Raw genomic sequence first — 226,629 nt, forward strand, 5'->3', positions numbered from 1 at the left:
CACACTATTTCTAGAAACGTCAAATATTGAAAATAAACCTAAACGGTTCTTTGCAGAAAAAAGCTCTTCAGGTATGAACTGTAGTTTTATTGTTTAAAAAAAAAAAAAAAAATTATATTTTGTCCAAGATCATTTTTGTTTCAGTTGCCTATATATATATTTTTTTTTATTATTAAATTTAATTCCCAAATAGCAATGCCGTTGGAACATGTTTTAACTTTTTAAGGCTTTTTTGTTAACTATGTTTGTAAGTGGCTACAAAAGGGAGTAACGAAATATTTTAATAAGAAATTGTCGAAATTTCTTAAATTTTGTTTATATTTTCTAATAAATAAAACTTCTTAATTATCCTTTCCGTAGAAATTTTGTATGGGAAGCTGTTTTAGACCATATTTATTTCTACAAAACTACGGTCTTTTTTGTTTTTTATTAGTGGTACTGATTTGAAAATTATTCGTGTTTATCAAATTTGGTAAAAACCCCTACAGAAAAAAATGTGTATTATTTGTTTGAAACGACAAAATTTTCGAAAAAAATACTCTTTTAGAAACAAAGAATTATATTTGTTAAAAAAAACATGAATATTTAAAAAATGAGGTTTTAACATTTTTCCATATTTCCATTATTTGGCCTTTAGTTTAAGTATTTAATTTTGGTGCTTTATGATTTTTTTTTAAGATTTTAAGTGGTCCATAATTCCAAAAAAAAACTTGGATTCAGAATAACTGGATAGAAGGCAGCATACATTACACACAAACTGTACGATTTTACACAAAAAAGATATGCAAAAATTGTTAACTTTAAGCTCATAGTTAAACATACAAATATTTATTTTTATATTTAAATATATTTACACTTATGAGTACAAAAATATCATTATACATAAATGTTTTCAAATAAATATAAATGTATCCAAATAGATTTCTAGAGCTCCTACGGTATTAGTTTTTTTTCTGAGTTTTCATTTTCGCCTTGTAACAAAACTCAGTTACGCCAAAACATTTGTATTTCAATTTGTTAGTAAGTATTTGGGAATCAATGACGGACAATATTTATTTAGCTGTCGTGCAAACGCTATCGTTTTGACAATATCACTTGGAGGATTATCGTCTTACGTAAAGTGAAACTATCGTCAAAACTCTATCGTTTGACTACAATCGTTTTACGGAATGAACCCCCAGTATTTTCGCATACAGGATTTTAAACTCAGTATTATTAACCACACAGTACCCGTAGCGCGATGGTTAGTGCGTTCAACTTAAAGACCCACACGACTTGGAGGTTAGGACACTGAAGTCGTCAATAAAAAATGTCAATCTGTTGATTAAGGAGAACTACAGGCTATCAATTAACAAGTACTGGGCCCGCAAGATCCGGTCAGTTAATTTGAGTGACCTTAGTATGTTCCCCAAAATCAACAAGATATTCAGGAAAAATAACGACAATGACCTTCCGAGTCTGAAACTCCAAAGAACCGAAGAGAACAGAGACGTAATCAGGACAGCGCAAATAGATCCAGAAGAAGCCATCTTTGATGATGACTGTTGTCAAACTTTCAGACAACTTAATAAAATATAAAACTTAGAGCTTCTTACAACTTTACAAAAAATACTTTATTCATTTAATTTTATAAAAAAGATATTTTGCCAGTTGGCTTAAATTTTAGTTTGTTCTCGCTCAATCCGTGTTGTCTTCGACGCCGCCGTTATTCAAATGCAGAATTCTAAATCTTAGTCCGTTATCCGAAAATTACATATGTATGTATGTAAATAGACACATATTTAAGGATGTATGAGTGAGGAATCGAAAAAGGCAGAGGCGAACGGAAGTGAAATAAAAATTGGCAACTAATACTAATGTCAAATACTGGCCGTAGCCAGGCAGAATATTTTAAGTGGTTATATTCAGTCGAGGTTTTTCTGACATTCTCCCCCTCGGTACATTTCTCTAGGCTTCTCACAAATGTACCTCTTCCTTCGCTGATATATTCAACTTAGCAAGCTTTACTGAAGGTCTTTGGTAGATTCCGGATTCAGTTTGTACGGTTGCACTGCGTACCTGACCGTCTTTAGTGGCGTTGACTTTTATGATTCTTCCCTTTTGCCATTGGTTGCGAGGGCTCCTTTCATCAATTATTAGTACGATGTCTCCAACTGCTAATGGTTCAGTCTGCATGTCCCACTTTTCTCGCCTAGTTAGTGTAGGTAGATACTCGGCGATCCAACGTTTCCAAAAATGTCTCGCGTGAAGCTGTCACATAAGCAGATTTGATTTAAGTAGCTTTGTATCATCATTGAAGTTGCCAAGTGGTATCATCCCTCCAGGTGACTGACGAAGAAAATGGTTAGGTGTTATGGCTTCGGACTGTTCGCTGTCGAGTGGTAGATAGGTTAGTGGCCGAGAGTTGATCATGTCCTCAACCTCCATCAAAAAACTACGAAAAAGCTCATCGTTAGGTTTATATGATGTGACGTTGCTCACCGCGTATAAGGCGATCTTAACAGATTTTATAAGCCTTTCACAACATCCATTCATGTGAGGTGATGCTGGAGGATGAAAATGCCATTCCAGTTCTGAATTCACAAACTTTTCCGCAATAAGTTGATGATCGACTGATTTTAAGCTAGTTTTTAGTAATTTTTCAGCTCCGATAAAGTTGGTGCCTCGGTCGCTAAACATTTTTCTCACTGACCCTCTTCGACATAAAAAGTTCCTGTAGCAAAGTATAAATGAGTCAGCGCTGCAACTGTAGGCAATTTCGATATGGATAGCTCTAGTTACCAGACATGTAAATAGACAGATCCACCTCTTTTCTACTTTTCGGCTATTTACTATTTCAAATGGGCCTCCATAGTCCACTGCAGTGTTAGAAAAGGGAGGTGTAAATGCTTCAACTCGTACTTCTGGTAAAACCGCCATTTCAGGTGGAGTAGAATTGGCCATTCTTATCTTGCAACGGTTACAAAGTTTTCTAGCTCGTTTTAAAACCTGTCGTATTCTCGGAATATAGTACTTTTTTCTTAATTGATTCACCACCGTTTCATGATTAATATGACGGAATATTTCGTGATAGTTTCGTACCAGCAGCAGCGTCCCATGATGATCATGTGGAAGAATTATTGGCCGCCTCGAGTTAAAGCTTAAACAACTTGCGTTGTCTATACGGCTTAGTGATCTTATCACTCTATTCTCATCCAAATATGGTTTCATTGAGAATATGTTACTGGCACTATGGGGACGTTTCTTTTTTGATATGAGGTTTTCTGGCTTTGAAAGATAATTAACTTCGGAAGACAATCCCTCAAGTTGAATTATTCTGAAAATCACACGTTCTGCTCGCTGATACTCTTGTGATGAAAAGGAATCGTTTCCTCTTGTCGTACCACCTAGGGCATCTATGTATCTGCAGACAAATGCGGTAACTCTTAACATCTTGTTCCAATTCTCAAATCTTTTTATTGAAATCACTGGCTCTGTTGTTTGATGTAATGTTTCGACAGCTGTATGATGGCGTTCCTGATGTAAAGATATATCTTCAGGCCATTCTAATTCGGATTCATAAAGAAACTGCGGTGCTTGCATCCAACGATCAGTCATGTTCAATGATGGTCCCTTTTTCCACTTAGTCGCGTCATCTGCTGGATTCATTTCTGACGGTACGTATCTCCAGTTGGCGATGTTAGATATCTCTTGCACTTCTGCTATTCTGAAGGCTACGAATTGCCCTTTCACTGATTTTGCATCGGTTCTTAACCAGCTCAGAACTGTTACTGAATCCGACCAGAACACCACGCGATGAATACGGATTGCTAGAGATTGACGAATGCTATTGGCGAATCTTGCTCCAATCAATGCAGCAACTAATTCCAGTCGTGGAATCGAAATAAGTTTAATGGGCGCTACTTTTGTTTTTGAACCTAACAATGAACAAGTAATATTATCTTTTGACTGTATGCGAAGGTATGCCACTGTAGCACTGCAGGTGTTACTAGCATCGACAAAGACGTGAAGTTCTGTTTCTGCGAGATCCCATGTTGATTCAGCTAAGTAACATCTTGGGATGAGGACTGATTCAACTTGCTTCAATTCATTTAACCATCGAAGCCAGCTTTCATGATGATCGTCTTCAATTTCATCATCCCAATGAACTCCAGACCGCCAAACCTCTTGCATGAGAACCTTCAAGTAGCTGGTGAAGTGACCTATCAAGCCGAGAGGATCGAAAATGGACATCATCACCCGTAATACTTCTCGTTTTGTTGGTTTACGATCACCGCTAAGAACATCTTTGTTGCCTTTGTTAAACTTTAAGGAATATGTAAGTGAATCAGTTTTGGTATCCCACCACATTCCTAATACTTTTTCGGTATAATAAACAGTTTCCTTATCTAGGTCAAAATTGTCACTAACCTCCGAAGATTCTTCTCCTAAGGCAGCCATCACTTCTCTTGAGTTAGATTTCCACTTCCTGATGTGGAATCCTCCGGCTTTATGAATCATTTTGACATCTTTGGCTAGTGCAATTGCCTCTTCTGGTGTTCTTAGACTATCGAGCAAGTCGTCCACATAATGGTTCTTGATGATCGCTTCAACTGCTCTTGGATAATCTTTTTCATATTTTTTGGCATTTAGGTTTTTGACAAACTGAGCGCTACTTGGTGAACACGTCGCTCCAAATGTCATAACTTGTGTGATGTATACTGCTTCTCCATTTCCGTCATCCCATAAAAATCTGCAGGCATGTTGGTCTTTATGTAAAATTTTGATCTGATGAAACATTTCAGAAATGTCTCCACTAATAGCGACTGCATTTTCCCTGAATCTCATAAGAATGCCTAGTAGTGATGGAAGCGCATCAGGACCTTTAAATAAAAGTGAGTTTAATGATACTCCATTTACTTTCGCCGCTGCATCCCAAACCACTCTCAATCTTTCAGGCTTGTTCGGATTAACCACTGGAAACAATGGAAGATACCAAATTCGCTTGTGGTTTTGTCGTAACTCTTCAGCGGACAGCTTACGGACGTATCCTTTCTTGATGTAATCATCGATTTGATTTTGCATATCGCTTTTCAGTTTTGGATTCTTCTGCAGTCTACGATTCAGTGACAAAAGTCTGAAGTTGGCCATGGGTCTACTGTCTGGAAGTACAGGATCATCGTAGCGCCAAAGTAAGCCGGTTTCGAAACGATTTTTATCGAATTTTGTTGTCTCATCCATTATCATCTTAGCACGACTTTCCTCTTTAGATATCAGGTCATATTTTGGTATTTTTACTCCCAAACTATCCACGGAGAAGAAATGCCTCATCATATCGTCCAAGTTTTCATCGTCTGGATGTGAATACTCTTCAATGTGGTAATTTATATTCTGGCTTTTGGATGAGCTACTTGAACCAAACACTGACCATCCCAGCTTACACTTTGTTGCCACAGGATCATTCCACTCAGCTAGTCGAGTCCTACTAGGAACAGCAAGATGCCAGTCGCTTAGGCCTATCATTATCCTTGGTTGTTCTTGAATATAAGAATTAACTGGAAGCCCACGTAGATGAGGATGTACTCTGGCAAGGTCATCATATTTTAGGGTTTGCCTTGGTAAACCTAGCTCCTTTATTGTATGAGCAACAGGTATTTCGAATTCCTTGGCACCTTCGTATACCCCTGAAATTACCATTGAGACCTTAGTAGAATCCTCCTGTCGACGTACGCCTGCTGTCCATTTAAGGTGCAATACAACTTTAGGTCCATTTAATCCCAGTTCATTTGCAACACTTTCTTCTATTCTTGTTCCACTAGAACCACCATCGAGGAACGCCAATGTAGTAACCCTTTTGTCACCCTTACGAAGTGTGACTGGTATATACTGGAACTGAAAACAGTCACCCTCATTGGTATGACTGTTCTGTGATGTTACTACTATTGGTGTGGTACTGATGACATCTTGATGCATTAACGGATGATGTTTTCTCGTACAACCGAACGCAATAACACCTTTAACTTCCCTGTCCATTGAGAACGTAGCCCACTTCATCTTCATATCGTTTGTAAGTTTCTTGAGTAACTCTTTAAGAAGAAGTGGGTTATCATACTGGCTCGCGAGTCCTGAAGCCTTCATCACCGCATTGAGATTTGTTACAGCAGTGGAAAACTCTAGGATGGATTCTAATTTATCGGGTTTGACTACAGAAAGTTTAGCGAATTTTTCTAATTGACTTTCTAAAATTACGTTTGGTTGGCCGAACGCTATTTCTAAAGATTTTATAATTTGTGGTACACACGATGGCTCTGCTAATTGGCCGGAAACCAGGTTCCGTGCCCTTCCTTTTAGCGCTTGTTGGAGACGCATAAGATTTTCGTCAATGCTGTACCCACAAGCTTGAGTGGACTGGTCGAACATTCTCTTGAAGAGTGGCCACTCCTCAGGATTGCCAGTAAAGGTTGGAAGTTCCCTATAAACCTTCCTGGCAGCCAATTCCCTCTGGCTCAGTGGTGTTGGAAGTTCAAATACGGTTGGTTGATGCAGCATTGGTGTAGGTATTCGCTTAAATGCAGTCGTAGATGATGGTTTGAAAGCAGGTGCCGATGGGTTCATAACTTGGTTCCTACTACTACGGATGGGCACCTCGTCATTGATCCATCCCACATCGTCCTCGCTTTCTGACATTTCGTCAATGAGTTCTTCTTGGCGTTTCAAAAGTTCTTGCTCTTTTTGTAGATTGTCTCGCTGTTCCCTTAGTATGTCACGTCGTTGTTGAATAAGATTCAAACGCAAATTTCTTTGTGTTGACGAACTGCTTATGGAGGACACTGAACGTCTATCCGATTCATTGTGCAAGCCTGTCGAACCAACAGAAACTAACCTGGGCTCAGGAAGCGGAGCACCCTGGCTATCTACAAATGATCCTTTCAAATTTATATAATCCTCTTTAAACCCTAACCATTTCTTATAAGAATTATTTATAACTGTTTTACGTTTTTTCTCAAGAACATTTTTTTCTACTACCTTCATCTGATTTATTAGTTTTATATCATCATCAATTTTCCTCAGATTTAATATTGAGCACTCCTCGCAAAACCACTTAGAAATAATTTCTGCCTGACTACGACTTATATCTACACAAATATAGTGATACCAATGTTTACATACCCCGTCGCAGAACACCATTTCCTGGTTATACCCTTCTCCACAAATCCTGCACTTTGCTGGATTCCTTCTGGCCTTTGGTGTCTTATTTCGTGGCGCCTGATGGTGTTGCTGCTCCTGCTGCGGCTGATGTTGTTGCAGCTCCTGGTTCTGCTGATGTTGTTGCAGCTCCTTGTGCTGCTGGTGTTGTTGCAGCTCGTTTTGGTCATCATCTTGAATTGGGTGGCCTGCCTCATTATCATTTCCTTGAGACACAGGCGGTGGCGTTCTATTGATGGGCATATTTTTGAGCACGAATTTATTAATTAAAATTTAAGAATGTTGTCAAACTTTCAGACAACTTAATAAAATATAAAACTTAGAGCTTCTTACAACTTTACAAAAAATACTTTATTCATTTAATTTTATAAAAAAGATATTTTGCCAGTTGGCTTAAATTTTAGTTTGTTCTCGCTCAATCCGTGTTGTCTTCGACGCCGCCGTTATTCAAATGCAGAATTCTAAATCTTAGTCCGTTATCCGAAAATTACATATGTATGTATGTAAATAGACACATATTTAAGGATGTATGAGTGAGGAATCGAAAAAGGCAGAGGCGAACGGAAGTGAAATAAAAATTGGCAACTAATACTAATGTCAAATACTGGCCGTAGCCAGGCAGAATATTTTAAGTGGTTATATTCAGTCGAGGTTTTTCTGACAATGACTTTTATATAATTGAAGATCCGAAGTAGAAAGTGAAGGCGGTGAAAGCTACTTTCCAGCAACCTGGAAAACAGAGCCCTAACTTAATCACTTTTACCTTCGAAATGATATGACACAATGGCGATCTGAGAACCGCGGTTTCATGCGGTTTAATGACGATTCCTTGGTAAATGTCATAATCGCCGAGCAAACGGGACCAAGTCCCTTGTTAGTGACGAAGGTTGAGCTTCAGCTCATCTTCAACTCAATAAAAAACAAAAAATCAGCAGGTGTCGATGGTATATCCAACTTTGTACTAAGACATTTACCGATGGAGGCAATTGCCATTTACACCACACTCTTCAACAATGTACCAAATAATGCATATGCATTGGAAGACCGCTGTGGTTCATCCTCTCCCAAAAAAGGGAAAGGGAAACTCCAACCCGTCAAATCTTCGGTCGATAAGTGGGCTGCGAACAACAAAATAATTCCGGATAAACAGTTTGGGTTCAAGGCGGGTCATGACACAATTCATGCTGCGTCTAAACTCGTTTCTGATATTCAATGGAATAAATCAAAACTGCAATGCACAGGTGCTGTTCTGGTTGATTTGGAAAAGGCCTTTGACACCGTATGGTTAGAAGGTCTTTACCTAAAACTGTGCAGGCTTGGCATAAGCAAGCTATTGTTGTATATACTTTATGATATGCTTAACGGTAGAGAGTTTGTTGTCAAAACTGGCAATGTAACTTCTACCACAACATTCTTAATTAAAAATGGTCTTCAACAGGGAGCGGTGAATTCTCCGATTCTCTTCAACATTTCCACCAGCGATCTGATAGGTAGTCTTACAAAGGCAATTGTGTACTCCGACGATCTAATTGCGTACAGAACGGCCCGAAAGGTTGAGGTTATTAGAATTCTCTTGCCGCGTGATTTCGACAAGATTCAGCGATATTGCGACGACTGGAAAGAGAAAATAAATGTCCAGAAGTCGGAGTTGGCTGGGGCCACGAGGGATACATGCAAGAATTGGCACAGGATGGTCATCGTTGATCTTCACGGACAGCCAGTAGCGAGCAAAAGTGTAGTGAAGTACCTCGGTATCTGGTTGGATCAGTATTTATATTTCGACAGACACATAAATGCTGCTCTGACCAGGGCCAAAGGAGCCTTCGCTCTGACAAAACGTATGTTTTACAGCAGTCGGCTTGACCCTAAGAGTGAAGGTAATTTGCTACATGGCCCTTATACGGCCGATGATCGTTTATGGTTGTCCTGTGTGGTTTAACGTTACCCCTTCCCAGATGGAGAAGTTTCGGGTGTTCGAGCGGCAGTGTTTACGTCACTGTACCGGCTTATATCGAACAGCCGAATCTTCTTATGTGCATTACTATTCCAACGAGGTCCTATAAAACGGGGCTCGAATCAACAGAATTGACAATTTCGTGATAAAACTCATTCGAGGTCCCATTGCAAGAGCTAGGTCTTTGACCAACGATTTAATTTTCTGGGCGTTCTATCTGAACGACGGGTATTTTGAAAGTGCACTCTTGAGCGGCTTAATTCAACCAGAACCATTCCTCTTTTTAGATAGATGCGGTCTGATACAGGATAGATTGGCAGTTCCATTAATCTACCACGTCAGACGACGAACCGTGGATAGGAGACTCCTGTACAATCAGGACGTCATGGCACAAGGCGGAGCAGAGCTCCTTCCGTTCAGTAGGGCTGTGTCCGAATTGAATTGAAGTTAGAATAGATCTTAGGACCGAAAGGCATTAGTAGTTAGTGTTATAGTTTAACTTAGAGTGTCCGTATGGGACCATTAAGTTAGTTGTAAGTTATGGATAACTAGGATAGTTTTATGAATTTTTGTCTAGCTTTAAGATAGGTTTAAGAATGAACTAATAAAAATGAATTTAAAAAAAAGTGCGTTGGACAGTCATGCAAAGGGTCTTGGGTTCAATCCCTGCCTGTGCCGCCTAACTTTTTTAACTATAATAGGCATAAGCTAGCATATGCACTCATAAGTAAATACAAAGAATCTCAATACGAGTGAACATAATGGAGTCTAGCTCCGTTTCGTTCAATTTTTCTCAGTTTTGTTAACTTGCACACTTGACATTTCAGTCATTAAATGTCAGTGAATTTAGTGAATTAAATCTAACAACAGCCACAGTTTCGTGGCTTCAGCATTTACTTACTTACTTAAGGTAGCGCTACAGTCCTGTGTGAACTAGGGCCTCACCCAACAAACTTCTCCATCTAGCTTGGTCCCAAGTCGCGCTCCAAATTGGGTAAAGGTCACTTTCCACTGTTGTTTTCTGCGTTTACAGCGGAGCATAGGTAGACGAAGTCTTTGACTACCTCAAAGTTACGCGCGTCGATGGTTCCGTTTTGACCAAGACGTCGATGTTGTAGGTCCTTTGTTTTGCCCTCATTAACAGTCAAACACATTTTTGCCGCCTCTGCTTCAATACTCACAAAAGCCCCATTGACATCACGCTGAGTTCTTCCGATTATGTCAATGTCATCAGCATATGCCAGTAATTGGACAGACTTTTGAAAGATAGTGCCTCTATTGTTGACGTGTGAGCTCTGCACTATTCTTTCAAGCACGATGTTAAAAAAATCACATGACAGCGCATCACCTTGTCTAAAACCTTTTTTGACATCGAAAGGTTCTGCTAAGTTGTTTCCAACCTTTATGGAGCAGCGTGAACGGACGAGTTTGGCAGGGATCCCAAAACTAGACATGGCTCTATGTAAGCTCGTCCCTGTATATGCTGTCATACGCGGCCTTGAAATCGATGATGATTCAAGAGAAGACAAAAATGAACTCGTTCTACTTATGTTTAGTTTTATTCATTAAAAAAAAAATTGAAATCAAAAAATTAAAATCTCCTAAATTGTTTCTTAAATTTATCATAATGATAATCATCAGTGGCTTTTTTAGTTCCTGTTGTTTTGTCCACAGGTTCCACTGGCTTTTTCCTTTTCTTTGGTTCAGCATCTTCAATATTAACTGAAATCATTTTTTTTTTTTTGAAATGTCGTCTTTAAACAATCAATCAATCTTCTCTACTTACATCGATTGTGTTGCATAAAATTCACAGCCATATTTGTTGGTACAAACACTGAGGGTCCATCTTTTTTGTTTTTTTGTTCCTGCACTAATTTCTGTTTGGCTTCCTCGGTAGCTTCAATATTCTTGATCTTTGCATCGATACCCAAATCTACTTCTGGAATCCCGTTCAACATTTGATTGGATAACATTTCCTCAGATCGATTTGATGAACTCTGACGCAGATGATCAGGTAAAGCCGATAAAGCTGCTTCCTCAGGAGTCATGTACTTTGTTTTGTCAGCTTCCTGTTCATCAACGTCTTTGACGACACCCTTTCGTTTGCGTAGTTCCTCGTCAATGTACTTCATCATCTCTTCGTCTTCATCACGCTTATTTGTCTCGGCTGAAAATTGTGTACCAATGCCAACATCATAGGCATCGTCTGCCTCCTTGATTTTGCCAGCCTTCAGAGCTTGCATATTAAGCATTCCACCAGATTTTGTGTTGAATGGATCATTCTATAAAGCAATTCATGTAAATATTGGAGATTCATCATGGAATTGTACTTACAATCGTGATCTCTTCTTCCAAGGCTAACTTTTTTCCCAAAGCTAGACCAGCTATGCTCACGCCATTTGGTCGTTCTCGTAGCCTTTGGCGTTCCTTGATCTCCTCCAAGCCTGAACTATTGAAAGTTTTATTAACATTCGAGATTAAATATACTTAATGTAGAGAGCTTTTACTTACATTACTTCTGAGGGGTTTTCTGATTCATCTTCATCGACAGATCTACTCCGTAATTTGATATTTTTACGGGGTTTCTTTTTAAAAACAATTTTATTTAATTCGGTTGGATTTTCTGTTGACTTCTCTTCGTCAGACATGATTGAAATGTCAATTCAAATGTCAACATCAACTTTTGTTTTGTCAACTAATTTAAAAGAGTGAGTTCGGAAACCTATTCAAATGAGCCCGTTCAGCTTTTTATAGGGAGTATAAACTTCCCATAAGAAGTTACTTGTAGGTAAATCTGTTAAAAAGTTTGACAGTCGTGATACCATTTTTTTGGGAAAAGTCGGATGTTTTGTACAATAGAAATTTATATTAAAAACAAACAACATCCGCAGTAGAATCTATACTACCGATAAATGGTAAAGCAGTGGTCGAATGCAATTTTCGAGGTTTTCATTCTCATACTTCGGTACGTTTGATAATCGTTGGTTGTAATCGTAGAGTAGTGTCCAACACAGAAAACATTATATGAACCCTGATGTTTTGACAGATTTTCCTTTAATTAATAAGCCAATAATGAACTTTTATAGAACCTGTTTTTGTTTATGCATAATTTCTGATTTTTAGTAGTTCCGTTCGAAACGTATCGTCTCTAAGAATGTCTATTTTATTTAAATTTAGTTCCAGTTCGAATTTCGCTAAATGCTTTACAACTTTGTATTTTAATGTATTTTAAATGTATTTTAAAAAGTAGGAATTAAACAGTGTTGACATTTGTCACTTGATGAATCCAAATATGACATTTGTGGTTTATAGTTGATTTACGTGTATCTGCATTTGATTTCTGGAAGAAAAATGTATGCTACTTATAAATTTAATGTTTGTGAAATTTGAAAAATGGAGATGTCAAGATTAAAATGAAAACAAACAAGTTCATCTTTTATTTAGCATTTTTTTAAGAAATATTTTCTGGTTTACCGTGCCTGTGCCGCCTAAAGTTTTATTCACTGGTACTGCCTCTTGCGAGGAATTGACAAATTCTCCAAGAGTAATTCTTGTCATGAAAAAGTGCTTTCAAATTAGCCGTTCGGATTCAGAATATAAACTGTAGGTCCCTTCGATTTCTGACAACACTATTCGCACACAGGAATGGTTGAGAGTGCTAAGTCACTAGGCCCTGGTTCTCTACGGACAGTTGCCCCAATTAATTTATTTTATTTTCTGGTTTTCCGAAAATATTTTCAGGTTTTCTTAATATATGGCAGCTTTTGTTAGGCTTTGCTTTGCAAACTTTAAAAATTTTTTAGTATTTTATGAGAAGTAAAGATACTTACTGCTGGGTCTATTCTTTCCCACTTTTTGATTTCGACATACATCCAAATACAAGGTCATGCAAATTCACTTTTATAATCCAGATATATATGTATGTATTGAAGTTTCCGCAGGAGTTTCTAATTGTTATTGATATTTTCTATCAAATTAATTGTAAAATCCACCATACGATGTCTTGGTCACTGTACTTTTGACAAATATTTCCCATAAACGTCTACTACAATTTCGGATTACATAATGACTAGAGATTGGCATCACTTTATTCATTTCATATCAGCTGTCAGTTGTCTGTCGTAACATAACCCTCACGAAAGGTGAATTTTTTCGAATTAGATCTTCTTAAAAAATTTAACATAAAACCATCGTGATTTCTTTGCATTTTCCACAAACTACTGCTTCAAAATGAGTATCACACGAATTACCATTCAACATCTTCGTCAATCAATCAACAGACCATCAGCGTTGAGCCGCATGTTCGAAGCTCGTTTCCAATCGACCGCATCAACTTCGGCTGCTGGTGGTGAAAAACTTGTGCCTCCGGTACCCGAGGGTGTCGACAAACCACCAAATCCTAAATTAGATAACATCGTTAACAGTATTGCTTCACTTAACCTCTTGGAAGTTTCCGAACTTAGTTCGTTGTTAAAGAAAAAACTCAATCTACCCGAGACTGCATTTGCTCCAGTTGGATTTGCAGCTGCTGGTCCAGCTAAACCAGCCGAAGATGAAGAAGAAGCAGCTCCCAAAAAAGTACAAACATCTTTCAAAGTGAAACTTGTGAAATTCGATGACAAACAGAAAGTTGCTTTGATCAAAGAAATCAAAAATCTTCTCGAAGGAATGAATCTGGTGCAAGCTAAGAAATTCGTTGAAAGTGCTCCTACATTGGTAAAGGAAGATATTCCCAAAGATGAAGCTGACAAACTGAAGGAAGCCCTAACAAAGGTTGGAGCTGTTATTGAAATAGAATAAACTTAAAATAGAGATTGATTTTTATAAGTAGAGAAAATGTTTGACAAAGTTAAAAAAGAATAAAAATTAGTTACCACAACAAAAAGAGTAATTTTGTGTTATTTACAATAGGAACCATGAAAGTTTAAATGTACTCTAGGTTTTATCATTCTGATGGACAGGTGAATAATGTATAGGTACTAAAAACAAGTTTGATAGGAACTTATCTCTTTTTTTATAATTAGCGGACACTTAAAGGGTTTTGTGTACCTTTAATATGCCAAAGATACAGCGGGAGCATTAGAAAAAGAGGTAAGTGTTGGAAAGGAGGTGTCGGTATTCATTGATTTTGAATTCCTGAACATTGCAATGATAGGGAAAGCTAGAGCATGGTAAGGCACTCCACATTCCCGTAGTACGGCTAAAAAATTAATCTCTGTACTTCATAGTACGGCCGAAGTTGGACTAAAGGGTAACATGATGGGCATTCCTAGAAGCGCGGGTATTACCGTTAAACTGTTTAAGGGGAGGAATGCAACTGGCTATTTCACTAGAGCATAGTCCGTTAAAACAACTGCTAAAAAGCGTAAGACAAGAAGCTTTAAGACGTTGTTCGAGTGACGTAATCGAGTTGATGATGTTCATGTCACCAATCAATTTGAAAGCTCTTCTTTGAAAACTGTCTAAGAGGCTTAAATAAGTTACTGGAATACCAGCCCAGAGATGAGTGATATATTTAAGTTTCGAACGTATATAGGTTTTGTAGATTTCAGCCAGATCAGACGGAGAGAAAAATCGCTCCACAAAAGGTTATTGCTGATTCCCATTCAAAGGATGTCTAGATTTTCAGTTTCGTTGACGCAAGTGCCTCTCAGCATTGGTTTTAGGATTTTAAATGGATTCTCATAATTTTTTAATTCTCATTAAAGTTATCAAAATAATCTTTTTATTCATTAAATACGACACAAAAAATAAAACATTAGAATCGGTTAAATCAATTCTTCATACAAAAAAACTTGTAATTTTTTATATGCGAACAGCTTGGGTTGACGTTTCTATTACCACTGCTCTTAGTTTCAGCAAACTAAATCGTTTCTGCTTCCAGTTCATTTTAATCTGAGTACTCAAGCAGCGCATTTGTGCATTATATTGCTTGGGAGCTTGTTATTTTAGGAGCTGGAGTGACTTCGTGGGTTTCACTCCCCGAAATATCCTCAGTTGGTTGAGGTGCAGCTTCTTTTACGACTACCCAGCCTCTAACTTCTTGTATCGAAATGTTTTGTTCACTATCTATAATTGCAAGATCATTAATTTCTTGCAACACTCTTTGAATCAGAGTTTCGGACAGTGTCCTTCGTAATTGTGAAAATAGAATTAAATCTTCTTCCTCCCAGTTTTCTTCACTTGAGAGTATACATTTAAAGCACTTAGCGATAGAGAAAGCGGGAAGTTGGTCCCAAGACAATTTCAGGGGTGGAATCGGCTAAGGGGATTTTTGATTGTCACCTTTGTGATCATAAAAAGTGATCAAACTAATTTTTGCGTCTGTGTAAGGTGATCACCAAATTTTGTTTAGAATTTGGTATCACTTTAAGAGAAATGCACTGACGTTTGTTACAATTTCAGTGGTTTTATTCAAAAACCGATCTGAAGCTATCCGGATAAGTTTGTGTTGTTGTAATAATATGTAAAAATACAGCCTGGGACAACACAAGCACCTGGACCAACACAGGTGCCTAAAACAAGGCAGGCACATAATAAACGCAGCAAACAACTTAGAAACAAAGTCGATGAAAAAAGCCTTTTATTGGCACAGCAACAAGTCAAAATGCAAGAGAAGTTTGTTGATTTGCAAACAAAAAAACTTGAAGATATCGATAGGACCTTGCAGGCAGTTAACAATTCAATTATTGAATTAAAAGACTGAGTAAAACTCCTGTGCCAGGAAAAAGACAAAGAGCACCAGAGTTCAAATGCTCTAAAAAAAGAAGAGCTGCAATTAAAAAGGATGGAGTTGGAACTGTCCAAAATAGTTAATGAGCTCCGAATAATAGAGCTTAATAGGAAGTGACTATAGACATTTTATAACCATGTATGCTGTGAATTTTTTAAGTTAATTTATTTTTAAATGAAGTTGTTTTTTTTTGGTGATTTTATTTAGTTTAAGTTCATTTTATGTATTAAAAAAAATAATTTTAATTGAATTTTGTTTTTTATTCAATACTTGGTTTGACCATAGGTCATCTCTTATTCTGTTTCTGATTCTAACGCCTTCATTGCTTGTATTTTCTATATACTGAATATTTCGGTTTTCAGATGGTGGAACTCTGACCATTTCTTCTGGTAGTGGAACTCTATGGTCACAGCATATGTTGTGCAGAGCTGCAGAAACATTTACAATTGTTCCAGATTTTTTTGGGAAGTATCTCAATTTTCTTTCCTCTAAGATACTTCTCCATCAAGCTGCAAGTAAAAACAAAAAAGTCAATAGACTAATTAAAGAAGAGACACCAATAAAATACTTTTCATCACGCCAATGCATCTTTCAACTATACTTATAGCCTGGGAGTGGGCATAATTGAACCGTGCTTCTGAAGAATTTTCTTCAGTGCTTCTGTATGGTGTTAATAGAAATGGCTCTAAAGGGTAACCGCTGTCCCCTTATATATATACATATATACAGACAGGCCTATTATGTAATTATAAGTTTTGATGTACCTAGTAGCCACGATGATGTTCTGCCTGCACAATAGTCAGCATTTAACCTTTCTCATTGAGCACTCTTTCTCCATACAAAGCTGTCGTGAGCACTCCCGACATATTTTGCATTTATTGCCAGAATTTTTCTGTTCTCGTTGCAGATCTAGATTGAAAATAAACATTCTATAAGGCAACAAAAATTAATGAATCAAAAAATTGACTTACGATCATAGCGTTTACACTATGTCTTCCTTTTCTATTGAAATACATATGCCCATTTTCCGAAGGGCGGAGAATCATAATATGACTTCCATCAATGCAGCCGAAAAAACGTAATAAAATTAGTACTTTGGCCCATTGGAGCTGACCAGTCAGCACCAACTTGCCTTTGGTAGCCACCACCTCCAAGAAAATTTAAAGTCACGGCTAATCGGAGAATAGGGGGAATGTGTGTTGACCGCATTCCAGCTGACAAATCCAGAAGAATAAAAAATAACAAGTTATAGTAAATAGGTATTTATATGTGAACAAATATATAGCACATATGCGTACTTGCTTTGGACTTGGAAGATCAAGAATGTTTATTTTATTGCAGAGGTTAATCCTCAAGAGCCGGACATTTCTATTATGATTAATATTTTCATTTTCAGAAGGTACAATCAAAGGCACAAACACATTCATATTGTCTTGAAATTTCAACAACTAAAAATAAAAATCAATTTCCAATGAAAGTGACAACTAAAGAGCTGTCACCAGAAAAAGTCACCAAATCGTGATTGTCACCGGTGACTATCACCTTACACAGACCGAATTTGTTGATTGTGACTGTCACCTATCACAAATCACCTTACCCGATTCCACCCCAGGTTTATTACAGAATGTCTCAAGGATAATTTTTTGTATCCCAGCAGCAATTTCTTCACTTTGTGTTGCAGTAGTTTCATCAAGCAGTCGATTTTTGTAGTATGCCTTAACTAAATTTATAACATTTTGGTCCATAGGTTGAATCAAAGCGGTAACGTTTTAGGGAAAAAAACAGAACTGTTATGTCTCCATCAGAACTATACAGCTTTTCTTAATTGGAGTGACAAGTTGCATTGTCAAGGAGCAACAGCGCCCTCTATTATATAAGCATTTTTGCTGGATCTATAAATCAGCGCAGCCTTGAAATCGGAAAACGCTCTGGGCCATTTAGACTCCACGATATCTATTGGAGAAAGCTTATGTGTTCCAGTTGCGTTCGTACAGGCCAAAACCATTATCCTTTCTTTGCTAGTTTTTCTTTCAGGTGCTGTAGTTCAGTAGACAAAACGAGGAAGAAGCTTCCAGTATAAGCCGGTTTCATCCGCATTATGCATTTGTTGTGCAGTAAGGGACATTTCCCATATTGGTTCATGCAGTTTTTGCAAAAATGTATAAAAATGCAGTTTTATTACATGACAACTTTTCGCGTCATATTTTTAATGTTCGAACATCATGCCTTTGCTTAAATTTGTGTACCCAACCTTGACTAGCTTTGAAATTCCGAGCTTTTTTAATCGCAAATTAAACTGATTTGTTTTTCGGCAGAGAAGATCTGTTGAAACTGGAACGTGGGTTTCCCTTTGCTTTTAAGCCACTCGAACAATGCATTCTTCATTTAAGGTATTTCGGATTTCTAAGTGTCTTTCTCTTTCCTGACCCTGATTTAGATTTTTTGCAATGGTCTTGTAGATTTTTGGAATTCAATTTTATTCCAGTAATTTTTGACCTAGACACACCATATTTTTCAGCTGATGCACATCCAGGATGTCCAGCATTTAAATCATGTACAATTTGACACTTATCATTTATAGATAAAAGAGGTGCGATTTTTGTTTTAAGTGCCATTGGTCGCATTCACAAAACTAGTGGCTACGTTCATAGTACAAAAACTACCAAAATCACTATTGTCTACAGAACACTCCTCAGGCGAGCTACAAGTCCATTACGATTTGTATTTTGTATTATAAAGAAATTTTACTTATTTCTTTTCTTAAATTTACAAGGAAGCTTTTTACAGTTGAATGAAAAAACATGATCAATTGTCATTTTGACATAAGTTGACTTGACTTGATAGTTAGGGAGATTTTTCTTGACTTACTTTCCAGACAACGGGCAGGTTCAGACAACATTAGGGACTTCATTTACCAACAAAATTACTGTTTTCAAAACACTCCTCAGGCAAGCTACATGTCCACAACGATTTGTATAAAGAAAGTCAATTTTCCATTAAGGTTGTCTTAATTGGAAGGCAATTTTTTGTCAGCTGGCCAATCAGATGCTAGAAACTTTTCTAACTTTCAAGTCCTTTATGCCGCCTGAACCTGCTCAATGTAAATTTTTGGGGGTTCATATTATCAAGGGACTACTGTATCAACTTCAGGCTGCTCAAATCCAAATGAACCTGCTATAGTCTGTCAACGTTTTTTAAATTTATAAACCTAAACATAACTTCTTCGTGATCATTACCCTGCATGTACTGATAAAGGAATCATAGACTTGGGTAAATATTAAGAGGAACTCTGATGTCTTAGTTCCGTTCAAAAAAAAAGTCTAAAGGAGAATAATTCGCCCCGTAAATGAAAACTTCGTTCCAAGATAAGATTTTATAGAAACCATAAACGCTATTTTTTCTCTAATTTGTCAATGAAAATACTTTTGAGTTCTTGATTTTATGGATTCGTCAGATATATCTTTATTTGAATGCAACATGAGTGCAATTAGCATTTAGGTATAAAACGATAGTTTTCTTTACCTTCATCTTAGCCATCATGTTAAATTGGTTCATCCATATCATCGGTCGTCATCGACCACCTCTTAAGATTTTTAAGTGACCTTAAACCATTACTTATCGACCTACATTCGATCCTTTTCTGATAAGATATGATCTACCAATTAGCACTTTCTATTGACTTTTTGTGTTAGGCAGATTTAACGCCGCTTCTTCAAATGAAAGCATTTTAAAGAATTCATTCAGTCCTACGCGAACTATTGTCGATCAAAGACCTTTTTCTGCATTTTAAGAATATACTAACTTATCGAAAAGTTTAAAAAATATTAAAAATGAAATTATACCCGATTGTTATTGGTTTAGTGTGGATCGTTTTATTGAAGTTTGCTTATGGATTAGATAATGGCCTATTAAGAACCGAAGCTAGGCGGGGAAGATGTGAGTGACCTAAAACTATTAAAGGAAAACCATATTAAAAATAAAAGTTTTAAAGTATTTGATTTACAAATTTCTAAACGATAAGAAACTTTTTAAGAGTGCATTTAAAAGAAAACCGCTAAAAACAAAACAAATATTTACTTTAAAAATTAAGTGCTTTACTTCTTTCGCATGAAGCTTTTTTAGTGCATCTTCAGTTACTTTATTGTGAGTCCACTTATATCGGAACTATATGGATTCAGATTAAAATTGTTTATTTTGTATTCTTCATCCGTTATGAGTCAGCATATTTCTTGGTTCGTCTATTTTCGGAAGCAATCAAGAACAGCAAAGATTTTGAATTGACAATTATTCTTGACTATTCATAACCATCCACTCTAAGCTATTTAATTAACCCTCGAGCCTTGAGAATATTGTACCAGTAAAACCTAAATATTAGACCTAACTTAATTCGAAACAAGGCCTAGTGACTTATAACGCTCAATTATTTCTCTATTTGGACCTCCAATGTATATGCAAAATCCGAAAGGCTTATTTGGGCAAACACTTTTCATGACAGAATTACTGTTGAAGAATTTGTCAATTGTACCTTTAGAGGCAGTACTCGTAAAAATAACTTCTGGTGTCACAGGTAGGGATTTAACTCAAGACCTCTAGCTTGACAGTCATTTTACGATACTGCAGTTAATTCAATAGGCAGGTTCAGATGACATAATGGACTTGAAAGTTAGACAAGTTTCTAGTATCTGATTGGCCAGCTGCCAAAAAATTACCTTCCAATTAAGGCAACTTTAATGGAAAGTTGAAAAATCTCCCTAACTATCAAGTCAAGTCTACTTCTATCAAAATGACAGTTGATAATGTTTTTTCATTCAACTGAAAGTTGAACTTTATTACTCTATAATTTATTTATTTTCTCTACAACTTTATTTAATGGTTTCTGTAAGAAGGTTTTTTGTCAATTTGGAAAAGAAATAACTAATATTTTTTTACAATACAAAAAACAAATCGTGGTGGACTTGTAGCTCGCCTGAGGAGTGTTTTGAAACAGTAATTTTGTTGGTACTTTTTGTACTATGAACTTAAAGTAGAGATTTGCGAAGTAAAGTTCTGAATTTTAAATATATGACGCTTGATAAAGTAACTAGTTAACTTGGCCAAAATTTACGGTCAAGGAATGCAGTTGACTGCAAATGAAGTCCCTTATGTTGGCTGAACTTGCCCAATGTCACTTAATCAATAGATTCATACAAGAGATTAAAAAAGTGAAGAAAATGAAATTCGGGCCTCATGTGTGAATTTGTGGTGCATTTTTTGCATCAAATTTGAGGTCATCAAGTTCAAAGTTGAAAAAAGGTTAAAAATGTAATTTTGTATCGAAAATTAAAATATGTTGTTGGCACCTCAATAGAATACAAAAAAGTAGAAAATATGTTTTTCATTCTATTTAAGTTAAGTGATGTTTTTGGATTTTTTCAGTTTTTCCATTTTACACCATTGGAAGGTTTACAAATGATGTCTGCACTGGTACCAATAGCATGAAAGGTACTTGTCAGGTACGTGGAGAATGTATGGACGGAGGTGGAATCACAGCTGGCTCTTGTTCTTCTATAACCACTCAGGCCGTCTGTTGTGTTTGTAAGTAACCAATCTTTTTAATGAAACTACTCAAAAGTCCTAACAACAATTATTTTTCTTTTTTTTAGATACGGCAACTTGTGGTGGCTCGACAAGCAACAACAACACTTATTTCTACAATACAAACTATCCTGGCACATTCAACGGAGCCAGCCGTTGCACTTTAACGGTAATTCCGTGTGATTCGTCAATATGTCAGTTGCGCATTGATTTTTTGTCTTTTTCACTTGCACCACCGAACGGCGATGGAGCCTGTGTGACTGATACATTAACCGTAACTGGAGGATCATCGAGGGTACCTCGAATTTGTGGTGAAAATACCGGTCAACATGTTTACGTCGATTTCAATGGTGTAAATCCCATTACGATTACAGTCGAGACTTCAGGAACGGTTACATTTAACCGTCAATGGCAATTGCAAGTGTCACAAATAGCCTGCGCTTCTCCAACAAGAGTGCCATCTGGATGTTTACAATATTATACTGGCGATACTGGCACTGTGTCGAGTTTTAATTATTCCCCAGCTGCATCGGCTCAGCTTAATACCGTAGGAGTGGGTGGCACAAGGCAACTATCGAATACAAATTATGGAATCTGTGTTCGAATGGAAGCCGGACGTTGTTCAATCACTTGGAGTCAATTGGCTGATGACCCGTATTCCTTTACTGTTACCAATGATGTTGGTGCTGTTGACCCTTCACTGCTTGGTACAGCTGCAGTTCAAAGTCAAACTTGTGCCACAGATTACATTGTTATTCCGGCTCCTGTGCAAGATGGTGTGACCTTGGGCAGTGATCGGTTTTGTGGACTTGGATTAGTCGCTACGACAAGTTCGGCAAAACCTTTTGTTTTATATACTGTAACGGATGCAAATGAAAATGGCGACATATTAAATCGTGGATTTTCATTGTCCTATTCGCAAAATAATTGCCCCATTAGCATGAGATAAATAAAATACGTAATTTCGCTAAGATGTTTTGCATTTTATTAATTACGATCGTGAGCACGTTTTACAGTTAACCAAGAGGGGGGTGCACAAATTTGCTCAATTTGCTTGGTTTTATTATTAAAGATCTTTATTTTACCCAGGAAATATACAACCCAAAATAACCACGGGTAACTGGAGTTTCAGGTTCTGATCGGCTATCTGGGTACAGGGAAACCGAGCAGCCTTATTTACCCAGGTTCCGGAAGGCTCAAAATCCAATATCCCGAAGTTCCCAAACCTAAAAAAACTAATCATTTTTCGAGAAATTTTCGGGATTCTGTCCCTAACCCTTACGGAGAACCTAAGGAACTATACCAAACATTTTCGGCAGACGAAATAATGAGGTCCATAAAGGTGGAAACACCACAATTGAATTTCGAAATTCTAATAATGCACAAATTTAGGGCTCTTTTTGTGCTATTTAAGTGCTCTAATCCCGACATGGTTCAAAAATGCCTTCCCCCTCAAACTTATGGTATTCCCAGTTTAACGACAAGCTAAGAACACAACACCTTCAGGTTCATAATTAAAAAAAACTGATGTTGAGGGAATTTAGGGCTATTTTTGGGCACTTAATTATTCCTCGCAAAAGGCAGTACCAGTAAAAAAATAACTTTAGGTGTGATAGGCATTTTTCTTCCATTAAAGCTGATTTCTGTTGAGATATTTGAGACCTGATAGGCTTTTCGCATCAAGTCCAAAACCCAGTTTTCGCCAAATTATCGGTTTTCGCCGATAGCCTACATCGAAAACTCAAGTTTTTCCATACATTATTGGTAAACCCCAAGTTTTATATAAAACCTCTCGAAAATTAGTAGCAATTTAAAGTTGAACTAAACAAACAAACCTTTCGAAACATTCAGCGCTCAGAATTATGTAAAAAAAACAGCTGATGGCTGCTGTCAAAACAAATATTTCATTTTGAAATAAATTTGGTCGTGCTAAGTGATATTATTTATACAATTTCCTTACAAAATGAGAATTATTTCTTTTTGTTTTTTATTAACAGAATATGTAAGAGAGAAAAAAAACAAAAAAAGGAAACTTTGTGGGAGCTGCGTGGCAACAGAAAAAATTGCGGGAAAATTTTTCCAACGTCGAGAATAAAGGCCCCAGTGACTTTTTGCGGCACTCGCGGTTCTTTTATGGTTTCAAACGGTAAGCGAGGAACCGGAATTCACTATGGCTACTGGAGTGTCGACCCCAAGGACGAGGAAGACTTGCTCATAATTCGTAATGACGTTTCCAAGGGATGCGTCTTCGAACTTGTCGCCACAAATATGTTCGACGCTTTCGCTTAATACCTGGAGAAAGACTTTCCGGTAACTTCGTTCAATCAAAGTAGTAGCGGGCTAAAATATTCCACAATGTGGGAATCGTTGTTCCAGTGAATAAAACCACAACAATGGGCTGTCGCAATTTGATGAACAGCCTGCCAACATCAAGAAGATCCTCAGTGCATTGGACAAACCATAGAGAATTTTCAGCCCATCATAACAGCTTCAGTGATTGCTTTGGATGAGTGTGATTTTGGTACGAATCTGGAACAAGGAATTAACCTTTTCTGCTCCGGGCATAACGACCTACCCGAAATCGTTTAGAATCTTCTCAACCCCGCCTATAAGTTGCTCGGACGGCCACAATATATGGCAATTCTGAAGGCACATTTGGCCAACAGAAGCAATAGTCATAAGCTCAGTGTTTCGGATTGAATTTGTTGTGAAAGAAGAAGAAAATGTTTTAAATAAAATTGATTTTTATTGTAAAAGTTTTGTTTGTTGTTGATTCTATGATATATTTTCTACACAATTAGCTGCGGTTGAAGTGAACTAAGAGGATAGCTGCAGCCAAGCGAGCTTGTAGTTCTTGTTGGTTCATGTCCATTCCACCCGTCCCCAGAACTTCAGTTGAAACTCTTTTTCTATACGACCTTGTTTGACGTTAAAATCAATTTGAATTGTTTAGAATTAATTTTATTTTCACAAATAATTTGAGAAGAACAAAACTTTTTACTCACACATTTTTTCATCAATACAAAATTTGACAGCCGGTATTAAACAAATTTAAATGTCAAATGAAAACGTGTAAATATTCGGTGTGAACGATTTTCGGGGATTTCGAAAACATTTTGCCGAAAACCCGGTTTTGGCTTTGGTGTGAAAAGGCTATTAAACTAATTTTTGTATGTATCACGCCTAATTTCAGTGTTGTACACAAAATTTTGATAGGCCTCTGAATGCGCTTTCTTATGGCGTTTTTCATCTGTAAATTCAGATTTCCGTCGAAAATTGATTTTTTCGTTGGAGTATAGAACACTATTGGATCTGTTTCATTTTCTTGTCTAGTGTGCAATTTCGTGTGCATGTTAACGAGTTCAGTAGAGTTTTCAAATTTCCAGCTAAACTCTTTTCATAATTGCATTAATGATGATCTTAAATTAAAAATAAATAAATCTATTTTATTCTATGGAAACAAAATAAAACAGATGAAATTTTAGTTTTGACAGGTCTAGATCAAAAACTAATTGATTTATTTTATACATGGAATGCCCCATTAGAACCAAATACAAAAACATCACTTGAACATTACCATTTCCCTAATGCGAAAACAGCGCTACCTGCTTTTCAATCACCATACTATGGAAAATGTCATCTGTCAATCTCAACAGCTGACAAACAGTCGGATCAATTTTGTTTTGCTCTTTGTATATTTTTGCCAACTTATCCAATCAAACTATGCAAACTTTTCTTAAATTCAAATATTATCAATTAAAACTACCATGTCTTTCCTCAAAAATAAGAACAACTCAAACGACCTGCCTTAGAAACTATTCCTCTTTGGGTGTGACAATTGTTAAGTTTATCAAGAAAATCTAAATTCAAATTGACTTCCTTTCAGACAAAATAGCACAAGGCTATCAGCCAAAGGATGTTGAAAAGGACAAATATACCAAATGGTCATGTGAATCATCATCAAAAGCAACAACTTTGAACGGCCCTAAGTTCTCTATGATACTACCACCTCCAAATGTTACAGGTAACCTTCATCTAGGCCATGCTCTGATGGCAACTTTGCAAGATGTAATTTGCCGGCATATGATACAAAAAGGCTACGAAGTCCAATGGATTCCGGGGACAGATCATGCCGGGATTGCTACTCAAGTTGTAGTTGAGAAGAAGATCCTTAAGGAAAGGGGACTTTCCCGACATGACTTAGGACGCACGGAATTCCTAAAAGAAGTTTGGAAATGGAAACACGAAAAAGGTGGCTCCATAGTCGATGATCTCAAGCGTCTCGGATGCTCTTTAGATTGGAAAAATGAATATTTCACCATGGATGAGGTAAGATTGTAAACTTCATCACATATTTCAATGGCTAACTCGGCCCAATTGTAGAACCAAGTCAAAGCTGTGAATCGTGCATTTGTGCGCCTCTTCGAGGAAGGTCTGATCAGACGCAAAAAAGCTTTAGTCAATTGGTCTTGCAGTCTGGAATCTGCCATCTCTGACATTGAAGTCGATTCTATAGAGATAAATGGGCCAACTGAGATTACAGTTCCAGGATACGACACCAACATCACCTTCGGTCAGTTGTACAACTTCGCTTACCGACTTCACGGTGATGAAAGCCAAGAAATAGTTGTTTCCACCACTCGTCCTGAGACCCTGCTCGGTGATATAGCAGTAGCTGTTCACCCTGAAGACGAACGGTACACTCGATTTCAAAATAAAGCGACGTTCCTTTGGCATCCCTTTCGAAGCCAACCGATTCCTCTGATATTCGATGCTTCCGTTGATCGGGAATTTGGAACGGGGGCAGTCAAGATAACACCAGCCCACGATAAAAACGATTTCGAAATGGCAAAACGCCATAGCTTGGAATCTGTTCAAGTCTTTTCAGAAAAAGGAAGGATTCTCCAGAATTTCGGGAATTTTTCGGACCTACCCCGGTTCGAGGCTCGAGGAAAAATACTTGACGCCCTTGCTAGTCAGAAGCTGCTTCGAGAAATTCGACCGCACATCATGAACCTTCCACTTTGCTCGAGGTCTAAGGATGTGATAGAATATATGCTGCGTCCTCAGTGGTTTGTCCATTGCCAAGACATGGCCAATGAGGCAGTTCAAGCAGTTCGTGATGGACGAATTCAGTTGCATCCGAAATCTTTCGAGAGCGAGTGGTCGCGATGGCTTAACGACTGCCATGATTGGTGTGTATCTCGTCAGTTGTGGTGGGGTCATCAGGTTCCAGCCTATTTGGCCAAGAATGAAGATCAAGAGGTATGGATTGCAGCTGAGACCGAAGAGGAAGCTTTTGCAAAGGCACAAGCTGAGTTAAGAGTGAAAAATCCTAGACTTGAAAGAGACCCCGATGTCCTGGATACATGGTTCTCTTCCTCACTTCTGCCTTTTTCTGTCTTCAACTGGCCGTCTGAAGAATTTCGAAATTCATATCCCCTAGATGTCATGGAAACGGGACATGATATCTTGTTTTTTTGGGTCGCACGCATGACTATGTTGGGAATGAAACTCACTGGAGATGTTCCCTTCCGGAATGTTTTACTTAATGGAATCGTTTGTGATGCACATGGCAGGAAGATGTCGAAGAGTTTAGGAAATGTCGTCACCCCTCAGCAGGTTATCTATGGAGCCTCATTGAAGGACTTGCAGGAGGATATCCATCAATCTCATAAATCTGGCATCCTTGGACCAGAGGAACTGAAAAAATCCATCAAAGGACTCCAGAAGATGTTCCCCTCGGGAATTCCAGAATGTGGAACTGATGCTCTGCGATTCACTGTGTGCAGTCACAATATCAAGAGTCATTTTATCAATTTCGATGTCGCAGAATGTTACACCAATAAACTGTTCCTCAACAAGATTTGGCAAGCAACGAGGTACACTTTGGGAGCACATGATAAAATCAATTTGGCTGTTGGTGGGATAGCCCAAGAGGAGCAAGAACTTCAACTGATGGATAGATGGATTCTCAGTCGTTTGGCAGATACTCTGGAGGTTTGTGAGACCAGTTTGGAGAATTATAACTTTCATACCGCTGTGGCTGCCTTGAAAAACTTTTTCTACTCAAATTTGTGTGATGTTTATTTGGTAAATAGATTTTTTGTCATTCGTTCTTTTTTCGTCAATTATTTGGTGAATAACGTTCCAGGAAACAACAAAGCCTGGCATCTTTGAAGGTGCGTCAAAAGCTCGAACACACTGTGCTACCTTGGCAACTTGTCTAAGTCTTGGTCTTCAAGCGATGTCTCCATTCACTCCATTCATAACTGAAGAGCTTCAGCAGTATTTGCCTAAATCTTCGGGCCTCGATGTTTCATTGTATAAAAACTCCCAACTTGAGACTGAGGTAAATGAAATTCTTGATATTTGTCAAGCCATTCGCCAGCTCAAGAGCAGAAACAAGGTTTCTAAAAAGCACGAACCAAAAGTACATCTCTTTGCCCAAAATAAAGAAGCATTTAACACACTTAGCAAATACCTGATCGAAGTAAAGGCCTTGACATTGTCGAATGAAGTGTTTTTGGAAGAGATCTCAAAGCCAATTTCTAAAAACGAATATAAACTATTTTCCACTGCAGGTCATTTGTGTTCGTTTGGTAAGAATTCAACATGGAAAACCTTTTCGCCTTAAATTTTAAATCTTATAAATATTTTAGGAATTTCAACCAATTCCAATTTCCAACTACCAAGCTCTCAGATATCTGGCAAGGATTTAAATAATTTAAAATTGGATAAGCTACAAAAAGAACTACAAAGATATTTGGATAGAACTTCAAATGAAGGGTTCCGAAAGTCAGCTAGTGAAGCAGTTCAGAAGAAGAATTTCGAAAAGGTTTGAATTGCTTTTCAATGAAGGTTTTTGTAATTGATTTGAATTTTATTTTTCCAGATTCAGCAACTTGAAGTTGAAATAAAAAATATCAAATCTTTACAAAGTTAGATTTAAGACTTAAATAAGAAAAAAACCGTCTTTTGTTTTTCATTTAAATATATAACAGTTTATAAATACAAAGAAAACCTTACATGAAATTTAATTTATTTTATTTTGTTAACAAAAATGTATTGAAAGATTTTTGTATGAATATTTAGAACACACTCGACGGGTTCTGTTTATCTTTGATATGCAAGAGAGGTGTCGGTGTGCAGTCGTTTTGTATACTTGAACTTTAAATTACAGGCAAAGACAGAGGCTAAAGAACGAATCTGTGTATTTCACATTACGGTCGAAGTTGGTTTCAAGGTTAAACTGGTGGGCAATCCTAAAAGAGGGAGTATTATGGTTAAAATAACAGTAAAAAGAGTGAGGAAAAAAAGAATTGCGACGATGTTCGAGTGATGTAAATAATGAGTGAATGACGTAATTGGTACTTACTTACTTAACCCTGGCTGGCTGGCTCCAGTTTCGCACGCCAAGTTGGTTGAGGCCCTCTCCCACGTGGTTGCGCAACCAGAGTCGCGGTCTTCCTCTACTGCGCCGTCCCTCGGGATTGTATTCGAAGATTTTCAGGGCTGGATCGTTGATGTCCATTCGCTCTATATGACCTAACCATCTAAGTCGTTAGACGAAGCATCCTAAGACGCTCTGTCATAAATGAGAACCGGGATGATGAGTGTCTTATAGATGGCGATTTTAGATGCTCGAAAGAGGACGTTACTTCTCAATTGCCTTCTGAGTCCAAAGAAGCAACGATTTGCAAGAGTTATTCTTCGTTTGATTTGAGCGCTGGTGTCGTTGTCTGTGTTTATAGCGGTGCCTAGGTAGACAAAGTCCTCAACTACCTCAAAGTTATAGCTGTCCATGGTGACGTTCTGTCCAAGACGTCGTTGTTCAATGTACTTTTTTGGCGAAAGCATATACTTGGTTTTGCTCTCATTGACCACTAAAACCATATTCTTCGCTTCCGTCGCAATGCTCAAAAACCCTCTACTGACATCACGCTTTGATCTTTCAATTATGTCAATATGATCTGCGCATCCTAGTAATTGGATGGACCTTTGGAAGATTGTGCCTCTAGTGTTGGCGGTTGAGTGTTGCACAATTCTTTCCAGAACAATATTGAAGAAGTCGCATGACAGCGCATCGCATCGCCTTGTCTAAAACCTTTTTTGACATCAAATGCATCGGTGAGATCTTTTCCGACCTTGATAAAGCAGCGTGCATTCTCCATCGTCATTCTGCAGCTCTTCCCTTTAGATGCTGTCATACGTGGCTTTAAAAGCGGTAAAGAGATAGTGGGTATCGATTTGAAGCTCCTGGGTTTTTTGCTAGCTCGGCCCTAGTGTGAATATTTAGTCCATTGTGGACTTTCCTGGCCTGGAGCCACACTGATAAGGATCTATCAGGTTGTTGACGAACGGCTTCAGACGTTCAAATAATACGGCAGAAAGGATCTTATATGCAATGTTAACGAGACTGATGCCTGTGTAGTTGACGCAATTTAGAGGGTCTCCTTTTTATGTATCGGGCAAACTATGCTGAGTTCCATACTTTCTTACCACCATATTTTGCAGATGAGTTGGTGCATGCTCAATACCAAGTCATCGCCTGCTGCTTTAAATAGTTCAGCACCGATGCCGTCAGCTCGAGCAGCTTTGTTTGACTTCAGTTAAGATATAGCTATCTTCACTTCGTCGAGGTCGGGCAGACGGTATTGTCGATCTGCGTCGTCGCCTATGTTGATATGAATGTTCATGAAGAACGAATTACATCGTTCATATTGCACGCTATGGGTATGAACTTGTTTTGATGGCGGGCCAATATAAATAACACACCTGAATATGACGTACCTGTTGTAAGAGCGTTCTGTGAAGCACGTACAACCTGATTTTGAACAAGTACTGGTGTGAAACAAAGCTGTCCCCTCAGTGCTTTGCGGTTTTCGTTGTTTATTAATGATCTACCTGGAGAAATAAGAATCGCTTATTTGAGTGTATATATGCTTTCTTATATGCTGATGATATTGTTATTCTCGCTGAATAGCCAGAAAAATTACAATTAATGATCAATCGGTTATCAAGTTAATGTAAGAGATGCGTACTAACCATTAACACTGAAAATCAAAAATTATGCTGTTTTTAAGATCTTCACATGCTCAAATCCCAAGGAGATATAGTTATGACGGAAATCTTTTGGAAACATCCAAAGAGATTAAATATTTGGGTGTAAGGCTAAAATCCAACTCTAGATTTCAGTAAACACCTTACTGAGGAAGCCAATAGTACGCAAAGCTTACTAAATCTATCATGGAAAAATGTTTTCTCAAACAAAAGAATAATTCTTTCAACAAAATATAAATTAACCAAGTTTGGGAAGAGGAATATAAGCCCGGTGAAAATGGCTTAATGTGCCCAATCTACAAAAAAAGGCAATCCTATGTAATGTAAACATTAAGGAGGCATGTCCCTGCTTAATATTGCCTACATGATCCTATCCAACGTATTATGTGAGCGTCTTAGACATTTCTGCAACAATATGAACGGCATGTACCAGTGTGGCTTATAGCAGCATATGATAGCATAGGTAAGTCGCCAAGAGCTTCTATTGGCAATGTCTTATCTCGGGATCTCGAAAAAACAACGTGCAAATGGATAACAACTCATTCGAGCTATTCCACTAGCTTTGTGAATGCGACCAGTATATTATCAACAAAACAAAGCCTCATCTGTCCATCGCCTTGGATAAAACGTCACTGTTGGCAGCAGACATTTCGTGCTAGTTAAGGATTTCACATACCTCTTAACAAGTATCAATTCCACGAACGACACCTTAGTGGAAATCTGACGAAGAATTACCCTCAGCGAACCGCTGCTACTTCAAATTGGCCATACAAATGGGTTTAAAACTCAATTCTCGAAAGACAAAGTGCACGTTATACAAAACTCTAATTTTACCAGTTTTACTCTACATCGAAAAAAGGGCAATTGATTCGAGATAAATACGAGTATCCTTCGGCAGATATTTGGTCCTATATGCAAAGAGGTCGAATGAAGAAGAATATTCAATCGTGAACTGTATTAGGAAACGTAGTCAAAAAAAGACAAAACACGCTACATTGGCTAGGCCACATCAAGCAAATGAAATCCCAGTTCCCAGGAAGGAGCTTGAAATGGACCGCAAAAGATAAAAGAACGCAATATCTCAGGCGTACAACCTCAATGGATCGGAAAATGGATAAGTAAATAAGTAATATTTTACATTCGCTGGTAAGCTATTGAAATCTTGGTGCTATATACGGTCTTAAATCGGCTAAACTTTCCAAGGATTTATATCTCATTTGTGGGCAATAGGTTGACCAAAATGTCCATTCTCCTTTAGCTAGACCTATTGCTATCTGTCGTAATTGCAGTACAAAGATTCCGAAATTAATTCCATATTAAACATCTTGTCAACGCCTTGACGAATGAATATTGATTTGAGGTTTCAGTTGTTGTGTTTCCGTTGAACAGTTAATCTGTAAATTGCTATAAACTTAAGTTCACTGTATGGCACATTATGTTTTGCTGTTTTTTAACACCCCCCTCTGTCCTAGTGAATAGTGGTATAGAAATTTGTATGCACGAAGTATGAACACCCCATCCATTCTTGTCTAGGAAATGTATGTATCAATAGTTGTGGGATTTATTCCAACAGCCGTCGCGTCACCGATATCAAAAGAAAAGTTAGCCTTGCCAGCCTTAAGAGTGAAAGAAAGATGAGAACGTCTTAGGATGCTTCGAGAGAAAAATTCTTCGGCAGATGTTTGGTTCCGTACGCATAGATGGAGAAGATATAACGACAAACTGTACGGGCTGTACAGCGACACTGACCCAGGTCATGTAGAGCGAATGGACATCAACGCTCCAGCCCGGAAGGTCGTCGAATCCAATCCCGAGGGACGGCGCAGTAGAGGAAGACCGACTCAGGTGGGTGAAGACCTTAACCAACTTGAAGTGCGAAACTGGAGACAGCTAGCTCGGTCCCTAGAGTTGGCTGACGACGCATGTAGCGCCGTTTATCATTTTTAGAAGTCACGTTTCTGGGCATAGAGGAAATATTTATATTACTAAATTATTATTATTTCAATTTTTTAATTCAACGGGTCAGTTTTTTGAACGGCTAATAGTTTTTTTCCCCGCAATTGAGTAAGTTGGGCACAAATTCCAAAACAACTCCATCCATAATGGTTTGATTCGATAACAAATTCACGGGAAAACTAAAACATGCTTAGCCTTATGGACAAAATACACTCAATTAAGCTTGTAGGCCGAAAGCGAACAAATCCATTAAGTCGGGATTCCACATGATATATTTCCTCTATGTTTCTGGGTACGAGTCGTACAAGGTCGATCATTTTCTTTTCTGGATTATTTTTAGTTAGAATCACATGATACGTCCGATTATCATATAGTAACACTTAAAAACATACATAAATAGGTATGCACGCAGAGCAGAAGTCATGTTTAATTTCAAAAAATAGAAGAACTCCTTTTTTATCCTTTTTTGCTCGCCAAAATGTTAAGATTTCTTGAATATAGCTTTTCCAAAAATTCCTGCGTGACTGACCTCGTCAGTTAATTACTTGAAACACCTACATTCGTCCTTATTTCACAGCTTTATAGTTATCTTACTGAGAAGACCTGAATGAAGAAAAACAACACAAATATTCAAAAACCATATTTAAGTTCATTCACGCCGAATATGGGCGCCCACCTAATGCATACCTACCAACAAACAAAATAACAAAAACACAACTATTATTATCTTTAAGGAGGATTAAATTTATTATTATTTATACATAAATTTCGAAACATACAATACTTTGATACAACGCCATTTTTTTAACAAAAACAAGCATTTTTATAAATTAAAAGCTGAGAAAAAAAGAAAAAGATTACACACATTTTAAAATTAATTAAGTAAAACAAAAATTTAAGAGCCGCAACTCATACAGGCATCTTTGTTCTCCAGAGAGCAAACCATCTCCGCTATTCTCCTCTCCCGCTCGGCTGCTTCTGGTGTTGATGGAACTGAATGTCCATTTTGTTCTTTGACGGGTGTCAATTTTGGTGAGCCGCCTCCGACGCTGCCGTTTTGTGTCACCGCTCCGGCCAATCTTGTCTTGTCCACAGTAAACTGGATAGCATGAGCAGCTGGTTTTGTACGCAGGTAATACATGCCGGTCTTGAGACCAGCCTTCCAACCGAAGAAATGAATCGAAGTCAATTTTCCGTAGTTTGGCTCAGCCACATGAATATTGAACGACTGACTCTGATCGATGAAGGCTCCACGATCGGCAGCCATTTTAATCGATGAACGAACTGAAATCTCCCAAACTGTCTTGTACAGCTCACGAAGCTCAGCTGGAATCCGCTCGATGTGCTGAATCGATCCACGACTAGCAATGATTTCGTTCTTCATGTCGTCATCCCATAAGTCCAGCTCGGTTAGGTCCTTCAATAAATGCTGATTGACAATCTGGAACTCGCCAGACAAAACTCTGCGGTTGTAAATATTCGAGGTGTATGGTTCGAAGGATTCATTATTGCCAAGAATCTGGGCAGTAGACGCAGTTGGCATTGGAGCTACCAGAAGGGAATTACGAACTCCATGCTTGGCAATTTTCTCCTTGAGAGCAGCCCAGTCCCAGAGGTCGGTTGGAGTCTTATCCCACATGTCGTATTGCAAAATTCCCTTACTAACTGGACTTCCCTCATATGTCTCATATGGACCTTCTTTTGCGGCGAGCTCACAACTTGCTTCCAGAGCTCCGTAGTAGATTGTTTCAAAGATCTGCTGATTGAGCAACTGTGCACCTTCACTCTCGAACGGAAGTCGCATGATGATCAAGGCATCAGCCAAACCCTGAACCCCGATTCCAATTGGACGATGACGCATATTCGACTTCTTTGCCTCCGGCACTGGATAGTAGTTGACATCAATGATTTTGTTTAGATTCTTTGTAACCGTCTTTGTGACTTCTTTTAGTTTCTTGAAGTCGTACTTCTTTTGTGGAGTCACAAAGGCGTTCAGAGCAATTGAAGCCAAATTACAGACTGCAATCTCATCCGGAGCCGAATACTCAACAATTTCTGTGCAAAGATTACTGCATTTGATGGTTCCGATGTTCTGTTGGTTGGATTTGCGGTTGCAGGCGTCCTTGTAGAGCATGTATGGGGTGCCTGTCTCGACTTGAGATTCGATAATAGCAAACCATAAGGTTTGAGCCTTGATGGTTCGGTTTGCACGCCCCTCCTTTTCGTAGCGGGTGTAGAGTTCCTCGAATTTCTCACCCCAAACGTCGTGCAACCCCGGGCATTTGTGTGGACACATGAGTGACCACTCCTCGTCGGCTTCGACACGTTTCATGAAGAGATCTGGGATCCACAGAGCGTAGAATAGGTCACGAGCACGAGTCTCTTCCTTACCGGTGTTCTTCTTCAAGTCCAAAAACTCAAAAATGTCCGAATGCCAGGGTTCGAGGTAGATAGCGAATGCTCCTGGGCGCTTGCCACCACCTTGATCAACATACCGAGCAACGTTGTTGAACACCCTCAACATGGGCACAAGACCATTTGATGTTCCATTTGTGCCAGCGATTCCAGTGCCCTTGGCTCGGATGCAATGGACATTGATGCCAATGCCTCCTGCGGATTTGGAAATCATGGCACACTGTTCGACTGATTTGAAGATACCTTCGATCGAGTCGGACACCATGCTCAACAGGAAGCACGAAGACAATTGAGGCCGCCTCGTGGCAGCTGCGAACAAAGTTGGCGAGGCGTGAGTGAAGTATCGCTCGGAGAGCAGATTGTACGTCTCGATGGCAGAATCAATGTCCTCTCCGTGAATTCCAACTGCGACTCGCATCAACATGTGCTGCGGACGCTCGGCAATCTTGTTATTGATCTTCAACAAATACGACCGCTCCAGCGTTTTGAACCCAAAATAGTTGTAGCCGAAATCACGGTCGTAAATTATTGCCGAATTCAGCCTGGCCGCATTGTCCATCACAACTTTGTAATGGAAATCTGAAATAATTGGCGACTTCTTACCGGTTCCAGTATCGACCATATTGTACAAGTCACTTATAACCTCTGAGAATGCCTTCTTTGTTTCTTTGTGCAAATTCGAGACCACAATGCGTGCGGCTAGAATTGCGTAGTCAGCATGACCAGTGGTGAGACTAGCTGCCGTCTCTGCAGCAAGGTTGTCCAATTCTTGAGTAGTCACTCCAGAATAGAGCCCATTTATTACTTTGAAAGTGATTGCTACGGGATCAACGAAATCCATGTTCAAGCCATAGCAAAGCTTTTGTATGCGAGATGTAATCTTATCAAAGTGGATTTCTTCTTTGCGTCCATCTCGTTTAAATACGTACATCTTTTCGGGCTTCATTTTCAATCGCTTCGATAATCGGAATTTTTAATTTCTTTCTAATAAAAACGCTAACAACTCTTTTATAAAATATATATAAAAAAAAAACAGATAACTGGAAAGAAACGAAAGAAAAACCTCAACTTTGGCGGGATTTCAAATAAGTTGTTCGTTTTTAAAATGACATTGAGTGAGTGATGCCAAAATGATCTTTTTATTTGAAAATTGATCACGAAGTGTTCAGAAATTATGGGAACTTAACGGAGCTCTGGAGGTCACAAGGTGAAGTATTGAGAAACAGATGTTGCAAAACCCCATAAAACAGCAGAAGGCTTCAAAAACACAAACTGAAAAGATCGGAATGTTTATATCGTTTCCTTGTTGCTTAACGAGACGAATGAAGAAAGGGGATTTTTTAAATTATTCCATTTTGAAGTTGGTTTATTGTTTATTTTTTCTTGAACATCTCCAGAATATTATATTTTCAATATTGTCTTTACTTTATTATTTTTATATTTCGTCTAGTAAATCAATGTTGGTTTTATTTACTTTTCTATTATTTTATAAACATAATTAATTGCTTAATTTACTTTATACAATATGAAATAGGATTATAAAAAAAGGTTTTTTAAAAAGCGGGATTTATAAAAAACGGGGTTTAAGGAATGTGATTATACATATTTATATATCAGGATATCGAATACCACTCATATTTAAGACAGAAGATCAAAATTAAGATTTGTACATACGATTAAATGCCAAAATGGTTTCTAAATGCTTTGCTACCCAAAAATGAACGAAACATTTTTATTTCTATAAAAGCATTAAATTATACGAAAATTAAAACAACTTAAAACAATCCACACAATAAATAATTGTAAAAAAATTTATTGAATTCAGAAATTCGTCTCGTGTTTGTAATGCATTTTTCAAATTAATATTTCTTCCAATAACCGTTATCATTTAAAATAACTTTATGGGGTCGACGAGGCATTGACATGATAAAATTTTCGATTATAGAGGCAGAAATATTCTCCCACTCATTCTTTAAAGCTGCAAAAGAAGAGCTTGTTAAAGTGTTCAATCTCTTTCCAAACTGTAACTGACTAATTTCTCATCAGTTCTCGTTGCCGGAAAGGTTCCTAAATCAATTACAAACAAATTTAATTTCCGGCCTGAGCTTCAATGGTTTTGTTTGACGCGCGAGAATGTTGCCTCGACCCACCCTGCCATGGTTGTCACCCTCGCTAGGAAAACCCCTTTACTTGGCTTCTTCAAAACGTCATCGTTGTTTCATCCTCCTTGTTTCACATCCTCTTCTTATTAAAAAAATTAGTTCTCCATTATAATTTTAATCTTTATTTCAAAAATAATCAAATTCGAACATAACTTTGCATAATTTCAGGAGTCGCGGTTCACGGTTCGTCGTCTGACGTGGTAGATTAGCGGAGCTGCCAATCTATCCTGTATCAGACCGCATCTATCTAATAAGTGAATGCTTCTGGTGGAATGAAGCCGCTCAAGTGTGCACTCTTTAAATACTCGTCATTCGGATAGAACGCTCCGAAAATTAAATTGTTGGTCGAAGACATAGCTCTTGGAATGTGACCTTGAACGAGTTTTATCACGAAATTGTCAATTCTGTTGATTCGAGCCAAGTTGTATAGGACCTTGTTGGAATAGTAATGCACATAAGAAGATTCGGCTGTTCGATATAAGCCGGTACAGCGTCGTAAACACTGCCGCTCGAACACCCGAAACTTCTCCATCTGGGAAGGGGCAACGTTGAACCACACAGGACAACCATACACGATCATTGGCGGTATGAGGGCCATGTAGCCCTGGTCAGAGCAGCAATTATATGTCTGTCGAAATATAAATACTGATCCAACCAGATACCGAGGTATTTCACTACACTTTTTCTCGCTAATAGCTGCCCGTGAAGATCAACAATGACCTAGCCAACGGAGTGCGAAACAGAATTGTCTCCGACTTCTGGACATTTATTTTCAGTTTTCAGTCGTCGCAATATCGCTCAATCTCGTCGAAATCACGCTGCAATAGAATTCTAATAACTTCAACATTTCGGGCCGTTCTGTACGCAATTAGATCGTTGGCGTACGTAATTGTCTTTGTAAGACTACCTATCAGATCACTGGTGTAAATGCTGAAGAAAATCGGCGATTTTACTGCTCCCTGTTAGGAATGGACCTTGTTATAATAGTAATCATAAAGTATATACAAGGACCCTCTAACCATACAGTATCAAAGGCTTTTTCCAAATTAACCAGAACAGCACCTGTGCATTGTTGTTTTGATTTCTTCCATTGGATATCAGAAACAGGTTTAGACGCAGCATGAATTGTGTCATGACTCGCATTGAACCCGATCTCTTTATCCGGAATTATTTTGTTGTCCGCAGCCCACTTAGACAGAGCCCTATTGATGATCTTTTCTAAAACTTTGCTGATGCTTGGCAGAAGACTTTTCGACTGAAGATTTGACGGGTTGGAGTTGTCCTTTCCCTTTTTCGGGAGAGGATGAACCACAACGGTCTTCTAATACACTAGATAATATACACTATTCAGTGCATTATTGAAGAGGGTGGTGTATATGTCAATTGCCTCCATAGGTAAATGTCCTAGTACAACGTTGGATATACCATCGACACCTGCTCACTTTTTGTTTTTTATTGAATTGAAGATGAGCTGAAGCTCAACCTTCGTCACTAACAAGGGACTTGGTCCCGTTTGCTCGGCGATTATGGCATTTGCCAAGGAATCGTCATTGAACCGCATGAAACCGCGGTTCTCAGATCGCCATTGTGTCATATCAGGGCTCTGTTTTCCAGGTCGTGTTTGGGGCGAATGCTAACATTCACCTTGTACACTTGCTGGAAAGTAGCTCCCACCGCCTCCACTTTTTCCTTCGGATCTTCAATTATATAAAAGTCATCGTCAAAGGTGGCTTCTTCTGGATCTATTTGCGCTGTCCTGAGACTCGGAAGGTCATTGTCGTTCTTTTTCTTGAATATCTTGTTGATTTTAGGGAACATACTAGGGTCACTCGAATTAACTGACCGGATCTTGCGGTCCCAGTACTTATTAATTGATAACCTGTAGTTCTCCTTAATCAACAGATTGCCATTTTTTATTGACGACTTCAGTGTCCTAACCTCCAAGTCATGTGGGTCTGTAAGTCGTCTGTACAAGTTTTTGAGTCTTGTCAGTAAGCCACTCTTGTGCCTCTGCAGTGCGTCAATTATCGCGTTTCTTTAAGCGTCGATTTGGTCCCGTTCTTCGTACTTTGGTATTGTCCGTTCCATCGTTCGTTTTATTGTTTCGTCCATCTGTTGTAAATGTTGGTCATTTTTTGTATTTGTCAGGTTTGTGTTGTTTTGTGGGGCTTTGTCACTCGAACGAAGTTATCTCGCAAAGGCGTTGGTGAAACGAGGCCAGCGCATCTTACTGTAATTTTAAGAGTGCCTGGACAACCACGGCTACCTGTTTACTCAGATTCCGCTGCTCTGCAACCGTTTAGGATTCATGCTGTTAGTTTTTTTTTAACTATATATTTCTGGATCTTTGTCTAGCAAAACAAAGAACTTAGGAAAATCCTCCTGTGTTTCAAATCTCTGGACAATTCCATAGATATTTTACAACAATAATACATTTGGATCAACTTTTCATTATCGCAGCACGAATTTCGACACGCAGTTTTTTTATTTAAAAAAAAATAGGGTTAAGTCCGAAAAAGAAAATATTTTTTTATGACTTAAAGGTCTTTCCTCGCCTTAATATTTAAAACATGTTCTATTGAGACCCCTACTCAATTAAACAAAAAAAATTACAAGGAAATTCGTTCTGCGGTATTTGCAAAGCCGCCCATAAATTTAATTTATATATAGGTTAATATATACATATATGTGTGAGATTTCAAAAATTTTATATTTTCTGAATTTTGAGTTCCGTACTTTTATTTGGTGAGTTCTATTTATAAATTTTAAATCTTCCTTATGTAAAGTTTAAAATGACCGTATCAAACTCGATTTAAATTAATACCGGTCGTTATACTCGACGGAAGCGAAGAAAATAAGTTTAGTGGTCAATCAGGGCAAGACCAAGTATATGCTGTCATCAAAAAAGGACATTGAACAACGACGTGTTGGACAAAAAGTCACCATGGACAGCTATTGCTTTGAGGTAGTTAATGACTTTGTCTACCTAGGCACCGCTATTAACAAAGACAACGACACCAGCGCTGAAATCAAACGAAGAATAACTCTTGCAAATCGCTGCTTCGTTGGGCTTAGAAGGCAATTAAGAAGTAAAGTCCTATCTCGAGCATCTAAAATCGCCATCTATAAGACACTCATCATCCTGGTTCTCATTTAAGGCGCTGAGGCCTGGACCCTGTCCAAAAAAGATGAGAGTGTCTTAGGATGCTCGAGAGAAAAATTCTTCGGGTGATTTTTGGTCCCGTACGCATAGATGGAGAGTGGAGCAGAAAATATAACGACGAACTGTACGGTCTGTACAGCGACACTGACCTAGTTAACAGAATTAAAGTCCAACGGCATAGATGGCTAGGTCATGTAGAGCGAATGGGCATCAACGCTCCAGCCCGGAAGATCTTCGAATCCAATTGCGAGGGTCGGCGCAGTAGAGGAAGACCGCGTTTCAGGTGGCGCACGCAGGTGGATGAACCCCTCAACCAACTTGGCGTGCGAAACTAGAGGCAGCTAGCTAGGGACCGAGCTGGGTGGAGAAGCATGTTTATTGAGGCCCAGGTCTGCCCGGACTGTAGCGCCACTTTAAGTAAGTAACTATAATTCTCAACCATTTCTGTGCGCGAGTCATGTTCGAGGTGGAGGGGATTTTCGACTTCGAGTTCTGAACGCAACATGACGATAATCGACAAAACCCCGAAAATCGAGTTTTTTTTTTATTTATTGACAATTTTAATACTAAAAAGTATAAGTGTACCACTAAAGCAAATATAAATTAAAGCCCTAGAAGAACAAGTTTTATTAAGCGTACACTTTCAGAAGAGTCCAGAAGACTCCCGAATTAAAAACGACACAGTTGGATGTTTTTTAAACTTTCCAACAATTCTATAATATCAAGTTTTTGAAATATATTAAAATATTATAAAAATAATGTTGGAAATGGGTAGGTACTTTTAAAAGTTGAGTAAATAGTTAAAATGAAAGTTTGGATTCTTAAACAGCACTACAAATTAAGTCAAAAACGTATTTTTCAAAACTATATGAAAGTATCAAATTCACCAACTACGTATAGAGTCAAATGAAGAATAAACAAAATAATTAGAATTTCCAGAAACTATGTAAGATACTTAAATGATTTAAATTTTATCTAGAAGAGAAAGATTTGTACTTTCCAAAATTATCATACAATTTATTGTTAAGAGATATTTTGAGTTCAACTTAGTCTTAGAAACACGATTTTTGGTGGTTTCTAGCATTTTTAAAGGGTCATATTTTAAAAACCTGATGTGATAGAAAAATTTTAAAGTGAGATTCAAATTGAAGACTTCTTAATCATTTAAAAAAGTATTGTTTTGTTTGTAGAATAGTAAAAAAAACGTAACTTTGTCGACCAGTGTTATTATATTTCACATTTTGGTGTGGCAAAAATAGCCTTGTCCTCAACCCTTTAAAATTCCAGACGATAACTTTTACTAAAAAACGAATCGTTAGTGTATTTGATTATTGTACATCACAGAAAAAACTCTTTCGCGTCTCCACGTTTAAAGATGTAGGTGTTTATTTCTGTCCCAACTTACGAGTTTACACATCACATTAATTTTATTGTCAATAATGCAAGTTCTATGCTTGGAGTTCAATGATCCCTATGTTACTCTTTCTTTGTACAATTGCCATGTTCGTCCTCATCTTGAATATGCATCGCAAGTATGCAGTCCTAATTACGAAATGTATAGAAAACGTATTGAATCAATTCAACATAATTTCATTCGCTTTGCCCTAAAGAGTCTTCCTTGGGATGATCCTTATGATCTGCCTCTCTATGAACATCGTGTTTATAATGATTTAATATTTCTTTATGAACTCATTAATGGTGAAATTTATGCACCTTAGCTATCTTGTGTACATTTGAATTACCGAGGCGAAACTCATACATATTGACTTCCATAGAACTAACTATGGGAAGAATGAAGCTTTAAGGCGAATGAGCACTTTATATAACTTAAACTGTTCATCGATAGATTTAAATTTAAATAAGGTGGGATTAAAAGCATTCTTTAGAACCAGTGCTCCACTATCGTTAACGTCTTTATTTTATATTTTGTTGTTCTGTATTAATTCATGTTAAATGTTAATTATGTTTTGTATTTTGTGCATGTGTTAGGCTTTAATTGTTTTATTATCTTACTAACAACTAACACATGCACGTATGATGAGCCTCTTTGAAGTTTGCTATAAGGTAACTACTTTCTGAAGTGTATAATTAATGCGATTACCTTTCGTAAAATCCTTAACTCCTCCCCTAGAATGCCTTAAGAATAAAAACAAACACACATCCATTATTTTTATATAACAAAATTATGTTTTACGATATTTATTTTAGAATATTTCTTGCGGTATATTAATTTAAAATTATAGTTTATAATAATAATAATAATACGTAATTGTTATATTAATATCTTATCGAGTAGTATTTATAGTTTGTTTCTTTTTTTTTTAAATTTTTATTATTATTACTTATTTTGTTTTTGTAGTTATCAATCGAAAATATTTTAATTATTATTATACTCAAAATAGATATTTTTTTTTATTTTAATATATGTATTTATATTCGTAAATATCATAATAAAAAGTCAAAAAGAAAAAAACAAAAATCGAGCAAGCTCTACAGTACACTTATATAATGTTTTTTTTTTTTAATTTTTTGTTTAAATTTAAATTGATTTTTAAATATAATACTTAATAATTAGCTTAAAATAATAAAATTAAAACGAAAAATCAATTTCATTTTGCATAAATATCTTTGGGTAATGAATAATTTATTTGCTTATTTAGTATTTTTTTGTTGTTGTTTCTTTAAAAATAAAAATGCGAAATATTTTGATTATTATTTCTAACTTTCATATCAATTATAAGTTAGAAGAAGAAAAACAAAACATTTGATTTAAGTTTTTTCTTTTCATTAAATTTAAACAGAAAATTAAAACAGTTGGAAATATTTGAGAAAATACCGATATATATTTTTTTTAAAGTTTTATACATATGCATAATTTTTGATCAACTACATTTTATATATATTTATATGTTTTGTTGTTTATTTTACGAGTACGACTAGCATTTTGTTTATTTATATTTTAATTTTACTTCGATTTGTTGTTGTTTAAAGTGTTGTTTTATAATATTTTGATTTTAAAAACTAATCATAAAATTTATTCGTAATAGAAGAGTTTTTCAAGCAATGATTATAATATAATTATGTACTTTCATGCAAAATGCACATAAAACATATTCAATGTTACTAAAACATAATTTTTGTTTGTTTGTGTAAATTAAAACAAATAGCTTTCTTTTTTTTTCAATAAAATCAATTTTTAAATTGTAGTATAATATTGCAAGATCAAACTATACATATAAGTGTTTAGTTTAACTCATTTTTACGGTCTTGTTACATTTAGATAAACATACGTACAAAGTTTCCTTGTGTTTCTGTGAATAAGTTTGCTTTGTATTGGTATATTGTAGGATAAATTTATGTAAATTTTTGATTTTAATGATATGCTCAAAATAAAATAATATTAACATAATTATATTTTTTTGTAGTTATTACCATTTTGATTTACTGGAACTTTGCATTTCATAGTTCTAAATTATTACAAACAAATTAAATTACAAAAAAGGAAATGCAACAAAGTGTATATTAAATAAGGAGATAATATAAAAGTTCTTGTTTGGAAGTCATTCAGTTGATGGTGTGTTTGATTAGCTTGGAGAAAATATATTCCAATATTCATTTAACAACAAAAGAATACATAAGAAGTGGTTATTGGTTGATAATTCTTAACCGCTGAGATCCATTTTTTAATATCAATAATATAAAAAGAAATTTCCAAATAGTTCATGAAAAAACGTAGAGTAATATAAGTTGTGTATGAAGAGCTTTACATGCAGAAAAAGAGTTGGACGAAATTCTTAAACAATCGCGATCTGCAATTAAAACTGTTTAACATCTTAAGAGTATTCAATTTATTTAATCAACGTTGAATAATAAGAAGAATTGTAAGAGCTTTGAACAATCGACATTTACGAAACTATGAAAAGCCTGTGTAAACAATGGGCAGGTTCAGGCGACATAAGGGACCTGAAACTAAGGCAAGTTTCTAGTACCTGATTGGCCAGCTGCCAAAAAAGCCTTCCAATTAAGGCTACTTTATGGGAAAGTTTTCTGGAAAGTTATTCAAAAAAAATCTCCCTAACTACGAAGTCAAGTCAACTTATGTCAAAATGACAACTATTTTTTCATTTAAGTGAAAGCTAAGCTTTACTACTCTATATTTTATTTATTTTCTGAACAATTCCATTTAATGTTTTATGTAAAAGGGTTACTTGTCAATTTAAAAAAGAAATAAGTAATATTTCTTTACAATACAAAAGACAAATCGTAATTGACTTGTAGCTTGTCTGAGCAGAGTTTTGTAGACAATAATGTGTTTGGTAGTTTTTGTACTATGAACTTAAAGTAGAGGTTTTTGAAGTAAAGTTTTGAATTTGAACTTCATGACACTTGGAAAAGTAACTAGTTGCCTTGGTCAAATTTACGTTCAAAGAATGAAGTTGACTGCAAATGAAGTACCTTATGTTGCCCAATGTCAATAAAGCAATCTAAATTAAAATGTGGTTTTGGTGTTAAGCCGCTCAGACAACGAGTATTTTTGGTTCCAAGTTTATGAGCTTTCTTCTCATTTATAGAGGTCTGTTATTTGGTTAGATTCATCGATATAAAATATCTTACCATATGAGCTAAGAGCAATATCAAAAAAGCGTTTACGAAATTCGGCTTTACCCGAGACTTTAACATTTTTTTTTAAGATCTTAATTACGTTCAATAAATTGTGGGAACCATTAGGATAAGAATGGAGACACTCTTGCTTAAGGAAAAATAATTTGAAGACAGCAATTATGCAGCTCTATTACCAATAACATCGTAGTCGGAAACTTTTTACAAATCCACTATCACTTAATCAATTCCCAATGCAAAATTGTATAATATTTTCTAATATGAACATATTTGTTTGTTGATGGTTTTGTTCGAGATTCTTAAAAGTATTTGCCTATTTTCGTGATAAGATTGATTGTAAAAGCGTCTTGGAACATTTGTCCAAACAGATATTTAAGATGGACTAGATTTGTATTCGAGACACGCACTTTAGCTATAGCCTTTAAAAAATTCTTCTGATTTGAAAATGAATATAAAAGAATTATGTTCACCAAATGACACTCGTCCTTAAATTTCACAGTTTTAAGTCACATTAAAAACTGCTAACCCTTCCTTAGAAGTTTAGAAAAATTCTTCGTAAAACTGTATTCAGATTATCTTGCGCGACGATCATCCAAAAACAACACCAATTTGTTAATTCTGTTATAAGCTCTTTCCAATATTCAAATCCGACTTCTCAACTGAATGGTAATCTAGTTAACTTGCCAATCAAAGACTTCGACTCCTCCAGCACAATGAACATTTCACATATTCTTTTAAAGGTTAATTGTTGAATACAATTTAGGTAAATTTACGAATAAATTATCATTTTTCGAAATAATGGCAGTGTCTATTATATCATTTTGTTTCAATTAAAATACACAGAAGAAAAAGAAATCCTAGATAAAAGAACATAATTATCTAAATGAGCAAATTAAACTTAAATAATAGTGCATATTTAAATATTCATACAATCAAAATTTGTAATTTAAAATAAAAAAACTAAAAAAAATGTTCCAACATATCACAGACAAAACTATGGAACAAAATTAGTAATGTTGATGTTTTCAGTATTTAATTAATTATTATTATTATTTTTATTTTTTTTTTTTGAAGGAGCAAAACACCTTCGCTGATTTGTTTTTATTTCTTTTCTCTTTTAATTTTAATTTTCCGTTATTAATTTCGTATGCCACAATGTTTAAATGTTACATAAAAAAAAAAACAAAATTTATTACTTTATTGTGGGACATGGGAAAACAAATAAATACAAGCAAATGCTTTTTTCGCTTACTGACTAGACTCATGGGTCTGGAAATAAAAAACCCAACTCTTCAAATAATCATTCTCTTTTCTTTGTTGAGATTTATGTATATTATTTTCCACTTTACCTGTGCAATGCATTTGATATCTGCTTGAGAGATTGTCCCACATCGACCACTAATTTTTCATTATCCTGGACATTCTTACTGCCCGCCGAACGTAGACTCCTCGATTGGGCCTCCACTCTGGTCACCAGTTCTCTAAAATGAAATTTTGAATGCGGTGGCATTGTTTCATTGTCAGCAAACACTACACAATAATTTTGAAGGATGTTCAGCTTGTCACTAAGTTGAAGCCATTGTGAAGCTGAAATCGAGTTAACTGGTAGTTTAAGACTTCCCTCGAGCAGACTTACCAGCTCTAGTATACTTTCACGATTGATTTGTGTCGAAGATGTGTTATTGCTGAGAGGAGTTGTAGAATTTGAGTTGGTGTTGCCGTCGGTGTTGATCTTCTGGCCAATGGGTGTGGCGTAGATTGTTAGTTTGGTAGGTTTTAGTGGAACTGCGGGCTTACTTTTGTTCAGCAACTGGTGCTGGTCGGTTGTAGAGTCTGGTGGAGTAGGTGTTGTCCCGGTTGTTATAATTTCACTGTTCTCGTTATTGGAATGATTCTTCATTGCCAACTTTGGCGAGAGCTGTGTCTGACCCTCAGTTGGAGTGCATTCTTTGGGCTCCCACAGCTTTTTCAGACTACTAATACTGCCAGTGCTGCGGCGCTTACCATCTTCCGAAGAGTCTCCCGAGTCTGTAGCAGCAGTAGTTGAAGACTTCAACGAGTGATTGCTGTCCTTTTTATTGTTGTCTTGGTCTCCGCAACTATGAAGCACGGAAACTTCGATTTTTATTTCAGTCTTTTTCAGTTCGATCTGTGATTTAGATTTTGGCTTGGTGTGTAGCTCATTCGGATTGTTATCGGAACAATGTCGATCCGAATTGTCTTTTCTAAAGGAATTATTATAGTTTTTGGTCGTACTATCGTCCGAGTTAGTACTGTCGTCTTTTAGGGAATTCTGTTGATGTGATTGATTTTCTTTGGCATCGTTGCCATTGCTGTTGTTGTTGTCGACCTTACGGAGGCGTGATTTGAAGTCAATGATTGTATTTGAATCGTTCTGTGGTGGGGTTTGCAGTTTTTTCGGCTCTACGCGCTTAAGTTGAGCTTTGAATGTGTTTGTGTTGGACGATTCACTTTGATTTGTCACTGGGGGATGCGACGCCGACTTTGGTGCTGCTGGCTGCTTCTTATCCACTTTGGGAAGATTCATGCTTTCAGCCAGTTCAGTGACTAATTGTGACACTGGATCTACTTGTTGTCCACCATTTTCTCGACCATCGTGGTGGTGGTTGTGGTTGTTTTGCATTTTTGCTGGATTAGTTCGTTCTTTGATTTCGGCCATCAGTTTCATTTCGAGTTTTTCCTTCATGCTGCTATCCTGTTGGTGATGGTTCTCTGGGGGGCTGCCAAGAGAGCTGCACGAGTCCGTAGATGGTTCACGTTTGCGCAAGCTAACTCCAAATCTCGAGCTAGCTTCTTCGACACTCGGAGCGGTATTCGAAACGTCGTTGTTATTGATTGGCGCTGGTGGAGGAATGGGAATTATGGGTGGCGGTGGTGGTGGCGATTCGAATTCTTCGGGTGGTGGGGGCAGATCTATTGGCGGAGGTGGTGGGAAGTCTAAATTGGCTAGGCCTGATTGCTGAGCTCGTTTTGGACTATTGCTAGAACCACGGAATGAGGAGAATGTCATCATGGAGCCGTCAGTTGCAGTGCGATGACGTTGTAGCTTATTGAGACTTGCCGATGCATTGTTGGCCATTGTAACACCACTTGAAGAATTACTTCGAATCATCTGGGGTTGACCTCCTTTGAAGGTGGCCACACTGCTGGTTAGATTATTGCTGCGAGCCATTACACCATTTGTTCCTATGGCGGGGGGTGGTGGGGGCGGAACATCTGAAACCACAGTGTTATGATTTAACTGCTGAACAACAACACCGCCAGAATCTTCCAAACTATCAAGAAAAGCACCGATCCGGGCGACTTTAGGCAATGTTCCATATCTATTCACTACTCGCTTTACATTCATAACCTCCAAAGCACCCACAGTTATTTGATGACTTGATGGTGGCGTTATCACGCCAGCCAAACTATGATGCTGAGTATGATCCATTGAATGTTTGGCATGAATCGGATGTTGTTGGGATCGCTTGCTGTTGCGTGTCTCTAAACCACGATTACCCATAACTGGTGTTGGTCGTTTAAACGAGCTATGCTGAACGGGTTTCTGATGATGCCCTAGGGAATGTTGAATTTTGTTATTATAATCCATGCTGTCGCCATCGGTGTCAGCATCCGGATTATCGTTTTCCGAATCACAACGATTAGCCAAGCTGGTTATGTCCCGGGTTAAACCTAAATGTTACAAAAAATAAATAAATATATAAGTTAAAATTATTTAATTTACTAATTGGTTTCTGATTATAAAATAGGAAGCATTGCTGTAAGTATTTGTCACACAGATTGTTAGAGGGGATATCGAAATATTAAATATTTATGGATTAATGCAAAAATGCTTAAACCACTCAAAAGCATTTTGTATATATGTTTACAATAATTTCGTGCAGAGTATTAATTTATAGATAAATTATTTATGGTTTTATTTATTTGAATAAAGACTAATTAAACTGTAAAGAGTCAAGGTTTTTTCAGTGTTAAATGAATAATGTGACCTAATCAAGGCTTTCGCCTAGAAACGTGATAATCTATAAATGTTTGCGTTTTATATCCCGACTTTGTTAGATGATTCGTCATGCTTTGTCTTAAAACCCTTAAGTTTATTATAGATTAATGTTTGCCTAACTCACCGCTGAAAAACTAAGATTTAAATGCATAAGTTCTATTTTATTAGAAATCTTTTTTAACTAGGTTTTTTGTTAGTTAGTTAGTAATGCAATCTTTCAAATATTTTACTGGTTATTGAGTGCATGTTTTTTTTTAATAAATGCACAAAAACAAACATTCACACATAATTTTATGTTAACAAAAATGTAATAAATGTGGTGAAATGTTGTTTTAATCCCTTACTCAGGTGACAAATACCTCGGAATAGAATATCGATAATAAAACTACTGCAAGAAGATGATTTCTTAATACAACTACCATTCGTATTCAGTTCTTCAACGAAATTTTTCCCATCGTCATCACGGTATGTTGAATCCCGGCTGGTAGACAGCAGGCTTAAAAAATGAAAAAAAAAAATACATAAGATTAGACCAAGTGAACACTTTTAAGTGATAACTAATGACCGCATACCTCGTTCTCTTTGGTGGAGCGGGAGCTTGTTTTCCCTGCTTATTGGTGGTTCGTCGCATTTGTACATTACCCTTGCCTTGGCTGGAGAATGTACTCAGTTTGGTGGAGGTGGAGCCCGTTTCTAAAAGAAGAATAATAAATGTTATTTTTCATTTAACTTTTTTTTAAAATATTATTTACCTGATAGCGGTGTGCTAGCTTGTTGATCATGGTGACCTCCACTACCTCCGCCACCACCACCGCCCCCCATCTGCGGCTTTTTTCCCATTTGTGGGGTGAGGGTTTGTGAAGCATTTAATTGTTTCTCAACTGCTTCCGTAATCGATGATTCCTATGAAGCAGACACAACCTAAGAATATAAAAAACAACCGTCCGCTTCACATCTTCACACTCACCTGAAACATATGTTCCAGAGCATGATGGATACTCTTGAAAGTGGGTCGATCTTGTGCATTCCATTGCCAGCATTGTCTCATTAGGTCGTACACCTCGGGCGGACATCCCGGTGGTCGTTCCATGCGATAGCCTTTTTCTAGCTTATGAAATACATCGGTTAAATCGATTCCAGGATAAGGAGACATTCCATATGTGGCTATTTCCCAAAGAAGCACACCAAAAGCCCACACATCAGACTTCGTACTAAATTTATTATAGGCCAAGCCTTCCGGTGCTGTCCATTTAATGGGAAATTTAGCTCCCGCATGTGCTGTATAAGTGTCATCACGCATCAATCGGGCCAAACCAAAATCGGCCACTTTAACTAGCTTATTATCTCCAACAAGACAATTACGTGCCGCCAAATCCCGATGGATGTAGTTTCGTGATTCTAAATAGCTCATTCCCGAGGCAATTTGTGTTGCCATATAGAGAAGAGCTACTGCGTCTAGTGTTTCACGGCCGGCGGATCGTAGAAAGTCCAACAAGTTGCCATGGCTCATGAATTCTGTTATGATATAAAATGGAGGTTCTCTTGTACATACACCTGTTAAGTAAAAAAGGAAAAATGGTTTTAAAAAAATTGAAATCCTAAAGTAAAAGAAAAAATATTCATTACCTATAAGTTGCACTAGATTTGGATGTTTCATCTCTTTCATTATGGCAGCTTCTTCCAGGAAGTCTTTCAGTGCCATTGTGTCCTCTTTGAGTGTTTTAACAGCCACTGTATTGCCATATCGCTTCCAAATAGCTTCGTACACTTCTCCATATTGCCCTCCACCCAATTTATGTTTCATCACAATATCCGTACGACAAATCTCCCATTCATCCGGTTCGGGGCTCAATGGAAACACTGTAGGTTTATTTTGCTTTGGTGCAGGATACAATAATGGTGTTATCAGTCCATGGCCTTCGTGTGGCACGCTATGATGGTGCACCAATTCGGCCAAAGTATTAAACTTAGCCTCAGCCGTTACGTATACTTTGCCATCAGAGTCTTCCGAAATGCGATAGTGATACACTCGACCTTCATATCTTAAACTTATACTCCTCTGACCTGGTGAGCTTTCACTCTCACGCACCAAAAAACTTCCATTTATTCCCGAACTTAATAAATATTCGGCCGCATTTCTGGATATTGGTCCGTGATACCATGAATGCTTTTCAAGCGAATTCAATGGTGTCACATAGTTCGATGGCACCCAACCGACATTCCCCGAATCTGAGTGGGCTTCACACCATTCACCTGACTTATTGTATGACAATATTCGGACTTGTTCGCCCTTCTTCAGACTAAGTTGATTCTCTCCACCAGCTTGGAAATCATAGAGTGCAACAAATAGCTGCGGATCATCCTCCTCTGGGCCGGGTGCTAGTAGATTTTCTTTCGATGTCCATCGGTGGGCCGATTCAAAGCCTGAGGTCGTCGAACTTGGGCCCTGACTGTGACTTTGTGCATTATGCAACGAGCCATCCTGACTCTGGGCAATTAATTCAGCTTCCAGTAGACTTGATCCGGGCGGTATGTGTGGCAATGGACGTGACTGCAGGAGGGCTTCTGTAAATATAAACAACAAACATTTAATCCTTTATTCTATAGTTTATCTTGATAGAGAGGGAATGAAAGTAATAAATCGATAAGGGATGTTGTAGATATATTTCAAAGTCAAAAGTACATTCAAGCTTTTGCAACTTTGTTTTTTTTTTAATTTCACTACGATTTGTAGTTTTCAATGGGAATCAGAGTAGTTGGGGAAATAGGTATAACGTAACAATGCGAAGCATGGAGGTGAAACTCGTTTGAGAGTTTCAGTTGAGGCGTGTAATTATATATCTTTTATAATAATCAAGAAAAATGTAAACGTTATATCTTTTTTGTGTGGATACTTGTGTATGTAGCATTTAATTGTTCCTGCGTAGTGATTAATACGACATCTGATTTCTTATCGCGCAATAAAATAAGTGCGGTAATGCGTTGGAAATGTGTAATTGCAGCTTCAGCAGGAGTTTCATTGTGGAAGAAAAAAAAAGAAAACAACTCTTTGTCGGTAGCATTAAACTATTTGGAGAAAGATTATTATGTTGTGTAGTCAAGATGTATTTATAGTTCAGTTAGGTTAATTATAATGGTTTTAACATAATGCGGTGGATAAAGACACAGAGAGTGTTTTTGAGTTAAAAAATTGAAAGTGTAGTTTTACGCTTGTCCTTCGAATGACCATGTCTAATGACTGAATGGGTTCTGATAAAAATCAGCACAGACTTGATTATGGCTTAGGGTAGGTCACTGCATAAACTTTGTTTTGTTAGAAAGATACAGCAATGGAAGTCGGCGGTTGTATAGTTTTTTTTTATAAAGATATTTAAAGAAGAAAGAAGGTTAATTATGACGAAGTTAATAAAAATAATGTTTTAGTTGAGGGATGAACGTATTTTAAAACTTTTTCCAAGCGTTTCGAGACAATTTTAATTCCTGTTTTTGTGGTATAATACATATCAAATATTGTTCAGGTTCAGACGACAAACGGACTTAAGGTTGGATCAGTTGCTAGCATCTTAAGTATATTTAAGCGAAATAAAACTACTATTAATTGAAGTGTACATATATTCACAATATCAGTTGATCATGTTATTTCATTCAACTGAATGCTAAACACGATCAGTTTAAATCAGTTAAATCATAAAGTCACTGCGTTGATGTTGCAAGTGCAGATGTTTTTGAGTTGAATGTGTCTTACAACTCATTATGGCGTATTTTGCAATTCGTAACTGCATCTTCGTTCTTATAAAGTTTAAATTTTGCAAGACCGTGTTTACGCGTAAGATCTTCGAGCTCAAGACACAAGTTATTGTCGGCAACTTGGCCCGAAAATTACGTAAATTATGAGTTGTTAAAATTACCTCAAAAGAATCACATGCTGCAAATTTTCCCGAGCCGATAATTTGAATGTTATTGTTTTACGCACTGAATGGTAAAGTTCAAACTCTATAATTAAATACAACTTTAATCGAAAATGTTTGTTTTATTTAACTTTACTTTCGAATCAATGAATTAATGAAACTGTGTAATTGAGTGTATAGTCAATCAAATTCTGGTCGCATGAGTTTATTTTTTGGCCCATTGAGTCTGAGGTTAAAAATTATGCCAAATGAAAAATAACTTCGTATTGAAAACAATAATGAGATAAGTGATTCGAAAATCCAATCTGGGGTTTTCTTTGGAAATTTTGATTTTAAATTTTGTGTAGAATTGTTCTTTATTTTAACCTGGAAAGTAATTTATTATTATTATTTAATTTATTAAGCAAAATACCAGCAACTTACAAGGGACTTGTATGTTATTGGTAAGTAGGTGGTAGAAATGGCAGTCAAAAGCAACTTTCTCCATTAACCGTGTTCATACCATAACTTGTTTTGAACTACGAATGAGTAGGAATAGGAAGCGATATTAAAGATTGGAAAAAAGCACTCTAAGCGGGTCATGCATCGCTAGAGGAAAACTCATTTGGAATCCCTTAACAAACATTTATTTATGTTCGTCTTTCAAGTAACATGACTATATGGAGATTACAATTAAATCAAATAATAATAAGATTTATAACAAATTTAATAAATTTCTCTTAATATTTAACCTACTATTATTACTATTATTAAAATCAATTAAAAACTCAAATTCATTAAAAGCAATACAGGAATCAGTAATTGGACTGTGTTAGGCATAATTTGTACTATGAAAAGGAACATGTAAACAATTTCCATCTCTAGGTCGCAAACTACGAGAAGGTACGTAAATTTTAAACATTGATAGCAAAGTAAAACAATCTATGTTAGACTTCAAAACATCGAAAGCAAAGAGTTTTGAATATAGCTTTCTTCTCTGCACTAAATAAATTAATTTACACTTGGTCTCATAAGGTGCAATATCTGAGTTTCTAAAAACCTTACGTAAGGCGAATTTGGTAACTCTTTTCTGAACTTTTTCAATCCTAAGGCTACTTGATTGAGTAAAGGGATTTCATATAACGTAACAATACTTCAGCAAAGGTCTGACAAGGGATAAATAAATTGTTTTTAGAGTAAACGGGTCTTCAAAAGAGTTAGAACTTCTAGATATAAAACCCAACATTGCGCTAACTCTAGAAATAACGTGGGCAATTTGAAGCGAAAAACTCATTTTATAGTCAAAGATAACTTCAAGATCTTCTTGTCTTGTTAACCTTTCTTATGGTTATTGTCGATTTTGTAATTGAAACTTAATGGATCTAGTATTTGAAGGATGATTGCTAAAAGTTGTTAGCAAACGCGTTACAAATTTCTAGAGTTTTCGCTAAGTTATCTTTATTACAAGTAAAGTTTAATGGATAGCTATCAGATTTTCGTTTTATATTTACAAATTTCAAAAAGCTTTTGGTTTCATGCTTTTTATAAAGTATTTCCCAGCCTTGTTTCTCTTGTTTCGAAGCATTTTATTATCTTTCGTTTACCATGACAAAAGCTGAAATATTTTGTTATTTTAAAAAGAACGATATCCTTTATGAAGGATTCCAATACAATATAAAAATATGAAACTGCAACTTCAACGTCATTTATAATTGGTATATTTTCAATACCACTAGCAGATAGATGTTCAGAAAGTTGCTGAAAATTGGTTTTTTAAAAGTCAATACAAAAAACGTCTATATTCAATATAACAGAGCCTGTACTTTTATCGTCAGATAAAAAAACTAAATAGACTTAAGAAATGTTCAATACAGCTTACTTGCTGTTAGTCCGTGGCGATAATATGGTTTAATAATATAAACTCCTATTGAGACGAACTCAATGAGGCTTCTAAGTAAGACTCGTCTTCTGATGTGACCCAGTTAATGGAAGGTTAAAGAAGAATATTGCTATCCCAACCAGCGATGTTCATGATATGATCAAGAGCAAGAGATTATTTAACAAAAGCTAAAGGCAGGCCTTTTTGGAAGAATGTAGACGTTTGAAAGAAATCAATCTTTTTGACTGCAGCGATATTTGAGCGCAGATAATTTCAATCGTTAGGTTAAAAGGGAATTTTATGGAAGTTGTTCACAAATAATTTCTATAAGCTAATAAGACTTTGCCACCTACCGAATTTACTTTATCTATGGGAAGGTCTTTCCTGAAAATTGAGAACTCTTGCTCAAAAAGTTTCATGTCTCATATTGCAGCCTTCTTATATTTTAGTAGTAAGAACCGATAAATTGAATTGAATTTGTTTTGTTATTAATTCTTTTTACCGTATTTGGGGTCCAGTTGCTTTTCGCAAATGGACTCGAATAAATTATGAGCTGCGGTTATCTTAAAAGAAGAAACGAAACTGTTTGGTTTACTTATTTTGGTACATTTTATAGACGAAAAATTGGATATGGATTTTAAGGCAAAGAGATGTTGCAACAAGTCATCAGCAACAATTTCTGGTAGTAAACTAGAAATAAATATGGATTTGGGTTTGGATACTGATTCTAAAGTCTACGAACAAACTAATTATTCCCGTTGACTGGAATCCCGGATTGGAAACTAGAAATTATGGCTTAAATGAACTTTTAGTTTCTTCGGTTGTTAGTTCTTCCAAATTAGTCTGAGGGATTATAACTAGGTTTTGGTCTTGGCTTGCATTAGGGATACATACACATTTTATCTTGCTTTCTGTTAGTATTTAATCTTTTAGGAGCAGGACATATGTTTTTAAAAGATGTCGAAACATTACGTAACCTTTTTTAACTTTCTTAGAAGCAATTTAAGGTGTGTCGTCATTAGTGAAAGAATAAGAAGAAAAACTGAGGTTCGATTCTGTAAACAAAAATTGAGAAAACTCTGGATTCCGTCACGAGGAGTGATTAAGCTTTTCACAAATAAGTCATGAAATCCCGATCGTTTTTGAGAAAATTCGTCAACTGGTTAGTTTCCCTCACTAATTTGATTGGTCTAACAATGTGTTTGAATTCATATGAAGTTCTTTTCAATAACTTCTAATATATGTTGGAATTCAATAAGCTAATAATAAAAATTTCATTTGCGATTTGCTGACCGTGCTGAAGGTCTTAGCATAATGTTTCTTCCCTTTCTCTCAAACCATAATTTAGCAATATTTTCTGGAAACTTTTTTAAAAGTTAATTCTTTAACTTTTGTTCGGTCAAAATAACAAGAATTGTTACTTTATTATCGAATAAGTCGATAGTTTACATCATTGACTGTCTAGAGTTCTTGTCTGTGTGTTAAATTCTTTTGGATAGTTTTAAATCATTTATCAATGTCATGAACAATCTTCTATACTGTCAATAGAATTCCTTTTGCTTTAACTACTTTAAGGTATAAATCAATATAGGATTTTTGCTGTTTTTGTTCTTCAATGTTTGGTTGGTTTAATTCCAATCCTATGTTATACCATCATGTCAACCATACTATACAATGTTGTAGGTATTGGGAAAAACATCTTTTTTATACTTTCATTCAAAAGATCTGCTCAAATAACTCTATGAAAAATAACACAACAATCTTCTCGAAACTTTATTTACTGCTTGTTGATGGTTAAATAAATCAGAACAACACATTGTTTTTTTTTTGTTCTTGTTCTCTTTGGATTTGTTCTGACAATGATTAATTACAATTGTATGTAAAAAGAAAAAAAATATAAACAAAAAGAAAATAAAACTTCTTTCATAAATTACTTAACCGGAAATATCTAATTAGCAAAATACGAACAAATTCTCTTTCAATATTTTCATTCAAAGTAGAACATAGTAGGTATAGGCACGGACTTTATTATGGTAGTGCCAGATCATATAAAACAATACGAAGTGGGATAGATTAATGTGTATTTAAGTAAAATTAAAATGAATATACATATTGCAAATGAAAGAGCGCAAGTCTCATTCTCCCTAAATTGGTCAAGTGAAAAAAGAAGTTAATGCAAATAAGTCCATAGGTTAGTAATTTGTTTCTTCCAAAATGTTTGGTTCCTCTGTTCCACTGTGTTCTGGAGCAGCGGCAGTAACTAAGACGACAAAGACGAACGTTGCGAATGAATACTGAGAGCGCCTGAATGCCAGACAAAGTGAACCACTTCTTCCAACCAATTGAATTGCCTAAGAACGTATTAAAGGCATCAAGATAATTTCCGGTGTGCTCCAATTTATCTTGATAATATACAACATACAACAACAAAAAAAAGCAAAACAAAATTCAACAAGGAAAGAATAATTCTTCTTTTTATTCGCTGATGCTTTCATATAAAACAATATTGATCAATAAATAATTCATAAATACATATTTCTGTTATGTTACAATCAGAAGCGAGAAGAAAAAGAAGGTATAAAGATGTATCAAGGGAAGAAGTTGAAATATAGAACAATGATCAAGGGAATGAAGAATATCTATACCGAAACATTGGTATGTTAGAAATTTCCAATAAAATGAAAAATAAAGATTTTCAATTTATTTATGCAGATGGGATGAACAGAAAAAAATATAAAATCAAACATCTGGGGATTTTGTAAGATAAAAATCAATTTTGGGACAGAGAATATTTTTTTCTTTAGGATTATAACATCATGAAACTATCATCAGTGAATTATTTTTGTTGTTTGACTTTTAACTTTTAACTTTTGGTCGAATTGAGTATCTAAAAAAAAACAAGATTTGTATAGCTTGTTTTTACAACTTTAATTCCAAAATTTGGGGTTTTGTGTACAATATGTTTAAATTACAGGTTTCGAGGTAGTTTGGATGAAACTTGTCGTACTAATGTATCAGAAGTTTAATTTTGCTTTTCATAGCAGCCTTTTTAGCTGAGTACAGACTATTTTCATACCTTATAATATTCTCAGACCTTTCAGTCACAAAATTAACGAAATATCTTACAATCTTGTGGACTAACAAATTTTGCAATGACAATCAATGGTTGTGTTTAATCTCAGTATCCGGGTACATTTTTGGTTTTATAGTTTTACATGTCAAACAACAGCTTATTTAAAACAGCTGAGTTGTCTAAAAATAATCCAAGGGTATAAAAACATTTTTTGGAGCATCGGTTTTTTAGGGTTCAATTTGAAAGATGCTAAAAATGTATTTTAAATTTGTATTTTGGTAAACATTCAGTGAATTATTAAAATTATCCATTGAAATCAGCACTAGATTAAACGCAACTAATATTGCCCAAAAATATTGTTATCCTCAGTCATTATTAGCCGCCTCTTGGAATTGTCAAATGTCGTCATTTAAGACATCTGACAACAATATTTTATTGAAAGGTTTTTGAATATTGACAGCTCACTAAAAGCTATTATCGGAGCACCGACTGATCTGACATTTTTGTCAATGTTGATTAAGTAAGCGAAATTTTTGTTTGCCCCTGTATACATTTTTTGGAAGCAACATTGGGCAGGTTTAAATGGCATAAGGAAGTTGAAGGTAAGGCAAGTTTCTTAGATATGCTTGACCAGCTTCCAAAAAATTTCCTTCGAATTAAAATTTCCTTCGAAATATAAAAAGTTATTTTCAAATTGAATGGAAAGCTAGTCTAGAAAAATTTCCTTTTTTTTATTCAAGTGAAAGCTAAACTTTGTAACTTACAATTATATTTAAAGTGTGGAAATGTGTTGCTTGTCATATTGGAAATGGAATAAGGACTTTTTCTTTAAAACACACAACAGAAGTTATGAAAAACTTGTTACGTGTGTAATGCTTACAACAAATCGTAAAAATTTTTTGTCGTCTTTGGACCATCATTTAGTGGCCTTGGCACAGGTTTCGAAGATTTTCCATATTTTTTTTGATCTCTTGTATTATCTTGTTACGAAGCACCTGTTTTAGTTCACAAGATGTGGTGGTTATACTCGAGTCTATACATCAGGATTGGTCCAGTACTGTACCTATCCTCTATACAAGGCAGGCAGTTTAAAGCAGTTTCTAATATGCTGTGATTAAAAACAATAAGTTCTTGGACACAGTAATTAACAAGCTTCGATTTGATTGTTGTGGCAGAAATTTGAGTGCTGCTTGGCTATCAATGAATATGGTGATATCAACTCATGTAGCGTATATCACTGCCAGTATCTAGGCTTCAAATACACGGCTTTGATAGAGAAGTTTGAAAAATTTGAAAAGATTGAGGGTTTAAGGAAAGGAACCTACACCTGTTCGGTCCTAGGGAAGATAGCATTTAAAGGTTCATTGAGGTTCAGAGAGGGTGTTCTATATGTATTTCCGTTGAATATGTGCATGTCCTTGTGTGGCTAGTTTTTCAGCAACTAGTCTGAATCAGCCATAAGACAATTTCTTGTACAGGGTTTTTCAACAGGGACGCAACAAAAGCAGAGCGACAGGGAGAGCAAACGACGCAATATTTCTTGCCGCTCTTTTGACATTTCTCTTCAATAAGGTTTGCCATTTCATGATGGAAAGATATACGAGCCAACAACGAGTCGAAATTATTAAAATTTACAATCGAAATTCGGTGTCAGTGGCCTCAACGTTAAGATCGCTACGTACAAGTTATGGTCGTCATAATCATCCTAGTAGAAGACAAAGAAGTGCCCGTAGTGTCGAGAATAGTGCTGCCGCTGAGGCTTCAGTTGCAGAAATCCCAAATGCGTTTCTCACACGTCGTTCTCAAGCGTTAGGCATCTCTGTGACGTCGTTGTGGCGAATTTTGCGAAAATATCTTGCCCTGCATTCTTACAAGATTAAATTGACGCAAGAACTGAAGCCGCTTGACCACCAGAAGTCTCGTATGTTCGTGAATTGGGCTGAGCAACAATTTGAAAATAAATCGGATTTTCATCGAAAAATCATCTTCAGCGTTCAGACTCATTTTTGTCCGAATGGCTTCATCAATAAACAAAATATTCGGTATTGGTCAGAAAGCAATCCACACGTGCTCCATGATTCATCATTGCATCCCGAAAAACTTACGTTCTGGTGTGGTTTACTGTGAATGGGAATATTTTTGGCCCCAATTGAATGATATGGACTTGGAGGACATATTGTTCCAACAGGGCGGTGCCACAAGCGAATGTCAAAAATAATTCATTGGAATCCAAGTTTGGAAAACGTGTTATCTCACGAAATGATCCAGTCGCTTGGCACCTCGGTCGTGCGATTTGAAGCCGTTATACTATTTCCTGTGGGGCTTCGTCAAGTCTATGGTCTATGCCAACAAGCCAGCGACGATTCATGAACTTCGTACGAATATCGAAATAAATTTGCAGCAGTATCGGCCGATTTATGCTTGAAAACCGTCGAAAATTGGGTTCAAGCGTGCCTGTGGTGGCCATGCAAAAGAAATCGAGTTCCATACATAATGACATTGAACGTTCTTTCGCAGGAAAAAAGAATTTCAATGATATCCAAAATCGTTTTTGTATTATTTAAAAAGAAACTTTTATAGCGCTCTAATTGAAAAACCCAATATATAGGTCCAGGGGTAAATCATAAGTATTGCTTCCATTCTTGCACTGTTACTGGTCCTCATCGCCCCTTTTATGCATATACATGTCATTGTACATTCCATCATACCATACTTCCATAAGTGAGTACTGATCTGACAGTATGCATCCATGCTTAGGAGAAAACTTTAAAAATATTTGATTGTCAGAAAACTGAGTTTATGAATTATTCAATGGAACAGAAAAAACTATCGCACCCTTTTTCCCAAAAAATCAAATTTTTGCTGCCGCATTGGATGATTAACCTTAAAGGCATTCTTATTTCCCCAATTAGGTGAGAGTGGAAGTTAAAGTAAGACAGGTTTGTTTAAAAAATCAATATTGGCAACAGTGGGTGTCTTAAATCATTTCATCCTTTCCACTTCATCCATTATGTGCTACAAAAAGCTCGTAAATAATCTCCGATAAACTGGATCATCCTTTTTTTTGTTTATACATTTTTAAGCTCATTGGTACCCACAACCCATGAGTTAAATTTACTATATTTACAAGTACCTAGACCTACCCCAGGTAAATGCTCTTTAGTATTACAGTTCTCAGGAAAATCATGTAATCATAAGGAATACATGAATAAGCTTTATTTTAAGAAAAAACGAAAAAAAAATACAAAAATCTCGTATTTTCAGTAATACGAATATAAATGTACTTGAACCGGATAACAAATAAATTCAAGTCCTGATGCCTTCAATTCTTTCGGTTGTATTTTTTTTCGTTTTTACATTTTCAAGTTTCAGAGAAAAACTAAAAAGAAATAAAATACAAAAATAGTGTATACACATTTGGTTAAAATTGTCATGACATTTTGCTTATCTTGGAGTACAACATTCATTTTATTATCGGTACAAACCAAGATAAGCGCAGGATAAAGGCAAAAGGCAATCATTATCCTTGTTTAAATTCACTGCAGTATAAAATATTTAACAATGTATGTAGCACATATTATATGTGTGTATATGAAAATCTTTATAGTATTACATCGTACAAATTGTCCTTGAGTTTAAATTTAACGACATTGTCGGAATAACCAAGCCCTTAAGGCTCTACAATTTCGGAATGAAAAAAGTACTTCAATTCTCGAGCTTTTTTAAAGGTTTTCAGGGAAATAGAATAAGAATAAAATTAAATCGCAGAGTATTTAAAGTTCAATTAAAATAAGACTTTAAAATGAAAATATAGAAGATTTAAATTTCTAGAAGATTTAATTGTGAGCTTAAAGTGCCAATATGAACAATTGATTTTCCCTTAAAAGAATAATTAAAAATTAATTTATAAACCTAAACCATATACTAATTGGAAATTAATATCCGAAACCCCTCAGTCCGGGACTGCCATTCGAGGCAACAGTTTCCTCTTCCACCAACAATTAGAAATAAAATTAAAAAAACTGTCTCCATTCATTCCGCTTATAGAATATTGAAGGCAACAAAAAAAAAAATGATAACAGAGCTATAAGCTTATCCTGACACCAATAAAAAGATTTCGGGTTGCAGTAGTTTAACTTTGAATGCAAAATTTTTCCTCTGGTAAATGACAAAATGAGAGAATCTACGCCAACTTTTTCTGCCACTTAACTTTTAAAAGTTTTCGTCGATGAATTCTTTTTATCCTTTAAAATATCACTAATAGACAAGAAAAAAAAAGTTAATTTTAAACCAAAAATTAAAACGAAAAAAAATACGAACTTATTCAAATAATTGAAGGAGAACTTTTGTACTCAAGTTGGACTTTGTCAGTTAAAAATGAAATACAAATATTTTTAGTTGGGGTGAAATCCAGCTCAAAGGATTTGAATTTTAATTAAAAATAAATAATGTTTTTAAAACGGAACTGTGCAGCACATCCGCATAATAGTTAGTAATTTTTATACTTGTACCTTTATTCCGGAGGAAATGTCTGTCAAGTTGCCATTGACAAACCAAAAACAACAAAAAGACACAAGTCGTATGATGATGAGGGCACTAATTTACATTTCCTTTTTCACTTTCTAAAAGAAAATGCAAAAACAGTTTCCAAAATTTAACTTGTACAATGGACGGAAGTGGCTTCTTCTTCCGGGCCAGACACACATCATAAGATATGCGGAGTTACTAAAGAAGAGGGTCCAATATTTCTGACTTCAACACCCAACACCAAAGGAGCGGCGGCGGCGGCCGGCGCACCCTCCAAAAATATACCTACTATATTATTACCACCACCGAAAATGAAACTCCCAAAATGCGTATAGTTCGTGTCATGAATCATTTAATTTAATTTATTCAATTTACTCAATTTATTCATATTGTTGCTGCGGGTAAAACGGTAAAAGTATAAATCAAAAAAAATAAAAAGTTTTCTCTTATGTAGGTAGAAAGATAGGATGTACTTCAAAAAAGGGCAATGATGCGCAAGGGATTTGTAGGTTCAACGATAAGATGGGTAGAAGAATGAATTTGGTTGTATTAATTGATTTTAACTTATTGGTTACCAATGACTTAACAGAATAAACCACGAGAGAAATAGATTTGGAAAATTAATCAACTGAATTTAAATAACGTACATAAACGAAGGAGGAAAAGGGCTTCCATTTAATTGGATTTGAAAATTTTAAGGCAAAAGATTCTAATTTATGGTTTTTGGTAAAATAGAATAATTGATTGGCTATAAAAAAATAAATGTAGGTAAGGTGGCAAGTAGCGTCAAACATTTTATGAATAAACATTTATTTTACAGTTGATTGGTTTTATTTATGTATGTTTCAAATAAGACACAAATAATTTGATCCACTTAAGCATGTACTTTAAGCTTGTTGCTATTTAAGAATTTGACAAATATTATGTACTACAAAACATCATATACCTACGATGAAGTACATAATATATTAAGAAAATGTCGGTTTAATAAAAGACCTGATAATTTCAAAACAGTGATTGAAAAAATATGGAATTAGTCATTAACTTGGTAGATATTAAAGCGTCATGTTCAGGAGTAACGCTTTGTGTCAATTTAAAGTCAATTCTGGTGTACCTCAAGAGAGTCACCTTAGTCCCCTTCTGTTTTAAATAATTCTCTATGCAGATGATGTTAACATTGTTCGAATTATTAACTCCATCAAGGATTGTAAGGAGCTACAAAAAGATCTAAATCATTTGGGAATGGTGCAATACAAATCGTTGGATTTTAAATACATTGACAAAATAATATTGACCCTTTATAATAAATTATAACTATAAAATGTTGAATTCGTAACGTTTGAATAGAGAATCTAGTTTTTCTAACCTTTATGTTGTACTAGACTCAAAATTAACGTTGACTGATCACTATAATTATATTACAAAAAAAACTAACAAAATTCTTGGTTTCGTTATTAAAATTGTGTATGTTCCTTTTGTCAGGCCAATTCTGAAATACGCTTGCGTTGTATGGGCGCCGTATAAAGTTCTCTAATTGATGAAATTTTAATTAAAGTCAACCAAATTTTGCCATAGGAATGTCCTTTCGAAACTTTCTAACTTCAATACTAGTAATTTTGTAGAACTATTTGATAAACTTGTCGAAATTTAGACCTCACAACAGTTGACTCTTTCTTTATATTTCTAAAAAGTTTTGAAGTATTGTTGTATTCCAGCTGTGTTGGTAACCTACAAAACAAATTTATGAAAAAGTAGTTGTCCCCTTAAAATAAATGCAAAAAATGTTATTGGGAAAACCTTGGACTGTGAAATAGACGTAAATGAAATAAAAATCGTACTTCAAAGAGGCAAAGATTGAAAAGCACCAGGCGAAGACGGAATTCCATATGAATACTTAAAAAATGCAACACCAGCTTTCATTGATAAGCTAAAGCAGAAAGCAGTTTTTCAACAACATTCTTTCAACCGGCTTTATTCCCTCTTCGTTCAAAAATCTGTTATTTTGCCTATTCATACGAAAGGTGATCCAAACAACGTCCAAAAATATCGCGCAATATAATTTATGAACGTTACTGCCAAAATATTTTGCGGTGTTTTACTGAACAGAATAGATAAGTTGATAATAACATCATTTTAACTGACTTCCAAGCGGGTTTCAGGAAAAACTATTGTACAGTGGATCAGATATTTGTTTTAAAGTCAATTGTCAAAGCATTCCAATAGGGAAATAAGAAGATTTACTCTTTTTTTTGATTTGAAGGCATCTTTCGACCTTGTGCAGAAATTCACTTTTTTTTTTAAACTCTATTAACTCGGAATCCCCTCAAAACTTTTAAGTGTATTAAGGACTATGTATACTGATGCAGAATCAGCGATTTGGGATCGATCTAAGTTTTCACAATGGTTTGATACTAATGCTGGTGTTAAACAAGGATGCCGTCTGAGTGAATTGCTATATGCGTTGTTCATTGACGAAATTGGCAAATATCTTCCTGGTGGGATTCGGATAGCTGGCACTACAATCAATGTTCTACTGTACCCAGATGATCTAGTGATCCTTCCAGAGTCACCAGAAAATTTGGAGCTCATAATAAATCGGTTGTCAACATACTGCAACACATGGGGACTTGCAATAAATATTGAAAAATCCAAAATCATGGTATTCACAGTTTTGTTATAGAGAAGGTTGGTTCTTCAATGGCCATCGTCTTGAGATCCACTAAAGATTAAAATTATTTAGTCGTGAAGTTGAACAAAACGATGGATTTCAAAAGTCATCTAATTTAAAAGGCGAAGTCTTCTTCAAAACTTGCTGAATATGACATGGAGGAATATTTTCAAAATGTATTGCTGTCAGCTAAATACAAAATATTCGAATGTGTTGTTTAAACATCTCTTTGTTTTCTTTGAAGCAGTAGAAAATTTAATAGGCAGTAGAAAATTTATTAGGAAATTTAATAAAAAACTTTTTAATCTACCAAATGGAACACCTAAGTACGCAATTTATTTAGAAATGGGAGTCGCAAAACTGTTTACCAACATCCTTAGATGCAGGCCGACTACATCTATAAAGTTGCTTCACATACTTCTTCAGATACTCGTTTCACAAAGAAAATGCTCCTTAATGAAATGCGGAATAAAGACTGGTGGTTTACAAAATGGCAAAATATTGGCGATTGATTTGATTTGAATTTGATTTACAAGATAATTTAAAAACACGAAGACTTTGTTCGAGAAAAATTAGTAATAGAGGCTGAGCAGTCCGAGAGCAGAATAATTTACTCACAACTAAATCATAACCTTTTAAACAATAATTATTTTGAAAACACATTCAGCTATAAAGAAATATCGTTAGAAATATCCAGATGTGAGGCCATACATGTCAGTCCATGCAACGAAAATTTCCAGCAATTCTGTACCCTTTGCAACATGAAAGCAAAAAAAAAAAAGAAGTTAACACACCAAAGACTTAGATTTTTCCAGAAAAACAGTTTAACAATGCAAGAAACAATAGAATTATTAAATGGTGTAAATTGGAAATTATTGTACTATTTTTCAAAGTCAATTTATAAGCATAGAAATCTTTTAATGACTGAATTTATTTAAATCAATTCTATTAAGTTTTATTATATAAACTAAAATCGCCTTATATACTTTGCCAACTGAGCTGAAAGCTATGCCAGTTTAATAAAACTGTTTTAAAATATTTATAAATAAATGATTTACTTTCTTAATAGTCTTTCGAAATACAAATGGCCACATTAAATTCCTTTAAAATTTTACAACTAAAGTAGTTTAAAAAATGTTTTTGAGTTTTATTCAAACAATTTAGAAAGAATTCAAAAGTTTAACTTGTTTTTCTTTTATAATAGTTGTGCTTTTTTCCACAAGTTCAAAACGCCTAGAAAATATTATCAACAATGTTAATGCTATACTTTTTTGACTGAGTGTAGAGAAATTATGAATCATCATCATTGGTTTTCATCATTGAAATCAATCATTGGAATATTTTTGGCAGGTCATTTATAGCGATCATTAAACATTTCTATCATTGAACAAAATGTCCTGATTAAAATCCACCGATAAAATTTTACTGACAGAAGCCTATGATTGGAACTGAATAAATTAGAACACAAATCAGTGAAACAATTCATTTCACTTTTGAACATAAAAATATCAGATTTTAAAGAAAAGAATTTTCCGGAAAATAGAAAAATAATTTGTTTGTATATAATTTGTATTTCTAATCAAAAAGAAACACAATCAAATATTCTTTAAAAAAATATTCGGATTGATTAATTAATTTTTATCTCTTCAGATTTTACAAATTACAAAAACTTCGTATCAAACTTAACTACAACTTTTAACATTACTTGCCACTATTGCTTATAATTTTCAACTTATTCCATTCCAATTATTATGCTCGTAATGTAAGTACTAATGGTATCCCAGAAAGGTTCTTTTCAATAATTTTCTGCTTAATTATAGATTATAGGATATCGATAAACAATAAACAATTTGTAATAGGAGTTTCCTCTACTCTACCTTTGGGCTCTGAAAAACACGAGGAGGTACTTTAAAGTTTCAATAAAAATTGGCACTTAAAATTCATTAAATGGCTTGAACTCTCGTAAACGTGATTAAAGGCCAATAGTCATAAACTTAAGCACAATTGGCTTGCATGGTGTGGTGTCTATATACGAGTAGGTAAACATTAAATGTTAGTAGGGTAGTTGGGTGAGTGTTTTTTATTAATTTAAAGAACAGGTGCGCAGATATGTAATATTGTTATTATAAAAATTATACGTATCTGTGGGGATGACCACTTCGTTTTTATCAAATTCAAAACCGACAATAAAGACACACAAAACGGGTAGTTAAAATATAAACAATATGAAAGTTCATTATTTGTATACTTTCAAGGGCGATTTTAACACAAAAGAACACGTGCCTTTTTTCTGAAAAGGTTTTTTTAAGGTAAAGTCATTGAAAAATTATATCTGTGAATATTGATTTAGATTTAAGATGAATTGATTTTCATATAAAATATTTTATCAAAGTGCATCGCATTGCTTTATAGGGAAATTCATTCATTCTTTTTTAAGTACATAAATTGGAAACAAAAAATGAAATAAAATAAGAACTGCAGTTTGGAATGACTTTGGCCCTGAATTATACGTTTTTCGATTGCCAATCAAATCGACATTGTTATTTTTGTTTGTATATTGCATCGATTGATTGTTATGCGCTTAGCATTATGAAACATATAGTCAAATAAATCACTGCTCTATTTCAAATAAACGACCAGAATACGTATTGTGAATATTTCAAATCTGACAGTTTGATAGTTGACTGGTCAGTGATTGAGGATTTCAAACTAGATTTTGTTTTGTTTTTGTGCATTTTGAATACAAATTAGATATTTCTATTAAAGTATAGCATTTTTATAAAAAAAAAAATAACTTAAAAAGGGAGAGAAAATAAATACTGGGAAGTAGAATATATGGTTAAATTGTATAGAATTTAAGTTTAAGTTTAAATATAACTTTATGGGGGTTTCACATAACTTTTTAATGATGAGTTTTTGAATAAATTTTCAGGTATCTAATATTTTTTAAGTCAAAACAGTTCTACGATTGATATGAGAAAACTGAATATCAAATGAAGACATGTTTGTGTATTAACAACTTTTGCAATGACTTAGCAAGGGTTTTACAATCGATCTAATCAAGTGGTTAACATGTTTCTAATAATTTTCAATGAAACACAGAAAACCGGATAATAAAGTGTATACACATAATGTACTAAATTTATCGGAGGCATATTTTGAATTACCGTTAATTTTTAACTTCCCATAGAAAGTTGTTGTAATCAGTCCAATTCAACCAATTGGAAATTTTGACATTTCTCGACGTTTCAAAGTCAATAGAGTCGAAATAAAAGATTTTTAGAGAGATGCCTGAGCGTGTGTACGTATATTCCGGAAGTTATTTTCGTCGTCCATAGCTCAAGAACCAGTAGAGACATCGACTTCAAATAATTTTTGTATACAGATAATAATAATAATGATAATAATAAAAAAAACCTAAAAAAAAAATACTAAAAGTTGGATTTTAGACTCAAATATTTGTTCAAAAATTTGAAATATAGCTTGAAATTAATTTTATCTTATAAAAAATATTGTTTTCAACATTCACTTAAATTCGGAGAAAAATTAAATTGACACTTTTTTTTACAAAAAATAAAAACCTAAACAAAACATTACTAAAAGTTGGAAAATTGAGGCTTAAGTGTTTTTGACTGAAATATTTAAAAAGAAAATTGAGATATCCAACAGTCAGTTTTTTTTTTTATAAAAAATTAAAATCTACAAAAATAGTAGGCAAAATTGATAAAAATTGGTTTTCGATATCTCGACAATAATAGAAGACATTGACTTCAAATTAATTTCCTTCATCTAATTTGTATTTGTTTATATAACAAATAAAAACTTTTAAGAAATGATACTAAAATTGGAAAAATTTGGGTTTAGACTAAAAATCTCAATTTGAAATTAATCTATTTCATCATATGCAGAATATTGTTGGTAATTTAAACATTTTGTTGAAAGAATTCAACTGACACCTTTTTAAACAATAGACGAAAACCTACAAACTTGTTAAGCAAGACAAAATGGTAAGTTATCAGTGGGTCGCATCCCAGCCTCTTTTTAATTTTAAATTTGTTGTTCCTAACATCAATCACCCTATATGCTATTACAAAATGAAATGTGAACATTTCTTGAGAAATTACCAAAAATTAAGTCTGTTTATTGCTGAATTAATTTCTCAAGGCGGTGTCAATTTATATTGAAATTCGTTAGGTGATTTATTCGATTGAATTTAAGACTAAATTGTATTTAAAATTAAAAGGGTTTCCACGTTACACCTAATAGTTAAATATTTGTTATGCAAAAAGTGGACGAATTTGCATTGAAGCCATCAATATTTTGGCAACAAAATGACTTATGAGCCTATGTTTAACGTATAAATTTAATTATTTGAAAACAACATAATTCAGAAACGGAAAGCCAAATATTACCTGTGGTGTGATCGTTAGTTCGTGGGACTATTATGTTAGAGTTCTAGATTTTTTTTTTTCACCGGTACTGCCTCTTGCGAAGAATTGAAAAATCAAAGTATTGGTTAAGAGTTGTCTACTGAATGTTGCGTTACACAGTTTTTTTTTAATAGGCCAAACATTTATTCTTGAGTGATCTTTTTTAAATATTATTTTTTATTTAACTTTACACTTAAAAAAAAGGAAAAGAAAACAAAAATTTAGCCATAAATTCTCTTGTCAATTCCTAATTAAATTCATGAAACAAAATCTTAAATTTTTTCTAAATTTTTGAAGAAATTTAAAACAAAAAAAAACCTTATTATTTATAGTTAAGTAATAAGTAATTTAAAAAATAGCTAAATAGAAAAGGAGTGTGATGATAGGGTTGGCAGTCATAAATTTTTAACTCTAGCCCTTGTGGTAGCAAAATAAAGTTTTTTTTTAAGCTTTGAGGATCTTTAACAAAAAAAAATATTAGGTTTTACTCGTATGTTGGATGCCTTTAATAAAGGTTATGTTAATCATACAAATACAGTGTCTTGGTGTTTCTTTCTAGTAAACTCCACTGGTCAGCAGAGATTTTTTCCTAGCAATAAAATTGCACTTTTCTAATGGGTTTTGATGATCTTAATCCAAATTTGACTTCAAAATCAATGTATTCCCAGTTTTTGAGATATTAGTAAAATTCGAAGAAAACCTCTATAAGGCTTTTTAAGACTCAACATGAAGTAGCGTTTTTTTCCAAAAAAAAAAAACGTGAATGTTCTCAAATCTATAATTCCTTTCTTCACTACTCAGTTAAAATATTTATATTATTTTGTATAATATTTGAAAAATTTAACAAGTTGTTAGATTTCAATTTCAGATTTTTCAAGAAAATCTGATAGAAACGCTAAATAATTTATACAAAAACGATTTTTAAGTTTTGTTCTTGTAACGAATCTGTTGTCTACACTATTCAAATCAATTAAGTTTTTGAAATATATATAATAAGAAATATAAAATTAATGTTGAAAACGAGTATTTTTAAAAGTTGAGCAAATAGTTGAAATTTTGGTTTGGATTCAAAATCAGTAATAAACAAAAATTATGCCCCAAACGTATGTATATTTCACCATTACCTGATCCTTTCTCAACCCCAAAAACCGATGAAGGGTTGAAAATGGAAACTTTACTTGTGCTAGGAAAAGATTTACCTAATCAAGATCTATCATTCTAAATATAGATAAATAATTTTGGAGGATACAGGAGGATATCAGGTTTTTTTAAATATAGAGTGAAATAAAACTCATAACGCATGAGATTAGCAGAAACTAAGTAAGATACCGAAAGGAGTTGTACTTTACAAAATCAATATGCTATGAAAAAGTTCTGAAAATTGGCATTTATATGTATGTAATTTGGTCTAACTTAAGAGATGTGGTGGTTTTATTTTGATTAATTGTCATAATATTTATTAATAAACAATTCTATAAGTCTCAAACAAATAACTCCTTCAATCTGTTTTTCTACAGAAAACTATAGGAACGTCCTATATGGATATTTCATAGATGGCGCCACATTCTTCATAAATCATTCAACTACAACAAAACTTGGTCGGGGCTGCTAGTTGATATGCTCAGAAAAAAGTCCTCGCAGAAAATTATGTACTTTAAAAAAGTCTAAAGTTTGAAGAAAATTGTTTAGTGGGCTGTAAACCAAAGTAAAGGCAAAAAGAGACAGGTTAGTAAGACGGGCATTCTTCACCATTTTCCTTCGTCGTTATATTACGTTTGATAAAAATTCCAAATTCTACCCCCCATTTTCCGCTTTACATGCTTAACAGGTAAAATCATTTAGCTTCAAGTTTTCTTATGAATCCATAGTTTTTCATATAAATTGGCAGGTTAATCTTATAAGTTAAAGATACACACCAAATAAGTAACACATAACACAACACTTCACTAAAATTACGGATCTATGCAAATAAAACTTTAAACTACGAAGTGACATATATTTACATACATAAATACCCCTATAAAATTATAGCAACACACAATAGCTCAATTTAAATTCTAGCTCAAGGAAAGGCATTTTAATCAGCTTATTGTTATGTACGTTTATATATATAGTATATTATACTTTGCAAAACACATTGCAATACCAAAAAAAGCTGTAGGTATACATTTATACACGCAAATTAAAAAAAGGAAGAAATTTAGGCAGTGCAAGCACAAGACTCTATAAATTTTTATAGGTTTGTAGTACATACTCAAATGTTCAACCATCTATTTTAATATGATTATTTAGTTAGTTAGTTTTTATTTTATTTTTATTTTTACCTAAATGCATTTGATATTTTCCCGTATCACGTTGTGTACTCCTGATCATCGGACCTAAAGCAGAGAAAAAAAAAGAAAATAATTGTTGATGAAAAACTTGTGGACAAAAAATGTCGAAGCAAATAATTGAGGTTAGTTTTTAATTTCTATGATTTTTTAAAAGAGATATTGATTCTATGTACATTTATGTATAATTATCTACAAAATAGAGGGTGTTTTTTTTTATATTTGCGGTGGTATATAATTTCGTATACATTTTATATGCCTTTCATTTTAAATGGTGCATGAACCATCGTTAAGTTTTGACAACTAAGCGAAACTTCCATCTGTTGAAAGTTCATAGTTTTAAATTTTGATTTGATTTAAGGTCAAATCTGCTTTTCTTCATATACTTGAAGTTAATATTCCACACAATTAATTTCTTTATATCCGAGAGAGAAAAATAATTCTAGTGACACTTCTGTCACTTATCATAACTTGAATTATCAATTCATTTGAAAAAAAACACCCTTTTGTCTGCAACAATGTTTGTTGTTTGATGTTTGTTATTATACTTTCCGAAATGAATTGGCAGATGATTACAAAAATCTAATAAGCGGTTAATGTTTTATATTATTATTGTTATAATTATGTTTCATCAATCACAGTTCAATGCGCATAAAAAAGGGTGGTAGATGGTATTGCGGTTGGTTGATTTTTTGTTGAATGTATATTTAATATTTTTGTATGACACATTTTTATGAATTTTTAAATTACACGACATTGTTCATGGTAATGTGGTGATTGTGAAAAATCTATTGTTCAGACAGGATGACGATTACCATTTATGATGATGATGATAAAACTACACAACTAGTTGCTATAATATTCATTCATCCATTGATTATAATAATTTCTCTTGTGTATGCTTCATTTGCGGTTGTGAAAATTTATTTTGTATCTTCATACATATATACATACATACATACATATATAAAGCATGTGTAAAATGAGACAATCGGAGAAAGAGATTTTTTTAAATTCTGCTTTTAAGCTTTACTTTGTCGAAAGATGATTTCAAAGAAATTGATAGTGTTTTGATTAAGTAGAACAAATAAACTTATTGTATGCATTGTTTTCAAAAAGAGACCTACCAAGTTACTTAACGGATGTTTTTCTAGAGTCATAAACTCCAAGTTGGCAACACTATTGTAACTGAAGGGCATTTTGACAGCTGTCAAGCGATTTATTTTCAGTTTGGTTTGACATTTTAACATAAATAGACTGACGCCTGAACAACGCTTTCAAATTGTGCAAAACAAGATTGCCGTTGATCCCAATTTTCTTAAGCGAATTTTGTTCAGGGGAGTGAGGGATACGTCAATAATCATCAAAACCGCCTTTTTTGGAGCGATGATAATCAAATGCATGTTGGTGAATTGCTACATTTCTAAAAAGTGACTGTTTGGTGTTCTTTATGGGTTGGTGGAAAAATTGGTCCGTACTTCTTTAAGAACGATGCTGGTTAAGAACGATTATAGTCAATGGTGCATGTTATAAATCCATGATTACTGACTTATTTGTTCATCAATTGAACAATTATGATGTTCAGGGACTGTGGTTTAAACAAGACGGCGCAACATATAAGACAGTTCGTGGTACAATTGATTTATTAATAGAAACATTTGGTAACCACACAGTTTCGCGTTACGGACCTGTGAATTTTTCCCCAAGATCACGCGATTACTAGTGGTATGATGGTTAGTGCGTCTTATGCCAGAGGTCTTGGGTTCAATCCCTGACTGTTTAATCTGAAGGGTTTTTTTGATAATAAATCCTCAAAGAGTAATTCTTGCCATAAGCATTGCTTTCTCAAATTGGCCGTTCGGATTCGGGATAAAAACTGTAGGTCCTCTCCATTCCTAAAATCACTAAAACGTTGAAAGTTGTAAGTCTATGGACTGTTGCTCCATGCAATTTATTTATTTATTCATCGCGCGATTTAACGTGTCGCTTGACTTGTAGGGGTATGTGAAGTTGCTTGTCTAAAATGATAAAGCCGAAACGAATTAACACTTAAAAAACAACATTCGTCGAGCTGATATTCGACCAAAACTGTTGGAAGAAGTCATAGAAAGTTTTACCTCCAGATTAGACTACGTCCGATCTACCCATGGCGGTTACATGCCAAAAATGATATTAAAAATATAATTCCATAAGATTATTATTTCTAATAAAGAATTTTTTTGTATGCTCAACTTGTGACATCAAGTAGTTTGTTTTTAAATCATAGGCTTTTTAGACAGTGTTATCTTACTCACGTTCGAAATATTGCCAGAAAGTCAATATCATACCTTCAAAACGAAACAAGTCCTTTTGCGGTGGAACAACGCAACGTAGGGAAATATTAAAAACCGAATTCTGAAGTAAGAGAGTCACCGTATAATTTGCACAGACGAAAATGTGACTGTTGTAGCCGGGAGTGTTAGATTCAATTCACGATTATCAACTCACCATCAATCTCGACAGCTCAAAAATTTCACGCACTAGCCTGAGAAAATTTTGCACAAAGATATCGAATTATAACAAGGTCTAAGTGACTTAACAATTATTGGAGTATTTTTTTCGAAAATGCCGCTAGTAAGAACGTTTTGTTTAACTTTGGGTATTATAAAACCATATTAACTGACTGTTTTTACTGAACTTGAAGACAATGATTTAGATGACCTCTGGTACGCGCAGAATGGCGCTACAAATCATTTTTACACATCAAATTCCTAAATCGCATTATCAGCTGTCTTGGCGATTTAAAACAGTAATCTGACAACAGTCTGAACAGTTATATGACTCCTTGCAGTTATTTTTGTGAGGAACCGTCAACGACCGATGTTTTTCCAACACAATTCGGAAACCGTTCAAAAATTAAGTCGCATACCATCTAAGAAACCTGTGAGTCCGAAATTTCAAACTCAAATTTTTGATCTGACAATAGATTTGAAACAGTTACCTCACTCCTTGGAGTTCTTTTTGTGAGGAACCGTCAACGACCGATGTTTTTCCAACACAATTCGGAAACCGTTCAAAAATTAAGTCGCATACCATCTAAGAAACCCGTTAGTCTGAAATTTTAAACTCAAATTTTTGATCTGACAACAGATTTGGAACAGTTACCTAACTTCTTGAAGTTCTTTTTGTGAGGAACCGTAAACGACCGATGTTTTTTCAATACAATTCGGAAACCGTTCAAAAAATAAGTCGCATACCATCTAAGAAACCCGTGAGCCCGAAATTTCGAACTGAAATTTTTGATAGTCATGGATGTGTTTCGTAAATCAGGTTAAACACTTGCAATAAGTTCAGTTATTCTATACAAAATTACAAACATTTTCCGTTAGTGTCACTTAGCATTCGGTATCAGTTTTTAACCGAACATCTCAATAATGTTGCAAAATGTCATTATAAGAAATAGCTGAAACACAAACACGCTTCAGCTTCGGCATCGTCTGCGTTACGAGTGGCTAGCTTCAAGGTTGCTTTGAATTACTTTTCCAATATGACATTTTTAAAATGGCACTTCTGTCATTAGTAGCTGTTATTTTTTTCTCAATTTTTTTTTTGATTTTTTCGTGCAGTAAAAAATATGAGTTTTAAAATCCAACAAAATTAAATTTATAGCATAAGTAGCTTACACAGCCTATAGTAAATAATGGGAATCCTTCCGAAAGCAATAGTATTTTGTTTGTTTTTTACTTTTTTTACAGCTGTTGAGCTGTCAAGCAAAGGAAATGCTTAGCAGATTTTAACTAAAGCTTCTGTTTGGATTCACATTTCCTTACGATTGTCAAACGTGAGGTCAAAGTTTCATTGTGATAGGATGCATTAAATTCCTAGGGCTGAACTCGTAAACGTCAGGCAAAGCCGAAGCTGAAGCGTGTTTGTGTTAGAGCCAAAAAGCCTTATGACAGACACAAACAAACAACGAACGTTCCCTTTAAAAAATTAAAATAAAATCGGACCTTTTTCTTAACTTATTAAACCTAAAAAAAACATTCGAAAAATTTTGATCAAAATCGCCAAAAGCGAACAAATTTAAAAACAAAAAGCCGATTACAGTTATTCTTAATTAAATCACTTTGATCAATTTTTGTCTTCGGTACACAATTTTTTTGTATTTAAATTGAGGAATCGACTTAGTCGAAAATGTGTCGTAGGTAACGAAAATGGGAGGTAACATTTTTTTCAAGGTCAAAGATTCCTAAACAGAATCTTTCATAATTTTTTGAATCTGACAGTTGCCACAAAAAAAAACTCAAACGTTAGTTTAACCTAACATTGATATAAATTTAAAGGTCTCATATTTTTAATGTTAAGTTTGAAGTAATATATACAAACTACAACTATGTTTGAATTTAAATAAAAAAATGTACATGTATAATGCTAATGCCATTCACTAAAGCTACATAAATATATTCCATCAACCTTCAATTGTCGGGAATATGGAGAACAAGTAGATGGAGTTAAACTTCCGCGTAAAACAAAAGTTACAATGAACTTCGTCTTTGACTCTGTCTATATGTATCTCTTAGATAATAAAGACAGATATGTATCTGTACTTTTAGGTGTAGCTATGTGAAAAGATATTAAGGTAGGCAAAACGTCCTCTGATTTCGTTTGTTTTTTACATTTTATTCGCTTTCTTTTGTTTCTTATTCTACAAAAGCTCTAAAAACCCAACAACAATGAAATTGCGGAGCCAAAAGCAACGGCGACTACACTGCAATACAATTTATGCTTAAGGAAATGTAGACGGACATGGAAGACAGCGCTAATTAAATCTAAAAGCTACACACATAGGTATACCTATACCTAAGCAGTAAGCATACCAATGGCTGAACGTTATCTTATTACAATTTACGTGTGTGTGCAGCAGGGGCTTAGAGGGTGAAGAAGTTGGTATGAAGGGCTCTGCCACTCCCACAGACAAAGAGACTCCTTTGGAAATTTCTTTTGTTTGCCGGTCTCGGTTTCACAGGGTGGAATGTTATAATAATTAACGAAAGTACTCCGACTTCAAACTTATTTTTTTTTCGTTCGTTCGTTCGTTCCTGTATTATACAACGGAGATGGAAACTCTGGGAGTTTTCTCTGGCACTTCAAGCACTTATACGTCGCACTGTCTCTTCTGTCACTCTGCGTCATGCTTTTCGTCGTCTTCGTCTCTGTCGCCATCGTCGTATTTGATGGTGTCTAACTTATTCAGTCTGGCCTGGCTTTAGCTTGGCCAGGAAAACAAATGTGTTGAGCAGCAGCAGCTTCAATCTTCTTTCCTTATAAGCGCGGTAAAGTGGATTTGCACTTTGTTGGGTTCGCGTAGGGTTAATGGGTTTGAGTTTGGGAACGGTTGCTCCCCGTATAGGCTAGGAGGTGCATGCATTTGCATGCAATTATTGTGCAACCGGATTATGACGTTGTGTTTCTGCGGGTATTCGACGTCGTCGTCTTTATCGTCGCTCACCGGGCATACACCTCAGTCAGCCCACATCAAGAACAAGCATATTCAAGGACTGACATTGTCATCTAGAGCACCTATCATAAAGTAGAATGAGGGAATATAAATTTCGCTGATGCAAAAACTGTGTATGTAATTAAAGGTGTTTTACACGAAATTACTTTGCTTGCTATGACTTTTTATGGCAAATATAAAAGAGGTGGTAAACATATAAATTGAAGTTAGATGAGAGGGGGCGGGGTGGGGTATAGGATTAATTCGCAGCGCAATGACAACGTTTAACATGTAACTGGGAAACTCATATGTCAAGGGCATGTTACACCGAATGAGATTAATTACTTGTAAAATAAAATCACGGTTTGTTAAAGCACACCGATGCAACGAATAAAAAAAGAAGAGTGATGAAACAACAGAAGAAGAAAAAACTGACTGTTTTAAAAAATTAGAATTTCGTTTATCAGTTTTTGAAAACCTTCAAACTCACAAAATGGGGCAGGTATCGACAATAGATTGCAATTTAACTTCTTCGAATTCTAACTTTTAAAAGTTTTGGTGACGTACAAAAATTACAGTTAATTTTTTTGGTATTAAAATAAAGTTATTTTGTTAAATTGTTTTGGAAGAAATAATTTGAAAAAAATGGTCGTGATATTTTGGAAATAAGTTTAATCAAAATGAATAAATAAATTAAGTTGAGAACTAGAGCCTAATGACCATTGACAGAGATTCAACCCAAGACCTCTGGCATGACAATTGGACGCATTTATCATCACGAAATGGTATCTTACTTAGTTTTTGGAAATTATCATTATTTTTGAGTTGTTATTTGATTCTATTTGGAGCTTTTAGACAATATTGAATTTGATACTTTCGTGGTTTTGAAAAATTCGCTTTAGAGTTGTTAGTGCTGATTTCGAATCCAAACTTAACTACGTGGTAAAATTTTAAAAGCACACGTTTTCAACATTATTTTTATATTTTCTAATGACAGATTTTCAATTTTGTGGTTTAAAAAGAACAGGGCTGGAATTCGAGATCTGTCAAACTAAGTTGTTAAACCATTTTTTTATATTTTAGTTGAAAGTCTGACATTTAGGAAAATGAAGCTTTTAACTATCACACAACGCATACAAATTGTTAAAACCTACTACAAAAAATGGTGATTCAGCCACAGCCACATATCGTGCTTTAAGAGCAGACTATGGTTTACATAATCGTCCAACTACGCAAGGAATTGGCAAAATTGTGAAGAAATTTAAAGAAACTGGATTGGTTAGATATTTTAAGGCCTGTGCATTATCGTTTCCCTTGTACCATTGACAACATCGTAAGTGAAATTGTTGTCGATTCCTCATCGTTCTCAAGAATTAAGACTGTCTTACTGCACATTATGGCGTATTTCACTTTAGGATCTACACCTACACCATATAAAGTCCAGCTTTAACAGTGTTCTGTGGAATTAGCCAGTTGCATTCCCCTTCCCCCTCAAACCATACTTCTAGAATGCACGTCAGTTTAACCTTGAACTCAATTTTGAAGGTACTGTCAAGTATAGAGATTCTGTTTTTAACCGCACATCGAGAATGTGGAATGCTTTACCCAATTCTGTTTTAAGAGCAATGTGCATCGGTATCTCCTCTTTAATCCTTCCCTATTTTCCTAAGCTCGCACTGTGTTTGACCCCTTGAGTGCCCTTTAAAATAAAATTAAATTGGGTGGCGCAACAGTCCGTTGTGAACCAGGGCCTAGTGACTTACAACTCTCAACCATTCCTGTGTGCGAGTATTGTTGTCAGGAATGGAAGGGACCTACAATTTTAGGCCGAATCCGAACGGCTAGTTTGAGAAAGCACTTTTTCATGACAAGAATTACTCTTGAAGGATTTGTCAATTCCTCGCAAGAGGCAGTACCCGCGAAATTATTTTTTTTAAATTAAGCTGGCACAGGCAGGGATTGAACCCAAGACCCTTTGCATGACAGTCCAACGCACTAACCATCATGCCACGGGTACTAACTGTCAAGTATAGAGGTTCTTTTTTTAACCGCACATCGAGAATGTGTAATGCTTTACCCAACTGTGTTTTAAAACCAATGTGCATCGGTATCTCCTCTTTAATCTTTTTAAATTTTCCTAAAGCTCGCACTGTTTTTAAACTTTAAACATGATAAGGGTATTAATAACCCCTTGAGTACCCGTTGAGTATACAAACAAAGCTGAAACCAGCCATTCATTCACAACGTCGTAGATGCGTCCAATGGGTGATTGAACAACAGGTGGGTTTTTTTTAACAAAATTTTCTTTAGGGACGAAGCACATTTCTCACTCGGTGGGTATGTTAATAAACAAAATTGTCGTATTTTGGGCCCTGAGAATCCTCAAGCAATTGAAGAGAGTCAACTACATCCTCAAAAAGTCACTGTATGGTGCCATTTTTGGTCCTTCGAAGTGATTGGACCTTAATTCTTCGAAAACGACTATGGAACGACTGTCACCGTTGATTCGGATTGTTGTTTATATGATAACCGAATATGGCTTAGTTGCAAAAGACATTTCGTGGTTGCGTAATTTCTCGTCGTGGAAAACACATGGTGATACCAACTGATCAAGATTATGCGATTTCACATCGCTGGACTTCTTTTGTGGTTAAACCATTAGCTCTTGATGGATTAATAACCAACATTCTTCAAGTTATAGCTGAGATACCGCCCAATAGGTGTCAAAAAGTGACCGAAAATTACTTCAAAAGAATCGATGCTTGCCACAATTGGCTTGGTGGTCATTTAAATGATGAAGTGTTTCACTCATAATACCCGTGTTTGTTTGACATTTTTTAAATAGTAAAGTAGGAAGAAAACGCATCGGAAGTAGCCAGATTTTTGTATTTAAAAATTGGTACAACTAAAAAAAGATGTGTCAGAATAATAATACAAAAAAAAACACACAAAAAATAAGCCCAATTTCATTAACAAAACTAAACAATAACAACAGTAACAGATTGATTTTTTCCTCAATGGAAAACACATGATTCCAAATGCATAACTCCTCAACGAACACAGCCATCGAGATACAAATGCAACATGTATTTTCGCGTCCCACACGAAAATGACCCACGTCATAAAAAACTATGACTGATATCCACTAGCATACCATTATAAATAAATAAATTAGGTAGCGCAACAGTGCTATTGACATTCAAGTCTTAAGTATTCGTGTGCGTTAGTCATCTAAGGGATGGAGGAGACTTACAGTTTTAAGCTGAATCCGTGATCTAATTTGAGAAAGTGCTTTTCCTGACAAGAAATACTCTCGGAAGATTTTTCAATTGAAAGCAAAAGTAAGTACCGCGAAACAAACATTAATAAGGCACAGGCAAGGTTTGAACCCAAGACCTCTGGCGTGACACAGAGCTAACATACTATTACAAAGAATAAAAACCTTAGTACAGCAGGAGCGGTGGATGTTTCATTTCGGCAAAAACTGCTTTTTAGAAAACGACTAGATAGAAATCAGCTTGAAAATAGTTTTCAATATTTCCCAAGGTTGTTTAAGCTCAAAACAATTCTTTTATTTCTGGGGAGGTAAACAGACAATCTGACAAGAATTCGTGCATGAAACAACTATCAGTGTTAAAATAACCAATAATTTAAAAATAAACCACAAGATAGCTCAATCCGTATAATAATACAGCGATCCAGTTGAATATTTTATCTTTTTTAAGTTTGTAACTTTTAGAATGAGTAACACTTTACATTTCAACAGGAATTAGAAGAGCTAGTTGTGTACGATCTAGTGTTTTTTTTCTTTAAGTGTGCACTTGTACTTTTTTCTAAAGAACATAAGTTCTATTTTAATACATCATTATTACTAGCGCCAAAAAAGTTATCATAAGAACTTTCAATCTCATTTCATTAAAAATGTATCATTTAATCTTTAAACGTTTTACAAAAGGTAAAAAACGTAGATACCTTTAATTGGTATTTGTATTTGCAAAGTTCTTCAATAAATATTTCTCAAGTTGTTTCTGCTATGGTGTCTTCTTTTTTGTCTTGTCATCAGAAACGAATTCTAACACTACAAACTGCATAAAGGTACTGACCATTAAAAAGGGAAGAAGAAAAACCATTCATTATATGAACATGAACAACACAGCCTTGAATCTGAATCTTATTCTGAAGGACTTTTCCTCTCTATAGTAAAGTAGCTAGTATACCAATTAATAATGTTTTTCTTCTTCTAAAAGTCGTATAAGTATATTGGAAGTCTTTTTTGTTGACTTTTTCTTTTAGTAAATGACAACCAAGAAAATATATAGTTTTTTTTTCTTGCTGTCTTGACTTATTTCATCGTCTTTTTATTTTGTGCTTCATTTTCTCAAGAATAATAAATTAACCCTTTCTTTTGAACACAAAATTTCACCCCAATAGTTGTACTGTCATCATTGTACCTATAAAATACAAGTTCGTATATAGTAGTCTCGATTTCAACAAAAAAGGGAAAAGAAGAACATGAAACAATCATCCGTTGAAGATGAACTTCTCTAAAGCTGCCCCCACGTCCACAATGCAACCAAACATACAACCAACCCCTGCTGGGTGGCGGTGGCGTTGGCGTGATGTATAGATATTTTTTAATCAGAAAAATCCTCCTTTAAAAGAAAGCTAGTGGAAATAAATTTTCAAGGGCTTTCCTTCCTCTTTTATAAAGTAGGTGGTATATGCTCTTGCTCTCTTGCTCTTCTTTTTCCAATCGTTTCAAGGAAAGCAAACAAAATATTGGAAATGTCACACCTATCCTATATCTCTACCTCTACCTATACTATACATTTTCTTTTTCAGGACAGTATAGTTGAGATAGCAAAATGAAAGGATTAACTTTGTTGTTCGAATTTGCTCATACGGTTTCGAGAAATATAGTAAAGACGATAAAGCCCCAATGGAACTAATATCACGCTTCAAGCGTCTCTTTTACCTTCTTGCTTTATGCATGAGAACTATACGGAAACCTTAGAAACGGTGGCGGACTGGGACTGGAAAACCGTCATAGAGGGATAATATGCGTAAACATGCTACAGAGGATTTTTGCGACTACGTGACGTGCGTCATCCCGAGAATCTACGTGTTAGTCAGAGCCAGAGAGTGTCAGAGTAGATTTTGCCTCCACGGTTTTTTTTTCTACAATCTTTGGAGGGGAACTTCAAACATACGCTATAGTCGTGTTCGTAGATACGTACGAAAACGAAGCAATGTCCTTATGCATTTTATATATGGGTAAGGCGAATACTAGTATATGACATTTTTGTAGATAACTTGCAAGGGAGAGTCCTCGGGACATTGTAGTTGAAGACATTGAGCATACACAGAGTAGAAAAGATGGGTAGTGTGGTGAAAAGAAATGCCGGAAGGCAAAATTTTATATCACACAGAGTTGTGATGCGGTTTTTTGATATTTTCACTACGATGCGCGATGACGAAAATGGTATACACGGCGGGCACGAGCACATGGGATCAATGGTAACTCAAGAATTCTGAAGTAGTACAAACAAGTCCTTGTATTGGTATAATGGTTTTGGTTTATTCAGCTCCCAAGTCATAAGTCCCTATATACATTTACTTCCAACTAGATGGGTATATGCGTTAGCTACTTTTTGAAAAGGATTAGCTGGTGATGGAACTGATGGATGGACTATGAATAAGGTTGGTTTCTGGGTTACTGAATGTATTTTGTGTTTTTTTTTAAGATAGAATAATTTACAAGGTCGATTTGAAAAGGCGAGAAAGACTCTGAATAATTATGTGATGAAGTGACTTAAAATCTCATACTTTCAATTTTAAGGAGAGAACACATTTGAATAGAAGAAGTATATTATGCTATCGGCATTTCTGGCATCAAGTAAAAAGGATCTGCTTATAGTAGTGAAATATTAAATCGATATACTATTTTTTCCCATTTTTGTTTGCATTTGTAAGATTTTGTTTCAAACAATTTATACTTCTGGCTTGAGGGCATTAGCATAGTTATTTAAGTCGGTCATCGTATTTTGAAGATCTTTTGTGATTTGACAATTATACAGTTTGTATTTTGTATGATAATAAAGGGTTATGAAAATTAAACAAAAAAGAGACATTCAAAAGAAGCCAAGAGATGTTTATTTTTTTGTAAAGAGGAGAGGTGTCATTAACAATGGAAAAGTAAATCGGCCTCGACGGGTACGGTTGCAGCACTATATCGTTTTCACTAAATTCGTTATGACCAAATCGCACATTTTCATTAATAACTTCACGAATTTGATCTTTAATGCCTTAAATCAATTGAGGAGCCTTAGCTTAGAGCTTATCTTTCGTGTAGTTATTTTGAAGACTTGTATTGAAAGAATTTAACAATTTTAATAAGTTTTGAAGTGTACTTTTTTATGACGTTTATTTTACTTATAACACTTTTTTCAGTCTAAATAAACTAAAGCATCTTGCACAAGAACAATTTATTCGTTGCAGTATGGATGGTATGTGGAACGCGAATAGAGTTTGACAGTTCGGGGCAACCAAACTACATTTCGTTACTACCAAACTGTTTTTACAAAATGTTCCTGTTTTAGAGAAATAAATGAAAATTTTTTCATCCTAACATTAGTGTCAATTGGTTTCTTGTAATTTAAATGTGTTTTTGTTTGAAATTTACATTTTGAAACGTATAAAATCTCGTTTGTTCGTCAATTCCTTCATTCGTTGTTCGCTCTCATGTGCAAGGCTTCTAAATCTAGCTTACTTTTAAGTGTTCAAAAGACCAGGTCCTGATATGGGATCTCCATTCAAACAAATATGTATTTATCCCGGATGAATCCTTCGAAGTTATTTTTATTTTTTTCAGGTATGTTAACAAAGTATCTTAAAAAAGTTTTACCATCCATCTTTTCTACTGGGTTCATATTTAATTTCCGTATCAGCTGGCAAGTTCGTAGATTGTGATACAAAGCCATGCGCACCTAGAAATAAGAACGCCTAAGAAGGTATGAAACAAGTTTCATATGTACCTACAAGTAATATATGTAATTAATTCGTTTTCAGTAACAACTGCTGATTTGGCGAAGTGATTCCTCACAAGGTTTATTAGAACATTATTAATTCTGGATACACCTTAAGTATCCAATACCTTCTAATTCGAAGTTTTGAAGTGTATATTGCACTATTTATAGTAAGAATGTATTGTATTCTTTAAAATGACAATAGATGACTGGTGCAAAAGTGACAGCAACTCAAAAAGCGTGCGGTATTCGAAATAAAAGCACTTATTGGACAATCCTTTATTCGCAAAATGACATGAGTTCCTTGTGCGTATTTTAATAGTCCTTCTTTCAATAACTTGAGTTAATGCAACAAGGACTTTAAACCAAGCACCAGCAATCGCATCAACCCAAAAGGAACCATTAGAATTTGCATTCACTGTCGAATGCATGTAATGCAATCATATTTCTAAATACCACCATATGTGAGTTTTTGGCAAACTAAACTCTCTATAAACGTAGTAGTTTTTGAGACAATTCCTTACATATTTGTTGGTTATTTTGGTTGTCAGAAAATCTGTCTTATTGCATGATTTTTGAAAGCATAGAAAGCTTTTATTATGCAATGCGTAAACAAAGCAAAAGGCTCGTATTTGGCTTTGTATCAAATATAAAAATTATGTCTTGTTTAAATATTTAAAGCAATTTCTTATCAAGTTTCTTATCAAAAAATAGGAACATTTACAATTTTTGACATTGTATTAAAAGCTCGATTATGCATTTTCAATTATTTCTTTGAAAGTATTTTTTGAAATCATCCCCCGTTAGTATTTTCCTAATGGTTGAAGCATTGGGCTATTGAGCCAATTACCAAAACAAACTTAAAAGTTTTAAAGCTTGGGTACAGTAAGTTTATGTATTGTTAAAACGTTCGAAATGACACCAAGGTCCGAAGCATCTAATGAAGGCAATTGCTTTGATCTCCCTCAAAAATGTCAAAGTCGTAGCTAAACTTTGAGATGCCACTTAGACTTTTTTTTTGTAAACTCATTTGTAAGACTCTGCAGGGTTGTTTTCTTTAAGTTCGTGACGGCATTTGGTTGGTATTATTTACTCATTCACCGGTAAATATTGTTCACTGTCTCGAATTTTATTTAGAAGAGGTCTAACTTTAAAAAGTTAAACTTGAGACGTTCTAACCTCTTTTGCCCAATACATTCTGGTTAATGGTAATTTTCACAAGTTTTGAAATTAAAAATACTGATGGATTGTTCCGTTTAATTTTTCGTTATGCTAAAAGGCTTATTTATAGCATCTTGAAGAGATTTTTAAGTTCGATTGTTCAAGGAGCTTCATGGATCATCTAAACTAAACTTCTTGATGATATAAAATCATTAAATATATCATCGAAAAGTTTAGTGATACCTTTAAATTCCAAATGTTGTTCCTCAAATGCTGATATTTCGGTTTATGTCCATTTAAAAAGTTCTTCCCTTCCTACCTGTTTTGTTAAAATTTTGGCCTGTTTGGAATTATTTGTGTTTTCATGTGAACTCTCAAAATAAGTATTTGCTATATATTTTTATTATCTTCGTGGTAGAGCAAGGGAGGATAACTTTCACTATCGAAGTCTGAAACAGTTTTTTCATCACTTAAAAATCAAACACCAACAAATAGGCTTTACCAGCTTAGAACTTCCATAAAAGCTAGAAGGTTTCATTTCTGTAACAACAGGAATTCTTATCAATGTATGTAAAGCCTTATGCTTCTTCTGGGTTTTGTGGGGAATGCAAAACGATGATACAATAAAATCAAGTAAGAAAGCACCAATAGAAATCTCATTACAATTGCTACGTCTTGTCATTATAACTACATTTTTTGAAGCTTTTAGCTTAATATTTTTTATAGTTTTGTCGACTTCAAGTGCAACCCTTCAAACAATCGTAATACAATCTCGAAAAAACGCTTTTAATTTCAGAAAAATAACTATGGCTTCGTATGTGGAAAGGAGTTAAAATAAATTAATACATTCATACATTTTTTAACGCTACAAAAGATTTTTTTTTACTATTGTTGACGAGAAGGACTTACAACTCTCAACCATTCCTGTGTGCGAGTAATTTTGTCAGGAATAAAGGGGACCTAAAGTTTATATGCCGAATCCGAACGGCTAATTTGAGAAAGCACTTTTTCATGACAAGAGTGAGTTACTCTTGGAGAATTTGTCAATTCCTCGCAAGAGGCAGTACCCGTGAAAAGACTTTAGATGACATAGGCAGGGATCGAACCCAAGACCTCTGGCATGACAGTCCAACGCACTAACCATCATGCCACGGGTTCTACTATCACAATATCTAAATTTTTTAATTTTATCAAAAAATCATAATGAAATCAATTTATTTAAGTCAAAGGAGTTAAAAAAATTAAAAATCACTTTTTTAAAAGTTTAGATCAAAAATGTTATTTAATAATTTTTCTTTTTTATTTGTTTTTTTAGAAATCAAATAAGTTTCATCAAAGTTAAGACTTTTATTGAGAAAACAGGCACACATAAGCAAATGCCAAACATAAATTATGACAAGATCAAGTAATTTATAGAAGGACTATAATAAAAATGTATACTTTTTTTTATGGGACTCTACAAAATATTATATAAAAATCACTACCTTATCAGCTGTTATGCTTTAAAGATAGTGCTGCAGTTGTAAAAGCCTTATAAAACAAATGTAGATGCAATCTATGTCTTTACTGAAAAGCTAAAGCTAGATATAAATAAATACTTATCGTATATAACAGTAGACATAAAGAGATGTTTCGTCTCCCTTTGTTTTAAAAAGCTGGCACCGCGATAAACGCTATTGGAATATTAAAACGTTTCTAACGTCGCGTCCGTCGTCAGCTTTTGTCGCAAATAAAACCAAACCATCATAAATCTAGACAAAAAACAAATATAAAATTATTATTTGTTTGATATTTGAGTACTCAGCTCTATGGTCATATATTTTAAGCCGAAGGGGAATTAGCATTGATTTCATTGCCAAACCGCAAATAATTTCACTTTTTTCCATATTTACACTCTTTTATCCTCAAGTGGTTTGTACGTGAGGATGTGTTTCTGTACAAACAAAATAATATTCCAAACAGAAATAAAAATGCAATGATAGAATTACTAATTTTCTATGCACTTGGATGGCTTTTCACGGCTTGACTACCACGACAACCGACGTGACGACGGTTGATGGTGGCTCACGCACCCGGCCCAAAACCTGCTCACTGAATTGTGTTTGGGTTTGCTCGTAAAAACGCTCGCGCCATAGCAATAAACGCAACTTGAAATCGTTTATTAAAATAAATTATCGCTTCTCGTTCTCTGTGATGGATAAATAATCACAATTGTTGGCTTTTGCACTCCAGACACGCCTACTTATCTTCACATGCTACTTTATTGCATTTTGTTTTTATTTCGACAAAGTCAATAAAATGAATTAGATATTCAAGTGAGCATGCGGTATGGCAGCGGATGAGCGTTGCATTTGTTATTATTAAACTTAACAAGAAAAAAAATAACCTCCCTTGATCAGCTCAGCACCCCTCGGAACTTGGAAACAAAATATATCTACAACGACTTTCATTATTTGTTTCTCAATCACTTGAGGGGTTTTATTTCTTTTTTTAAAATTTATTTCTAACTAAATTCCTATACTCGGGAGCGAAAGAAACAGATCAGATTTGTTTTTTCCTAGTTGCAGGTTCAGTTTATTTTGAAAATCAATTGGGATTCCATCTAATGTATCTAACAATGGGGACTTTTCAGAGGACTTATTATTTTTTCAATCAAATTTTGCTGACTTGAATTCTAATATAAATGCTGGTAGCGTTTGTTTATCTTTAGATAATGTGTTGTCAGCCTTATCATCTCTGGTCAACATTTTTTCGCTGCACCAGATAATAATCTTCCATTTCTTTTAAAATTTTGTAAATACAATGCGACAAAGTATATTTTTAGACACTTAGAAACATTCTCTGATTACTCCTCTGCATAAATCTGGATCTAAGGGATCTGTGGAAAGTTATAAACCAATTGCTAAACTTCAGTTAATTCTAAAAGTATTCAAAGCAATTGTGGAAAATAAACTGTATAATTTAGTTCGAAATCATTTTTCTCAGGATCAGCGCATGGCTTTCTGAGTGGTAGATCGACAGCAACCAATTTATCAATATTTACGAATTATTGTCTTGGTTGTTTGGAAAATCACTTGCAAGACGACGTTATTTACAAAGATTTTTCAAAGGCATTTTATCGTGTGCAACACAATATTCTTTTGAAAAAAACTTTAGCTGCTAGGGTTTCACTCTGCTCTCCTTGGCTGGAATAAAAGTTATTTTGTTCCACGTAGTCAATATGTTAAAATTGGTGATGTTTTATCAAATAAAATAATAAACTTTTCAGGTGTTCCTCAAGGTAGCCACCTTGGGCCACTCCTTTTTATTCTTTTTATTAATGATTTACGAAATTATATTTCTTATGCAAAGTGTCTCTTATAAGCCTATGATCTCAAGATTTTTAGCTTTGTAAGAGCACCATCCTCCATCCCTGCAATTACTCGCACACAGAAATGGTTGAGAGTTGTAAGTAACTAGGCTCTGGTTCTCTACGGACTGGTGCGCAATCTAATTTATTTATTTTATTTATTTAAGATCTCCATTGATGCCAGTAAAATTTAAACTGATATTGATTGCATTGTTAACTGGTGTACTATAAATGGTTTATATTTCAATATTAAAAAATGCAGTGTTGTTATATTTTTTAAGATACTAGATCCATTAAGTTTCAATTACAAAATTGATAATCATTCAATACAAAAGGTTTACGAGACAACAAGATCTTGGAGCTATCTTTGACTATAAAATCAGTTCTTCGCTTCAAATTGACCACTTTATTTCTAGAATAAACGCGATGTTGGGTTTTATTGTTCATTATATGGAATCACTTTACTCAATCAAGTATCCCTTAGATTAAAAAAGTTCAGAGAAGATTTACCAAATTCGCCTTACGTAAGGTTTTTAGAAACTCAGATATTCCATCTTATGAGACCTGGTGAAAATTAATTCATTTAAAACCTTAATTGCAAAGAAGAAAGCTATATTCGATATTCTTTGCTTTCATTTTGAATTCTAACATAGATTGTGCTACTTTGCTATCAATGCTTAATATTTACGTACCTTCTCGTAATTTGCGACACAGAGATGGAAATTGTTTACATGTTCCTTTTCATACTACAAATTATGCCAAACACAAGTCAATTACTGATTCCTGTATTACTTTAAATTAATTTGTTTTTTAATTGATTGTAATAATAGTAGGTTAAATTATTAAGAGACATTTATTAAATTTGTTATAAACTTATTATTATTCGATTTAATTGTTGTCTCCATAAAATCATGTTACTTGAAAGACGAAAATAAATACATTTCTTCTTCAAGACATGAGATTCGAATATTATTTTAGAAAACTTAAAGATAGTCATTTTCTAAACGTAATAACGTTAAAGCTTCCAAGCAAGGTGAAAAGTGCGGTTTAAGCCATTTTCGATATAAATGGGTATACATGCGTTACAATAACTAAAATCAGAAACATTTTTTCCTTTAATCCACGGTAAACTCACCTAGTTTTCTGTTTGGTGGAAAATGCTAGTTTAACTCGTAATCTGGTATCCTTATTTTTATTTTTGAATTAAAGGCGTTAAGTCTTTCGGACTTTTTACAGGCTTGATACCGAATACAGATGTCATCTCTCAAAATGTCACCTAAATATAAATTTTGTTTATGTTATTTACGATCTGAAGCAAAGCCTGAGGATACATTTCAGATTGGCTCATACGAGTAAATTGTGCCTATTCGATTTTTTAAAAACGCTATACAATTTTCTTTAACAGAAATAAATGAAGTCAAATGTTTCAAATACTTTTCGAATGTACAGGTTTCTTAATAGCACCTTGGTATTTTTTCTGAGCCTGAGTATTAATTTTTATATCTATCGATCGATTGATAGATGATTGATCATTTTCGATTGGATCACGAAATCAAAAGTAATTTATGTTAACGATTGTTTTTCTTGTTTTATTTTCTATTTCTTCAAATTAAATTGAAAAAGGAGTGCCCAGACTTGTAGCTAAATTTGCGGCAAGAAGGGTACAGTCCGAACTTACAATTTTAAGAGCGCCAAACTCTTGCATTCGAAAGAAAAGTGAAATTTTCACATTTCAAGACAAGATCAATGCAAAATGCCGACACTGCCGCCACCGCACCGAAGCGTCGTCTTCGTGTCGTGTCTCACACATTCACTCTCCCATCACAATCAAACAAATATTTTCGCTCGTGTTTCATGAATATAAAGTAAACAGTTAATTTAGCTTTGAGGCACTTGAACGTAATTATAATTAACTTTAACTTGTTTTCAATTATTTGATTATTTGTTGGCGGTATGTCGTTCTTCATCATTGTGGCACCCGTGTGTCGGTCGTGGGCGATTTCTTTTTTTAACAAGTGAAGAATATATATTTAAATGTAGCAAGCTGAAAGCTGAGAAAACAATTGGTAGTACCTTAGCTTGCCTAAACAAGAGTCTGAAAGTGTTAAATCACAAGATTGTTATCACCTCTTGCAAAAATAACTAGGTTAGAATTTTAATTTGCAAAATTGTGATTGTTTTTTTGAGGCCTTTTAGTAAAAATATTTTCCAAATTAATTTCTTCCAATTTTGGTCAAAAAAGAAATCGATAGCTCAGTTCACCGTAACAGTTTTGATTGCCTAATTTTAATAAATTAGGTAAAATCAAAATACCGAAAACCGCATCAAGCAATAACATTCATCATGAAGGGGCTTTTCAACAGTCATTCTTGGTTTTTGCCAGGACCAAATGGGAAAATTCTACTTTGTAACGTAACTACTGAGTTTAAAATCGATCTTATCTCTGCATATGATTTTTCGATGAAAATCTGGATCTTTCTGATGTATTTTAAGAATCAAATTAAAACGACAGTTCTTCTTCTTCTAACTGAACTAAATAAGCCATATGGCCTAAATTTGTCTGCACAATACGGTGCCCAATTAAAAAAGTCTATGAGGATTAACATTCCTTGGTTGACATTCTGTAAGGAAAAACGATTGTACATTATATATACATACTCAATATTTAATATTGAGAAATGTTTCAATTGTTCTTGAGCTAATCACAAGGTTTCGATTCAACATCTCTAACTCAACAGGGGTTTAAATGTGTCCACCAGTTCCATTATTGCCGACTTAAAAGATGCTTAACGACATTGGAAAACCTTTTATTATATTTCCTGGGTCTATAGAGGAAATCTTTGCTTCCAGACAGTGACTGTTTCGAATTTTTGCTCAGAAATGCTTGCATAATGCATATCCCCGAACACGATTATTGTTGTATTGTTCTTGACCTCCAACTAGGAAAGCATTGTTAACCGTTTCTAATTTGAAAATATTTACTTCCCTTCGTTGTAATTCCGTTTGTTAAAGCCCATTTCTTAATCTAAAATGTAACAAAAAACATTATCTGTATAAAAAGGAGGGTAACAAGGAAGCCTTCTTGATGTATCAAGAACTGCTTCCAATTCATTTTGAATACTGAGTGTGATTTGAAAATTAACCCCCATGTTTTTGATATCCACCTAGTATGAGCTTTCAAAATTTTTCAAGCCATCAATTTTGAATATGTTCGTAGATTATTTTAAGACTCTCTTTGAAGATTTGTTCTCCTAAACACACGCCCCTGTTCATGATAATATTGTAAAGCTAAATTAATGTTTAATACGTGATCCTGATGGAATACCATCATTAATGTTGAACAATTGTGTGTCTCTCTTATGTTTCCTATCCTTTGGTTCTTCTTTTTAACGAGTCTGAAATGTTCTAAGTTCCCAGATCTTTGAACATATTCATACCTAACGCCAATCTGTCAATAAGGTTCTAAAATTTAGTAACGAATCATCGTCCTATAACGAACTTGTCTGATATTTCTAAATTTTTCGAATTTTTTTTTTGCGAAATAATTTCTTTAAATTGTTCTTTTCTTACATGTGAAAAAATGTACAATTACTAATTTATTAAAATTCTCTACTTTTTATTTCAATGCATTCGAAAAATATTCTCAAGTTGTGCAATAATTCCTAATAAAATAAGTAAAATTAAACTTAACTACGTTATATAGATTTCGTCAAATCTTCAATTTACAGTCAATTCAGATGTACCTCAATGGAGTCACCTTGGTCCATTGCTATTTATTTTATTAACTTCCCATGGTAATGGGTCTGATTTGTGAAATTACAAGTTTTGACATTTGTCGACGTTACTAGGTCCCGAAGTAAAAGATTTTTAGAGAAATGTCTGTGCGTGGCATGTGTACGTACGTTCGTACGTCCATCCGTCCGTATGTTCGTGCAAAGCTGAAGATGTTTGACACTGAAATAAAACACGAAACGTGCATCAGCTGTTTAAACCAGTATTGCCAAAAAGATAATAGCTAAAAAGCACCTTTATATACATATTTCCTATCCATTGTTTCTTCTTTTCAGCGAGCCTTTGAAATATTCTAAGTTCCCAGATATTTCGACATATTCATATGTTAGTTTTGAATTATCGTCCTGAATTCTTTGTATGTGAAAAAAATCTTAAATTACTAAAATTACTGATTTATTACAATTCTCTACTTTTTATTTGAATGTGCACGAAAAACACTCAAGTCGATTGCATCTTTACAGACTTTAGCAAGGCATTTAACAAATTAAGTCATGAAATTCCTAATTAAATAAGAATAATGGGAGCGGTTCGAAATGCTGTATTTTAAAATACTGTAAGAAAAAATTCTGTAAAATACTGTATGATCATAATATTGAATGGTTAACATTCTGTATTCCAAGATACTGTACATTTAAAATACTGTTTCTCAAAATTCTGTACTGTCAAAATACTGAAGCTCATAATACTGTGCGCAGTTTTTTACATTATCAAAATGATTTTTATGTTTCAGCCTAACTTACAGAAATAGAATTTTGATACACAGAATTTTGAAATAAAGTATTTTGAGGTACCATGTTATGACTCATACAGTATTTTGACTCCAACCCAAGTACAATTAAGCTTTACCGTATAGTTACGTGGATTTTGTCATATCTTAAAGAAAGATATGGCGAAATCGTATCATATCTTAAAGAAAGATATATAGCAGGAATAAAATTTCATGTCAATTAAAAGTCATTTCTGGTGTACCTCAAGGGAGTCACCTTGGTCCATTGATATTTATTTTATTTAATAATAGTTTGCTTTCTATTTAAAATAATTCTACATCGCTTATCTATGCAAATGATGTGGAAATTGTTCGAATTGAGAAAATCCATCAAGGATTGTAAGGAGCTACAAAAAAAACTAAATTATTTTTTGGAATGAAGCAGTACAAATCATTTGGTCATAAAATATTGACAAATGTAAGACAATGCGTTTTACATGAAAGAGTTATTTAAATAAAGTATGACTATATGTGGAATTCGTCATGTTTGAATACATATTCCAGTTTTTCTGATCTTGGAGTTGTAATAGACTCAAAATTAACGTTTTCTGATCGCATTAATTATATTATAAAAAAAGAGGCTGGGATGCACCGACACTGATAACTTCCCATCCGTCTGTAGATTTGTCTTGCTAAAATGTTTTCTAGGCTTTTGTGTTTTGTTATAATTATTCTTAAAAATTTCAGATTTACCAACAATATTTTGCATATAATGAAATATTTTTATTTCAAAATCTTCTACGAAATTTTTAGTGAAAAACCAATTTTTACCAATTTTTGTAGCATTTCTTAAATGTTTTTATTTTTTATATAAACGAATACAAATTGGATGAATGAAATTAATTTGAGAGATATCGAGAACCGAACATCAATTTTTACCAAATTGGCGTACTATTTATTGTAGATTTTATTTTTGTATGAAAAAACGGACTGTTGGAATCTTAAAAAAAAATACTAATGTTAAAAACAATATTTTATGTGAGTTAAATAAGTTTGAAGCCAATATTTTTAATTCTTAAAAGATATTTGGATCGAACGTACATTTTTACCAAGTTTTAGCATTGTTTTTTTTTTAACTGTCAATTGGATTTTTCTCAAAATTTTACATAATGCTAACAACAATATTTTTTTAAAGATAAAATTAATTTGAAGCCAAATATCTCAAAGTTTTGAAAAGATATTTATTTCAAAAATTAAATCTTACTAACTTGTGGTATGCCTTTTAGGTTTTTATTGTTCGCAAAAAAAATGTCAATTCAATTTTTCTCAAAATTTTTCCAAATGTTAAAAACAATATTTTTTATAAGTTAAAATTAGTTGGAAGCCATAATCTTAAATTTTTGAAAAGATATTTTTACAAACTTTTGTTAATTTCTTTTGGTTTTGGATTTTTTATAAAAAAATCTGTCAATTCGATATTTCTCAAAATTTTACTGAATGTTGAAATCAATATTAACCTACTTTTGTAAATTTGTTTAAGTTTTTTAAACTTTCTGTTAAAAAAAAACTATCGATTCGATTTTTCTCAAAATTTTAGCAGATGTTAAAAAAACGTTATTCTTCGTTGCACAAAATTGTTTTGGAGATAAAGTCATTTTTTGTTCGTAAGAATTTCGAAGTGACAAATATTTTTTTCATTTTTCTTTTGATTTATAAAAAAAACTGTTATTTGGAATTTTTTCCCAAAAATATATTTAATTGGTACCACGTTACAATATATAATATAAAATTTAATTCAAGTCTCAAGTGTAATTGGTTCGTAAGATATTTAAGGTTAACCAACATTTTAACCTTTTTTTCAAATTGCTATGGAAAGAAAACCATACTCTCAATTTTCTTGCATTGTTATCTGTATAAAAAAATGTATTTGAAGTCGAAATCTCTACAGGTTCTTGATCTAAGGAAGACGAAAAAAACGTCGTTCGAATAAAAACAAAAACCAAACATACGCTCAACTCATACAAAACTCAATTATTCTGAAAAAATCCAAATCCAACATGGAACACAAAATACTTCTTATTTAAAAGGCTTACAAATATCAACATCTTTTCTAGTATAGAGAATAATTTTGACCATGTTCCAACAAAATGTTCAAAAACCCTACCTCAAAAAATACCCTGCACAGACAAAAAAAAATTCTTAAAATTGGCATGAAATTGAAAACCCACCAACAAAAAATATAAAAAACGTGCCTCCAGAATAAAAATAACACCAAAGCAATTTAATTGCCCATGACCCTCGTATTCGGATTAATTAACACAGTTCAACTGAGCGAAAAGTGTACTACAACAGACTTGCATTCAAAATACAGCCAGGACTTTATACACATCACATCTAATGAATATATGATATCTACCGCGAGTATATACAATATCTATACGAACTTTCCCTTTCCCTCTTTCATCTATACTCGTCGTACGAGTAGGTATTGTGCCACGAAAAATAATTGAAGTAACAGCTTATTGTCCCGGATGTAGATGTAGAGGCTGTAGGCCCTCGAGGACTTATTTAACATCATTGCCGTTCACATATGTCGCATATATGCCTACCTACATGCACATCTTTAATGCTGATTCGGCTTTCCTGCCAATCGATGGCAATCAAATTGGAAAATCTTCGCCTTTTGTCATAAAAATGTATGTATGTGTAGGACAACACACTCTAGCTCCCTACAGAGATATTGTGAACAATAGCACGAATGTCCTTGGCCTTTTTGCCTCCCCTAGTTTATATTTTACTGGCTCCGAACATTGTTATGTGCGGTGTGGCATAATATCGATTATGATTGTTTGCCAAAATCCATAAGGACATGACAGAAATTCGGGAGAAATCAACAAAAATGAAAAAGAAAAGTAGACATAAAACAGAAAAAAAACTATTCAATACGGGTAATGTTGATTTGGTGGTAATCGCAATGATGGGTGTATGAGAGGATTCGTCCCTTAATTCAAAAAGCGCGCACGTTGGAAACTAAGTCTGCCAAATTGTCTACCTCTTCAGCCCGCTAAATGTTTTTGCTTCTAAGTGTCGTGCAGAGCATATGCACATACATACATACATATATAAGAAATCAATAAATATCCTTCCAAAAGTAGGAAAGACGATATCAAGTAGAACTTAGGGGTTCTGTAGAAATGGTCTAGGTAAATATTTTATTTTATTTCACATGATTTTTTGGATTGTTAAGAAGAGCGTAGGACTCTTTGTCACAGAATATAATGCATTCATCTAGTGACATTGCACATATATTTGGATATGAATGCAAAATTGCTTTTATACACTCTTAAAATATTACAATATTCAAATATCAATACAAGAGAATGAGTCATCCTTCCATTCCAATGGAATGTCCTTTCTTTTTGTCCTGCTTTGGAATGATGAACTCACTTTATTGTTTAGTTCGTTTTTTTGTTGTAATATAAAAAATGATAAGAATTTGTTTAATTTGAAAGCCTCTTAATCGATGGAGGAGTGTTACTTTTGTCACGTGCCACGAAGCTGTTGAAATTTCTTATAGAAAATTCACACGAAATGTTTATACAGTCTTTCTAGTAAAAATTTCTAAGAATCTATAAAAGTTAATGGTCTTTAAGCTTGACACGAATTTTAAGTGTTAGTTTTCCTGAATTTCAAAACTATGAATGTGTTGGAATTTGGTTAAAAATATTTGAATTTCATGTCGAGATTTGACAATGCCGATACCAACATAGCAACAACTGTTTCAGGCTTTAGGAAATTAATAAATCTGTCAATTTTGAGTGTGTTTTTTTTTTAATTCCATGTGTGTGGGCAATATTTTTAGAATAGCTCTAATTTAACTAACAAAAGGATTATGACAGTTCTCAAAAGTCACAGGTGTAACGTTTATAAATAAACAAGTAACGAACTAATAATCCCAATTTGGCAAAAAATGTTGTTTATTTTCTCGAAGAGGTGTTCAAAATATGAAACTAAGACATTGTGATTTAAAACCTTTAGACTATTTTCTTCTAAGATGAGGTATATGCCAATGGTCCGCAATCGATTCAAGACCTTAAAGATTGACTTCATGAAATTATCGATAACATGTAGCCTCATTACTAGTTTTTCATTTTGCGGTTTTAAAAGCATAGGGCTGATTTTTGACATCTGTCAAACTAAGTCGTTAAACAAATTTAAGGAGACTGGATTCATCGTTTCGCTCGTACCACTGAATATAGCTCTGCTGTAAATGAAAGTGTTGTCGAAGTCCCGTATGTGTCAATTCCTCGTCGTTCTCAGGAATTAGGACTGTTTTACTGCACATTATGGCTCATTCGCATCAGTGTTCTGTCGAATTAGCCGGTTGCATTCCCCTCCTCATACAATACTCGTACTTCTAGGAATGCACATCAGTTTATCAGTCGGGCATACTGTCAAGTATAGATTCTTTTTTTAACCGGACATCGAGAATGTGGAATGCTTTACCCAACTCTGTTGTAAGACCAATGTGCATCGGTATCTCCCTATTTTCCTAAAGCTCGCACTGTGCTTAAACTTTAAACATGTTAAGGGTATTAAAAACCCCTTGAGTGCCCGTTTATTACAACGTTGTAGATGCGTTGAATGGGTGCTTGAACAACAGGCGGTGCGGTGGACGGCGAACAAAATTGTCTTCCGTGACGAAGCACATTTCTCACTCGATGGGTATGTTAATAAACAAAATTGTCGTATTTGGAGTTATGAGAATCCTCAAGTAATTGAAGACAGGCCATTACATCCACAAAAAGTGACTGTTTGGTGCGTTCTTCGGCCAGGAGGTGTGATAGGACCTTACTTCTTTGAAAACGACGATGGAACGACTGTCACCGTCAATTCGAACCGTTATGGTCATATGATAATCGACTGTTTTTGTCTGCTATTGAAGAATACGACTTGGAAAATATGTGATTTCAACAAGACGGTGTCACATGCCAAACAACTCGAACGAATGTGGCTTAATTGCAAGAGACATTTCGTGGTCTCGTAATTTTTTGTCGTGGCGAAGTGGTCGAAAACTACCTCAAAAGAATCGATGCCTTCAACAATTCGCGTGGTGGTCATTTAAATGATGAAGTGTTTCACACATAATGTCAACGTTTAAACTTTATAACAAAAAAAAGAAATATCATGAAAACAAATATTTTATATGTGTTTTATTTACGTTTACTTTTAAAACTGCAAAATGGATAACCCTGTATATTCGAGCAGAAGCCTCACGCCATTGTCTAGAACTATTTTCCAATATTAAAATTCATCTTTACAATAAAATAAACGATCATAGTTTTCTTTTAAATAATCTTTTTTTACAACTTCATAAAGAAACCTTTCATTGGGAAAACCGTATGACATTTTTAAAAACGTAGTGTTTTTATGACATAAGAAAAAATGAGGCTAGGGTGAGACCGACACTGATAACATCCAATTTGTGGCGTCTGTCAATTGGATATTTCTAAGTTTTATAAAAGATGAATTCAAAAATTTAAACGCTATTTGATTTTTCAAAAAAAAAAACTTAATTTTTCAAAAATTTTATTTGAAAATCGTAAGAGTGGTTTCCCTTTCACAAATTAATTGTGTACAGAAAAATTTGTTCAATTTAAGTTTGAAAATATTCTTTAGATACAATTTTTTTGAGCTTATTACTTTCAATTTCGTAGAAAACTGATGACCCATTTTCAAGATATCAAATTTCAAAAAAAAAAAAAATACATATTTTTAAAATCAAAAATAAAAACAGTGACATTTTTGATCATCGAATATTATTGAGGCAAGTTAGTACAGAAGTAAATTTATTAAAATCGGTTGATTAGTTCTTGATAAAACTTAAATACAAAATATCGGTTAATAGGGGGTACCCTTGTGGAGCAGAACCAACATATTTGTTTTATATTGAAAGAAGCCGAATAAAGCTATAATTTAAGAAATCTATCGGTTTGTATTTGAGAAAAGGCGAATTTTCGATTTTTGAACAAAAAATTTGGTGTGGGGACTACATTTATTTTCAGTCTTAAAAAAAATAAAAATATCGCCCAACCCGAATCGGCTCCAAACCTTAATTTCCAAACTGGAAGTCAATCGACCCAGTGCTTTGGGCAGTAGGGGCTAGAACAGACAGACTGACGAAATCGAGGAACTTACTTTTTTCGACTTCTCTACCATTGTTATGTCATGTTTGATAAAAAAAATCTCCAGTCCGAAATTTTTTGTAGTTCCTCAAAATGACGTAAGTAAAAATGTTGCTATCATTTTTCTTAAAATTTTACAACATGTCAAAAACATTAGTTTTCGATGAATAAACTTATTCTAGAGGCAATATTATTCTTTGTAAAATATCTTTTAGGGGGTCGTCTAACTTCGCGGTTTGAAAAAATCGATTTTTATTTTTGTTGTGATCGAAAACATGCTGGTTTACGAGATATCGAGACTCAAACCCGGCCCACCCTGTTTATTTACGTCGCTCAGAGGCAGGTGTCGAGCCCGGCTATTATTCCGAATGAGGCACGAGAAGAATCGGTCTATGGTATGGTGTTTTGCTATTGTGTACGATTGTGTACACGTGTGTACGTGTGCTAAGGTTTAGTTTTGGCGCCGAAATCAACAAAACGCTGTACGGTCCTGACATGACTGATTGAATTGTAAGTTCTGTCAATCGTGTTTAATTGTAACATTTATCTTTTGGCACGATTTTGACGAAGCTATAGAAGATATCCTGAATCTTTAAAGCGTGAATACGTATCACAAAACATCTCGTTAGGTCTAGACACAATTTTTTTTACAGTCTTCTTTTAGATTGATTAAAAAACATAGTAAAAAATGTATTTTTTTTTTTCAAATCGCTGGTATTTTGTGAAATTTTTAAATATTCACGAAAGCTTGTGTCAGATAAGTTAAAAAATGTTGTTTGTTGTTTCAAGGTTCTGAAGAACCGGAAGTAGTGCATTCAACGACGCGTCAATAGCAAATTTTGTTAAAAAAATGATCCTTTATATGTTTTTCATTAAAGTTCAAGAATTGACTAATCAAAAGAAACAAATTTGTTCAAATATCATGTGTAGTTGTTTTGCGATCCATTCTTGAATAATAGGCCTGAAATTTGACCCCCTTAAATTGCTGCAATCAAAACATAAACCCACTCAATTTGTTCTAGAGTCATTTTTGTGTGTTTTTATGTTAATACTTGTGAACCAAAATTTATTTGAAGTATGATTCTAATGGTTCTTGAGATATGGCCAGTTAAAAATAGTTATGCGGACCGTACAGTAGTACAGACGTACCGACGTAGGAACGGTCAACCACGCACAAACAGATATTTCTCTTAAAAGCCTCTCTTCTTATTTAGATTCCAGGAATCTCGTCCAGTAATGTCAAAATTTTCAAATCGACAAATCTATTACAATATTTTCACAGTGTTTACGAAAATTAGTCTTGTTGTCGCCAAACTTTTAGTATTTGGTTATTTTGAATATTGTTCAATACAGTTCTTATTTTACAAACCGTTAACTGACAGCTCTGCAATTAAATTTGTTTCTAAGTTTTCTCAAGAGCTCTCATTTACTTTAATCTTTTAAATGTTTAAATTTCTCAGATAGGCCTTTCTCGATCCATAAAAGTCTGCCTATTTGTAGCCAAAATGCTGCAAATACTACAGATTAACCTCCAACACTCTAAAACGGCTTCGGCCTCCCTTCTTTTTCGCCTAACAAAAATTGGAGAAGATGTCGTTCTCATCCAAGAACCTTGGATTGTGAAATCCCTGGTTCGAGGATTGAGAACTCCTGGCTACTACGTACTATATGTAACAGGAAAAGGTAACCCAAAGTCCTGCATACCAGTAAAACGTAATCTAAATGTATTTTTACTCCCTCATTTCAGTGATAAAGACGTCACCACAGCCAGTATGGTAATAGGCAACCATACCTACTGGCTGGTATCAGCATATTCGGGCCACGACCACCAGGGTACACTGCCTGGTACCATTCTTGAGAAGACGGTCGCTGAATCAACAAGACAGAAAACAAACCTAATTATCGGTTGTGATGCCAATGCGCACCATACTGCATGGGGTAGTACCGATATAAATAATAGAGGTGAGTCTCTTTTTGATTATATTCTAACAAGTAATCTGGTAGTAAGTAATGTAGGTAGTGAACCAACCTTCGTCACAAAAAATCGACAAGAAGTTTTTGATTTGATTCGTGTCTCGTTAAATCTCTCAAATAAAATATTGAATTGGAGAGTATCAAAGGAGAACTCGTTCTTCGATCATTGATACATCCAATTCTCACTCATTGAAGGGACCCCAAATCCAATTCCGGAATTATAGGAAAACAGATTGGCCAAAATATAGGGCGACTCTGAAAAATCTGATTAAACCAGAACTTTCGGATCCGCCCTTGTGCGCTCTTGAACTCGATCAAAAGGTCGATGAACTTACAGCAGCTCTCAATAAAGCCATGGAAACTGCCTGCCCCCTCACCACAGTGCGGGGAAAGAAGAAACCATATTAGCGGGCTGCTGAACTAGATATACTCAGGAGAGGTTGTAGAAGGCTTTTCAATCGAGCAAAAAAGACTAGACACCCCCAAGATTGGGATTCCTATAAAGAATCTCCCAAAAAGTATAAACTAGAATTGAGAATAGCCAAAAGATCCTCATGGAGATCCTTCTGTAACTCAATAGAAGAATCCGCGGAGGCATCAAGGATAAGGAAGATTCTCTCGACAAATCCAACCATGCCTAGTTGTCTTAAAAACTCAGATGGTACATGGTCTAACTCTTGCGAAGAAACGCTAAACCTGCTATTAGACACCCACTTCCCAGATAGCTCCCAATCCGTTAATACAAACATACAGTCCTGGGTCGGGCATTAACTTAATTTTTCCTCAAGGTCTGGTTACAAAAGAAAAATTGACATGGGCTCTGAATAGTTTCAAACCTTACAAATCTCCAGGTCCAGATCCAAATCATACCAGCTGAGCTACAATATACCATTGATATAACTTCGCCCATCATTGAGATGATCTTTAAAAGTTGTATAAATCTGGTCTATATACCTCAGCGATGGAGAGATGTAAAGGTAGTTTTCATTCCCAAGGCGGGCAAATGCTCGCATGTCAACCCTAAGGACCTAAGACCTATTAGCCTATCATCTTTCATTCTCAAAACTCTGGAACGATTGATCGATATCCATATACGTAACAACATTGAGAAGAGACTATCAATGTCTCAGCATGCTTACTGCAAAGGGAAATCGGTAGAAACAGCCTTGCACACTCTGGTAAGAACTATCGAATACTCCCTAGAGAAAAAGGAATACACTATGGTGGCCTTCTTGGATATTGAGGGTGCTTTCAACAACGTTGACACATCCGCTATCACTTCTGCTATGACGACCTTAAACGTCGAATACTCAATCTGTGAGTTGATTAATCTAATGCTAAAAAGCAGGATCATCAACTCTAGTTTGGGAGATTTTTGCACAAAAAGGTCTGTCAGTAGAGGCACTCCGCAAGGTGGTGTTCTGTCCCCTCTCCTGTGGAACATAGTGGTTAACCAACTACTAATATTCCTTGAGAGGGATGGCTACAGAGTGGTTGCCTATGCCGATGATGTTGCTATCGCTGTCACAGGGGAACATCCTAATACACAGAGAGACCTCCTCCAAAATACACTCAATATGCTCACTAGATGGGCTGATAACTGTGGACTTAGTATTAATCCTCAAAAACAGACTTCGTCCTTTTCGCACGGAAATAAAAGATCCCAGTAATTGTACCTCCTTCAATAAAAGGTATACCACTAGTTTTTACCAATGAAGCCAAATACCTTGGTCTGATATTGGACAAAAAATTAAGTTGGAAATCCAATATACAGGAAAGAGTTAAAATAGCTACAGTATCTCTTTTCCTTTGCAAGAAAGCTATAGGAAGCAAATGGGGTATTCAACCTCGCATAACCTACTGGCTATACACATCGGTCATCCGACCAATACTTATGTACGGGGTTGCAGTATGGTGGACTGCACTGGAGAAAGTTACATACTGCGACATACTCAGCAGAGTTCAGCGCACTGCATGTCTCTGCATAAGCGGGGCATTTAGAACCACACCCTCAGCAGCGTTAGACACTCTCCTCCATCTGACACCCCTCGACATCTTCAGTAAACAAGTGGCAGCGAGTACAGCGATAAGACTCGACGCCTCATCTCAATGGACCAACAACAATGTGGGGCACTCCATCATTTTGAACCCCTTTGGTTCTATACCAAAGTACATAGACTACACTATTCCTAAACCCCTATTTGGAAAAAACTTCCAGGTATCCATTCCATCCAGAGATGAATGGAAAGACAAAAAACTCCTGGACAACAAAAGTATTCATTTTTATACAGATGGATCCAAGACAAATGAGGGAGTTGGTAGTGGTGTGTACTCAGAAAAGCTTAATATAAGCATTTCATTCCACCTCCCTAATCATTGTAGCGTCTTTCAAGCGGAAATTTTAGCGATCAAAGAGGTTCTCTCCTGGCTAAGAGAAAACGTGATATCAACTTCTGATATCTGCATCTTCTCTGACAGTCAAGCTGCTATCAAATCCCTTGACGGTGTCTCGACCAAATCTTTAACGGCCCTCGATTGTCGATCGTCTCTTATGGAGATGGCGCAGCAATTTAACATTCACCTCTGTTGGGTGCCGGGCCACAGAGACATCACAGGTAATTGTAGAGCCGATGAACTTGCTAAAAATGGAACCGTCATACATATTTCACCTGAAAGGGAGAATATAGGTATACCGATAGCTTCATGTAAACTTATGCTAAAAGAAACAGCTTTTGCGATAGCAAATTCTAGGTGGCGCAGCTTACCAACATGCGCAGCCACAAAACTCATATGGCCTTCACTGGACCTAAAGCGCTCTAAGGACTTGTTATCTCAAAGCAGACTTCATATTAGCTCCCTAATAGGTGTCCTTACAGGACACTGTTTTATAGGCAGGCACGCAATACGACTTGGCGTGGACTCAAATGACTTCTGTAGGAGCTGCATGGACGAAGAAGAAGAGGAAACAATCTCTCATCTCTTATGCACTTACCCTGCTCTTTCACTCAGACGCAAACTTCATCTGGGGGACTACTCTTTTGATAATCCCAGTGAACTAGCTAAAAAGGATATTAAATACCTTCTTCGCTTTATAAAAAGCTCAAAATGGTTCTACTAGTTAGAAGTAATTCTCTAGATTCATGTGGTATCACAATGGGCCTTTCTCTTGGCCTAAGTGTGTGGATTCTAAATCCGCAGCCACTTTAACCTAACCTAACCTAACCTTTCTCAAGAGCTCTCATTTACTTTAACCTGTTAAATGTTTAAATTTCTCAGATAGCCCTTTCTCGTTCCATAAAAGGCAGACAGATTATTTGTTTTAATTAATCATAAAATATTTTTACAATATTCGTTTACATTTTTTCTCATACGAAACTGCACTCAAACCATCATCAAATCCATTCCATTTTTTTAGTCATTGTTCAATACACGTCAGTTGTGTTAAAAAAAGAAAAGAAAAGGTTTTCCACCAGATCTAAATTGCATTGCATACCTAGTCTCTATCATACCTTTGAAAAAGCTGATGGCAAGGTGACATTCCAACCAACTAGAAAAAAAGAACATAATTTTTATCTTCAGTGACCGGCTTCTTCCCTTTGCATTCTTATATTCTCTTCAGTAGAAAAACGAAGGGAATATTATATTAAAGTAAATACTCTACAAGTCTAAAAGCCCATCAGACTAATAGAAGAAGGCTTAACAACGGCGCGGCGGCGCGCGGCGACTGCACGGTGCAACGCACACAATTTACCATCTCGCAACCTCATCTCTCTCAACATCAAGGCTGATGGGTTTCTTTTTCTTCACAAATGCAATCGGTTGTAACTCGTAAGTCTATTAGGGAACTCATTCCCACACGTAAACAATCCAAAGACCGGCATAGATTTATTCTCATTGTGAAAATCAACTTCCAAGACGAATTGTCGCCCTCGCTCTCGCCAGTCTTGAGTCTTCTGACTATACATTATCTCCTTCGTCAGGCTGGAATGTGGTTTCAGTTTGGTTTGGTTTTGGAATATAACGAGCAAACAACACTCCAAACAATTTCTTGAATTTATGATTTACGAAATAATTCCCTCCAGAGATTATAGGGAAAAGCATCAGGAACAGCAACAGCGTCAGCACCAGGTTTCCTATCAAACACACAAAAGGGCTCGGATTCACCTTCTGGCTTGTTGATCAAGTCTATAACCAAGGACAGAGCGAGGAATCAGTTACAGTGTGTAGTAAATTTAGGGAATTCGAGAATGTAAGCTCTGCCTTAAGCGAAGTCGTATAAAATAAGAAAAATAAAAAAAAAATGTCAGTTTCCGGAATAAGAATTGAGAGTTCATTGATGTTTTGTTGAAGAGAAGAAGAACCGAACAGGAAAGGGAAGTTTATAATGACGACGAATGATAAATTGTGTATAATGTAAAAGAAACTGAAGGAACATTTCTTATTATTTTTCTTTATCTTTTGGTTTCTTCTTTCTTATATCGATAGAACGAAGCTGATGGAAAATCGGAATGGTAAGGTTTGGGGTTAAAATAGAAACAAAATATTTAAGGTTTCAAGTTTATAGAGAGCAATTAAACCGATAAATTGTTAATTGAAGTGCTGCTTAAGGGCTTAATTATTTCTTAGTAGAGTACCTGAAGGGTACCTGAGCAAAAAGAGCCTTTTTCCTTTTAGTAAATATTTACGAATTTCTTTCTTTATTATCTCTACTTCCTTCTGTTTCGAAAGTTACTTTCTCAAGGGCTTAAAAAAAAGGAAAAAAGGACAACTTTTGTGGAATTTTTTTAATTAAAAATATTTAATTATGCTGCATGTGTATTATATGACTGTGGGTGCGGTCTTAATTCACTTAATTTCGCACTACGACCAATATTTGGAAGCACGCATGAATAAACCTAGTTTTTTTTTAAATATATAAAATATTTTTGCGATTTAAATCAAAGATAATACAAAAATTAGAGGTAATTTCAATAATAGTAAGCTATAGCTTAGGTAAATCAAGAGTCAAGAACACAAAAGACCATTTAAAATAATTAGCTGTCAGTTTCAAGTGCAAAATCATTTAACACGAAACAATTTAATTGATCATCACGTTTGGTTTTGAAATGCTCTTAATATAGTCCCTGAGGTGTTGATTATTATTTCCGCACATTTATACATTTTTCAATTAGTGTCGGAAATTCAGCTTTATAATCTCGGATTGTGCTCGAGTATGTATTCATTTGAAAAAGATACAAGTAAGATGCGTTTTGTTTTTTAAGTGGTTTGTATTCATTTTGGTAAATTTGTAGAAGTGAAGTCTGAAAAAGGTCTCGACTCGGAAATTTCACCAGGGATGTGGCTTTTCTTTATCAATAAAATTAAAAGCCCTTAAATCTTAGAGTCCAAGAGATATTTAGAGTTTGAACACGTCATGTCAAATGTAAAGTGTAGAAAATTTCTAAACTGTTTTTTTTTGTGTATGAAAACAAATAATTCTGCAATAAATTGATACTGCTTAATGATAGGGGTGATCTTTTTGTGAAAGCACTGAAAGCTGTTTTTAAGGAAAGCAATGCAAATGTATGTTGCTTATAATAATGTCAAAATGATATTTATAAAAATACTTGGAACCTGTTTTTTGAATGCACCTTTTATATGTGGAAATATTCTTCTTCAGGCATGATTTCGAAAAGACTTACCTGAAAAAAGAAAAAAAGGATATGTTTAATTTTGATATACTTAAATAGATGGAACAAAAATATTTAGATAAATAAATAAATTAGATATTATTTTATTAATGGTAGTAAAAAAATGTACATTAGGGGTTTCCTTTTGATACAAAAAAAGCAAGGTGTTGGGATGGCACCCACACTTATAACTTCCTATCTTGTCGGCTTGTCTTGTTTAAAGCTTTAACAAACTATTCATAACAATATTTTGGGTGAGATAAATAATTTGAAGCCAATATATTTCTTTGTTATTTGTTATTTTTGTAGGTGTGTATGTTTTGTTTAAAAAGTTGTCATTTGATTTTTTCTAAAAAAAAAATATTAAAACTCAACAAGAAATGATGAAATAGTTCGATTTTACAATCTAGTAGCATTTCCTCCGTGTTTATTTCGTACATTCTATTTTTTTCTCAGATCCGATTTTACTAAGAAAATTTATCCCATAATAAAATCAAGTTGAAGTCAATATTTTTAATTTAAAAATAAATATTTTATTTGTCGAAATTCAATTTTTACTAAGTTTCAGTAATGGTTTTTTTAGGTTTGTAAAAAAAACTGTCAAATTGATATTTTTCAACATTTTACCACAAGTCACAAACCTTATTTTTTCAATACATACAATAATTTGGAGATCAAATTAATTTTGATCGTAAAATATTCGAGGTGAAAAATTTTTGTTTTCAAGCTTTTTGATCTATAAAAAACCGTTAGTTTTTGTTTTCAAAATTAAATTAGTTTATAATCACGTCACATTTTTTTAATATAGAATTTAATTCAAGTTGCTAGCGTTATTGGTTCGTTTGATGTTTTCGGTTAACCAAAATGTTCGCTTTCTTTTTTAATTGCTATTGTAAAAAAACCACTCACTAAATTTTGTTGAGAGCCCTTTCTTTGTTATTATCTGTATAACAACATTTATTTAAAGTCGACATGTCTACTGATTCTTGAGATATGGACGACGAAGGGGCTTCCCAAGCTTACGTACACACGCATACACACAGACATCTCTCAAAAAAATTTATGTAGATTCTAAAGATCTTGAAACGTAGAGAAATGTCCAAATTTTCAATTCAATAAATAGAACCGATTACAATAACTTCCTATGGGTTTTTTGGTTGCAAATTTTTCATGACCAATACGCACATTTTTTGTTGTACGTCGATCTCAATAATATTACGAATTTTATCTTCAGGCTATGAATAAATTGTGGAGCACCAACATAGATTTTATCCTTCCAAGTGGCTCAAAAAAAGACTAAATATGTTAATTCATATAAGACATCAGGGTGTAATTTATCTTCGGGAAATAACAAGGTCAGTAGACTTTTCTTTCAAAATTGCTATTGTGTTGAAAATCGACCTCTTGGGTCGAGCTAGCAGCGGCAGCCACTTGCCAAAATCTTTTTTTTTTAATATAGTGGCAAACCCTTAATTTTGTAATTCAGTTTAATTCTTGGCTATAACACTAAAATGCGTTTTTTTTTCTTCTTCAAACCCACACACCAAACATCCTTTATGAGCGTGGTTCAGCAATTTCCCATTGTTCGCAGTATTACACGTATTTTCTGGTTACTTTGGATACCGATTCAAATCACGTTAACTTTCGGATTTAAGTTTTATTGATCGAGTCAAAAATTTATTTTGATCACCACAATGCTTAAATGTAGTACTTACAATTCTTACCACTAATTTAATAAATATCTAAATAGACTCCAATAAGATCTTGACTGTTTTGTTTTAAACAATTTTGTTTTTCAAACAAAAATGTTGAATGCAACTCGACATAGTTCATATGGCCAACGTGGGCACCTTTGCAGCGGTCGATTCCTTGGACCCAATTTTAGTTGACTCAGCTACTCATCTTGTGTTCAGTGATGGCTCTGAGCTCATCTAATGTTCGTCGGCTTATTGGCATACACCAATGACTTAACGTAGTCACAAAGAAAATAATCTAGTGGCGTTATTTTTTGCAGAAGAATTGGTGATTCTTGAAGTAAATGTGGACTTTTACCCGACCAATAATGCATATTTTGCTTATTGACGAACTCATTGAGCCATGGAGAAAGGGCTCTTAAAGTGACGGTCACCGAATCCGAATTTCCGTAGAAGATTTTTATAAAACCACTGGTCGGCAAGATATTCTACCTGGAAATAAAATTTCACTTTTGCACAAAGGGTTTTGATGGCCTTAATTCAAATCAGGCTTCAAAATTAATGTACATGATAGGTTTTTCAGATCTTACATTTGAAATTCGAAAAAAAACGAATAACAGGGTTTTTGAGGCTTTATACATACATTTATGAAGTACTTTTTTTCAATAAAATTCGTGATGGTTTTCAAAATCTATAATCGCTTTTTTTTTAATATTCACTTGAAATATTTACATTATTTTTCAAAAAACCTTTATAAGTTGTTTAATTTGGTCTGTTTAACAAAAATCAGAAAGGAACGCTAAACAATGTATGCAAAACGAATCTGTTTTCTAAACATTTCTATTTTACCAACTTTTTGAATTTTTTAAATATGTATAAAAATCAAGTTGAAAACGGATATTTTGAAAACTTGAGATAATAGTTAAATTAAAGATTGGTTTCAAAATCAAAAACGTAATCTTCAAAACTATAAAAGCATAAAATTAGAGTATAAAGTTCCAGGTTGTTCCCGGTTTGTTCCAAAGTTTTTTTTTGAACAATACCCAAAAAGCCCCCCTTTTTCGAAAATCGATTTTTTGAAAATTGTTCCAAATTGTTCTACTTGTACTAGACATTGTTCCAAATTTTTGCACCTCTATGATCCTAATTTTAAAAGATATGAGCAAAATTTGAAAAAATTCTAGACCCCCTTTTTTCGAACTCAAACTTTTTATATTTTCTTTTAAATTTCAAAAGTGTTCTAACCATCCAAAAAGTAAGAGTCGTGAAATGTATATTTTAAAAGATATTGCTCCCGAATTTTGTTTCCAAAAATGCAAAATACGTCTTCCCATTTTTTTTTGTTAAGCCTACATTTTATTAAAACGTGAACAAGCACATGTCCTGCAACCAAAACTTGGCTTATAAACTATTATTTACGCTGATGATGAAACTTTCAAAAATAATCTCGATGTTTCAAAAAAATGTTCCAATTATTTAAAATAGTTCGTGTCAAAATTTTTTATTTTAGCAAAAAACCAAAAGGTCTTCAAAATTCCGACTCTATGAAATAAATAATAAAATACCTGTATTCAAAAAAACATCCCCCCCCCCCCCCTCTTTACAAAACCCCACATTTAAAATATATTTCTATACGAGGTCTGTTCAAAAAGTACCCGGAATTTTCGATTCTTCAAAAAAATATTTATTTATTCGTTTGCATCAATATGGTCCCCTTTAAAGTATTCCCCGCCACATATGCCAGCGTTTTTTTCCAATTTTCGAAACACTCTTGATATTCACATTTTGACATGTCCTTGAGCATTCTCAGCGATTCGGCCTTTAATTCTTCCAATCGAGGAAAAATGCCGTCCTTTAATGGATCTCTTCGACTTTGGAAACAGGAAAAAGTCACACGGAGCCATATTTGGTCAATATGGAGGTTGGGGCATGACTACGGTATTGTTTTTGGTAAAAAAATTACGAACAAGCAACGACGAGGGATCAGGTGCGTTATCGTGGTGAAAAAACCTTGAATTGTTTTTCCATAAATCTGAGCATTTTTTTCGGATTGCTTCACGCAAACGTCGCATAACTTCAAGGTGATTCTCCTTATTACAGTACGATCTTGTGGTAAGAACTCTCTGTAATCGAAGAAAACAGTAAGCAAAATCTTCACATTTCATCGAACTTGACGCGCTTTTTTCGGTCTTGGTGATGCTTCCAGGTGTACGATTGTGCTTTGGTTTCGACATCATAACCGTACACATATGTTTCATCACCAGTTATGACCCTTTCAAGCAAACTTAGATCGTAATTGACGTCATTTAACAGCTCCTGAGCGATATTCATGCGTTTATTCTTTGGTGAAAATTCAGCAGTTTCTGCAAAAATCGCCGAGCTCATAAAAATACATCGAACCTTAGCAACTACCCTAAAGTAAACATTAATTATAGCTAAAAAATTGCATCATACTTTAGGGGCATGTATAATTGTTTTTCCAACACAATACAAACAAAATTGGCCTTAGGACTCTCCAGACCCGCGAAATTGAAAAATTCTGGGTACTTTTTTAATACACCTCATATGCATAATCACCACTTAACAGTGTACTATTCTGTTAACCATATTCTGTCTCTCCTTTCCCAAAACTCAAAATTCTAAAACTTGTGCCACATTGTTTCGGGGCTCTTCTAAATTGTTCCAGAGATTCTTTTCTTAAAATTGATTTTTAGTATGAAAAATTTACAACAATTATGATCCCCGCCCCTATCCAAAATCACTCAAATCAAATTGGTCCAAAGATTCAATAAAAAATTAAGATTCTAAACCGTACAATTGTTAAACAGAAAAATCTTGTCGGTTGCCACTTGTCATAATTAATCCCAATATTCAAAAGATTAGTTTCTTATTTTGATGTTCAAATAGTAGACATGTGCATTCAAGAGGACACAAGCGTCCACAGGTTTTTCTTAAAACCAACCTCTGTCTATCAACTCCTACTCTCACTTCCACGTGGTGAACATCGGGTGCCTAGTACCTCAACTGGAGATTGGGTTCCAACCCCAGTGGAAAGTTGTTGGGGGCAGCAAACGAGAGAGGTGGGGAGAGGTGTTTCCATTAAGGCACCTCTCCTTATCCAGACGGCAGCGGAGGAATTCCCGAGATGGAATCAACGGTGGCGTCTACAGTTCCAGTAAGGTTGAACTACTTAGTGAACACCTTATAGGGCTTCTTCGACTTATTCGGAGCCCAGGCCTGTAAGGAGCGGTTTTATCCGGCTCCCCATCCTTGGAGTTATACTTAGGATCTGGCCCTCCAGGTTGGAGGTTGTGCGTCGGGTGACTTCCTGGCCACGTAAAAGCTTTCATAGTTGCGAAGCCTTGGATACGGACGGATTTACTGTTGACAACCAACGCAAACGAATAAAGGACAACGAACTTCGGATATGCACGTGGAATGTTAGGTCCCTTAACAGACCACGTGCGGCCGAAGAATTAGCGGATGCCCTAGAACGATATAAAGCAGATATCACAGCCATCCAGGAAATACGATGGGATGGGCCGGGCAAAAAGAGGATGAAAAACTGCGATATCTACTATGGTGACTGCTACCACGAAAACCAACAGCGCTTATTTGGATGCGGATTCGTCTTCGGAGCCAGACTTAGGCAAGAAGTCTTGAGCTATAGGTGCATCAATGAAATAAATTCGGCAACATTAGCCTGATATGCGCGCACGCCCCCACAGAAGAGAAAGACGAAAACACCAAAGATATGTTCTTCGAGCTCTTAGACAAAACATATGAGCAGTGCCCTAGCTACGATATTAAAATAGTCCTGGGCGATTTTAATGCCATGCTAGGAAGGGAAGACATCTTTGGTGGAATAATTGGGAAAAACAGCCTGCACGACAACACTTCCGACAATGGATTCAGGCTCATAGATTTTGCTGCGGGGCGAAACGTAATGGTAGCCAGTACTCGTTTTCCACACCTCAACATCCACAAAGGAACTTGGACTTCTCCAGATCAATCTACCGTCAACCAGATTGACCATATTGCGATCGACGCCAGACACGCTTCCAGCATCATGGATGTACGAACTTTCCGAGGAGCTAAAATCGACTCGGACCACTACCTCGTTGTAACCAAGGTAGCACTTCGGATTTCCAGACCCAAGGCAAAACAGGGAGGTGCTGGGAGAAGATACAACGTCGAACGGCTACAATCGCCAGAGATCGCCAAATCCTTTTCCGACCGAGTTACAAGTAACCTCTCTCGAAGTTCTCTGCCGCCAACACAATGTATCGAAAACCAGTGGCAACATTGCCAAGATGCAATCAGAGAAGCCGCCTCTGATGTGCTGGGTTTCAAACAGCCACCAACAAGGAACCCCTGGTTTGATGAGGAATGTCGGCAGGCAAATGCAGCCAAACAACAGGCACGCAAAGCGGCGCTGCATAAAAGGACGAGAGCTGCTCGTGAGCTCTATGAGCAGAAGAGGCGAGAGGAACGCCGACTTCTCAGAAGGAAAAAGAGAGGGCATGAGAAGCGTGCGGTCGAAGATGTTGATAGGTATAAAAGCAGGAATGAGGTTCGAAAGTGTTATGAACAAGTGAAACGAAATTCACAGGTACATAAACCTAGAACCGAAGGCTGCAAAGACGAAAGTGGAAACATCATAGTGGAACCGCAGTCAATGCTGAGGATATGGAAGGACCACTTCTGCAGACTGTATAACGGCGATGAAGAACTGAATTCCGCTGTCAGGCGGTTAGGAGCATGCACCAACTTATCTGTAAGATATGGTCGGAAGAAAACATGCGCGATAAATGTATTGTTGGCCCGATCCTGAAAAAAGGAGACCTTTTAAACTGCACCAACTATAGAGGAATAAGTCTACTTAACATCGCCTATAAAATCTTCTCTGCCGTAATATGTGAACGTCTAAAGCCCATCGTCAACCACCTGATAGGTCCTTATCAGTGTGGTTTTAGACCAGGAAAGTCCACGGTTGATCAAATATTCACATTACGGCAGATCCTGGAAAAAACTCAAGAACACCAAATCGACACCCACCATCTCTTCATCGTTTTCAAGGCCGCATATGACAGCATCTACAGGGACGAGCTGTATAGAGCCATGTCTAGTTTTGGCATCCCTGCCAAACTCATCCGTTTGTGCAGGATGACCATGGAGAATTCACGCTGCTCCATAAAGGTTGGAAACAACTTAACAGAACCTTTTGATGTCAAAAAAGGCTTTAGACAAGGTGATGCGCTGTCATGCGATTTTTTTAACATCGTGCTTGAAAGAATAGTGCAGAGCTCACACGTCAACACTAGAGGCACTATCTTTCAAAAGTCTGTCCAATTACTGGCATATGCTGATGACATTGACATAATCGGAAGAACTCAGCGTGATGTCAATGGGGCTTTTGTGAGTATTGAGGCAGAAGCGGCAAAAATGGGTTTAACGGTTAATGAGGGCAAAACAAAGTACATGCTGTCGTCTAGAAAGGACATACAACACCGACGTTTTGGTCAAAACGTCACAATCGACAGACGTAACTTTGAGGTAGTCAAGGACTTTGTCTACCTAGGCACCGCTGTAAACGCAGAAAACAACAGCAGCGCTGAGATCAAACGCAGAATAACTCTTGCTAACCGCTGTTTCTTTGGACTAAGCAAGCAATTGAGTGGTAAAGTCCTCTCTCGAGGGACCAAAGTGTTGCTATATAAGACCCTTTCTCCCCCCGTCCTGCTATACGGTGCAGAAGCATGGACCATGACAAAAGCAGATGAAATCACCTTGGGTCGCTTCGAGAGAAAAATTCTTCGTGTGATCTACGGTCCCGTATGCATCGAAGGGGAGTGGAGGAGAAGATGGAACGACGAACTGTACGGGCTGTACAGCGACATAGACTTAGCCAGAAGAGTAAAAGTCCAACGACTAAGATGGCTGGGTCACGTAGAGCGCATGGAAACCAATGCTCCGGCCCGGAAAGTTTTCGAATTCACATCCACCAGGACAGCGCAGTAGAGGAAGACCGCGGATCAGGTGGCGCGCACAAGTGGAAGGTGACCTCACCCAACTTGGAGCGCGAAACTGGAGACATCTAGCTAGGGACCGAGCTAGATATAGAAGTTTGTTGGGTGAGGCCCTAGTTCACACAGCACTGTAGCGCCACCTTAAGTAAGTAAGTAAGTAAGTTTCTTATTTATTTAAAAATGTATTGTTTTGATTGGTAGTACCCGTAGCATGATGGTTAGTGCGTTGGACTGTCATGCAAGAGGTCTTGGGTTCAATCCCTGCATGTGCCGCCTTAATTTAAAAAAAATAATTTTCGCGGGTACTGCCTCTTGCGAGGAATTGACAAATCCTTCAAGAGTAATTCTTGTCATGAAAAAGTGCTTTCTCAAACTAGCCGTTCGGATTCGGCCTTAAATTGTAGGTCCCTTCCATTCCTGACAACAGTACTCGCACTCAGGAATGGTTGAGAGTTGTAAGTCACTAGGCCCTGGTTCACAACGGACTGTTGCGCCACCCCATTTGATTTTTGATTGTTTTGATTGAGGGACAGAAAAAAACGTTATTGTCGAGCAGGTTAATTTTCAGACTTTGTCATAATAAAATTGTTTTGTTTACTGAATAAATTGAAAATGACATTTCGAAGATCTCTTAAGGTTTCGTTCACAAATTAGATTCAAAGTTGTCAAGTCCCTATTGGAAAATAAATTTAATCTGTCAATACCAATTTCATAAACCTCCTTAGTAATATTAAACAAACCCATTTAGTATAGCGTAAGTTTTTCCATAAAACCCAATTCCATGGCCCCGCTTTCCATACCTGTCCATCAAGGTCAACTTTATTATTAAGAACAAATGAGTATCACTTGATGCAATGTAGAATGTACCTATGTTATCACATTTCATGCCTCCCACGTCATTGTCTTGAACATTGTTTTTCGCTGACATTTATATTTTCCAATAGATGTGGATTTTTCCTTTTACAGCACATTCAAAGTTAATGATATATCCTCTTATCCGACTATAAAATTTACAAAAGACTGTGAGTTTATGTGTAAAATGTCAAATACCTCTTAAAGTTCAAGTCTTTTAACAACAACAAAAAAGTACTACATGCTCTGATATGAGAAGCTATTTAGTTTAGGTATGCATTAGGCTTCTTCTTTTAAGATTAGAAGAAAGAACTATTAACTCATTCAACGATTTATAAACGTGGAAAGATTTTTCCTTTCTACTTATGAGAATGTACAAACGTCAGAATTAACAACAACAAACTTTCCAAAGAAAATATTGATTTTCTACAAAAAACTCATATGAAAAATAAAAGAAAGTCACCATCTTTGTCTTTCCCACCTCTTTCCATCAGTAAGAAGTGCTGTTGGCATCGGATAACGTTGAAACCCTACAACATCAGCCAAAAGTAGCAAGACTTAACATCGGAATTTCTTCTATTATGTGTCTTCTTATAAACTGTTTGTGTACTCAGGGTTACATTAATGTATGGTAAGAAGCGGGAGGGAATGGAGACAAAAAAAAAAACAATCTTTTGTCAACGCTTGGTCATGCAAATAGAATAATGCAACCAAACATCCTTCTTATTTTCTCCAGCTCCTTCAGCAATATGAAGACACACAACACAACATACCTCCATTTGGATAGAAATGCGATAAAAATATCGTGTATGTCTCATCTCAACCCATCACCAACCTCGGTTGCCGAGCCTCCTTCAAGCACCCCCAAAAGAGGACTCGCGGCAAAGCATTGAATTACAACTCACAACCAATCCCTTTCAATGTTCTACGGTCGCTAGCTCCGGATTTTAGAATTTAAAGTCCTAGTCCTGTCATTAGGTTAAAATTATACCCGTTTGTTTTGTTTTTTTTGGTTTTGACTGCGCAGCTTTGGAAGACTCCTAAAAACTTGTATCTATATGACACACCACACACACAGTACTAATGGAGCTCGTAAATAATGTTCAATGGTGAACTGTTTGTGAGTGTTTTGGCCATAAAACCTGTCCAGCGCAAAACGCTTGAGGGTGGGAAAGGCTTTTCCGATGGATTCTGTAACAGAAACAGAAGTGTTTTTCCTATACGTACATGTATGAGCTATGATGATGGAGTATATGCCATGGAACACAACATTTCTGTGTGTTACGTTCCCCGTCGTCGTCGATTGGAACGGTTGGGGTGTTGAGCGGGCGGTCGGTCGGTCTTGTCGTTTAGTAGGACATGTATTTGGCTTTTGTTTATGTATCGTATAACTTAGCAAACAGCACTTTTGAAACTTACTATTCCATCATAACAACGAGAACGAGGATATTCTTCATCATGTTATGACACTCGTGTGCATCGTTTATGCGATATGTTGAGCTTAAGGTGCATTATAAATTTTGTCAAGGTTTTTGTAAAATAAAAGCAGACTTTTTTGTCATATAGTGACTTGGCTAAAAGAAGAAATTAGACCAAAGTTAATTAAATTACGTACGAAACCAAATGACATGGAAACACAATTGTTAAATTAGGAGAGGTTTTTTAACGACTAAGCTTAAGTTGCATAACATGAGTAGAAGTTTTGAGGTGTTATTGAAATGTGTGTCCAATATTAAGAGAACTATAGGGTTTTCCAACAAGGACGCTACAAAAGTAGAGTGACAGAAACAGCAAACGACACCATATTTCTGGCCGCTCTTTTGACATTTCTCTTCAGTAAGGTTTGCTGTTTCACGATGGAAAGATTATACGAGCCAAAAACGAGTCGGATTCGGCTTAAAACTGTAGGTCGCCTCCATCCCTGACAACAGAACTCCCACACAGGAATGGTTGAGAGTTATAAGTCACTAGGCCCTAGTTCTCAACGGATTGTTGCGAAAACCAATTTAATTTTTATTTAGATCAACAATTAGACGTCTAGGGGACAAATTTGAAATTTACCAGTGAGACAACGAAGTGCCCGTAGTGTCGAGAATATTTCTGCCGCTGAAAGCCCATATGTGTCCTCACAAAGGTTTTCTCAAGCGTTGGGCATCTTTGCTACGTCGCGTCGTTGTGGCGAGTTTTGGGAAAAGATCTTGGCCCACATCCTTACAAGATTAAATTGACGCAAGAACTGAACGTAAATTGGGCTGAGCAATAACTTGAAAATGATTCGGATTTTCATCAAAAAATCATCTTCAGCGATGAGGCTCATTTCTAACTAATCGGCTTCCCCAATACCAAAATATGCGGTATTGGTGAGGCAGCAATCCACACGTACTCCATAAGTTTCGAGTGGTTTTTGGACAGGCGGCGGCGTCATTGGGCCGTACTTCTTCCGTGATAATCAAGGCCCGCACGTTACTGTGAATGTATTTTTTGGCTCCCAATTGGATGATATAAACTTGGAGGACTTGTGGTTTCCAACAGGACGGCGGCGCTACAAGCCACACAGAGAATGTCACAATCAATTTATTGGAAACTAAGTTTGGAGAACGTGTTATCTCACGAAATGGTCCAGTATTTTTTCTAAGTTAGAGGTCTCTTAAGTCTCAATAAATTTTTTGAGTTTCAGACAAAAAGAATTATATCAGCATAATGTAATGAGACCAATGAAATGTGTTTAGACTTTTATGTTTTATAGCATACTTTAGCAGACCACCATTCAAGGACTTGCACGTAGAAAACAACTTTAATAAATCTTGAGAACTTGCGTCAAAGATTCGCTTCCGATCGCCAACCATATGAGCAGCTAATGCCCAATACTGTACATAAATTTATTCGCTCTTTTGGATAAAATATTGTACAATTCATCAATGTAAATAGAGTCCGTATTATGGGCAAAGAAGAAATCATCGATTTGATCCGAAATTATTGCCATTTTCAACTCCGTTTCTGTGCCTCCACTTTTTCATAATTTTACTTGCGATTTCGAACTCTAGGTTTTAATCAAACATGACATTACGATAGTAGAGATTCGAAAATATTGGCCACCCATTCCCTCCATCTGTCTGTCAGTCTACGCATCTTCAGCCTAAGATCATAGAGTCGATATTGTTCCAATTTGGAAATAAAAGATTTTAAGCTGCTTCTTGTTACTCATTTTGGCAGTATTCCCAATTCAAATTTGTTGGCTAAAAATTGAAAACTCATTTTTTTTTTATTCAAAACTTCCAAACTTTTGTTTTTTCATTAGAAAAAGTACTTTTATATTACTCAAGAAGGTTACCGGTTTTTTGTTTTTAAGTTTTTTTTGAGAACTAATGAACCGATTTCAATATTTCAAAATTTTCTGCAAAAGATCACATGATATTGATAAGAAATGTCATTGTTTTTTTTTTAAGTTTTAAATAAATTAGGTGGAGCAACAGTCCGTTATGAATCAGGGCCTAGTGACTTACAACTCTCAACCATTTCTGTGTGCGAGTACTGTTGTCAGGAATGGACCTACGATTTTAGGTCGAATCCAAACGTCTAATTTGAGAAAGCAATGACAAGAATTACTCTTGAAGGATTTGTCAATTTCTCGCAAGAGGCAGTACCCGCGAAAATTAATACATTTTTTTTAAATTAAGGTGGCACAGGCAGAGATTGAACCCAAGACTCTTTGCATGACAGTCCAAACGCACTTACCAACTTGCCACGAGACATACTTTTATTTTTACAAAAACATTATTTTTTTTTTTTTTTTCAAAATTAGACATCTCGAAACGGATTAACAGTTTTTATATTACTAAAATAAGCTTTAAATAATTGCGTACTAAAAATAAACTTAAATTACAAAATTTTCTAACCGCTCCGAAGATTTTGGAAGAAAAATTGATAAATCAGTTTTTTTTTATTAAAGTTTTGAAGACAACCTAGTCTAGTCTTAAAGGTTTGCTGATTCAATTACCACAAGAATTAATCCTGTGTATCTGCCATTGGTATGATTTGAAAGCTTTGGATTACTATTTCGGGAGGGTCATCAAATTTCTGCTACTTATAAACTAGGAAATAATGATCACTTAGAAGCCAAAACCAACATTAAATGCATTCACCTCAAAAAAAATTGTACAAAATTAGACCGACCAACACAACGCGGTTAGAATTCTTTAAGCGTACTCGTCGAGGGCATATTCAAGAAATTATTTTATAACATTCATGACATGAGTGTTATTCAAAAACAATTTAACAAATTATGTCCAAGTGAGATATTTAATTGTATGTCTTCCCATAAGCAATTTAACAGTGAATTTGCGCCTCCTGTATTTTACATAGATCCATTCTTTAGCCGTACAACGTGAATGTGAAGTACACTACCACATTATGTCATTTCTGTATTTAGCAATTCTTTTTCTTATCATGCTCGAATTGTGTCTTTGGCATAATACCAATAAGAATTATATGTTTCATAAACACCAAAATTAAGAAATAGGAAAAATGTTAATTATTAAGTTCTTTTCAAAATCGTTTGAGCTATGTACATATTTGTGAATTATTAGAAAATGGAAAGACTTTAAATAAAATAAATAACTTCAAATGATTGCAAAGTATGAATGGAGAATAATTAAGGAAATATTTATTGAAATCTTTAACGTCAAGTGATTGCTGATTGCACAATTTTTAAGTGCTAATCTTAAAATTGAATTGAATGAATGAATCCAATCATTTAATTAAAGACATACCGTAAACCGGGATTATTTTGCCCCCGCAAGATTATCTTTACACCATTGACAAAAATAGTTTGTGACTTGATTCACGTTTAGACATGTTACGTTTTCTGAATTGAAAATACCTGCGCAACTGCTACGACTTGCATAGGTTCGTTTACCAGATGTTGCATACGGAGTAGACTGCAAACTGCAGGCAGTAAAGTGGTGTGTTTGTACTTTTATTTCTAAGGAAGTCAGTGGATTTGTATTTAGTATGTACACATATTTTCATTAAAGTAATGAAGTTATTTGAAGGAAACAATTACTGACACAAGTTAAGAAATTTTGAGCAAATTGCAATTAATTTAATAAAGAAACAAAATTAGTAGAGAAATGGCATACCCTCATTTTTATTGACTTTTTAAGTCTATTCTGCATCTAATTAACGAGTTTTTTCGTTATTTCCCGAATTTTGGACCATTCATCAAGAAGCACTGTTTTTAAATGGGATTTACTGGTAATAGCGTGTCGGATTCCTCCTATTCTCCTTATAACTAGGGCAACCAAAAATATGTTCGAAAATATTTTTTGTTTACATCACTATTACCTCAAGACTGTGATAGAAATGCATTTCATTGAAATCTTCGTTTTTTAAACGTCATCTGTTAGGGCATATTTTTGCATATTTCACTGAAAAAGCATATTTTTGAATTCTTGCTCTCAAAAGGCATATTATTGCATATTCTTCTTTTTTTGTAAAGGCAAGCAACGAAAACAAAGCATTAATAAGAACAAAAAATCAGAAATAAATCCATCCAAAATGAAAGCTTTTAGAGACGTTGAACCTAGACTGGAATTTCCTCTATGGCTCGAAGCGGTGAACTACTACGCCAAGCATTTTAAAAATATTTTTCGAATTTTGTATGCTTTTCACAACGAGGAAGATATTTTTTAATTGAAAATCGACTTAATTGTTGACATCAAGCTATGGGTTTTTAGTAACATCAATTTCAAAACTTAACCAACTTAACTTAAAAAAATAGAAAATGTAATGGAAGAAAATGCTGGCTTTGGAAAAATTGCAATGGCTTTCTCAGGAGGGAAATCCATAGCGACTATACAATGGCTTAAGCTTTCAAATACGCTTCGATCACTTCTGTTGACTTTGAACGCAGCTTTTCCATGCTTGTATAAAAGTGTTTTTCGATCAATCTGACAAAGCTTCCTTTTCAAATTTTCTTATTGATCGCTGACATTAAAAAATGTCTTTTATTCAAAAATGAATTGTTTGTTTTGTTAACTTTGTTTTTTTCTTCTTTTTCTTAAACAAATTTTTGAGATGTTTTATATATCTTCAAAATGTTGGAGTGAAGAAGAAGAGTTTTGATTTTTCTTTTTTTTTATTGGTACTGTTCATATTAATTAATTTCCTAAGGCAAACAACGCTTCTTATAAACATCTTTTACATTTATTGAGCATATTTTGGGGGCATATATTTGATTTTTAAGGCTATATTTTAAGCGGCTAAAACTAGTTTTTAGGACATATTTTTGGTTGCCCTACATATAACACACCCCAAAGATGTTCAAATGGATTCATGTCTGAAGACTATGGCGGTGTCTAGATTTTTGACCATCATTCCGAAAGTTATTGGCGCAAAATTTTTGACGATTTAGTACGATGTTAAATCATTTTTAGTATGATACTAGGTTAAAATAAGGATTTTGATAATTTTAAACGAGTTTAGTATCGTACTATCTTCTTAACATTTTACTAAAGTTAAAATCACCAAATGGCTACTTTATCTTTTTAGTATCGTACTAAACCTGTACGACATATGTCTTTTTTCTCAAATGTGACAAAGTGTTTTAAAATTGATAACTCGTGAAATACAATTTATTTATAGATATCATAAAAAGTAAATTAATTTAAAATGTTTTCGGAGGAAGAAGATTTTGAAATGTTTGAGGATTCGGTGTTGTGTAGGAAAGTTAAAAGGTTTAAAACTCGAGCAAATCCTCTTGAAGAGCTGGACGATGGTGAATTTTACTCCAGGTATAGATTTGACAAAACAACTGTTCGGTTCTTGGTTGAAAATGTTGACATCCAAGACCCAATTACAAACCGTGGGCTACCTATTTCTCCAGATTTGCAAGTTCTAGTAATTCTAGTAGTTGCAACGAACTTAAACTTTAACGCAAATAAACCACAGCGAGTTATGAAAACAAAATTAATGAAAAAAGAATATACAAATTCAATGTTGTCACTTTGACATTTGCAAAAATATTAAGGTATGTTTGTTTTCTTTGCTTCACAATCTGTCATTATTTAGATGTGTTCATGTTTTTTTTAATAAAATGGTTTTAGCATGATACTAGTTAGCAAAACAATAAAAAGTGTTTAAAATTAGTAAAAAGTTAGTAGATTACTATGTATATAGTAAATTGTTAACTAGTATCGTGCCTTAATAATGTACGTTGTTTAAAATTTGGCGCCCTTGAAATTCCTTTCGTCGGAAAATATAACTTTGTCCCAAAAGTCTGATTCCTTATTCGCGTATTTTTTTGCGAATTCCATACGCTTTATCCTGATAATTTTGTGCATTGGAGTCCGGAAAAGTAACCAGCACCATGTATTTTGTGTCTAACGATTTTTTTCGAAATCTTTTTCCCAAATTGTTCGCAAATATCTGCCACTAATTCACAGGACGTAACTTTAGGATTGTTTTTAAAGAATTAACGACACACCTTTCTTCTTTCCTTGTTAATTTCCTGGGTCGGCCGCTTCTTTTGTTATTTTCTAATTTGTTTGGTACGGAACGTATAACGGCCTCTGTTGACAATACCCCCGATCTCAGAAAATAATTTCCATTTTGAGTGCAGTTCTAAAATAATATTTCTTTCACTATTGGTAGTGTCCTTACTCTTCCTTTGAATTTTTTTTTGTTGACACTTGTTAATAAAAATTATAAAAAAAAAACTAGCAAAAGCACTTAAACTTGTCGATTTTCATTTTTCTTTAAAGAATAATAAGCTTAACTTGACAAAGACTTTTATTAAATGAGCAGCTACGATAATAAAAAAAATAATCGAAAGTGCTAAAAACGGTAAATTTTTAGTGGGCATACTTTATACCCTGAAAAACTGGAGTTTTTTTTAAACCATTAACATTTGTCTGTACTGAAAATGATGAAAAGTTATCAAAAAAGTTATCAACATATACAGTGTCGAGCAAAAGTCTTGGTACCCGTGTGGGTATTCTTGAAAAATGAGTTGTGTAAATGATATAAAGACACAATTTTCAATTTATGTTTTGATTTATTCAAGTTTAAGTTTGTTTAACAAATTTACACAAGAAAAACAGAAAAATATCCTTCAAGGATCTCAAAAAAGTTAAAATAAAAATATTAGTCCCAAGTAACAATAGTGCAAAAGTCTTGGTACCCTAGAAGGACAAAAGAATTTAATTCGGTTTCGAATGTTTTATGTGAAGAATATAATTACCTAATATTTTGTGGGAAAACCTTTGAGCCAAATAACCTCTTTTAAACGATTTGGCATAGAGTTCACAAGTTTTCGCGTGACATCTGACCCTATTAATTGCCATTCTCATACCGGGAGCTCTTTAAGGTGGGTTTTACTCGTTATATTGTGTTTTCGAAGTCGTTTCTCTAAGACATCCCATAAATGTTCGATTGGGTTAAGATTTGGGGGGGGGGGGGGGGGGGGTGTAACTAGCATGTGGGGCGTGTTCTAGGAGAACCACAACTTTACATTTGTAGCCGTATGCTTGGGATCGTTATCCTGTTGGAAGTAATATGTGTCTAAGATCCCAAGTTTATCTGCACTTTGTTGTAAGTTTTGTTTTAAGATGTTCAAATAGACCTCCTTATTCATAATTCCATCAATTATTGTCAAATTCCCGATACCACTGGATGACATACACCCCTATACCATTACACCACCGTCACCGTGTTTCACATTTATAATTAATATTTTTAGGATTCAAGGCTTCGCCTTATTTTCTCCACACTCTAATCCTACAATCTGAACCAAAAATGTTGAATTTCGACTCATCGGGGAATATTACGTTGTCGCAAAATTCATTTCATTTATTTTTATAATTCTTTGCAAAGTCCAGTCTTTTCTTTTTATTTATTTCACTTACAAACGGCTTTTTACGAGGTGTGCATGAGAAACTGTTTTATTTAAACTAATCTGTATATCGGTAGCAATCTTTGGAGCACTTTTGAATGGATCTTTTTTTATCACACTCGCGATTTTTAGTTCATCTCTTTCTGTAAGCTTGCGCGGACGACCAGACCTGACTTTATTTTCGATTCTGTTTTCTTTATTGTAACGGTTAATCACATTTTGTATGGTAGATTTGGGTCGTCCAACTATTTTATTAATATCCGCATAACTTTTACCTTGCTCAAGGCAATTAATAATAATTTGACGCTCATTTACCGTTAATTCTTTTCTAACCATCGCGTTTTTGGTTTTAAAAAACAAAATTTCTTTAACCTTAACCTGCACGACAGATCGCTTTGTACTGATTGACACACACATGTCATATTACAAGCTTCATGTAAAAAAAAAAACAAAGCCAACAGGACCGTTACAAATTTAAACATTTAAAACTAGTATAGTGCAGAAGTACCTAGACGTTTGCACTACTTTTTTCATAGATTTCAAGGTTTTATTATTTTTTGCTAGAAAATAGAATTTGTTTTTGAGTTTTTTCTCTTGGTAAAACAAAGAATAAGGTTTTATCATAATAAATAACTTGATGCATGAAAATTAAGTCCTTAAGTTTTCTTTTCTTTCAAAGCTTTTATTGACATGGCACTTTGAGTACCATGACTTATGCTCGACACTGTAGGCATTCGTCAATTATTGTGGAAATGAGTCTAATATTGAGCGAATTCCGAATTTTTCAATATTGGCCTCATATCATGACATTCCATCAATAATTTTCAAAAATATCATCACACTGATGATGGGACTGAATTTCATTTATAACAAATAAAAGGAATTATTTCCCAGAGACACAAAGGTTCATATTTATATACAGGACAATCACTACGGAGCACCACAGCAACAACAAAAACAACATTACCATCAGCATCAACATCAAGTATCAAGAAGCAAATAAAGACAGGTTGAATCCTGTTTTTCTTTGCGGGTTCCTGTTTGGGCATGTTTATTATTTTTGCCTCATTTGCTACACGAAAACGACGAAATACATACATATGTATGTATGTATATATGTATATACTCGTAACGATACGTTTTTCATACGTTTTAGTTTTAAACATCATCAGAAGCCATCAAGTTATACGCCCTACTCTTCAGATCGGTTTCAGGTTTCTTCATTCTTCTCTTCACATTAGTAAAAAATAAAAGACCCAAAAAAGGAAAATCATTTCCTGGGCTAATTGATTTGAAATCAAATTAACAAAACACTTTCAGAATTCGCGCAGTGCTGAGTAGCGTTGCACCGAACTGAGCTGAGCTGATTTAGCGCGTTCATTTGCTTGGATATACTGTGTAGCAAGCAGCTACTGCAATTCCAAGATGGGGACAACATGCAATTTAATTATAGGACCATAAACCTGTCTGACCGTAAAGAAAAAGAAACAAAGTCTTATGATAATGTTGCCTGCTACAGCGGCAACAGTCAGTAATAATAAAAAAAGAAAAACTCTCCACATGGAAACATGTTTTGGTTGCACGTTTTACCAGCTTTAACTTCGATGAGACCGGACCGGGCCGGTCCGCGGTGAACGTCGACAACTACATCGAACGATGACGCGGTGTGGCACAGCGGAGGTTGTTTACTATTTATAGCGAGCAAGGACCGGGTTTTCAATTTCTTTCGAATTACTTTCATGGAGTGTCTGTGTGAAAAAAAAAACATTGAACGATAACATTTTTTCTTTAACGACAGGAGGAGCAAAGGAGTATTTTTAAATTTGATATATAAATAAAATGAAGTATAGAATTTATATACGTGCCTTAATTAATGGACCACTGCACTGAACAGTAGCAAGTGCGTATTTTAGGTAATTATTTCATTTAGTGAGTTTTCATTTTTTGGATGATAATAATTGACAATTTTTCAAAAATGGAAATATGAAGTATTTGAAAAATAACAAACTTAATTGCTTAGTTAGAAACCAGATCCCAATTTATTAAAAACCTCTTCTAGTACGAAACAATGCAGCGAGTGTTATTTTTTAAATATCATAAGTACATTAGTAAAAATAAAAATAAAAAAGGAACATTTCCTTAGGTAACTAGGCCCTTTACATAGATTCGTTCTTTAGCTGTACTGCACGAATGTGTTTTCAGATAGTTGCTGTTATTTTCGAAGTACTGCATCATTCGATGAAAATCGATGGTCTTATAAGTGAGCAAGAATACATATATCGTCTACGTAGTCCCTAGATTTAAGGTAAGTTGTTAGAGTGCATATTATTCCTGCGCTTCCTGGCAAGACCGATAGTTAAATACTGAAAGTCACTTTCTGACCCAGTCAACATTTTCGTTGAAATATGACAAGTTTTACCAAAATCTTGTTGATGGCTTGGAGCTGAAGATAACATATTGCTTCTATGATAATGCCCTTAATTACTTGAGTCGTTTTCTGAGTTTTCGGGAATACCATAGTACCTTTACGGTTCCCTACAAATTGACTTTTTTACAGCAGTTGATAACACAAATTTGAAATTTGTCACCAAACGTAACCGCTGAGATGATAAAAATGATTTGTCTTCTAAAGTCATTGTCCAATTCAAGTAGCTTTATGACCCAAACTGCGAAGCGATAATGGATAAACGGAAGGTTGCGTGCCTTTAACTAACACGAAAATTGGACCTTCTAAGAAAATAACTTGAAATTTGTGTGAAGATTTTAGGTCAGGTTAGTGATTCTCGGCTGCAGTAGCCACTCCAACGAGCTTTTTACACAAACTGGCGTACAGCAGACGTAATGGGTGCCTCAAATCATACACAACTTCATTGTCAAAAGAGACACTGTTAACTTTAGAATAAACACCTATAACTTTAGAAATAAGTTTTTAATATTTCTCAACATTGTTCAATTCCTTTTGAGTAGGTATGAATCCTGTTTTCTGTCAAAATTTAAAGTGAAAAACTGCCGTCGTCGGTATCAAAATAACGTATGCTTTATAAATAAGCCACTTGATGATTGAAGTTGAAATAAATGTATGGACCTCTGACGAAAGCTTTTCTTTAAAAAATGGTTTATAAAGGTTTTACATTTCAACTCCGTAAAAAATGACGACCCGTTTTCGAAAAAAAAACTATTTAATATTATTTTTTTAAATCAAAGATAGAAACATTGAAATTTTTAATCATCAAATATTATTGAGATAGTACGAGAGTTTGTGCAGAAAAAAAAATTGAAATCAGTTGATTCATTTTTGAGAAACCGTAAAAAACAAAATAACGGTTTTACCCTTCTGAGGCAATACAAAAAAGACAAATTAAGAAGAAACATTTTAGAGAAAATTTAAAAACAAATTCTATCGGTTCGTTTTTGAAAATATTTGAGTTTTCGATTTGACCAAATATTTGTATGGGAAATGCTGTTGTTTTTAGTCTTTAAGAACGCCTAACTCGAATCGGCTCAAAACCATAGTTTCCAAATTTAAAGTCAATCGACCGAATTAATGGTCATGTTGGACCAGATTTGCATGACCATGTAGCAAAGGTAGTAAACATTTCTGGTCACTTGTAAAAAACGTACGTAACACCACGTCATCCTCGGTTCCAATGCTCTTTTACAATAACACTCCTTATGTAAGCTCGATTGATAAAGCCAATTTGCTTGCCGCACAGTTGGTTGTTAATTTAACGCTACCGGAGAGTGTCATGAGTCCTCCTGTTCTTAGGAGCGTAACCGATTCTATAGAACGAATCTTCTTTGGCACTCGTGCAGTTGTAAAAGTACTAAAAGACCTTGACATACACAAATCCGTTGGCCCAGATATTATTCCCTTATTGTTCTACAGACTTGTTCTTTAAAGGTGACAAAACCACTGCGTAAGCTTTTTCATCTTTCCTACTCTACAGGTTTCTTTAAGAGCGGATGGAAAACAATATTTGTCCAGCCTGTCCCTTAAAAAGGCGAATCTTTCCAGGGTAATAAAAACGCTGATTAATTATAAGCTCAAGAAATATCTCGAAGAACGAAACTTCTTGACCGACAATATGGCTTTTTTAGCAATAGGTCCACTGGTGATCCTATGGTTGATCTTATTGAGCAGTGGAACAAATCTTTACACCGTTTTGGAGAAAGTAAGATTATTAAACTTGATATTTCAAAGGCATTTGATAGAGTTTGACACTAAGCTCTCTTATCGAAAATGCATGCTTTTGATATTGATGAATCTCTTCTTCGTCAGATTAGAAATTACCTTTCTAACCGTTCAATACAAGTTGCATTGGAAGGTTTCCAGTCATAAAATAAATGCTGGTGTCCCTCAGGGCTCCGTTTTGTCTCCGATTCTCTTCCTTGTAATCATAAATAATCTCTTGTGTGCCACTTCTAATCCATTAAACTGTTTCGAAAACTGAGTGGTGTCTCCTATCGTTAAAGTGCAACACATTCCCGATACCGCTATCCATGATTGGCGCTTGCATCCAGAAAACTGATCAACTCCCAGTACTCGGTATGTGTATCACCTCTTATGGAATAATCACATATTCGATATTCCCAAAAAAGCTGCAAGGTGCTCAGGATTTTTCCGAAGGTGCAAAAAATATTGCACCCATTCTGATCTGGCTGTATTGGGACCAAAGCTGCTCGCGAACTCTACGAGGAGAAGAGGAGAGAGGAACACCAGCTTTTTAGATGAAAAAAAGAGGGCATGAGAAGCGCGCGATCAAGGAGATAGAAGCAAAAAAAAAACCTCCCAAGGCTACTAGGCACGAACCGAAGCTTGGAAGGGCGATCAGGGTAACATCGTAGTAGAACCGCAATCTATGTTGAGAATATGGAAAGACCACTTCTCCAAATTATATAAGGGCGATGACGAAACGGATTTCGCTGTAAAGGAGATAGAACCACACAGCCTAGGTGACGAATATCAACAATTCCGCCTACCCGACCTCGACGAAGTGAAGATAGCTATATCTAAAATGAAGTCAAACAAATCTGCTGGAGCTGACGGCATTGCTGACGAACTATTCAATGAAGCGGCGATGACTTGGTAGGAAGCATGCACCAACTCATCTGAAAATATGGTCGGAAGAAAGCATGCCCGATGAGTGGAATCTCAGCACAGTTTGTCCAATACATAAGAAAGGTGACCCTCTACACTGCGCTAACTACAGAGGCATCAGTCTCCTAAACATTCCATTAAAGATCATTTCTGCAGCATTATGTGAACGTCTGAAGCCGTTCGTCAACAACCTAATAGGTCTTTATCAGTGTGGCTTTAGACCAGGAAAGTCCACCTTTGACCAAATATTCACATTACGTCAGATCTTGGAAAAAAACCAGGAAATTCAATTCGATACCCACCATCTCTTTATCGATTTAAAAGACGCGTATGACAGCATCTATAGGGAAGAGCTCTACCGAGCAATGTCTAGTTTTGGCATCCCTGTCAAACTTATCCGTTTGTGCAGAATGACGATGGAGAATGCACGCTGCTCTATCAAGGTCGGAAAAGATCTTACCGATGCATTTGATATCAAAAAAGGTTTTAGACAAGGCGATGCACTGTCATGCGACTTCTTCAACATCGTTCTGGAAAGAATTGTGCAAAACTCAACCGTCAACACTAGAGGCACAGTCTTCCAAGGGCCATCCAATTATTCGGATACGCAGATGATATTGACACACTTGGAATATCAAGTGTGATGTCAGTGGAGCGTTTTTGAGCATTGCGACGGAAGCGAGGAAGATGGGTTTAGTGGTCAATGACAGCAAGGCCAAGTATATGCTGTCATTAAAAACTACATTGAACGACGATGTCTTGGACAAAACGTCACCATGTACAGCTATAACTTTGAGGTAGTTGGACTTTGATACAAATTTGCATAACTGGGCAGGTGCCTCAAAAACAAGTTCAAATCTCTTGGATAAAATTTAAAACAGGGCTTTTAAAATGACAGGCGATAGAACTATAATCGAAACAAATTACGTTTCATGCCTTTCGTTGTTTTATCGATATTCTTGCCCAGAATATTCTGTCGAGTTAGCCAGTTGCAATTCACCCCTTAAACGATACAGCGGTAATACTCCTACTTCCTGGAATGCTCAACAGTTTACCCTTGAGCTCAATTTCGGACGTACTGTCAAGTATAGAGATTCGTTCTTAAATCGCACATCGAGAATGTAGAATGCTTTGGAGAACTCTGTTTTCCTCCCATTTTCATGTTCAGAGATTTAAGACCAATTTGCACCGGTATGTCCCCTTAAAACCTTCCTTATTTTCCTGACGTTCGCTCTGTGTTTAAGTATAAACATGCAAAGGGTACTAATAACACCTTGAGTGCCTGAAAATTATATTTAAAAAAAATGGTTTGGGCTGTAGGCCGAGGATAGACATACGGACGGAATTTTAACGTCATTACCATCGTAATATAAATACTTCTTGCAATATGGTTTCAAAGTGCCTAAAGTATAAATGGAATGAATAACTAATTTCCTCTCTACAATTCTTTTTCCATCATCGAACTAATTTGTTTTTTAACGCACAATTAATATGTTTCCAAGTTTTCCAACTGTCTTCTTAATCACATTTAATATGATTTTTTTAAGTTCATTAAACAATAAATAAAAATTGAAAAAAAAAATCAACAAAAAAACAGGCGCCAAGACTAAATACGCAGACATCAAATTGTTCAAAGTTCAATAACATATCCTCGCATCTGAAAAATGCATTAAATCTAGAAACGTGTTCGTAAATTCCTTCGTGTTGAAAGTTTCATTCATTCATTCATTCATCGAATATACTTTTTTTTTTCTCTTTTGTTTGACCAAAAAGAAAAAAAAAATTAAAGCTTTTCGTGAGATGAAATAAAAAAAGAAAAACAAACAAAAAGATACTTTCATAAAGCCTGTTGAATTGCTAAAAATATGAATACATTTCTATAAGATGAATTTTTATGTTTTTTGATTTGTATTTATTTTTTTGTTGCTGGCAGGAATGACAGGTATTTGGCTATGTGCACCAAGTCAACCTTTGAATGCCTTGGATTAAAATTATTTTACAGACATTTTATACATTCTTTAGCCTTGTTTTTTTTTTTCTAAATTTACATCCTTCATAAACTTGGCAAAGAAGGACAGAACAAGCCGACAAACTGTTGTAGTTGTTGTTAGGAACACTTCAAATCATGTGATGATATAATTAATTTTGTTTTTATTTTCTCAAAACAATTATTGTGGTATCGAACTACCTGTCTATTATGTTAAACAAGTGCCTACATTCTTCTTAATATAACCACCCGTGGAGGCATAGCGGATGGATGAAGTGCCCGAGACCATTGGACCACCCTCGAAGAACCAGAAATGGAAATATCATTAAAATTTATGAGGTAATTATTTTGAGTAAGAATTTATATTTTTTTTTTTCTATAGGAAATCCCAAAATAACCAAATTTAAGCTAGATTTAGGTCTTGAAAATTGAATTTAATCGGTTCTTAAAAAGTGTCTCTAATCAAGCGATTCAAAGTGTTACATGCACAGCATATGCATATGAATGTAAGATGCGTTAATCAGTAAGTGAAGAATTTTACACGGCATAAATTTACATAAAACCTTGACCCCTGAGATTTTTTCATTTCACCTTATCTACCTGTACGACGTACGTCTTGAAGTATACAGTTGTAAGTTGTTTTGTTTTGATTTTTATTTTGTATATACATTCGCTCGCTTATTTTTGTTTACACTTTGTATAAATATGTACACACGGTCTGTACAAATAAGTAAAATATAATGTTTATGTATGTATGTAGTTAAAAAGAAACTGAAAATAATCAAAATAAAATTAAAAGATATATTGATGTAGCAATTTCGATTTTTGAGTACCTATGGTTATTTTGTGTTTGTTAGTTTAGATAAGGAAATATTAATAAATCATTAATTTAGATGAAAGGCAATTTATTGTTTACATCTGGTTGGAATGTGGTAAGAGTGCCTGCGGAGAGATAAAAAGTGGTAATTTTGACTAATTACAAAATATTCTTTTATAATAAAAATAGCTTTCTACTACTTACTACCTACGCATCTTTATGAAAAGCAATTAATGCTTTCAGTTTTGGGTATTTTGTACCTCAATCGAATTAATGGAAAACGTTAAAAAAAAGAATATAGATTGAAGATTAGAGAAATTAAAGTTTTGAAACATTATTATGTGAGATATATAATTAGATTCTAATTATTGAACAACTTGTTAAGTTAAGAACAGAAAGTCTGCATTCGATAGAATATGTTTACGGAGTACTGTTTGCCTCGTATCAGAGGAACGACTATTATAAAGATTGTACAGATTCTGCTAGTTTATTTATTCTTCAATATGAGATTTAAAAATCTGCAATTAAACTACTAGATAAATATTTACATGTATACGATTTATTAAATAAACTAAAGTTAAGCATAAATACTTAAAATATAATTAACATGAAAAATATACACAAATAAAATATAAATAAAAATATATAATTAATTTCTTCATACATAATTAAAATATAAAATCAATTGAAATGAAAATACAGTAATAGTTTATTTTTCAAAGAAGATCTACTTCATTGAAAATCAAAATTAATACAATTTAAAATTAAGCTTGTTTCTTTTACATAGCAGGTTATTGGTTCATTTTTCGCGTAATTAACTTTTCTTTTTTATAGCAGGTTATTGGTTCATTTTTCGCGTAATTAACTTTTACAAACAAACAACGTATTCGAAGTTGTCGCGATAGACCATAAAATTTATTAAAGACAACAAAAAAGGGCATTTTATATGATATGATAACATTATGTTATATGTAAACATCATAGAAAACATTTTACGTCTATTTTCAAGTTATTTAATAGCTAAAAGTTGGCATCTAGTTTTGTTTGATGGAGTTTCGATGTTCCACCCAATTTTTTTAATAATGAATCTTGTAAATTTTTTCAATTCTTTTAGATTGAATGTTATAAAAAGGGTTCCAGATTACACAACAATATTCCAGGATTGGTCTTACGTATGAAGTAAAAAGCGATTTGAGAGTAAAAGGGTCTTACTGCATGATTTTTTTTTTCTTCATGAACAAAATATATGTGATAGTTAATATGGCACATTGAGCAGAAATGAAACAAAACATTTTTCAATAAATTAAATCAACTATTTATTCAAAAAATTATGTAGTATGGAATATCGTGAAACAGTTTCTATTCTCATTCAAACAAAGATTTACTTTTACATTTTCGGCACTTCACATAAGATCTTCCAGGGCAGTCTGGAACCTTACACCGCTGTTTTGTGGTCCAAACAGGAAGGTGATCTAATTGATCTAATCGAACGTCCTGCGATGGCATTATGGCAACAGGTCCCTTCAATTTCTTCAATTGTAGATTATTCTCCATGACATAAGAGGGTCGTCCACGTTTGTTTGTTGTACTTGGTTTGCTGGCATGGCATAAATCTTCGGCTACCGCGCACTTAAAATCTGCAAGTGGCAGCCACGCCTCAGAACCATCAAGCGTTCGTCTGTACAATAGCTACGCATTCACGGCTGTCATGTCGATCATGTGGAAGAATATTCTGTGGTCAAATTTTTTTGATCTAATTTGTATTCTAAAGTAGCCAAGAACAGATCAACTCCACCCATATGCCGATTATATGCCATGACAGCCTTTGGACATGATACAGTTTGGTAGCTCTTTTCTTTTTTGTTGAAGCGTTGGACTTCAGAAGACGGTTTGCTGCCGACATATGTCGAAGCAAGGTTCACAATTCTGATGTCAAACCATGTTACCACAGGAATATCCAGGTTATCAATTGTCACCAGTTTTTCCACAGTTGCACCTCTTCCTTTTTTTTTCAATTCCTTTTCGGTAGGAACTTTATATCCCGGAATCCGATTAGCTTTTTGTTCCTAGCGGTAAAATCGCTTTCCTTGCAGGATAAGTCAACAGCGGTAAGGACGTGTACCAGTTGTCAAAGAATAATTTGTAGTTGAATCCGTCGGGAATAGTTCTCGCCAGTCGAACAACAACGTCACTGGATGTACTAATCTTTGGCTCCAGTATAAAGTTCAAAATCGTAGCTGAATCCAGAGCTACCATTGAGAACAAAATTTTTATATCCCCATTTGTGTGTTTTTTTCGGTTGTATTGCCGCATAGATGATCTGCTTTTGGTTGGTATGATTTGTTCATCTACTGCCATATACTCTTCTCTAGGGACAGTAAGGAGTCTCTGCCTTGTTTGGTCCAAGAATTGTCTTATTTTGTGAAGGGGATCATGTCCTGGTTGTTCTTTTTTGTACTTGCGTCGAGTTTGTGTTGAAATGTATGAATCTTTTTATTTCTTCCAAGCGGTTACATGCCATTACAGAGTTAATTTTTGGGTAACCTAGGCTTTCATTCCAATAAAACCTAGTTGATGGTAACTGTACGATGGACATGTACAGGTATATTTCAACAAACTGTTCAAGTTCCATTGCTGTAATATGGGCAATCTTTTCGGGACGTTTTTTACAGGAGTATCGGATAGTTTTTTGCTCTATATATTTTAACATTTCGTCTATAAACAAGTACTTGTAGAATTGTACTGGCGTATCCAAGCTCCTTATTTCCTCAGGTAATGTCGTATCACCTATGAATGCGGTTTCATGATCACCTTTTTCCAAAAACCCATCCCGCCATCGGGGTTTTTCAGCTCTCGCACTTCTACTTGAGGGATCATCTGGGATAGAGGAATATTCGGATTCATCAGATTCTGGAATATATAGAGGCGGAAGATTTTTGTTCACCTCGTGCTCATCATCCAATAGATCTTCGTCACTGCTGTTGTCGGGAAAATTTTGGATAGTAGTATGGATACCTCCGTAAAACCGATGTGGGTCCGTATCTGTATTCTGTAATGTTCGTATATAAATAACTACGAAAACAAAATATGAACATTTTTTAACTCTATCTTACTTCCACTTAAAAAACTGCAATTTTATAAAAAATACACTTTTATAGTAATCCGTTATGTGCAACGTATTCCAATTAAATTATCACGATCGTTTGATTCCTATTGTAAATACAATTCCTTATATATGAATGCCCTTGTTGTACATAACCTAGGGCACTATACTCGTACAGGAACTCGTTGCCAGCAGTTTGTTTTTTACGGGACACGTAAATATGTATGAATGTAGGTAAAAAAAATTTTCAACTTTTGTGCTCTTATTGCATGTTGGTTCAAATGAACGTATATTTCTGCATGGTGTGCCATATTTGATCCAAACCGTTTTTTCAACTTATAAGTACTTGTTACTTCATAGAATCGAAAAAATTCACATTGTCAATAATATTTATATTATTTGCTTTACTGGTACATTTTTTTTCAATCACTACATTTTATTTTTATATTTTTTATACAATTTTGAATTTCTCAAACACGCATTTCTCCTACTGCACTCTTTGTGACGAGTTTGACGAAAAAATGAGTTGCCGAAACTCGTTCACAGATGGCGTTTATCAATAAAATTTAGAGCGTTTATGTTACTAATTTCACACTGTATGTACAAAACAACAGAATTAGTTGAAAACTGGAAAATATCGACAAAAATACGGTTTGGCTCATATATGAGCCACCATGCAGTAAAGGGTTAAAGTCTATGCTATTGCGTTTGATAAAACCGAGCATGGAATTTGCTTTGGTTACACTGAATTCAATGTGCTTAACAAAGTTAGGTTTAGGGTCAAAAAATACACCAAAATCTTACTTCTTCCTTACTCTTTCTAGAACTTGATTTTCAATTTTGTATTCAAAGATGATTTCAGAAAAGTTGCGGCAAAAAGAAAAACATTGACATTTAGCGACATTTAAATGTTATTCATTTTTCGTGCACCATTGAGATAATTTCGAAATATCGTCTTGTAAGAGATGACAGTCATTAATAGATTTTATGCAAATAAAAAACTTTAAGTCATCATCAAAAAGAAGTTGACCAGAATTGAGGAAAATACTATGTAAGTCATTTATAAAAATTAGGAAAAGAATTGGTCCAAGATGGCTACCTTGGGGCACACCAGATGAAACGAAAATTGGTTTTGAGAGAACTTCGTCGATGGAAACAAATTGAACTCGACCCTTAAGATAAGATTCCAACCATTTCAAAAACTTAGAATGAAATGCCTTTGAAAAATCGGTATAAATAACATCAATTTGATGTCCTACTTCGAGATTATTTAAAATTAAATTGGAGAAAATAGAAAGATTAGTCGTTGTTGATATTCCTGCAACGAAACCATATTGTAGCGGTGAAATGTATTCCCGAAATTTTCGAAAAGTTTTGGAATACACGACAATTTACAAATCGGACGGTAGTTGGATATTTTCTGTTTATACCCTGATTTGTGAATAGGGTTTAAAAATAATTTCTTCTATGATGGAAGAAATTCGCCGTTCTTTAAAGAGCTATTAAAAATTAAGATAAAGCGGTTCAGCTAGAGAAGCAGCAAGTTTTTTAAGAATAATAGGTGGAATTTCGTCTGGACCTGGTTTATTGTCATCATTTAAACTCAAGGGACCATCACAAATTTCGGAAATATCTAATTCTAAACAACCAATATCTGTCATACATTCAAAAGACAAATATTCGGCTGTCCATGCTGAAGTTACATTCAAATTATTGTAAATGGATTCAAAATAGTGTGCGAAGGAATCACAAATACTTGATACGTTCTAGACACAATCAATTCAAGTTTTAGTAGCGCTTAACACATGTTAAATTTCTTTAAATTCCATTCAAAGAAAATCAAAGGATGAAACCTAAAACTAGAATAGTGTCAATTTGTTTAATCACTAGAAAGGATGTACTATAGGCGATACTAAGGGTCACTTTACCTTTCTTGGAGGTCAAGGTAAATCTATTATAGATAGATAGACAGATACTCCATGGGTTATTGATAACCCACGGAGTAGTTTAGTAATCAAATTTGAAGTTCAGTGCAAGAACTTTTTCGATCAAATGCCGATTACAGTAGACTGGTTCGATGATACAAAGTAAAATCAGAGAATTCTCGAACTATTACGATGACTGAAATGGAAGCAGGACAGTGTTATACTTGCTAACAGCAATTAGCTAAAATCCTAATGTCAGTCATTCAATGTGCTTGTAAAGTTCGTTGAAGTTAGTGCAAGCAAACTTTTCGCATGCATAAAGAGCTCTTCTTTTTCAAGGAATGTTTGATAGCCCGAAAAATCTAATTTACTTTCTTTAAAGCACTGACAAATTTAAACTGAAAGAGTTTTAAAAACAGGCATACTGAAAATCGAATGTAGCATACAATAAACTGTGCCTAAAAAAAAACTGATTTCGAAAACAAACAAGATGGTACTCTTTGCCAAATGAAAAGTTTAAAGGAATGCTGATTAACTGTCAGAGAAATAATTAGTTGAAATTTTACAATTGGCATAGGAGTGTATAAACACTTTAAAAATGTTTCAAGTCCCACTTAAAAATTTCGACATGTAATCTAAGATGTCGAAATCACTTTTGATGAACTTAAAACTGCAATTTTTAAAGGATAAAGTGAAAAGGCACCTGGGAATGCGACCGCAGCATCGCCTTTTTTAATGTATGTACTTTCAAAAATATGTGATACTTTCTGAATCGCCAGAAAATCTAGCGAAATACTGCAGTGAATGGGGCCTTGAAATAAACTCTAACAAATCAAGAGTAATGGTCTTTAGTAGATCCTCAAGGAGCCAAAACATTGGGTTTTTAATCTATTAAAAGTTACATGATTAAAAATCTTTTTGAAAAATCGAATTAACCTTTCAGCGATGTATAAAATATTCGATGAGGTGGTAAAATGGATATTGACATATTGGAAGATCAAAGCGTGATGTCGGTGGAGCGTTTTTGAGCATTGTGACGGAAGCGAAAAAGATGTGTTTAGTGGTCAATGAGGGTAAGACAAAGTCATATGCTATCATTAAAAAAGGACATTGAACAACGACGTCTTGGACAAAGCGTCACCATGGATAGCTATAACTTTGAGGTAGTTGAGGACTTTGTCTACATAGGCACCGCTATAAACACAGACAACGAAACCAGCGCTGAAATCAAACGAAGAATAACTCTTGCAAATCGCTGCTTCTTTGGACTTAGAAGGCAAATGAGTAGTAAAGTCCTCTCTCGAGCATCTAAAATCACCATCTATAAGACACTCATAATCCTAGTTTTCATGTATGCCGCTGAGGCCTGGAATCTGTCAAAAAAAGATGAGAGCGTCTTAGGATGCTCTGAGAGAAAAATTCTTCGGGTGATTTTTGGTCCCGTATGCATAGACGGAAAATGGAGGAGAAGATATAACGACGAACTGTACGGGCTGTATAGCGACACTGAACTAGTTAACAGAATTAAAGTCCCACGACTTAGATGGCTAGGTTATGTAGAGCGAATGTACGTCACGAGACACGGCACAGTAAAGGAAGACCGCGACTCAGGTGGCGCACGTGGGTTTGTGAAGACCTCAACCAACTCGGAGTGCGAAACTAGAGACAGCTAGCTAGGGACCGAGCTGGCTAGAGTCGCATGTTGGTTGATGCCCAGGTCCGCCCGGACTGTAGTGCCACCTTAAGTAATTAAGTAAGTAAGGTAAAATGGACCATGTGTTACGTGCGTTAAGTTTAAGGTAGGTAGTATGAGTCCATCTTAAAATTTCAAAGAAACATTTTTTTTTAAAAGCTTTTCAACAGGCTTTTGAAAACACCAACCTACGCACTTCATCATGAAACAGGACTTCCTAAATTGTATGCATACAAACTGAAGTTGCAGGTCGATATCATCGTGAAAGTGCTCTCTTATCAGGATATTCACCTTCCTCAAGAAATGTTGTTATATGAGTTGTCGAACGAGGATTGGTGGTTGTCTAATTGGAAACGTCTAGAATTGATACAAGCTCAACTAACCCTAGTTGAGGATCATGTAGATATTATATCCTATTATAAACGAGTATGAAAATCTTCTTCGAAATGAGTATATGTTAAGAGCTCAGGAATTGGAGAGTAGAATTATTTACTCACAGCTGAATACCAAATTGTTGGAAAAAAACTACTTTTGGGATGTTTATAGTTACAGAGAAATATTTCTAATTTTTAAAACAAATTGTGAAAGAGTCGGTCTAAATAGAAAACCATATAACGAAAATTTCAACCAGTTCTGTACATAACTGTAACTTTAGAGCAGAAAACTGTTTTAAATTTCAAACTAAATGCGCAATTTTTAGTGCGCAGCACCTTGTATACTTTGGAAAGAGAACTTTGTCGATGCAGGAAATAACTGCTATTTTGAAACATTTAAACTGGAAAGAATTTAAAGAAATTGCAACACGTAGTATGTTACTGATAACAGAATTTATATGAATATTTTTTTTTAACATATTAAATGTGCGAATAAATTTTGCTGACCAAACTCACAACAAAGCCATAGCTTTAAATTCATATCAAATAAAATCTGATAATTGCAAATAAATTAATTTATTGCTAACTTACTACCATCTCTTATTTTGCGCCTTAGCCTCTGACTCTGAAAATTCTGCACAAAGATTTCGGATTATTAACTTAAAAATTTAATTGACTCAGTAATTGAAGACGTACGACCGACTTAGCTTAAATTGGTCAAATTTTGAACTTTTGAAGTTCGAAAAACTCGCACGGTATTATCGACAGAGTTATGTTAACCTTCTTTTTTTTGTTTGCTGGAGTTGAATTGGTTCATGATTCAATCGATCTTTTGAGGAGAAAATTCCTAAATCGTGTTATTAGCGGCCTTGGCATTGTCAATGTGGTAGCCACATTTTTGATAACACTTTTTATTACATTTTCTTAATTTATAAACTAACTTAAATTTTGATCTAAGAGGTTGTTTATTCTAAGAAAAAAATTTGGCATGGTAAAAAAGAAGTTTAGCAAAACCCCTTTTTTATTATAAATACTAAATTCTTTAAGTTATTATTAAATAAAATATGACAATTCTAAAACGGAATTGTTTACAAAACACACAAACAAAATTATTTAAAGAGAATGTCTATGCGACTTTCTTTTAAAGGTGAACTCCCATTTGCTAAAACAATATAATTAAATATTTATAAGTAAGTACAACACAAAAACTGACGTAAATATGTTTTAACAGTTTAAAAGCAGACAAGAAAAAGTGACACAGAACAAAACGTTTAAGTTCAAATTCAATATTTATACTCCCTTATAGATATAAGTATCTAACGAGTCGTATAGTGTCATTATTAAGCTTATCCTGAACTCTGTATAAAATATTCTAATACCCTTAAAACCACCATTAATAAAGTAAATTTTATAATGTCTTTCATGAATTTACATTGCCTTGCTTGGCAATTTTGCTAAACCATCACCTTTATATAAATAGCTCCATAAATTATTTCCTCAAAAACCCATGAAATATAAAAAAAGTGAAGACGACAACTTTCAATGTACATAAGCTTCATCTTTTTGTACGTCGTCGTTATATATATTAATTTATTTTTGCGAAAAGAACGAAATAGGCACCTACTCTATAAAAATACAAAATGTAATGATGGTTTATAAAGTTGTGTACAAAAAGAAGAAGATTTCTCCATGGCACATTCCATTTCCATTTTATCTGCAGAAATAAAAAATAAAATAATTGGCTTGTGATTCAGAAGTTTATAAAAGCAAAGTGACAAAAATATATAATCCCATCTTCAACTTTTAAGCATCACTATGACGATCATCATGATGACGACGACGCAGTCACCCGATATATATTCTAAAAATTTAGAATATTTGTCTGTGTCAAGTTTTAAAAACTATGTATATAAATATATGTAAATGTAAACTATGAAATTGTCAAGAAAAAATATAAGACACATTTGTATAATATCTCCCTCTTCAAAAACGAAAATGGAAAGAAAACGCAAATAAAAGCTGTGACTATTGGGACTACAAATGAACAACAATTCAACCCTGAGAGGACCTTATATCGTATACACAATTAGGTACATTATTAACATTGTATTCCATTTGTTTGCAGAAGAACGCTAAAGGAAATAAGAGGATTTTAGGAACTTTTTTTTCTAAATATAACTTTTAACTTCTGTCTTCCTGTTTATTGTTCGAGGAAATGGAGAACAATAAACATTTCCATGGTCTCTCTTGCTGAGAAAAAGAAAACAAAGATTATGTACAGGGTGAGTGTATCTATAGTGCATTTCCTTAAGAATGACAAATTTTTGTATAAATATTGAAAATAGTCAGTAGGGGAAGCTGAATTTTCTTTAAGTTATGGTACATGAAAGATGCAATTTTCAAAGACTCCTAGATACCACCAATCTTGTTCGACATATGTTGTTAAATGGTCTGTACCAAATTTCAAACATACACGTCTAAAGTTCCAGCTGAAAACATAGAGGATGCGCCATCTGGTGGCTTTCTTTTAAATCATAGGTAGTGTTGACTCAAGCAAAATTTTTCTTTTTAATCCAAAAAGGTGAACTTGCATAATTGATCCTAATAGCTCAACGTTTCAGCCCGAGCAGAATTATGTGCATGGTAAGGCGCTCCTTTATGGCTTTGCACTTTAGGCCTGAGAGCAACTTGGGACTAAGATTTTGGACGAAAATTCATCTTTTCTGACGCAGAGCATTTTCAAATCTCAGCAGAAAACCAGCAAGTTATTGTCGAGAAGCACAGAGAGAGATAGTTTGCTGCGCATTGTGGAGTTGACAAGGCTATGAACAACGTTTTGGTTAACGTTTGGTTAACTTTTTTATCCACTGAGTTTGAATAAAAGGGATGATACGATCTCTGATTAATTAAAAACGGCGGCGGGGCATGCCAAACAGTCCATGTAACAATCAATCACCAAATTTCCAAATTATTAAATCAAGCATCTTGGCGATGTCAGTTGTTCAACTTGGAGCTTTAACTTGACCGCTTTGCAGTAATTTTGAATTCCGTTTATTATACCAGATGTTCAATAGGACACAAGCGTCCACAGGTTTTTCTCAAAACCCACTTCTGTCTACCAACTTCTACTCCCAGCTACCCGCGGTGAACACAGGGTGCCTAGTAACTTAACTGGAAATTGGGTTCAAACCCCAGTGAAATGTTGTTGGTGTTTCTAAATGTTGTTGGTGTTTCACACTTTCGATAACGCATTCAGGCTCATCGATTTTGCTGCTGGACGAAACGTAATGGTAGTCAGTACACGTTTTCCACACCTCAACATCCACAAAGGAACTTGGAGTTCTCCAGACCAATCATTTGTCAACCAGGTTGATCATATTGCGATCGACGCTAGACACGCTTATATAGCATCATGGATTTCCGAACTTTCCAAGGAGTAGACAACGGCTCATATCACTACCTCGCTGTAGCCAAGGTAGCAATTCCCGTTTCCAGCCCTAAGGCAAAACAGAGAGATGCTGGGGGAAGACCGACCGAGTCAATAGAAACCTCTTTCGAAGTTTTCGGCCGCCAGCACAATGTATCGAGAACCAGTGGCAAAATTGTCAAGATGCAATCAGAGAAGCACCTTCTGACGAAGAGAGGAACACCTACTTATCAGAAAGAAAAACAGGGAGGATGATAAGCGTGAGGTCGAAAAGATTGTGAGATGCTCAAAAGCAGACAAAAATTTGGAAAGTCTTATGAGCAGGTGAAATGAAATTTACAAGAGCATAAACCTCGAACCGAAGGCTATAAAGACGAAAGTGAAAGCATCGTATTAGAACCGTAGTCAATGCTTAGGATATGTAAGGATCACTTCTGCAGACTGTTTAACGGATAAGACGAACCGAATTCCGCTGTCTGGTAGGGTGATCCATTTAATATAGAAGACTAAAGACAACAATCCCCTTTAGCTGATGTCTAACAAAGCAACTAGAGCAGATGGAATGCCAAATTTTTCGAAGCAGCTAGCGATAATTTGGTTAGAATCATGCACTAACCAACTTATCTGTAAAATATGGTCGGAAGAAAGCTTGTCCGATAAATTGAACCTCAGTATTGTTTGCCCGGTTCTGAAAAAAGTCGACCCACTAAACTGCACCAACTATACAGGAATTCGTCATCTACAGCTCGAGCCTATCAACAATTTTTAAGGAGAGTTGTATTGAGCCCACTCTTCTAGTAAAAGTATGGCGGACGCCCTATGCTCAAAACAACAACCCCGTTTTATGAAGACGAAGAAAATATCGCTAGGAAAAAAGCTTAAGAAGTATTTACATAAGTAAATGGTTTTCCAATTGGCGCAGTTAGATTTTGGTGTTCCGTGGCGGCCATTTTCTTTTGGTGACATCTGTCAAATCTCTTGTTTATTATTCATTCAGATGTGTATGCCAAATCATCATGGCAAGTTACACGATTGAACAGAACGTTCAAACGATAAAACTTTATTATCAAAATGAGTGTTCGTTGCGTGCGTTATTTTACGGTAGACGTGGCGGCCAAAACCGGTACGTTCAAGGAACTAAAGATCGGCCGAGAACATCGCCGCGGTCTGTGAAAGTGTACCGCTGAACTCGAGACAGTCTATTCCTCGCCGTCTACAAGAACTCGGCCTTTCGCAGACTGTAACTTGGCTTATTTTGGTGTTGGACTTGGACCTGCACCCGTACAAGATCCAACTAACCCAGGAGCTCAAAGTTCATGACCACAGACAACGCTGACTGGGCTTCGAATCGTTTGGAAGAGGACCCCAATTTTGGCCAAAAAATTATCTTTAGTGACTAAGCGTATTTTTGGATGAATGCAATATTTCCACAAAATGTCCGTATATTGGATGACACCAATCCACGAGAGGTTCACCAGGTGATATTTCATCCTCACAAATTTACCGTTTTGTGTGGATTTTGGCCCGGCGGCGCGGCGTAATTGGTCCGTAGTTTTTTTTTTAAAACGGCTTAAGTGAGGCGTTCACCGTCTACAGCGAGCCATACATAACAATGATAACTGATTTCTTATGGCCCAAATTAAACCATATGGACCTAGACGACATATGGTACTAGGAGGATGGCGTTACGTGCCACAGCAAACGCCACCATTGACATTTTGCAAGAACGATTTGAGGGTAAGGTTATCTTTCGCAGGGATGATGTGAATTGGCTACCGAGTTCATGCCATTTAACCTCGCTAGACTTTTTCCTGTGGGGTTTCTTGAAGTCGCAAGTGTATACAAATAAACTACAATCGACCGATGCCCTAAACGCGATCATAGCACAGGCCGTCGTTCAAATTCAACCGGATCTATGCGGAAGAGTCATTGAAAATTGGACCACTCGGATCCGTGCCATAGTAAGAAGCCGAAACGGGTATTAAAAATGATGTCACACTTAATGGCAAAAATGCGCCTTTAAAATTATTTTGTTGATACCTCATACACAATTTGTTTTATTCCATTTCAACATCTACCCGCCCTTATTGAAAAACCCTTTATTTACGCAAAACAAAAACAGACCCAAACCCTACATTCTATTTAATCAGGTAATGGAAATCTCCATGAAAAGTTGTTAAATTTAATACTTACGGGTACTACATAAAATTTCAATTATTAAACCATTTAAAAAAATACTACTTAAGAAATCGATATCTTTAAAATGTGTATAGAATAGATACATCTCGGATGAGTAGTTACTAGAAGACTGATGGTTTTCATAAATTCCTTTATTTACCTCTACTTCCTACAATATTCCTCTAAATTCCATTATTATTTTCAACCATCTTTTCTTCTTCGTATTCCCTTCTCCCTGATCAAAAAACCAAAACTGAAATTGACCCCACTCTTATATCACAACCCTTTCAACCCGTCCTCGATGCGACAGGAGGAAAAGGAATGAACAAAGTTTTGATCCTAGTTCGAATCGGTTCTAGTTCACCGGCGATGTTGATGATAATGATGATGTTGATGATGATTCTGGAGGAAAGGAAAACTGTTGCATAACAATCGGTACACGTATACGACACATAGATACTTTATCTACACCTAACCTATTCGTCTCCAGTTCTGTGTGACCACAATTGATGGGTGCTATCACCAAACATTACCGCATATCACACAACCGCAACACATTGCATGCCGCCACTTCACCAGGCACCACCATCACCACCGACCGACACCACCAGCTTCCACATGGTTCTCTTCTTCATCATCATCATCATCATTATAAACATCATCTCATAATGTGTATACTCTTGGTTGGTGTATTCTATCGTAGTTGGAATCATCGCTCGCCGACGACGACGACCGACCGACCGACGGACGTGGTGAAACACGATTCCAACTCATGTTTTATTCATGTAGCTGGATGCTGGCTGGAATTGTAGTGCCACGAGGTGTCAAATGTCCACCTCTATGCTACTTTAGATATGAGAAAGGTGAGTGTAATTTCGCTCGAGATAGGAAAAACTTTAAATTAGGAAAGAAATAAAAACAACAAACTTTCATTACACCAGCAGCAGCAGCAGTAGTTCCAGCGCAAGCACCAGCGCTAGCACATCACCACATCGTGTTCACTCTTTTCAAAGTCAAAGTTCAGGAAAGTCATTCAAAAGCATTGCTACCAATGTTACAGAGAGACAGACCAGACATACATAAATAGTTGGCAACTATAACGTTGACAGGTTTAATATAAAGTTGAAAAATAAGCTATAAGCTAGAAGTCGGATTAGAGATGTTATAACCAATGCATCAATTTACACTTCACATAGTGCAGTTGGAAGTTTGCAGTTCGTTGCTCAATGTTCATGTGAACATTAGAATCACGAATGACACAAACAATCAGTTGAGCTGTTGAATTTGTTTTTGTTTTTGTTGTAGTTGTTGCTGTTGTAATTGTTGTTACACGGAGAGTTGGAAACAAAAGGCTTCGAGCTAGAATAAGTGGAAATAACTAGGTTCTCTAATTACAGATTGTTACTACATCGATTGTTAGTAATTTTCTCATTCATCAAACTCTGTATCTGTGTGGGATCGAGTCGAGAAGCAAAAGCAAAAGCAAAAGCCATTGACAATGTTAATAAAGTGAGACTGCATGGGGCGGGTTTTGGCTTCCGATTCAGTGCACGACAAACTTTGAAAATTGTTGCAATATTTTTTTATTGTTTAAAAGTTATATAACACAATCGCACTGATTACGCAAACAAATTTTTGAAAAAAGTTCCACAATAAAAGTAACTTTTTTTTATTTTGCAAAAAGTTGTGAGCTAAGCTAATAGAGCAAAAACATGTGCGTCTCGTCTAAAGCATTCATAGGGCTTGACAACTTACAATATTTGTGTTTTCTTTTGTATTCTTTTATTTAAAATATAAGAACAATAAAAGTTAGTGAATAAGCAAATCCTGATTCATTTAATTTGGAAATAAAAAAAAACATTAAGTTAAAAAATTGGTCAAGATCGTTTCTTCATTCTTCAATAATTCTTAATACAATTGTTAAGATAAATAACTACGAGTAGCTGTCAAATTGCCCTGTGAATATTTGTGTTTGACACGAAAACCAACTACATATTATGTACTTTGCCTCTTAGGACACAATGATAATGATGGGAATAAGATTTCAGACAAATTTACCAGGATCGGATCACTGTGTCTTCTCCGACAACCAACCTTTACACTGAACTTAACGTTATTGCAACGAGTTGATACAATTTTTCAATTTTTATCGAAAGATATTTGGCTCTTGATTGAAAGTTTATTCTATTTGGTTTTAAAAACGTCATCTCGAAGGTGGCCGCCGATCTCATCACTGCACTGAGATTGTCGGAATTTGAGATTGCTTTCCACTTTTTCCAGCATATCTCTGCTTATGTCGGAGATAGCATCATGAATATTACTTTTAAGATGTCTCTTGCTTTGTCCACTTCATTATTGTTGACACTGAACTAGTAATAACGAAAACCTAAGATGACAGGCTTTCGAACAAGCCATAAACCAAAGCTCTACTATTAATAGCCGCTCAGTTGCGAGAGTTTCAGATAAGGAAATAACTACGACCCACCCTGTACTATGCCGCTAAGCGTCTTGGTATCTTTACGATTTAAAATTCAATACTAACTAACAATGAAGAAGGCGTAAGAATGCACATCTCACTTTATAGGCATGATGGAATTCTTCCAAAAATAAGGATGATGCTACGAGGCGCCTTTAATTTAAATTGTCTCCTTTTCTCTTCCTTACCACCTTAAATCCTGACCGATTTCTGGGGAATACAATAAATCCACGGAAGACTTAGTGAGATGCCTAAAGCTTTGCTTAGGGCTAACCCCTCTAATATTACCTTACCACATCTGGTTTCGACTCGACTGGACTCGAATTAAATCTAGATTTTGATCATATAGTTACACTATTTTCCAATCAGTACTTGAAGATTCAAAATAACGAGGCCCTCCATTGGGCAACTCATGCTATTTTATGACAGTAATGGTTTCCCTTCTTCTTTAAACAAACCCCAATACCTAAACGCTAATAGGATCATAATAAATAAATTGACTGATACCTATAGAAATACAGTGGCTCCCACGACTAATCGGACACATAAAATATAAATTTTCGCAATGCATTTTTTTTTTTGGGAAAATATTTGGAGTGTGTAAAACATTATAAACATTTTACATGACATTTAAACACATTTTTAATTTAAATAGGCTAAAATTACAATTTAACCCATTAAACAGTAAATTAATATTAAAAAAAAAATAAAAAGCAACTCTATAATTAAGCACCTCACACACAATCGAACCATTTAATGTTAAGTACTTAGCTGCTTATCCTTTCGATGCAATCGCTTTCTCAAGGCGTCGAGGTATTACAGAGATAAGTATTTAACATTCTTCAAGACTTATTTGTTCTCATTTCTTTTGAAGGCCTGTCTTAAGGTCCTCACTTTTTCTTTAATTCTTTTGAGCAACTCGACATCCCAGTTTATATATTGTAGGCTCGATTACATAAAGTTCAGGTGACTTTTTCTATGTTTTAAGCACATTAGGGCAGTTATACGGGGACGCTACAAAAGTAGAGCGACAGGGACGACAAACGACGCCATATTTCTTACCGCTCTTTTGACATTTCTCTTCAGTAAGGTTTGACATTTCATTATGGACAGATATATGTACGAGCCAAAAACGAGTGGAAATTATTAAAATTTACTACGGAAATTCGAAGCATTAAGAGCGCTACATCCAATTTTGGTGGTCATAATCATCCTAGCAGATTATCAACAATTGAACGTTTCAAGCGTTGGGCATCTCTGTGATGTCGTTGTGGCGAATTTGGGAAATGATCTTTACCTACATCCTTACAAGATTAAACTGACGCAAGATCTGAAGCCATTTGACCACCAGAAGCGTCGTATGTTTGTGAATTGGGCTGAGCAACAACTTGGTTGAATGGCTTCATCAATAAACACAATATTCATTTGTCAGGCAACAATTGACACGTACTCCATTAGTCATCATCGCATCCCGAAAAAATTACGATTTGGTGTGGTTTACGGGCCGATGCGGCGGCGTCATTGGGCCGTACTTCTTCCGTGATGATCAAGACCGGCACGTTATTGTGAATGGGGATCGCTACCGTTCAATGATAACCGAATATTTTTGGCCCAATTGGATGATATGGACTTGGAGGACAATTGGTTTCAACGGGACTGTGCCACAAGCCACACAGCGAATGTCAAAGTCAATTTATTGGAAACCAAATGAAAATGGTCCAGTCGCTTGACCGCCTCGGTTATGCGATTAATGATTGATACGATTGTATCGAACTTGAAATTACAGCAATATCAGCCGATTTATGCTTGAAAACTGTCAAAAATTGGGTTCAGCGCCCCTGGCCTTCTGCAATCATGCCCGTGGTGCCCATGCAAAAGTAATCAAGTCCCATACATAATGGCATTGAACGTACTTTCACAGGAATAAATAAAATAATTGATATATTGTTTTATTAAAAACAAAAACTTCTCTTATTGAAAAACCCGATACAATAACCACTCTACAAGAAGTTTGCTTTGGTTAGTTAACCTAGTAGAAGATGAAATTGTCTTATATTCAAAATTTTACTGAAATTGGACAGCAAATGTTTTTTTCAAAATAGTGATGTTACCCGTTTGATACATTTTACCTCCACAAAAAGTTAGTTCCGATCACCAGAAATTGCAACACATCCTCATACCTTAAGCAACCAACCGCCACGCTTTACAATAGCCCAAGTAAGCTTATGAGTAAATTCTTCATTATTAGTTTTCGCCATTCATTCATTCTTCCATCTCAATCTTTGAGGCTAAATTTTTTTCCATCCGTGTTTTAAACCTATTTTTTAATATTGTCTTATGTCTAATGTTTAACTAAAAATACAAAAATATATAATTCCACCTTATTCCTAGAAGACGTATCCTGTGTTATATGTTTATTAGCAAACTCAAGTCTTTCAGTTCTATTTTTTTACTGATGTACAACTTTTTTTAAACGGCTGCACGAAAATGTCGGTCATTACTTCGATGGCGAAGCTTCTTCTTCTGACGGTTTCCTTAATGACTTCCTTACTCGTGGTCACTTTCAAAAAACACCTAAAGAGATTTCGAAGATAAAAAGGAGCTTCTCTTCGTTCGTTCCAGCTTATTTCCTTTTTACTTTTCTGCTCTCATTATAAATCCTATTTTCATTGTTTAATTGTGTAATGAACTATGGAGGAGCTCCGATGCACAATTTCTGCTATTTCTCGCAATGACTTACCGTGCTAGCTATACAACAAAACCAATTTTCGAACTTCCAAATACATCTGTTTTTCTGTTGGTATCATTTCAACGTAGAGCAAGAAACTTTTTTAAATGTAAGTAAAAGTCTTCCGTAACACAAGGTTAATACTTAATAATACAATTATAATTTGACGTGGAAAATACCATTATAGAGCTACTACAGTGCAAAAATAGTGTCCGATTATGTGTGAGAGTTGTTTTTGTTTTTTTTTCTGTATTTATTTGCTAATTAACAATGGTTTTTATTTAAACATAATTTAAACTACAAAATGTTATAAAATGTTTGCTTAAGTTTCTTGGCTTGGAGAAATTCCATTGCGAAAATGTACATTCTCTTTGTCCGATTAATCGTGGGAGCCACAGTACATTAAACTCATTTGATTAAAACAACAACTAAAGTAGTTTCCACTTAACTCATTAAATAATAATTGAAATAGAGAATAAAGTGTTTCACATCCATAATAATTAAAATTGAATAATATGCATTTTTGTGATTCTTTTTTTATTTGAAAAACGAAAAAACTAGTTTTAGCACAGAAATGAAACAAAGTTAATGTCAGCTTGTAGCCCAATTTAAATAAATGTTAAGGTCAATTTATTAAAACCATCAAAGAAAAAACAACGGTCCGTCATATAAACAATCTATAAAATTACGTATTCAGATACAAACATTTCCTTAAAAAAAATTGGCGACTGTAGCGAAGATTATTGTCTGTTTAAACAATTTGAATAATTAAATATTCAATAATTAATTAATTCATATGCACATAATTTGTTTATTTTTTTTTAAATTTTGTTTTATTAATAATAACACTAAACTTTGGTGATACATACAGAGATAAGTGAATGATAAAATGTATATCAGTTTATATAAGCATATAATTATTAGACAATATTAGTCACTCACGGATTGCTTTTGTTTTAATTTAGAAGTAGAATATATTTAGCAACAAAAATGTTGTCTTATTCTTAGAAAATATTTTGTGACATTTCAAATTTAATTTAGTTTAGCAGATCAAAAATTAAAAACAATTTAAATAACCTGATATTTTAATAAAAGTCTAACTAAATAATAATAATAAAAAGTAATGCGCAGACTACCGTAACTCTTTATATTCTCCTGGGATCTAGTATACTTATTACTGTTCTGTTATTTATTTGTGAAACTTGGAACAATATTGAAAAAAATACTGAAAAGTTAGATATTAAAATTGATAACTTTACGGACATTTTTCTGACAAAGTTCTAGTCTCAAAAACTCGGTTTATTGATAAATTAGAATTCGATTGAGCTCCAACTTATTTCTTGATCAAGTTTTTAAACGTTAGAACACTGATTTCAATCTAAGTCTGAGATAGAACTTCGATTTAATAGACCCTTGAATATGGGGGTCAAGAATATTAGAACTTAGTGGTTCAGCAATGCTTTTACTTCTTCTAAAGGCTTAATTTTTAGATTCATTTAAGGGTGGGAGTACATTGTATATAAAGGGTGTCCCAAAATTAAAGCAAGATTTGAATTAAATAGAAAACGCCGTTTTTAGTCTTTTGATAGTTATATTTTTATTGACTCGTAAAGTACATAGGATAGGGTTATGTATGGAATAACACATCGGACAAATGGCCTCCACGGCTTTGCATGCACATGCGCACTCTTTTGTTGAAATTTTCCATGACCATTCTGAATAAATGTGGCTGAATTTCGTTGATGCAGCGTTGAATCTCCTCCTTTAATGCACGGGTGGTTGTGGGCTTGTTGACATAGACATGTGATTTCAAATTACTCTATAAAAAGAAGTCTAATGGTGTTAAATCACACGATCTAGGAGGCCAATTTTGATCACCGAAACGAGAGAGAACACGACCTGGAAATGTCTCATGCAATAATTGAATTGTTTCACGGGCTGTATGACATGTGGCACCATCTTGTTGAAACCACATATTGGACACATCAATATCATCCAATTTTGGCAGAAAGAACTGTGTAATCATGTCGCGATATCGAGCACCAGTAACAGTCACTGCTTGACCAGCATCATTTTCAAAAAAATATAGCCCAATTATGCCTCCTGCCCAAAATCCACACCATACAGTCACGCGTTGTGGATGCATTTGTTTTTCGATAATCACATGTGGGTTCTCCAAACTCCAAATGCGGCAATTTTGTCGATTGACAAAGCCATCAAGATGAAAATGTGCTTCATCGCTTAGGATGATTTTGCTCGAAAAATCAGGGTCCATTTGTTGATGTTCAATAATCCATTCAACGAACTCTCTTCTCTGTCCATGGTCATTAGGCTTCAATTGTTGTGTTAATTGAATTTTGTAAGCATGAAGACACAGATCTTTGGTGAGTATACGCTGTAGAGAGGTTCTTGAAATTTGCAATTCTTGTCCACGACGTCGAATTGAGGTTCCTGGATTGTCAGCAACACTCTCACGCACTGCTTCGACATTCACATTTGAACGGCTTGTTTTTGGACGACCAGTGTGTTTGGCGTCTCCAACGGATCCAGTCTCCATGAATTTTTCAATTAATCTCTTTACAGTTGACGAAGTTAAAACACTATTCCGACCATATTTTGTATGAAATTTTCGAACTGCAGTCGCCAAGCTTTCACTATTTTTGAAATATTCTTTAATAATGAAGACACGTTGTTCTATCGTGTAACGCTCCATTTTTAATAACCCTATACTGTTAGCTGTCAAATTGCTTTTTTTCAGGGTTGCCAACACTTCACTGCACAAATGGCGGCAAATTCAAATCTTGCGTTAATTTTGGGCCACCCTTTACAATACATGCATACATATTAGCGTTTAAAAAGATCACGAGTCTTGAGTCTTTACAAATCGACATAAAAACTCCTTAAATTATATCGAGAAATAACACCTTAATATAGCCAATATTCCCATGGACAACATGATCAGATAAAAATGTAGATAAAATTGTATATAAAAGACAAGACGCATGTTTTGACAGTATGTGCATCTGAATAAATATTTAAAAATATTAATCCGTTTGCAATATTGTTGCATTTTTCATCTCGACAATAAACTTTTGGCTGAATCTACTAAAGACACGGCTTCATAAAACTTTTTAATATAATAGTTTCTATTATTTAAGTTGCATGCATTTAAAGATTTAAAAAAAAAATAAGAATATCAAAACTTAATCTTAAAATAAATGTCTGCTACAACGAAAACTGACAGATTTTTTTAAAGTTTTTTTCGTAAAATGTCAGAATTTTCAGTCAGAAAGTTACAAACATAGCAAAAAACCATTTAACTAAGATATAACATTTGTAGTACTCTAAATTGGCAAATTTTAAACCGATTTCAACATAAATGATTAGATGTGAAGAAATGCTCCAATTTAAAATATTTGTAAAAGGAAGTTTCGAATATAAAGATGAATTACTGGAGCGAGTTTTTAATTTATTTTAGCATTTCGTCAAGAAATTGGCCGTTACATTTTCAAACAATTTCACACTTTAAAAAACTTTAAGTAAAAAATCCCTTTACAGTATTCGTCTTAAAAATGCAAATGTTGGAAATGCAAATTAGGGAACAGAAAGTCGTTCGAGTTACTGTCTCGTCTCAAAATTGTTGCAATAACATCGGTTTTTCAAGGTTACGGTTTTTTCAAGCCTTACATGCAAATGTGACGTACGATGACGGTCTTACAAACTTGCGTACAGCAGGCGTGATGGTTGTTTCATTTCGCTTTTTTTGACATTTCCTAACATCAATATTTCCTAATATTGCCCAAGGGCATAGGTGTAAGACTTTCTCTTCCAGATATACAATTAAATTTAAGTTTCTGAAAATTGTCATTAGTTATGAGTCTTTTTTGACTCTATTTGAAGTTTTTTGAAAACCTTAAATTTAATACTTTCATAGTTTTGGAAAACAAGTTCTAGATTTAATGTTTAGAGTTGATTTCGAATCCAAACTCTAATATTAATTATTTGATTAACACTTTTAAATATACACATTTTCAACATTGTTTTTAAATCTTTAAATATACACTGCCACCACTTAAATAAGGCCACACATTTTGGAATAGATTTTTGCTTTTTATAGCTGGTGGAAGCGTTGTTATTAAATAATAAACTACTAACAAATTGTACAAAAAAAATTGTATCTAAAAGAGTGTTGAAAAAAATAGATTTAAATTCATTTGTAACACACATAGGCTCTGGGAAGACTTTGATAACTACAGAAAGAGCAAAAAAGATCATATTAAGGGTTTGCGGCCCTTAGGACGTGAAATAGCAAGAATTAACAGAAGTAAAAAAGTTGTTAGGAATCATATTGGTTATCCACAAAAATATGGGAAAAATCAAAACGGGTACGAGGCTGAAACAAGAACATCATGAGAAAAGCGGTTAATTTTACGGTTTGTCTTAAATTCCACTCTATAAGCGACTAAAATAAGGGCCAAAAGCTAAATATCATCCAAGTGTGGTCCTGGGTCCAAATGTCCTGTGATTATTAAAAAAATTGCATGGTTCCATTCCAAACCGTCTTATAGAAGTTTTATCCGAAAATGCCGGACGTAGTCTTTACTAATGTTAAAAAAACGTTATAAAATATGTCAATTCTGCTTTTTGATCTTTGTTCAATGCTTTTAAAAAGTATTACAGTGATCGGATTAAGTTTAAATATGCGCTGTTTTGTTCGATAATCTGTTTCCATTTAGACGGCAACTTCATAATACCCCCTTCGTAGAAGCCCTTCCTGCCAGGCAAAAATCTTCGTTTCAAACCCTCCCAGTGGGTGCCGGGCGGTAATGATCACCACAATTGTCTTGCACTTTGTCAAGATGGTGATAGCTAAGGTCAGGTTGAATTGTTGAAGTTTTTCCTACTCCCTAATAGTAGCAAGCTTTAGCAATGCAATTTGACCATAGATACGGGGTCCCTAATTTCAGTGGTGGTGTGAGCGTCTTACATAATGCGTGCCGAAGAATGAAAGACTGGGGGGCAAACCAATTGCTAACGAGCTCATTCGGATGCCTTGGCAGGAAGTATACCGTATACAAAACCGAAACCCTCGAGTAGCAGTGCAACGCGAGGAACCAAAAAACCATAAGAAGGCGCTCTTCTCAGGAACCGCCTCTCACATTCTTGCCAAGATTGCCAAAAATGAAGAGACCGGAGTGATTCATGAAAGGGACGTCCAAGATAAAATAAAGTACCAGAAGGTTGTTGATGAATACAACAACCTTCTGTCCAGCCGAGAAAAGGCCGTCAAACAGTGAGGGCCCCAACTCTAGTTTTGACTCCGGCGAGATGCTCAGGTGGTATAGGGTAATTAAGTGTGCGGACAGGTTTTCTAGGGATTTTCTTAGTGAAAGCATTGCTAAGGTTAGCAATGACTGCGGAAGGGCTTGAAGCTCAAGCTTATCCCAGCTAAGGACATCCCTAGACAACCGAAGGCTCGCATTTGGTTGCCGCTCATGAGCATAAAGCCAAGCGGACAGGACTTGATCCGCGGTCTTCAGAGGCAAAATTCGCTGGTCCCCATGCACGATTGGGCTGTAGTTAAGGCAGAAGAACCGTAGAAGACCAGCGCCTCTTACCTACTGAGGATTAGCGAGGAGAGTCTAGGGGCTCTCGAAAAGGCCGAGTACTAACTCAGTTTTGTCATAAGGAATGCCAAAATTATAGAGTCGGGGAACAGACACCGACAAAGCTGATGATAACGTCGAGGTTGACGATGTTATAAGCGGAGTCGAGATCCCCAGCGAGTTGCCGGGCCCCAGATCTGCAGCTAAAAATAATTAAAAAAACGCACTGAAGGTCATCCAGATTAATCTGAAGCACTCTAAGTGTGCTTCAGATAATCTGAGACTTTTCCTTAGGGAGGAAAACTTCGACATTGGCGTTATCCAAGAACCGTGGATAAACGGCCTCAAGGTGCGAGGCCTCCAAGACAACCAATACGACCTCTTTTATAAAACCGCAGATCAAGACCAAGGTAATCTCAGGACTTGTATTTTAGCTAAGATACATTTAAAAGGTTTTTATGTCCAAATTTTAGCACTCCCGATCTGACAGTTGTCAGACTTGAAGATAAGAATACACAGGGTTTGCTGTTGGCCTCTTTTTACTCTGCCCATAATGCACCATCACCTCCGGAGGAGGTGTGCAAAATCATAACTGAAGCTAACATAAAAAGGCAAACCTTCTGATCGAAGGCGACGCAAATGCTCGGCATATCCTTTGGGGAAGTTCTGTGATCAACGAACGAGGTGAGTAACTTTTTGATTTTATTATTAAAAATAATATGATATGGTGGAATGAAGAACTGTCCAGTCTTAGGAAAATGTCAAGGACAATTTTCAATATCTGCCACAAACGTAAGTTTTACCAACCTTATAAAGACTCTCTTAAAATTTACAAGCAAGCCCTGTCATCAGACAAGGCTGGAGAGAATACTGTCAATCAATCGAAGACATAAAGGACTCCCCAAGGCTCAGCAAAGTTTTATCGAAGGAACATTGTAATCCTTCATTTCTTAAAAAGCCTGATGGAACCTGGACAGCCTCTCCAGCCGAATCTCTTGAGCTACTGATAAAGACATACTTTCAGAGTTGCGAGAGTGATAACCCCGAATCGCTTGAAACCACAGAGCTAAACGTAGCTTATGTGGAGAAAGTCAATTCCGTTATAACAAGAAAATTTAAAATGGTTTAGTGACTAACTCCCATCTCTTGGGCGATGTCACTAAATGCCACATGCCTTCCTAACTCGATGTTTTCCATGATTTGATTGGTATTCTACGTCATCGGTCTTCCGTCGGCTGATTTATTCATGGTGTCGTTTTCACCGGCTCTGAATCGTCGAAACCATTACTCCGTGGTTCGAAGTGAGAGAGTACCATCCCATAAAAGACAATTAATCTCACGGAACGTTTTTCTAGCGGATTTGCCTTTAACGAAGGAAAACTGTAAAATAGCGTGCATTTCGGTAAACGTCTATAACTGTTGAACGCAATGTCCAAACTAATCATGCATAACGTCGTTTTGTAACTGGTGTCAATAGCTTCCAAATGATGTATAGTATTGCCAGATACAAGCTCTGTAGCGCTTTGTACATAGCCGCGAAATTCCAAGTTTTAAAACTAATATCTCAAAAACCTGATCCATTAACTTTAAATTCGGATTTGAAGTAATGTCATCAAAACCCATTGTAAAAGCTCAATTTTATTGGCAGTAGGAAAACCTTGTCGACCAGTGCGATGATCTATTCAATAACGCCTGTAAAGTAAAAAAAAACCTATCCCAAATGTATCCGAATCCACGCGACAGACACACTTAAAATTGGATCTCTTATGACCTTAGAAGCTGGGATGTCAATGGTATCTCAAAACAAAAGAATCCCTCCTATTGCGTGCCATTTTTGATAAAATATCAACACAAACTTGGAATTTTCTATATAAACATTTAACGGTTAGTTTTTATTTTATAATTATCCCACATGGTTCACCCTGCCAACACCGTTGACACTAAAAACCAACCGGCACACCTAAGTATGATGACTCATTTAAAAAATTACAGCTCAAAAATGTACCAACAACAAAATAAACTATCAAATTTCACTTCAATTCCTTCTTCCGAATAATAAAAAAAACTAAACAATTAAATTTTTACCAGATCAACATCATAATCACAATACAAAAAATAATTCTCATTATGTTTAGATATGGAAGTAAATATATACGAGTATATATTTACATAGGAAAAAGTACTCTTCTAATAATTTCAGAAGGGAAAAAAAACAAAAATGTAACTAAAATGTTAAACTTTTTTGTTGTTGTTATGTGTTTTATTTTTCAGTTCCTACTTTACGTAAAATTATAAAAATAAAAAGAACAAAAAAAACCACAGAGAAGAGAACATAATCGCCATCATCGCCATTATCAAGCTTCTCTAAAACGAGATTGCGGAAGTTGATAATAAAAGTTGAGAACGACTTCACTTAAACCCAGAAACTGAAAGAAAAAGAAAAATTAAAAAACAAAAACTATGCCGGTTCTTGTTGAGAAAGGGAAGGGTAAAAAAAATGTTAGCACTGTTTTTCAATTTTTTGTTTTTTTCTTAATTTAAATTGTTATGTTTTCTTGTGGATTTATTGTTTAACAGAGTTCTCCGGTCTCACTATTTTTCCAGTAACAGGAAGAGAATTTAACCCACTTCTACCTTTATACTCATTAAAATTGTAACTCTGTTAAAAAATGTTTATATTTTAAAATACACACACCGATCATTCTTTTTTGGAGTAAGTTTATGCGACCTATTCATGTATCCTTTTTATTCCCTACGCAGCTTCAGGAAGTATAAGGGAAGTAGTAAAATTAGTTTCAACATAACACAACATAACCACCATCATAACTGCGGGATACACTGGCCAACTGAAACCCTGGAAAGGGCAGTCAGACATGCAAAATTTGTTGCCAAAAAATATTATATCCCTCAAAGTACTCAGGGCCAACACATTGAATTTATTTATGAAAACGAAAAAAAAAAGAAACAGCAATGAAAGTTTATGTTGTTTTTTTTTTATGTTTCGTTAGATATTCTGTGGCTTTTGTTGGAATCTGAATATGATAAATCTCACCAGAAAAGAAAAATAAAAACACAAAAATAAAATGTTTTGAACATTCGCACAAAAAGTGGATCCGGTCTGGTGGCCATGATTATGATTTTATTTTTATTTTTTAACAATTTCCTAACAGAGCCACAATGGGCGAATTTATTCCTTTTTTGTTTGTAAAATTGATAAATAAAAAACAAGAATTTGCATACTCGAGTGTTGAGAACATTATATTTTACTTAGTTTTACAAATTTTCACGACAAATATAAACATTTTTGTTGAGTACATATTTTAATAGGTGTACCTTCGCATACATACATATTTGAATAATTATGACGATGATTCAACAATTTAAAAGTGAATTCCATTATAAATCAAGTTAATTTTTCGGGAGGTGGCTGGAAGCTTGACTTGTTTATTTTTAGTTTAAAATTGTACTTTCAGTTTAAGGTTAATTGAACAATTTTACCTAAGCTAATTACATACACTTCGTATCACATGGATAGGGACAAGCTTTTGTAGGTTTTTATTTGCCGATATTTTTTAAACCCTTTGGTATTTGGGAAAAACACGAATGTGGGATAAATGAGGTATGTATGTATGTATTAAGTTTATATTGCAACCAACAATTTTGCATTAATTTATTATTACAAGTTTCATGGCAGTTTTTCCGAACAAGGTCATAGAAAGTACCTATTTTTTTCGTTGCACATAAATAGGGACAAAATTTTAATTTACCTATTACAGTGTTTGAAATCAGATAATAGGATACTCTGATTGTTTGAGAGCTTAGTACGAGTATTAATTTCATAGAATCAAGCAGTATTGGTAGAGGTAAGGGCCTAACCAAGGAGGAAATAGGTTAAATTGGAGCTTACCGTGATCTCGGCAAAACCATCCATTTTAAAGCCAGCAAAATTAGAAGAAGTTTAAATGTTGTATACAACGACCTCAAGGACCCAGAGAGGTATGAATACAAAAACTAAAAAAGGAAGAGTCAAGAAAGCCACATCATTTACAGAAAGGTGGGCGATAGAGCTGCTGATCGACTTTGCTCGAGTGATACAGAAGGCAGACCATATGTTCGGTTAGGTTATAGTGGCTGTCCAAGATGGAAACGGACACACTTAGGCCAGTTTAATGACCCATTGTGATACCACATGAATCTTGAGGCTTCCTCCTAAGCTCAATGGAACCAGCTTGAGTGCCTTACGAAATGTGAGAGGCTGATTATATCGATATGATTTAGATCGTTTAGATCGTTAAAGAAGAATTCTCCTAGGTAATTCTTGGGTTTTCGAGCTAAAGCAGGGCATGTGCAGAGAAGATGAAAAACCGTTTCTTCCTCTTCCTCGTGCATACAGCTTCTGCAAAAGTCATTTGAGAATACGCCTAGTCTCGTGGCGTGCTTTCCTATTAGACAGTGTCTGGTTATGACACCTATTATCGAGCTTATATGCGACCTGCTTAGAGAGAGCAAGCACCTTGAACGTTTTAAATCCAGTGTTGGGCAGATGTTTTTTGTGACTTGGGTGATGTTGTTCCACCTGGTGCCTGCCCAGGCAAGTAGCGATTGGTATGCCAGTACTTGCCAAACGTGGTAGGATGGGCTGTACTCCTGGCGAGTTCATCTGCCTTAAAGTTACCTGGAATATCTCTATGGCCCGGCACCCCAGCAAAGGTGAATATTAAACTGTTACGCCATCTCCATTAGAGATGATCGACAGTTATAAACTGTTATAGAGTTTGTAGAAACAGAGTCCAGAGATTTGATAGAAGACAAGACTTTTTTTATCGCCAAAAGTTCCGCCTGGAACACGCTACAATGACTGGGAAGGCGGAATGAGAGACTTAATTTCAGTCGTTCAGAGTACACACCTCCACTCACCCCTTCTTTTGTTTTTGACCCATCTGTGTAAAAATGGATTGACTCATTCTCCAAGAATGTCCTATCCTCCCAAAAAGTTCTGGTAGGTATAGAAATCTGGAAGTTTCTGTCGAATTGTAATTAGGGGATGGTCTAGTCTGTGTGCTTTGGAATTGATTCTAAGTACTTTAGAATTACGGAGGGGCCAATGTTGTTGTTAGTCCACTGCGACGAAGCATTGAGGCGAAAAGCAGAGCTTGCAGCTATTTGTTTGCTAAATATGTCAAGAGGTGTAAGGTAGAGCAAGGTGTCCAGTGCCGCAGACGGGGTCGTACGAATCGATCCGCTTATATGTACATAGGCAGGCTGAACGTTGGACTTTATTTAGCTTATCCCTGTTTATACCTTTCTCTAAAGCAGACATCTAAAGCAGTCAATCGGTCTGATTACCGATGTGTATAGCCAATGCGTGATTCTGGGTTGTAAACAAGACCCAGGTATTTAGCTTCGTCTGAGAATTTTAATTGGATTCCTTTAATATAAGGAGGGTTGACAAATGGAATTTTGTATCTCCTCGAAAATAAGACCAGATCGGTTTTGTGTGGGTTAACACCCAGTCCACACCGATCAGCCCAAAGTATTAGTCTGTCCAAGGCATTTTGTAAGAGTTCTTTTAGGATGTTAAGATGCTTTCCTGAAACTGCTATAGCTATAGGAATCGAGCTTGGCATACCGTCATCTTTCCCCATTAAAACAAAATAATTTGGACGGGCCTGATGGATATACAGTAATGGAAAAAATAATAGAAACGAACTTTATTTTCACTGATCCAGCCCGCCAGATGCTTTTGCAGCAAATATTAACTCATGTCTCCCCTGTAATTGTGCTGGAAAAGAAATAGAAACGCTTTTTTGTTTAAGAAAAATTCAGGAATAAAAAATGTTAGAAGTTATTTAAAAAAAAACTTCGACATTTGTTTTCACTTTCAGCATGGGCCGCGGGTTTGCTCAAACGAAGAAAGAGAGTTGATGAAAAATCCCAAAAATGAAGGCAAATCAATAGCGGGAATTGCAAGCCTAATGAATTGTTCAAAAAAGAAAGTATTTACCGCCATTAATTTTGAACCACAACAGAAGCAGCAGGGCAGAAAGCGGGCAACCTCCAAAAGGTTCGATGCCTTATTGGTACGAAAATCGAAGAGGAATCCATTTTTATCGTCGGAGGGCCTTAGGAAGTAGTTAAATGTTCTGGTCACAAGCCGGGCGATTAGAAATAGGCTTATAGAAATGGACTTGAGGGCGCATTCTGCAAGGAAAGTTCCACTGCTCAGCCAAATAAATATGAAAAATCAAATCAAAGATAAATTTATTTGGATCCGATGGAATACCAAAGGTAAGGCGCCCCAAGAATACCGTAACGATCCCAAATACACGATAAAGACCGTTAAGATTGGTGGTGGCAACATAATGCTTTGGGGATGTTTTTTCGCTTCAGGCGTGGGACCAATTTATTGGATTAAGGATGTTTTGACGGCAACAGATTACGTTGAAATCCTTAAAAATATGATGTTGTTATTTGTCAAATAAAAAAATGTACTTAGTGTGGGAGTATATGCAGGACAATGACCCCAAACAATCATTCCGACTCGCGAAACAGTGGTTCAGTCAAAAAAGTCCATATAATGGAATGGACGTCACAATCCCCGGACTTAAATGCCATAGTGCATCTATGGGGAATATTAAAAAAGAGACATGGTGGATTTAAATCCAAAAATAAAGAAGAGCTGTGGGAGAGAGTACAAGAAGAGTGGTACTCCAATGAGCCCTTCGCTTGTGCCAAGTTGGTAGACTCCATTGGTCGCAGGTGCACCAAAGTACTAAAAAATCTTGGTGGCACAATAAAATATTTAAACAAATTATATTTTATTGTTTTAGTTTAAGAAAAATTGTGTTAACTAGTTTTAAGTCTACTGTTTCTATTCTTTTTTAAATGGAAATAAATTGAGTTAATTTTTTGTAATTTGAATTTTGAATCAATTTTTTTCTTTTCTCTATTATTGAAACCATACTTCAATATACTTTAAATAAAAAATGTAACATTTAAAAATAATGAATTTCAACGAAAGAAATTTAAACATTACCAACAAAACAAGTCGTTTCTATTATTTTTTCCACGACTGCAGCTGCTATTTTTATAATTTTATTTTGAAAAACGTCACAGCAAAGGAGGCGGTGTAATGGTATGGGGAGCAATCACCTTATTACAGGATAATAGAGCTGGATTTTAAAAGCTCTAAAATGACGGCAATCAGTAAAAAAATTATTCTGGAACAAGCTTTTCCGCAGTTTTCTAAAATATTTGGTCGACAACGATGGACTAACCAGCAAGATATGTACCAATACATACCGCACGGACAACAAAAGCCGGGATTCAGGAGCAAAATGTGAACCTATTACCATGGCTCCCATATGCTCCTGACCTGAAGATCATAAAAAAACGTGTGGGAATAGCTTTCAAGCAAAGTCCACAAAGGAGGACGGCAAAACCAAAAAACCGAAGAGAGTATTGAAGAGATAAATCGATCCTGGGCCCCAATTCCGGTCAGATATACATCACTCTATGAATCCATGCACCACAGGTTACTTGAAGTAATTCAGAAATCAGGAGGCATCACACATTACAAAAAAATTATTTTAATCCATTCAATAAAACCATTATTTACCTGAACCATAAGATTTTTTATTTTCTTTAATTTCAAGGGTCTTACAGGTAAATTTAGATCTTGTCCCTATTCATGTCACACGAAGTGTATGTACTAATGTTTTTGTCAATTTTTTGAATTTTGATTACTCGCAAGTTTTTTTTAAGAAACTAGCCGCCACATATTTACATACTTGCATTTAAAAAATCATATTAAATTCAAATTGGTGGAAATAATTTGGATTTATTTTAACTGGAGCCAAATAGAGCACCGTAAGCATGAGGCTTTTCGTGCAATATCAATATCATGTCTAATATTTATGAAAATCTTAATTTAACCTTTATTTATTTATAAGGTTCGTTATCATCATTTATTGCAGTACCCTTGGCATGATGGTTAGTGCGTTGGACTACCAAGCCAGTGGTCTTGGGTTCGATCCCTACCTACGCCATCTAGAGTCTTCTCCAAGAGTAACTCTTGTCATGAAAAAGGGATTTCTCAAATTAGCCGTTCGGATTCGGCATATAAACTGTAGGTCCCCTCAATTCCTGACAACATTACACGCACACAGGAATGATTGAGAGTTGTAAGTCACTAGGCCTTAGTTCCCAATGGACTGTTGCGCCAACCAATTTATTTTATCATAATTTCTTGATATGAGTCTAGAGGGAGAAGGGAACACGAGGGAACATATTTCAAGATATCGAAATTGTTTCATTTTTCTTAAACTTTCTTTTTACTTAGCAATTTTGACAAATGAAAACAGTACACTCAGTTTTTCATCTTCGTTTTTAGACTCAAATCCTTGCCCTTCGGATGTGGAACTTTCAAGGCATCGTATGATAAGCGAATTAAGTTCCGATCTCGATAGCATTGTCCGTCCAATGGGGTTGGGGAATTATAAAACGTGCAGAATTTAATCAACTTATCAACTTTCAGTAATTGGTATGTGTTAATGTGTATCACCGGTCACCTCTAATGGAATGATCACATATTCGACATTATCAAAAAGGCTGCTAGGTGCTTAGGATTTCGTATGTTTTCATTCCAAAACTTGAATATAACTCAGATATTTGGGTAGGTGCCTCTAAAATATTTCTAGGTCTTTTAGAAAGGATTCAAAAAAGAGCTTCGAAAATGATAGGCCATAGAACTATAAATGAAACATTTAAATCACTCGAACAGAGTCACAATGTTTCTTGCCGTTATTTCACCGATATTTTTACAAAATAATGTTCTGTTGAATTAGCCAGTTACATCCTAATCCCAACCCCCTCCCTCCCATCAAACCGTAATATTGAGATCGATAATCGAGAGCTCGCATAAGCTTTACCCAACTCTGTTTTTCCCTCTCATTATTCAAAACTTTAAGATCAATGTACACCGGTATCACATTTTAATCCTAACCTGTTTCCTTAAGCTCGCACTAAACTTTTAAGGGTATTAATAACCCCTTTACCGACCGTTAATACTAAAAATACAAGAAGCAATCCATATCAGTTTAATTTTAGGCCAGGAAAGTTAGTCTTTTATAGATGAACATAATTTAGGGTCTCAGGGCTTAAAAGCGAAAGTCATAACCCGTGTTTTTTTGGCATTGTATAAATAGTATAGTAGAAAATTCCCAAGAAAACCCATCGGCAGTAGCCAGATTTTTGCATTTAAATATTGGTACAACTGAAAAAAGAGCTGTCAGAATAATAATAAAACAAAATAGAAGACAATTTTGTTAAAATCAAAAGTTATAAGTAACTTCAGCAAAAAAACTAATAAAATGGACAATTTTCAAGAAAAATGGTAAGAAATCATCTGGAAATTGGGATTCTATTAAAAAAGATCATTTAACAATTGCAGCTTTTACATAAAATAAAAACTTCAAGAAGGGGGTTTGTTCGTAGACAAACATTATCATGTGGTGTTGAACGAGCTTGAAGCTGGACTCAATTCTTCACATACTTGAATCGAGTTGAAATGAGCTTGATTCGACTTGATATACCAGTCGGGGATCGGAGTCGATACAAAATTTGTGAATGAAAACCTGTGTGGAGAAGTTGGTTTTACAGATAATGCATTATGGTCTGTCTATTTGCATGTTAGCATATTCTTATATGGTGTTGAACTATTCAGTTCTTTATTTTTTAACACGAATCAAACTATCTCACTTGCACTTCATAAAGAACATCGAAACACCATTTGCATTTTAGAAAGTGATGTCAAACTTAATCGTTTTTTAATCTCCTGTTCGGTGGAAATACCAAAAAGATTTATTTAATCTAAACTGAGATAAACCTTTGGTGGAAACATAGTAAAACTTAATTAACTTTTCTATTGTTTTTTCTTGCAAAATAAGCCCAGTTAGTCCATTTTCATTAGCAAAACTAAGTAATATCAACAGTAACAGATTGATTTTTTCCGCAATAGAAAACATATGATTCCAAATGCATAACTATGCTCAACGAACACAGCCATCGAGATACAAATGCCATATCAATCGTACCAACATTTGAGAACGAAATCACATAAGATCCATTCGAGACTCGTATAAATGTCAAAAACCCATCCGTAGTAAAATTCTGCCTTAACTTTTATCGGTAGTATCTATACTGCTAATATTGTTTTTGTTATTCGTGTAAGATCTATTGATAGATTTTCTAAGAAAACACGCGTATTGACATCTTTTTATCGAATTTAAAGATAGGTCATTAGATATTTAAAGAAGACGAAAACTTCACTAAAGTTAGCCTGGAAACGGTTTCTCTTTTAGTGGGTTTCTCACACCTTTGAGAGATCAAAGTCAAGTTTTAGCTTTTTATTTAGAATATGGAGGTCGGAGAGCAACAATTTCGCCAAAATGTTTCAATAGATGTCTATAACTTGAGATTGTAAATGAAACCACTCATACAGCGAAATTTAAAAGCAATGGGATCTATTTAAAATCCCGAGTGTTCCCAAAAATTTGCAAATCCATTGAATCTTATCAAAAGTGAAAAATGATGTTGTTGGTTTTAGCGCTTTCAATAGGAAGCTCTCTAGAAATGTATTTGTTTTTCCTTAAACTTAGTGAATAAAACTCGAAGTGAAATCTGAGTTAAAAGTTTAACAATAACTAATAAATAAATGTATGTTTTATTTTCGTCTGTGTCTGCATCTGAATCATAAAATATGTTTACATAAATTTCCATTTATATCACATCATAAACCAATTGATATTTATTACACAATGAATACCTATAAATACTATAATCAGTAAAAATCTACCTGAATTTTATTCTTCTTCTTTTTTTATATTTTTAAAATTATAAATCGCTCACCAACTGGACACAAACCACAAGAATTTCCGTTGAAATATTTACCACCAAACAATAAAATATCACTTGGCCACATGCCACACGCAATTCATATCATACGTAGCATAGGTACTCGTAACGTAACTCGTAGTCACACTGCTGCTCTGGCATGCATCAAATTTTCCCATTTAATTTCCGATACCAATGCCAACCAATAATGGAAATGGAATAATTAATTGTATTTAAATCTACAAGGGGAAATTCCTGTTTCTGATTCTGTTTCTGTTTCTGTAATTCCGAATTATGGAGGTCGTTGGACAGTGATGACTACGACGATTCTTTTTTTGTTTTCATTTTTATCTGGACCCATTCTTGGAAATTCTGTACAATCCCCCATTGCCCGCAATTGGAAATGATTTTAATGGAAAACTGATTTTCCAGACAATTATGTAATATGAATCATTCATCATGTCCCATCCCATTGCAACCTAAGATGAATTATGGTCAAAAGAGATGCGAAAAATAAAATTGAAGGACGATTTTTCAAATTAAAAATTAAAAAAAAAAAAAAGTGGTTAAAAATCAAAGTGAAAATAGAAAAACAAATATCTTAGGTTTTAGGTAATTGAATTGGGATTTGGAAAGCCCTTGAGATGATGGTCGCTCTTTTTTTTGCCAAAAACCACCGAATAGCAACAGAGACTTTTTTTAAACCTGATAGAACATTCATTACTTTTGATGTCGCAATTTTCTCTAATGGAACTCAAGCATGTTCAAAAAACACGCATACAAATTACCCGCACTTTACCCAAAAGAAAAGAGTGTGAGAGAACATACAATAAAGAACAATGGACAGAAAAATTTTAAAAAATGTAAAGAAATATAATAAATTTAAATAATTACACGAATGGGGGTTGTTCTGCTTTTGATTTCTTTGATTGGATATAAGTGGTGTGGTTTAATCGATAGTGTTACCAAGTCAGTAAAATTAAAAAAAATACAAAAGGAAACATCACAACGACAGACGAGCTGAAATAATTGGAAGGTTCAAGTACACGTCATTATTTCATTAATTTGTAATGAGTCTCTTAATATAAAATTGGATTTTATTGTGAACGCCTATTAATATTAAAGGAACCTATATAATGTTAGCCATGTTTACAAGTCAATACACAACTCATACCTCGTTAAATCTGCATAAAATAAAATAAAATAAAACACTTTTATTTCAGTCTCGATAGTGTGATGAATGATATCGAAAAATAAAGTGCTGGTTCAGAGGAAATTAAAAATGTTTCAAAAGGTTGATAAATATTAAACACGTTTCGAGTTAAAGGGGAGTCTCTTATTTTTACTTACACATGAGAGGTACTAAAGGCAAATAACACAAATTATTATAAAGGACAGTTGTTTATAGATTTACACTTAAAGTTAATATAATAACGGTTGAAGTTTTCTTTAAATGAGGCAGAGCGGATTGATTTTAATACAATTTGTGGGAATTTGTTTGTCATTTCCATTTAAGAACATTAAACGAAAACATCTACAATTTTGTATTTACATGTTCTATAGTTCTAAGAGGTCTCAGTGTGGGGTAAAGAATTCATGTTCTAACAACTTTTTTGAAGAGAAAGAAATGTGTTGGTTACGAAATAATTCCCGAACTCAAGAAGCATTAAAAACTACCAGACAGGAGTGATAAATGATTTAAAAGGTTGCCGCAGGAAATCAAAAGATCCTTGCTCTAACGCACGAGGAAAGAAATTATTAGAGTTCTGTAATACGTTTGGTCGGCGCATACTAAATGGAACCACATTTAAGGTTTGTGGGCGGCCAAGGGACATCAGTGGTCGATTATGCTATCATAGGAGAAGATTGGGAACCGTTCGTGTAAAATTTCGAGATTAGTATCATATTCAGACCACTTTCCTGTTGTTGTGACAATACAACTTCAAACTAAGCATGGTGAGGAAAAAACCTTTATGCGGCTCCTGCTCAAACTGAAAGAGGCTTAGGCTCAGAAGTATCGACGATCTCTAGATTTTTCCCTCTTAGAATGGATTGTGAAAGCCTCATACAATCAAAAAGATGAACTTGAACGACAAACAAAATGCGGATTGAAGAAAAATTTTAAGATTTTAATTTTGGTCAAATTCATTATACAGTGCGTTTCATAATTATAACCCACTTTTCCATTTGAGATTTAACCCCCAACGAAATTGACAAAAACTCTAAATAACAAAGGGAAAATTTACAAGTGAAATCGTGTGTAGTCTTCGATTGTTCGATAGTACCGCAATTTCTTGATTGATTTTTCTCTCAAGAGAATTCCGTTATATTTGAACTGAGCTACGTTGTTCGGTCGATTTGATGTGGTTCATATTTATAACCCACTTCATAATGCTCCCTATTACCATCCAGTTCAGTGTGTTTAAATTTAAGTGTTTTGGCTCTGTCATTTAAGACTTTTTTTTTGCAAAATATGCCGCGCGGTAAGGTACTATCTCGTGTCGAAAAGGGTAAAATTCTGGCTCTAAATGACGAGAATGTGAGCATCAGTGCAATTTCGAGGAGAATTAGTAGAAGTCGTCGGGTTATTGCTAATTTTAAAATTAATTTTAAAAAATCCAGAAAGTTATGGTACTGTGACACGATCAGGAAGAAAAAAAAAGCTCAGTGACCGCGAGGAGCAAATAATCGTTTGCGCCGCCAGCAATTCAACCGTAAGTTGCGCCAAATTAGCAGCGCTGATTCAGACGAGAGTGTCAAAAACAACGGTTTGGAGAGCTATTCAGCGAAATCCAAACTTGTGTCGGTCTAAAATGAATCGGGCACCACGTCTTTTAGATCGTCACAAGGTCGATAGGCTGGAGTTCGCCAGGAATAGTATGGACACTAATTGGACATCTGTATGTTTGAATTAAAAGTTGTTATTGAATAATCATTAACGTGTTTTTTTTTTCATTTACCTACATATCGTCGCCTTTCTTTCTCAACCTCGTATCTGCAAAATTTTAGTTGTTCGTTTTTTTCAGATATGACATCGTTCCTGTCCACCTCATAAGTGTAACAATCCCGTATCTGAATAGCAATCTCAAGTTAGCCGTAAATGACGGTGCAAATTCCTTTTATCTTACTTCCTTTGTCCTTGTTTACTGCAAGAACCTCTTAACTCACAGTTGTGACGTATCGTTGAAAACCCAAACTAAAAGAAACGAGGTTGTTGCTCTTCATACATTGCATCAAGAGAGACCAAAGATATTAAGCTAAGTACACACGATTGTCAGGTCTTGAAAAATTGTCAGATTTATCAGTGTAAAAAAATTAGCTAATGAGATGATCATCTGACTATGGTTTGGAAATAATATTTCTAACAATATTGTCAGACAATATTGTAAATACAGAATGTTGGAAGATATTTAAAGCATATTTTCCACTAACAGATCTGACAACATTGTAAGATCTGACAATCGTCTGTACTTAGCTTTACTTTTGTCTCGTTTAAGAAGATTAAAACAGTCGTTTTTTTTAAATCCTTATCGTATAACCGTCAAATTTACCGTAGTAAGAGTGTTTATGCAAAAAATGAAAAAGTGGAGCAGGGGTGCGGAGTTGGTGAATTTGGCTAGAGGTAAGGCTGATGAAAACGAAGCATCTACCTCGAAAAAAAACACACCCGGTGGGTATCTCGGGCACTTATTCCTCTTTTTTTCTAATAATGGTTTAAAATGTGTTGTATCTAGTTTTGTCGGCTTCAGTGCAGTTGTTGGAAACTCCAGAAATTATGATAGAGAAACAGGAGAATCTCATTTTAGATGAAACGACTGACCAGTTTGTTTTGCAAGATTCAAAACCGGCAAAAAGCGATGTTGTCATTGATGATAACTGTATTTTGGATGAAAAAACTGGTGAACTAAAACCAAGACCTCCTTCTTTAAGCTCGGATAGTGATGATTCCCAATGTGACTTTTCTGCTTCGACTGACGATACAGATTATAAAAACAGCGAATGTTCCAGCGATTCAACCGACCTGGAAACGTTTTTAAGGACTCTAGATGAAACCAGTGGTCTGTATTTTAACAAAAAAGCCAAAAAAAGGGCAAGGAAATACAAAAAGATGGTTGCGAAATCAACTGAAACGTAGAAGGCGAAGGGGAAAACAGTATACTTCAATAAAAAGGAGGAGAGGGGAGGGGATCATTGGAATGGAAGTTCGGAAACAGAGAGCAATTAAACCCAAATGTGATTCAGTAAAATGTGCTAAGAGTAAAACTAAAAAGTGCCAAGAAATAACAAAAGAAGACAGATATGAAATTTTCCATACATTCTGGGACGTTCTTTCTTTGGAGCAACGAAAACTGTATGTCAATTCGATGGTTGCACTCAAGCCTGTTGAGAAACAAACCACAGGCATTCCAAGTAAGAGATCGCATACGCTCGAGTATAATTTAAGTCAGTGGTGAGATGAAAGCTGTGTGTAAAAAAATGTTTTTGAATACACTGTGTATCGAGTAATGGTCAGTTTTAAATTGGGTCAAGAGTGCTAAAAATGAAATATCTATGACAAATAAAGCCCCAACGGTAAATAGGCTCAAACCCATTAATATTACCAAAAAAGAGCATATCAAAACTTTTTTGAATGCAGTCCCCAAAATGCCATCACACTATTGCCGAAAAAGTACAAGTAAACAATACGTTGATGTAGATTATGCGACTTGGATGGAATTATATAAAACTTTCGAAGTCTACATGAGTGACAACAACATCCCTTATGAAGAAAAAGCTTCATATAAATGCTTTTTTACAATAGTACATGATATGAATCTTGGCCTTTATAAACCAAAAAAGGATCAATGCGATTTATGCTATGCGTTTAAAAATGGTAATATTGAAATAGGAGAGTATCAGACGCACATTCAAGCAAAAGAAAGAGCACGGCAGGAAAAGGATTCAGACAAAGAAAGATGCTTAAAAGCTGAGGTACAGCTATTTACTGTAGATTTGCAGGCTGTACAAAATATTCCCATGATCTCTGCCGGTGCACAATATTTTAAGTTGAAGCTGTGTGTTCATCAATTTACATTATACAATGAGGGTGATGGTAGTGTACTTTGCTATGTGTGGCACGAGGGAGAGGGTGGTGTTGATTCAAATGTTTTTGCATCATTCATTATTGACTTTTTGGAAGGATTGGAAAATAAAACCAAGCCAATTATTATTTTCAGTGACGGGTGTTGTTATCAAAATCGAAATGTGACTCTATCAAATCCCTTACAAAACTTCGCTATTAAACATAGAGCTGAAATTTATCAGAAATATTTAGCAGTAGGACACATCCAGATGTGAGGAATGGCTTAAAATCGAGCCAGAACTTTTGGATAACTTGATTAAATCAATGAGAAGAAGAGTTTTTGACTTGATTCTTGCCAAAGGTTCTCAAATAAATTATTAGTTACCGTTTTCTATTTAGTTTTATTAACTGTTGAAGCCATGGGTTATAAATTTGAAACACTTGAATTTTGTTATTTTCGTTTTACTAAGAAATAAAACTACACTTGTTACGTTTTTGAAATTAATTTGTTGTTTGAATTAACTGCCATGACCATTACCTTTATTCCCTATCATTTTTTTTTAAATTGTTTATAAACGACACAAATATTCACGATTTTTAAAGTGGGTTATAAATATGAACCGCACTGTATAAAGGTTCGTATTAACGAAACAACATTATTTGCGTGGTGGAGGATCTGTCGTAACTCCACCCAAGGATTATTTAAGGGTTTTTATGTAGAGGCCAATAAGAAGTTTAAGGAGCTTTGTAAGACTAAAAAAATGTAATACGATAAAAAGCAAGCAGACCGATTAGCATCTTGTAAGAGCTCCGCTGATTTTTGGAAACTGGCTAGGGAGCTGAATGGAAAACGTTTTACTATCCCCACAAAACTATTTTCAAATATAACGCTTTCTCATTTCAAGAATCTCTTAAATCCTGTAATAACGCCGACAAAGTGGCAATTCGCAGCAACTGAATTCCTAGTCGACTCTCTAGATTGTGCATTAAACATTTAGCGAGTTTGGAAGAAACGTTGAAGACGCTTGGAAAAGCAGCAAGATCAAATGGTATTCTAGTGGAATTTTTTATATATGGGACTGTCATGCTCAAAGAACACAAAATACAGTTTTGGAGGGAGAATTGTCGGCAGGTGAATTTCGAGATGCTATTATATTTCCAATCCACAAAAAAAGATCGTTATTTGATGCAGCTAACTACAGAGGGATTTCTTTTTTAAATGCATCTTCAAAGATATTTACAATTCAGACCGAAAACTTGCTGAGGGAGTTCCAGGCTGGATTTTGACCAGGATATTCAGCAATAGATAATATTTTTATATTCAGGAGCTTGGCAGAGAATTTCTTGAAACAAAGGAAAAAGCTGTATGTATTTTTAATCGATTTTGATACAATCGATAGAGGTGCACTATGATAAAGTCATGTTTGCGCAATCACCGGAAACTCTGCAGCTCATGATTAACAGGGTTTACCAGTATTGTCAGCTATGGAATTTAATAGTAAATATAGATAAATCCAAAGTTATGGTTGTTAAAAGTGGTGGTGGACATAATGCATCAAATTAAAAATGGAGCTATAATCGCCAAAATATTGAATGTGTGCGAGAATACAAATACCTTGACATTACTATTACAAATAATTTAAATATGGATAAACACTTGAAGGAGAAATTGGGTAACGCAAAAACTGCTATTAATATGACCTGGAAACAGTGCTTTATGAATATGTATATGTTTTGCACATAGTAGCAAGTTTAAAATATTTGAAGCATTAGCTAATAGCATACCCTTATATGGATCGCAGATATAGGGATGTAAAAAGTATAATTCGGTTTAAAAACTCCTAACGCACTTTGTAAAAAGAATATTTCATTTGCCGAAAAATACTCCAAACTATGTAATAATGCTGGAAACGGGTCGCTCTCCTTTGTTTATAAAAACATTGAAGTTGCAAGCGGACTTCTTATTTAACGTTTTTAAAATGAATGGTTCACGGCCATACAAGATCAAAACAGTTGGTATCGCAATTAATTTTAATTTACCCATCGAGGATTTAACAACCCCTGAAAACATCTTGTATGAAGTCATATTTATGGTTGACGAGAAATATAGAGCTAAATATATTACTGAAGCTTCTAATTCCTTGTACAGAACAACTTACAGCTGATTAAATCATAACCTTGCAGAGAACAACTATTTTAAGGAATCCAATAATGTCCGTGTAGTTTCCATGATGGTCAGACTATGTAGTGAACTACTACATTTAAATTTTATTCCACACAGACGGGATTTACCTCTAGAGTGAATATGTGCAACCTATTAAAAAAATTACAATATTGCCGCTTCTGAGGCTTTAGTTGCAGAAAGCCCAAATATTGGGTATCTATATGACATCGTTAAGGCGAATTTTGCGAAAATATCTTGGCCTACATCCTTACAAGATTAAATTGAATTGTGTCGAGCACCAACTTGAAAATGAATCGGATTTTTATCGAAAAATCATCTCATTTCTTTCTGAATATCTTCGTCAGTGCACAAAATATGCGATTATTGATCAGCAATTCACAAGTATTGCATCCCGAACAATTTACGGTTTGGTGTGGTTTATGGGCCGGCGGCGTCATTAGGCTGTAGTACTTCCCTGATGATCGAGACAGGCACGTTAGTGTGAATGGGGATCGCTACCGTTCAATGATAACCGAATATTTTGGCCCCAATTTGATTATATGGACTTGAAGGACATGTAGTTCCAACAGGACGGACGGGGCGCCACAAGCCACACAGCGAATGTCACAATCAATTTATTGGCCGATTTATGCTTGAAAAGCGTCGACAATTCGGTTCAGCGTCTGGACTTCTACAAGCGTACCCGAGGTGGCCATGCAAAAGAATTCGAGTTCCATACATAATAGAATCGAAAGTACTTTCACAGAAATAAAGAATTTAATTAATATCCAAAACCGTTTCTGTTTTATTAAAAAAAAACGTTTGTAGCGCTCTTATTGAAAAACCCGATAAAAAACCAAATATTTTATTATATATGAATATATATATTTATACACAGATTTCCAGAATTGAACGAATAAGATAATTATCGTTCAAACAAGGTGGAGATCACAGAACTCACACAACTCATATAACTATAAATATTCTTAAGGAAAATGTTCAAAGAATGTGGCATTTTTATAATTGTAAAGATCAGCGCGATTTCAGAAATAAACGATATGTCAATTAGCCAATAACCGAGCAACAACTTAAGGACTGACATGACGGAAAATTCTTTGGAAAGAGCTTATCAAATCGAAAAAAAACAATGTGCATCATTTGAGATAAATCTTCGCAAAAATTAAAAATCTAAATTTTCATAAACGGCAAAGTCAAATAAAATCATATGGAAAAAAATATGTACCAAATTCCAAGCTTGCCAAAACCACCACTTAATATGTAGACAAAAAACTTCCATAATTAGATTTACCTATCTTAATATTGCTAACTTTGATCATTGTTTTAACTTGATATGTTTAGAAGCGTTAATCCTGCTTAGTTAGGTATTTCCAATTAATTCGTTTAGTGTAACCACCGCCGCGCCGTTGACCTTGACAAAGAAGCCAGTTAAATTCTATCCTAAAAACCTACCCCATTAAGGTTTCGACAAACCGATTTAAGTATAGTATAGATAGGTGCCTACATACATTTATTAAATTTCCTCTAATTCTAATTTCCCTAACTTTTCTCAATTATTGTAAATAATATCTACCTACATAGGGAGATAGGTAGTTATGTATTTAACTTCATTCCATTTTGTCGTAGATAGGAAAAAGTAAATATATTTACTTTGTAGTTGAAACCCAACTAGGTATTATTTATTTATAATAAAACTGCTTTCTTCATAGGTATCATGTGAAGGAAGTACTTTTATACAGTGGTGGCCAAAATAATAGAAGTGAAACTTATTTTGTCCATTAATTTGCAAAAAAGGATTTATTTGTTTTAATACCATTGAAAATAATATGTAATTTTTCCGAAATACTTCTTCTCCCTGATTATAAATTTTGTTCACAATAAGATAACCTTCAATAACAAAAACCCGGCTCAATAAGTTTTTAAGTTGATTTTTTTCCTGACCAAAAAAATAAGAGCGTGGAACACAATTCACTTTAAATATAAAAAAATATCAATTAAAACGCTATTCTTCATTGGTTTTAGTATATGCGTCACCACTAAAGTCTTATTATTTTGTAGGATGTCCTTTTTTTAGTACCGCATTGCATCTTCTTTACATAGAATCGACGAGTTCTCGGCATGTTTCCACAGGTGTAGAACACAATGCATATTTTCTTCGGCATATGGAAGAAAAATGTCCAAATAGGTTTCCTTGGTCATATTATTTTGTATCCAATATATAGTACCTACTCCAGCATAAGCAAAACAACCCCAGATTTTGATGTTGCCGCCACCGTGCTTAACTGTTTGTATAGGTTAAGGTCTTCATTAGTCCTCCTTCTCACATAAAGTCTGCCATCAGAACCAAATGTATCTTGGTTTCGTCATTAAAAAAAAACAGCAAGTCGATTGTGAAAGATTTACTTTTGCAAATCGTAAACGCTGCTTTATGTTCTTAGAATTAAGTAACGAAACCTTCTTTGCAATTCGATCATGTAAATTTTTATCTTGCAAACGTCTGCTGATTGTGCGAGAGGTTATATACAATAATAGATTTGCTTTTACACCGCTTGATGATGTAAAGGAATTTTTAAGCTCCTCGCTAACAACCCTTTTGCCCAGCAAAGTTGTTGCTTTTTTTAGGCGTCCTCTTTTTTCGATGAAATTTGTTGGTAAACATCACTCGTTTAGCAGTCTAGCAACAACACATCGGTAAAGACCATCTGCAATGAAACTATATGTTTTGCCTTGATCTCTTTGTTGGACATTCATACGGCGTTCTTAGTCTTAGTAGCTTCCGCGTCCCATTATTTAAAAATTAAATGCCCTTTAAGCACTTAAATACAAGTCTAACGCTAAATTTAATAAATAAATTGCCATTGGAAGTGAATAAGACCGGAAATAATGCAGCACTCTTATTTTTTGACAATTGCAAATCTGACATTTGTAAGTAAGACTAACGGTACATTCCAACTGACCATCATAAATGGTTGGTAGCACTGGAAATTTTTTAAAGTCAAGTAAAAGAAAATCCGTTTGTATAATTTGCTCTAATTAAAAAGGTTCGAGGCATAGATTCTATCATTAGAACAAAATGGTACACTCTTTTTGTTTTGGCCACCACTGTAAATAAGTACATAAGTTACCTACATATATTTAATTCACAAATTCAGTCCTTTTCTATTTGTTATTAGAAAAAGAACAACGACATAGCGGCTACACAAAAACAGAGCCGGAGCCGGGGCCAGAGCCACCGAACCAAGAATTGTTGAAATGAAAATAGAAAGAAGAAAATGCATTCCACCCTTTTGCACTAATTCACAATATTCACCTCACCAAAAACCAACCATGTTCATATATAAATAAATATGTATTATGCACGAATACATTTTTACTCCCACACATACCACTTTAACAATAACACACCCTCTTTCAATACACACCAACATAGAGTAGATTCAACACACACTTCCAAATTACAATTCACACAACAAAACTACACTCTTTCTATCAGGCTTGCCAGATAGGACTATTTACAGGAAATTAGGCAATCTTTTTTCTAAAATGTCCTACAACAAAATTAAGAATGACAGTTTAATTATAACTTGGCTAAATGTAGCACAATTCAATCAATCAATTAAAACAGTATTTGGCGATAACTAAATTACATAAAACATTTATTTACCAAAACAAAAAGTTGTCATCTTCCATTTTAGAAATTAAAATTTAGCCGACCACGAGAATGAGGACTACCATAATTCCGATTAGACCTCAATTATGAACTCCTGACTTTTTAAATAAAAATAAATTCTAATTGAAACTATCCGATTTTTAGCTAAAAAACATTTTCAAACAGGAGTTAGTTAAGGACATGGCAACCTTGTTTTCTATATAAATACCTACCTACGACACAAAATGGAAAAATGCAAAAAGAAATTGAAAAAAAAAAACAGAAAACTCACCATTGTGTTCACTGAAGATATTCAATCCAATTGCACTACGATTATCCTTTGTTGAAGCGGTGGGCGCTGCTGCGGCGGCTGAGGACGAGGATGAACGCGACTTCATGCGACTCGCTCGAAGGGTTGATCCTGCACCCAAGGCACCTGAGCCTGAGCCACCACCCCCACCCACACCACTTATGCTCGAGGAACTACTACTTATGCCAACACTGCTACTAATCCCAATACAACTGACAGTTCCTTGGCTTCCAGACGACCGATCCTTGGCCTGTTGTGCCCCCATGTTGATGGTCGGTATCGGTATCGGTAGTCGATGGTATTAATGGCTCTGGCCAATTATTTCCCTCTTGTCTTGTCCTCCCACGTAGTCGTTTGTCGCACACAAAAAAAACAAACACCAACAACTCAGAAGCACAACTCCAATGAGTGTCCTCCCGCCGCCGATTGTCCTTTCTTTTCGATTACGATTTCGATTTCTATTTCCTACCCCAAAACTTGATGATTTTTCTTTTTGTTTTTACTGTGGAAATGGAAAAGTCGGTTTTTCCCTTTTCCTATTTGGGAGGAAAATTTTTACAATTTCACCACACTCCACGAAGAAGATGAAGACAAAAACAACGACGATAAGGGGGCACAACGAGAACGAGGATCCAGATCCAATAAGGAACACGAAAGCGAAACACCGATTACACTACGAAGTAGAAGTTGATGGAGATGAAGATGAACGCCGCTCGATAACAATAATTGCAAACACATTTTCTTAGTTGCTTTTGTTTCTTTTTTCTTATCAAACAATAAAATAAACTTTTTCAAGCGGTTTTTGTGCAAAATAAAAAGATTGTTTTCTAAACAAGACTTGAAAAGAATTTTCTTATTTTTCCCTGCTGCGCTTTACACATATACACACCGACAACGACACCGAGAGCGATATACCGATAGAGACACATACACGCAGCAATTGCCCGTCCGTACACTTAAATTGTTGTTGTTGTTGCATATATGTACATAAGAACGAATATATGGAATTCCTTATTGGAATCGATTGCGTTTTGTGGTGCGAGCTCGATGCTCGAGCCGAGTGACGAGAGAAGAAAAGAAAAATAAATCGGGAATATGGAGAAAATCTTATTTTTCTTTTATTCGATAAAAGTTTCGTTTCCGTTCCTGTGGACTTTCGACAAAATTGACGACGTACGCGTAATCAAAGCCCTTGAGAAATCCACTCCCTGGAGCAGGAGCCAGATTTAGAATCAAAATCCGAATCAAATTCAGATCCACCAGCCTCAGCCTTCAGAAGTAAAGAGCAACAATAAACGAACGAGGGGGGTAGAAGCAGACGACAACGAGTCGAGTCCCGAGCTGAGCAGCAGCCGACTTCAACTATGATGATGATGAGTAGAGTATAATATGAACATGAGAACAAGAAGAGGCAAGGAAAATGCAATGCACTTGTAAAACGAGAGATGAGAAATACGGATAAATCCCCCGGCGACGTCCGATGGAGCACTTTTTCTTTTTCTTCTTTAATTTGCGTACAAACTCAACACACACAGGCACACACCTATAGAAGCTTTTTCTTCTTTTTCTTTTGCTTGAGTCGGATATTTTTATGTTTTTCACTGAAAAATTCACAAAATTGATGTGTTTTGTTTGAATTCACTTTTATGGTTTAATTTTAATAATTTCTTTTTAATTATTTATTGTTTTATTTAATAAATTCTTTTGAATTTTATTTTTTCGTCGACACAGAAGAATCCGACGACGTCTTCTCTACTCACGGGTGTCTGACATTTTGTCGTTTCGTTGCGTTTCATTGAAAATTTCTGGTTGTCTGTATATATTTTTGCACTCAGTGCCATACCTGGGTTTAATTGGTGGGTGTGGATTGTTGTGGTGAGGTGAACGTGTGAGGGCGGTGGTATAGTTAGAGAGATATTAGGATGTGTTGGCAGAGTTTTGGTTAGATATGGATTTCCATGTGGTGTGGAATTCCAAAATTGTTTTTTTTTATTTATGGTGGACTTACATTGAAAAATAGATTGCAAATCAATCAAATCACAGAAGTTGGAAAGAAATAGCAGAAAAAAATGCAGAGATCTTTATAAACACAAATAAAAGGACATTTTATAATGAAAATATGAAGAGAAACGTATTCGGCCTTATCGACGAAAACGTCGGAGAAAACTCATTTATTATAATTCGTTAAATACTGACGTTAACAATTTGTATAAATATATCTTAAACCAGGCTGTTGAAAAACATTAATTTGCATTTTAAACTCTTTATATTATCATTTGGCGAATTAATACAATAATGAAATTTGTTACTGAATTCAATTGATTGATTTTTGTATGTAGTACCCGTAGCATGATGGTAAGTGCGTTGGACTGTCATGCGGGAGGTCTTGGATTCCCTGCCTGTGCCAGCTAAAGTATTTTTTTCACGTTTACTGCCTCTAGCGAGGAATTGACAAATTCCCCAAATATGATTCTTGTCATGAAAAGTACTTTCTCAAATTTGCTGTTCGGATTCGGCATATAAACTGTAGGTCCCTCCATCCCTGCCATTACTCGCACACAGGAATGGTTGAGAGTTTTAAGTCGCTAGGCCTTGGTTCACTTCGGACTGTTGTGCCATCCAATTTATTTATTTTTAATTAAATGATAGTTCGATCTACTAAAATAAGTATTCAATGGAACTAAAGTTTAAACTACCAAGACTGATGATGAAATTTGAACATTTATTATTCCAACAATACAACAAAATTACCAGTACCTATTATGATTTGTCAAAGAATAAAGGTTGATGAATGACTAAAGCATCTTGCACATGAGCTACGAACTGCAAACTGTGGATGTTCGCATATTTTGACTTTTCTTTCACATTAGCTTTATTTCTATTCGCAGACAGCGACGAATTTAATTATCTTTTTCTCTATATTTTCTCAGCCATGATCTTTTACATAAAAACAAAACAAGAGTGATATAATTTGAGGTTAAGTTGAGAGCGAACAATTTATTCGTTGCAGTGTGGATGGTATGTGGAACGCGAATAGAGTTTGACAGTTCGTAGCAACCACACTGCAATTCGTAACTACCAAATTGTTTTTACAAAATTAGAAAACATTAGAACATTAGAAACATAATTATTATCCTAACATTAGTGTCAATTGTTTTCTTATAAATGTGTTTTTGTTTGAAATTGACTTTTGGAAATGTGTAAAATCACGTTTGTTTGTCCATTCGGTCATTCGTTCTTTCTCATGTGCAAGGTCCTTGAGGCGGTAATATATGAATATCATAAAACTACGGAAGGGATCGTAAAGAGAAACACGCAAATCTTTTTCTCAACGGCTTCGAGTCTTGTGACTGACAGGCAAATTTCACGACTGGTCTCAAAATAGAAACAAAATCTAATTTTAAAACATATGGATCACGGAAATCACGACCAAATCTCTAATTGACTGAAACACAAACACGCTTCAGCTTCGGCTTCATTTGCGTTACGATGGGCTTGCTTTGAGGTTGCTTTAAATGTCATTTCTAAAATGACGTTTCTATCATAAGCAGTTGTTAATTTTTCTCAAATGTTTGTTTTGATTTTTCGTACAATAAAATATATGAATTTTGAAATAGAAAAAAATAAATGTATCGCAAGAGTAGCTTACACAGTAAACACAGATTGAGAGATGTCGGTGAGTCTGGGTGCCCAATCTACGGAGTTCTTCTATATCCATGAGGATTTCTTGGAAACTCATTTTCTGTTCTACAAAAAAAAGTTTTCAAGAAAAAATGTTATACTTATTCTATATATATTTCAATAACTTACCTTTTAAGTTTTTCTAATAAGCAATAGGAATGCCTTCAAAAGCTGATGTATTATGTCTGTTGACTTTTTCTTAAAGCTGTTGAGCTGTCAGACAAAGCAAATGTTCAGGAAATTTGAACTAGAGCTTCCGTTAAGAGTCACATTACGTAACATAACGTTCTTTTCCTAACGATTGTCAAACAAAACGTGAGGTCGAAGCAAAGTGCATCCGATTCGTAAGAAACCGGAGAAAAGTCCACTTCAACGGTTACCTCGATAGGGCCGATTGGTGACTAATAACCTCTTTGAGAATAAAACGGTCTGGAAACTTTTCTTGCCAAACGAATCTTTCACAATTTTTGTAGCGTAGTATAAATAGTGTAGCGCAGTTTTTTTCTTGTCAAATGTGTCCACTGCCCAGACAGCTGTCTATTTAATGTAAATCGTTGAACATGACATTTCAGTGCATTAACAGGTGAAAATTGTTCGGCATAAATAAGCTGTCTTGCATTTGATTATGAACATGAAATATTCTCAACCCATTTCTTTGAGGGGGTGCCATGGTGTTGCCTTATTTTTAATGGGGTATTGCACAGATATTTTTAGGTTAGGTTAGGTTAAAGTGGCTGCAGATTCACAATCCAACCACTTAGGCCAAAAGAATTTAGAGAATTACTTCTTACTAGTCGAACCATTTTGAGCTTTTTATAAGGCGAAGAAGATATTTGATATCCTTTTTAGCTAGCTCACTGAGATTGTGGAAAAAATAGTCCCCCAGACGAAGTTCGCGTCTTAGTGAAAGAGCAGAGCGAGTACAGAGAAGGTGAGAGATTGTTTTCTTTTCTTCCTCGTCCATACTGCTCCTTCAGAAGTCATTTGAGGCTACACCAAGTCGTATTGCGTGTCTGCCTATAAGACAGTGTCCCGTAAGGACACCTATTAGGGATCTAATATGAAGTCTTCTTTGAGATAAAAAGTTTTTAAAGCGCCTTAGGTCTAGTGAAGGCCATATGAGTTGTGTGGCTGCACTTGTTGGTAAATTGTGCCACCTAGAGTTTGTTATCGCAAAAGCTGTTTCTCTTAGCAAAAGTTTACATGTAGCTATCGGTATACCTATCTTCTCCCTTTCAGGTAAAATAGGTATGACGGTGCCATTTTTAGCGAGTTCATCGGCTCTACTATTTCCTGTGATGTCTCTGTGGCCCGGCACCCAAAAGAGGTAAATGTTAAATTGCTGCGCCATCTCCATAAGAGACGATCGACAATCGAGGGCCGTTAAAGATTTGGTTGAGACACCGTCAAGGGATTTGGTAGCAGCCTGACTGTCTGAGAAGATGCAGATATCAGAAGTTGATATCACCTTTTCTCTTAGCCAGGAGAGAACCTCTTTGATCCCTAAAATTTGGGCTTGAAAGGCGCTACAATTATTAGGGAGGTGGAATGAGATGCTTTTTCTGAGTACGCACCACTACCAACTCCTTAATTTATCTTGGATCCATCTGTATAAAAATAAATGCTTTTTCCAGGAGTTTTTTGTTTTCCCATTCATCTCTGGATGGAATGGATACCTATAAGTTTTTTTCAAATTGGGGTTTTTGGAATAGTGTAGACTATGTACTTTAGTATAGCACCAAAGAGGTTCAAAATGATAAAGTGCATCACATTGTTGTTGGTCCATTGACTAGGCCTAATCGATGATAACTATTATTGTGTTATTCTACTGTTCTCTTATGAAGTCCCATACAAAAGTATGAGTTTTTAAAAAACTTTTATCAATCATATAGATTTGTTAGGTAGCGGAGGGATCCAATGGACTTTGACATCCTATTAAAAGCACTTGGATGTTGTTGTGTGCACTGGACGATGGACGATGTTTGCTTACTCTCTCATAGGATCATGGATCTCCATCAAATGACAGCAAGTGTGGAGAGAGAAGCAGAAGTGTGGAAAAAGTGGAGAGCTTTGAATACCTCGGAAGTATCGTCTCCATCGAAGGAGGAACCGAACAAAACGTCATCTGCCGCATCAGCAAAGCAAAAGCGGCATTCGGTATGTTGTCAAAAATTTGGAGGAATAACTCTATCAGCTCAAGAACAAAGCAACGGCTGTTTTCCACAAATATCGAATATTTGCTTCTTTATAGGTGCACCACTTGGAATATTACTTCAGCCATTACAAGAAAGCTGGAAGCCTTCTTGAATAGATGTCTTCGTATTATCCTAAGTATTTTTTGACCAAACCGTAAATCAAATGAGGTCCTTTATAGAAGGACAGGTCAGCAACCTATAGAATCTATAAAATGAAGGCGTAAGTTAATTGGACACACGCTTCGAAAAGGTAACGACTTCATTGCAGGCCAAGGAATGCAGTGGAAACCGCTCACACAAGAAGGAAGAAGAGCTGGACGACCGAGAAGCACATGGCGCAGGACAGTCGAGGCGAAATGAACGTCACTTAGTCAAAAGCTTTAGAGAGCTGAAACAAATTTCAGTAAACCGCACACGATGGCGTGTAGGCGTAGTAAAGGCCCTATGCCCCTTAAGGGATTCCCAACGGACTTAACAGGTCTGAGGACCTAAGTAAGTAAGAAATAAGACTTTTAGTGTTCATTTAATTGTGATTTGTAAAGACTTAACATTCTTTCATAAATAATATGTTTGGTATTGAGTATGATCCAAAATCTTTGTTATGAATCAAAGAAAAAACTTCAATCTATTGTGAAATGGAATTAAATATATATATTTTATTTCGTTATCCAAATTGAATGATAGATTAAATGTAAGAATTCTTTTATTTTAATAGAGAAGCTGATGAGATATTCTGTTTTTATTGCATTTACTATTTATTTTGAGTATCAGCTGATTACGACCGCAGAGTTTAAGTCTGTCAGATATGAGATTTCTTTTTTAACTTTTCTTTAAAGAGATTTAAAAAAGATAGGACTCCTGAGTGTCATTCTAAGATTCACAAATAAAAATTCGTACAAGGATTTAAAAAAGATAGGACTCCTGAGCATCATTCTAAGATTCACAACTAAAAATTCGTACAAGGAAAACAGATTTAGCAAAATTGAAGCAAGTATTCGTTAATGTTTTTTAAAAATACATGTACATTTGAATGAAATGTGCTTCTTAATACTCCTATGACCATTCTTGAAACTCGAAATCAGCCTCTTTTTTACCCTGGTTACAAGAGGAGATCGAGGAATCGAATCGAATCGAATTGAGATTTCGATCCAGGTATATGGTGGCACTGAATCGAGGAATCGAATTCAAATGGGATCGAAATGACATTTCGGTTTTATTTGTGTGCGTACTGTTTTTTTAAATAAACTTACAATCTTAGAACAATGCTCTAAACACAAGGACGAGCGCCAAATTAAATTCAGCTTAGAACCAAAAATACTCCATTTAAATGAAGTCTTTTTGCTTAGAACAAACAAGAGAGAAAAAAATTATCGCACGCACACAAGCAAAACCTCACATACCAATAACTCGATTCCCCGATTCAGGTTTACAAACAAATTTTCGATTCGATTCACCTCTTTCAGTGGGATCGGATCGAGTAATCCTATTTCGATCCGATCCAGGTCTATACGGCGCTAAATCCTGATTCAATTCGGATTCAATTCTCCTTGTAAACGCGGTATTTACTGCACAAAACACGTTCCACTTTATTTATTTTTACAACCGTTACCAACTTCATGCCATAAAAATTTACCATACCATCATACCAATACCACATTTTCGTCATATCTTGCAATCACACGATTTTGTGTATAAATTCTTTATATTCATACAAAAAAATATATTTTCTGTAATAAAACTTTGAGATTTCTATCAAACAGTCGTATAAAAACTATAATTAGATTCTTTATTTTCTCATCCAAATAATTCAGATTTCAATCATGTCCGATTGGGATACAGTTACGGTTTTACGTAAAAGAGCACCAAAAGCTTCAACTCTCAAGACAGAAAGTGCTATAAATCATGCACGTCGTCAGGGTGTAGCAGTCGACACTCAACAGAAGTGTAAATATAAAATTATAATTATTATATTCTTGTAATATTATATACTAATTTCATTATCTATGTATTTATTAACACAAAAAGAAAATATTTATTATTTGTTCAAGGCGCAAACATTTTAGTTGAGTGGGTTGTTTTTCATTTTGTGTTGTTCCAGAAAGATCAAAAAATGCATGTAATGTTTTTAGTTTTTCCCTCTCTCAGCCGGTAAATGGAAAATATTAAATTTCACCATTTTGCTTGAAGTTAATTCTTAATTTATTCGTGTCGTGTTAGTTGTTACACGTCATTCTAGGTTTATGACGAATTTAATATTCATGGAAAACTTTTAATAAAATAGAACACCACAAAATGTCGTTTCAGTTGGCGCAGGGACTAATAAACAACATGTCACCACTAAAAACACTGCCAAGTTGGATCGTGAGACTGAAGAACTGAAACATGATAAGATTCCACTTGATGTTGGTAAAATCATTCAGCAAGGCCGCAATGCAAAGGGTCTCAGTCAGAAGGACTTGGCCACGGTAAGTTTATTTGGGCTTTTCTATGATTTTATTTCAATTAGTTTTTGAAGCCATTTAAAGTTCATTGAATATTATTAAAATGTTCATCGGTGTCGATGTCGATTAAGTTGAATAACCGTGAGTTGAAATGAAAAATGTGTTTTTTAGACGCATGGCACCCAGATACAAAAATAGATCTTTTGAAACTTCAAAGTAAGAGACATTATGTTTGTTATAATTGTGTTTATATAAGGGTTTTTTGTCTCACAATGTTGTGATTGATGTATGGGACACTTGGGTCATAGAACTCTTAGAAAATTTCCTGAATTTTGTGTTCCGGAGGAGTAATTGCATTGATAAAAAGTAACCCAAACTGATATTTCCACAAGAACTCTAGAAGGAAAACCAGTTTTGTTTCACTTAAGACTTTGAGGTATAGTTTATCATCTTTTAATGACTTATGACGATTGTTTTCAAGCTATTGCAGTATTTTCACGTTAATGCATACCATATGGTAAATACAATTATTTCCTTAATCAATTATCGAGCATTTATATCATGTGTCCTAAGACAAATATTAAGATCCATCCTCAAACATGGTGGGGGCCAATATCAAAAAAGAATTGAATGAATAACAACTAGGTTTGTTAAACCAGAAAAAATCCAGTGTAGAGAAATGTAGTGCAGGTTAATGAAAACTATCAGAACAAAAACAAATTAATTTAAATTATATTTGGCGCAAGTTAAATTGAATTAATATTTCTTTTTTATCTTCTACTTAGTTTCCTACAAAATAAATTTTGTATTGGGAGAACACTGAACCACCCGAGGTTGTCCTTCACTCGATATTAACAATTTTTAAAAACGCAAAGAAAACTTTATTTGTAAAGAAAAGAAAATATAATCTAATTATCAACTGATATCTACAGTTTTCACCGACCGGCATCAAAAATTAGTGTAGAATATTCAGCTGAAGAAATTTTCTCATTGAACACAAAAAACATAGTTTTGTCTGTCCAGTACACAATTTTAATTGACATTTAAAGAGATGGCATGATCAAAATATATAACTTTAAATGAATGAAAGAACCAACTACATCTTCCAGGCAAAAAAAGTTTAAGCAAGCCAGGAAGGCCTGGAACGCATATATTCGAAGGACCAAATTTTTACATGACCAAACATTACGGCGAAATATATTGCAAGGTCCCAATGACACTCCTAGCTAGCTCTACCGACATAGCCATGACTCCCCCAGTTATTAACGCGTAAATAATTCTAGGGGACCAATCGTTTTTGTACTGTGGCAAGAGTTCTTAAAGATCTCAAAATTCATAAATCCACTGGCCCAGATGGTATCGCCGCTATTATTCTGAAGAGATGTTCTTCCACGCTAGAAAAACCACCACGTAAGCTTTTCCATCTATCCTATTCTTCTGGACTCGTTCCGACTAGTTTGAAAACTTCATTTCTCAACCAATCCCAAAAAAAGGCGAATCTTCTTCTCTCACAAATTACTGACCAATAGCACCAACGTCCCTTCTTTGTAAGGTCATGGAAACGCTGATTAATTATCAGCTTAAGAAATATCTTGAGATTGAGGTATGGAAGCTTCTTAATAACCGGTAATACGGCTTTCGTAGCAATAGGTCCACTGATGATCTCATAGTTCATCTCATCCAACAGTGTAGCAAATCTTTACATCGTTTCGGAGAAAGTAAGATTATTGCGCTTGATATTTCAAAGGCATATCGAAAATGCGTGCTTTTAGTATCGACGAATCTCTTTATCGTTGGATTAGAAATTTTCTTTCGAACCGTTCAATACAAGTTGTTTTGGACGGATTCAGGTCTGAAACTCATAAAATAAATGCTGGTGTGCCCCAGGGCTCCGTTTGTCTCCGACTCTCTTCCTCATTTTTATAAATGATCTCCTGTCTGCTACTTCTAATCCAATACATTGTTACTCTGACGATAGCACTCTTAGCTTTTCAAATTCCAGACTCACAACCCTCCTCTTTGGATGTGGAACTGTAACGGCTAAAATATGATTAGCTCATTAAATTCCGACCTGCACAGCATTGTACAATGGGGAACAAAAAATCGTGTGGAATTTAATGCTTCGAAAACGCAATGCCGTCTTCTATCGTTAAAGCGAGATATACCCTCTTTGCCACTATCTTTGAGTGGCACTTGCATCAATGAAACGGAAAATCTTGACATCCTCGGAATGTTCATCAACAACCACCTTTTGTGGATCAATCACATACAAGAAATTTTTCTCTCCGTCTGATCTGACTACAATCTACATAACCTATATACGTCCGAAACTTGAATATAACTCTCATCTCTGGGCTTGTGCGCCAGTAACTTATTTAAGCCTGTTGGACAGTATTCAAAAAAGAGCTTTTAAAATGATTGGTGACATTAACATCATCTACACATTTACGTCACTCGAACATCGACGCAAGTTTTCTTGCCTCACCCTATTTTATCGTTATTTTAACGGACTATGCTCAAGTGAAATAGCCAGTTGCATTCCTCCCCTTAAACAATTAAACCGTAATACCCGCGCTTCTAGGAATGCCCTTCAGTTTACCCTTGAGCCAAACTTCAGCCTTACTATGAAGTACAGAGATCCATTTTTTAGCCGTACTACGCGAATGTGGAACGCCTTGCCACGCTCTAATCTTTGAGTCTAAATTGAATTTGGTTTACATTTATGAAAGAATCTATTAAAACCATTAAACCGAAATCTCGTAAAAGCATAAGTTGAGCTCACCCTTTTTTATTCCATAAAGAAATCATTTTCACTCATTTTGGGCCTAACAGGTAACAACTTCATAGAAGCATGTAAAGAATGAACATTAGCATAGCTTAGCTAAAGCTCTTGATAAACTGGGTAATCGAGATCTCATCTTAAATTTGTGAAAATGACTTCATTCCTAAAAAACCTAACTTTTTCTCTTTATCTTTCCTTACGCCTTACACTTCCAAATTCTGTGGAGTACAATAAATTAATTTTAATAAATAAATTTAAAATAAAAAATTGCATTTTAAGTTTTAAATTTCGTGTAGCAGCCTTTTTTTGTCTCTTTTATTTAATATTACGACTTGTAGTAAGTTAATTTATTTTTTTGTTGACATTAACGTCTTAAGTTCACTGAGTCTGTGTGACCAGTGTTTGACTTAAGTCCTTTTTGCCTAACGTCAAAGACAAGTAATAATTGTTTTTTAGTAATATGATTTTACTGAGGCCTAACTAATACTTACTTAGTTATGGTGGCGCTACAGTCCGGGGTGGACCTGGGCCTCAACCAACATGCCAACTTTTGCACCCCAAGTTGGTTTAGGTTTTAACCAACCTGCGCGCGCCACCTGAGTCGCGGTCTTTCTCTACTTCGCCGCGCCGCCGCCGTCCCTCGGGATTGGATTCAAATGCTTTCCGTTCTGGAGCGTTGATTTCAATTCGCTCTACATGACCTAGACATCTAAGTCGTTGGACTTTAATTCTGTTAACTAGGTCAGTGTCGCTGTACAGCCCGTACAGTTTGTCGTTATATCTTCTCCTCCATTCTCCATCTATGCATACGGTACCAAAAATCACCCCAAGAAGAGCTCTTCCCTATAGATGATGTCATACGCGGCTTTAAAATCGATAAAGAGATGGTGGGTATCGATTTGAAGTTCCTGGGTTTTTTCCACGATCGGCCGTAATGTGAATAGTTGGTCAATGGTGGACTTTCCTGGTCTAAAGCCACACTGATAAGGACCTATCAGGTTGTTGACGAAGCTTCAGACGTTCACATAATACGGTAGAGAGGATCTTATATGCAATGTTAAAGAGACTGATGCCTATGTAGTTGGCGGGTGTCCTTTTTTATGTATCGGGCAAATTATGCTGAGATTCCACTCATCGGGCATGCTTTCTTCCGACCATGGCCGTCAGCTTTAGCAGCTTTGTTTGACTTCAGTTTAGATATAGCTATCTTCACTTCGTCGAAGTCGGGTATGCGGAATTGTTGATCTCCGTCCCCTAGGTTGAGTGGTTCTATCTCCCTTAAAGCGGAATTCATTTTGTCATCGCCGTTATATAATTTGGAGAAGTGGTCTTTCCATATTCTCAACATAGACTTCGGTTCTACTACGATGTTCCCGTGATCGTCCTTACAGGCTTCGGTTCGTGGCTGGTACCCTTGGGAGGTTTTTATACCTTTTGGTAAAATTTACGCACCTCATCAATGTTGTGGCATCCCTCTATCTCCTCGATCGCGCGCTCTCTTTTTTTCCATCTAAGAAGCCGGTGTTTCTCTTCCTCTTCGCGAGCAGCTCTGGTCCTTCTGTGCAGCGCCGTTTTGTATGCTTGTTGTTTAGCTGCGTGCTATTGCCGGCATTCGTCGTCAAACCAGCGGTTTCGCTGTGGTGGTCGTGTGAAGCCTAGCACTTCAGAGGCGGCATAGGGCTTCCGAACTTATACTCGGGTATACATTTCAGATCCTATGCTAATTGATTTTATGTAGACATGATTTGATTTGGTAAAGAATTTCCACCGAATTGAAATTCACAATTGAATGAATGATTTACAAAATTTTTAGCTTAAACTTAGTGTTTCTGAAAATGATTTTTGTACAGGATAAGAAAGTTCAAACTTAATAATGCCAGTGTGGCGCAAACAAAAAAAACCTTTACCAATTTTAAATTTCCATTCTGGATAAAAAACTATATAAATCAGAACTTTGTCATTTCGATGGTTTTGATTTCGAAGTTTTTGACCAATTCATATTTTAAGCGTAAATAAAAATTTTTTACTGTTTAATTTGAATTTCTTCCGAAATTCAGACCCATTCTAATTACTAATGGGAATCAGTAAAGTCCATGATATAAAAGTTAATCAATTTTTCCGCATTGACGGTTGTTACAAAATAAGTCATCATGTAAGTTCCGTAAAATCTTAAAAATTTGAATAAGCTTAAGAATATTCAATTTAATCGCTTAATACTTTCAGTGTGTGTTTGTCAGTTTTTCATGATCATCATAAACTCTTTCTCATAAAACCTAATTTTTTGTTTATAGAAAATCTGTGAAAAGACTCAAGTAGTGACCGACTATGAAGCTGGACGTGGAATCCCAAACAATGTTATTCTCGGTAAGATCGAGCGTGTGATTGGATTAAAATTACGTGGAAAGGATCGAGGTCAACCGCTGGCGCCTCCTGGTAAAAAGTGAATCGCAGTCAACCAGCATGCTGGCATGAAATAATCAGGGGGCGAATAAAAACAACCATTTATTTTGATGAAAAAAAAAATAAAAATAAATAAAAAAAGAATTATTTTCGTTTAATAATTTGTTCTCTAGTTTTCACAAAACATTAAAAGAAGCAACAACAGCAGCAGCGTAATATTAATACTTATACCCTTCACTTGAAACTATATATTATATATATGTATGTACGTAGATTTCACAAACAGACAAAATAGACAAAAACTCAACTTAAAAATATTATTATTGTTGCTAAATAGAGTTTTAAACATTTCTCTTTCCCTCTCTCTATCTCTCTAACTATACACTTGCTGTGTGTGTCCTTTTTTTGCTGATGGAAACACAAAATATGTAATATTTGTATTCAATTTAAATTCAACTCAACTAATTTACTAATTTACTAATTTAAGTGTTAAAATTTTTTTTTTATAATATCAGTTTTAAGAACAATTCCTCCTTATTTGGGTAAACTTATTATACTTTTTTTTTTATATCGGATACAAAACGTGTTAAACTAACTTTCTAAGAAAAGAGAAAAACTATTATAGTATTTCTTTTTTTTTTATATAGAAATATTAAAAGTTATTATTGGTACACTGAATTAAACGATAAAGTTATAACAGCTTTTTGTTTTGTCTTTTGTTTTTTATAAAATTCTAGGTTGTTTGATTTTTATTTGTGGAGATACGAGCTTAATTTCACTGTGTTACAAGATATACTAAAAGAAGAAAAACCGAAAAATAATTAAGAAATATACAGATTCTAATATGCTTCAGTAAAAATAACACGAGTGTTAAAACAAAATATTAAACTTATTTATTTATCAGAATATATCTTATAACTATAGTATAGTACTTTTAAATGTTCACTTTTAATAGTAGATTTCTTAAATAAACTCAATGTTTAAAAAGTATAATCTAAGTTGTATTTCTATTTGAATTTGAAAATCATACAATAACAATTATAAAAGAAAATATGTAACTAATTCTAAAGTATGTAAACTCTAAATTCGTTTGAAAAACGATATTTCACGGAAGCAATATAAAAATGTTAGTTTTGTTAATTACTAATATTGTTTCTCTTCAGTCTTAAGAACTATATATTTGTCCCAAGCTGTATATAACTCTTGGTTTATATCTTTAAAGGACACTTTTAGTTTAAAACTTATTTTGATTTTAAAAAATAGAAGTCATGATAGAGCCTATCATAAACTATGGGTTGCTTGCTAATTGCTTATGTTAAGTTTACAATATTTACTTAAATATAAACTTTAAACTAACATAACTTTAACTACTAATAGTAAACAAATTTAATTTAAATTTAAAACTTGCCGATTTGAGATTGTCATTTGTAGAGTCAATGAGTATTTGTTAACTTTACTGAGTAATTGATTAAGAGGACTGTTTGCACCATAGTTCGATCTTCTAAAAATAGTTATAAGGGATACATTTTTTCTTAAGCTAGCCTAACTCAGATAGAACTAAAATCGACAAACAATAGATGGACATGAAATCATTCCATTCAACACAAAAGCTATAAAGCGGAGTTGCAAATACTTTGTGACCCAAAAGAGATGGGAAATTTATCACGTCTTTTAGGCTAGGCAAAAAAACTTAAAAATCTACGTTGACAAAATTTCTATCTATGAACTTAATTGTACGACCGGCGCACAGTGGCCCATTTATGCAAAACTGCTTACAATATTCATTTTTCGAGTGGGTCTATAATGCATTGGACTTTTAGTTCACTGGATTCACAAATACTTGGAACACTAATAATCGAAAAAATGATTCAATTTAGGTTATTGGTATGCCTTATAGAGCAGGCCAAAGTTGAAGATTTTTTATGATGATAATTAGTTTAAAATTTTTTTTCTTAACTTTGAATGTAAAAACTAGACAAAGAGCTTCTAAATGCTTTTCGTTTTGTTTCAAAATATGCTTTGCCCTTATTTAAATCGATACTTAAAAAACAATTTAAAAAGTATTTTTTAATTGGTTTAATTAGCCCTGTCATGAATTCCATCGTAATCGGAAATTTTTACGAATCCCGAAAAACTGTATCATGAAATCTGTTCGTAATGCAAAATTTTATGAGATTTTCCACTACAGATTTTCGGGATTCGTAAAAATTTCCGATTACGATGGAATTCATTTGCACACTTTTTCGACTTCAAATTGTATAGAAAAAAAGATTCAGAATCCTTAATATTTCTTAACATAAATCCAAAAGATCAACTGCGTCATTTTGAATTGAACTGAGCTAGGGAGATTTGAATTGGTGAAGTCCGTCACTGTTTCCCTTCTTTTTTATGCAAAATTCTTTTTTTATGGATTTCTTTGTTTTGTGTGTGGTGGATTTAATATGAATTTATTTAAAAAATACACCAATGAGAACGCATTATCTTTGTTAATGGATTTGGGACTCTAAAAAAAATATAAAATCTTGAGAACTTCGTTAAGACATCTCAACATAAATGTCTTGCGATCCTATAATATGATTACAATTGCGAAAAAAAAGCAGTTGCTGTAAACTAAGAAGTCACGGACATATTAGCTGGAGTGAAACTTCAAAACATGATGGATCATACAGCAAGACAGCTAATAGGAAGCAAAACGGAGGATCAAATAATTGGACTTACAAGAAGTCTAACGTTAAAGAGTAATAGGGGCTACGATATATCATATGGAGAGAGTGCCTAGAAGCAAAAAATAAACACAACAGATGGTGAAACAGGCCCACACATGTTCATGACATCAGTTGTCCCAATTCGACTCAATAGTACAAATGGTGAACATTGGAGAGGGACTAGTGACATCATAAATACCACAGTCAGTAATATTAAAAGTCAAATAGCAGATATTCAACCAACTGCTCCATACATATAAGATTAATGAAGAAACAACTATAACTGAATCACGAGTTCTTTTTAACTATGATAGAATGAAAAGTATTAAATGGAAACAAAGTCTACTCGGTCAATTTTCCGATATGCAAAAAACACAAAAGAACTTCAATAATGATGAATCAATTGAGGGCGAATATACAGTTGTGTTTTTAAAAATAGCAGTGCTGCTCGCATTTTAATAGATTGTCAATTATTTAAATAACGGAAATTCTTACAAGAAAAATTACCATGACACTTGCATTTAACGGTCTTTCGTTCTCATATTAGAGACTTTTAGCTTGAAGTTATACTCTACTTTTCCCGGTGAACACACATTATTTAAAACCCTCTGGATATAGAGTGTTCATTAAAATGGCATTGCTTTTGATTTTATAATTAAAAAGTTACAAAATTAATTTGTTTTTTATTTTTCGTTGAGTGTATATTTTACTATATAAAGTTTTAAGTATTTGTAACATACTAGCATATAAAAAATTAATAAATATTAGCTCAAAAATAAAACAATGGGACGGTCAATACACTGCACCGAAGAAATTCGAAAATTTATTAGAAAACTGCGTTTGGAGGGAAAAACCAAAAGATTCAAGACATCCAAGGTTTCTCACAAAAAATGGTCAGTTCCTCCTTAAAATGACAAAATAAACCGAAAACGCTAGGCCCAAAAAGGATGACTACTGAAAGAACTGACAAAAAAATATTCAGTTAGCAAAACAGAACCCTTTCACAGGCTCTTGGAAAATAAGAAATAGACTTCAACTGTCTGTTAACGCTGTCACAATACGAAGACGTCTTTTATAAGCGAAATTACCAGCCTAAAGTACACGCAAAGTACCATTCTTGACGAAACGGCATGTGGTCAAGAGAATGGAGTTTGTTTAAGCGCATAGAGATTAGGCAAAAGAGAAATGGAGGAATGTTCTGTGTAGTGATGGAAGTAAAGTCGTCATGTTTGGGTCCAAGGGTCGTCGGGAATATGTGACAAGACCCTAAAATGCAGAAATCGATCCACGGTACACTATAAAAACAGAGAAGTATGGTGGAGGAAAAATTTGCTATGGGCTTGATTTTAATATTACGGGGTCGGGCCTATTTATTTTATCAGGGGTATAAGGGATGCAACCGAGTATGTTTAAATTGTCGAGGATGTTATGTTATCTTATGCTGAAGACGAAATGCCGTCGTTGGTTTGGGTATACCAACACAACTATTACCCAAAGCATACATACGTCAAAAATGCAAAATCATGGTTTGCGCAGAAGAAGTTATCAGTTTTGGATTGGCCCACTCAGTCCCCCGACCTTAAACCCATCGAAAATTTGTGGGAGGATGTTAAGAACGCAATTCATAAAGTAAAACCCAAGAATTCAAAATAATTGTGGGAAGCAGTGCGTGATTCGTGGAACGCAATACCAGTCGAGAGGTGTCGGTTTTAGTTGACTCGATGCCACGTAGAGGCGAAACAGTCATAAAAAACAATGGTTATGCAACAAAGTACTCATTGTAAGCTAACATTATTTGTATACTTTCCTATAACTTATTACAGTTTTTCTTACTTCTTACGTAATAGATCCAGTACTTTGTCATGCACTGCTATTTTTATGAACAGCCATATATTTAAATACGGAATTTATTGTGACAAAGCTAACGGTAAAAATCGATAATACTTATTTTCTGTTTTAATGAATAAAAAATTTTAGTTTGTTATTAGAAGTTTAATGAAATATATTATAACGTTGATATTTTTATGAACACCACTGTAATTACGAATATGGAATCTCTCCACAGCACGCTAGTATCAGATGAATGAAATTTATTTTGAAGCTTGCGTATACTCTTCCACAAGAAGGAGAAGGTACTGATGAATCGATTGGGACCAAAGAGGCGGAAAAAAAGAAAACAAGAGATCCAAAGGAGTTTTCGCAATAAGCTTGGCCTTAATGATGGAAACACAGCAAGAAGATTTTTTGAACAGTCAGATGCAACCGCTTGAATAACTGGAGTCAATGGAGAAGTTATAATGATTGAATTGCAGAGAATTAGTGAATATTGTTAAATTTGAAGAATATACTAAGAAAACGGCAGAGCTTTTAAAACAAAAGTATCCTGAAAGACTACTCACACCTACTTTACACAAAATATTGGTTCATAGTCAAAATATTATTGAATATCAATCACTACCACTTGGATAACTGTCAGAAGAAGCCCAGGAATGCAAAAATAAAGACTACAAGAAATATCGATATCAGAATACGTGTAAAGTTTCAAGGATTCGGCAGAACGAGGACCTATTTAACATGCTTGCAACCTCTTCGGATCCACTTAATCCTTGCTTAAGGCATGTGAGAAGCCAAAGAGATCTGAAAGAACGATACTCTCCAAAAATGACGAGTTTATTACACATTTCCCCGGACTTGGATGATAGTTTTCAAGAAATTTAGTGTTTATGCATTAATTTGTTTTGTATCTATTTCTTTTTTCACTTTTTGACTTGTAATAAACATCACTGAAATACATTACCTATGTACTCTTTAATAATTGAAAATAAAAAAAATGCCTTAACATTAAAAAAAATAATTTTTCCCACTCAATTCACTCATATTTCTCAAAAAATTGATTTTGACGAAATAGCGTTATGTTTATCACATTTGTTAAAACTTCTTAATTTAACACAAATTTCTATGTTTACAGCTTTGGCAATTTCCTTCAAGATTAAAACAAATGTAAGAAATATCTTTATTCGTCTAGGAGATATGATTTTTACAACCAAAAAAGTCAAAAAAGGCCACTGTGAACATGAAACTCTCAGGATAATTTTTTGGCGAAACCTTGTGTTTATTTTTAAAATATAATTATATTGATCAGTAAACGTTAATTTTGAGTCTATTACAACACAAAGGTCAGAAAAACTGGATTCTGTATTCAAATGTGACGAATTCAACATATTGTCATAATTTATTAAAATTCATTTGCGTGTAAAACATATTTTCTTACATTTTTCAATATTTAAAATCAAACGATATTTAATGCACAATTTCTGAAATTGATTAAGATCTTCTTGTCGTAGAGAACCTATATAAACGCAAATAATAAATCTCTAGAAAAAGTACCAACAATTTTAACTTATTCATAGCAACTATACAAGTCCTTGTAAATCTGATCTCATAAAGCAGTAGTTAAAAAAATTATTCTACTTAGATTTCCCTAAAGGGGAAAAATCATAAGTTATATTGAATGAACCTCAAGTCCATAAAAAAGGATTATGCATTCCAAAAGATGTTTAGGCTCTTTAACAAATTGAAAATTAAAATAGATTTAAAACATTTGAAGGGTTAGAAGTTTTTAGGCCATATGCCAACCAACACCCTGTCGAAAATGGTGATATAATTTTCAGTCCTGTTAAAGAATCTTATGAATCATAATCGTAGAGTATTTTTTCCTACTAAAAGTCAAAGGATTGAACAATTGAAAAATTTGTGATGTCTCAATAATTGTTAAGCCCCCTTTTTGGTGTGTGATTGACTAAAATTTTATTTTATTTTTTGGTTCAGTTTGAAAACAAATTTCGAAAAAGCTGTTTGTCTTTTTATAAGTAGCTAGCGAGGCTCTAACGTATGGTTATTGGTTAATGGTCTCTGTTAAATAAATTTGCAATGGTAGATGAAAGTCTTGTTTCTTACTGTTTATTTATCGGTCCTTAACAAAAGAAAACTTCAGTTATAGTTATAATCTATATTATGTAAATCTAAAGGAGGGTCGATTCTCAGCCCAATGTAGAGTACACAATTACACATGTAGTAAGGGACTTTAACACACATTCCTTTGGCTATCGAATTGTAGTTTATTTATAATTTTTTAATTCGAAAATCATTTCCGATATCGAAATCAATTCACAATTTCACTACTTTTTGGTCAGTATTTTTAACTTCTTCGGTTTACTTACAATATTTTTACACAAACTTTTCATTTTTTTCCTATAAACTGTCGGATTTCATTGAAGGATGGCTTCGATGTCAAGGGATTAAAACACCTTACACAATCAGACATTTTTTAAAATTGAGATATATCAACGCCTTTACCCTAAAATTCAAAATACATGTTCTTTGGTAAATTTGTCGCTTGTTTTGTTAACTATTTTTTACTCCTCTACTTTCAAAACAGTTAATTTATTTTTGTATTAGTTTTCGACAGTTTTCCAAAAAAAACTCTTATTTGCAAATGAACATTTTGCTTTGAATATAACTGAAGTTTATTGTTTGGTGAAACAAATACTTTGCAAAATAACATAACTTTTTACTTTTCAGAAGAGAACTCTAGAAATTCTAGTTTGGTGAAACGTATTTTGCAAAGAGAAAAACTTTTGAAATCAATAATTTTCTCTTAGCAAATTTGTGTCTGGTGAAACGTTATTTTCAAATTAAAAGTGCCAAATTGCAGAATAAAAAAAGTGTTTGTTGAAACAGGGCCAAGTCATGAACTTTTTTATCCCGATTCGTAACAATCTTTGAGTAACTACTGTTTTAATGAAAATAAGAAAAGCGCCTTCTTTTAGTCGGGTTTTCAATTCGCCCTATCCACAAATGATTTTGGTTTTTATTTTATGTTTCCTATCTTAAAAAACAACTCAATGTTAATAGTTAATATAAATCAAAAATGTGTTTTGAAGTTTGAAAATAACTATATATAACGGGTTATCCATTTTGTGGTTTCAAAAGTATAGGGCTAGAATTCGACACCTGTCAAACTAAGTTGTTAAACCAATTTTTTTCTTTTCAGTTAAAAGTTTGAAATTTACGAAAATGGGTCGCTTTACTATCGCACAAGGCATACAAATTGTTAAAACCTTCTATAAAAATGGTGATTCTGCCACAGCCACATATAGTGCTTTAAGAGGAGATTATGGTTGAAATAATGGTCCAACTACGCAAGCAATTGGTGAAATTGTGAAGAAATTTGAAGATACTGGATTGGTTAAGGTCTGTGTATCATCGTTTCGCTTGTACCACTGAGAATATAGCTGATGTAAGTGAAATTGTTGCCGAAGACCCAAATGTGTCGATTTCTTTTCGTTCTCAAATTACGACTGTCTTACGGCATATTATGAAGTATTTTGCATTTGGATATACATCTTCATTCAGATAAAGTCCAGCTCACACAAAAACCGAAGCCAGATAACCAATCACAACGTCATAGATATGTCGAATAGGTGCTTTTTTCTTTTATCACTCGGTGGGTATATTAATAAACAAAATTGTCTTATTTGGGGTTCTGAGAATCCTCTAGTAATTGAAGAGAGGTAATTACATCCACTAAAAGTCACTGCTTGGTGTGCACTTTGGCCCGAAGGTGTGATTGGATCTTACTTCTTCTAAAACGAATGTCGCCGTCAATTCGAAGCGTTATGGGTAAATGATAACTATTGAAGAAAACTACTTGGAAAAATATGGTCTTTAACAAGACTGTACCACATGCCACACAACTCAGCGAATATGGCTTTATTGCAAGAGACATTTACTGGCCGCATAATTTCTCGTCGTGGCGATATCAGCTGGCCACCAAGATTATGCGTTTTGACAACGCTGGACGTTTTTTATTGGGGATATGGCTGTGAAAGCTTTACCTTTTTATTATAAAGTTTGAAGTTGACATTATGTGTTAAACATTACATGATTTAAATAACCACCAAGCATCAATTTTTTGAGTTAATTTTCGACAACTTTTGACACATATTGGGCGGAAATATTAAAAAAAAATATTGTATATGTGTTTTATTTACGTTTACTTTTGAAACCGCAATATGGATAACCCAGTATATTTGATGGTAAAATCCCAAGAATTAAAATCATGTCGGATTTATGTGTTATCTCTAGCTAGAGAATTATAGACATAACCTTTAGGAATACGCAAAATTTTTGATATAATTTACCTGAGAACTTGGCCCTCATCAAAAGTATTAATGAGCGTTTAATACGCTTCATTAGAAGTCATGCTTTCATTGTAATTGAAGATGGTCACTGATAAATTCAACATACATACATTACTCATTCATTCTAATCTTTATTCATATTCGTATTCATTGTCAAGATCGTTTTGTCCTTAAGGCAAAATTCCAAAAGATATCCCCATGTTGAATCATTGGTAGTCTTTGTTTTTAGTTAACCATCTTGTGGAAGTGAACAAACAGTCCAGCTGCTTTTCAGAACACGTTATTGCTTCAGGGTGGAATTCCCTCCAACAGCAACGGGCGGAGGCGAACGAACAATGCGACGCTACGCAAAAATTCTATTAAGTTGGATAACTAGTTGAGAACCTGATTGTTTCCGAAATTTATTATTGGCTCTTTTCAAATCACATCTTAATTATGCGATTTAGTTCTTCACTCAATCTCGAGTCATTTGGTCGTGTATATTTTTTTTAAAAGAACCGTCGGGATATGTTAAAGTTCGTGTTTTCATTAATATTGTATTTCGTTGCAATTTCATCGGCCTATGAAATTCCAATCGCGACATTTAAAATATTCTATCCAAAAGGCTTTGAAGTTTCTATTCCCGCTGATGAAAATGTAACTCTTTTTGCCTTTCATGGGAAATTGAATGAACCTTTGAATGGTTTGGAGGCAGGAAGATGGTCGAGAGATATTTTAAAACCCATCGATGGTAGATTTACATTTGTTGATGATCAAACTAGTTTAAAATTGGGTGATCGAATATATTATTGGACTTTTGCCATAAATAACGGATTGGGCTATAGAGAAGATAATGGTGTTTATGATGTCAGGGAGTATGCACAGAAGAATGATGTTTACAAAGTTCCTAAAGCTGAATTCAAAATATTCTATCCACAAGGTTTTCAAGTGTCCATACCGGCTGAGGAGAAAACAACACTTTTTGCATTTCATGGAAAGTTGAACGAACAAATGCGCGGTTTGGAAGCTGGCAAATGGTCAAAAGATATATCACAGCCAACAAATGGACGATATGTGTTTGAAGACCGTGTGACTAGTTTTAAAGTGGGAGATGTTATATATTATTGGACTTTTGTGATAAACAATGGTCAGGGTTATAGAGAAGACGATGGTGTATATGTCATAACGGAATATTCTTTGCCCATTGAGAGTACAACGACACCAGCGACCACGACGAGGTTAGCCCCGATCGGATATACGGTTCCAAGAGCAGAATTTAAAATATTTCAACCGCAAGGCTTTGAGGTGTCGATTCCTGCTGAAGAAGGAGTTTCTTTGTTTGCCTTCCATGGGAAGCTTAATGAAAAAATGAATGGTTTAGAGGCTGGTAAATGGTCAAGAGACGTTACCACAGTTACAAATGGCAGATTTGTATTTGCAGATCGGTACACAAGTCTAAAAATCGGAGACTACATTTATTATTGGACATTTGTTATTCACAATGGCTTGGGCTACAGGGAGGACGATGGCGTTTTTGTAGTTTCAAAATATTCCACTCAAAGGGAAACTGCACCCTCCTCCTACACTAATAAAGCAAACGTTGCTGTAGTTGGCTATAAAACTCCCACTACCCAAAATGTTATAAACAAAGAAGAAGATGAAACTTTTCTCGTGCATAGGTTTTCACCACAAGAACAACCTACTCCACATAGAATTGATACAACAGTGAGATATAAAACCTCAACACCTCAAATTGAAAACAATCGCAAAAAATATGGTGGAGCTTTGCAGATAAGAGAGACGTACCAAGTACCAATTTCCACAACAACTAAGAAACCAGTTTCAATTTCAAGCTTTCGAAAAACGAATGTAAACAAGAAAGTGAGCTTGAAAGATAACCCTGCAATTATTTTGGCTTCTAGGCTTACATCGCTAAATTTGGGTCGTGTTTCTTCGACGACAGAGGCTCCAGCTCGGTACAAAGTGCCAAAAGCCGAATTCAGAGTTTTACATCCAAAAGGATTTGAAGTGACTATCCCAGCGGAAGAAGGAGTTTCTTTATTTGAATTTCATGGAAAATTGAACGAAAAAATGGATGGTCTAGAAGCCGGCAGATGGTCGAAGGCCATTACGACCACTAAAAATGGAAAATTTGTATTCGAAGACCGCAAGACTAGTTTGAAACCAGGAGATATCATTTACTACTGGACTTTAGCGACTCACAATGGAGTAGGCTATAGAGAAGACAATGGGGAGTATATGGTCACCGAATATTCTTCACAATCCAATGTTGCGGTTTCCACAACAACCGAATCTACTCCTATGAGCTACAAAGTCCCTATTGCGCAGTTTAAAATATATTATCCAAAAGGCTTTGAGGTATCCATACCTGCTGATGAGAATATCACACTCTTTGCATTCCATGGGAAACTTAACGAAGAAATGGAAGGCCTCGAAGCCGGAAGATGGGCCAGAGATATTGTCAAAGCTAAGTACGAGAGATTTACGTTTCGAGAAAGGGAAACCAGCTTGAAGATTGGTGATACAATTTACTATTGGACTTATGTCGTTTATAATGGCCTTGGGTATAGAGAAGATGATGGAATCTATGTGGTTACTCACTACACTCCACAGGAAGGAAATTCAAGTGCTTCATTGCCACCGCTTTTCTCAGTGATATCTTCCACAGCGTCTCCAACAGTATTATCAAGCAGCACTCGGCGGCCAGGTGAATGTGCACCTAGTGTAACAACCATTAACAATGGAATTTCTGTTCCTTGTGCCGGACAAGTTATATTCGAGGAAAACTTCAATGGCGATCGCGTTGATCCCGTCAAATGGTCGATGGAAAGACGCTTTGCTTTTCAACCTGACTATGAATTTGTGATTTATCTGCTTAACAACGAAGTGATTCGAATTGGCAATGGAATGGCCACTCTGAAGCCTGTTCCTCTAACGAGAACGTATGGAGCAGATATTTTGACAAAGGAATTCAGCCTCGGACCGAATTGTACTGGGATTCTGGATACCGATGATTGCATACGAACTGCAAATAGCCTTGATATTCTTCCTCCATTTATATCGGCGCAGTTCTCAACAAAGGCACGATTTAGTTTCAAGCATGGACGAGTTGAAATCCGAGCTAAAATGCCAAACGCCCCGTGGGTTTTCCCCCAGCTATTCTTGGAACCAGTAGACTCGCGTTATGGTGCTAAGAATTACCAGTCGGGGCAGATTAGAATGGCATTGAGTCGTAATAATGGTGGTGATTCAGTCGATGATTTATTCGGTGGTGTAATTCTGAACGCCAACCTTCCCTATCGAAATGTTAAAATGTGCAAAAGAACGGGTCCTCCTATTGATTGGTCAACAGACTTTCATTTATATCAAGTCAAATGGCTACGTGATAGAATAATCTTTAGTGTTGACAATGAGGAATATTGCAGTATTCAACCGGATAATGGACGATTTTCTGAAATGCAGGTAAATGGAAAATATCTACCAAATAGGGAGTATCTTAAAACAGGATCAATTATGGCTCCCTTCGATCAAGAATTCTACATAAGGTTGGGTTATGGTATCGGTGGGCATAATGACTTTCCTGATGACGCATCGTTGTGGCTGAAGGAAAAACCCTGGACGAATTTCCATCCTAAGTCAATGAGACAGTTTTGGAATAAGCAGAAAACAAATTGGAATCATTGGCTCGGGCCAGATGCTGCATTGAAGATCGATTATATAAGAGTTTATTCAATAGAGTGATATAAAGTTAAAAATGTAAATTAGAAAAATTAATAAATTATTTTTGAAAGAAAATAAATTAGTCTTGTTTTTTTATTTTGAAAATGGATTGAGAAAAATTTAAGTTTTCGGGGATTTTCCTTATAGTATTTATTGATATCGGGGAAATTAATTTCTAGAAGACATTGGACCTCATATTGAGCTGGACTTAAATTTTCGATTGGAAAATTGTAATGAAATTGGAAATGGAAAAGTATATGAAATGGAAAAGTATATGAAAACTGAGAAACTTCAACCGAGCATCATCAAACATTTTGTATCTTACAATGAACATAACGGATTATGCAACTTATCTAAAAACTAACTTACCAAAGATATTTACTGGCACATTTAAATTACAAGCTGATTAGGTATTTAATAAAAGTCCAAGGTTTTTAAGATGTGCGGTTGAGTAAAATATTGCTGCTTTAAGAAGTTAATTCTAAACTGGCCAAAACTTGTCATTGCAGATTTAGAAATCTTCATATTACTGAATATAATTGATAATGTATGAAAAAAAATAAATGTGAAAATACATAAAAATAGCTGACCCGGCCAGGCGTTGCTGTGGCTAACGTTTTTTGTTATATTAAATAATGTAAACTTTTTAAGGAGAGAGAGGTAAGAGAACATCAGACATTTGCACCACCATGTTTTTTTAATAAGATGCCATTTATAATGTAATTTGTAATTTCATGACTGATTTTCTTTTATCGGTACCCTTTTTTTTATTGTTCCTTGTAATTGTTAGAAAAATATTCGTGCTGATGGATCATTTTGCATTCGTACCCGCATGTGTATAGTCAATCGAAGTGTTTCAACACTTCGCCATAAGAATGATTATTTTAAACATGCATTAATCCAATTCTTGAAAGTTGAGCGAAGCATAACTGGTAAGGTCTATAGGAAATTACCAGTCAAAAGAAAGAGAGCATCACCGAAAAATCTTGCATACTTCTGGTAGATGCATAGTGATTATGCTATAAAATTGTAGCTTATATAAAACGTTTGGAGGTTTGACATAGCGCCATCTATTAAATATACTTACTTAATCATGTCAACAGATGTCTTCATCTATCGTTTGGAGCTAACAGATTATTGTGACTGTTAAATTATATACAAATAATTTGCAATAAAATAATATTACGGTCATAAATAATTAAGATGCAAGGTATCCTATCTTTCAAGTTGGATCAAACTGCGCACGGTGTACAAATTTGATCAAAATCGGTTAAGTAGTTTAACAGTCCATCGCGGACAAACATCGTGACATGTAATTTATATATGAATATTAGACGATACAAATTATAATAGTAAAATAAAAAAGAAATTAAAGTTTCTAGTAAAGCTTACGTGATGGTTTCGTGTTATTAATTAAAATTAAAGAAAGCTTTTATAGTTTTATCACATTCTGCTTTAGAGAGTTTGTAAAGAGTAAAATCCAAGGGCAATGATAAAAGATTGTTTAGCTTAAGAGCCAGCAACTTACTTACTTACTTAAGGTGGCGCTACAGTCCTGTGTGAACTAGGGCCTCACCCAACAAACTTCTCCATCTAGCTCGGTCCCTAGCTAGATGTCTCCAGTTTCGCGCTCCAAGTTGGGTGAGGTCACCTTCCACTTGTGCGCGCCACCTGATCCGCGGCCTTCCTCTACTGCGCTGTCCTGTGGGTGTGGATTCGAAGACTTTCCGGGCCGGAGCATTGGTTTCCATGCGCTCTACGTGACCCAGCCATCTTAGTCGTTGGACTTTTACTCTTCTTGCTAAGTCTACGTCGCTGTACAGCCCGTACAGTTCGTCGTTCCATCTTCTCCTCCACTCCCCTTCGATGCATACGGGACCGTAGATCACACGAAGAACTTTTCTCTCGAAGCGACCCAAGGTGCTTTCATCCGCTTTTGTCATGGTCCATGCTTCTGCACCGTATAGCAGGACGGGGATGATAAGGGTCTTATATAGCAACACTTTGGTCCCTCGAGAGAGGACATTACTACTCAATTGCTTTCTTAGTCCAAAGAAACAGCGGTTAGCAAGAGTTATTCTGCGTTTGATCTCAGCGCTGGTGTTGTTTTCTGCGTTTACAGCGGAGCCTAGGTAGACGAAGTCCTTGACTACCTCAAAGGTACGTCTGTCGATTGTGACGTTTTGTCCAAAACGTCGGTGTTGTATGTCCTTTCTAGACGACAGCATGTACTTTGTTTTGCCCTCATTAACCGTTAAACCCATTTTTGCCGCCTCTGCCTCAATACTCACAAAAGCCCCATTGACATCACGCTGAGTTCTTCCGATTATGTCAATGTCATCAGCATATGCCAGTAATTGGACAGACTTTTGAAAGATAGTGCCTCTAGTGTTGACGTGTGAGCTCTGCACTATTCTTTCAAGCACGATGTTAAAAAAATCGCATGACAGCGCATCACCTTGTCTAAAACCTTTTTTGACATCAAAAGGTTCTGTTAAGTTGTTTCCAACCTTTATGGAGCAGCGTGAATTCTCCATGGTCATCCTGCACAAACGGACGAGTTTGGCAGGGATGCCAAAACTAGACATGGCTCTATACAGCTCGTCCCTGTAGATGCTGTCATATGCGGCCTTGAAATCGATGAAAAGATGGTGGGTGTCGATTTGGTGCTCTTGAGTTTTTTCCAGGATCTGCCGTAATGTGAATATTTGATCAACTGTGGACTTTCCTGGTCTAAAACCACACTGATAAGGACCTATCAGGTTGTTGACGATGGGCTTTAGACGTTCACATATTATGGCAGAGAAGATTTTATAGGCGATGTTAAGTAGACTTATTCCTCTATAGTTGGTGCAGTTTAGAGGGTCTCCTTTTTTCAGGATCGGGCAAACAATACTGAGGTTCCATTCATCGGGCATGTTTTCTTCCGACCATATCTTACAGATAAGATGGTGCATGCTCCTAACCAACTTATCTCCAGCTGCTTTAAAGAGCTCGGCATTCAAGCCATCTGCTCCAGCGGCTTTATTAGACTTTAACTTAGATATGGCAATCTTTACTTCGTCTAAGTCGGGAGGACGGGATTGTTGGCTTTCGTCGTCTATATCGAATGGGTCATCCTGCCTGACAGCGGGATTCAGTTCTTCGTCGCCGTTATACAGTCTGCAGAAGTGGTCCTTCCATATCCTCAGCATTGACTGCGGTTCCACTATGATGTTTCCACTTTCGTCTTTGCAGCCTTCGGTTCTAGGTTTATGTACCTGTGAATTTCGTTTCACCTGTTCATAAAACTTTCGAACCTCATTCCTGCTTTTATACCTCTCAACATCTTCGACCGCACGCTTCTCATGCCCTCTCTTTTTCCTTCTGAAAAGTCGGCGTTCCTCTCGCCTCTTCTGCTCATAGAGCTCACGAGCAGCTCTCGTCCTTTTATGCAGCGCCGCTTTGCGTGCCTCTTGTTTGGCTGCATTTGCCTGCCGACATTCCTCATCAAACCAGGGGTTCCTTGTTGGTGGCTGTTTGAAACCCAGCACATCAGAGGCGGCTTCTCTGATAGCATCTTGGCAATGTTGCCACTGGTTTTCGATACATTGTGTTGGCGGCAGAGAACTTCGAGAGAGGTTACTTGTCACTCGGTCGGAAAAGGATTTGGCGATCTCTGGCGATTGTAGCCGTTCGACGTTGTATCTTCTCCAAGCACCTCCCTGTTTTGCCTTGGGTCTGGAAATCCGAAGTGCTACCCTGGCTACAACGAGGTAGTGGTCCGAGTCGATGTTAGCTCCTCGGAAAGTTCGTACATCCATAATGCTGGAAGCGTGTCTGGCGTCGATCGCAATATGGTCAATCTGGTTGACGGTAGATTGATCTGGAGAAGTCCGAGTTCCTTTGTGGATGTTGAGGTGTGGAAAACGCGTACTGGCTACCATGACGTTTCGCCCCGCAGCAAAATCTATGAGCCTGAATCCATTATCGGAAGTGTTGTCGTGCAGGCTGTTTTTCCCGATTATTCCACCAAAGATGTCTTCCCTTCCTAGCTTGGCATTAAAATCGCCCAGGACTATTTTAATATCGTAGCTAGGGCACTGCTCATATGTTTTGTCTAAGAGCTCGAAGAACATATCTTTGGTGTTGTCGTCTTTCTCTTCTGTGGGGGCGTGCGCGCATATCAGGCTAATGTTGCCGAATTTAGCCTTGATGCGTATGGTCATGAGGCGCTCATTGATGCACCTATAGCTCAAGACTTCTTGCCTAAGTCTGGCTCCAATGACGAATCCGCATCCAAATAAGCGCTGTTGGTTTTCGTGGTAGCAGTCACCATAGTAAATATCGCAGTTTTTCATCCTCTTTTTGCCCGGCCCATCCCATCGTATTTCCTGGATGGCGGTGATATCTGCTTTATATCGTTCTAGGGCCTCCGCTAATTCTTCGGCCGCACGTGGTCTGTTAAGGGACCTAACATTCCACGTGCATATCCGAAGTTCGTTGTCCTTTATTCGTTTGCGTTGGTTGTCAACAGTAAATCCGTCCGTATCCGAGGCTTGTTGGTGCTTCGCAACTTTGAAAGCTTTTACGTGGCCAGGAAGTCACCCCGACGCACAACCTCCAACCTGGAGGGCCAGATCCTAAGTATAACTCCAAGGATGGGGAGCCGGATAAAACCGCTCCTTACAGGCCTGGGCTCCGAATAAGTCGAAGAAGCCCTATAAGGTGTTCACTAAGTAGTTCTACCTTACTGGAACTGTAGACGCCACCGTTGATTCCATCTCGGGAATTCCTCCGCTGCCGTCTGGATAAGGAGAGGTGCCTTAGTGGAAACACCTCTCCCCACCTCTCTCGTTTGCTGCCCCCAACAACTTTCCACTGGGGTTGGAACCCAATCTCCAGTTGAGGTACTAGGCACCCGATGTTCACCACGTGGAGGTGAGAGTAGGAGTTGATAGACAGAGGTTGGTTTTAAGAAAAAACCTATGGACGCTTGTGTCCTCTTGAATGCACATGTCTACCATTTGAACATCAACGGCACTCTTAAATGTACCGGAAACATATTCTTCCATCATTCAATAAAGGCAAAATATTTGGGACATAATCTATCAGAAGATAAGTAGGAATTAATTTAAAGGGTTTACTGCAGAACATTAGAGAACACAACAGAAAACTAGGTCGAAGTGTTTCAGTACCCGATTAATCTATAAATCGTAGATCAGGCACTCAAAAATTAATCGAAATCCGATCAGTCTTTCTAATTCGTTTAGCCTCGGCAGTGTTTAACCTACATGAATAAGATTTTCTATTATGTAAGTTCTAATAATTAACCTTTATGCTTGCAATTACATAGGAAATTGTTATTATTTTCAGAGCACACTATGTTTATGTTCCAAATAAAAAATATATCTTACTTTTTTTAATTTTGCTATGATTCCAATCGATAGTGTTATTCATAAACGACATAACAACTTTAATAGATACATTCTCTACTTACCAAAAAATATCTAAACCCACTCCTAAAATCTGTTGAATACTTATAAAGTTTTTTATAAAATTTTAAATGTCACAGAAAATTATAAAGATACGACGTCATTGTTGTTGCAAAAATATATAAATACGTATGTTTAAACAAAACATATTAAAACTAGTTGCGAAACTTCTTGTTTCAAAAGTTAAAAATAAAATAACTAGTTTGTGTTGCTTAATTAAGATGACTAAGTAAATGTATAGAATTGTTTCTTATAGTGTAATGAACCTAACGCGTTTTATCTGTTATAACGTATTTAGGTTGATTTATAAACTATTATTATATATGTTATTAAATTTATTCAAAATTATGTTAATATAGTCCATTAGTTTCTTCACGTGAACTAATAAAATTATTCAAAAGTTTCTATTTATACCTCCAATATAATATTTATACAAATTGATTATAAAAAAGGAAAATCCAAGATGCAACGTTCCTCATTAAACGGTTAAGAGATCAGGAATTTCTGTTGATAAGCTTTGTTTTAAAACTGTGTTCTTAACCTTCTTATCGTTAGATGTTGTCAATTTATACCTACATACGGAATTCCCAGATTAATTAAAGTCAAAACAAGAAAACGAAGCTTTGAAAAATAATTATAATTATTGTTTAATGCCTCGGAAGTTTTCTTTTCTTTTTTAGGTAAAATGTGAATTTCCATTTTAATGAAAAACAATTTTTAAGGTCTGTTGTGCTCTCAAAAAAAGCATTTTATTTCTCCAGAAGTGTTTTGGAGTCTTATTTGCATTATTATTCGAACAAGATTCGATACTTTGGAGCCTCTAATATCAAGTGGAGTTCCAGAAAACACTTAAGTCGGAATAATAGTTTCTTAAGCTAAAAGTAAAAGAGAATGCGATTTGCGACTTCTCTCCAATAATTTAATGAAATCACTCCCTTTTTTGCTCTGTTTTTAAATGCATATAACGACGTGTGTCTTTTTCTAGGATACAGAATTAAAAAACTTGATCACATATAAGTTTCAAGGTATCATGCTCCACAGGTTTCTTTTAAGTTATAATTTTCCTTTAACCTCATCATTCTCATCAAAATCAAAAAGAAAGGAATAATAACAACATGTTTTTGTTTAATAAAGTAAAAAATCTTTATTTTATATTTTTTCTTTTTTTCCTCACTAAACTGCATAAACCCTAACATAATCAATTTCCAGAGCAGCCGACGAGCTCAACCACTGATTCCAGTTCCTCTTTTGTTTGTCCCAGAAATATTTCATTGCCTTAGGATGTCCATTTGTCCATGGTTTCTCTTTCAGCCACAGCGTAGTATCGTCTGGGAAGTCCTTATGTCCACCAATGCCATAACCCAATTTAATATAAAATTCTTGATCGAATGGTGCCATTTTTGAGCCAGCTTCCAAATATTCCTTATTGGGCAGGGATTTCCCACCTGCCATCAAACTTGAAAATCCATTATCACTCTGTTCGATGGTACAGTACTCCTCTGTATCGACACTAACAACGATTTTACTTTGCAACCATTCCAATGTGAACACATGGAAGTCAGCTGACCAATCTATTGGTGAACCATTCCTCTTACATAGCTTCTCGTTTCTAAAAGGCTCCTCGGCGTTGAGAATAACACCACCGAAAAGTTCGTTTGCCAAATCACCACCACTGCTGCGACTCATGGCAATTCTCATCTGTCCGGATTGGTAGTTCTTTGAGCCGTAACGTGTGTCGACTGGTTCGAGGAACAGCTGTGGGAAAACCCAAGGAGCATTTGGCATCTTTGCACGTATTTCCACGCGTCCGTATTTGAAAGTAAATGAATTTTTCGTCGAGAACTGTGACGATATGAAAGGAGGCAGGATATCAAAAGTCCTTGCTGCTCGCATACAATCTTCGGTATCCAAAATTCCGGTACAATTGGTTCCCAGATTGAATTCCTTGCGCAAGAATTTGTCGCCGTACACACTTGTGGTAGCAATGGGCTTGATAATTGCCTTACTATCACGAACTTTCAGGACTTCATTGTTCAGCAAGTAAATTACAAACTCATAATCAGGCTGAGTTGTGAATCGCCGCTCCATCACCCATTTGCTGGAATCCAATTGGTTGTTGTTGAACTCTTCCTCAAAGAGGATCTGGCCGGCACATCTAACAGGCAAATCTTTGTTCATTCTCGTGATACTGGAACGACACGAAGCATCACCTGAACCCGGCTGTGTTGGAGGTGGAGCTACTGTCACCATCGGAGTCTTAGAATTGTCATTTTCAAAAGCTGTTACTACATACACTCCATCGTCTTCCCTGTAACCTAGTCCATTGTAAATAGCGTAAGTCCAGTAGTAGATGGTATCTCCTAGCTTCAAACTAGTTTCACGTTCTTTGAATATATATCTTCCATTTTTAGGCTTCAAAATATCTCTGGCCCAGCGTCCAGCCTCCAATCCATCCATTTCTTCGTTGAGTTTGCCATGGAAGGCGAACAATGTGACACCTTCTTCAGCCGGAATAGACACCTCAAATCCCTTGGGATAGAATATTTTAAATTCAGCCTTTGGAACTTCATACGCAAAAGCTGTTGACGCGACGAGCAACAAAGCCGACAAAACTTCGAACTTAGCCATTTTCTCAGCAGATAGCACTAGAACCAACCAACTGGCTCAAGTATTCTTAAATGACTAAAAACCGCTTGGATTTGCCATTTATGGAATAAACTCACTGAATCAAAACCAGCTCATATCAGATAATCAGGTTCTGATCCATAGCTCAGAGAAGATACTACAAATACAAACAGGCAAGAACGAGATATGAATTGACGACTCTCAATCTCAAGACTGTGATGTGGTTGTTTAAGTGAGTAAGAAGAAGAAATGCTTCCAGGTCCGAGTTTAATTGCGATAATATTGCTATCAATAGGAATTCCCAACGTATGTATATTCTACGTAAACAAAAACCTGAAATTTGTATTTACAAAGAGAATTACGCTTGGGCGGTGCGGCCGGACAAAATGATGAACATGGAACAAAGTGTATACGTACAGTTACTTCATGTAGTGTTTGAAAAGAAGATTATTACGCAGATTTTTTTTACATCTTTAATTCATTTCCGAGAAGTTTTGTGTTTGTTTTTCTCTTTAAGATGAATGCAGGGGAAGTACCAAAGCGGTGCGGAGAATATTTAGTTAAGAATTCGTTAAAACATAATCGTGTTTTCAAGTAGACTCACTTTTATTTAAATTTACATTGAAATTAAATATAGTAATAATTTTGCTTTATTTCGACAGCGTGTTTAATGTTCATTTTTTTTAATTTAATTTAAAAACCTGTTAGAATTTTGAGAAACAATTATTAACAATGCACGTACATTTTTTACTGCAATTTTAGGAGTAAATGCATAATACCTTATTATAAAGGCTATGACATTTTTTCTTGAGTGGTGGATGTTGGATGTACATGGTAGATCATCTTGTGGTTTCTTTTTAACTTCCCATAGGAAGTTATTGTAATGGGTCCGATTTGTCAAATTTAAAATTTTGACATTTCTCGACGTTTGAAGGTCCCTAGAGTAGAAATAAAATATATTTAGAAAAATGTATGTACGTGTGAACGTGTGAACGTACATTCGTACGTCCGTACGTTCCCGACGTTTTTTCGTCGTCCTCGTGAACCAGAAGAGATATCGACTTCAAATGAATTTTGTTATACAGATAATAAAGCAGATAGATGCAGAAAGGACTCTCAGTCTCAAGAAAATTGCGTGGTTGTTTTTTTTTTACCAAAGCAGTTTAAAAAAAAGGTGAACATTTTGGTTAACCCTAAATATCTCATGAACTAATGACGCTAGAGACTTGAGTCAAGAGTTCTTTTTTATAAATGAAAAAAACTGAAAAGCAACGAAGAATAACGTTTCAGGTAAAACTTTAAGGAAAATCGAATTGACAGTTTTTTTTTATAAAAAATAAAAACCTAAAAAAAACATTACTCAAAGTTGGTAAAATTTAATTTCGACTCAAATATCTTTTCTAAAGCTTGAGATTATGGCTTGAAACTTATTTTATCTTAAAAGAAATATTGTTGTCAACATTTAACAACATTTTGATGAAAATCGAATTGACAGTTTTTTTTACAAAAAATAAAAACCTAAACAAAAAAATTTATAAAAGTTAGTAAAAATTGATTTTCGACTCAAATATCTTTTTAAAACTTTTGAATATTGGAATTAAATTCCTTTTATCTTTTTAAAAATATTCTTGTCAACATTCAGTAAAATTTTAAGTTAATAAAAATATAATTGACAGTTTTTTTTACAAAAAATAAAAAATCCTGAAAAAAATATCTTAAACTTGGTAAATATTCACTATCGACCCTAATAGCTTTTCAAAAATTAAAAATTGTCTTCTTTTTATTTCACAGAAAATATTGTTTTCGATATTCAGTAGGCTTTTTATAAAAATCCAACAGTCCATTTTTTCATAACAAAATGAAATCTACAAAAATTAGTACTAAAATTTGGTAAAAAATTGATTTTCGGTTCTTGATATCTCTCAAATTAATTTCATTCATCCATATTGTAAAAATCTAAGAAAGGCTACTAAAATTGGTAAAACATTGTTTTCGACTAAAAATCTATTTAACAAAACTAGATTTTCAAATTAAACTATTTCTTTATACAAAAAACATAGTTGATAGGTAGGTAGGTAGAAATGGCGATCTCAAGGCAACCTAGCCTGAGATCCAATTAGCGCTGTAGTGCGCCGTTTTGATACCAAAAACTCGTTTGACCTTTGATTGAAAGGGATAGATTGATAGAGAAGCTTCATAGCGATTAAAAAAAAAGATTAGGTCCTTAATCTTTGTCTCAGATAGCTCATCAAGTTCTTGAAAGAATGCTTTTCCAAAGTATTTCATTCTAGTGTTTGCCAAAGCAGGACATTTGCAGAGGAAATGGATTATCGTTTTACTTTCTCTTTGGTCACTACAACAACTGCAAAAGGTGTTGTAAGAGATACCCAACTTCTCTGCATGAACTCCTATAGGCTAATGTCCGGTACAAACCGCAACAATCCTGGATTTTACCCTTCATAGCACCAAGAGGAATGTTAACCATTTCCGCAAGTGAGCTATGAAGGGCCGATCCTTGCCTGGCTAGCTTGTCAGCCCGTTCATTTCCCACGATACCACTATGGCCCGGAACCCAGATCAGGGTGACACCGAGGTTAATTTTCAGGCTCCCAAGCTCATCGCGACATTGCTGGACCAATTTAGATGAGGATATGGCCGAGCTAATGGCTTTGACAGCTGCCTGACTTTCTGTAAAGATAGCCGCATTTCGGTTTTGGTTTTGTTTAAGTATCTTACATGCCTCCCTTTGCCAGTAGTTCAGCCTGAAAAACGCTAGCAAAGTCAGGAAGCCTAATGGATTTGGCTACATTTAGGTACTCAGAAAAGATCCCAGAACCAACTCCGCACTCCATCTTTGAGCCGTCAGTAATGATGGGTGTATCGAAATTTATCGACACGATGTCATCCTCCCAATCTTCTCTCGATGAGAAAATAACCTTAAAGCCCTTACTAAGGTTCAAAGTAGGAGTGCAGTAGTCAGTGTCTACCGAGATAATATCTGAGGGAATCAATTTCGTAGTGTTGTTGTGACCATAAGGTTTTGACAACCAGCTATTTGATTCCTTCAGACTAATAGCGATGATGGAAACTATGTATTTAATAAAAAGGTCGATTGGTAGAAGATCCAAAATAACGTTTAAGGCGTCCGTTGGGCAAGTACGCATGGTGGTGCAAATGCAAGCTGTTCTCTGAACCTTCTTAAGCTTATTAATATTCACACAATTGAACCATACATATGTTAAGATTGGGCGTACTACGGCTGTGTACGTCCATAAAATCATCTTCGACTGAAGTCCCCACTTTTTGCCGAAAGTTTTGCTGCAGGCGTAGAAGGCAACACAGGCCTTCTTAACCCGTACTTCAATATTTAGTTTCCAATTTAGTTTAGGGTCATATTTTGCACTGGAAGATAATGATAGGATTTGACCGTTGAGTCGAGGTAGATTGAAGGGCAGTACTTAAGTTTTGGTGGTAAAGCGCAACAGTTCAGTTTTAATTTGGTTAACTCCTAGTCCACAACTCGTGGCCCAGGTGCTAACTTTCTTCAAAGCTGACTCCGTGATTTCACTAATCACAGAGGTGTACTTTTCTGACACCAATAGCACCAAATCATCCGCCTTCACTCCACATCTCACTAATTTAACGAGAATTGTATCTATAATCAGAAGCCATAGAAGAGGCGAAAGGACACTACCCTGGGGTGTTCCCCTACTCACGTGTTTTGTTGCGATTGTATTGCCTAGAGTTCCTCGAATCTTCCAATCACAGAGCATGGAAATAACCCAATCTCAAATGAAGTCTTCTACACCGAACTTAACGAGCGATTCTTCTATGGATTCTGTAAGGACGTTGTTAAAAGCACCTTCTATGTCTAGGAAGGTGGCAAGAGTAAATTCTTTATAATGGATTGTTTGTTCTACAGTACGCACTACTTTATGGAGGGCAGTCTCTGTAGATTTGCCCTTAAGATAAGCATGCTGAGAGCTTTCGAGAGGTCGTCCAACTAGGTTTTCTCTAACATGGTAATCAAGAATGCACTCCAAGGTTTTAAGCACAAAAGATGTTAAGCTTATTGGTCTGAAATCCTTCGCGGATTCGTGACCTCGCCTACCCACTTAACATAGTTGATAGTTATAAAATTTTGAAGAATAATTCAACTGACGACTTTTTTAACACAACACGAAAATCTACAAACTTTTAAGCAAGACAAATCGACAGACGGGATGGGAAGTTATCAGCTTGGGTCGCATCCCAGCATCTTTTTAAGTCATAAAATCGAAAATCTCGCAATCTTGACAGAAAGTCAGTATCGAAACTCAGCAGAAGAGAAATTAAGTCGTACAACTTCGCAAGCAATTGGAAATTGTGGAAAAATTTGAAGAGACTGGAATGGTTTCAGATATCGTAAAACTTTTGCATCATCATTTCGCTCGTGCGTTCCTTGTCGTTCTAAGGAATATGGACTGTTTTGCTGCACATTATGGCGTATTTTGCATTTGGATCAACGCCTAAATCCATATAAAGTCCAGCTCACACAACAACTGAAGCCAGCTGACCATTCACAACGTCGTAGATATATCGAATGGGTGCTTGAAAAACAGACGGTTGGCGACGATTTTTGGAAACAAAATTCTTCAGCGACGATGCACATTTCTCACTCGGTGTTTATGTTCGAGAATCCTCAAGTAATTGAAGGAAGGCAATTGCATCCACAAAAACTCACTCTTTGGTGCGCTCTTTGGTCCGGAGGTACGATTCGACCTTACTCTTTTGAAAACTATGATGGAACGACTGTCACCGTCAATTTGGAGTATTTTGGTCATATGATAACCGACTTTTTTGCCTGCTATAAAAGAACACGACTTGGAGAAGAAGAATATGGTGCCACATGCCACACAACTCGAGCTAATATAACTTTATTGCAAGAGATATTGTCTTGCCTCGTAATTTCTCGTCATGGCAATATCAACTGTCCCCAAAGATCATGCGATTTGACACCGCTGGATTTTTTTTTTGTGAGGCAACGTGAAAGACCGTGTTAAAGCAGATAAATCTTTCACTTTTGAGCCTTAAAAAACCAACATTCGTCAAGTTATGGCTGAGATACTGTCCAATATGTATCAAAAAGTGGTCGAAAAATACCTCAAAAGAATCGATACTTGCAACAATTCGCTTGGTGGCCATTTAAATGATGTAGTCATTCACACATAATGTCAACGTTCAAACTTTATGATTAAAAAAAATATAATAATAAAAAAGCTTAAACCGCTAAATGTATAACACTATATAATATTTGATACACATACGAGTACTATCCAAAACAGTTTTTGATAAAAAAAAATCTTGGTATAAAAGACTGAAAAGGGAAAACCTCGCGGTTGGCGGTTTCTGGTTTTGTATTGTGGCGGTTATACTTTGAATCGTTTGGAATATCCAGCCCAATGAATGATGTTCTAAATATAGTTCTAACCATTGTTGTCCTGGACAATATAACACTGTTTTTATGGAGATGATCCGCTACATTTTTGTCACGTGGAAGACTAAATTACTAACAATTAATTGGTCGAGCTAAAGCTAGAGCTAAGTATACACGATTAGAAGATCTTCTAATATTGGATAAATAGTCAAAAGACTACCAATTCCATCCAATTAGTTCACAGTTGCCTGGTAAATTTTGTCAAAATATTAGAAAATTTGTCGGTAGAAAATCAGCTGATATTTAAAATTGTCTGTTTACACGGTTGGAGGACTTTAGAAAACAATTAAATTTAAAATTTCTCTTGACAGTTGAAGAAGAATATGAAAATTCATTTTAGATGTAAAAACAGGTCGTACAAAAACGTTTATTAAAATATCAAAAAATGTGAAACAATATTGAAGCAGACAATTACGACAATCGTGTAAAATTTGTTCATGCGTCCAATCCTTTTCACCCTTTTTTTTATAACTTCTTGTTTGTTATTTTGCCAAACGGTGACTTTTCAATTTTCGTAGTTTTCAAATTATTTTAAAATCCTGTAATCTTTTGGTGTTGTTTCCTACTCAAAAAATGTTTTTCATTTAAAATGGAATGATGTTGTTTGAAAAGAACATAATCCAATAAGGAATAAGTAGACAATTATCCCATTATTTGAAAATCAAAAAATTATGTTTTAGCCGACTACAAACGATTGCAAGAAGTCGGCCAATTTGTTGATAGAACATTTTTCCGTAGATTTTGACAGATACAATTGTGTGTTTACATGGTTGATAAAAAAAAGATTTATATGTTTTGCAAAAAATATGCCAATATTAGAAGATCTTGCATAATTTTCAAATGAGAATTTACACAATATTTAGAACTTCAAGAGGAAGGTTCGAAATACCTGGTGGATTTATTATCTTACCTAAATTTACTGGACTATATTGTTTTCCGTTTTTAAAAATTATTATTTTAATTGAATCTGTTATTAAAGGAACATTGAGACTTACAAAGATGTGAGCACTACTATCTATTAAAAAAAAATGTCCCCATGACGAAAGAACTATTTATGTAAATTTGCTTCAAAGACTGAAAATGATATTCCCTAGTCTTTAAATGTTATTAAAAGTGTTTGACGCTGGTTAGTTCATAAGATTTACGAGTATGATTTTCAACATAAAAACAAAAAAAATAATTCCAGCCATTAAACTAGTTTTGCAGGAAAATGTCACTTGATTACTAAAATTAACATTTTGAATTAATACCAAACCGAATTCTGAAAAAAAGCTGGTAAATAACAATTTCTAGAAGCCCTAAATAAAATCAAACACATCATTCCCTTTCTACGTGAACGTCGTATTTTGTTAGGTTAGGTTAACGTGGCTGCGGATTAAAATCAACACATTTACGCCAAGCGAAAGGCCCATTGTGATACCACATGAATCTAGAGAATTACATCTTACTAGTCAAACCATTTTGAGCTTCTTATAAAGCGAAGAAGAAATTTGATATCCTTTTTAGCTATAGTTCACTCGGATTATCAAAAGAGTAGTCTCCCAGATGAAGGCCATATAAGTTTTGTGACTGCGCATGTTGGTAAATTGTGCCACCTAGAGGTTGTCATCGCAGAAGCTGTTTCTTTAAGCAGAAGTTTACATATAGCTATCGGTATACCTATCTTCTCCCTTTCAGGTGAAATAGGTATGACGGTGCCATTTTTAGCGAGTTCATCGGCTCTACAATTTCCTGTGATGTCTCTGTGGCCCGGCACCCAACAGAGGTGAATGTTAAGTTGCTGCGCCATCTCCATAAGAGACGATCGACAATCGAGGGCCGTTAGAGATTTGGTTGAGACACCGTGAAGGGATTTGGTAGCAGCCTGACTGTCAGAGAAGATGCAGATATCAGAAGTTGATATCACCTTTTCTCTTAGCCAGGAGAGAACCTCTTTGATCGCTAAAATTTCGGCTTGAAAGACGCTACAATGATTCGGGAGGCGGAATGAGATGCATAGATTAAGCTTTTTTGAGTAAACACCACTACCAACTCCCTCATTTGTCTTGGATGCATCTGTATAAAAATGATTACTTTTGTTATCCAGGCGTTTTTTGTCTTCCCATTCATCTCTGGATGGAATGGATACCTGGAAGTTTTTTCCAAATAGGGGTTTAGGAATAGTGTTGTCTATGTACTTTGGTATAGAACCAAAGAAGTTCAAAATGCTGGAGTGCCCCACATTGTTGTTGGTCCATTGAGATGAGGCGTCGAGTCTTATCGCTGTACTTGCTGCCACTTGTTTACTGAAGATTTCTAGAGGTGTCAGATGAAGGAGAGTGTCTAACGCTGCTGAGGGTGTGGTTCTCAATGCCCCCTTTATGCACAGACATGCAGTGCGTTGGACTCTGCTGAGTTTGTCGTAGTATGTGATTTTCTCCAGTGCAGTCCACCATACTGCAACCCCGTACATAAGTATTGGTCGGATGACCGATGTGTATAGCCAGTACGTTATGCGAGGTTGAAAACCCCATTTGCTTCCTATACCTTTCTTGCAAAGGAAAAGAGCTGCTGCAGCTTTTTTAACTCTTTCCTGTATATTAGATTTCCAACTTAATTTTTTGTCCAATATCAGACCAAGGTATTTGGCTTCATTGGTAAAAATTAGTGGTATACCTTTTATTGAAGGAGGTACAATTACTGGGATCTTGTATTTCCGTGTGAAAAGGACGAGGTCTGTTTTTTGAGGATTAATACAAAGTCCGCATTGATCAGCCCATCTAGTGAGCATATTGAGTGCATTTTGGAGGAGGTTTCTCAGTGTATTAAGATGTTCCCCTGTGACGGCGATAGCAACATCATCGGCATACGCAACCACTCTGTACCCTTCCCTCTCAAGGGATATTAGTAGTTCGTTAACCACTATGTTCCACAGGAGAGGGAACACCACCTTGCGGAGTGCCTCTACTGACAGACCTTTTTGTGCAAAAATCTCCCAAAATAGAGTTGATGATCCTGCTTTTTAGCATTAGATTAATCAACTCACAGATTGAGTATTCGACGTTTAAGGTCGTCATAGCAGAAGTGATAGCGGATATGTCAATGTTGTTGAAAGCGCCCTCAAAATCCAGGAAGGTCACCATAGTATATTCCTTTTTCTCTAAGGAGTATTCGATAGTTCTTACCAGAGTGTGCAAGACTGTTTCTACCGATTTCCCTTTGCAGTAAGCATGCTGAGACATTGATAGTCTCTGCTCAATGTTGTTACGTATATGGATATCGATCAATTGTTCCAGAGTTTTGAGAATGAAAGACGATAGGCTAACAGGTCTTAGGTCTTTAAGGTTGACATGCGAGCATTTGCCCGCCTTGGGAATGAAAACTACCTTTCCATCTCTCCATCGCTGAGGTATATAGACCAGATTTATACAACTTTTGAAGATTATTCAACATGTGACTAATTAATAATTAAATTAGTAAACGCAGAGCTGTTAAGATAAATGTATTAAAAAAAAGTCACATTTTACGCCAAAAGAAAAAATAAGGCCATTAGTCGAAATGATTTTTGAATATTTTTGTTTTTAATCGAATAAAAAATATTTCATCACAGAATTTTTCTTAAATCATGTTTCTATTCCTTTTCTAGTATGTGTTGGGATTTAGGTAATTTTAGTTTATTAATTTTAATGTTTTTGGTTGCGATTTTTATTTTTAATTCAATAAAATTAAGTATTTTTATATTAACATCTTTTTCTGTTGCTTTAATTTTTGTTTGTAATTTTGGGTTTAATTCGTTCATAATTATTATTTTTTGTATAGATTAAATCGTGACAAGTTATAAATCCATTATATTAAGAAATAGCACTTTGCATTATAAAAACTGTACCAGTTTTGTTAAAAATAAATATCCCTCGTCATATTTTATATTACCCTGATTAACGATATCGTCTGCGTAGATGGAGAGTGGAGGAGAAGATACAAGGACAAACTTTACGGACTGTACAGTGATGTTAATCTAGTCAAAAGAATAAAAGCCCTTAAATGGCTGGGTCATCTACAGAAAATGAAGAACAATGCTCCAGCCCGGAAGATATTTAAACTCAAGAGGAACGGCGCAGTAGAATAAGATCGCGACTTAGGTTGCGTACTTATATGGGACAGGAACTCAAATAACTTGGCGCGCGAAACTGAGGACAGTTAGCTGGCTGGAAACGCATTATTGAAGTAATAATTAACGATAGCATAGCGATTAAATCTCGTTTTACAGGCAACAATTAGTTTTACTGGAAACTCTTACGCTTACGAATTTCACAACAAAATGAACATCAAATTAGTTTGTATTGGAAATTTGAATAAGATTTTCCGAAACGAACGTATTTGCTGATAGTTTCTTGGGGATTCGGAAAAGGTTCCCTTTATAACGATACTTATTGTCTAAGAATTAATTTCCTCCATACGTTGTCCATTAACTACCAAGATTTAACTATGTACAAATGTTGCATGTTTAAAAAACAAAAAATTAAATTATTCATTTAGTTTTAATTAATTTTATTAACCGGAGACCAGTACACAATTACAAATTCATTAAAAAAAGAAATATCCTCGCTTAATCCTTCCTCAAAGGAATCTCCTTAGCCTCAACACCATCTTTGGTGATGATATTAATGTACACAGCATCACCAGTGTAGATATCACGTTCAGCTGCTGAAATAAAAGTATCAATAGCAACTGCGGTGGCACGTTCCTTAGTCAAAACTGGCTTCTCATCTAATTGCATGTTCTTGTAACCGATCTGATTGTCCAACACCGGTTGCAATAGTGGTCCTGAGGAACCTCCAGCACGATATTTGGCCCGTTCACAATGTCCAATAGGGTCGTAGCTGTAAACGACACCTTTACCTTCGGCATCCAAACCGGCCAGAACGTTCGACACATAGTATGGGAAAAAACGTTTGTTGTACATTAGAATGGACAACATTTGGGCCACAGCATCAGTTGACATTGTCCTCTGATGAGTATGAACATACATTTGCATACGAGCTTTGACCAAAGCAGTCAATGCCAAAGTATCACACCAGCAGCCAGTCGAGCCCAAAACTGTTTGTGGTGATAGCTTGAAAAGCTTGTTCTGGTCACGAGTGTGAATGGAATATCCACTACTCAATCGGCTATCGGCTGCAACAACGACAAAGTCATCTCCAGCAATGGCCACGATGCTCCTGAAGACGAAATGGAGAAACAAAGAGAAATTAATCTTTTTTTTGCAGAGAAGACAAAGTAGATTCATGATTTCCTTACCCGCCATTAGATTCGTAAGGGGAGAAATCGTCATGTTGTACTCCGGGTACACGGTATTCGGGGAAATTTTCAGCACGCAACATATTTTTTTTTATTAAACAAAATTTGGAAAACAAATTTATAAATTTGAAGAAGTTTTTGCAACTATGCCGATGATGCGATGACAATTATTTTTTTGGTTAGACTTTGACAGAAACAAAAGTGACTTGAATATTGTGAAGTTGTTTGCGGTTTCGGTATTTAAACGATACTCGAAATAATAGGGTAGAAGGGACCAAAATGGGTTAGTTTGTTCAGCAATTAAGTCATATAGAAGAATTCTATTTGTATTGCGAATGATTGTATGAAATATTAAGATTTTCCATATTCTTAAAGAATTTAGTGGATGCTTTTCACAATTTTTGTATCAAATTTTAAAAAATTGTTAAAGATTTTATAATTCTATTATTAATAAAGGCGTAGTTTATACTTATCAAATGTGAAAAGATGGCAGCTTTAAAAGAGACAATTGCCAAGGAGGCTCTTAAAAATAAAACTTTTTATAAATGCTGCATAAAAGTTTATTGTAAAAGTTGTGTTATATTGATGCTTTATTGTAATTTTAAGGGAAATACGTTTTAGTTCTTTTTTTTGAATATTGGCATCGATCAACATAAACAAAATGAAAAAAATTGCTTTGTGACTTTGTGGGTAACTACTAAGTTTAAGCGACTTAAAGCATAAGTTTTTTTGAAAACAAGTATGTTCAGTGCGTGTTGCGTCCTGTAATTTGGACTTTATTTTTGACCCTCTTATCACACTTATGGAAACCGCGAAGTTATTCATTTCCTTATTAATTATTACCTGTAATGTACATAAATTAGATGCATCTCTCACTGGTTTTTAGAAGAGATTCCTTATTATGGTATATGATTTCAAAATTTTGCTCTATAACACCTGGTTGTAGTCTATAGCAAAATCGGAGTAAGTATGTCAAAATTTAGTTTGAAACTGACATTTGTCATGATGAACAAAAAATATTTGTGATTTAAACTTGTTTTATTTATTTCATAGCGGAATTCCTCTGGTTCCTCTTATTCCAATATTATGCCTTCTGGAAGCTCATATGTAGCAAAAGAACAACGACCTTCAGTCCTGTCACCAAAAATTTCTTTCTATCTGTCGTAGTATGGACAGATTTTAAGAATTTTCGTTATAAAGAGATAAGGAAATCGAATTGTTAGAAACATACATACGTATGTATACAAAATTTTATCTTTATCTCAATTGATGTCTTACCATAAACAGTACCAAGTCCCTTTTCTGCTTCCAAGAGACCAGCACCTGTTGTTTTTGACCACTGCGTAGCCTTGGCAAATGAAGTTTTTAAACTTCTCACTTTGCAACGGAGCAAATCCCAAAAGGCATCTATTAGCTGCTGTTCTAAGACTTGTCTATAAAATATTTGTGTTGTAGGCATCTGAAATAGAATTACATATTTGTTTTTTAGCAAACATACTAATTTGGAACAAATTTTATTTTACCTCGAAATTTCCAGCTTCTTGTATGTAATCCAATACTTGACAAATTTCTTTTTCAGTCCATTTTTTCACAGACTTTTCCCGTGGACGACGCGTCGCTAAGGCGCTTTTTTGTAGAATCCAAATCTTTATTTTCCATTTTTATTTCGATTTTATCGAGCAAAGTTATCAATTCAAAATTTCTTTGAAAATTGAATATACACATTTTCGAATTTTAAATTGACAGCTGTCAACTACACCAGACAATTTTGTTTTTTTTTTTTTTTGTTAGTGCAAGAAAATGGGCAGGTTCAGGCAACATAAGGGACTTCATTTGCAGTCAACTTCATTCTTTGCAAGTAAATTTTGACCAAAGTTAGTTTTTCAAGTGTCTTGAATTTCAAATTCAGAACTTTACTTAACAAACCTCTACTTTAAGTTCATAGTACAAAAACTACCAACCACATTATTTTTTGGCAGCTGCCCAATTAGATACTAGAACTTGCCTTACTTTTAAGTCCCTTATGTCGCCTGAACCTGCCCAATGTTACACTTTTGCAACGATACAAGACCATTTCCACTGAATCAGGAATACCCCTATCATTCAATTTGAATGATGAGTCTTACTTTTACTTAGTTTAATATCGCCCACTGCTTCTTAAAAGCAATTGAAAAATTCTCCAAGAGTAATTCTTGCCATGAAAAAACTTTTTTAAATTATCCGTTCGAGTTTGGCATAAAACCTTAATCCATGATCAGAATCGCACACAGGAATGGTTGAGAGTCACTAGGCCCTGGTTCTCAACGAATTGTAGCGCCACCTATTAGTTTATTTATTAACTACTGCCTAAAAATACATTTTAACGGAATTGAATCTCACTTTGATAAGAGGAAATTTCTGAAAAATAGAACTCGTAATGAAAAAAAGAACTAGCAAATTCGAGTTAGAGAACCACACAAGTCACAAGTAAGTTGTTGTTCTTATATTCAAACCTTTCAAATGAATGATATTAAGCTTATTTTATCATTGAAAAAAACCCCTGACCAAAACTTTAAAATCGTTGTCGTTATAATGAATCAGAAACAATTTTCTATATTGTCTATATTGATTCCAAAAGCATAGCTCAGGAGGTTATTACCCCTATTACCTTTGGCGAGTCCAATGAATAAACGTGTGAGTGCGAGAAATTTGTATTACCGTTGATGAATTGAGAACCGTTAATTCGACTGAAATGTCATAAAGTTTTCGAAGATTGGTCTCACTCTATTGTCGTTATCGAATGTTCGTTGATTTGAACGTCATTTATGTTATTTTTTGTCGAACGTTCATATTGTGTGAGAAAAGGTCGAAGCTTATGTAAAAGAAATGTCGAAAAATAAAACATTGTAAGTTCATACATACGTATATTTCATTTATTTTATAAAATAACGTGAATCAATGCATTTATATTCAATTTAAGAGAACTTATACAAATTTTGGTTCTTCCAAAAAAAAAGAAGTAATATTGGGACCAATTGGCTATAACCCTCAACTCACTTGGTCCTCCTACTCAGGGCAATGCCACAAGGTAATGTTAACTTTAAAAAAAAATTCCAAGTAAAACTTTTATTCATTCAACAGTTTTGGCTGGATTATAAGCTTAAAATCAAAAGAAAACTTGCGATTAATAAAGCGGAAGTGGTGGAAACTGGTGGGGGTAGATACTCTCAAGTTTCCTTAACTCTTTGGAACAAGCTGCCGTTGAACTGCTTGGACTTGAGCAAGCAATTTAGGGCCAGAAGGTATTTGCTCCGGTTCATCTAGCCAAATTTTAGAGCAATTATTAATCGGCTTACAAGATATTGAAGTGCTCAATGAAAAAGACTCTGGTGAAGCCGATAAACAACACAAAATTATTGAACGACGAAATAAAAATATAAATACATACTGCCAAGGAACATTGAACGTTTTCCTTTTTGATAACACGTTTCAAGTAGTAACTTAGGATTACTGCAGTTCCATACAAAGGAATCATGGGTAGAACCAGGATATTTGGCGTCAACATAACGAATACACATTTTATGGTCACACGACTTAAACTTGCATTAAAAACCAAAAGCTACTCCCAAGGAAAAAACTTACGATCATTTCTTTTAAACTGTAATATCCTTATCTGTTCAGATACTGATGACGCAATTCATTTGGAGCAACGATTCCT

At 35.2% G+C, this 226,629-nt stretch overlaps 10 protein-coding genes across 15 annotated transcripts; 5 read left to right on the forward strand and 5 right to left on the reverse strand.

Moving 5' to 3' along the window:
• Positions 1–10,679: 10,679 nt before the first annotated feature.
• LOC129945911 (splicing factor C9orf78 homolog) lies at positions 10,680–11,808 on the reverse strand. The gene is made up of 4 exons (XM_056055880.1): positions 11,651–11,808; positions 11,474–11,588; positions 10,926–11,421; positions 10,680–10,861 (listed from the first exon to the last, which is right to left on the reverse strand). The coding sequence occupies exons 1-4, from the start codon at positions 11,785–11,787 to the stop codon at positions 10,731–10,733; spliced, it is 879 nt and encodes a 292-aa protein (XP_055911855.1). The 5' UTR covers positions 11,788–11,808; the 3' UTR covers positions 10,680–10,730.
• Positions 11,809–13,251: 1,443 nt separating this feature from the next.
• LOC129945914 (39S ribosomal protein L12, mitochondrial) lies at positions 13,252–14,026 on the forward strand. Its single transcript, XM_056055885.1, has one exon. The coding sequence runs from the start codon at positions 13,370–13,372 to the stop codon at positions 13,937–13,939; it is 570 nt and encodes a 189-aa protein (XP_055911860.1). The 5' UTR covers positions 13,252–13,369; the 3' UTR covers positions 13,940–14,026.
• A 5,604-nt stretch (positions 14,027–19,630) lies between these two features.
• Positions 19,631–22,409, forward strand: LOC129947103 (uncharacterized). The gene is made up of 3 exons (XM_056057535.1): positions 19,631–19,808; positions 21,288–21,446; positions 21,515–22,409. Exons 1-3 carry the CDS (start codon positions 19,703–19,705, stop codon positions 22,393–22,395), a joined length of 1,146 nt encoding a protein of 381 aa, XP_055913510.1. The 5' UTR covers positions 19,631–19,702; the 3' UTR covers positions 22,396–22,409.
• Positions 22,410–25,115: 2,706 nt separating this feature from the next.
• On the forward strand, positions 25,116–28,475 carry LOC129947316 (valine--tRNA ligase). The gene is made up of 6 exons (XM_056057836.1): positions 25,116–25,275; positions 25,333–25,775; positions 25,830–27,539; positions 27,601–28,048; positions 28,109–28,284; positions 28,342–28,475. Exons 1-6 carry the CDS (start codon positions 25,170–25,172, stop codon positions 28,390–28,392), a joined length of 2,934 nt encoding a protein of 977 aa, XP_055913811.1. The 5' UTR covers positions 25,116–25,169; the 3' UTR covers positions 28,393–28,475.
• Positions 28,476–33,185: 4,710 nt separating this feature from the next.
• On the reverse strand, positions 33,186–35,984 carry LOC129946423 (ribonucleoside-diphosphate reductase large subunit). The gene has a single exon (XM_056056608.1). The coding sequence runs from the start codon at positions 35,824–35,826 to the stop codon at positions 33,361–33,363; it is 2,466 nt and encodes an 821-aa protein (XP_055912583.1). The 5' UTR covers positions 35,827–35,984; the 3' UTR covers positions 33,186–33,360.
• Positions 35,985–42,712: 6,728 nt separating this feature from the next.
• Positions 42,713–179,742, reverse strand: LOC129948441 (tyrosine-protein kinase Abl). Of its 5 annotated transcripts, XR_008781873.1 has the most exons (10): positions 177,936–179,742; positions 71,638–71,691; positions 50,476–51,414; positions 49,817–50,403; positions 49,602–49,752; positions 49,422–49,542; positions 49,266–49,345; positions 46,462–48,521; positions 46,175–46,306; positions 42,713–46,094 (listed from the first exon to the last, which is right to left on the reverse strand). XR_008781873.1 is itself a non-coding variant. In XM_056059451.1 (9 exons), the coding sequence occupies exons 1-9, from the start codon at positions 178,216–178,218 to the stop codon at positions 46,250–46,252; spliced, it is 4,332 nt and encodes a 1,443-aa protein (XP_055915426.1). In that variant the 5' UTR covers positions 178,219–179,742; the 3' UTR covers positions 42,714–46,249. The 5 variants fall into 5 exon arrangements, 4 of the variants coding, with proteins under 4 accessions (XP_055915426.1, XP_055915425.1, XP_055915424.1 ...); XM_056059451.1 differs by having other exon boundaries at positions 42,714–46,306; XM_056059449.1 differs by having other exon boundaries at positions 42,715–46,094; positions 46,175–48,521; positions 49,269–49,345.
• Positions 179,743–185,403: 5,661 nt separating this feature from the next.
• Positions 185,404–191,596, forward strand: LOC129947216 (endothelial differentiation-related factor 1 homolog). 2 transcript variants are annotated; one of them, XM_056057683.1, is made up of 4 exons: positions 185,404–185,558; positions 185,641–185,773; positions 186,134–186,294; positions 191,344–191,596. In XM_056057683.1, the coding sequence occupies exons 2-4, from the start codon at positions 185,650–185,652 to the stop codon at positions 191,494–191,496; spliced, it is 438 nt and encodes a 145-aa protein (XP_055913658.1). In that variant the 5' UTR covers positions 185,404–185,558; positions 185,641–185,649; the 3' UTR covers positions 191,497–191,596. The 2 variants fall into 2 exon arrangements, with proteins under 2 accessions (XP_055913658.1, XP_055913659.1); XM_056057684.1 differs by having other exon boundaries at positions 185,500–185,518.
• Positions 191,597–200,800: 9,204 nt separating this feature from the next.
• LOC129947111 (uncharacterized) lies at positions 200,801–204,162 on the forward strand. Its single transcript, XM_056057545.1, has one exon. The coding sequence runs from the start codon at positions 200,868–200,870 to the stop codon at positions 204,099–204,101; it is 3,234 nt and encodes a 1,077-aa protein (XP_055913520.1). The 5' UTR covers positions 200,801–200,867; the 3' UTR covers positions 204,102–204,162.
• A 6,510-nt stretch (positions 204,163–210,672) lies between these two features.
• LOC129946082 (gram-negative bacteria-binding protein 3) lies at positions 210,673–212,244 on the reverse strand. The gene has a single exon (XM_056056112.1). It carries the CDS (start codon positions 212,180–212,182, stop codon positions 210,728–210,730), a length of 1,455 nt encoding a protein of 484 aa, XP_055912087.1. The 5' UTR covers positions 212,183–212,244; the 3' UTR covers positions 210,673–210,727.
• Positions 212,245–222,158: 9,914 nt separating this feature from the next.
• On the reverse strand, positions 222,159–223,122 carry LOC129945392 (proteasome subunit beta type-1). Its single transcript, XM_056055123.1, has 2 exons — positions 222,933–223,122; positions 222,159–222,853 (listed from the first exon to the last, which is right to left on the reverse strand). The coding sequence occupies exons 1-2, from the start codon at positions 223,013–223,015 to the stop codon at positions 222,241–222,243; spliced, it is 696 nt and encodes a 231-aa protein (XP_055911098.1). The 5' UTR covers positions 223,016–223,122; the 3' UTR covers positions 222,159–222,240.
• Positions 223,123–226,629: the final 3,507 nt, after the last annotated feature.

This window comes from Eupeodes corollae, chromosome 2, assembly GCF_945859685.1.
Source record: "Eupeodes corollae chromosome 2, idEupCoro1.1, whole genome shotgun sequence".
Classification (NCBI taxonomy): Eukaryota; Metazoa; Arthropoda; class Insecta; order Diptera; family Syrphidae; genus Eupeodes; species Eupeodes corollae.

Excerpts from the sequence above, each read along its gene's own strand:
- LOC129945911 (XM_056055880.1), bottom strand. The coding sequence starts at position 11,787 with ATGTCTGACGAAGAGAAGTCAACAGAAAATCCAACCGAATTAAATAAA. Across the intron at positions 11,589-11,650 it reads GAAAACCCCTCAGAAGTAAT|TTCAGGCTTGGAGGAGATCA; the intron begins GTAAGTAAAAGC and ends AACTTTCAATAG. Across the intron at positions 11,422-11,473 it reads TGGAAGAAGAGATCACGATT|AATGATCCATTCAACACAAA; the intron begins GTAAGTACAATT and ends ATTGCTTTATAG.
- LOC129945914 (XM_056055885.1), top strand. The coding sequence starts at position 13,370 with ATGAGTATCACACGAATTACCATTCAACATCTTCGTCAATCAATCAAC.
- LOC129947103 (XM_056057535.1), top strand. The coding sequence starts at position 19,703 with ATGAAATTATACCCGATTGTTATTGGTTTAGTGTGGATCGTTTTATTG. Across the intron at positions 19,809-21,287 it reads CGAAGCTAGGCGGGGAAGAT|TTTTTCCATTTTACACCATT; the intron begins GTGAGTGACCTA and ends GGATTTTTTCAG. Across the intron at positions 21,447-21,514 it reads TCAGGCCGTCTGTTGTGTTT|ATACGGCAACTTGTGGTGGC; the intron begins GTAAGTAACCAA and ends TCTTTTTTTTAG.
- LOC129947316 (XM_056057836.1), top strand. The coding sequence starts at position 25,170 with ATGCAAACTTTTCTTAAATTCAAATATTATCAATTAAAACTACCATGT. Across the intron at positions 25,276-25,332 it reads TAGAAACTATTCCTCTTTGG|ACAAAATAGCACAAGGCTAT; the intron begins GTGTGACAATTG and ends ACTTCCTTTCAG. Across the intron at positions 28,049-28,108 it reads AGGTCATTTGTGTTCGTTTG|GAATTTCAACCAATTCCAAT; the intron begins GTAAGAATTCAA and ends TAAATATTTTAG.
- LOC129946423 (XM_056056608.1), bottom strand. The coding sequence starts at position 35,826 with ATGAAGCCCGAAAAGATGTACGTATTTAAACGAGATGGACGCAAAGAA.
- LOC129948441 (XM_056059448.1), bottom strand. The coding sequence starts at position 178,218 with ATGGGGGCACAACAGGCCAAGGATCGGTCGTCTGGAAGCCAAGGAACT. Across the intron at positions 51,415-71,637 it reads AAAATATCAAATGCATTTAG|AAGCCCTCCTGCAGTCACGT; the intron begins GTAAAAATAAAA and ends TTATATTTACAG. Across the intron at positions 49,346-49,421 it reads GCTCCACCAAAGAGAACGAG|CCTGCTGTCTACCAGCCGGG; the intron begins GTATGCGGTCAT and ends TCATTTTTTAAG.
- LOC129947216 (XM_056057683.1), top strand. The coding sequence starts at position 185,650 with ATGTCCGATTGGGATACAGTTACGGTTTTACGTAAAAGAGCACCAAAA. Across the intron at positions 185,774-186,133 it reads AGTCGACACTCAACAGAAGT|TTGGCGCAGGGACTAATAAA; the intron begins GTAAATATAAAA and ends ATGTCGTTTCAG. Across the intron at positions 186,295-191,343 it reads GTCAGAAGGACTTGGCCACG|AAAATCTGTGAAAAGACTCA; the intron begins GTAAGTTTATTT and ends TTTTGTTTATAG.
- LOC129947111 (XM_056057545.1), top strand. The coding sequence starts at position 200,868 with ATGTTAAAGTTCGTGTTTTCATTAATATTGTATTTCGTTGCAATTTCA.
- LOC129946082 (XM_056056112.1), bottom strand. The coding sequence starts at position 212,182 with ATGGCTAAGTTCGAAGTTTTGTCGGCTTTGTTGCTCGTCGCGTCAACA.
- LOC129945392 (XM_056055123.1), bottom strand. The coding sequence starts at position 223,015 with ATGTTGCGTGCTGAAAATTTCCCCGAATACCGTGTACCCGGAGTACAA. Across the intron at positions 222,854-222,932 it reads CCTTACGAATCTAATGGCGG|GAGCATCGTGGCCATTGCTG; the intron begins GTAAGGAAATCA and ends TTTCGTCTTCAG.